We start from the raw sequence: 288,358 nt of genomic DNA, 5'->3' as shown, positions 1-288,358 counted from the left end.
GCATGAATTGGGATTGAGTTCGAGGGGGAGTGTTGAGATATCGAGCTCCACTCGTGATATGCCAGGGTGACCGTTGTGCATTTATGTCACCGACTTGTCAGTTGCAGATGCGGTTGGTACAGCGCCCATGAATAATAGCTTGATGATAGCTATCCTTATCTACTCTAGTTCGTGGCTCAATTAGCATGCCACCTTAGTTAGTTGAGTTTGGTTTGAGACCCATATATAGGGTTCTTCTATTTCTTTGTATAAGAGTTCTTTTTGGCTTACACAACTAAGAAGAGGAAAACTGTTTTCAGCCTCCACCTTTGTGTGTATTCCCCCATTGTGCAAGCAAGAAAGCTACAAGTGAGACTCCTTCCTTCTCTCCCACAATCTTGACAGGACACTCATGGATGCAGACAATTTGTTGCAGACCATATTGTGGATTGTGAGAGGATTTTGATGCGTCTAGAAGAGGTGCATTTAACTCTTTTTGGACAAATGTCTATCTTTGGAGTTGAAGAGGTTTTGATTGTTGGGCATATGTGTGAGGCTTAGGGCTAGGACCATCACCAACAAAAATAGATGAGATTGATAGAATGCAAGATGTATGCATGAATGTATCAGAGGTGCGTAGATTCTTGGGTGCATGTGTGTTCTATTTGATATGAATTCCTCACTTTGCACATGTAGTCGATGCTCTTTATCAACTTCTAAGGAAAGGTTAGAAATTACATTGAGAAAGGAAGCATTAGAAAGCAATCAAGAAATTGAAGCAACTCTTAAAATCTGCTTCTACATTGAGAAAGGCTGACTATTCACATGGAAAGCCTATCATTATTACTGTTGATACAAGCCCAATCGGGATTGGATGGGCGATTGGGAAAGATGATGAGGAAGGGCAAAGATATGCAATTCGCTTTGGTGCTAAAGTATTGACTAAACAACAGAGAAGATATCCACACGAAAAAGTGAATTATGGATAATTTTGACAACCCTTAAATGTGATGAGGAGTATTTTATGGGTGCTCATGTAGTCATTGAGACCGATTGTTTGTCAGTATTAGGTATGGTTGCTACTTGTGCTACCCTGGACATTGCTATGCTTCGGTGGATTGCATACATAAAATCTTTGAACCCTGAATTTCAGCATATTGCAAGAAGAGATAACCTAGTGGTAGACATGTTATCTCCGGCATGTTATGAGAATGAAGATGGGATGATGGATGAGGAGGAAGAAGATGACTTTCTCCTGGGTTGAAAATGATGTTGCAAGAGTGAATTTAGCAATGCAAGGTGTTACTATAGCATTAACAGAATCTTGGACAACAAAGAGAAGACACTTCAGATGTTTTGCATATTGTGTAGAAGTGTTTTTGGAAGACAAATATGCAGGAGAATGGTTGAGAATCGGTCAATACCTTAGTATATTAACAAAGAGAGATGAATGCCTAGATGAGGAGTTTAAGAAAATCAAGAGGAAAGTGTATGGGTTTTTCTTAAAATATGGATACTTATGGAAACATGTTAAAAAGAAATAGGGTATGCCATTGCGAGTTTTGGGTGACAGAGCTTCACAAGTAAATGTTATGCAAGAGTTTCATGAAAGCTTGTGGGCTGGTCATAGAGGTGTTTGGGGTACTTTAGCAAACATCAAAGAAAGATATTGGTGGCAGGGTATGTACAAGGATGTTGCTCACTTTGTGGAAGCATGTACGACATGTCAAATGGATTCATATGTGAGACATCGGGATGGATTGCAGCCCACATATCCATTGTCTCTTCATTTTAAGTGGGTGGTGGATTTGGTCACAATGCCTACAGGTCTTTGGCAAATGAGGTATCTTGTGCTTGCCCATGAAGACTTGACTAATCAAGTGGAAGGGAAAGCTTTACATATTAAGACAACATATATTGTGTGTATTTTTCTCTTAGAAGAGATATTTTGTCGGTACAGTTGTGTGGGCAAAATTACAGCAAATAGGGGTGAGCTGGATGTAGATGAAGCTCATGATTTCTTTGCACGGTTGGGGATAAAGCTTGCTTTAACTTCAACCTATAACCCTAAAGGAAACGGAAAAAGTGAAATGGGTCATCCAACTATTGTGAAGGCATAGGCAAAAGCATGTGGAGAGAAGGTAAAAGAGTGGCCACGATTGCTCCCTTATGCTTTGTGGGCTCACAAAACAACTCATAGTGCTATTACACGATATATGCCTGCAAATTTGATGTATGGTCAAAAACCTATCATGCTGATAGAAGAGATGACAGTCACATGGAGTGAGCTACCTTGGGAGGAGGAGTTGAATCGAGAGGAGTTATTGGCCTTATGCATTAGACAGTTGGAAAGAAAGTCAGAAGACATAGAGGTAGCAATTGCAAAGTTAAGGGCAACAAGGATACAGAACAAGACGATTTGAAAAAATACATAGACTGAGACCAAGATCCATACAAGATGGGTATTGGGTATTGGTTTATGATAGCAGTTTAGACAACCAACATAGTACCATGCATAAAGTTTCCAAAAGATGGTTTGGACCCTATGTGGTAATACATGTGTTTGATAATGCTACTTATGCATTAAATGAACTAGATGGGATAGCCATAAAACTTCCGATAGTAGAGAAAAGAATCAAATTATTCAAGACACTACAACATATAGACCCAATAGCGACGTTTAAAGCGATGGAATGATTCATGGAAAAAATTACCCCTGTCATCGCTATTTGCATCGCTATTAGTGACGCGATCGATTCGTCGCTATTAGTATTTCTATTTGCGTCGCTATTAGCATCACTAATTGGATTAGCAATGCAAATAGCAACGCTTATAGCGACGGTTGCAGAGTAAATTTCCAAAGCAAATAGCGACGGTTACAGAGGGAAAAAAACTAGGTGGCAGGGCATGTAGCCTTGCCACCCTTTTAGCTATATGCACTAAATATTCTTGCATAATTCATTTGCCAATGTCACCTACACTTAATGTCTAAAAATTGTGTATCAGATTTTCAAAAAAAAAAAAGAATCCTTTGATTGAAAAAGCTAGATATAATCAATTCGAAAAGGCATTTCACAAGGAAATTTTTCATCACTTGCTTAGGCCTGAGAAGAAAAAGAGCTTGTGATTGCAAAAGCTAGATATAATCAATTCAAAAAAGTATTACTCAATGAGATTTTTTTATCACTTGTTAGGCCCAAGAAGAAGAGCTTCACTTCAAGCTTTCATTATAGTCAGGACCTTGAGGTATGAATAAGTCCCATTGATCTTCTGCTAGCTCCAACTTATTCCAAAATTGTTCAAGTCTTTTTGGGGGAGCATTTGGACATTTGTAAGAGTTATACCATGATGTTGGAGCTAGAGACACTTATATAGGGAGTGGTAGTGTCTCTAAGCTCTACTTCTTCCTTCTTGTTTTTACCTATGTCTAAGTCATCTTCTATCTCTTCTTTCTTGTCTTCACCCTCAATCTCAATGGATGGAGGTGTTTTAAGATCAAAAGAATCAAGCTCATCCCTCCCCTTCTCAAACTCCATTTCTTGAGCTCAAACTAGTTGCTATACTCCAAGTAGATCCCTAAAACGAACAAATTTCTCTTTACCAAATGATTTGGTAAAGATATCAGCTACCCAGTCTTCTATCTTCACATGAAGTAGATCAATCTGTCCTGCAAGTACCATTTCTTTGATGAAATTGTAATGAATCTCTATGTGTTTGGATCTAGCATGATAGACAGGGTTGCTAGCTAGCATTCATATACACCTCAGGTTGTGTACATAACCCTCACGCTACTCCGTGTATACCTCTTCAAACAAGTCACTATTCAAGAATGCATTGACATCAATTTTTCATAAATTTCAGCCCTTAGAAGCCATTAATACAATGACTATTCTCACCATTTTCATCTTGGCAACCGAGCTGAAAGTCTCTTCATAATCTAGGTTGTACTACGAGCCGGACTTTATACCTTTCAAACGAACCATCTAACTTGCATTTCTCTTTATAAACCCATTTTCTTAAAGACATTGAGTACCTCATCTTTGTACTTCCGAATGTACAGCCATGTGTATCAGTTGAAATCATCTTTCCAACCGATAGTAGATTCTTGCAAATTTTGTTCTGCCATCTGTCCAATCAAAAATAGACTCTTGGTAATAGAAGGTACATGTAGTACATCATGTAGGCTCTTCTTTCTGTCGTCATAGCTGCAACAGTCTACCTTCCTACTGGTGGGCCATCCTGCACTCGTGCCCAAAATCTTTCCATCCCTTTCATCTCCAAGTCTCGCATGACTTCCCGAACAATGTCCTTATGAAAAGATCTTTTCGGGATGAGAAGCTCGTATCTGCACTGCATTCTCCTTATCTCCCAAAGGGGCAAACGGGGACATGCTTGCTTGGTGCCTACCATGCAAGCTCAAGGAGGGCAAGATGGAGAAGAGACAGAGGTTGGGGGTTCCCCCCTTATCCTTTGTAGTTGTTCCCTCTCTTTTAGTGGATGCCGTGGCAATGGTAGTGGGAGTGGCACTCTCTCTCTCTCTCTCTCTCTCTCTCTCTATCACTCACTCTCTCAATCTCCCTTGTGTTGATCTATCTCTCTTCTTCTCTCTATACATCTCTTCATTAAAAAAAAGAAAGAGAGAAGTAAAGAAAAGAGAAAAACAAAGAGAGAAGAGATAATGCATTTACCTCAAAGCTTGAAGAAGAATCCTTTTGTGCTTCTCTCCTTCTTCTTCTTCTCCTTCACGGGTTCCCTCCTTCTTCTTTGCAGTTGTCCCCTCTCTTTTTGTGGTGGATTGGCAGTGGTTGCAACCTCTCTCTCTCTCAATCTCCCTTGCGCACATTGATCTCTCTCACTTCCTCTCTCTATACACTCTTCATTAACAAAAAGAAAGAGAGAAGTAAAGAAAAGAGAAAAAAAGAGAGAGAAGAGATAATGCACTTACCTCAAAGCTTGAAGAAGAATCCTTTTGCGCTTCTCTCCTTCTTCTTTGCAGTTGTCCCACCTCTTTTTGTGGTGGATTGGCGGTGGCAGTGACCTCTTTCTCTCTCTCTCTCTCTCTCTCTCAATCTCCCTTGCGTACGTTGATCTCTCTCACTTTTTCTCTCTATATAGTCTTCATCAACAAAAAGAAAGAGAGAAGTAAAGAAAAGAGAAAAACAAAGAGAGAAGAGATAATGCACTCACCTCAAAGCTTGAAGAAGAATCCTTTCGTACTTGTAACATTTCTAATTTCTAAACCCGCGTTCTTCACGAGAACCTCCTCTTGATAGGAGGTCATGAGAATAATAATTGAAATTATGGCAATTTTTTTAAAAAAATTATCCCCTCTTTCGCCCAGCCGACTGTCATGCTGGAGGAGAGGGAGGGAAGGCGCTATGACCTAGCTCCTTGCTGGAGCTTGTTGGAGGAGTGAATACCATGCGTAAGGTCGTGTGGGGGAGGGAGGTTCCCCTCCCTTCACCTATAAATACCCTGCGTGGAGTAAGGGAGGGGCATCACGCTGCAGTTGAGGGCTGTGAGAGAGGGCGTAAGGCTAGTCATGAGAGAGGAGGCAGCGTAATGCTGACTGAGAAGGAGAGTGGGAGGAGAATCGATACCAGGAGAATTCGTCAACACACCGCCATTGAAGTCATCCCCTTCTCTCCACATGGAGTGGCCACGCCCAAAGAAGATTCTCAAAAGCTTCTTGAGAAGCTTCTAAAGGCCTTTAGGAAGTCCCCCCTTCTTGTGGGCTTCCACATGTGCCTTTCAAGTGGGTTTAATAACCCATCCGGGATCCAAAGCCCCCTTCCCGTGGGCCTTTGTTATTGCCCTCTCTAGTGGGTTTAAAAGCCCATTTACCCCAAGAAATAACTTCCTTTCTCCCCTTTTTATTTTGTCATTCCATTAGTCGAGGTTCTAAACCCCCTTTTCGTGCCCTTTCCTATTGCCTTTACAAAGCGGGTTTTTATGAACCCATCCCCCCCCTCCCCCTTCAGGATTTAACCCCTTCACAAGTGGTCCTTTACACCTCCTTCCCCCCCTTGCGTTCTTATACAAAGGGACTCTCACCCCAGAATTTAGGCCCTCGCATTCCACAAAGTCATTTTTTTAAACTCCATTTCCGTGGATTTTCCTTTCCTTATAGCTCCCATAAAGATCACAATAACCGGGTTTTTCAAGCCCATTTTCATAGCATCCCCACAAAGTTTTCAGCCCGTTTCTTTTCATTGATTCTCCTCAAGTTCATTGTAACCACCGGATCAAAAACCAAATTTCCTATTGCAACTACCACAAGCCTATAAGGCCTTCTAAATCTCGATTCTGAAAGACAGTGGAATCGATCAAATCACAAAGGGAGTCTCGCGTGCAAAGGAGACGGCCAAGATCATAAATCTGCGTCCAAGGCAGAAAGGTTGAAGTCTCGATGGCTCCTAAGAAGGCACAAGGCACAACCGCAGGAGGATCATCTCCTAACATCCATGTGGACATTTCACCACAAGTCCAGGTTTTCTTCCTAATTTTGATTTACGTCATTATAATTCAAATGTGCATGGATCATTTATAGAGATAGGATGCATTTTTTGATTAAAATACTTTGACTAATTTAAAATATTTTGCAATGAAACGAACAAAGAAAGAGAATAAGATCTCTATGTATTCCTACCAAGTGGGTTTAATGCATTGCAAAGTAACGAACTTAGATGAACTAAATGTCCATCCTTGCAAGTCAAAATAATGATAGTACACTTCGATTATGCATGAAAGGAATAAATCGCATGTCGCATTATTGAACATCTTTTCTTCGAAATGATTCTTTAAAGAAGGTTGCTAACAACCATAGGAAATTGCTAGGCATGGAAATGGTTCTTAAATCTGTGTAAAGTAGATTAAAATCTAGTCAATTGGCTTAAATCTCAATCAACTACATAAATAGTTATGAAAGGTTGTGTAATGCTCATTCAGCGTACGAATATCTCAGTTAGAAAAGAAGTAGGAAAAATGTTGCATGGTTCACATAAAACCCTAACGCTTAGTAGCATAAATCTTGAATGCATGTTCTAGATGAATCAATAGAAGTTATGGCGTAACTTAGCATATGCTTTGATTTTAACCAGAAAATTAGGGTTTGTAAATCTACTCAAACGCAGGCAATGAATCAATGTGGTTACGAGAAGGGTATCATAAATACCTTCAAGAATAGACAAGTAAATTGATTTACCCTAAAAACACCCAAACCGCGAGGAACTCGTTCAAGAAGGTTTAAATCAATGCAACATATCCCAAAGAGCTAACTAGGATTTAGCATGTTGAGGACATGACCTAATCGCTCTTATTGCCAAAGCTGAAACTCCTGTACCTAAAGACTTGCCCACATTCACGGAATGTAGGGACATTAGGACATACTTGCGAGAAATGATTTAGGGTTTTTACCCTAAGGATAGCTTGCTAAAAGGATGAAACTCGATTTGAATTTGGAACCCTAGGATTGACAATGTTGGCCTAATGCAATCAGGAATGGATTGTCATGAAGACACCCTAACCATGTTCCTATCTAATCATGATTTTGTGATTAGAAGACACCATTCGATGGGTTAAAAAATCCCATGGTTTTTGATGCGACACTTGTGCAACAAGTTGCAGAGTCGCATGATCTTGTGATTTGATCACAAGGGAATGGCCAATTCCTCGGAATGAGATTGGCAGATTCTTACGCAAGTTTATCTTGCAAGAGGATGAATAATCGTCCTGATATAGTACCTTCTTGGGTAAAGTGACCTAGATAAGGGGATTAGATAATTGCTTGGAAGAAAAAAGACCAATTAATAAATTGGAATAACATATTTACTGCTAATTGAACTTAAGGTATTGATTAAGTTGGGTTAATAGGGTATGGCCCTAATCCAAGGATATAGGGTTAACAAACAAACCCTTGGGGATCTTGCCAAGTAACAATTGATCCCAAATCGAGTGCTAGATGCATGTGAAAAGAAGGATTCGCTCCTTAGCAGTTGGACAAAATAAGGACCACTGGAAATGATTGTACTTGTAACAGTTTAGAGAGCACTATTTGCTTTGTTTGGTCAAAGAATTAAAAGATGAAAAGATATCTAATGCTTCAGGTTGAAGGCCTCAACGGAGAGACAGCTTCAGTTACCCCTGAGTGCCTACCTGACCATAACCAAGGGGGTTGTTAAGCGCACCGAGAAGGTGGACCGAACCCGCTGCGAGAGGTCTCTCTGTTGAGCACTACTTGGAGCAGGAGGACGCTTGGATGCCACGGGGGGCTCTGGCCATAAATCCCTCGCCTTCCGGGCCCTGCACAAGAGGCCAACGTGACTCGGGATTGGATCTCGAGGCCCGCATACTAGTCTATGGACAGAATCTTGGATTAGTAACCGCTATGGATTGTTGGATAGCCTTCGGGCGGATTATCGATAAGCCTACAGGCTGGATGTTATAAATGTATTCCAAAGATAAATATGATAAGCTGTTGAAAAGAAACTTGTTTGACATTGCTTTTCTATGTCAAGTGTTATGATTACGTTAAGGAACCAGTGCCTAACAGGCTAATTAAGGAAGCTGATTGATACATGTCCAACTAAATGTGGTAGGTAATTAAATAACTAAAACAACATGAGGAAAGTGCGATGGATGTGGCCATGGGTCCATCCTACGAATGGGTGGTCCCGATTAGTCGGGAACTTTTCTCGATCACGATGGAAAGCAAGAAGATCGTTTTCAAAGGACACCAACAGCAAGGCGCTGATCTAGAGTCTAAGTTATAATAATCTCAATTTACGCTATTTTAGGGGAATGGAATGGGACTATGCCTTATGGCAGAGAGGTCGAGCCTTGCATCCCTCTCGTTCCCCATTCTCCTTGAACCAAGTGCAGCGTGAATCCGCTTCGACCCTGGCGTTTCTGTGTAAAGTAGTTCGCTTGGGGTTCGATGCTAGTTGCCATTTAGGAAATGACCATTAGGAAAAAACCTTGATTCATGTCGGTCCTAGGTGGGAACGGCCAAAATACTTCCGCTACGTGGCAGACACAGAAAGTCCTAGATCGCAAACCCCGTGACATTCCATGGGAGTACCGGGCGGAGCTTTCTAGACATCCTTTCCAATGGACTACTAAGACGTGTCCTGAAGATTACAGGCGGACATGTTACAGTTGGTATTAGAGTGAACCAACAAAGGATTTGTTTTTATGAAATCTTAATAAGATGAAGTAAAAAAAATGTTGCTCTTCCAAATATTTCCTTACTTTCAATGCTGTCTTGCAGAATTATGAAGCATGGAGCAGATTCTTAGTGTTCCGAGTCATGTTTATGACTGCAATGAATTCCCCGGATTATCAACAATTGGTTGAGATGATGAAAATCCTAGAGCGTATTTATAATCCATTGCCTTTATACGTGGAATGAAGATGGACGGGTGCCTCAGGAATCTACTATATAGCTGCCCATCGGTTTGCATACCTTCAAACCAACTTAAAGAGGATCAAGTGGTTGGAAGACGTGAAGATCGAGAAGCTGTTCATTTTTGTGGAGACTCATGTAAACTCAACTTTACATATTCGAGGTCAGAGGGTTGAGCTAAATTCATATGTATATGAGGAAGTGACCCGTATAATCCCCGCCGATAGGATCAAAGTGTTGGGGTGCTATGAGAAGAATGGGTTCCAAAGGAAAGGATACCCCAATCTTCCAATGACTTATCGATTCCTGAAGATCCATGACCCAAAACCATACTATTATCCAATTCCCGTAGATAAATGTAATACAAGACTATTCTCCCCGAACTAAATGTATCACCCACTTTGCCATATCAAGAGATGTTGTACTCTGAAAGGGCTAGACCCATGTAAATGCAATAAGACTTCTTTTTATCAATGTCCGTTTTGTTCATGAGAATTGATAAGAAGTTAAGTGGTTAGATTGCTTGGTTGATAGCTGAAATGGAGATGAAATATAAATTGTAATGATTAACGAGTAATAACGTTAAGAAACCTTTATCCAAGCACCACCCCAGGTATAGATTTCCAGTTTGCCTCCTACATCAAGTACTGCTGTAATCAAGGAGAAGAAGTTTCTTCTTAAGCAGATTAAGACGCCCGAATTTGATGGGAGAGGCAGGTCCGTCCAAGCAGATACTGAAATTTGGATTGAATCCATGGAGAATTACTTTGAAGCAGCCGGTACTGCACCCGCCAACCAGGCTATGCTCGCCAAGCTGAAGCTCACCGGTGAAGCCAGGCTTTGGTAGAAGCAATGGTGCAGAGATCAAGGCATCGCGGAAGGATCTGTTACCTGGGAGAAGCTGAAGAAAGCCGTGCAGGGAAGATACTTACCACCTGCATATTGCACGCAGAAAATGAATGAGTTCTATGAGCTGAAATAGCTGGGACTCACTCTTGACGCATACTACTCTAGATTTGTCTCACTTCTTAAGTATGCGCCACAGATGGACATGACACAGTAGGTGTCAAAATTCTATGTTGGTTTAAACCCACCAGTGAATGCCTGTCTCGAATCTATGCACCCATCAGATCTACAGGACGCACTCATTCGAGTTGCGCCTATAATTCAAGAGGTGCAGGCTAGACCAAGAGGTAACAAAACTTGGTCTTATAATGACTCGAATAGAGGCGCATTTAGGCCTCAAATGAAGAGAGTTCAATTTCAGAATTGGGGACAAAGAAAGAAAGCAAGGATTAATAATGTCAACAAAGCAAGGAGCCAGGACATTTCAAGAGGCAATGTCCCAAGCTTGGAGGAGGACATCGCCAAGCACCTTTCCAAGAAACTGGCGGTGGTTAGGGAGCCACTACCCGAGGCCGAGGAAGAACCACCTGTGTTGCCAATAGGCAAATGTGCGAAGAAGAAGAAGATGCGACCATGGAAGCAGAGTTTGAAAGGGCAACAGTCCATGCCGCTCTTCACAAGAAAGGGCAAAATCGCCAATTCTCGGACACCGTCGGACTATCAAGGTAAAGGTTTCAAAACCTTGACTGATTATGGCAGTACACATTCCTTTATCTCACCAGCTTGTGCAAAAAGATTAGGAATAGCCATAATAGAAGCACCTACCTTGCTTGTGGAATTGGCAAATGGTTGTAGGTCACTTGTACTAGGAAAACTGCTAAGGTAGAATTCTTCCTGGGAGGAAACACGACTTCGGTCAAATTCAGAGTCATGAACTTAGGTATCCATGAGTGTCTACTTGGAATGGATTGGCTTAAACCTAATGACATCCACATTCATTGTGGAAAGGGCCAAATTTCTTCGGAACTTTGAAGGGGATTTAGTCACAACTCAAGGTGAGGCTGGAAAGCCAAAAACACAATTGACGAAAGCATCTTGGATTATAAAGGGAGTCAGAAAGGGACTACCTTTCTATTTGATTAAGCTCAATAAGATAGATCAGAAGCAGAAGTCTAGTGAAGGACCTTCTTGGCTAAAGGAATACATGGACGTATTTTCTGAAGAGTTAACAGAGCTCCCGCCTCAAAGAGAAGTGGATCATGAGATCAAGCTAGTGCTAGGAGCTGCGCCAATTGCAAAGAGACCTTATAGAATGTCCATCCCGGAAGCAATTGAGCTAAAGGAACAACTCAAGATAGTGCTAGGAGCTGCGCCAATTGCAAAGAGACCTTATAGAATGTCCATCCCGGAAGCAATTGAGCTGAAGGAACAACTCAAGCAACTGCTAGATCAGGGCTACATCCATCCTAGTAGTTCACCATGGGGAGCTCCAGTACTGTTCCAGAAAAAGAAAGATGGAACGCTTTGACTATGTATTGATTACAGAGGGTTGAATTAATCAATTGTCAAGAACAAGTACCCTATTCCTAGAATAGGTGAACTTCTTGATCGTCTTCAGGGAGCGAAGATCTTTTCCAAGATTGATCTCAAGTCTGGTTACTATCAGATAAGAATCAAGGAAGAAGATATCCCAAAGACGGCATTCCACACAAGATATGGGCACTTTGAGTTTTTAGTTATGTCATTTGGGCTTACGAATGCGCCTGCCACCTTCAACCTTATAATGCAAGATATTTTTGGGCCATATCTTGATGACTTTGTACTCGTCTTCTTTGATGACACTTTAGTCTATTCCAAACAGGAGGAAGATCATGAACCCCAACTTCGGATTGTCCTTGAGACAATGAGGTCACACAAGCTGTATGCTAAGATGAAGAAATGTGTATTCTTCAAGCGTCAGATTGAATATCTGGGATTCATCGCATCAGCGGAAGGAATCTCAGTGGACTCAGCCAAGATCAAAGATGTGTTAGAATGGCCAATACCAACAATTGTCAAAGAAATACACAGTTTTCTTGGATTGACAGGATGGTATACGGTCTTCATCAAGAACTATGCTTTGATTGCAGCACCTCTGATGGACTTACTGAAGAAGCAAACATGTATTGCATGGTCAACTCCCGAACAAACCAGCTTTGATATATTGAAGCAAAGTTTGGTATCAGCACCTATCCTAAAACTTCCAAACCTCAGTAAGGAATTTGAGGTAGTAACTGATGCTAACACGCTTGCCTTAGGTTGTGTGCTCATGCAAGAAGGTCATCCTGTAGCATACTCTTCAAGGAAACTGAAGAGCCATGAGAAGAATTATGCTACCCATGATCTAGAACTGTTAGTTGTCATCCATGCTCTAAAGATTTGGAGGCACTACCTGTTGGGTAACAAGTTTACACTAGTGATTGATCATAAAAGTCTCAAGTGGATCTTTACCCAGAACAAGCTCAACATGAGGCAACGTCGGTGGATTGAAGTGCTAGAGGAGTATGACTTTGAAATCAAGTACCGACCTGGAAAGGAGAATGTAGTTGCCGATGCACTCAGTCGCAAGGCATTCCTTAATTCACTAATCTTGCAACATCCATCAACAAATAGATCTCTAGCCACAAAGGTGTCCATGCCAAATAATCCAATACTTGAGCTAGCTAGAGAGGAGGCATTCCATGATCTAGCCTATCAAAAGATGCTAAGGGAGATCCCTATTAAGGATTAGGACCAAAAGCTACAGGCTAAGTATCATGAATTCTCTATCAATAGTGGACTTGTCTACTATAGAACAAGGTTATGTATACCGGCAAGCCAGTCACTTAAGCAGAAGATATTGTGGGAAGCTCATGATTCCCCTTTCTCAGGACATCCTGGCTATGCCAAGACTCTTAATGCAGTTAGGAAGAGCTACTATTGGGAGAGGCTTAAAGGTGACATTCTCAAGTATGTCACTGAGTGTTTGTCTTGTCAACGTATCAAAGCCAAACATGTCAAAATACCAGGAAAGTTACAACCACTTGACATTCCCCAAATGAAATGGAAATTCATCAGTATATGGACTTTGTTGTTAGCCTACCAGGGAGGATACAACTCCATCATGGTTGTGGTTGACATGTTGACTAAGGTTGCACACCTTATTCTAGTAAAGACAAACTATAAAGCCTCAGACATTGCAAGGTTTTTTATCAAGGAGATATTCAAGCTACATGGACTACCCAGAAGAATCATTAGTGATCGCGATTCTCTCTTCACATCACACTTCTGGAGAGCTATCTTCGAAGCCATTGGGACTCAACTGTGCTTTAGCACATCTTACCATCCCCAAACTGATGGCCAAACAGAGCGATTCAATCAAGTTATCAAGGATATGCTTAGGGCATACTGTTGTCGTGAACCAAAAAGGTGGATTCAATACTTGCCTTTGGTGGAATTTGCCTACAATGCTTCTTACCAACAAAGCATTCAGATGATCCCTTTTCAAGCATTGTATGGTCATGACTGTCGAAGTCCCCTAAACTTCTCAGATCCAACCTTGAGGGTTGAATCTTCAAGGCAGATGTTGGAAGAGATGGATGACCAAATAAAGTCAATAAGACAAGACATCCAAGCCGCCAAGGATAGACAGAAGGCATATGTGGATTTGAAGCATCAAGATAGAATCTTCGAGGAAGGAGACATGGTCTTCATTTGCGTACGCCCAAAGAGGAGTTCTCTATCCTTAGGAGATTGCAAGAAGCTAAGTCCAAGGTATTGTGGATTGTAGAAGATCCTCAAGTGCTTAGGACCTAATGCTTATAGACTGCAACTCCCTGAGAACCTAAAGGTTCATAATGTATTCCATATCACCCTATTGAAGAAGTATATACCTAATCCTAGCCATGTACTTGATGACCAACAAGTTGTAATGCCTAGTCAAGGAGCCCTTGAACTAAGGCGTGACAGGATCTTAGATGTTAGGGAGAGACAACTGAGATCCAGAACCTTGAGAGAATGCCTCATCCAGTGGAAAGATTATCTCGAGGAGAATGCCACTTGGGTAGATGAAAGCACTCTCAACCATCAATATCCCCAGTTTATCTTGAGATGAGGAGATCTCAATTCCTCCAAGGGGGAGAGAATGTAACATTTTCGATTTCTAAACCCGCGTTATTCACAAGAACCTCCTCTTGATAGGAGGTCATGAGGATAATAATTGAAATTATGGTAAAATTTTTTAAAAATTTATCCCCTCTTTCTCCCAGCCGACTGTCATGCTGGAGGAGAGGGAGGGAAGGCACTATGACCTAGCTCCTTACTGGAGCTCATTGGAGGAGTGAATACCATGTGTAAGGCCGCATGGGGGAGGGAGGTTCCCCTCCCTTCACCTATAAATACCCTGCGTGGAGTAAGGGAGGGCCATCACGCTACAGTTGAGGGCTGTGAGAGAGGGCGTAAGGCTGGTCGTGAGAGAGGAGGTAGCGTAACGCTGACTGAGAAGGAGAGTGGGAGGAGAATCGACGCTAGAAGAACTGCCCGAAAACACGCCGCCAGAAGGAATCAGCTCCCAACACACCAGCATTGAAGTCATCCCCTTCTCTCCACGTGGAGTGGCCACGCCCACAGAAGCTTCTCAGAAGCTTCTTGAGAAGCTTCTAAAGGCCTTTGGGACGCCCCCCTTCTTGTGGGCTTCCACACGGTCCTTTCAAGTGGGTTTAATAACCCCCCGGGATCCAAAGTGCCCTTCCCGTGGATTGCCCTCTCTAGTGGGTTTAAAAGCCCATTTACCCCACAAAATAACCCCCTTTCCCCCCTTTTTATTTTGTCATTCCATTAGCCAAGGTTCTAAACCCCCTTCCCGTGCCCTTTCCTATTGCCTTTACAAAGCGGGTTTTTATGACCCCACTCCTCCCCCCCCCCGCCCGGGATTTAACCTCTTCACAAGCGGCCCTTTACACCTCCTTCCCCCCCTTGCATTCTTCTACAAAGGGAGTCTCACCCTGGAATTTAGGCCCTCGCATTCCGCAAAGTTGTTTTTTAAAACTCCATTTCCGTGGATTTTCCTTTCCTTACATCTCCCATAAAGCTCATAATAACCGGGCTTTTCAAGCCCATTTTCATAGCATCCCCACAAAGTTTTCAACCTGTTTCTTTTCATTGATTCTCCTCAAGTTCATTTTAACCACTGGATCAAAAACCATCTTTCCTATTGCAACTCCCACAAGCCTATAAGGCCTTCTAAATCTCGATTCTGAAAGATGGTGGAATCGATCAAATCACAAAGGGAGTCTCGTGTGTGAAGGAGACAGCCAAGATCATAAATCTGTGTCCAAGGCGGAAAGGTCGATGTCTCGATGGCTCCTAAGAAGGCACAAGGCGCAACCATAGGAAGATCATCTCCTAACATCCATGTGGACATTTCACCACAAGTCCATGTTTTCTTTCTAATTTTGATTTACGCCATTATAATTCAATTGTGCATGGATCATTTATAGAGATAGGATGCATTTTTCGATTAAAATACTTTGACTAATTTAAAAGAAATAGCCCACGATGGAAGAATTCGGTCATTGGTATTTTGGAATGAAACGAACAAAGAAAGAGCATAATATTTCTATGTATTCCTAGCAAGTGGGTTTTATGCATTGCAAAGTAATGAACTTAGATTAACTAAATGCCCATCTTTGCAAGTCAAAATAATGATAGTACACTTCGATTATGCATGGAAGGAATTAATCGCATGTCGCATTATTGAACATCTTTTCTTCCAAATGATTCTTTAAAGACGATTGCTAACAACCATAGGAAATTGCTAGGCATGGAAATGGTTCTTAAATCTGTGTAAAGTAGATTAAAATCTAGTCAATTGGCTTAAATCTCAATCAACTACGTAAATAGTTATGAAAGGTTGTTTAATGCTCATTCAGTGTACGAATATCTCAGTTAGAAAAGAAGTAGGAAAAATGTTGCATGGTTCACATAAAACCCTAACGCTTAGTAGCATAAATCTTGAATGCATGTTCTAGATGAATCAATAGAAGTTACGCCGTAACTTAGCATATGCTTTGATTTTAACCAGAAAAGTAGGGTTTGTAAATCTACTCAAACGTAGGCAATGAATCAATGTGGTTACCAGAAGGGTATCGTAAATATCTTCAAGAATAGACAAGTAAATTGATTTACCCTAAAAACACCTAAACCGCGAGAAACTCGTTCAAGAAGGGTTAAATCAATGCAATATATTCCAAAGAGCTAACTAGGATTTAGCACATTGAGGACATGACCTAATCGCTCTTATTGCCAAAGTTGAAACTCCTATACCCTAAAGACTTGCCCACATTCACGGAATGTAGGCACATTAGTACATACTTGCGAGAAATGATTTAGGGTTTTACCCTAAGGATAGCTCGCTAAAAAGATGAAACTCGATTTGAATCTGGAACCCTAGGACCGATAATGTCGGCCTAATGCAATGAAGAATGGATTGTTATGAAGACACCCTAACCCTCTTCCTATCTAATCACGATTTTGTGATTAGAAAATGCCATTCGATGGGTAAAATAGTCCCATGTTTTTTTATGTGACGCTTTTGCAACAAGTTACAAAGTCACATGATCTTGTGATTTGATCACAGGGGAATGGCCAATTCCTCGGAATGAGATTAGCAGATTCTTACGCAAGTTTATCTTGCAAGAGGATGAATAATCGTCCTGATATAGTATCTTTCTTGGGTAAAGTGACCTAGATAGGGGGATTAGATAATTTATTGGAAGCAAAAAGACCAAAAGTAAATTGGAATAACATATTTACTGCTAATTGAACTTAAGGTACTGATTAAGTCGGGTTAATAGGGTACGGCCCTAACCCAAGGATATAGGGTTAACAAACAAACCCTTGGGGATCTTGCCAAGTCGCAATTGATCCCGAATCGAGTACTGCATGCATTCGGAAAGAAGAATTCGCTCCTTAGCAGTTGGCCAAAATAACGACCACTGGAAATGATTGTACTTGTAACACTTTAGAGAGCACTCTTTGCTTTGTTTGCTCAAAGAATTAAAAAATTAAAAGATATCAATGCTTCAGGTTGAAGGCCTAAAGGGAGAGGCAGCTTCAGTTACCCCCGACTGCCTGCCTCATCCTAACCACGGGGGTTGTTAACCGCGCCGGGAAGGTGGACCGAACCCGCCATGAGAGGTCTCTCTGTTGAGCGCTACTTGGAGCAAGAGGACGCTTGGGTGCCAGGGGGGGCTCTGGCCGTAAATCCCTCGCCTTCCGGGCCCTACACAAGAGGCCAACGTGACTCGGGATTGGATCTCGAGGCCCGTATACTAGTCTACGGGCGGAATCTTGGATTAGTAATCCCTATGGATTGCTGGATAGCCTTCGGGCGGATTATGGATAAGCCTACGGGCTGGATGTTATAAATGTATTCCAAAGATAAATATGAAAAGCTGTTGAAAAGGAACTTGTTTGACATTGCTTTTCTATGTCAAGTGTTATGATTACGTGAAGGAACCAGTGCCTAACGGGCTAATTAAGGAAGCTGATTGATACATGTCCAACTAAATGTGGTAGGTAATTAAATAACTAAAACAACGTGAGGAAAGTGCGGTGGATGTGGCCATGCGTCCGTCCTACGGATGGGTGGTCCTGATTGGCCTGGAACTTTTCTCGACCAGGATGGATAGTAAAAAGATCGTTTTCAAAGGACACCAACAGCAAGGGCGCTGATCTAGAGTCTAAGTTATAATAATCTCGATTTATGCTATTTTAGGGGAATGGAATGGGACTATGCCTTATGGCAGAGAGGTCGAGCCTTGCATCCCTCTCGTTCCCCATTCTCCTTGAACCAAGTGCAGCGTGGATCCGCTTCGACCCTGGCGTTTCTGCGTAAAGTAGTTTGTTTGGGGTTCGACGCTAGTTGCCATTTAGGAAATGACCATTAGGGAAGAACCCTGATTCAAGCGGTCCTAAGTGGGAACGGCCAGACTACTTCTACTACATGGCAGACGTGGAAAGTCCTAGATCGCAAACCCCGTGACATTTCATGGGAGTGCCGAGCAGAGCTTTCTAGACATCCTTTCAGACGGACTGCTAAGACATGTACTGAAGATTACATGCGGACACGTTACAGTTGGTATCAGAGTGAACCAACAAAGGATTTATTTTTATGAAATCTTAATAAGATGAAGTAAAGAAAATGTTGCTGTTCCAAACATTTCCTTAGTTTCAATGCTGTCTTGCAGAATTATGAAGCATGGAATAGGTTCTTAGTGTTCCGAGTCATGTTTATGACTGCAATGCATTCCCCGGATTATCAACAAATGGTTGAGATGATGAAAATCCTAGAGTATGTTTATAATCCATCGCCTTTGTACATGGAACAAAGATGGACGGGTGCCTCAGGAATCTACTATATAGCTGCCCACCGGTTTGCATACCTTCAAACCAACTTAAAGAGGATCAAGTGGTTGGACGACGTGAAGATCGTGAAGTTGTTTATTTTTGTGGAGGCTCACGTAAACTCAACTTTACATATTCGAGGTCGGAGGGTTGAGCTGAATTCATATGTATATGAGGAAGTGACCCGTATAATCCCCGCCGATAGGATCAAAGTGTTGGGGCGCTATGAGAAGAATGGGTTCCAAAGGAAAGGATACCCCAATCTTCCAATGACTTATCGATTCCTGAAGATCCATGACCCAAAACCATACTCTTATCCAATTCCCCTAGATAAATGTAATACAAGACTATTCTCCCCGAACTAAATGTATCACCCACTTTGCCATATCAAGAGATGTTGTACTCTGAAAGGGCTAGACCCATGTAAATGCAATAAAACTTCTTTTTATCAATGTCTGTTTTGTTCATGAGAATTGATAAGAAGTTAAGTGGTTAGTTTGCTTGGTTGAAAGCTGAAATGGAGATGAAATATAAATCGTAATGATTAACGAGTAATAACGTTAAGAAACCTTTATCCAGGCACCACCCCAGGTATAGATTTCCAGTTCGCCTCCTACGTCATGTACTGCTGCAATCAAGGAGAAGAAGTTTCTTAAGACGCCCGAATTTGATGGGAGAGGCAGGTCCGTCCAAGCAGATACTGAAATTTGGATTGAATCCATGGAGAATTACTTTGAAGTAGCCGGTACTACACCCGCCAACCAGGCTATGCTCGCCAAGCTGAAGCTCACCGGTAAAGCCAGGCTTTGGTAGAAGCAATGGTGCAGAGATCAAGGCATCGCGGAAGGATCTGTTACCTGGGAGAAGCTGAAGAAAGCCGTGCAGGGAAGATACTTACCACCTGCATATCGCACGCAGAAAATGAATGAGTTCTCTGAGCTGAAACAGCTGGGACTCACTCTTGACGCATACTACTCTAGATTCGTCTCACTTCTTAAGTATGCGCCACAGATGGACATGACATAGCAGGTGTCAAAATTTTGTGCTGGTTTAAACCCACCAGTGAATGCCCGTCTCGAATCTATGCTCCCATCAGATCCACAAGACGCCCTCATTCGAGCTGCGCCTATAATTCAGGAGGTGTAGGCTAGACCAAGAGGTAACAAAACTTGGTCTTATAATGACTCAAACAGAGGAGAAATTAGGCCTCAAATGAAGAGAGTTCAAGGTCAAAATTGGGGACAAAGTAAGAAAGCAATGATTAATAATGTCAACAACTTTGTCCCTACCCCAAAGCAATGGCTGGAACTTTCGTTGTTTCCACTGCAAGGAGCCAGGACATTTCAAGAGGCAATGTCCCAAGCTTGGAGGAGGACATTGCCAAGCACCTTTCCAAGGAACTGGCCGTGGTCAGGGAGCCGCTACCCGAGGCAGAGGAAGAACCACTTGTGTTGCCAATAGGAAAATGTGCGAAGAAGAAGAAGATCCGACCATGGAAGCAGAGTTTGAAAGGGCGATAGTACATGCCACTCTTCACAAGAAAGGGCCGAATCGCCAGTTCTCGGTGATTCAGACACCGTCGGACTATCAAGGTAAAGGTTTCAAAACCTTGATTGATTGTGGTAGTACACATTCCTTTATCTCACCAGCTTGTGCAAAAAGATTAGGAATAGCCACAATAGAAGCACCTATCTTGCTTGTGGAATTGGCAAATTGTCGTGAGGTCACTTGTACCAGGCAAACTGCTAAGGTGGAATTCTTCCTGGGAGGAAACACGACTTCGGTCAAATTCAAAGTCATGAACTTAGGTGTCCATGAGTGTCTACTCGGAATGGATTGGCTTAAACGTAATGATGCCCACATTCATTGTGGAAAGGGCCAAATTTCTTCAGAACTCTGAAGGGGATTTAGTCACAACTCAAGGTGAGGTTGGAAAGCCAAAAACATAATTGGCCAAAGCATCTTGGATAGTGAAGGACCTTCTTGGCTAAAGGAATACATGGACGTATTTCCTGAAGAGTTAACAAAACTCCCGCCTCAAAGAGAAGTGGATCATGAGATCAAGCTAGTGCTAGGAGCTGCGCCAATTGCAAAGAGACCTTATAGAATGTCCATCCCGGAAGCAATTGAGTTGAAGGAACAACTCAAGCAACTGCTAGATCAAGGCTACATCCGTCCTAGTAGTTCACCATGGGGAGCTCCAGTACTGTTCCAGAAAAAGAAAGATGGAACGCTTCGACTATGTATTGATTACAGAGGGTTGAATCAATCAACTGTCAAGAACAAGTACCCTATTCCTAGAATAGATGAACTTCTTGATTGCCTTCAGGGAGCGAAGATCTTTTCCAAGATTGATTTGAGGTGTGGTTACTATCAGATAAGAATCAAGGAAGAAGATATCCCAAAGACGGCCTTCCACACAAGATATGGGCACTTTGAGTTTTTAGTTATGTCATTTGGGCTTACGAATGCGCCTGCCACCTTCAACAGGATAATGCAAGGCATTTTTGGGCTATATCTTGATAACTTTGTACTCGTCTTCTTTGACGACACTTTAGTCTATTCCAAATAGGAGGAAGATCATGAACCCCAACTTTGGATTTTCCTTGAGACAATGAGGTTACACAAGCTGTATACTAAGATGAAGAAATGTGCATTCTTCAAGCGTCAGATTGAATATCTGGGATTCATCGTATCAGCGGAAGGAATCTCAATGGACCCAGCCAAGGTCAAAGATGTGCTAGAATGGCCAATACCAACAACTGTCAAAGAAATACGCAGTTTTCTTGGATTGACAGGATGGTATAGGGTCTTCATCAAGAACTATGCTTTGATTGCAGCACAAGTGGCCCCCTGGGATTTAACCCCTTCACAAGCGGCCCTTTACAGCTCCTTCCGCCCCTTGCACTCTTATACAAAGGGAGTCTCACCCCGGAATTTAGGCCCTCGCATTCCATAAAGTTGTTTTTTTAAACTCCATTTCCGTGGATTTTCCTTTCCTTACATTTTCCATAAAGCTCACAATAACCGGGTTTTTCAAGCCCATTTTCATAGCATCCCCACAAATTTTTCAACACGTTTCTTTTCATTGATTCTCTTCAAGTTCATTTTAACCACCGGATCAAAAATCATCTTTTCTATTGCAACTCCCACAAGCCTATAAGGCCTTCTAAATCTCGATTCTGAAAGATGGTGGAATCGATAAAATCACAAAGGAAGTCTCGCATGCGAAGGAGATGGCCAAGATCATAAATCTGCGTCCAAGGAGGAAAGTTCGAAGTCTCGATGGCTCCTAAGAAGGCACAAGGCGCAACCACAGGAAGATCATCTCCTAACATCCATGTGGACATTTCACCACAAGTCCAGGTTTTCTTTCTAATTTTGATTTACGTCGTTATAATTCAATTGTGAATGGATCATTTATAGAGATAGGATGCATTTTTCGATTAAAATACTTTGACTAATTTAAAAGAAATAGCCCATGATGGAAGAATTCGATCATTGGTATTTTGGAATGAAACGAACAAAGAAAGAGCATAAGATCTCTATGTATTCCTAGCAAGTGGGTTTTATGCATTTGAGAGCGGATTTTTGGTGCCAAGAAGTGCTTAAAAATAGCTAAAAACTATGAATATCAAGGGAAAAATATTCAACGTCGAAGGTGGCGGCTCGATCTAGGATGATTTTAAGCGCCAAAGAAATTTAAAGGCGCCCGAGCAACACTTGTTGATTTTTCATAATTTTTCAAACTGTCATGCAGGTTGACAAGAGTTACTAGCCAATGCGGGATGCCGAGTCGGTCACCCAGGATTTTTCAGAGCTCAATTCGGAGTTCGGACAGGGAAATGGCCAAGAAACCGGTCAAGATGCAAAGAGGTGGACAAAATTTGGCCAAAATGGGCAAGTGACCCTTGGGAGCCTAAAATTTAAATGTAGCATAAAAATTTTCATGTATATGAGTGAAAAAACGTGGAGAAAACGTGGAGGAAGATGACGCCCGATTTTTGCGCTTCTTGGATGGAGGAGGCATCATGGCTCTGCTGCAAACAACCCCCCCAATTGATCATGGGGCTTGAATCCCCCCTGCCTGGTCTTACCGCCGTGCTTTGCTCCTCCAATGGCGGTCTCTATGAAGAATTCTGATTTCAGTCTTTCTCTCTCCTCCCTCTCTCTCCTCTAAAGGCAGATTCATGTGGTGAAGAAGAAGAAGAAGAATGGATGATAGATGCTTGTCCAATGAAGACCGGATTGCTCCGTGGTGTAAGAGGAAGGAAGATTGCTGATTGTGGACTGTCATGAGCATTAATGGTGGCTGGAAATCAGTCCCGGGATATGGCAAATAAAAAACCGCAACCTGCAAAGAACGGTAATCTCATTTTTACAAAGGAAAATGGTGTTTTTATGCAATTGCTTCATGAATACTTGTTCCCATGAGATGATTATGCATTATGATGTTGTTTGCAATGTCTTTCAACTGTTTATGATCAGAAAATCAGAAAATCATAAGTGTTGTGGATGAAATTAATAGTGTAAAACCCGTAAAACACGTGAAATATGGGGAAATTGGGTGTTTTTGAGATATCAATGGAAAATATAGTAAGACATACCAACTAAATTTGTCTTTTTGCTGCAAATGAACCTAAGGGCCACAACCCATAACTCATTTTGTATTTTCAGTCATTTAATATTGCAAAAAATACAAGAAAAATGGAAAAAAATAGGGGAAAAATGGATTTTGAGTGCCGAAAACTAAGAAAAAATAAGATTCATGTTTGTAGATGTATGGGGGGTCTGAAGTATGAGGTTTAGCCTTAGTTCAGCCCTACTTTATGTTTTAGTGAGTTTTTATTACTTTTTATACACTAAAAATGTGGAAAATCAACCCTAAACCTATGCACGATGCACAACCTAAACGGTGAGGGGGTAGAGTGTATGAAAGGTGTTTAAATGCTGAATGAAATGATGAAAGGCTTGCTGGTTTTTTATGCATACCATTTAGGTTGGTCAATATTTAAAAAATTAAAAACCTAGTAGCACGAGGGTTTCTCAGTGCTAGGTTCATGCAACACATCATACGAGTGATAGTCAAATCCATTGAAAGAAATGTTTTCCACATGTGCACCAATGCTGATTTTCTTAATTGTTTGAGCACATGGACATTCACAATTTGCATGAATCATAAAGAAATTTAAAAGGTATCAGACAATACCTCCTATCATAACTATTTACGTAGTTGATTGAGATTTAAGCCAATTGACTAGATTTTAATCTACTTTACACAGATTTAAGAACCATTTCCATGCCTAGCAATTTCCTATGGTTGTTAGCAACCTTCTTTAAAGAATCATTTCGAAGAAAAGATGTTCAATAATGCGACATACGATTTATTCCTTCCATGCATAATCGAAGTGTACTATCATTATTTTGACTTGCAAAGATGGGTCTTTAGTTAATCTAGGTTCATTACTTTGCAATGCTGATGGGACCTAAAATGGGCCGGCACTAGCTCATGCACTAGCCGGACCTCTATCATGCGCTCAACAACCCCACGGCCTTGCGGCCAGGAGCGTGGATGACACATACATCATCTTCCTAAACATCTTGCATTTGTATCACGTCTTGTAGTCCAACTCTAACCCAATTAACACTCCTCAGAGGGAGTCCCTAGCACATTGCCAAACAGCACGAAGCACAAACATAAGAGATCCTCCCACGGCTGACTGCCGCTACCTCACTGCAACTCTCCTACACCTTGGGGATTGGCCCCTCGATGCGTCGCTAAACATATATAACATTTCGCACACAAACTTCTCTCTTTTATGATTCGTATATTTCCAGGAGATATACCATGCTTCCTCACTATCTTTCCCCTAGACCCAACACCTAGCCTACAGCTTAGGACAACCTTACTCACTCAACGTTGGTCATGTCTCTAGAAAGCAATTGCCATGCACCCTAACACTTAGTAGCATAAATCTTGAATGCATGTTCTAGATGAATCAATAGAAGTTACGCCGTAACTTAGCATATGCTTTGATTTTAACCAAAAAATTAGGGTTTGTAAATCTACTCAAACGTAGGCAATGAATCAATGTGGTTACGAGAAGGGTATCGTAAATATGTTCGAGAATAGACAAGTAAATTGATTTACCCTAAAAACACCTAAACCGCGAGAAACTCGTTCAAGAAGGGTTAAATCAATGCAACATATCCCAAAGAGCTAACTAGGATTTAGTACATTGAGGACATGACCTAATCACTCTTATTGCCAAAGTTGAAACTCCTATACCCTAAAGACTTGCCCACATTCACGGAATGTAGGGACATTAGGACATACTTGCGAGAAATGATTTAGGGTTTTTACCCTAAGGATAGCTCGCTAAAAGGATGAAACTCGATTTGAATTTGGAACCCTAGGACTGACAATGTCGGCCTAATGCAATCAAGAATGGATTGTGATGAAGACACACTAACCCTATTTCTATCTAATCATGATTTTGTGATTAGAAAACGCCATTCGATGGGTAAAATAGTCCCATGGTTTTTGATGTGACGCTTGTGCAACAAGTTGCAGAGTCACATGATCTTGTGATTTGATCACAAGGGAATGGCCAATTCCTCAAAATGAGATTGGCAGATTCTTACACAAGTTTATCTTGTAAGAGGCTGAATAATCATCCTGATATAGTACCTTTCTTGGCTAAAGTGACCTAGATAAGGGGATTAGATAATTGCTTGGAAGCAAAAATACCAATCAGTAAATTGGAATAACATATTTATTGCTAATTGAACTTAAGGTATTGATTAAGTCAGCTTAATAGGGTACGGCCCTAACCCAAGGATATAGGGTTAACAAACAAACCCTTGGGGATCTTGCCAAGTCACAATTGATCCCGGATGCCAAGTCGCAATTGATCTCGGATCGAGTGCTACATGCATTTGGAAAGAAGAATTCGCTCCTTAGCAGTTGGCCAAAATAACGACCATTGGAAATGATTGTACTTGTAAAAATTTAGAGAGCACTCTTTGCTTTGTTTGCTCAAAGAATTAAAAGATTAAAAGATATCAATGCTTCAGGTTGAAGGCCTCAAGGGAGAGGCAGCTTCAGTTACCCCCGACTGCCTACCTGACCCTAACCACAAGGGTTGTTAACCGCGCCGGGAAGGTGGACCGAACCCACCGCGAGAGGTCTCTCCGTTGAGCGCTACTTGGAGCAAGAGGACGCTTGGGTGCCAGGGGGGACTCTGGCTATAAATCCCTCACCTTCCAGGCCCTGCACAAGAGGCCAACATGACTGGGGATTGGATCTCGAGGCCCGCATACTAGTCTACGGGCAGAATCTTGGATTAGTAATCCCTGTGGATTGCTGGATAGCCTTCGGGCGGATTATGGATAAGCCTATGGGCTGGATGTTATAAATGTATTCCAAAGATAAATATGATAAGCTGTTGAAAAGGAACTTGTTTAACATTGCTTTTCTATGTCAAGTGTTATGATTACGTGAAGTAACCAGTGCCTAACATGCTAATTAAGGAAGCTGATTGATACATGTCCAACTAAATGTGGTAGGTAAATAAATAACTAAAACAACATGAGGAAAGTGCGGTGGATGTGGCCATGCGTCCGTCCTACGGATGGGTGGTCCCGATTGGCCGGGAACTTTTCTCGACCACGATGGACTGTAAGAAGATCGTTTTCAAAGGACACCAACAGCAAGGGTGCTGATCTAGAGTCTAAGTTATAATAATCTCGATTTACGATGTTTTAGGGGAATGGAATGGGACTATGCCTTATGGTAGAGAGGTCGAGACTTGCATCCCTCTCGTTCCCCATTCTCCTTGAACCAAGTGCATTGTGAATCTGCTTTGACCTTGGTGTTTCTGCGTAAAGTAGTTCGCCAGACTACTTTCACTATGTGGCAGACACGAAAAGTCCTAGATCACAAACCCCGTGACATTCCATGGGAGTGGCGGGCGGAGCTTTCTAGACATCCTTTCCGACGGACTGCTAAGACGTGTCCTGAAGATTACATGTGGACACGTTACAATACTTCTCTTATTTTTTGAATCCTTCGAGAGTTCCTTCCTTCTCCTTTACACTTGTCTCCTCTCTCTTCCTGGATGGCAGCAGTGGCAGTGGCTTCTCTCTCTCTCCCCCTCTCTCTCTCTCTTGCTTGTTTATAAACCTGTAAAATGCCATGCTCGGGTTTTGACACTTTTTTATGAAGCCCCTCTCTCTTCCGTTTTTTATTTCTCTCCATCTCTCTCTTCCTTCCCCTCCCTTCTTCTCTCTATTTCTCTCCCTCCTTCCCTCCCCACTCTCACTAAACTCATCTTATTGCAAAGACAATCAAAGATAGAAAATAAAAAGCTTAAGAAACAAAGATATTGAAAGAAATGTCACACCACCTCTCTTTGTCTCTCTCTCCCCCCTCTCCCTTTACTTTTCTTTGTTAACATTCTCTCTCATTCTCTAATTGTTTTCCTATTTCTCTCTCCCTCTCTCTCGCTCTCTATTTTTTCTCTCTATCTCTTTTTCTCCCTCTCTCTCTCTCTCTTCTTTTCACTCTCCTTCCTCTGTTTACCTCACCCTTCTTTTCTACCTCCTCCTCCTCTCTTCCTTCCCTCTCCCTCTCTCTATTTCTCTCCCCCTCTCTTTCTCTCTCTATTTCCCTTTCTTTGTTTCCTCTCTCTTTGTTTCTCCGCCCTCTCTCTCTCATTGTTTCTCTCACTCATCCTCCTTTCTCCCTCCCTTCATCTCTCATTTCTCTCTTCCACTTAAATTCTCTTTGTTTCATTTCTCTCCCTCTTTCTCTCTTCCTCTCCCTTTATTCTTCTCCCTCCCTTCCTCCCTCCCTCTCTTTCCATGTATCTCTTTGCAAAGAAAAACAAAAAAAGAAAACAAGAGAACACAAAAATAAAGAAAGAAGAGGCAATGTACCTACCTCAAAGGCCTGAAGATGAAACCCTTTGCACCTTCCCTCCCTTCTCCCTTGCACACTTCACTTTCTTCTTCGTGTATAGTGGTAGCGGCGGTGAGGATGGTGATGAGCTCCCTCTCTCTCTCTCTTTCTCTCTCTCTCTCTCTCTCCCCCCTCTTCCTCTCTCTCTCTTTCTCTCAAAGCTTTAATCTCTCTCACTCTCTCTTTGATTCTTTCTCGCAAATGTTTTCTCGACAAATGTTACGCTTGGGTTTTCAAAACTTTTTCCTCATACCGGCATTGCTATTAGTGTCGCTATATGCGTCGCTATTAGTGTCGCTATATGTGTCGCTATTAGTATCTCTATTAGTGTCTCTATTTGCATCGCTATTAGCATCTCTATTAGTGTCGCTATTAGCGTCGCTAATTCTATTAGCGACGCTTTTAGCGACACCACGTTTTTTCATCGCAAATGGACGTCGTTATTGCCCCATTCCCTTGTAGTGAGAGGCCGAAATCTACTGCCTATGAGTTGCCATAATTGGAAGAAAATGGTGGACATGATATAGGGGATAGCCAGGTAGATATGGAAGATGAAGAAACAAAGGATATGGTTATAGAGGATGAGGAGGACTCTGAATCTCGTGACAACTAGGATTTTGGCACATATCGGAGGATGTGCAGGTTCAGAGGGGGTGGATGTCATGCCACTATGCGTATACGGTGTGAAAAACTCTGGAATGCATCATCATTCGACTTCTTATTGATCAAGAGAGTCAATGTGATCTGAGTCATTAGTATTAGAGTGCGTTGCATGGATTATCCAAAAATACTAGATTTTTGGATAATTTTACCATATTTTTTATATTATTTATTGTAAAATTTTGAAAAAGTTAAAAAAGCTTCTAGATCAGGATGGCATATAAAAAGCAAGTTGCTTTTTCAGTTAGTTATGGAATTTTCATAAAAAAGACAAATTGATGAAATCGCATGCATCGTGATCGTCACTGTAAACAGGCTAAAAATTGCAGTTTGAACTGAAAGAAGAAGAAGAAGTGATCTGGGAAATCCATGATTAAGTATCCTTGGGGTTTTAGCCCCCTTTTGGAGCTAATGGAGCCATTAGATTTGGGTTCTGAGTAGTAGATAAGAAGCTATAGTTTTGATGCACGTTTTATTCTATGATGAGGAAGCTCTAGGAGATCTAATGCTTGGAGATTGCTTCTAAGTAGTGCAAAGATTCGAGGTTCTTTCAATACATATTGATTTAGCTCATTGTGCTTTGTCTTTGTCGTGTTTACCTTTTTTCTATTCTGTTTCTTCTCTTCCATCTCCCATCTCTACTTTCTTCTACCTCTGATCACGAATGTATTCGACCTTTCAACAAAAATCACTCCGACAGCGAGAAACGAGCTTTAGCGAATTATCATGATTTTGACTTAGCTAGCTCCCTTTGAGATGTTATACCAGACGTGAATCTCTTGTAGCTAATCAAGCTATCGCCAGGAGTACCCAAAGAATTTAAAGAGATATTGCGTACGGATTATATCGTAGAACCTTTGGGAATAGCGTGGGTAGGGGATGACTGGTTTGAACATGCCAAAAAGCAATGCCCAAGGGTTGGAGCCTATGTTTTTGGGATTCTAGTGGATAATGCTATCGTCAACACAGGATTCTTGGTGAGTTCTGAATCGATGGAGAGGTTGGGTTTTGCGATTCAGAAAGATGCCTCCACAATCCTTAGAATAAGTGATGATAGTCTGAGACAGCCAGAGGGATGCAGTGCTGAAGATCACATGGCAGTTTGCCAATGTAGAATGCCTATTGGAATTTAGGGTAATCCGATTTGGAGGGCGTCCGAGTTACCAAGTATTGCCTAGTCGACCTTGGATTTTGCAAGCAGACTATCAAGTAGATATACCCGCTAGTAGATTGATATTTGTAGAGGTGCTAGATGTGTGGTAGTCAATGCATATCCTGAATCACCTCAAAGTGAGCGAGATCCTCTGTTTTCTACAGAGTTAGAGACAATGGAAGATGTGTTTGCAAGTGAGACCTCGTCGACTAATGAATCTAAAGAGAAATCAACCACAGAAGACATATATCAAGTAATACTGAACGAGCCATTAGAAGCTCAAGACAGAATGAGGGACGTGGATGTTATCAAGCTAGAGCTTGGTACGCCAGATGATGAGCGGCGAATAAAGCTAGGGTCTATAACACAATATTAGTGAGTTTGGGAATCTCCAAATTCCAATTTTTTGAGTACTAAAAAGGTGGCACCCGGATAACATGCCAATAAGTTTCTCAAAACCATATGATGTGACCTATCATTGGAAAGTGCTTGGAAAATGAAATCTATTGAGATATAGAGCACTCAATTTGGAGTTATAGTGTTCAAGTTATAAAAATTCCAAAGATTTGACCACGTGTCCCAAACTTATGGGAAATTCCCATATTTCCCAATATGGTGTTCTATGCTTAGTGCGAAGGAATGGGAGGATTATGTCCCTCTGATCCAAGAGTTCCGCAATATTTTTGCTTGGAGTTATGATGAACTTAGGGGTATTCCTCCCAGCCTCGCTGTCCATATAATTCCGTTGAAGAAAATAAGTCGTCCTATGCGACATAAAGTCATGTGTATGCCATTTGAGTTGCGGGATGGGCTGTTCGAGGAGTTACAGAAATTACGAAAAGCGGGTTTGATCTTGCTTCTGCAACACACTAAATGGTGTTCACCAGTTGTGATCAGGAATAAGAAAAACAATGAAATCCGGGTATGTGTGGACTTTCGAGAGTTGAACAAGCAAACAATTAAGGATTACTATCCACTGCCCTCTATCGACCAGATTTTGGATCAATTGGCAGGTAGGGATATATTCATTCATGGACTATTTTGCAGGTTATAATCAAATGGCGATCGTAGAAGAGGATAAGCTAAAAACGATGTTCATAATAGTCTTTGGGACCTTTGTGTATCATGTGTTGGCATTTAGTTTATGCAATGCGCCTGGTTTTTGGCAACGAAATGCCAATAAGACCTTTGGTGACATTTCCCTTAAGGAGCTAAAGGTATTTATTGACAATTTAGGGGTAGCCACTCTAAGAGAAAGACTGTTGATTATTTTACAAAAATGGTTTCAGTGATCTAGACAATTTTGCATAGCTCTCAATACGAGGAAGTGTGTTTTTGGCATAGCTTATGGGCTTTTGTTGGGCCATGTAGTTAGCTTAGTAGGGATTGTGACGGATCCTGAAAAGATCAAAGCTATAGTCGCCATGAGTCCGCCACGAACCCCCAAACAAGTCCACAACTTTTTCTCATCAGTTGGACATTATCGATGGTTCATAAACACTTTCGCAGAAAGAACGTTGCCATTAATAAATTTGTTATCCTTTAACTATTTGTTTATGTGGAGTGACCCTTGTAAGGTGGCTTTTGAGGATGTAAAGCAGGAACTCGCAAGAGCACTTGTGTTGAAAGGACTGAAGAGAGGTGAAATTTTTTATATATTTTCAATAGCTACTATGCATAGCATTAGTTGTTGTTTAGCGCAGATGTGGGAAGAGAAGTGGTATCACCCGATTGCTTTTGTGTTGGAAGCTGGGTGTATTTGAAATTAATTATACTTATATGGAAAAGTTGTGCCTTGCAATGGTCTTTGTGACTAAAAAGTTCAGGCACTACATCCTTTATGAGAAGGTTATCCTTTATACGAAGGCAAAAGGACTACGACTACTAATGAATAAGCTATAACCGCTCGACCGTTTGGCAAAGTGGTTAATCACTTTGCATGAATTTTACTATGAGGTTAAGAGCAAGCCACCCAGGTTGCAGGGTATCGTAGAGTGGCTTGTGAACTTTGGGAAGCCAAAGGAAGCCTTGGCTGAAGGTAGTGACTGGGACTCATTGTTCAAGATTGACATGACATCTATTCCCTTCTAGTATGCGGCAATAACGCATTATTTGTCGATGGGAGAGACTGGAGCTAGTCTATTAATTTCAGAAACACGAAAGATCAAGAAGCAAGCTTTAAAATTCACAATAATCGCGAGCATGTTGTATTGACAAGGGGTAGACGACATCTACCGCCGATGCATAATGCCTGACGAGGTCCCTTTCATCTTAGAAGAGTGCCATGACTTTGCTTGTGGAGGTCATTTTGCTAGGTGGCTAACTATGCAAAAAGCCTTGAGGGTGGGATATTGGTGGCCGGCCATCTTCTAGATGCATTCGAGTACGTTAAAAGATGCGACATCTGTCAATGACATGATAGTAGCTGAGAGAAAAGGAAGCGACCACTCACTCCTATTATGGCGATCCTCCCGTTCGAGAAGTGCGGGATTGACTTTGTGGGCCCTATTACTCTGGCGTCCACTGCACAGAAAAGATATATTATCGTAGCGATTGATTATTTAACTAAGTGGTCGGAAGCACGTGCAACACGAAAAGAGGATGTAAAGGAAACCACTAGTGTCCTATTCAAGCAAATAGTATGTCGATTTGGTTCGCCAAAAGAAATAGTATCGAACCACTAGTGATAAAAAGCTTGATTGAGGCTTGGCACATCAAGCATAATAAAACAACCCTTATAACCCACAAGCCAATGGGCAAGTCGAGAGTACCAATAAGCAGCTTGTGGGCATTCTGTCTAAGATAGTATTAGAAAAGAAACGAGATTGGGACAAAAAGTTATACGTCGCAGTGTAGGCATATAATACGATGTTCAAACGAGCTATTGGTCACACCCCATTCAAGTTAGTATATGAAGAGGAGTGCATGCTACCTCTAGAGATTGAGTTGTCAATGATAAGATTTGCAATCAATCATTATTTGGGTGATGGGGATATCCTCTTAAAGCGCTTTACAACTCTGGCACACCTCGATGAGATTAGATTGCAGAGCTGGCTATATCAGGAGAGGTGACCAAGTGTCGGATGAAGCAGCTCCATGACCTAAAAGCAAAGAAATACACTTTTAAGGAAAAGACAGCTAGTGTTGTACTATGATGTGCGTAGAGAATTATTTTCAGGAAAGCTAGAGCCCAAAATGGGGCGGTCCTTATAGGATTGTTAGGATTGTGAAGAATAAATCCACAACATTATTGGAAAATCTTGAGGGTGTAGAGTTTAAGAATAAGGTTAATCTTAAAAAGATTAAACCTTATTATTTTTGACTCTGCTAATGACATAAATGCCTTGCACGTCTATGCGTGATTAATGAGACACATTTGCAAGAAACATTGATAGAGATTGATGGGTCGACTGATCCCTTATTTGGAGCACCCATACTTAGAGCAGTGATATCATCAGGGAAAGCTTATCTGGTGGAGTAAAGGTTATAAAGTGACTGAACAAGACGACGGGACATTCATTTTGGAGATTAAGGCCTTCTATCATCACTTTTTGCAGATTTTGACAAGCATCCCTATAGTCTTTAATGAAGAAGGTGGGATGGAGCCATCGATTTATCCTCTAAATATGTTGAGTTTTGACTATCATAATTACGAATAGGGAGTTTTGGATGGCTGGCTATGTAAACCCATTGTCAATGTACACATTATATTTTGATGGGGCATCCCCAGGGGCCCTAATAAAAAAGGTAGTGTTGGAGTAGTTATCTGAGATCCCTGACGTAGAGTTACAATGAAACTAGTTGCTTATCTCGGGGTAGGATTCACTAACAACATCACGGAGTATAAAGCCTTGATTATGGGATTGAATATTGCCAAGAAAGTTAGTATTCGGTAGTTGTTAGTAAAAGGGGATTCCCAGCTGATCTTAAATCAACTCAATGAGACATATACAATCCCGAATCCTATCCTTTGTATGTATCATTGAACTACTATAACCCTACTTGATGAATTTGAGGACATAGCTCTTCAGCTGATTCCACGTTCTTGGAATCAGTTTGCGGATTCACTAGCCAATTTTGCTTATGAAGAGGACCTCTTCTTCAACTGTGTTCCTAGTTTGGATATTTCTCTTGATAATGAGAGAAGACTTGGTTATTTGTGGGGAATGTTATCAGACCATGCATTATATGGTAGGCAATGGTTGATATGGGTAATGCAAAGAGTAGCCCAGACCCATCTAGCACTATTATCTTGGACCCATAGGTTGGTCAGACGACATGTTATGCATATGCCCCTTGCTATATATGCAGGAGGTATGGGTCACAACTTGATGCATTTAGTTTAGGACTGAGAGCCCTATTTTTCCCCTTGGAATAGAGTGTATTTTTGTCTATCTGTTTTCTTCCAAGGAGGGATCTATATGAGCTGGGTTGATTGATTTCTTTAGGCCAAGAGGGCCATTTGTCTTAAGGTTTTAATTTTTGATTTATTTAGGCCAAGAGAGCTAGTTAGTTTGCAGTACAAATGTACTATTTCTTTAGGCCAAGAGAGCCCTATGTCTGTTTGGTGCAGGTATGTTTGATGGTTTGTTGTTTTAGTGTGTAACGTGTCCATCTATTCCCTTCAGGACATGTCTTAGCAGTCCATTGGAAAGGAGATCTAGAAAGCTCCACTCGGCACTCCCATGGAATGTCACAGGGTTTGCAATCTAGGACTTTCCGCGTCTGCCACGTAGCGGAAGTATTCTGGCTGTTTCCACTTAGGACTGACCTGAATCAGTGTTTTCCCTACTGGTCATTTCCTAAATGGCAACTAGCGTCGAACCCCAAGCGAACTACTTTACGCAGAAACGCCAGGGCCAAGGCAGATTCACGCTGCACTTGGCTCAAGGAGAATGGAAAACGAGAGGGATGCAAGGCTCGACCTCTCTGCCATAAGGTATAGCCCCATTCCGTTGTCAAGATTGTGGGAGAGAAGGAAGGAGTCTCACTTGTAGCTTTCTTGCTTGCACAAAGGGGGAATACACACAAGGGTGGAGGCTGAAAACAGTTTTCCTCTTCTTAGTTGTGTAAGCCAAAAGAACTCAAGTACAAAGAAATAGAAGAACCCTATATATGGGTCTCAAAACCAAACTCAACTAACTAAGGTGGCATACTAATTGAGCCACGAACTAGAGTAGATAAGGATAGCTATCATGTAGCTATTATTCAGGGGCGGTGTACCAATCGCATCTGCAACTGACAAGTCGGTGACATAAATACACAACGGTCACCCTGGCGTATCACGAGTGGAGCTCGATATGTCAACACTCCCCCTTGAGCTCAATCCCAATTCCTGCACACCAAGCAGGTCTCTGAACTTGCGCAGCTTCTCTGCGCCCAATGCCTTCGTGAATATGTCAGCTACCTGATCCTCTGTGCTGACATAAACTAGATCAATAAGACCTAGTAAAACCCTCTCTCGCACATAGTGATAATGCACCTCAATGTGCTTTGTTCTAGCATGATAGACTGGGTTATTTGCCAAGTGTATACTACTCATGTTGTCACAATAAATGACAACTGGCCCATCTGTAGACTGATGCATATCATAAAGTAGCTTATGCAACCAAGCTACCTCACATGCAGCCATTGCTGCACCCCTGTACTCAACCTCTGTGCTCGACAAGGCAACTGTAGGCTGTTTCTTGCTGCTCCAAGTGACTGCAGCACTCCCAAAAGAGAACACATATCCACTGATAGATCGTCTATCAGAAATACTATCAGCCCAATCAGCATCAGTGTATCCATGCAACTGTATCTCAACCCCAGTCTCATAAAATAGTCCATACTGCAATGTGGACTTCACATACCTGAGTATGCGTCTAGCCGCATCCAAATGTGGTTTCCTTGGAGCCTGCATAAACTGACTTACCAATCCAACAACATAGCTCAAATCTGGCCTGGTAATAGTCATATAAATCAAGCTTCCTACTATGCGTATGTACATAGTAGGGTCTTCCAGAAGCTCACCTGCATCTGCGCTCAGCTTCACATTCTGCTCCAAAGGAACTGAAATAGGCTTGCAGCCTGGCATCCCATATTTGGATAGCATGTCCAATCCATACTGCCTCTGCAAGAGCTGTATCCCACTTGGTGATCTAATCACCTCAATGCCCAAGAAATAACGCAGCTCTCCCAAATCCTTCATCTCAAACTTCTGCTTCAATAGCATTTTCACATGAAGGGTATCTTCATCACTGTCACCTGTCATAATCAAATCATCAACATAAATGACAAGTAGCATAATACCTTTCTCTGTTTTTCTCACATAAAGTGAGAAATCTGCCTTGCAAATCTGAAAGACAATAGTGACAAGATACTGTCCTATCTTGTCAGACCATGCTCTAGGTGCTTGCTTCAAGCCATACAAAGCTTTCTTCAACCTGCAAACAAACTCAGGATGAACAGCATGCACATAACCTGGTGGCTGCTCCATATAGACCTCTTCTTGCAAATCACCATGCAAGAAGGCATTCTTTACATCCATTTGATGTAAAAACCATTCCTTTGATGCAGCCATAGCAATGACTGCTCTTACGGTTTCCATCCTTGCAACCGGACTGAATGTTTCTTCATAGTCAATGCCATATGTTTGTGCATACCCCTTGACTACTAATCTTGCCTTGTATCTGTTCACAGAACCATCTGCATTGTGCTTCACTTTATAAACCCACTTACAGCCAATTGCATTCTTACCTTTAGGCAAAGGTACCAATTCCCATGTAGCATTTGCTTCCAAGGCATCCATTTCTTCATCCATGGCTTTCTCCCATTTTTCTTTTCCCATGGCTTTCTCAAAAGAAGTGGGTTCTGATTCCTGTATCACCTTGACCATATATGCATAGTGAATGGCTGTAAATCCATCATATTTCAGCCTATCCACAGGATACCTAACTCTGGTAGACTTGCGCAAAGTGGGTTCACTCCCAGGTGCTCTCAAAACATCCCTGGTCTTCCTTACTCCAGGTGTAACAATAGAAGGAATACCCAACTCATCATCAATGCTCTGTTCTGAGCCACTGGATTCACCATCCACATAAGAGTGACCTGTATTCACATCAAACATGGGCTGATCAACCTTCTCTTTTCCTTTTCGTGATACCTGCATACCACTATCTGCATTACTTTGAGAAGATTCTCCTGATCTCAATCTGCCTGTCCATGGCGAAGAATGTGAACCACTGCTAGAGGACGCTCCAGGTCCACTAATATTTTGTGACTGCTGCTGTGAATTCTGTGCAGCATTACCATTTTGTGCATCTACATCATCAATCACATTTACTGGTTTATACCAGCTACTCATCTCATCAAAAACAACATCTTTGCTCACTATAAACTTACGAGTAGAAGGGTTATAGCATCTATACCCTTTTTGCTGCAGAGAGTAACCAATAAAGATGCACTTCTAAGCTTTTGAATCCAACTTGGATCTCAACTCATCTGGCACATGTACATAGGCAATGCAACCAAAAATTTTCAAATGAGAAATATCTGGTTTCCTACCAGTATACCTCTCCTCTGGAGTCATTCCATGTATTGCTGCAGTGGGAGTCATGTTCATTATGTAGACTGCTGTAGCAACTGCTTCAGCCCAATAAAAATCTGGCAGGTCTTTTTCATTGAGCATGGCACGAGACACCTCTCCAATATGTCTGTTTTTTCTTTCTGCAATTCCATTTTGCTGTGGGGTATGACTGCATGAATATTGCTGCTTTATGCCATGCTCCTGCAAGAACCTTGCAAACTCATTTGAGAGGTACTCTCCCCCTCCATCTAACCTTAGGCATTTTATTTGCAGACCTGTTTCTTTTTCAACCATAGCTTTAAGAGTTTTGAAATGCCCAAAAACTTCACTTTTCTTTTTCATAAAATACACCCAAACTTTTTTTCTATAGTCATCAATAAAAGTAACAAAATAATGACAGCCTCCTAGAGATGCAGCTTTAGTAGTCCACACATCAGAGTGGATCAATTCCAATGGCTTCTTACTCTCTTGAACATGTCTAGGAAATGGTTTCCTTGCCTGTTTTCCAAACTGACAGGCTTCACATACCTTATGCATTTCTGCAACCTTGAATTTTGCCAATCCTGTAACAATATTTTGGGCCTGCATTGATTTAAGTCGCTGTACATTAACATGACCAATGCGTTTATGCCAGATATCAATATCTGCAACTACACCGGTCCCATGTGCAAACATTGCTGCACTCAATTCAGACATGTCTGCATCCAACGTAAACATTCTGCCCTTTTTCTTTCCTTTTGCTATCAAGCGACCTTTATTTTTCATATCCTCAACAAAGCATCCATGAGGATTAAATCTGACCTGCAAGCCCTGCTCAACCATTTGACCGACATAAACCAGATTCTTGGTGATATTCGGGACATGAAATACATCGGACAGGTATTTCTTTTTCCCATCCTGCATAGACAAGGGAATTTTTCCAATCTGCACAATAGGATGTGCAGTATCATCACCAGTCTCCACAAATCCTGGTTTTTCCATTTTCCTTGCATCCTCCATCCATTCTGCATGACCTGTCATGTGGTTTGATGCACCTGAGTCAACATACCATACATCATTGCTTTCTTCTGCACTTGTCACAGAATTATTCATGTGCTGCACCATGAACAAATGCTCATTTCTGTCATCACCCTGTCTGCTAGAAGATGCATAATTCCCTTGTTGTAGTTTTCCATTCATGATGTCATTCTGCTTTTTATAGCAGTCTTTAGCCATATGACCCATTTTACCACAGTAGTAGCATTCAACATTACTGTTTGCATTTTGACCTCTTTGCTATCCACCACGACCTCTTTGGCTCCCCCTGCCTCTAGAGTTACCACGTCCTCCTCCATAGGACTGGTTTTCTTGAGTTTGCTGCATATTCTGATTTCTACCACGGCCTCCAAATCGGCCTCCTCTACCTCTGCCTCTACCTCTTCCAGCATTTGAGTAGAAGACAGCTTCTTTTGAAGTTCCTCCTGAAGAAGATGCACCACCATTTCTCTGTTCCTCAGAAATTAGAAGAGCAATCAACTCCTCAAAATCAGGAAATCTTTCACGAACTGAAATGGATGTCCGAAACTGTGCATAATCCTTTCCTAGACCATTGAAGGTCACAGAAACTAAATCATCATCTTCCACTAGTGACCCAATGGAAGCAAGTGCATCTGCAATCTTCTTCACCTTCATATGGTAGTCATTGATGCTCATATTTTCTTTTTGCACATTGTGCAACTCTTGCTTGAGCTGCATTTTCCTGGCTTGCGTATTTGTGCTATACATTTTTGACAAAGTATCCCATGCCTCCTTTGGCGTACTTGCATCCTGTATATGCACAATCATAGAGTCTGAAATACTGATAGACAGCCAGTACATAACTTTCCTGGCTCTCTCATGCCATGCTTTGAATGCCTGCATTTGCTGTTGATTGGGAACATCAGGAAGAACTGGTTCTTCTTCATTTCCTGCAACAAATTCCCAATATCCTTTTCCCATAAGGAAATTCGTCATTCTAAACTTCCATGCCTGGAAGTTGTTCTTGTCAAGCTTTTCAGTGACAATCTGTGAAAGAGAATCAGATGCCATTACAGAATACTGCAAAAAAATTCCGTCACTGCAAAAAACACAGCTTCACCCTCACAAGGGCAAATCTGCAAAACTGGCGAAAGTGGTATTTGACCACACAGTCACTTCCTAGTGACGATTTTGCATAAACAGGAACCAATGATGATTCTGAAACTCCCAATGTCTCTGCGCACAAGCATACGATGCAATTTCTACAGTAACGTTTCACCGACCTGTAGAACAGTGGTCGCACAGCATAAAATAGGGTCTTTTTCTGAGTGCGTGCAGAAAACTTCCGCCTTCAAAACAGGCCCCGAAATGGCCTCAAATCAAAAAAACAAGGTCGCCAAGGGCTAAACCCCTTTCCCGCAGCATATAGTGCCCTCTTGCTTCACCGCGAAGGACGTCTCAACCTGAGACAATGCACTCCTGCACTTTCCGACTGTGCTACCTGCAGAGATCTGCTCCCAAAACAGAAAATGAAAGCAACACTGCTCCTCTTACCAGAACACCGCGAGCTTGGCTTGCTTTCTTGAGCTCCTTACCACGAACAAGGCTCTGATACCATGTCAAGATTGTGGGAGAGAAGGAAGGAGTCTCACTTGTAGCTTTCTTGCTTGCACAATGGGGGAATACACACAAGGGTGGAGGCTGAAAACAGTTTTTCTCTTCTTAGTTGTGTAAGCCAAAAGAACTCAAGTACAAAGAAATAGAAGAACCCTATATATGGGTCTCAAAACCAAACTCAACTAACTAAGGTGGCATACTAACTGAGCCACGAACTAGAGTAGATAAGGATAGCTATCATGTAGCTATTATTCAGGGGCGGTGTACCAACCGCATCTGCAACTGACAAGTCGGTGACATAAATACACAACGGTCACCCTGGCGTATCACGAGTGGAGCTCGATATGTCAACATCCGTTCCCCTAAAACAACCTAAACCGGGATTATTATAACCTAGACTCTAGGTCAGCGCCCTTGCTATTCATTTCCTTTGAACGATCTTCTTGTTGTCCATTATGATTGAGAAAAGTTTTCGGCCAACTAGGACCACCCATTTGTAGGACGGACCCATGGCCACATCCATCGCACTTTCCTCAGTTGTTTTAGTTATCTAATTACCTACCCCATTTAGTTGGACATGCATCAAGTAGCTTCCTTAATTAGTCCATTAGGCACTAGTTCCTTCGTGTAATTTTAGCACTTGACAGTGTCAAAACAAGTTCCTTGTCAACAGGTTATCATATTTATCTTTGGAATACATTTATAAAGTCCAACCCATAGGCTTATCCATAATCCGCCCAAGGCTATCCATCAATCCACAAGGATTAGTAATCCAAGATTCCGCCCGTAGACTAGTATGTGGGCCTCGAGATCCAATCCTGAGTAACGTTGGCCTCTTGTGCAGGACCTGAAAGACAAGGGATTTACTGCCAGAGCCCCCCCTAGCACCCAAGCGTCCTCCTGCTCCAAGTAGCACTCAACGGAGAGACCTCTCGTGGCGGGTTCAGTGCACCTTCCCGGCGCGGTTAACAACCCCCTTCATTAGGGTCAGGCAGATAGTCAGGGGTAACTGAGGCTGCCTCTCCCTTTAGGACTTCAACTTGAAGCATTAGATATCTTTTCATCCTTTAATTCCTTGAGTAAACAAAGCAAACAGTGCTCTCTAAACTGTTTACAAGCACAATCATTTCCAGTGGTCGTTATTTTGGCCAACTGCTAAGGAGTGAATCCTTCTCTCCGAATGCATCCAGCATTCGATTCGGAATCAATTGCCACGTGGAAAGATCTTCAAGGGTTTTTTTGTTAACCCGTATTTCCTTGGGTTAGGGCCGTACCCTATTAACCCAACTTAACCAATACCTTAAGTTCTATTAACAGTAAGTATGTTGCTCCAAATTATTGATTGGTCTTTTGCTTCCAAGCATTTATCTAATCCCCTTATCTTGGTTCTTTTCCCAAAAAAGGTGCTATATCAGGATGACTACTCATCCTCTTGCAAGATAAACTTGCGCAAGAATCTGCCAATCTCATTCCGAGGAATTTGGCCGTTCCCTTGTGATCAAACCACAAGATCGTCTGACTCTACAACTTGTTGCACAAGTGTCGCATCTAATCCATGGGACTATTTTACCCATCAAACGGCGTCTTCTAACCATGGGATCATGATTAGATAGGAAACAGGGTTAGGGTGTCTTCATTTCCAATCCGTTTCTGATTGCACTAGGCCGACATTGTCGGTCCTAGGGTTCCAATTCAAACCGAGTTTCATCTTTTTAGCGAGCGATCCTTAGGGTAGAAAACCTAGATCGTTTCTCGCAAGTATGTCCTATTGTCCCTACATTCCATGAATGTGGATAGGTCTTTAGGGTATGAGAGTTTCAACTTGGCAATAAGAGCGACTAGGTCACGTCCTCAACGTGTTAAACCCTAGTTACCACTTGGGATATGTTGCATCGATTTAACCATTCCCAAGCGAGTCCTTCGCGGTTTAGGTGTTTAGGGTAAACCAATTTACTTGTCTATTCTTGAAGATATTTACAATACCATTCTCGTAATCACATGATTCATTGCCTACGTATGATTAGATTTACAAACCCTAACTTTTCTGGTTAAGATCAAAGCATATGTTAAGTTACGGCATAATTTCCATTGATGCATTCACGATTCATGCTGCTAAGATCCCCTAGAATCATTTCTATGCCTTGCAAATTCCTACAGTTGTTAGCAATCTTCTTTAATGAATCCTTCCGAAGAAAGAGATGTCTAATAATGCAACATGCGATTTTATCTTTCCATGCATAATTGAAGTGTACAACAATAATTTCGACTTTGTAAACATGATCATTAGTTGATCTAAATTCGTTACTTTGCAATGCATAAAAACAACTTGCTAAGAATGCATAGACGTCTTATGTCATTCTTTGTAATATTCTTGCTTTATATATATATATATATTATAAAGGCCAGGTGAAGACTCAGGGAAGTGACAATGCTACATTGGGACAGGTTAATCTAATACACTCACCACTGAGCCCAATCGAGACATAGCTTAGCAAAACCCATATTTCTCATGGGAACCTCCTCTTGTGAGGAGGATACGGGATAAAAATAGATTTAATGCAAATTCATTTTTTAATTATTACCTTCCCCCAGCCGAAGCATGGCTGAGGGAAGGGGATGGCACTAAAATGGGAGAGTGAATGAGGTGTAGGGGAGAGTCTCCATGCGGCCAAACACATGGGGGGAAGGGAAGGCCTTATCCCTTCCTATAAATACCCCTCTCTAAGGGGTGAGGAGGGAGAGGGTCGTAGTGAGGGTCAATCGTTGGTGGAGGCATTCCACGCAGGGGCAACCATGCTGTGTGTGAGGGAGGGCCTGAAGATGCTGCTCCGTGTGTGGAGGAAGCTGCCCGCTGCCGCCAGACCAGCCGCTAGCTACCACCAGACCAGCCGCCAGCAGGCCAGTCGCAACCTGCCGCCAGACCAGATGCCAGCGCCACCATCCTTATCCCCCCTGACTCCCTGACAATCGTCGTCATCCCCCCCCATTTCGAGTTTTTTTTATTTCTTTTCTCCTCCTTTGACCACGTGGATTTAGGGGGAAATCATCAGCTTCCCAAGTTATGGAAGCTTCTTAAAGAAGCAAGGCCTAAGACCTTGTACACACGGGATCATTCCGGGAGGGGGTTTAAAAGCCCTCCCTTAAAACCTATGTTCCCATAGGCCTAAATCCCACAAGTTCATTCGCAAGAGGTTTTCTCAAACAGGCTTCAAAGCCCACAAGCCATTAGTAAGCTCTTTTTCCGTAAGAACCATTCGTAAGGACTTTCCACAAAAAATCCCCGTGCCTAAAACCATAAGTCCCGTCTTGGGTTTGACCCCGTGCTTTACCCTCGTATTTTCTTTTTTTTTTGTACACTCCTAAGGCCATTCTAAACCCCATACATGCCTTTTCCCCCATACTATAAACCCTTGTGTTATCTTTTAAATTTCCCTTTGGGTTTGAAAAACCCCTAAATCCTTCCACTCCATTGCCAAATATATCCCAAGGGCTTTCATAGATGTTTGTGAAGCCACACTCACATATAATCTTTTCCACCGTGATTATATCCTATAGACCCTTTTTCTCTTAAGCTTTATAAACCTTTCCCTCTCCGAAGAAGCTAAGATTTTTTGAGATCTTATTATCCCTCCTTGTGGTCAACTTTTTGAATGACTTCTTGCCTCGAAAGAGAGACGGTGGAAATCCGGAAGAAAGAGTAAAAGCTGTCTTCACATTCGAACTGCGATGCCGCCTAAGAAAGTCCAAGGAGTAGCTGCGGGAGGGTCATCTCCTGGTATCCATGTGGATATCTCACCCCAAAACCAGGTTTTTCTTCTTCTTGGTTTTAAATCGGTTTTAAACCAATCATGCAAAGATAAATTGTTAGGGATAGGAAAGAATTTTCCGAGTTACTTTCGATGAAGGAGTTTAACTTAAATCGAACAAATGATAATGTATAGAACATAGCTTCCTTCGAATAGCATCATGCATTAAAACAAATTACGAGCAAGATTATCTGCCTACGGTAGTAGTATATTTCAGCTAAATCTTGAAGGTATAAAAACCGCAGCTTGCACCATTAGTCCTATTCCTTTTTGCAACGAATCATTGTAGAAGATTAAATTCATGAAAGGTTTATTTCGTTGCTCAAATTACTAGGAAGTTATCATTTCTAATTGCATATCTTAGCAAGGAAAAGATTGTTATTTGGCATGAGTTTCGTTTGCAAGGAAAAAGGACGATTCAATTGAATTTTACTGACTGAAAAATCAATTGTCACAAGGATAAAAAAACAGTGACGAGGTGATCAATAGTACCTTCCAAAAGATAACCAAACCAATCTAAACTTAGAAATACCATGCTGCAAAAATATGCCTTGGAAATGATTTAAAGACCAAAGAAATGTTTATACCTTAAGCACTTGAATACCTTCCCTGATTGTAGGGTCAATAAATTCGAAAATGTAAAAGAACTAGGGTTTGGCCCTGAGGTTCTTAAAAAGAGACCCTAGGTCCAGCTTAAAGAAACTAAAATGGATTATTTTATCGCTGGACTTGCGCAGCAAGTACGAAGTCATGTAGTCTTGTGATTGATTCACAAGAAGAAAGGGTAAAAACCCTCAACAAGGATGTATTCTTGGATTTCCTTCTAAACAAGGAAAGTTACAAATCGGAAACTAAAGTATCCAATGAACTTTAGGATTGACCAAGTTAGGTTAATAAGGTACGCCCTAACACAGGATATAAAGGATCTTGCCAAGTTGCAAGACACCTTGGAACGAGTGTTGATACATTCAAAAGGAAAGAATAATTCCTTAGCAGTTTGCCAAACAACAAGGTCAATTAATGGAAATGTTTGTGCTTGCTAGAGATTTTAGAGCACTGTTTGATTTATGAATTACAAATTAAATGAATACCTATACTTCAGGATGAAGGCCTGAAGGGAGTGGCAATTTCAGTTACCCCCAACTGCCTGCCTGACCCTAACCAAGCGGATTGTTGACTGCGCCGGGAACATGGACCGAACCCGCCGTGAGAGGTCTCTCCATTGAGCTCTACTTGGAGCAGGAGGACGCTTGGGTGCCAGGGGGCTCTGGCCGTAAATCCCTCGCCTTCCGGGTCCTGCACAAGAGGCTAACGTGACTCGGGATTGGATCTCGAGGCCCGCATACTAGTTTACGGGTGGAAGCTTGGAATAGTGATCCCTGCGCATTACTGGATAGCCTTCGGGCGGATTATGGACAAGCCTACGGGCGAAACTCCTTGTATTTCAAAGAAAAAAAATAATGTTATGTAATAAAGAACTTGTTTGATATTGTTTTTCTATGTCACGTGATAAGATTACGTGAAGGAACTAGTGCTTAACGGTTTAATTAAAGAAGCTAGTTGTTATATGTCAAATTAATGTGTTAGATAATTACATAACTAAAACAAACCGAGGAAAATGCGGAGGATGGGCCATAGGTCTGTCTTGCGGTTGGGTGGTCCCGGTTAGCCGGAAACTTTTCTCAAAGAACAGCGAAATGATCGTCAAAAAAATGAATAACGAAAGCGATGACCTAGAGTTATGTCTTAGCCGATTTACGCTGTTTTAGGGGAACAGAATGGGACTATGCCTTATGGCAGGAGGTTGATCCTTGCATCCCTCTCATTTCCCATTCTCCTTGAACCAAGTGCAGCGTGAATCCACTTCAGACCTGGCGTTTCTGCGTAAAGTAGTTCACTTGGGTCCGATGCTAGTTGATGTTAGTTAATGACCAGTCAGGAAAACCCTAATTCCGGTTGATCCTAAGTGGGAACGGCCAAGATACTTCCGCTAGGTGGCAGACGCGGGAAGACCTAGATGGCAAATCTCGTAACATTCCGTGGGAGTGCCGGGCAGAGCTTTCTAGACATCCTTTTCGATGGACTGCTAAGACGTGTCCTGGATGATACTAAGAGGACACGTTACAGTTGGTATCAGAGCTGACCAATAACAGAATTGCTTTTATAAAATCTCAATTAAATGAAGTAAAGAAATTGTTGATGTCTAAACATTTCCTTACCTTCAATGCTGTCTTGCAGAGTTATGAAGCGTGGAACAAGTTTTTGGTATTTTGGGTCATGTTTAGGACTGCAATGCATTCTCCACTTTATAGACAAAGAATTGGGATGATGAACATTCTGGAGCAGATTTATAATCCATCACCTCTTTACATAGAACGAAGATGGACGGGGACTTCAGGAATCTACTATATAGCCGCCCACCGGTTTGCTTATCTACAGACCAACCTAAAGAGGATCAAGTGGTTGGAAGACTTGAAAGTCGTGAAGCTGTTCATTTTTTGTGGAAGCTCACGTAAATTCGACTTTACATATCCAAGGTCGAAGGGTTGAGATGAACTCATATGTATATGAGGAAGTAACCCGTGTAATCCCCGCTGACAAGATTAAAGTGTTGGGCCGCCATGAAAAGTATGGATTCCAACGGAAAGGATATCCTAAACTTCCAATGACTTATCAATTCCTGAAGATCCATGACCCAAAACCCTACTATTACTCAGTTCCTGTAGATAAATGCAATACAATGTTGTTCTCCCCAAACTGAATGTAACGATTGGCTTATCATCACATGAAACGTTGTATTCGAAAAGGCTATGCCCATGTAAATACAAATAAAGACTTCTTTCTATCAATGTCTGGCTGTGTATAAGATTTGATAAAAAGTTAAGTAGCTACATTGTTTACGAGATAGCTGAACTAAAAATGAAAGATAAGCTAACGTCGATTATCATATAATAATGTTAAGAAAACCTTTATTTAGGCACAACCCCAGGTACAGGTTCCAAACTCGCCTCCTACATCAAGTACTGCTGTGATCCAGGAGAAGAAGTTCCTTCTCAAACAGATTAAGCCACTCGAGTTTGACGGGAGAGGCAGATTCGTCCAGGCTGATGCTGAAATTTGGATTGAATCCATGGAGGATCACTTCGAAGCAGTCGGTACTGCACCCACCAATCAGGCTATGCTCGCCAAGTTAAAACTCACTGGCGAAGCCAGACTTTGGTGGAAGCAATAATGCAGGGATCAAGGGATTGCAGAGGGATCCGTTACCTGGGAGACGCTAAAGAAAGCCGTGCAGGGAAGATACTTACCACTTGCATATCGCACACAGAAAATGAATGAGTTCTACGAACTAAAATAGCTAGGACTCACTCTTAACGCATATTACTCTAAATTCGATTCACTTTTAAAGTATGCACCACAGATGGACATGATGCAGCAAGTGTCCAAATTCTGTGCGGGCCTAAATCCACCAGTAAATACCCGTCTCGAATCTATGCATCCATCAGATCTTCAGGATGCACTCATTCGAGCGGCGCCTATAATTCAGGAGGTGCAAGCTAGACCAAGGGGTAATAAAACTTGGTCTTATAGCGACCAGAACAGAGGAGCATTCAGACCTCAAATGCAGAGAGTTCAAGGTCATAATTAGGGACAAAGAAAGAAAGCAAGGACAAATAACGTCAACGACTTTGTTCCTACTCAAAGTAATGGTCGAAACCTCCGTTGTTTCCACTGCAACGAACTCGGTCACTTCAAGAGGCAATGTCCCAAGCTCAGTGGAGGACATCGCCAAGCGCCTTTCCAAGGAGCAGGCCGGGGTCAAGGAGCCACTACCCAAGGAAGAGGGAGAACCACCTGCATAGCTAATAGGCAAAGAAGAATAAGAAGAAGAAGATCCGACCATGGAAGCAGAGTTCGAAAGAGCGACAGTCCACACCGCTCTACAGAAGAAAGGGCCGAATCACTAGTTCTCGGTGATTCAGACACCGTCGGACTATTAAGGTAAAGGTTTCAAAACCTTGATTGATTGTGGCAGTACACATTCCTTTATCTAACCAGCATGTGCAAAAAGATTAGGAATAGTCACAGCAAAAGCACCTACCCTACTTGTGGAATTGGCAAATGGTCGTGAGGTAACTTGTACCAATCAAACTGCTAAGGTGGAATTCTTTCTGGGAGGAAAAAAGATTTCAGTCAAATTCAGAGTCATGAATTTAGGTATCCATGAGTGTCTACTCGGGATGGATTGGCTTAAGCCCAACGACGCCCACATTGACTGTGGGAAGGGTCAAGTTTCCTTTCGAAATTCTGAAAGGGAATTTGTCTAAACTCAAGGTGAGGCAGGAGTGCCAAGAATCCAGTTGTCCAAAATATCTCGGATCGTAAAAGGAGTCAGAAAAGGATTACCTGTTTACTTGATCAAACTCAACAAGTTAGATCAAAAGTAAGAGTCTCATGAAGGACCTTCTTGGCTAAAGGAATACGCTGATGTATTCCCTGAAGAATTGACCGAACTTCCACCTCAAAGAGAAGTGGATCATGAGATTAGGTTAGTGCCTGGAGCTGCACCAATCGCAAAGAGACCTTATAGAATGTCCATACCAAAAGCAATTGAGCTGAAGGAACAACTCAAGCAACTCTTAGATCAGGGCTACATTCGGCCTAGCAATTCACCGTGGGGAGCTCCAGTACTATTCCAGAAAAAGAAAGATGGGACACTTCGACTATGTATTGATTACCGAGGGTTAAACCAATCAACAGTCAAGAACAAGTATCCCATTCCTAGTATAGATGAGCTTCTTGATCGTCTTCAGGGTGCAAAGACCTTCTCCAAGATTGATCTCAGGTCAGGTTACTATCAGATAAGGATCAAGGAATAAGATATCCCAAAGACGGCCTTCAATACAATATATGGGCACTTTGAGTTCCTGGTTATGTCATTCGGGCTTACGAATGCACCTGCCACCTTGAATAGATTAATGCAGGATATCTTTAGACCACATCTTGATGAATTCGTGCTTGTCTTCTTTGATGACACTTTAGTCTATTCTAAACAAGAAGAAGATCATGAACCTCAACTGCGGATTGTCCTTGAGACAATGAGGTCACATAAGCTGTATGCAAAAATGAAGAAGTGTGCATTCTTCAAGCGTCAGATTGAATATCTGGGACTCATAGTATCATAAGAAGGGATATCAGTAGACCCAGCCAAGGTCAGAGATGTGCTTGAATGGCCAATACCAGTATCCGTCAAAGAGACACGTAGCTTTCTTGGATTGACAGGATGGTATAGGGTCTTCATCAAAAACTATGCTTTGATTGCAGCACCTCTTACGGATTTACTAAAGAAGTAGACTTCCATTACATGGTCAACTTCCGAACAAAATATCTTTGACAGATTGAAGCAAAGTTTGGTATCATCACCTATCCTAAAACTTCCTGGCCTCAATAAGGAGTTCAAGGTAGTAACTAATGCTAGCATTCTTTCCTTGGGGTGTGTACTTATGCAGGAAGGTCATCTAGTAGCATACTCTTCAAGAAAATTGAAGAGTCATGAAAAGAATTATGCTACGCATGATCTGGAATTACTAGCTGTCATCCATGCTCTAAAACTTTGGAGACACTACCTGCTGGGTAACAAGTTTACTCTAGTAACCGACCATAAGAGCCTCAAATGGATATTTACCCAGAACGAGCTCAACATGAGGCAACGTCGGTGGATTGAAGTGTTGGAGGAATATGAATTTGAAATCAAGTACCGAACAGGGAAAGAGAATGTAGTTGCCGATGCACTTAGTCGCAAGGCATTCCTAAATTCCCTAATCTTGCAGAATCCATCAACGGCCAGATCTCTGGCTAGAAAAGTATCTATGCCAAACAATCCAATACTTGAATTAGCTAGAGAGGAAGCATGCCATGATTTGGCCTACCAAACAATGCTAAAGGAAATATCTACCAAGGAGCAGAATCAAAAGTTGCTAGCTAAGTATCAGGAATTTTCCATTGATAATGGACTTGTGTACTAAAGAAGAAGGCTGTGTATACCAGCAGCAAGCCAGTCACTTAAGCAGAAGATAATGTGGGAAGCTCATGATTCCCCTTTCGCAGGACATCCTGGCTATGCTAAAACTCTTAATGTAGTTAGGAAGAGCTACCATTGGGAGAGTCTTAAAGGTGACGTTCTCAAATATGTCACTGAGTGTTTGTCTTGCCAACGTATCAAAGCCGAACATGTCTTGATGCCAGGGAAACTGCAACCGCTTGACATCCCTCAAATGAAATGGGAATTCATCAGTATGGATTTTGTTATAGGCTTACCCCAAGTACAGGGAGGATACAACTCCATCATGGTTGTGGTTGACATGCTTACTAAGGTTGCACACCTTATCCCAGTAAAGACAAACTATAAAGCCTCCGACATTGCAAGATTGTTTATCAAGGAGATATTCAAGCTACATGGTTTACCCAAAAGAATCATTAGTGATCGAGATTCTCTCTTCATATCACACTTCTGGAGAGCTATCTTTGAAGCTATTGGGACTCAACTCTGTTTTAGCACCGCCTACCATCCCCAAACGGATGGCCAAACGGAGCGAGTAAATCAAGTCATTGAGGATATACTTAGGGCATACTGATCTCGAGAACCCAAAAAGTGGATTCAATACTTGCCTTTGGTAGAATTTTCCTACAATGCTTCTTACCAGCAAAGCATTCAGATGACCCCTTTCAAGGCATTATATGGTCATGATTGTCGAAATCCTCTAAACTTTTCTGATCCAACCCTAAGGGTTGAAGCATCAAGGCAGATGTTGGAAGAGATGGATGATAAAATAAAGTCAATACGACAAGACATATAGGCAGTCAAGGACAGACAGAAGGCATACGCGGATCTGAAACGTCAAGAAAGAGTCTTCGAAGAAGGAGACATGGTCTTCATTTGTGTACGCCCTAAAAAAAGTTCTCTATCCCTAGGAGATTGCAAGAAGCTAAGTCCAAGGTATTGTGGGCCGTACAAAGTCCTCAAATGCCTAGGACCCAATGCTTATAGATTGCAACTCCCTGAGAACCTAACAGTTCACAATATATTCCATATCAGTCTATTGAAAAAATATGTACCCAACCCTAACCATGTACTTGATGACCAACAAATTGTAATGCCTAGTCAAGGAGTCCTTGAACTAAGGCCGAATAGGATCTTAGATGTTAGGGAGAGACAGTTAAGATCCATAACCTTGAGAGAATGCCTCGTCCAGTGGAAAGATTATCCCGAAGAGGATGCCACTTGGGTAGATGAAGGCACTCTCAACCGTCAATATTCCCAGTTTATCTCGAGATGAGGACATCTCGATTCCTCTAAGGGGGAGAGAATGTAATATTCTTGATTTAAAAAAATATATATATATTATAAAGGCCAGGTGAAGACTCGGGGAAGTGACAATGTTACATTAGGACGGGTTAATCTAATACACTCGCCACTGAGCCCAATCGAGACATAGCTTAGCAAAACCCGTATTTCTCATGGGAACCTCCTCTTGTGAGGAGGATAAGAGATAAAAATAGATTTAATGCAAATTTTTTAAAAATTATTACCTTCCCCCAGCCGAAGCGTGGCTGAGGGAAGGGGATGGTACTAAAATGGGAGAGTGAATGAGGTGGAGGGGAGAGTCTCCATGCGGCCAAACACATGGGGGGAAGGGAACGCCTTATCCCTTCCTATAAATACCCCTCTCTAAGGGGTGAGAAGGGAGAGGGTCGTAGTGAGGGTCAATCGCTGGTGGAGGCATTCCACGCAAGGGCAACCACGCCGTGTGTGAGGGAGGGCCTGAAGACCCTGCGCCGTGTGTGGAGTAAGCCGCCCGCTGCCGCCAGACCAGCCGCTAGCTGTTGCTGCCGCCCAGACCAGCCACCAGCTGCCGCCAGCTGCCGCCAAACCAGACGCCAACGCTGCCATCCTTATCCCCCCTGACTCCCTGACAATCGTTGTCATCCCCCCCCATTTCGAGTTTTTTTTCTTTCTTTTCTCCTCCTTTGACCACGTGGATTTAGGGGGAAATCAGAAGCTTCCTAAGTTATGGAAGCTTCTTAAAGAAGCAAGGCCTAAGACCTTGTATACACGAGATCATTCCGGGAGGGGGTTTAAAAGCCCTCCCTTAAAACCTATGTTCCCACAGGCCTAAATCCCACAAGTTCATTCGCAAGAGGTTTTCTCAAATAGGCTTCAAAGCCCACAAGCCATTAGTAAGCTCTTTTTCCGTAAGAACCATTCGTAAGGCCTTTCCACAAAAAATCCCCGTGCCTAAAACCATAAGTCCCGTCTTGTGTTTGACCCCGTGTTTTACTCTCATATTTTCTTTTTTTTTTTGTACACTCCTAAGGCCATTCTAAAACCCGTACATGCCTTTTCCCCCATACTATAAACCCTTGTGTTATCTTTTAAATTTCCCTTTGGGTTTGAAAAACCCCTAAATCCTTCCACTCCATTGCCAAAGATATCCCAAGGGCTTTCATAGATGTTAATGAAGGCACACTCACACATAATCTTTTCCACCGTGATTATATCCTATAGACCCTTTTTCTCTTAAGCTTTATAAATCTTTCCCTCTCCGAAGAAGCTAAGATTTTTTGAGATCTTATTATCCCTTCTTGTGGTCAACTTTTTGAACGACTTCTTGCCTCGAAAGAGAGAGGGTGGAAATCCGGAAGAAAGAGTAAAAGCTGTCTTCACATTCGAACTGCGATGCCGCCTAAGAAAGTCCAAGGAGTAGCTGCGGGAGGGTCATCTCCTGGTATCCATGTGGATATCTCACCCCAAAACCAGGTTTTTCTTCTTCTTGGTTTTAAATCGGTTTTAAACCAATCATGCAAAGATAAATTGTTAGGGATAGGATATGTTTTTCTGAGTTACTTTCGATGAAGGAGTTTAACTTAAATCGAACAAATGATAATGTATAGAAAATAGCTTCCTTCGAATAGCATCATGCATTAAAACGAATTACGAGCAAGATTATATGCCTACGGTAGTAGTACATTTCGGCTAAATCTTGAAGGTATAAAAACCGCAGCTTGCACCATTAGTCCTATTCCTTTTTGCAACGAATCATTGTAGAAGATTAAATTCATGAAAGGTTTATTTCGTTGCTCAAATTACTAGGAAGTTATCATTGCTAATTGCATATCTTAGCAACGAAAAGATTGTTATTTGGCATGAGTTTCGTTTGCAAGGAAAAAGGAAGATTAAATTGAATTTTACCGACTGAAAAATCAATCGTCACAAGGATTAAAAAAACTATAACGAGGTGATCAATATTACCTTCCAAAAGATAACCAAACCAATCTAAACTTAGAAATACCATGTTGCAAAAATATGCCTTGGAAATGATTTAAAGACCAAAGAAACGTTTATACCTTAAGCACTTGAATACCTTCCCTGATTGTAGGGTCAATAAATTCAAAAATGTAAAAGAACTAGGGTTTGGCCCTGAGGTTCTTAAAAAGAGACCCTGGGTCCGACAAACGTCAGCTTAAAGAAACTAAAACGGATTATTTTATTGCTGGACTTGCGCAGCAAGTACGAAGTCATGTAGTCTTGTGATTGATTCACAAGAAGAAAGAGTAAAAACCCTCAACAAGGATGGCAGATCCTTACGCAAGTTATCTTGCAAAAGGATGTATTCTTGGATTTCCTTCTAAATAAGGAAAGTTACAAATCGAAAACTAAAGTATCCAATGAACTTTAGGGTTGACCAAGTTGGGTTAATAAGTTACGCCCTAACCCGAAATATAAAGGATCTTGCTAAGTTGCAAGACACCTTGGAATGAGTGTTGATACATTCAAAAGGAAAGAATAATTCCTTAGCAGTTTGCCAAACAACAAGGTCGATTAATGGAAATGTTTGTGCTTGCTAGAGATTTTAGAGCACTGCTTTATTTATGAATTACAAATTAAATGAATACCTATACTTTAGGATGAAGGCCTGAAGGGAGTGACAGTTTCAGTTACCCCCGACTGCCTGCCTGACCCTAACCAAGGGGGTTGTTGACCGCGCCGGGAACATGGACCGAACTCGCCGTGAGAGGTCTCTCCGTTGAGCTCTACTTGAAGCAGGAGGACGCTTGGGTGCCAGGGGGGGGCTCTGGACGTAAATCCCTCACCTTCCGGGTCCTGCACAAGAGGCTAACGTGACTCGGGATTGGATCTCGAGGCCCGCATACTAGTTTACGGGCAGAAGCTTGGAATAGTGATCCCTGCGGATTACTGGATAGCCTTCGGGCGGATTATGGACAAGCCTACGGGCGGAACTCCTTGTATTTCAAAGAAAAATAATAATTTTATATAAAGAACTTGTTTGATATTGTTTTTCTATGTCATGTGATAAGATTACGAAGGAACTAGTGCTTAACGGTTTAATTAAAGAAGTTGGTTGTTATATGTCAAATTAATGTGTTAGATAATTACATAACTAAAACAAACAGAGGAAAGTGCGGAGGATGGGCCATAGGTCCGTCCTGCGGTTGGGTGGTCCCGGTTAGCCTAGAACTTTTCTCAAAGAACAGCAGAATGATCGTCAAAGAAAACGAATAATGAAAGCGATGACCTAGAGTTATATCTTAGCCGATTTACGTTGTTTTAGGGGAACGGAATGGGACTATGCCTTATGGCAGAGAGGTTGAGCTTTTCATCCCTCTCGTTTTCCATTCTCCTTGAACCAAGTGCAGTGTGAATCCACTTCGAACCTGGCGTTTCTGGTAAAGTAGTTCGCTTGGGTCCGACGCTAGTTGCTGTTAGTTAATGACCAGCAGGAAAACCCTAATTGAGGTCGATCCTAAGTGGGAATGGCCAGGATACTTCCACTACGTGGCAGACGCGGGAAGACCTAGATCGCAAATCCCGTAACATTCCATGGGAGTGCTGGGCGGAGCTTTCTAGACATCCTTTCCGATGGACTGCTAAGACGTGTCCTGGATGATACTAAGAGGACATGTTACATTCTTTCATTCGTTTCTTTGAAAAATACAAATGACTGATTCTTCGATTGTGAGTTATTTCCTTTAAAATAGCCAAAAGTGCATCCTAATTCCGTTCAGCTATTTTGATTCTTCGATTGTGAGTTATTTTGACATGTTCAGCTACATTGACAAGACAAACACTCAATGACATATTTGAGAACGTCACCTTTAAGCCTCCCCCAATATTAGCTCTTCCTAACTACATTGAGAGTCTTGGCATAGTCGGGATGTCCTGTGAAAGGGGAATCATGAGCTTCCCACAATATCTTCCACTTAAGTGACTGGCTTGCCGGTATACATAACCTCATTCTATATAGTAGACAAGTCCACTATTGATAGAGAATTCATGATACTTAGCATGTAGCTTTTGGTCCTGGTCCTTGATAGGGATCTCCGTTAGCATCTTTTGATAGGCTGGATCATGGCATGCTTCCTCTCTAGCTAGATCAAGTATTGGGTTGTTTGGCATGGACACCTTTATGGCTAGAGATCTAGCTGTTGATGGATTTTGCAAGATTAGAGAATTAAGGAATGCCTTGCAACTGAGTGCATCTGCAACTACATTCTCCTTTCCAAGTAGGTATTTGATTTCAAAATCATACTCCTCCAGCACTTCAATCCACCGACGTTGCCTCATATTGTCCACTTGAGACTCTTATGATCAGTCACTAGAGTATACTTGTTACCCAACAGATAGTGTCTCCAAAGCTTTAGAGCATGGATGAAAACTAACAGTTCTAGATCATGAGTAGCATAATTCTTGTCATGGATCTTCAGTTTCCTTGAAGAGTATGCTACAGGGTAACCTTCCTGCATGAGCACACATCCTAAGGCGAGCGTGCTAGCATCAATTACTACCTTGAATTTCTTACTGAGGTCTGGAAGTCTTAGGATATGTGCTGATACCAAACTTTGCTTCAATCTATCAAAGCTGGTTTGTTCCGTAGTTGACCATGTAATGGATGTTTGCTTCTTCAGTAAGTCTATTAGAGGTGCTGCAATCAAAGCATAGTTTTTGATGAAGACCCTATACCATGCTGTCAATCCAAGAAAACTGTGTATTTCTTTGACAGTTGTTGCTATTGGCCATTCTAGAACATCTTTGACTTTGGTCGGATCCACTGAGATTCCTTCTGCTGATACGATGAATCCCAGATATTCAATCTGACGTTTGAAGAATGCACACTTCTTCATCTTAGCATAGAGCTTATGTGCTCTCATTGTCTCAAGGGCAATCCGAAGTTGGGGTTCATGATCTTATTCCTGTTTGTAATAGACTAGAGTGTCATCGAAGAAGACGAGTATGAAGTCATCAAGATATGGCCTAAACATACCCTGCATTAACGTGTTGAAGGTGGCAGGTGCATTCGTAAGCCCGAATGACATAACTAGGAACTCAAAATGCCCATATCTTGTGTTGAAGGCCGTCTTTGGGATATCTTCTTCCTTGATCCTTATCTGATAGTAACCAGATATGAGATTAATCTTGGAGAAGATCTTCCCACCCTGAAGACCATCAAGAAGCTCATCTATTCTAGGAATAGGGTACTTGTTCTTGACACTTGATTGATTCAACCCTCTATAATCAATACACAGTCGAAGCATTCCATCTTTCTTTTTCTGGAACAGTACTGGAGCTCCCCATGGTGAATTGCTAGGATGGATGTAGCCCTGATCTAGCAATTGCTTGAGTTGTTCCTTTAGCTCAATTTCTTCCGGGATGGACATTCTATAAGGTCTCTTTGCAATCGGCGCAGCTCCTGGCACTAGCTTGATCTCATGATCCACTTCTCTTTGAGGCGGGAGTTCTGTCAACTCTTCAGGAAATACGTCCGCATATTTCTTTAGCCATGAAGGTCCTTCACTAGACTCCTGCTTCGGATCTAACTTATTGAGCTTAATCAAGTAGACAGGTAGTCCCTTTCTAACTCGCTTTATAATCCGAGATGCTTTGGCCAATTGAATTTTTGGCTTTCCAATCTCACCTTGAGTTGTGACTAATTCCCCTTCAGATTTTCAAAAGGAAATCTGGCCCTTTCCACAATGAATGTGGGTGTCATTAGATTTAAGACAATCCATTCCGAGTAGACACTCATGGATACCTAGGTTCATGACTCTGAATTTGACCGAAGTCGTCTTTCCTCCTAGAAAGAATTCCACCTTAGCAGTTTTCCTGGTACAAGTGACCTCACAACCATTTGCTAATTCCATAAGCAAGATAGGTGCTTCTACTGTGGCTATTCCTAATCTTCTTGCACAAGCTGGTGAGTTAAAGGAATGTGTACTGCCACAATCAATCAAGGTCTTGAAACATTTACCTTGATAGTCCGATGGTGTCTGAATTACCAAGAATTGGCGATTTGGGCCTTTCTTGTGTAGAGCGGCATGGACTATTGCCCTTTCAAACTCTGTTTCCATGGTCGAATCTTGTTCTTCATACATTTCCATGTTGGAAACACAGGAGGTTCTTCCTCTGCCTTGGGTAGCGGCTCCCTGGCCACGGCCAGTTCCTTGGAAAGGCACTTGGCGATGTCCTCCTCCAAGCTTGGGACATTGCCTCTTGAAATGACCAGGCTTGTTGTAGTGGAAACAATGAAGGTTTCGGCCATTATTTTGGGTAGGGACAAAGTTGTTGACATTATTAGTCCTTGCTTTCTTTCTTTGTCCCCGATTCTGACCTTGAACTCTCTTCATTTGAGGCCTATATGCTCCTCTGTTTGGGTCATTATAAGACCAAGTTTTGTTACCTCTTGGCCTAGCCTGCACCTCCTGAAGTATAGGCGCAGCTCGAATGAGTGCGTCCTTTAGATCTAATGGGCACATAGATTCGAGATGGGTATTCACTGGTGGGTTTAAACCAGCACAAAATTTTGACACCTGTTGTGTCATGTCCATCTATGGTGCATACTTAAGAAGTGAGACGTATTTTGAGTAGTATGTGTCAAGAGTGAGTCCCAACTGTTTTAGCTCGTAGAACTCATTCATTTTCTGCGTGCGATACGCAGGTGGTAAGTATCTTCCTTGCACGACTTTCTTCAGTTTTTCCCAGGTAACGGATCCTTCTGCAATCCCTTGATCTCTGCACCATTGATTCCACCAAAGCCTAGCTTCGCCGATGAGCTTCAGCTTGGCGAGCATAGCCTGGTTGGCGAGTGTAGTACTGGCTACATCAAAGTAATCCTCCATGGATTCAATCCAAATTTCAGCATCCGCTTGGAAGACTTGCCCTTCCCATCAAATTCAGGCGGCTTAATCTGCTTGAGAAGAAACTTCTTCTCCTAGATTACGTCAGTACTTGATGTAGGAGGCGGACTGGGAATCTGTACCTAGGGTTGTTCCTGGATAAAGGTTTCTTAACGTTATTACTCGTTAATCGTTATGATTTATATTTCATCTCCATTTCAATTATCAACCAGCAATCTAGCCACTTAACTTTTTATCAATTCTCATCGACAAAATAGACATTGATAAAAAGAAGTCTTATTCCATTTATATGGGTCTAGCCCTTTCGGAGTACAACATTTCCTGAGATGATAGAGCAACAGTTACATTTAGTTTGGGGAGAATAATGTTGTATTACATTTATCTACGGGAACGGGATAATAGTATGGTTTCGGGTCATGGATCTTCAGAAATTAGTAAGTCATCGGAAGATTAGGGTATCCTTTCCTTTGGAACCCATTCTTCTCATAGTGCCCCAACACCTTGATCCTGTCGGCGGGGATTACACGGGTCACATCCTCATATACATATGAGTTCAGCTCAACCCTCCAACCTTGAATATGTAAAGTTGAGTTTACGTGATCCTCCACAAAAATGAACAGCTTCATGATATAATTCAGGTCTTCCAACCACTTGATCCTCTTTAGGTTTGTTTGAAGGTATGCAAACCAATGGGCAGCTATATAGTAGATTCCTGAGTCACCCGTCCATCTTCATGCAACGTACAAAGGCGATGGATTATAGATATGATCTAGGATGTTCATCATTTCAACCCTTTATCAATAATTCGGGGAATGCATCGCGGTCATAAACATGACTCGGAACACTAAGAACCTATTCCAAGCTTCATAATTCTCCAAGAGAGCATCGAAAATAAGGAAATGTTCTTTAACAGCAACATTTTCTTTACTTCTTCTTAGTAAGATTTCAAAAAAAACAAATCCTTCATTGGTTTGCTCTGATACCAACTGTAATGTGTCCACCTATTCCCTTCAGGACACGTCTTAGCAGTCCATTGGAAAGGAGATCTAGAAACCTCCGCCCGGCACTCCCATGGAATGTCACGGGGTTTGTGATCTAGGACTTTCCGCATCTGCCATGTAGCAGAAGTATTCTGGCCGTTCCCACTTAGGACTGACCTGAATCAGCGTTTTCCCTAATGGTCATTTCCTAAACGGCAACTAGCGTCGAACCCCAAGCAAACTACTTTACATAGAAACGCCAGGGCCGAAGCAGATTTACACTGCACTTCGTTCAAGGAGAATGGGAAATGAGAGGGATGCAAGGCTCGACCTCTCTGCCATAAGGCATAGCCCCATTCTATTCCCCTAAAACAACGTAAACCGGGATTATTATAACCTAGACTCTAGGTCAACGCCCTTGCTATTCATTTCCTTTGAACGATCTTCTTGGTGTCCATTATGATTGAGAAAAGTACCCGGCCAACCGGGACTACCCATCTGTAGGACGGACCCATGGCCACATCCACCGCACTTTCCTTAGTTTTTTTAGTTATCTAATTACCTACCACATTTAGTTGCACATACATCAAGCAGCTTCCTTAATTAGTCCGTTAGGCACTGGTTCCTTCGCGTAATCTTAGCACTTGACATAGAAAAACAGTGTCAAAACAAGTTCCTTGTCAACAGGTTATCATATTTATCTTTGGAATATATTTATAAAGTCCATCCCATAGGCTTATCCATAATCCGCCCAAAGGCTATCCAGCAATCCACAGGGATTACTAATCCAAGATTCCGCCCGTAGACTAGTATGCGGGCCTCGAGATCCAATCTCGAGTCACGTTGGCCTCTTGTGTAGGGCCCGGAAAGTGAGGGATTTACTGCCAGAGCCGCCCTGGCACCCAAGCATCCTCCTGCTCCAAGTAGCGCTCAACGGAGAGACCTCTCATGGCGAGTTCGGTCCACCTTCCCGGCGTGGTTAACAACCCCCTTGGTTAGGGTCAGGCAGACAGTCGAGGGTAACTGAGGCTGCCTCTCCCTTCAGGCCCTCAACTTGAAGCATTAGATATCTTTTCATCCTTTAATTCCTTGAGTAAACAAAGCAAACAATGCTCTCTAAACTGTTTACAAGCACAATCATTTCCTGTGGTCATTATTTTGGCCAACTGCTAAGGAGTGAATCCTTCTCTGCGAATGCATCCAGCATTCAATCCAGAATCAATTGCCATGTGGAAAGATCCCTAAGGATTTGTTTGTTAACCCGTATGTCCTTGGGTTAGGCCGTACCCTATTAGCCCAACTTAACCAATCCTTAAGTTCTATTAACGGTAAGTATGTTGCTCCAAATTATTGATTGGTCTTTTGCTTCCAAGCATTTATCTAATCCCCTTATCTTGGTCCTTTTCCCAAGAAAGGTGCTATGTCAGGATGACTACTCATCCTCTTGCAAGATAAACTTGCGCAAGAATCTGCCAATCTCATTCCGAGGAATTTGGCCATTCCCTTGTGATCAAACCACAAGATTATGCAACTTTGCAACTTGTTGCACAAGTGTCGCATCTAATCTATGGGACTATTTTACCCATCAAACGACATCTTCTAATCATGGGATCATGATTAGATTGGAAATAGGGTTAGGGTGTCTTCATTTCCAATCCATTTCTGATTGTACTAGGCCGACATTGTCGATCCTAGGATTACAATTCAAACTGAGTTTTATCTTTTTAGCGAGCAATCCTTAGGGTAGAAACCCTCGATCGTTTCTCGCAAGTATGTCCCATTGCCCCTACATTCCGTGAATGTAGACAGGTCTTTAGGGTATGAGAGTTTCAACTTGGCAATAAGAGCGACTAGGTCACGTCCTCAATGTGTTAAATCCTAGTTAGCACTTGGGATATGTTGCATCGATTTAACCATTCCTAAGCAAGTCCTTTGCGGTTTAGGTGTTTAGGATAAACCAATTTACTTTTCTATTCTTGAAGATATTTATGATTCCATTCTCGTAATCACATGATTCATTGCCTACGTATGATTAGATTTACAAACCCTAAATTTTCTGGTTAAGATCAAAGCATATGTTAAGTTACGGCATAATTTCCATTGATGCATTCACGATTCATGCTGCTAAGCTTTTAGGGTTTATGTTAAAACGAACCATGCAGCCTTTTCCTAATTTTCATTTCTCAATGAGTTATTCGTATGCTGAATGAGCATTACACAACCTTTCATAACTATTTACGTAATTGATTTGAGTTTTATGCCAACTAAATAGAGTTTAATCTACTTCATGCAGCCCTAGAATCATTTCCATGCCTTGAAAATTCCTACGGTTGTTAGCAATCTTCTTTAATGAATCCTTGCGAAGAAAGAGATGTCTAATAATGCAACATACGATTTTATCTTTCCATGCATAATTGAAGTGTACAACAATAATTTTGACTTTGTAAAGATGATCATTAGTTGATCTAAATTCGTTACTTTGCAATGCATAAAAACAACTTGCTAAGATTGCGTAGACATCTTATGTCCTTCTTTCATTCGTTTCTTTGAAAAATACAAAGGAACGATTCTTCGATTGTGAGTTATTTCCTTTAAAATAGCCAAAAGTGCATCCTAATTCCATAAATTATCCATGCACAATTGCCATATTTTGACGTAAACCAAAATTAGGAAGAAAACCTAGACTTGTGGATTCGGTGAAATGTCCACATGAATGTTAGGAGATGATCCTCCTGCGGTTGCGCCTTGTACCTTTTTAGGGGCCATCGCATATTTGACCTTCTTGCCTTGGCCGTAGACTTAAGATCTTGGCTCATCTCCCTTGCATGCGCAATTTCTTTTGAGATTCAGCTTCCTTGACCGATGCACCGTCTTGTGGAGTTGGGCTTTGGAAGACCTTATAGGCTTCCTCCTCAAAGCTTGGAGGAAAGAGAAGATAACTTTAGGAGGGTTCAATGAGAGAGCCCTTAAACCTGGCAAAGATTTTGGGCTTGTGACGGATACAATGGAAAAGCTTTAAATCCGGGTTATAATGGGCTTACGGGAGTCCACGGGAAGGACTTTACAACCGGCAAAATGGCTTTTGGGGAATGTAAGGGAAAGGGGACTTGGAAATTTTGAATATAATAGAGCCTTCACGAAAAGGGATACAATGGATTAAAAAGACTTGTGTGGGATGCAAGGGGAGGCTTTAAAAGGAAACGGGGTTAAAAATCCTTGTGGAAATGCTATGAAAACGGGCTTAAAAACCCGCTAGTGTGAGCTTTATGGGGGATGCAAGGGAAGTTCTCAATTCACAAGGATGCAAGGGGAAAGGCCTAAATTCCGAGGGGTGTAAAGACTGCACAAGAAGGGCCAATGAAAAAGGGTTTTTAAGAAACCCAGGAGTAATAGGAACTTGAGTGGGGATTTCCATGGGAAAGGGTGCCTAAATCCCGGGGGAGGCAAGGGGAAGGCTTAATTTCCCGGGGTAAAAAAATCCACTTGAGAAGGGGCAATAGAAAAGGGGGCTTAGAGAGGCCCCCCTTGGAAGCTTCCAAGAAGCTTTTTGGAAGCTTCTGTGGCCGTCGGAATCCACGTGGAGGAAGAGGAGAAAATTTTCAATGACAGTTGTTGTTGGGCAGGAGGAGAAATATGGCGGCGGCGGTTCTTCTAAGGCAGCCCTCCTCCCTCTCGGTGCACTCAGAGCGGCGTAGCTCACACGATCGCGGCAGCGTCCAACTCAGCTTCCCTTCTCACGACTACCTCTCCTTCCTGTCAGCCTTTCCACCTCCTTCCCTCCACCCCATAGCGAGGGTTTTTATAGGAAGAGGGGAGGGTAAGGCCTCCCTCCCAGTGGTGGCCCGCATGCCAATCCTCCCCTCCACCTCTCTAATTCCATTTCTGTCCATTATCCTCTTGACCTCCTCCCAAGAGGAGGTTCACATGAAAATATGCGGGTTTCTTTAAACCTTAGTCTTGATTTTTTCCAGTGGAGGGTCATGTTGTCGTGTATCGTTAAAGTTCACACCGTCCCTAATCTTTGATGCCGAAATTGTCCTTGCATGAGACTCACGCGACTCGTAATATTTTTAGCAGAAATATTACATAGTGATTGCATCGTACATGCTGATGAAGTTGCTTGAGGAAGTATTTGCTATGGAGGAGCTTCTTGTGGCCATTCCAAGTATTTTCGCCCCCTTTTCGAGTTCTTTTCCTTAAGCAAATAATGATATATGTGTAAGGTGGTACTTTCTGTTAATTTGTTGGGGACTAGCAATCAAGGCATGAAGTCCCAGGTTTAGGATATGTATGTCTGTGGGAGGTTTGAGTAGTTGTTGTGTCCTATAAGGCATTGTCAAGCCCTAAAAGACCTATTTTCTAAGAAAGTTCTAGTGACCCTGTTCTGCTGACCTACTAGGCACCCGCTCTACGAGTTTCTGTTAGTGTGAGGCAGTTAGAGAAGCCTACTAAAATGATGATATAAAGAAGCAAAACCTTAAATATCTGAAAGAAAATATATGAATATATGGAGGTGTGCAAAAAGGGGTTTTAACCCCTAAAACAATAAAATAGAAAAGAAAGAAAAATCTTTAAGCAGTTGTTCATTGCCTTGCGAAGGCCTGGTAGGTTCCTGGGGACGAGACAAGACTCAGGGCTAATGCCTTGTCTTCTTAGGGATGGCAACTAGTTGAAAAGCAAAGAATAGAAGAAGGTTGGAGCGAAAATAAAAATGAGCATTAGAAAAGGATTAAGTGCCGCCTTGCGAGGGCTTGGTAGTTTCTTGGGTACCGAGACAAGACTTGAGGCCGATGCCTTGTTCTCCTTGGGTCACTATGCTCAGCTCCCTCCTTTTTACATGCCCGAGTATGGAAAATAAGAGGCTAAAGGACCAATGTGCTAAAAGATAATATTTTTTGATCGGGCTATAGGAGTCCTTGCGTAGTAGGAGCTTCTAGTTGAGTTGTCCTTAGTTAGATAGGTAGTTTAGACCACCACTTAGGATACCCTCTTTAATAGTTCTTTTTAGCTTGGTTGTCTTGGGGCAGCAGGTTAGTGACTAGCTTTAGGCTTTTTATCAGATTATGATAGGCCTACTCCTCATGGATTTCATGCCTTGGTTTTGTCAGGGCATAGGGTGAGAGCTGTGATGTGTTTTGATGCGTATCTATTTTGTATCACCTTGATTCTCTTTATGATTGTGTATGTGCAGATCTGTTCATCCGATTCGACGGACTGAGTTGCTCTATCCCATGGTCGCCAATGAGAGATGATTTTTGACCCCGAGAAGTGCTTAAAAATAACCAAAAATTTTGAATTTCAGGGGAACAATAGACTTTGTCGCAGACGGTAGTTGCAATCAGTACGATTTTAAGTGGCAATCCCCAAAAGTGCTTTAAAGACCAAGCGACGACTGTTGGGGAGTTTATATAATTTCTCGGCATGTCAGATGAGACTCTCGGTAGTGGGAGACTCGAAGACGGACTGCTAGAGATTTCCACATCTCAAATTGGACACCGGACAGTCGAACGGTCACTGCCCGAGAGGCGTCAAAAAGCCAATTTTCATGAAAAATCAAACGGTGGAGGATGGCCAAGCTAGAGTTTTCCTAGATGCATTTTGACATCAGGAATCCAATGCAAGTTTCAGTTTGTCGATCCGAGCCCGTTTGACCCCTAATTTAATCCCTGCAAGGTTCGAGGTTGTGAAGCGGCTACTAGATTTGGAAGTTGGGAAGGGCGTGACGAGGCCTAGATTTGTAGATTTCAACATCACGAAGCCACCTGTCTAGACGGATCTAAATTCTGACATCATTTGCCCCTTCAAAACTAAAAAAACCACTTGTAGTAGTGTGAAAGTAAAAGCCAAGAACTAGATAATTGGGTTAAAAGCTTAAAAGCTCTTAACAAAGAGCTTAAAACCCAAACAATGAAAGGCCATGGGGGGGGGGGAGGGGGTGCATTTTCTTCGGTGCCTCCAATCTTGGCAATGATTGGTCATTTCTGATTCGACAGAGAGAGAGAGAGAGAGAGAGAATCCTCTTGGGCCTGAGATGCTTCCAATCTTCGATCTCCATCGTCGAAATCTGATTAAGAAATGATGTACTATGCTAAGAGATAAAACATCAATCTTTCTCTCTCCTCCCTCTCTCTCTCAAGAGCTAACTCATATGGGAAGAATCAAGAAGAGAACTGGTTGAAGGATACTTATCCGGCATGGTACCGGATCACACCCAGATAGAGTTGCCTGTTCGGAGGTGGGTTGAGCCTTGAATGAGTGCTCATTTGCAATCTTGCATCAGATTTTAAAGCCCACAAAGAAGAAAAAAAATCGATAACTCTATTTTACGAAGGAAATTTACTTGTTTTTTATATTTGGTTGAGCTAGTGTTGTTCTTATGGAGTGAAAATTGGTAGACATGTTGTTTACTATTCTAAGAATCAAGAGCCACAACTCTGAAAATATATCAAATTTTTATGGAAAAAATAGAGAAAATTGGGAGAAAATAAATAGAAAAATAAGAATATGCCTTAGAAAAACAGGAAAAAATATAATAAGTGGTTGTGGATGTATGATAGTGGCAAAGCATGAGGTTTGGCCTTAGTTTGCCCTATCTTTTTGTTACAGTGTGTGATTTATTGCTTTTTATATACTAAATCATGACAAAACAATCTTTATACACTTATGCAACAAAGCAAAACTTAAACAATGAGGGGGAGGAGGATTTTGTGCAACAGTTTGAGGATTGAAATAATAAAGATTCTAATTGTTGTTTTTCTATGCATAGCATTTAGGAAATGGCCTATTTGGAAATAAGGGATCTAGTAGCACAAGGTTTTTCTTGGTGCTAGATTCTTGCAACAAAGCATATATGTATTAGTTGGAATTCATGGAAAGACTATTTGTGTACTAGCACATAGGCTGATTTCAAAACATAATTATTTGTGCACAATGAGATATCCACTATTACATTGATCATACACATGGTGTCAACTCCTAGAAATGCATAGCATTTTCTTGAATTATAGTTGACCCATGCTTGAGAGGATGAGATTCCCGTTACCATAGGCTAGCCGTTTGTTTCTTGGGGAAAATTAGTGGTGAGGAAACATGGTATTTCCTGGATGTCACTGAAAAAGAGAGGAGTCTTGTGCAAATGTGTTTATATGTAAAAGCAGCGCATTGAGAGGCCAACCCCTAAGATGTAGGAGAGCTCCAATGGGACTATGGCAATGAGCCAAGGGGGTGCCTCCTGTGTCTGCGATACATGGCACTTATTGCCAATATGTATGGGATACCCCCTTTCAGGGGTTTTGGGGAATGTGCCGTTGGACTCTTATCTAGCTAGAAACACAATATTAGATGTATCTAGTGTGCATTTAGTTATTACAGATGCTCCTGGCCCCTAAGGCTGTGTGGTGGTGGAGGTGTCTACTATGTGCATGAGATACAGCTAGTGCCATAGCCAGTGCTGGCCCATTTTTTGTCGTGTCAATGGAGTCCCCCATTTCCGGGAGTCTCACATGCCTAGAAATTATATAAACTCCCTAATCGTTGCTCAGTGGGTCTTTAAAGCACTTTTGGGGATTGCCGCTAAAACGCGTACTGATTGCAGCTGCCACCTTCGATGAAGAATACCATATTAGAGATTTTGAGAAATTTTCAAGTCCCACTTTGAATGAATGTCTTTCATTTGTTTATCTTTAAAGGGCACTTTGTATGTTATAAATATGAGATCACACATCTTGAAAGCTTAAATGATGAATGTAAGCTATGTGGCTGTTACGAGATTTGGATTTCACCTCTATCTTTTCTAGCATACAAACAAAATACGAGGTTGTATGGTGGTGGAAACATCAAGGAGGCTTAACTAGTATATACCTAGGAAATTTCCAAGTTTAATGTAAGAATAAAAAGGTTTGATGGAGTGGAGAGAGAATTTAGAATACAAGAGCCTTAAACATTGTATGAAAATATGTTATCATGGCCAAAATTTATAATGTTATGGATTTAAAGATATTATAATATGAGTTTTTTCTTTTAGATATAGCATCATTCAAAGTGACATGTATAAGTTTCATGAACTAGGACCTTAAAAGAGTCACCACTAATTAGGTGTGGTTTAATAACTTGATTTAATACCATATAGTAATAAGTTTGGATAACCTATGATGTGATGGTTCTTTTTTTGTGTAAACCAATAGACACAACTATGTCAAATAATTCCTCACCCCATTTACATTTTTTGTATGTATATGCATGATATATAAATATCTTTTATTCAAAATTTCTATCTATCTTGACAATATATGGACCAGATGGATATTGGCTTGGGCTAAAATCGACTAGCTTCACACTTTGACTACCTAAATGAACTTTCATATCATCAAATGAAGATTTATATACCAAGCTAGAAGTTTATGATTTTTCTAAAACCAAAGATTTAACCTTTGGCCAATGGTTCGTGTTTCCAAAGAAATAGACATAAATTTTATTATCAATTAAGACTTATTTGTTAGCTAAGACATAAAGTACAAAATTGGACTTAAACCACTTTATAAGAAATCTCAACACAATTAACTAATGTTATTGAAAGAATAAAAAACATTAAGTAGATTCTCTTATTGATATTGGTGGCGTTTAAAAACACCAAGGTAACTACATAAAACACTTTAAGTTTTTAACAAGCATATATTTCATAGCCATGCAAAAGCCCTTAATGTAAGGGATATATTTACTATGGAAGTCAAAATTAGTCCATATAGGGTTATTGTCTTATTGCATCATGTATATTGGAAAAATAGAACTTTTGTAGATAGCTCCACTACCATTTATGAAATTTTTGTGATATCCTAACTCATGAGAAAGTTACATTGCTTCCATATCTTTCAAAGTAGAGACTAAAGGAGTGTGCTTCAATATGGATAATTGTGAGTTGTTCAATGTAAGTGATAGACGATGTGAGGTATTTGTTGAGTATGTTTGTATAGTAGATGGTTATAAAGTACAAAATAGGATTTAAACCACTTTATAAGAATTTTTAACACAATTAACTAATGGTATTGAAAGAATAAAAAACATCAAGTAGATTCTCTCATCGATATTGATGGTGTTTAGAAACACAAAGGTAGCTACATAAAACACTTTAAATTTCTAACAAGCATATATTTCATAGCCATACAAAATCCTTTAATGTAAGGGATATATTTATTATGAAAGTCAAAATTAGTCCATATAGAGTCAACACCTTCTTGATGCATCATGTATATTGGAAAAATACAAATTTTGTAGATTTTGTATAAAACATTTAGCTGCACTATCATTTATGAAATGTTTGTAATATCCTAACACTACAAGGAAATGGGCAATAGCAATGTCCATTTGCGACGCAAAAAAGAAGTGTCGCTAAAAGCATCGCTATTTATGTCATTATCTACGTTAGCGACACAAATAGTGACGCCGGTCTGAGGAAAAAGTTTCAAAAACCCGAGCGTAACATTTACCAAGAAAACATTTGTGAGAATGAATGAAAGAGAGAGTGAGAGAGATTAAAGCTTTGAGAGGGAGAGAGAGAGAGAGAGAGGGAGAGGGAGAGAGAGAGAGAGAGGGAGATCATCACCATCATCATGCCGCCGCCGCTATACATGAAGAAGAAAGAGAAGTGTGCAAGGGGGAAGGGAGGGACGGTGCAAAGAGAAAGTATAAAGGGTTTCATCTTCAGGCCTTTGAGTGTAATATACCCGAATCTAACTACGCATTACGCATATGAATCTCCTCTTAGGTTACGATAATAGCAAATTTTTTTAAAAAAATCCCTCTCTCCTCCAGCTGATTGTTGTGCTGGAGGAGAACAATTTAGCAAGGCCACTAAGCTCCTTGCTAGGGCTTCTAGGGGGGGAGAATCCATGCGTATTGACGCGTGGGGGAGGGAGGATTCCCTCCCCTCACCTATTTAAATCGAGGATGGTGGGAGGATGCAAGGGTGTCCCTGGTGCCATAGAAAAGAGGGCTGCCGTGGAGTGAGAAGGATTGATGCTGGCCGTGAGAGGGAGAGGAGGAGTGGAGAGGGGAGTGTATTCCAGATGCTGCGAATTGTCACCATGAGCCAGGAGGCCGCCGCCATTTGCCACCAGGTCATCGCCATAGGGAAACACGCCACCGAACTGCCATCTGTCAACTGCCTCCACCCTCACGTGCTTCTTTTTAGAAGCTTTAGAAGATTCTAAGGGGGAGGTTCCATAAGCCCCCTTCCCCCCCCAAATTTTCCTTGAAGGGCCTTCCTGTGGTCCTTAAGATTTTTCCCCCCCAAAAAAAGAATTCCCTCCTAAAGGGCTCTTTAAGCCTTTTCCTTCCTCACATAACATTTCCTTTTTAAATAGCTTATACACCCCTTGCTTTCGTTTTTTTTGTGGGGTGTCGACAAACCTTGAAAAAGGCCATTAAGCCTTTCCCCGTGGCTTGATAAGCCTTGCTCTAAAAAGGTTGTTCTACCCCCTTCCCGTGGGTTTCTTTCCCCCCTCCACGGAGATATCCCCTTTAAGGACTTTTATACCCTTTGGCCCTTTTTCCAATCCGTTAAAAATCCAATTAGTATCCCTTTTCCATAGGTCATATCCGAGGCCCTTAAAAAGGCTCATTAAGCTTGTCCCCTTGGATTTCCTTCAAATCTCCCAATTAGCCTGAGTGCTAAACCCTTTCCGTGTATTCAATTTGCACCGGAGCTTCTATTGAAGGAAGGAAAAAACATTCATAAAGGACGGTGGAATTACAAAGGGAGTTCCGCAAAGCTACATCCAAGATGGAAAGGTCATGTTCGCGATGGCTCCTAAGAAAGCACAAGGCGCAACCGCAGGAGGATCGTCATCTCCTAACATCCACGTAGACATCTCACCACAAGTCCAGGTTTTTCTTCTAATTTCTATTTTATGTCGTTACAATTTAATCGTGAGTGAATGATTTTTGGAGATAGGAGGCATTTTTCGTCTTAAATACTTTGGTTAATTTAAAAGAATTAACTCACGACGGAAGAGTTCGGTCATTATTATTTTCAAGAAAACGAACAAAATAAAGTAAGAAGAAGATTGATATGCATTTCTAGCAAGTAGTTTTTATGCATTGCAATGAATTAAAATTAGATTAATGTCCATTTTCTTTCAAAACAGAATTAAGATAGTGCACTTCGTTTAGGCATGGGAGTATAAATTGCGTGTCGCATTATTAGAACATATCTTTTTCGCAATGAGTCATTATGGAAAGTGCTAATAATCCATAGGAAATTGCAAGGCATGAAATGATTCTTAAGTTGCATAACTCTAGTCAATTGATATAAATATCATTCTTCAACTGCATAATTATTAGAAAAGGCTGCATATTTTTGCATGAATCTTGTTTGCATGTTTAGGATGATTAATTGGAATTATGCTATAACCTAACCTATGCTTGATCTTAAACCAAAAAGTTAGGGTTTGAAAATCAACATACGCATAGATAATAAGTCATGTGGTTATGGAAATGATAGCCTAATTATCTTCAAGAATAAATAGGATAAATTGGCATAAACCTAAACACCTAAAATCCGTGGAGTACTCGTTTAGAAAAGGGTTAATTCAATGCAACGTATCCCAAGGAACTGAGTAGGGTTAGCACGGTAAAGACATTTACCTAGTTGCACATATTGCTAAAACTGAAACTCCTATACCCTAAATACTTGCCCACATTCACGAAATGTAGGGACATCAAGAAAAACTTGCGAGAAAAGGTCTAGGGTTTCTCCCTAAGGGTCTCTCACTAAAAAGTTGAAACTCGAAACCCTAGGACCGACAATGTTGGCCTAATGCAATCAAGAATGGGTTGTTATATCTAATCATGACACTGTGATTAGAAGACACCGTTGATGGGTAGAATAGTTCCATAGTTTGATGCGACACTTGTGCAACAAGTTCAGAGTCACATGATCTTGTGATTGGATCACAAGGGAATGGCCAATTCCTCAAAATAAGGTTGGCAGATTCTTATGAAAGTTATCTTGCAAGAGGATGAATAATCGTCCTAATATAGTATCTTTCTTGAGTAAAGATAATTGCTTGGAAGCAAAAGACCAACAGATAAATTGGAATAACATACGAACTTAAGGTATTGATCAAGTCGAGTTAATAGGGTACTACCCTAACGCGGGATATAGAGGATCTTGCCAAGCCGCAATTGATCTCGGATCGAGTGCTGAATGCATTTGGAAAGAAGGATTCACTCCTTAGCAGTTGGCCAATAATAAGGACCAATGAAAATGATTGTGCTTGTTACAGATTTAAGAGCACTGTATTGCTTTGTTTGATCAAAGAATTAAAGGATAAATGGATATCTAATGCTTCAGGTTGAAGGCCTGACCCTAACCAAAGTGGTTGTTAACCATGCCGAGAAAGTGGACCGAACCCGCCGTGAGAGGTCTCTCCGTTGAGCGCTACTTGGAGCACGAGGACGCTTGGATGCCAGCGGGCTCTGGCCGCCGTAAATCCCTTGCATTCCGAGCCCTGCACAAGAGGCCAATGTGACTCGGGATTGGATCTCGAGGCCCGCATACTAGTCTACGGGTGGAATCTTGGATTAGTGATCCCTGTGGATTGCTGGATAGCCTTCGGGCGGATTGTGAATAAGCCTACGGGCTAGAATTTATGTATTTCAAAGATAAATATGATAACCTGTTAAAAAGGAAATTGTTTGACATTGCTTTTCTATGTCAAGTGCTATGATTACGTGAAAGAACGAGTACCTAACAGGCTAATTAAGGAAGATGATTGATACATGTCCAACTAAATGTGTTAGGTAATTAAATAACTAGAAAAACCTAAGGAAAGTATAGCGGATGTGGCCATAGGTCCATGCTACGGATGGGTGGTCCCGGTTGGCCGAGAACTTTTCTCAAATCACGATGGACAGCCAGAACATCGTCAAAGAATAGAACAACAAGAGCGTTGACCTAGAGTTATAACTGATCCCGATTTACGTTGTTTTAGGGGAACGGAATGGGACTATGCCTTATGGCAGAGAGGTTGAGCTTCACGTCCCTCTTGTTTCCCATTCTCCTTGAACCAAGTGTAAGGTGAATCCGCTTTGAACCTGGCGTTTCTGCCTAAAGTAGTTCGCTCAGGTTTGATGCTAGTTGCTGTTAGGAAATGACCAATATAAAAAACCCTAAATCAAGTCGGTCCTAAGTGGGAATGGCTGGAATACTTCTGCTACGTGGCAGATGCAAAAAGTCCTAGATCACAAACCCTGTAACATTCCATGGGAGTGCCGGGTGGAGCTTTCTAGACATCCTTTCCGATAGACTGCTAAGACGTGCCCTAAAGATAACATGTACACACGTTACAGTTGGTATGAGAGCAAACAAACAACAGAATTATTTTTATGAAATCTTAATAAGATGAAGTAAAGCAAATGTTGTTGTTCCAAACGTTTTCTTACTTTCAATGCTGTCTTGCAGAATTACGAAGCATGAAACATGTTCTTAGTGTTCCGCGTCATGTTTATGACTGCGATGCATTCCCCGGTTTATCGACAAAGGGTGGAGATGATGAACATCTTAGAGCAAATCTATAATCCATCGCCTTTGTACATGGAAGAAAGATGGACGGGTGCCTCAGGAATCTACTATATAGCTGCCCATCAATTTGCATACCTACAGACAAACCTAAAGAGGATCAAGTGGTTGGAAGACCTAAAAGTCATGAAGTTATTTATTTTTGTGGAAGCTCATGTAAATTCAACTTTACATATTCGAGGTTGGAGAGTCGAACTAAACTCATATGTATATGAGGAAGTGATTCGTGTAATCCCCAACGACAGGATTAAAGTATTGGGGTGCCATGAGAAGAATGGGTTCTAAAGGAAAGGATACCCTGAACATCCAATGATTTACCGATTCCTGAAGATCCATGACCCGAAACCATACTATTATACAGTTCTTGTAGATAAATGTAATACAACATTAATATCCCCAAACTAAATGTAAACAGTTGGCTTATCATCCCAAGACATGTTGTATTCCGAAAGGGCTATGCCCATATAAATAAAAAAAAGACTTCCTTTTATCAATGTGTGATTGTGCATGAGAATTGATAAAAAGTTAAGTGGTTAGATCGCTTGATTGATAGCAGAAATGGAGATGAAATATAAATCATAACGATTATCGTGTAATAACATTAAGAAACCTTTATCCAGACACAACCCCAGGTACAGATTCCCAGTTCACCTCCTACATCAAGTACTGCTGTAATCCAGGAGAAGAAGTTTCTTCTCAAGCAGATTAAGCCACTCGAATTTGACGGGAGAGGTAGGTCCCTCCAAGTAGATGCTGAAATTTGGATTGAATCCATGGAGGATTACTTTAAAGTAGCTGGTACTGCACCCGCAAACTAGGCTATGCTCACCAAGCTAAAGCTCACCAGCGAAGCCAAGCTTTGGTGGAAACAATGGTGCAGAAATCAAGGGATCGCGGAAGGATCTGTTACCTGGGACAAGCTGAAGAAAGCTGTGTAGGGAAGATACTTACCGCCTTTGTATCGCACATAGAAAATGAATGAGTTCTACGAGCTAAAACAACTGGGACTCACTCTCGACGCATACTACTCCAAATTTGTCTCACTTCTTAAGTGTGCGCCACTGATGGACATGACACAACAGGTGTCAAAATTTTGTGTTGGTTCAAATCCACTAGTAAATACTTGTCTCGAATCTATGCATCCATCAGATCTTCAGGACGCACTCATTCGAGCTGTCCCTATAATTCAGGAGGTGCAGGCTAGACCAAGAGGTAACAAAACTTGGTCTTATAATGACCCGAACAGAGAGCATTCAGGCCTCAAATGAAGAGAGCTCAAGGTCAGAATCAGGGACAAAGAAAGAAAGCAAGAGCTAACAATGTCAACAAGTTTGTTCCTACTCAAAGCAATGGCCAAAACCTCTGTTGTTTCCACTGCAACGAGCTCGGTCATTTCAAGAGGCAATGTCCCAAGCTTGGAGAAGGACATCGCCAAGAACCTTTCTAAGGAACGGGCCATGGTCAGGGAGCCGCTACTTGAGGCAGAGGAAGAACCGCCTGCGTTGCCAATAGGCAAATGTGCGAAGCAGAAGAAGATCTGACCATGGAAGCAGAGTTTGAAAGGGTGACAGTCCATGCCACTCTTCACAAGAAAGGGTCGAATCGCCTGTTCTCGGTGATTCAGACACCGTTAGACTATCAAGGTAAAAGTTTCAAGACCTTGATTGATTGTGGCAGTACATATTCCTTTATCTCACCAGTTTATGCAAAAAGATTAGGAATAGCCACAGTAGAAGCACCTATCTTGCTTGTGGAATTGGCAAATGGTCGTGAGGTTACTTGTACCAGGCAAACTACTAAGGTGGAATTCTTTATGGGAGGAAAGACGACTTCAGTCAAATTCAGAGAATTAAGGTATCCATGAGTGTCTACTCGGAATGGATTGACTTAAGCCTAATGATGCCCACATTCATTGTGGAAAGGGCCAAGTTTCCTTTCGAAACTCTGAAAGGGAATTAGTCACAACTCAAGGAGAGGCTGGAAGTCCAAAAATTCAATTGGCCAAGGCATCTCGGATTATAAAGGGAGTCAGAAAAAGGAGTACCTGTCTACTTAATTAAGCTCAACAAGTTAGATCAGAAGCAAGAGTCTAGTAAAGGACCTTCTTGGCTAAAGGAATACGCAGATGTATTTCCTAAAGAATTAACAGAACTCCCGCCTCAAAGAGAAATGGATCTTGAGATCAAGCTAGTACCAGGAGCTACGCCAATTGCAAAGAGACCTTATAGAATGTCCATCCCAGAAGAAATTGAGCTGAAAGAACAACTCAATCAACTGCTAGATCAGGGCTACATCCATCCTAACAGTTCACCATGGGAAGCTCCAGTTCTGTTTGAGAAAAAGAAAGATGGAACACTTTGACTATGTATTGATTACAGAGGGTTGAATCAATCAACTATCAAGAACAAGTATCTATTCCTAGAATACATGAGCTTCTTGATTGTGACCAGGAAAAGAGAATGTAGTTACCAATGCACTCAGTCGCAAGGCATTCCTTAATTCCCTAATCTTGCAGAATCCATCAACGGCTAGATCTCTAGCTACAAAAGTATCTATGCCAAACAATCCAATACTTGAGTTAGCTAGAGAGGAAGCATGCCATGATCCAGCCTATCAAAAGATGCTAAGGGAAATATCTATCAAGGATCAGGACCAAAAGCTGCAAGTTAAGTATCATGAATTCTCTGTCAATAGTGGACTTGTCTACTATAGAACAAGGCTATGTATACGGGCAAGCAAATCACTTAAGTAGAAGATATTGTGGGAAGCTCATGATTCCCCTTTCTCAGGACATCCTGGCTATGCCAACACTCTCAATGCAGTTAGGAAGAGCTACCATTGGGAGAGGCTTAAAGGTGACGTTCTCAAATATGTCACAGAGTGTTTGTCTTGTCAACGTATCAAAGCAGAACATGTCAAAACGCTAGGGAAGTTGCAACCGCTTGACATTCCCCAAATGAAATGGGAATTCATCAGTATGGATTTTATTGTTGGCCTACCCCAAGTTTAGGGGGAATACAACTCCATCATGGCTGTGGTTGGCATGCTTACTAAGGTTGCATACCTTATTCTAGTAAAGACAAACTATAGAGCATCAGACATTGCAAGATTGTTTATCAAGGAGATATTCAAGCTACATGGGCTACCCAGAAGAATCATTAGTGATCGTGATTCTCTCTTCACATCACACTTCTAGAGAGCTATATTTAAAGCCATTGGGACTCAAGTCTATTTTAGCACAGCTTACCATCCCCAAACTGATGGTCAAACAGAACGAGTCAATCAAGTCATCGAGGATATGCTTACGGCATACTGTTGTCGTGAACCAAAAAGGTGGATTCAATACTTATCTTTGGTTGAATTTGCCTCCAATGCTTCTTACCAACAAAGCATTCAGATGACCCCTTTCCAAGCATTGTATGGTCATGACTGTCGAAGTCCCCTAAACTTCTCAAATCCAACCTTGAGGGTTGAAGCTTCAAGGCAGATGTTGGAAGAGATAGATGATCAAACAAAGTAAATAAGATAGGACATCCAAGCCGCCAAGGATAGACACAAGGCATACGCAGATTTGAAGCATCAAGATAGAATCTTCGAGGAAGGGGATATGGTCTTCATTTCCGTACGTCCAAAGAAGAGTTCTCTATTCTTAGGAAATTGCAAGAAGCTAAGTCCAAGGTATTGTGGACTATACAAGATCCTCAAGTGCCTAGGACCTAATGCTTATAGACTCCAACTCCCTGAGAACCTAAAGGTTCATAATGTATTCCATATCAGCCTATTGAAGAAGTGTGTATCTAATCCTAACCATGTACTTGATGACCAACAAGTTGTAATGCCTAGTCAAGGAGTCCTTGAACTAAGCCCTGACAGGATCTTAGATGTTAGGGAGAGACAACTGAGATCCAGAACCTTGAGAGAATGCCTCATCCAGTGGAAAGATTATCCCAAAGAGGATGCCACTTGGATAGATGAAAGCACTCTCAACCATCAATATCCCCAGTTTATCTCGAGATGACGACATCTTGATTCCTCCAAGGGGGAGAGAATGTAATATACCTGAATCTAACTATGCATTCCGGATACAAATCTCCTCTTAGGTTAGGATACTAGCAATGTTTTTTAAAAAACATCCCTCTCTCCTCCAGCCGACTGTCATGCTGGAGGAGAAGGGTTTAGCAAGGCCACTAAGCTCCTTGCTGGGGCTTCCAGGGGGGAGAATCCATGCGTATTGACGCGTGGGCAAGGGAGGATCCCCTCCCCTCACCTATTTAAATCGAGGATGGTGGGAGGATGCAAGGGCATCGCTGCTGCCATAGAAAAGAGGGCTGCCGTGGAGTGAGAAGGGTTGATGCTGGCCATGAGAGGGAGAGGAGGAGTGGAGAGGGGAGTGCAGTGAAGATGCTATGAATTGTCGCCGTGAGCCAGGAGGTCGCCGCCACAGGAAACACGCCGCCAAACTGCCATCTGTCGACTACCTCCACCCCCACGTGCTTCTTTTTAGAAGCTTTAGAAGCTTCTAAGGGGGAGGTTCCATAAGCCCACTTTCCCCCCCAAATTTGCCTTCAAGGGCCTTCATGTGGTCCTTAAGCTTTTCTTCCCCCCCAAAAAAATTCCCTCCTAAAGGGCTCTTTAAGCCTTTTCCTTCCCCACATAACATTTCCTTTTTAATGGGCTTATACACCCCTTGCTTTCCTTTTTTTCGTGGGGTGTCGACAGACCTTGAAAAATGCCATTAAGCCTTTCCCCGTGGCTTGATAAGCCTTGCTCTAAAAAGGTTGTTCTGCCCCCTTCCCGCAGGTTTCTTTCCTCCCTCCACGGAGATATCCCCTTTAAGGACTTTTATACCCTTTGGCCCTTTTTCCAATTCGTTAAAAATCCAGTTAGTATCCCTTTTTCGTAGGTCCTATCCGAGGCCCTTAAAAAGGCTCATTAAGCTTGTCCCCTTGGATTTCCTTCAAATCTCCCAATTAGCCTGAGTGCTAAACCCTTTCCATGTATTCAATTTGCACCGGAGCTTCTACTGAAGGAAGGAAAAAACATTCATAAAGGACGTTGGAATTGCAAAGGGAGTTTCGCAAAGCCGCATCCAAGACGGAAAGGCCGCATTCGCGATGGCTCCTAAGAAAGCACAAGGCGCAACTGCAGGAGGATCGTCTCCTAACATCCACGTAGACATCTCACCACAACTCTACGTTTTTCTTCTATTTTCTATTTTACCTCGTTACAATTTAATCATGCGTGAATGATTTTTGGAGAGAAGAGGCATTTTTCATCTTAAATACTTTGGTTAATTTAAAAGAATTAACTCACGACGGAAGAGTTCGGTCATTATTCTTTTCAAGAAAACGAACAAAATAAAGTAAGAAGAAGATTGATATGCATTTCTAGCAAGTAGTTTTTATGCATTGCAATGAATTAAAATTAGATTAATGTCCATTTTTTTTCAAAACAGAATTAAGATAGTGCACTTCGTTTAGGCATGGGAGTATACATTGCATGTCGCATTATTAGGACATATCTTTTTCACAATGAGTCATTATGGAAAGTGCTAGTAATCCATAGGAAATTGCAAGGCATGAAATGATTCTTAAGTTGCATAACTCTAGTCAATTGATATAAATATCATTCTTCAACTGCATAATTATTAGAAAAGACTGCATATTTTTACATGAATCTTGTTTGCATGTTTAGGATGATTAATTGGAATTATGCTATAACATAACCTATGCTTGATCTTAAACCAAAAAGTTAGGGTTTGAAAATCAACTTACGCGTAGATAATAAATCATGTGGTTATGGAAATGATAGCCTAATTATCTTCAAGAATAAACAGGATAAATTGGCATAAACCTAAACACCTAAAATCCGCGGAGTGCTCATTTAGAAAAGGGTTAATTCAATGCAACATATCCCAAGGAACTGACTAGGGTTAGCATGGTAAAGACATTTACCTAGTCCCACGTATTGCTAAAACTGAAACTCCTATACCCTAAATACTTGTCCACATTCACGGAATGTAGGGACAGTAGGACATACTTGCGAGAAAAGGTCTAGGGTTTTTCCCTAAGGGTCTCTCGCTAAAAATTTGAAACTCGAAACCCTAGGACCCACAATGTCGGCCTAATGCAATCAGGAATGGGTTGTTATATCTAATCATGACACTGTGATTAGAAGACACTGTTGATGGGTAGAATAGTTCCATAGTTTGATGCCACACTTGTGCAACAAGTGCAGAGTCGCATGATCTTGTGATTGGATCACAAGGGAATGGCCAATTCCTCAAAATAAGGTTGGCAGATTCTTACAAAAGTTGTCTTGCAAGAGGATGAATAATCGTCCTAATATAGTATCTTTCTTGAGTAAAGATAATTGCTTGGAAGCAAAAGACCAACGGATAAATTGGAATAACATACGAACTTAAGGTATTGATCAAGTCGGGTTAATAGGGTACTGCCCTAACACGGGATATAGGGGATCTTGCCAAGCCGCAATTGATCCCAGATCGAGTGCTGAATGCATTCGGAAAGAAGGATTCGCTCCTTAGCAGTTGGCCAACAATAAAGACCAATGAAAATGATTGTGCTTGTTACAAATTTAAGAGCATTGTTTTGGTTTGTTTGATCAAAGAATTAAAGGATAAATGGATATCTAATGCTTCAGGTTGAAGGCCTGAAGGGAGGGGCAGCTTCAGTTACCCTCGACTGCCTGCGTGACCCTAACCAAGGTGGTTCTTAACTGCACCAGGAAAGTGGACCGAACCCGCTGCGAGAGGTCTCTCCATTGAGCGCTACTTGGAGCAGGAGGACGCTTGGGTGTGAGGGGGGCTCTGGTCATAAATCCCTCGCCTTTCGAGCCCTGCACAAGATGCCAACGTGACTCGAGATTGGATCTCGAGGCCCGCATACTAGTCTACGGGCGGAATCTTGGATTAGTGATCCCTGTGGATTGCTGGATAGTCTTCGCGTGGATTGTGAATAAGCCTACGGGCTGGACTTTATGTATTTCAAAGATAAATATGATAACCTGTTAAAAAGGAACTTGTTTGACATTGCTTTTATATCAAGTGCAATGATTACATGAAGGTGTCAAGATTGTGGGAGAGAAGGAAGGAGTCTCACTTGTAGCTTTCTTGCTTGCACAATGGGGGAATACACACAAGGGTGGAGGCTGAAAACAGTTTTTCCTCTTCTTAGTTGTGTAAGCCAAAAGAACTCTGATACAAAGAAATAGAAGAACCTTATATATAGGTCTCAAACCAAACTCAACTAACTAAGGTGGCATACTAACTGAGCCACGAACTAGAGTAGATAAGGATAGCTATCGTCTAGCTATTATTCATGGGCGGTGTACCAACCGCGTCTGCAACTGACAAGTCGGTGACATAAATACACAACGGTCACCCTGGTGTATCACGAGTGGAGCTCGATATCTCAACAGAAGGAACCACTACCTAACAGGCTAATTAAGGAAGCTGATTGATACATGTCCAATTAAATGTGTTAGGTAATTAAATAACTAAAATGACCTGAGGAAAGTACGGTGGATGTGGCCATAGGTCCGTCCTAAGGATGGGTGGTCCCGATTGGTCGGGAACTTTTCTCAAATCACGATGAACAGCCAGAAGATCGTCAAAGAACACGAACAACAAGAGCGTTGACCTAAAGTTATAACTGACTTCTACTGTTTTAGGGAAACGGAATGGGACTATGGCTTATGGCAGAGAGTTTGAGCTTCGCATCCCTCTCATTTCCCATTCTCCTTGAACCAAGTGCAACGTGAATTCCCTTTCAATCTAGCGTTTCTACGTAAAGTAGTTCACTCGGGTTCAACGTTAGTTTTCCGTTAGGAAATGACCAATATGAAAAACCATAATTCAGGTCGGTCCTAAGTGGAAACGGCCGGAATACTTTTGCTACGTGGCAGACGTGGAAAGTCCTACATTGCAGACCTTGTAACATTCCATGGGAGTTCCGGGCGGAGCTTTCTAGACATCCTTTTCAATGGACTGCTAAGACGTGTCCTGAAGATAACAAGTGGATACATTACATTGAGGTAGGTACGTTGCCTCTTCTTGCTTTATTGTATTCTCTTGTTTTCTTTTTTTGTTTTTCTTTGCAAAGAGATACATGGAAAGAGAGGGAGGGAGGAAGGGAGGGAGAAGAATGAGGGGAGAGGAAGAGAGAAAGAGGGAGAGAAAGGAAACAAAGAGAAAGAGGAAGAGAGAAATGAGAGATGAAGGGAGGGAGAAAGGAGGATGATTGAGAGAAACAACGAGAGAGAGAGGCAGGAGAAACAAAGAGAGAGGAAACAAAGAAAGGGAAGTAGAGAGAGAAAGAGAGGGGGAGAGAAATAGAGAGAGGGAGAGGGAAGGAAGAGAGGAGGAGGAGGTAGAAAAGAAGGGTGAGGTAAGGAGAGGAAGGAGAGTGAAAAGAAGAAAGAGAGAGGGAGAAAGAAAGATAGAGAGAAAAAATAGAGAGCAAGAGAGAGGGAGAGAGAAATAGGAAAACAATGAGAGAATGAGAGAGAATATTAAGAAAGAAAAGTAAAGGGAGAGGGGGGAGAGAGAGATAAAGAGAGGTGAGGTGACATTTCTTTCAATATCTTTGTTTCTTAAGCTTTTTATTTTCTATATTTGATTGTCTTTGCAATGAGATGAGTTGAATGAGAGTGGGAAGGGAAGGAGCGAGAGAAATAGAGAGAAGAAGGGAGGGGAAGGAAGAGAGAGATGGAGAGAAATAAAAAATGGGAGAGAGATGGGCTTCATAAAAAAGTGTCAAAACTGGAGCATGGCATTTTACAGGTTTGTAAACAAGCGAGAGAGAGAGAGAGAGAGGCTGCCGCCACTGCTTCCATCCACGAAGAGGGAGGAGACAAGTGTAAAGGAAAAGGAAGGAACTCCCGAAGGAGAAAAAAAATGAGAGAAGTACGAAGGGATTCTTCTTCAAGCTTTGAGGTAAGTGCATTATCTCTTCTCTCTTTGTTTTTTTCTTTTCTTTACTTCTCTATTTCTTTTTGTTGATGAAGAGTGTATAGACAGAAGAAGTGAGAGAGATCAACGTGCGCACGAAAGATTGAGAGAGAGAGAGAGAGAGAGAGAGAGAGGGAGAGAGAGAGAGAGAGAGAGAGAGAGGAGAGAGAGAGAGAGAGAGAGAGAGAGAGAGAGAGAGAGAGAGAGAGGTCAATGCCACCGCCAATCCACCACAAAAAGAGAGGGGACAACTACAAAGAAGAAGGAGGGAACCTGTGAAGGAGAAGAAGAAGGAGAGAAGCACGAAAAGATTCTTCTTCAAGCTTTGAGATAAATGCATTATCTCTTCTCTCTTTGTTTTTTCCCTTTTCTTTACTTCTCTCTTTCTTTTTGTTGATGAAGAGATGTATAGAGAGAAGAAGGGAGACAGATCAACACAAGGGAGATTAAGAGAGAGAAAGAGAGAGAGAGAGGATGCCACTGCCACTACCATTGCCACCGCATCCCCACTAAAAGAGAGGGGACAACTACAAAGGAGAAGGAGGTAACCCCCAACCTCTGTCTCTTCTCCATCTTGCCCTCCTCGATCTTGCATGGTAGGCACCAAGCAAGCATGTCCCCGTTTCTAGGCCATGGGAAGGCCTCATGCCAAAGCCCGCCACCTGGAGCACAAGGTGGATCCTCCTCTAGTGCAGCAACAAGTGCTCCCCATAGAGCACAACAACCACCAGAGAAGAAGAGGGGATGGAAATTGGGAAATATTGCCCTTCGCGAGATAAGGAGAATTCAGTGCAGATACGAGCTTCTCATCTCTAAAAGATATTTTCATAAGGACTTTGTTCGGGAAGTCATGCAAGACTTGGAGCTGAAAGGGATGGAAAGATTTTGGGCATGAGTGCAGGACGGCCCACCCGTAGGAAGGTAGATTGCTGCAGCTATGACGACAGAAAGAAGAGCCTACATGATGTACATGTACCTTAAAGTTGCAAGAATCTATTGTCGATTGGACATATGGCAAAATAAAATTTGCAAGAATCTACTGTCAATTAGATAGATGATTTCAACTGATACACATGGATGTACATTCGGAAGTACAAGGATGAGGTACTCGATGTCTTTAAGAAAATGGGTTTATAAAGAGAAATGCAAGTCAGATGGTTCATTGGAAAGGTATAAATCCCGGCTCATTGCAAAGGGATATGCACAGCAATATGGCCTAGATTATGAGGAGACTTTTAGCTTGGTTGCCAAGATGGAAATGGTGAGAATAGTCATTGCATTAGCGGATTATAAGGGCTGAAAATTTGTAACGTGTCCCCTACTATCATCCAGGACACGTCTTAGCAGTCCATCGGAAAGGATGTCTAGAAAGCTCCGCCCGGCACTCCCATGGAATGTTGCGGGTTTTGCGATATAGTTCTTCCCGCGTCTGCCACGTAGCTGAAGTATCCTGGCCGTTCCCACTTAGGATCGACCGGAATTAGGGTTTTCCTAATGGGTCATTAGTTAACAGCAACTAGCGTCAGACCTAGGCAAACTACTTTACGCAGAAACGCCAGGTCCGAAGCGGATTCACGCTGCACTTGGTTCAAGGAGAATGGGAAACGAGAGGGATGCAAAGGCATAGTCCCATTCCGTTCCCCTAAAACAGCATAAATCAGGTAAGACGTAAATCTAGGTCATCGTTCTCGTTATTCTTTTTGATGATGATGATCATTCCGCTGTTCTTCGAGATTTTTGAGAAAAGTTCCCGGCTAACCGAGACCACCCAATCGTAGGACGGACCCATGGCCCATCCTCCGCACTTTCCTTGGTCTGTTTTAGTTATGTAATTATCTAACACATTAATTTGACATATAACAATCAGCTTCTTTAATTAACCTTGTTAAGCACTGGTTCCTTCACGTAATCTTATCACGTGACATAGAAAAACAACATCAAGCAAGCTCTTTTAACATTTCCTCATTTTATCTTTGAAAATACAAGGAGTTTCGCCCGTAGGCTTGTCCATAATCTGCCCGAAGGCTAACCAATAATCTCCAGGGATCACTATTCCAAGCTTCCGCCCATCAACTAGTATGCGGGCCTCGAGATCCAATCCCGAGTCACGTTAGCCTCTTGTGCAGGACCCGAAAGGCGAGGGATTTACGGCCAGAGCCCCCCTGGCACCCAAGCGTCCTCCTACTTCAAGTAGAGCTTAACGGAAAGACCTCTCGCCGCGGGTTCGGTCCACGTTCCCGGCGCGGTCAACAACCCCCTTGGTTAGGGTCAGGCAGACACTCGGGGGTAACTGAAGCTGCCTCTCCCTTCAGGCCTTTTTAACCTGAAGTATAGGTACTCATTTAATTTGTAATTCATAATTCAAACAGAGCCCTAAAATCTCTAGCAAGCACAAACATTTCCATTAATCAACCCAGTTGTATGGCAAACTGCTAAGGAAGTGTTCTTTCCTGTTTGAGTGTATCAGCACTGGTTCGCAAGGTATCTTGTAACTTGGCAAGATCTCTTACATTTCGCTGTAGGGCATACCCAATTTGGTTAATCCCTAAAGTGCCTTAGATATGCTAGTTTCTGGTTTACAACTTTCCTTATTTAGAAGGATATCCAAAAATACGTCTTTTTGCAAGATAACTTGCGTAGGGATCTGCCGTCCTTGATGAGGATTTTTACCCTTTTCCCTTAAGACTAAATGATTTCATACATATTGCACAAGTCCTACGATGGAATAATTTGTTTAGATTCTTTAAGCTGACGTATGTCAGGCCTATGGTTTCTTCTTTTAAGAACCTTAGGGACAACCCTAGTTTCTTATCTTTATGAATTTATTGTCTCTTATGGTAAGGAAAGTAGTCAAGTGTTTAGGGTATGAATGTTTCTATGTTTAGATTGGTTCAGTCATCTTTTGGAAGGTAATATTAATCGTCTTGTCACGGTTTTTGCTATCCTTGTGACAATTTACTTTCCCAATCAATATAGTTTAATTTGGCATATAGCATAATGCCAAGGTGATACAAAGAGCGACAATACTCCTTGGGACAAAAAGGCCTAGCTATGAAATTGGTGTATACACACTTTATTAGTCCCAAGTCCTCAAATAGCAAGGGAAAAGTATTAATAGAGTGTCATCTAGCAATTCCCCATTACATTTTCTTTCCAATTGAGTTCGTATATCTAATTTTTATACTTGTTAATTCCTAACATTTAACTTTCGTTTTCTTTAAAGATGAACTCATGCCAAATAACAACAATTTCCTTGCTAAGATGTGCAACTAGCAAAGATAACTCCCTCGTAATTTAAGCATCGAAATAAACCTTTCTTGAATTTAGCCATTTACCATGAATCGTTGCGAAAGGAATAAGACTAATGGTGCAAGATATAATTTCTACACCTTAGGATTTAACTAAAATATATTACTATAGTAAATGGATAATATTGCTCGTAATTTATAATGCTTGATGCAATTTGAAGAAAGCTAAGTTCTATACACTGTCATTCCTAAGCTAAACTCCTTCGTTACAAATAATTCGAACAAATATATCCTATCCTTTACATGATCGACTTAACCCCGAATCAAAGCCAAGAAGAAAAGCCTGGCTTTGAGGTGAGATATCCACATGGATACCGAGAGATGACCCTCCCGCAGCTACACCTTGGACTTTCTTCGGCTGCATCGTAGTTCGAATGTGAGATAGCCTTTTCCTTTTTCTTTTTGGAATTCCACCATCTTCTCCTTCCTTTTCTTTTACCCTTTTCCCACTCTTCCTCCTTCACTCCCTCTTTTCACTCTCTCTACTTCCCTCCCTATCTTTTATCTCATGACTATTTCTCCCTTACGGGATACCATACGAGGCCATGATGATGAATTGGATTTTTAGGACATGGGAGTGTGTGGACACCGGCTTGGTTGATAAAACTAAGAACACAAAGCTCAACTAAGAGAGCACTTGCACAAAAAGATCTAAAAAGTGAGTGAAGTAATTAATGCAAGAGAATGGAAGTCTGCAAGGTAGCCTAAGGACAAAGTAGGCCTATGGGTGTGACTTGAATAGTCTAAAAAGCTAAGAGGGGGGGAAAAAGAACAAGGGCTTAGGGGGGGAAATTAAAACCGGGAGGGAAAACAAGGGGGCTTAGGGGGGGGGGGGATTTAAACCCAGGGGGGGGAACAAGGGCTTTGGGGGGATTAAGCCCGGGAGGGGGGGGAAAGGGGCTTAGAGGGATTAAAACCCGGGGGGGGGGGGGGGGAAAGGGGGCTTAGAGAGATTAAAATCTGGGGGGGAAAGGGGGCTTAGAGAGCCCCCTTGGAAGCTTCCAAGCCTTCTGGAAGCCTCACAAAGGCACGTGGGGGGGTGAAAGGGGTTGCATGGCGAAATGGTGGCTGACGGCAACAGATGGCGGTTGAACGGCAGCAGATGGCAACGGCCTCTCGTCTTCCTCCCTCGGCTCAGAGTTATGGCGGCACTCTCCTTGTCTCCCTCGGCCTCTTCTCTCACGGCTCAGCCTCTCCCCTGTACAGCGGCCCCCCCTCTCGTTTAAATAGTGGAGGGGAGGGGGATCTTCTCTTCTTGCGTGTCGACACGCATGTCCTCCCTCCCTCCAAAGGCTCCACCAAGGAGCTTAGTAGCTCCTTCTATTCCCCTCCCCCTCCAGCTCGTCAGTCGGCTGGAGGGATAAGGGGGGAATAAAAAAAATTCCATTAACTAATTCATTTTTATTAACGCGGGATATTACATTCTCTCCCCCTTGGAGGAATCGAGATGTCCTCATCTCGAGATAAACTGAGGATATTGATGGTTGAGAGAGCTTTCATCTATCCAAGTGGCATCCTCTTTGGGATAATCTTTCCACTGGACAAGGCATTCTTTCAAGGTTCTAGATCTTAACTGTCTTTCCCTAACATCTAAGATCCTTTCTGGCCTTAGTTCAAGGACTCCTTGACTAGGCATTACAATTTATTGGTCATCAAGTACATGATTAGGATTGGGTACATATTTTTTTAATAGGCTGATATGGAATACATTGTGAACTTTTAGGTTCTCAGGGAGTTGCAATCTATAAGCATTGGGTCCTAGGCATTTGAGGATTTTATACGGCCCACAATACCTTGGACTTGGCTTCTTGCATTCTCCTAGGGATAGAGAACTCTTTTTAGGGCGTACCCGAATGAAGACTCTTTCTTGACGTTTCAAATCTGCATATGCCTTTTGTCTATCCTTGGCTGCTTGTATGTCTTGTCTTATTGACCTTATTTGATCATCCATGTCCTCCAACATTTGTCTTGAAGCTTCAACTCTTAGGGTTGGATCAGAAAAGTTTAGGGGACTTCGACAATCATGACCATACAATGCCAAGAAAGGGGTCATTTGAATGCTCTGCTGGTAAGAAGCATTGTAGGCAAATTCAACTAATGGCAAGTATTGAATCCACCTCTTCGGCTCTCGACAGCAGTATGCCCTAAGCATATCCTCAATGATTTGATTTACTCGCTCTGTTTGGCCATCTGTTTGGGGATGGTAGGCGGTGCTAAAACAGAGTTGAGTCCCAATAGCTTCAAAGATAGCTCTCCAGAAGTGTGATGTGAAGAGAGAATCTCGATCGCTAATGATTCTTCTAGGTAACCCATGTAGCTTGAATATCTCCTTGATAAACAATCTTGCAATTTCAGAGGCTTTATAGTTTGTCTTTGCTGGAATCAGGTGTGCAACCTTGGTAAGCATGTCAACCACAACCATAATGGAATTGTATCCTCCTTGGACTTGGGGTAAGCCCACAACAAAATCCATACTGATGAATTCCCATTTCATTTGGGGAATGTCAAGCGGTTGCAGTTTCCCTGGCATCATGACATGTTCGGCCTTGATACGTTGGCAAGACAAGCATTCAGTGACATACTTGAGAACGTCACCTTTAAGCCTCTCCCAATGGTAGCTCTTCCTAACTACATTAAGAGTTTTTGCATAGCCAAGATATCCTGCGAAAGGAGAATCATGAGCTTCCCATAATATCTTCTGCTTAAGTGACTGGCTTGTTGGTATACACAGCCTTGTTCTGTAGTAGACAAGTCCATTATCAATGGAAAATTCCTGATATTTAGTTTGCAACTTCTGATTCTGCTCCTTGGTAGATATTTCCTTTATCATTGTTTGGTAGGTCAAATCATGGCATGCTTCCTCTCTAGCTAGTTCAAGTATAGGGTTGTTTGGCATAGATACCTTTGTAGCCAGAGATCTGGCCGTTGATGGATTCTAGATTAGGGAATTTAGGAATGCCTTGCGACTGAGTGCATCGGCAACTACATTCTCCTTCCCTGGTCGGTACTTGATTTCAAAATCATATTCCTCCAATACTTCAATCCACCGACGTTTCCTCATGTTGAGCTCATTCTGGGTAAAAATCCATTTGAGACTCTTATGATCGGTTACTAGAGTAAACTTGTTACCCAACAGGTAGTGTCTCCAAAGCTTTAGAGCATGGATGACAGCTAGTAATTCCAGATCATGCGTGGTATAATTCTTTTCATGACTCTTCAATTTCCTTGAAGAGTATGCTACTGGATGACCTTCCTGCATAAGTACACATCCCAAGGCAAGAATGCTAGCATCAGTTACTACCTCGAACTCCTTATTGAGGTCAGGAAGTTTTAGAATAGGTGCTGATACCAAACTTTGCTTCAATTTGTCGAAGCTATTTTGTTCGGAAGTTGACCATGTAATAGAAGTCTCCTTCTTTAGTAAGTCTGTAAGAGGTGTTGCAATCAAGGCATAGTTTTTGATGAAGACCCTATACCATCTTGTCAATCCAAGAAAGCTACGTATTTCTTTGACGGATACTAGTATTGGCCATTCAAGCACATCTCTGACTTTGGCTGGGTCTACTGATATTCCCTCTGATGATACTATGAATCCCAGATATTCAATCTGACGCTTGAAGAATGCACACTTCTTCATTTTTGCATACAGCTTATGAGACCTCATTGTCTCAAGGACAATCCGAAGTTGAGGTTCATGATCTTCTTCCTGTTTGGAATAGACTAAAGTGTCATCGAAGAAGACAAGCACGAAATCATCAAGATATTGTCTAAAAATATCTTGCATTAATCTATTGAAGGTGGCAGGTGCATTGGTAAGCCCGAATGACATAACCAGGAACTCGAAGTGCCCATATCTTATATTGAAGGCCGTCTTTGGAATATCTTCTTCCTTGATCCTTATTTGATAATAACCTGACCTGAGATCAATCTTGGAGAAGATCTTTGCACCTTGAAGACGATTGAGAAGCTCATCAATTCTAGGAATAGGATACTTGTTCTTGACTGTTGATTGATTCAACCCTCGGTAATCAATACATAGTCGAAGTGTTCCATCTTTCTTTCTCTGGAATAGTACTGGAGCTCCCCACGGTGAGTTGCTAGGTCGGATGTAACCCTGATCTAACAGTTGCTTGAGTTGTTCCTTCAACTCAATTTCTTCCGGTATAGACATTCTATAAGGTCTCTTTGCAATTGGTGCAGCTCCAGGTACTAGCCTAATCTCATGATCTACTTCTCTTTGAGGCGGAAGTTCAATCAATTCCTTAGGGAATACGTCAGTGTATTCCTTTAGCCAAGAAGGTCCTTCATGAGATTCTTGCTTTTGATCTAACTTGTTGAGTTTGATCAGGTAGACAGGTAATCCTTTTCTGACTCCTTTTATGATCCGATGTCGTGTTGCTGCGCATCTGAGCCGTGAACACCTCCATTTTTGTTGTGCATTTGTGTTAATTTTCTGCGTGTGATTTATTGTTTGTGTGATGCATTTTAGTAATCCGCAGCCAATGTATATATTTCCTGCACTTTGGATCCAAGAAATCATTAGGAATGGACTCCTAAATCTTCTGCTCTTGTAAACAGGGCTATTTTTTATTGTGTACGACATAGGCAAGAGCTGAGGCAAAGGTCATGGTGTATGCAAGCTCATTGACACTGTAAGAGAGGGCTGGGTTGTATTGGTGATTTATCATGGTGATGCATCTCTATTATTGTTCTAGGAGGCTGTGTTCCTGGTACTGCCTTCTGCACAGCCCCAAGCAAGTCTAAGCTATGAGAATTCTCTGGACTGAGATATGTGGAATAATGAGATGATATGTATTGTCATCACCCTAATCTTTACTAACACCTAAAGACGTGTGAAGCACATGTTCTCTAGTGAACCAAAAGGCAAGAAGTTCTAATGAAAATAAAGCTAGTCTATTCTGGGAGGAGGATATTTTTGAAAAAGGCAAAATGGTGGGCTGCGCCTGAATTGGAATGGGGGGTGGACCCTTCCTTTTCGCTCTCTGGGGTTGTTTTGGGGAAGCGTCGGCAACTGCTGCAGGAACAGAGAAAAGGGAGGAACTTTGGGGGGAGCTGCACCTCGCGGAACGATGGCATTTTTGGCTCTCAATGGGTTCGTCAGTCTGTTTTCCAGCCTTGATGAGCCATCTCTCTAAAAAGTCGTTGGCCTGCACGGTTTTTAGGACCTCTTCCCTCTACAGTTCTCACGCTTAACCTCTCTCTTCTGCATCGTCTGTGATCCCTTGGTACTTCTTTATGGAAGACAGAGCTGTGACTGGAATAAGGAAATTACTCAAAGGACGATAAAGAAAAGAAATTTACTGATCTTTGAAAGCTAAAATAGAGCAGAAAGCATTGTGTATTCAGAATTCACACAGAAGAGGGAGAGAGGAGAATCGGAGTTCCAGACAAAAGGACATGAGGGCAATCAATTCGGCTCTCTCGACAAGGAGGGAATGATCTATCTAGATGCCTGTTGCTATTCTCAGGAACATGAGCATTTTCAGGGTGCTAACGGATGCAGACAGGGCAATGCCCCAACGCATTCTGTGTTTCTTCATCATTCGACAGAGCAAATTTACTGACAAATGAATCCTTTGATTCCCATCTTTCCATGACCTATTGCATAAATAGAAGGTGATCAATACGATCACGCGAAAAGGAGGCCTCGCTTTGTAAGTCCACGGGGTAGACCTCTCGACTACACCGAGAGCCAGGGATGGGCTTCTCGCATAGTCAATCGCACCCTTTGCGCAGCTGTAGTTGGAGCATTTAGTGGAGTGGCAATTGGGATTGTTCGAAGGCAAAGACCTTTTCGACTGCTTGCATCCGCCTTCCCTCGCAGGTCCGAGCTGTTGCGTAGCCTTGGACTGAATGTAGAAGTGATCCCATCGACATTTGAAGAAAACCTTGAAAAGTCCTCCTTTCCATCAGCAGGAGATTATGCTGCAGAAACTGCTTTGCATAAAGTGATTGAAGTCTCTCAGCAGATCCACAGGGATGAAGCCAAAGTGGACATTGTCATAGGAGCTGATACCGTGATTGAACTCGATGGAATTGTGTTAGAGAAGCCAAAAGATGAAGAGGATGCCTTTCAGATGCTTTCATCTTTAAATGGGAGGCAACATATTATTTTCACTGGAGCTGAAGCTGGGCAGACAAATCTCCTATGCATCCTATTTCGAGTGCACTACTACGAGAAAGACTGTTTGCCATTCCTGCATTGGCACTAGAACAAGATCATCCAGATATTGCATTGCCATTGCAAACTATAGCTCTATACAACTCCAACCCTTCTCTAAAGCCCGCTATCTCCAGGCTACATACTGATCTGCATGAAGAAATAGAAAGTTTTTGTACACAGGTTGCAGTAGAAAACCTCCTCAGAAAACCCTGTATTTCTGCTGCAGTTGATAAAGTTGTGCATTCTATGCAAGACCTGTGGCCAAGGTCCAGATTGAAGATCTTTGGATCTAATGCAACGGGGCTTGCACTTCTATCTAGTGAAGTTGATTTGGTTGAATGCTTGCCACCAGTTTGAAATCTGGAGGGCCCAGTATCCAACCAGCAGCAGGAAGGAGAGTTTATCTCCCAAACGACGTGCAATGAGAAAAAGCTTGATGGATGTCCTAGCAACCAGGCTCCTTGGATTAATTACTCAGTTGGCATCAAATATTGTGTTATCGAGATCTTCTTGATAGTCTTTATTTCTTGCTGTACCTTGAACCCCGTGTTCTGCAGCCCTTACATGAAATCTACGACATTTCTGGTGAACCCGACGTGAAAGTGCTGCGTCATCAGCAAGATGGGAGACTCGCAAGAAGAGATGATAGATGATAATGTTATGACGAACCTGTTTCAGTCATTTACCATGTATATGCAGCAGCAAGCTCATGCAAAACGTGACAGTGATGCTATGGATGCTTTGAAAGCTGTCCAACAGGAGATGAAGCAATTTAATGGCCAGCAAGTGTCAACTTACCTGCATTTGTATGAAGAAAAGATGAAGTTTTTTGGGGTTTCTCAAGATGTTTGGAGCCGCTACTTCTTGCGGATCGTGGTGCGCGCTCTTGAAGGTCGAATTGCAGAAATTCAAGAGGCACATGCAGGTTGGGCTGAATTTAAAAAGGCATTAAAAGATGAATATTTCCTGGAGGATACAGGTCTTATGAATCGCAGGAATTTTTTAGCATGGGTTTCTATGCCTAATAAGGGACTTTCTGTTACCGCTCTTCTGCGAGAGTTTGAAAGCCGTTATGATCAGTTGGATGGGACTGAACAGCAAGCTTTGGAGATGCAGAAAGTGGAGTTATTTTTGCAAGATGCAAATGCTGATTTGCAGGAAAAGTTGGATGATCTTTTGGAAGATCAAGCTACTGATTCAGGTTTAAAGACTGAGTGGAGACATGTCATTGATGCTGTGAATGCTCTTGTCAAGAAGCAGCGTAGGAGAGTCAGATTGCATCGAAACACAGGATCAGTTCCTAAAAAATCCTTGGAGACTTCTTCTTCTACCCCTGCTGCTTCTTTGCCTAAGCCTACTCCTCCTGTTATGAATCCACCAGTTCCTGCTGCTCCAGTGCCTTTATCTGTAGATGATGTTATTAAAGGCTTGGCGGATTTGACGATTGAAGCAGTCAAAGCTGAAGTTGGTAAGTTAAAGGAGCAACTTATGTCAGTACCTGCTGTAGCACCTGCTCCAGTGACTGCTTTTCCAGCTGGTCAAAGAAAAGGGCGACGATGTATTTGGTGTGATAGTACAGAGCACCAACACTGCAGAGATTGTGATGCTTTTCAGGAAGCACGTAAGAAGAATGTAGTGTTTTGGGGACAAGATGGGAAGATATGGCTGACAGAGACTGGCGCTCCTCTTGACACGAACTTTGGTAAGGGAGGTATGAAGAAGCTTGTTGATGATATGGCTGCGCGATCAGCTTATGTGAGTGTTAGAGGAGATGCTTCAGCTTTTGGAGTCCAGCTTGAGCAGAAATCTGATGGAGACTCTGCTTTATGGTCTTCTGCCTTGGAGATAGCGATAAGAGGGAAAGTTCAAACTTCTACTATGACTTGTGTGGGCTCTAGCATCCGAGGAGAAACAGGATGGGATTCTCCTGTTGACTGGTATTCTATTTTTGCTTATATTGCTAAAACGCAGGGTTTAGATGCCATGGTTGAGGAAAAGAGAAGAAGAGATGAGGAGGGTCCTAGCTCCTCCAAAAAGTCTAGAGGGGGTGACTTTGTTTCACCACCTGTTACAGCTCCACCTATGACAAATTCTCCAACTCAATCAGGATCCGATCAATCAATGGAAGACAAGCAGAAGGAAAAGAAGCAACCAAGAAAAGAGCCAGGATTCAAGCTCTTGTCAGACCTTGATATGCAAACGGATATGAGTAAGATTTTTCATGAAAGAATTTTGAATAGTGAAGTCACTTTTACTGTTGGAGAGGCTCTTGGGATTGCTAGAAGAGAAATACAGGATCAGATGCAGGATCTTTTGCGGAGGAAACGGCATGTGATGGAAGGACCTGCTTTACAGGGATTGTGGCATGGAGATCTTGGGGAAGAGCATGATGATGCAGTGATGGTTGAGAATGCTTCTATTAATCCGCAATTGGAGAAAATAGTGCAGCCTATGCAGTATGAAGATGATGAGACCCCTATTCTCATTCCTCGCAGCCATTTTTCACGAAGTCATTGGGCTAGAGCAACCACTGAGACAGTGGTAAGGATTGGAGAGAAACAAATTCCCTTGATTGCTTTAGTTGATCATGGTTCTGAGATTAATCTTATTGCTCGAGGTGTTTATGAGAGTGGCAAGTGGCCTATGGATGCAGAGCATGGCTGGCGCATGAGAGCCGCCAATAATACTTCTGGTGATATGTATGCTGCTTGTCCGAGTATCAGAATTTCTATTGGTAATGTTGAAGAGGATTATCATTGCTTTGTTCAGGATTCATGCTCTTATCCGATTATTCTTGGACAGCCTTTCATTACAGAAGCAAGAATGGAAACAAAAGTGATGGATGACGGATCAGCTTATGCGCGGATACGCAGTAAAGATGGTATGCGAGCTGTTCAGTTTATGACTGTTGGGGTAAATCATCCAAGAAACAGGGACTCCTTGCGTGAGGCACCACTACCTGCGAAGGAGTTGGATTTTCATTAGGTACCGCTGTCTTGCGAGATGCCAGTGGTACGGAGCGGAGAAAAGAGGAGATCTCGCCTCCTGGCAGCCAGTCTTTCTCCAATAACTTTGTTGGGTTTACTTCAGATAGTTCGGTAAGTTATCAGAAAATTTCAGATTTGCCTAGAGTTGCCAGGCAGTATATTGGTCGTAAGGAGAAAGAGTTGAAGAATGCAGGTATTTTGCAAGCAGAAGAGCATGTGGATGGATTGTATGAAGGGATGTCTTATGCAGATACATTGTTTGAGATGAGAGCAATGCTGAAAACTGATGTATGCAAGGGTTCAAAGATTATACCTGTGCAAACCTTGGATATGTTTCAGGAAATTTCTGGTTTTATGCTGCAAACAGAGTTAGAGGCTGAGAAAACTCAGCAAACTGAATTTATGGTTGATCTTGATCAGCTAACAGAATTGCAGAGGGCTGAATCCAATCAGCCAACAGAGTTGAATGCAGAAAAATTTCTGCATACAGAGTTTCAGGATGCGTCTATGCAGTCCATTGAGCCGAGGGCTGAATTCATTCAGCCAACAGAGTTGAATGCAGAAAAATTTCTGCATACAGAGTTTCAGACTGCACCCATGCAGTCCATAGAACTAAAGGCTGAAATTTTTCAGTCAACAGAGTTGAAAGATGCTGAAAATTTGCAGAAATTGCAGCAAAGGAAAGAGTGCTTGAATGATGCCAAGGTTGACACAAAATATAAAACAGTTGATAAGAAGGTTAAGCCGGTTGCAGGGCCGCTTCCTTCTGATAGTGATGAATAGATTGAAAAAGCTATGAAGCAACCTATGTTGAGGGATCCTGCAAATATTGGACATAAGTTTACAGCTGAAACTCTTGCAGAATTAAAGATTGGAAATGATGATTTTTTGCTTCCAATGGAAAAAGAATGCTTTAGAGAGATGCTTGGACGTCATGGTAAGGCATTTGCTTTCTTTCCACATGAAATTGGCTGCATTAGTCCCGAATTGGTTGCACCTATGGTCATCTTCACTGTTCCTCATGTACCATGGAATATACGTCCTATACCTGTGCCTAAAGCACACTTGCCAAAGCTGATAGAGTTGCTGAATGAGAAGATTAAAATGGGGATTTTGGAACCCTCTTCTGCACCTTATTCTAACAGGTGGTTTACTGTACCAAAGAAGAATGGTACTTTGAGATTTATTCAGGATATGCAGCCCGCGAACAAAGTGACAATCAGGAATGTGGGTACAGGTCCAGTTGTGGATGAATTTGCTGAGGCTTTTGCAGGACGAGCCATCTATTCACTAGGTGACTTGTATTCAGGTTATGATCAGTTTCAGCTTGCCTTGGAAAGCAGGGATATTACTACTATGCGGACACCTATTGGTCTTGTGAGGATGTGTACCTTGCCTCAAGGTGCTACAAACTCAGTTGCTCATATGATGAATGCTATGCATAGAGTTCTTCGAGACTATATTCCACAGTTTACCATGCCTTTTCTAGATGATGTGCCTATTAAGGGTTGTGCAGAAGAAGAAAAGAATGAAAGTCTTGATTTGCGTGGATGTAGACAGTTTGTGGCTGATCACTTGAATGCTTGTGAACAAATATTGACACGATTAGAGGAGGTAAATTTGACACTTTCAGGGCTGAAATCTGTCTTTGCTGTTAATGAAGTCATCATAGTTGGGCATATGGTTGGATATTATGGCAGAAAGCCTTCTCCTGCAAAGGTGGATGCCATAAACAGGATTGCAGAGTATTGCTCGACTACTTCAGAGGTGCGGAGATTTGTGGGAGCTTGTGTATTTTACATGATTTGGATTCCTCATTTTGCTCATATTGCAGATGTTCTCTATCAGCTGCTTCGAAAGGGGCAGAAATTTCATTGGGATGAGAAGCATTCAAAAGCCATGCGTAAGCTCAAGAAGCTGTTGCAATCAGCTCCTACTCTACGCAAGGCAGATTATCAGTGTGGACGGCCTATCATGTTGACAGTTGATACTAGCCCTATTGGCATAGGTTGGGCTGTGGGACAGGATGATGCTAATGGAAATAGGTATGCTATCCGCTTTGGAGCTAAAGTTCTTAATGAGCGACAAAGGAGATATCCACATATCAAAAGAGAGTTGTGGGGAGTAGTCACTGCACTGAAGTGTGACAAAGGGTATTTTATTGGAGCTTCAGTTATTGTGGAAACAGATTGTTTGCCTTTGCTTGGCATGATTACTAGTTGCTCGACTCCAGATATAGCGATGCTTCGATGGATTGCCTATATTAAATCATTGAATCCAGAATTTCGACACATAGCAGGGAAAGATAACCCAGTTGCTGACATGCTTTCTAGAGCAAGATATGAGGATGAGGAATCAATGCTTGCAGAAGATGATGAGACAGAGTTTGCTGCTTCTGTCCTTACTCATGATTGTCATGTATCTACTGTTGAAGCTTTTATTGAAGAACTTTATGTTGATGAGTGGCTGCAAATTGGACAGTATCTAAGTTCATTGACTCGAAGAGCTGATTGGACAGATGATGAATTCAAGAAAATCAGAAGGAAGGCTTATGGGTATTTCTTGAAAGATGGTTTTCTTTGGAAGCATCCAAGAAAGAGAGGAGGCTTACCCTTGAGAGTAGTTTGTGATGTAGCGATGCAAATACAGATTATGCGAGAGTTTCATGAGAGCTCATGGGCTGGACATAGAGGTGTGTGGGCTACCTATGAGAAAATCAAAGAAAGATACTGGTGGAAAGGGATGTATAAAGATGTTTCTCATTTTGTGGAAACTTGCAGGGACTGCTAGCTTTACTCTTTAGTGCGACATCGTGATGAGTTGCATCCGACTTATCCACTATGTATGCATTACAAGTGGGTGGTAGACTTGGTTACTTTGCCAGTGGGACTTTGGCAGATGAGATATCTTGTCTTGGCTAGGGAGGATCTTACAAACTATGTTGAAGGTAGACCGTTGCGGACGAAGACCACCACTACAGTATGTAAATTCTTGTTGGAAGAAATATTTTGCAGGTATGGATGTATAGGCAAGATTATAGCTGATCGTGGAGAGCTAGATGCTGATGAAGCTAGAGAATTCTTCTCATGGCTTGGGATTAAATTGGCTCTTACTACTGCCTATAATCCAGAGGGAAATGGAAAAAGTGAAAGAGGACATCCGCCAATAGTTAAAGCATTGGCAAAAGCTTGTAGAGGTCGGATTGGAGATTGGCCGAGATTACTACCTTTTGCATTGTGGGCTGATCGCTCTACACATAGTGTGACTACTGGATACATGCCTGCGGAGTTGATGTATGGGCAAAAACCTGTCATGCCTACTGAAATTTGTGCTCTCACTTGGAGTGTTCTTCCATGGCATGAGAATTTATCAAGGGAAGAGCTCTTAGCCCTTCGGATTCGTCAACTAGAGAGAAGGATAGAAGATGTGCAGCTAGCCGTTGACCGTTTGAAGGCAGCCCGTCTCAGAAATAAGGACAGGTTTGATTTAAGGCATCGCTTGAGGCCTAGAGCCATAAAAGAAGGAGATTGGGTTCTAGTCTACGACAGTAGTCTAGAAAATCAGCATAGTAGTATGAGAAAAATGGTTCAAAGATGGTTTGGACCATATGAAGTGAAGCAGGTTTTTGACAATGGTACCTATGAGCTGGCTGAGTTAGATGGAACAAAATTGAGGGTGCCTATTGCTGGAAAACGAGTCAAGATTTTCAAGAGAAGAGAAGATGAAGAATATGCACTTGATGCATTGACAGAAGAAGAGCAGGTAGAAGAAAGACAAGCAGAAGAGACAGAAAACATAGATGATGAAGCTGATAGAGAAACAGGTTCACTAGAATCAGAAGACGGACTTGACCTGTTTGTGGACTTGAATGATCCTGGATAGTTGGCACATCCGGAGGATGCGCAGGTTTAGAGGGGGTGGATGTCGTGTTGCTGCGCATCTGAGCCGTGAACACCTCCATTTTTGTTGTGCATTTGTGTTAATTTTCTGCGTGTGATTTATTGTTTGTGTGATGCATTTTAGTAATCCGCAGCCAATGTATATATTTCCTGAACTTTGGATCCAAGAAATCATTAGGAATGGACTCCTAAATCTTCTGCTCTTGTAAACAGGGCTATTTTTTATTGTGTACGACATAGGCAAGAGCTGAGGCAAAGGTCATGGTGTATGCAAGCTCATTGACACTGTAAGAGAGGGCTGGGTTGTATTGGTGATTTATCATGGTGATGCATCTCTATTATTGTTCTAGGAGGCTGTGTTCCTGGTACTGCCTTCTGCACAGCCCCAAGCAAGTCTAAGCTATGAGAATTCTCTGGACTGAGATATGTGGAATAATGAGATGATATGTATTGTCATCACCCTAATCTTTACTAACACCTAAAGACGTGTGAAGCACATGTTCTCTAGTGAACCAAAAGGCAAGAAGTTCTAATGAAAATAAAGCTAGTCTATTCTGGGAGGAGGATATTTTTGAAAAAGGCAAAATGGCGGGCTGCGCCTGAATTGGAATGGGGGGGGGACCCTTCCTTTTCGCTCTCTGGGGTTGTTTTGGGGAAGCGTCGGCAACTGCTGCAGGAACAGAGAAAAAGGAGGAACTTTGGGGGGAGCTGCACCTCGCGGAACGATGGCATTTTTGGCTCTCAATGGGTTCGTCAGTCTGTTTTCCAGCCTTGATGAGCCATCTCTCTAAAAAGTCATTGGCCTGCACGGTTTTTAGGACCTCTTCCCTCTACAGTTCTCACGCTTAACCTCTCTCTTCTGCATCGTCTGTGATCCCTTGGTACTTCTTTATGGAAGACAGAGCTGTGACTGGAATAAGGAAATTACTCAAAGGACGATAAAGAAAAGAAATTTACTGATCTTTGAAAGCTAAAATAGAGCAGAAAGCATTGTGTATTCAGAATTCACACAGAAGAGGGAGAGAGGAGAATCGGAGTTCCAGACAAAAGGACATGAGGGCAATCAATTCGGCTCTCTCGACAAGGAGGGAATGATCTATCTAGATGCCTGTTGCTATTCTCAGGAACATGAGCATTTTCAGGGTGCTAATGGATGCAGACAGGGTAATGCCCCAACACATTCTGTGTTTCTTCATCATTCGACAGAGCAAATTTACTGACAAATGAATCCTTTGATTCCCATCTTTCCATGACCTATTGCATAAATAGAAGGTGATCAATACGATCACGTGAAAAGGAGGCCTCACTTTGTAAATCCATGGGGTAGACCTCTCGACTACACCGAGAGCCAGGGATGGGCTTCTCGCATAGTCAATCGCACCCTTTGCGCAGCTGCAGTTGGAGCATTTAGTGGAGTGGCAATTGGGATTGTTCGAAGGCAAAGACCTTTTCGATTGCTTGCATCCGCCTTCCCTCGCAGGTCCGAGCTGTTGCGTAGCCTTGGACTGAATGTAGAAGTGATCCCATCGACATTTGAAGAAAACCTTGAAAAGTCCTCCTTTCCATCAGCAGGAGATTATGTTGCAGAAACTGCTTTGCATAAAGTGATTGAAGTCTCTCAGCAGATCCACAGGGATGAAGCCAAAGTGGACATTGTCATAGGAGCTGATACCGTGATTGAACTCGATGGAATTGTGTTAGAGAAGCCAAAAGATGAAGAGGATGCCTTTCAGATGCTTTCATCTTTAAATGGGAGGCAACATATTATTTTCACTGGAGCTGAAGCTGGGCAGACAAATCTCCTATGCATCCTATTTCGAGTGCACTGCTACGAGAAAGACTGTTTGCCATTCCTGCATTGGCACTAGAACAAGATCATCCAGATATTGCATTGCCACTGCAACCTATAGCTCTATACAACTCCAACCCTTCTCTAAAGCCCGCTATCTCCAGGCTACATACTGATCTGCATGAAGAAATAGAAAGTTTTTGTACACAGGTTGCAGCAGAAAACCTCCTCAGAAAACCCTGTATTTCTGCTGCAGTTCATAAAGTTGTGCATTCTATGCAAGACTTGTGGCCAAGGTCCAGATTGAAGATCTTTGGATCTAATGCAACGGGGCTTGCACTTCTATCTAGTGAAGTTGATTTGGTTGAATGCTTGCCACCAGTTTGAAATCTGGAGGGCCCAGTATCCAACCAGCAGCAGGAAGGAGAGTTTATCTCCCAAACGACGTGCAATGAGAAAAAGCTTGATGGATGTCCTAGCAACCAGGCTCCTTGGATTAATTACTCAGTTGGCATCAAATATTGTGTTATCAAGATCTTCTTGATAGTCTTTATTTCTTGCTGTACCTTGAACCCCGTGTTCTGCAGCCCTTACACGAAATCTACGACACCGAGATACTTTGGCTAATTGGATTCTTGGCACTCCTGCCTCACCTTGAGTTGTGACAAACTCCCTTTCAGAGTTTCGAAAGGAAACTTGACCCTTTCCACAATGGATGTGGGCGTCATTAGGCTTAAGCCAATCCATCCCGAGTAGACACTCATGGATACCTAAATTCATGATTCTAAATTTGACTGAGGTTATCTTTCCTCCCAGAAAGAATTCCACCTTACCAATTTGCCTGGTACAAGTTACCTCACAACCGTTTGCCAATTCCACAAGCAGGGTAGGTGCTTCTACTGTGGCTATTCCTAATCTTTTTGCATATGCTGGTGAGATAAAGGAATGTGTACTGCCACAATCAATCAAGGTTTTGAAACATTTACCTTGATAGTCCGACGGTGTCTGAATCACCGAGAACTGGCGATTCGGCCCTTTCTTGTGTAAAGCGGCATGGACTGTCGCTCTTTCAAATTCTGCTTCCATAGTTGGATCTTCCTCATCTTCTTCTTCACATCTTTGCCTATTGGCAATGCAGGCAGTTCTTCCTCTTCCACAGGTGGCGGCTCCTTGACCGCGGCCTGCACCTTGGAAAGGCGTTTGAGGATGTCCCCCGCTGAGCTTGGGACATTGCCTCTTGAAGTGACCGGGTTCGTTGCAGTGGAAACATCAGAGGTTTCGGCCATTACTTTGAGTAGGAACAAAGTTGTTGACGTTATTTGTCCTTGCTTTCTTCCTTTGTCCCTGATTGTGAGCTTGAACTCTCTTCACTTGAGGTCTGAATGCTCCTCTGTTCGGGTCATTATAGGACCAAGTTTTATTACCCCTTGGTCTAGCTTGCACCTCCTGAATTATAGGTGCCGCTCGAATGAGTGCATCCTGAAGATCTGATGGACGCATAGATTCGAGACGGGTATTTACGGGTGGATTTAAGCCTGCACAAAATTTGGACACCTGCTGCGTCATGTCCATCTATGGCACATACTTTAAAAGTGAGACGAATTTAGAGTAGTATGCGTCAAGAGTGAGTCCTAGTTGTTTTAACTCGTAGAACTCATTCATTTTTTGTGTACGATATGCAGGTGGCAAATATCTCCCCTGCACAGCTTTCTTTAACTTCTCCCAGGTAACGGACCCCTCTGAAGTCCCTTGATCCCTGCACCATTGTTTCCACCAAAGTCTGGCTTCGCCGGTGAGTTTTAACTTGGCGAGCATGGCCTGATTGGTAGGTGTAGTACCAGCTGCTTCAAAGTAATCCTCCATAGATTCAATCCAAATTTCAGCACATTAGACTGGACGAATGTGCCTCTCTCGTCAAACTCGGGTGGCTTTATCTGCTTGAGGAGGAACTTCTTCTCCTGGGTCACAGCAGTACTTGATGTAGGGGGCGAGTTTGGAACCTGTTCCTAGGGTTGTGCCTGGATAAAAGTTTTCTTAACGTTATTATATGACAATTGACGTTAGCTTATCTTTAGTTCAGCTATCCCGTAAATAATGAAGCTACTTAACTTTTTAACAACTCTGATGCACAGCCAGATATTGATAAAAGAAGTCTTTATTTATATTTACATGGGCGTAGCCTTATACAACGTCTCGTGTGATGATAATCCAATCATTACATTCAGTTTGGGGAGAACAACGTTGTATTGCATTTGTCTAGAGGAACTGTGTAATAGTAGGGTTTTGGGTCATGGATCTTTAGGAATCGATAATTCATTGGAAGTTCGGGATACCCTTTTCATTGGAATCCATACTTCTCATGGCGGCCCAACACTTTAATCCTGTCGGCTGGGATTACACGGGTTACTTCCTCATATACATATGAGTTCATTTCAACCCTCCGACCTTGAATATGTAAAGTCGAATTTATGTGAGCTTCCACAAAAATGAACAGCTTCACGACTTTCAAGTCTTCCAACCACTTGATCCTCTTTAGGTTGGTCTGTAGATAAGAAAACCGGTGGGTAGCTATATAGTAGATTCCTGAAGACCCCATCCATATTCGTTCTATGTATAAAGGTGATGGATTATAAATCTGCTCCAGGATGTTCATCATCCCAATTCTTTGTCTATAAAGCGGAGAATGCATTGCAGTCATAAACATGACCCGAAACACCAAAAACTTGTTCCACGCTTCATAGTTCTGCAAGACAGCATTGAAGATGAGGAAATGTTTGGACAGCGACAATTTCTTTATTTCATTTTATTGAGATCTCATAAAAACAATTCCGTTGTTGGTCGGCTCTGATACCAACTTGTAACGTGTCCCCTAGTATCATCCAGGACACGTCTTAGCAGTCCATCGGAAAGGATGTCTAGAAAGCTCTGCCCGGCACTCCCATGGAATGTTACGGGTTTTGCGATATAGTTCTTCCCGCGTCTGCCACGTAGCGGAAGTATCCTGGCCATTCCTACTTAGGATCGACCGGAATTAGGGTTTTCCTAATGGGTCATTAGCTAACAGCAACTAGCGTCAGACCTGGGCGAACTACTTTACGCAGAAACGCCATGTTCGAAGCGGATTCACGCTGCACTTGGTTCAAGGAGAATGGGAAACGAGAGGGATGCAAAGCTCAACCTCTTTGCCATAAGGCATAGTCCCATTCCGTTCCCCTAAAACAGTGTAAATCGGGTAAGATGTAACTCTAGGTCATTGTTCTCATTATTCTTTTTGATGATGATGATCATTCCGCTATTCTTCGAGATTTTTGAGAAAAGTTCCCGGCTAACCGGGACCACCCAACCGTAGGACAGACCCATGGCCCATCCTCCGCACTTTCCTCGGTCTGTTTTAGTTATGTAATTATCTAACACATTAATTTGACATATAACAATCAACTTCTTTAATTAACCTTGTTAAGCACTGGTTCCTTCACGTAATCTTATCACGTGACATAGAAAAACAACATCAAGCAAGCTCTTTTAACATTTCCTCATTTTAACTTTGAAAATACAAGGATTTCCGCCCGTAGGCTTGTCCATAATCTGCCCGAAGGCTAACCAATAATCTCCAAGGATCACTATTCCAAGCTTCCGCCCGTCAACTAGTATGCGGGCCTCGAGATCCAATCCTGAGTCACGTTAGCCTCTTGTGCAGGACCCGGAAGGCGAGGGATTTACGGCCAGAGCCCCCCTGGCACCCAAGCGTCCTCCTACTCCAAGTGGAGCTTAACGGAAAGACCTCTCGTGGCGGGTTCGGTCCACGTTCCCGGCGCGGTCAACAACCCCCTTGGTTAGGTTCAAGCAGGCAGTCGGGGGTAACTGAAGCTGCCTCTCCCTTCAGGCCTTTTTAACCTGAAGTATAGGTACTCATTTAATTTGTAATTCATAATTCAAACAGATCCCTAGAATCTCTAGCAAGCACAAACATTTCCATTAATCAACCCAGTTGTATGGCAAACTGCTAAGGAAGTGTTCTTTCCTTTTTGAGTGTATCAGCACTGGTTCGCAAGGTATCTTGTAACTTGGCAAGATCTCTTACATTCCGGTGTAGGGCATACCCAATTTGGTTAATCCCTAAAGTGCCTTAGATATGCTAGTTTCTAGTTTACAACTTTCCTTATTTAGAAGGATATCCAAAGATACGTCTTTTTGCAAGATAACTTGCGTAGGGATCTGCCGTCCTTGATGAGGATTTTTACCCTTTTCTCTTAAGACTAAATGATTTCATACATATTGCACAAGTCCTGCGATGGAATAATCTGTTTAGATTCTTTAAGCTGACGTATGTCAGGCCTACGGTTTCTTCTTTTAAGAACCTTAGGGACAACCCTAGTTTCTTATCTTTATGAATTTATTGTCTCTTATGGTAAGGAAAGTAGTCAAGTGTTTAGGGTATGAATGTTTCTATGTTTAGATTGGTTCAGTTATCTTTTGGAAGGTAATATTAATCGTCTTGTCACGGTTTTTGCTATCCTTGTGACAATTTGCTTTCCCAATCAATACAGTTTAATTTGGCATATAGCATAATGCCAAGGTGATACAAAGAGCGACAATACTCCTTGGGACAAAAAGGCCTAGCTGTGAAATTGGTGTATACACACTTTATTAGTCCCAAGTCCTCAAATAGCAAGGGAAAAGTATTAATAGAGTGTCATCTAGCAATTTCCCATTACATCTTCTTTCCAATTGAGGTCGTATATCTAATTTTTATACTTGTTAATTCCTAACATTTAACTTCCGTTTTCTTTAAAGATGAACTCATGCCAAATAACAACAATTTCCTTGCTAAGATGTGCGACTAGCAAAGATAACTCCCTCGTAATTTAAGCATCAAAAGAAACCTTTCTTGAATTTAGCCATTTACCATGAATCGTTGCGAAAGGAATAAGACTAATGGTGCAAGATATAATTTCTACACCTTAGGATTTAACTAAAATATATTACTATAGTAAATGGATAATCTTGCTCGTAATTTATAATGCTTGATGCAATTTGAAGAAAGCTAAGTTCTATACACTGTCATTCCTAAGCTAAACTCCTTCGTTACAAATAATTCGAACAAATATATCCTATCCTTAACATTTTTCCTTTACATGATCAACTTAACCCCGAATTAAAGCCAAGAAGAAAAACCTCGCTTTGAGGTGAGATATCCACATGGATACCGGGAGATGACCCTCCCGCAGCTACACCTTGGACTTTCTTCAGCGGCATCGTAGTTCAAATGTGAGATAGCCTTTTCCTTTTTCTTCTTGGAATTCCACCGTCTTCTCCTTCCTTTTCTTTTACCCTTTTCCCACTCTTCCTCCTTCACTCCCTCTTTTCACTCCCTCTACTTCCCTCCCTATCTTTTATCTCACGACTATTTCTCCCTTACGGGATACCATACGAGGCCATGATGACGAATTGGATTTTTAGGACATGGGAGTGTGTGGACACAGGCTTGTTTGATAAAACTAAGAACACAAAGCTCAACTAAGAGAGCACTTGCACAAAAAGATCTAAAAAGTGAGTGAAGGAATTAATGCAAGATAATGGAAGTCTGCAAGGTAGCCTAAGGACAAAGTAGACCTATGGGTGTGACTTGAATAGTCTAAAGAGCTAAGAGGGGGGGGGGGGGGGGGGAAAGAACAAGGGCTCAGGGGGGGAAATTAAAACCGGGAGGGGAAATAAGGGGGCTTAGGGGGGGGATTTAAACCCGGGGGGGGGGGGGGGGAACAAGGGCTTTGGGGGGATTAAACCCGGGAGGGGGGGGGAAGGGGCTTAGAGGGATTAAAACCCGGGGGGGAAAGGGGGCTTAGAGAGATTAAAACCCTGGGGGGGAAAGGGGGCTTAGAGAGCCCCCTTGGAAGCTTCCAAGCCTTCTGGAAGCCTCATAAAGGCATGTGGTGGGGGGGGGGGGGGGTGAAAGGGGTTGCATGGCGAAATGGTGGCTGACGGCAACAGATGGGGATTGAACGACAGCGGATGGCAGCGGCCTCTCGTCTTCCTCCCTCGGCTCGGAGTTATGGCGGCACTCTCCTTGTCTCCCTCGGCTTCTTCTCTCACGGCTCAGCCTCTCCCCTGTACAGCGCTCCCCCCCCTCTCGTTTAAATAGTGGAGGGGAGGGGGATCTTCTCTTCTTGCGTGTCGACACGCATGTCCTCCCTCCCTCCAAAGGCTCCACCAAGGAGCTTAGTAGCTCCTTCTATTCCCCTCCCCCTCCAGCTCGTCAGTCGGCTGGAGGGATAAGGGGGGAATTTAAAAAAATTCCATTAACTAATTCATTTTTATGAACGCGGGATATTACAAAATTATAAAAAATGGATGTCAAAAATGCATTCCTGAATGGTGACTTGCTTTAAGAGGTATATATGGAGTAGAGCTAGGGTTATGTACACAACTTGACATGTATATGGATGCTAGCTAGCAACCTCGTCTATCATGCTAGATCCCAACACATAGAGATTCATTACAATTTCATCAGAGAGATGGTACTTGCAAGACAAATTGATCTACTTCATGTGAAGACAGAAGACCAAGTAGCTGATATCTTTACCAAATCACTTGGTAAAGAGAAATTCGTTTGTTTCAGGGATCTACTTGGAGTACATCAACTAGTCTGAGCTCAAGAAATGGAGTTAGAGAAGAGGGAGGATGACCTTGATTCTTTTGATCTTAAAACACCTCCATCCATTGAGATTGAGGGTAAAGACAAGAAATAAGAGATAGAAGATGACTTAGATGTAGGTAAAAACAAGAAGGAAGAGGTAGAGCTTAGAGACACTACCACTCCCTATATAAGTGTTTCTGGCTCCAACACCATGGTATAACTCTTACAGATGTCCAAATGCTCCCCCAAAAAGACTTGAACAAGTTTGGAATAAGCTGGAGTGAGCAGAAGATCAATGGGACTTATTCATACCTCAGGGTCCTGACTATAATGAAAGCTTGAAGTGAAGCTCTTCTTCTTGGGCCTAACAAGTGAGAAAAAAGCTCCTTGAGTAATACTTTTTTGAATTGATTATATCTAGCTTTTGCAATCACAAGCTCTTTTTCTTCTTGGGCCTAAGCAAGTGATGAAAAAGATCCTTGCAAAATACATTTTTGAATTGATTATATCTAGCTTTTGCAATCAAAGGATTCTTTTTTTTTTTGAAAATCTGATACACAATTTTTAGACATTAGGTGTAGGTGACATTGGCAAATGAATTATGCAATAATATTTAGTGCATATAGCTAGAAGGGTGGCAGGGCTATTGGGATATCGAGCTCCACTCGTGATATGCCAGGGTGACCGTTGTGCATTTATGTCACCGACGTGTTAGTTGCAGATGCGGTTGGTACACCGCCCATGAATAATAGCTACATGATAGCTATCCTTATCTACTCTAGTTCGTGGCTTGGTTAGTATGCCACCTTAGTTAGTTGAGTTTGGTTTGAGACTCATATATAGGGTTCTTCTATTTCTTTGTATGTGAGTTCTTTTTGGCTTACACAACTAAGAAGAGAAAAACTGTTTTCAACCTCCACCTCTGTGTGTATTCCCCCATTGTGCAAGCAAGAAAGCTACAAGTGAGACTCCTTCCTTCTCTCCCACAATCTTGACAAGGGCTGCATGCCCTGCCACCTTATTTTTTTCCCCTCTATCACTGTTGCTATTTGCGTTGAAAATTTACTCTGCAACATTGCTATAAGCATCGCTATTTGCGTCGCTAACCCAATTAGCGACACTAATAGCGATGCAAATAGCAACGCTAATAGTGATGCTTATAGCAACACTAATAGCGACGAATCGATCACGTCGCTGATGCAAATAGCAATGATGGGGGTAATTTTTTCCATGAATAATTTCGTCACTTTAAACGTCGCTATTGGGTCTATATGTTGTAGTGTAACTCATGAGCAAGTTGCATTGCTTCCATATCTTTCAAAGTAGAAACTAAAGGAGTCTACTTCAACATGGATAATTGTGAGTTGTTTAATGTAAGTGATGGAGGATGTGAGGCATTTGTTAAGTATGTTTATATAGTAGACTGTCATAAAGTACAAAATAGGATTTAAATCACTTTATAAGAAATTTCAACACAATTAACTAATGTTATTGAAAGAATAAAAAACATTAAGTAGATTCTTTCATTGATATTGGTGGTGTTTAGAAACACCAAGGTAACTACATAAAACACTTTAAATTTCTAACAAGCATATATTTCATAGCCATGCAAAAGCCTTTAATGTAAGGGATATATTTATTATGAAAGTCAAAATTAGTCCATATAGAGTCAGCGCCTTCTTGTTACATCATGTATATTGGGAAAATACAAATTTTGTAGATTTTGTATAAAACGTTTAGTTGCACTACCATTTATGAAATGTTTGTGATATCCTAACTCATGAGCAAGTTGCATTGTTTCCTTATCCTTCAAAGTAGAGACTAAAGGAGTTTGCTTCAACATGGATAATTGTGAGTTGTTCAGTGTAAGAGATGGATGATGTGAGGCATTTGTTGAGGATGTTTGTATAATAGATGGTCTCTTGAAGCAAGAAGTAATTGAAGGTTGAATATATATACCACCTTTATCAATCATGGTCTCATGCGGTGCTGATGATGATGATGAAATACCATCATTCTCTGCTCTAGTCTATTCATGTCCATATTGAATTGAATCTTGTCCATATCGATCAAACTTGATGACTTCATGTGCATCATGGTATTTGCTTAAGCGAGTCAAGTATGGTAGAAGTTCTTTGATCAAGATAGAGTCTTCACGATCAATATCAGATGTTTTTGGATAAATGTGATTCTCAACAAGATTTGGACATCCTTTGTAAGGACTGTCATCTATGAGAATAGTCTTGGTATGATGACAAATATCTCCAAATTGATCCCATATATACTTCACAGGCTTGAACATTGCTTCTACTCCCATCTTATGTGGCCTATATATGATTTTGAGTTGATGTCTATGACATTGTTCTTAGCCCCAAATCATGAAGAAAGGATACTTCATTTTTGGATGGATCTCCAAGCACTTAATAACTGCCATGACATTCTTATGTAAAGCTGTTGATCAAACTCCCACTTGGAATCTTGCAAATAAGGCTTCAAGAAACTCCATACATCTTGGTCGAAGAACAAGCCATTGCTTTCCCATTTGAAAGCTTTGAAACCTTTTAGACTTAGCAAAGCATCGTTGTAAAAGAAGACCATTGAGATCAAGTATTACACATAATTGTGTTGCATTTTTTATCAAGGAAACATCAATCACATCATCATGCTCTACTGTTGTTGAATATATTAGATATCCAACCATATATGTCTTAGTTGAAGTTACAAAGAAGAAAAAGAAGCACATTAGATTCATTTACTTCCTCATCATTCTACCTAATGTTTGACCAATAAACTCGCATAGAACACTAAAGCAATTTAACTTCACATTGATAAATACATAAATAGGTACTACTTAATAAATGATGTCTTAAGAAAAGAGACATTTGACCATGTGGTCAAATCTAATCAAGAGTAATATCATGAGGTGAAAAAAATATATATGATGATTTCTTTGAAGTAAAATCTATTCTAATAAAGTCATTTTTCCATACCTACTTTTTATCGCTAATTATAAGTATACTTGAGATACTAACAATAGATTCTTGTGATTCGTTGCACAAACTATATTATCATTATAATATTTAACATACTCAATTTTTAAAAAGGCATTCAAAATGACATGTACAAAGAAGGTGTTTATTAGTCTTAAATATTAAAAGAAAATTTAAACATGATACTTTTGACCATGTGACCAAAACTATGTCACATATAAGTGACACATGACAATTTAATTGAGATAAGTTATACTCTATTTGGATAAGTTTTCATAGTTTCTTCTTAAGGACTAACCATTCTATTTTTGAACTAGTTATATCCCATAGATATTTAAACTCACGAATTGTAACAAGGATTTTACCTTAATATTCCATATACACATCTCAAAAGATATATTGGAGAGAAATCTTTGTTGCAATAATTACTACTAAGGTAAAACTCCTTTGGGAGGTGCAATGAATCTTTTTTGGGGTGTGCAATATATTGTTGGCTCTCTTATCCTAAGGTACATATATAGACATACACTAGTAATGTAGTAAAAGAGGCTATAAGAGATAAGAGATTTGACCATGTGGACAAATCTAACCAAAACTAACATGACAAGATCATAACACAACACATATAAGAGTTTAATTGAAATAAGATCTAAAATAGACTTAAGTAAATTTTGCATAGCTAGCTCAAACTTTTCATTATGATAAGTATTCTTATACACTAGATTACAATTAAACAGTTATCCTTACAAAGGATGATAAATTTTAATGAGCTCTTTAGTACTCATTTGGGAAAATATTTACTTAAATAGATTTTTTAAACCAAACATGATTGGTACCTTTTGTAAAAAATTAAAAAACTAAAGACATAGTTTCTTTAATTAATATCATCAAAGAAAGAAAATATTGCAAATGCTAATGGAAGTAACTTCTCACAAAAAAATCAAAATTACATCAATGTATCTTCCTTGATGAAAGGAGAAGGAACACATTTTAAACACGTGAAGTAGCCTTTAACTTCTCTTTCATAATTAGACTTTCTATATCTTGGCTTTATTCTTCTATGCCCTCGGGTGGTACTTCAAGAACTTGAACTTCAGTAGGAGGAACCTCTTGGGAGTTTAAATTTTGTCTGGCACTCTCATGGACCCTCCACAATTGTGCTTCAACCTCTCTTTTCTCTTGAATGTTGCAAACCACTGCAATAGCCTTCATATGATTTACCAATGCCACCTTAGATGCAAGTACACTTGCATATACATCAAATACAATCTCATGAGCATCATTGAATGCTTTCATTGTAGTTTTCATAACTTTCATTTTCTTTCTCAAAACTTCCTTTACAATCCTTTGTTCTTCTTCAAGATCTTCATCATTGCACTCCTTGTCCAAGCCTTCAAAGTCCAAAATGGAAGGCTTGTTGACATTATTTATATATCGCTCAAAATTGATGAAGCTTTTCTGATGTCAGGCATATTCCATGGTGGATTCCGTGCCACGGTGGATTCTGTGAGGTTTTACGATGGATTCCGTAAACTTTGATGACCGGGGCTCATACACAAAGTGGATTCTTTGTACGAGAAGTTGATGGGGATGCCTGTCCTTTTCGGGCGTTTCATTAATTTAGTGTGTACATGGGTGATTCCATAGCGGGTGATTCCGCAAAATGCATATTAAATTAATAAACATTTATGAGTTTAGAGTGCGCACTCGTAATAAATTAAGGTTAGGATTTATTTCTAACCAGTTGATTTATTTATGTAGCTGAAGACTGCTAGGTATTCACTTTTGTCGGTTTAATTGTATTATTTTACTAACGATTGTGAATGCTTCAGTTGATGTGTAGAGATAGCAGCAGTGGCAGAGGAAAGCATTGGAGTCTAGCGAGTATTCAACCTATGGATTATATTTTGATAGGCGCCACGCCTATATTTTGTCATGTCTATTGAGACATCGATTATTTATTATTATTTTGTATGCGCCTATGCGCACGGATATGTTATCTTTATTTGGACATTGTATTGGGCGTGCCAGACTCTTTGGGCACCGTCCATTAGCTTTATTCCTATTTTTGTAAAAGCAAACTCAAAAGCTAAAAGCTTGATATATTTTTGTAAATTGGGCTATTATTGAGCATGAAGAAGAAATATACATAAAATACATGCTTTGTGAAGCGCTCACACAAGGCATGGGGGGAGATTGCACCCAATTGGTCTCTTGCTCTTGTCGTTCATGCTTTTTACCTTGTAACTTGTGCAAAAAATAGAGTTCATTATTCTTGGGGACCTTCCGGCATTCACTATGTGAGCATACAACGTCCGATCTGCGCACCAGTGGTATCAGAGCGAAGCTGAGATCAAGAGCTTCCAATCGCTACCCATCTCGTGCGAAGGCGGAGCTCCTGGAATGATCGGACTCTACAGTCAATCTCGTCGCGAACCGTCGATACGGGCAGACTTCTGGCGATCAAGAACCCTTGTTTCTGTCATCAGATCACGAGGGACCGGGCTATACAGGCGGAGGACCACTCCTTCATCTCCTACAACAAAGCGTGGATAAACAGAGTAACTCCTCTTCACTAAGCTTCAAAGCTTAAGGTTAAAAGTCAATAAGCTTGATTAAAAGATTAAGGAAGCTTCACTAATTGAAATCGTTGCAAAACGGCGGTATCCCGAAAATCACAGCGGAAGAAAACATCCACTAAGCTTAAGCAATTAAGCTTAGTCTACTTAACATAAATCAACTCTGCAAGTCAACAACTCGAGGCCCCACATCAAAGAAGTCAAGTTCTGCAAGTAATCTCTGATTAAGTTCTGCAAGTTCCTTAAGTCGACTAAGTACTGCAAGTCTGCAACTCTGCAAGTCACATAAGTCTGCAACTCTGCAAGTCAGACTAGTCAACTGGAGTCAGAACTGACTTGTGCTCAAAACTCCTAGAAGGACTGTTCTTGCGCAGAAACTCCGAACTGCAAAGTTGTTCGTTGGAAGGTGCTCTATCCATACGCAGGCTTGCTGAAGCATTTTCAGCATACACATAAGCCTTGTAATCCCGAACTTGAGCTACGCTCATCCTGCTAACCTGATTTTGAGTGAGAAAGGTCTTTTGAGTTTTACAGGATGACGGAACCACATATGGATGATCTTATGGCTGAAGGCGACCTACCTGAGCCTACGATGGAGCAAAAGCTGGACTTAATCATGATGCAATTGGAAGAAGAACGAAGGGCTAGGCAAGCATTGCAAGTGCAACTGGAAAAATTACAAAGAGCATCTACCGATAAAGAAGAACCTCAAGCTGAAGATCTGATTCGACGTACCATCGACGCCACTCTTGAAGCTCAAACCATTCGCAAGGAATCAAAGATAAGTAAACGAAGTTTCAAATTCCGTACTTTCAATGGCATACGAGAAGGCAAAACTGTTCTAGCATTCATTAGTCAGTTTGATGACTATTTCCATGAGGAAACCTATGCAGAAAAATATAAAATCAAGTGTGTTACTAATCATTTGGTAGACAGAGCATCACTTTGGTGGACTGTAGTACGCAAGAGCATAGAATGCCCTGCTACTTGGGAAGATTTCAAAAAGAAGTTCATGCAGAATTTCCTTCCACCGCAATTTCATGAGAAAGCTATTAAGCAATGGGATCTACTCCAGCAACGGGATCGTGAGCCTATTCCTCAGTATACAGAGCGTTTTTGAAATGCACTACTCCAGCTACGCATGCTTGAAGACATACCAGAGACAACACATAAGCGCAAGTATATGTCTGGACTCCTTGGGCATTACTACGCTGAAGTTAACATGTTCAAGCCTGCTACCCTTGAAGATGCTATTTCACTAGCTCACGACACTGAAGATAAGCTACGCGTTAGAGACAGACGACCACAGCAATTCCAAGCCAATGGTAATTATGGATCTAAACAATTCAATTCCAATTTTAGAAGATTTAATCCAAGTCGTTTCTCTTCATCATCTTTTCGCAAGAATTGGGCAAAACCGCCTGCATTACCATCCAATGTCAATCAAAATCCTAAGCCTATTCCATAGCCAAATCCTAATGTACCTAGACTTCCCGCCATTGCAAACAATGTAACCAAAGCCAAGCCAATAGTATGCTATAAATGCTACTAGCCTGGACATCTAGCAGCAAATTGTCATTCAAAGAAGCCACCAGCTCATATCAACTACCTTGGAGCCATGGACGAAGACGAACATGAAGATATGCCTGATTTCACTGAAGATGAGGACGACACTACTACTACTACTTCCGATACTTTACCAGGTATGCCTACTCCACATTCATTATTGACTATGAAATATTTGGTGCATGGAAAGGAAAAGACTATTTTGCATGATGACGGTAGTACTCATGATTTTATTTCAGCAAAATTGGTAAAAGAATTGAAATTACAGACTATCGCATAAAAGCTGCATTTTTAGGCACTAGGTATAATGGTACAGAAGAAGTGCAAGACTTAGAGATTCAAATTGGTTCATACACTGAAAGAAGAAATTTCTTAGTTGTTCCATTACAGTCGAGTGACATTATTTTAGGTATGCCTTGGCGTCACCAGCATAACCCAGATATAGATTATTCCACACACACAATGAATATTAATTTTCAAGGAAAATCTCTTACATTATATGGTATGCATGCATCTAATGTTTTTCCACTGCTTTCGCATACTCAAGCTAAACGTGCATTATGTAAGAGTAGTAAATCCTATCTCATTTGGGTGAAAGAATTGCAAGTAAAGGAAAATCATATGCACCCTAGGCATAAAGAATTTCTTGCATATTTTAAGGACTGTTTTGCAGAAGACCTACCACTAGGTTTACCTCCTTCACGTCCAGAAGACCATAAGATAGATTTGATCCCTGGTACACAACCACCTTGCAAAGCACCATATAGGCATAACCAGATAGAGCAAAAAGAAATCCAGAGTCAAGTTGAGGAATTACTAAATAGAGGATTGATTCGACCTAGCAGTTCTCCATTCGGTGCACCTGTTCTGTTAGTCAAGAAAAAGAATAATACTTATCGTATGTGCATTGACTATCGAGCTTTAAATAAGATCACTATAAAGAATAGGTATCCTATTCCTAGAGTTGATGACCTTATGGACAAACTGCAAGGATCTGCTATATTTAGTAAAATTGACCTTAAGTCTGGTTATCATCAGGTGAGGCTAGATAAGTCTGACATATTCAAGACTGCATTTAGAACACAGTTTGGTCATTACGAATTTTTGGTCATGCCATTTGGATTGACTAATGCACCTGCTACCTTTAGTAGAATGATGAACCGTATCTTTTTGAAATATCAATATTATGTAATTGTTTTCTTTGATGATATTTTGGTGTTTAGTCAAAATGAGAAAGAACATTATGAGCATTTGTCATTGGTTTTTCAGTTATTGAAAGAAAATAAACTGTATGCAAATCCTGAAAAGAGTGAATTCTTTAAAACAGAAATTGAATATTTAGGTCATATTGTATCATCTGATGGAATTAAAGTTGATCCTAAGAAAATTGATGCAATATTGAATTGGCCTGTACCTAAAAACGTGCATGAGTTACGCTCATTCCTTGGTCTTGCTAGTTTCTATAGGAAGTTTGTACGTAATTTTTCATTACTTGCTTTACCATTAACCAAACTTCTGAAGAATGGAATTGTTTATCATTGGTCCGAAAATCAACAGAAATCCTTTGACTTACTGAAACATGCATTAACCCATGCCCCTGTTCTACAGTTGCCTGACTTTAATAGACCATTCTTTCTAGTAGTGACCGATGCTAGTGGATCAGGAATAGGAGCCGTACTTATGCAACACAATCATCCTATAGCATATTCTAGTTGTAAGCTGAAACCCTCTGAAATGAAATATTCCACATATGACAAAGAACTATTAGCAGTTGTACAAGCATTAAGACAGTGGAAACACTACTTAATGGGTTCAGAATTTATGATTAAGACCGATCAGCAAAGTATTAGACATTTACTTAGCCAACCTCAAATCTCTGACCGTCATATCAAATGGGCTTCCTTTATTCAAAGTTTTCATCCTATCATTCAATACCAACCCGGAAAAGAAAATGTAGTGGCTGATGCATTGAGTAGAAGACCCGCCATTCATAATATTTCTGTTATAGCTTTTGATTCTTTGATTGCTATGAAAGATACATATCACCAGGATATTACTTTTCATGCTGATTGGAATAAATTAGTTCAAAATAATTTCATTCCTATTGATTCATTGTCATATAATGATGGATTTATGTTTTATGAAAAGAGATTGTGTGTTACAATTCCATTCCGATCTTTTGTTTTGAATGAAATTCATTGTCCCCCATATCAAGGTCATAGAGGTATCATATCTACCTTACGTATGTTAACTGAAGATTTTTATTGGCCGCATATGGATGCTGATGTATCTAACTTCGTTTCTGAATGTTTGATTTGTCAAAGAGTTAAGATACATCATGGTAAACAGTATGGATTACTTATGCCTTTGTCTATTCCATCTAAACCTTGGGAACAAATTTCTATGGATTTCATTACTGGCTTACCAAATACTAAATCAACCATGATATGATTTGGACAGTTGTAGATAGATTTAGTAAACAAGCATATTTCATTCCATGTAAGAAAACTTTAACAGCATCACAAGCAGCACGATTGTTTTTTAAAATTGTTTTTACTAACCATGGATTGCCAAAAGTTATCATTTCAGATCGTGATTCTAGATTTTGTAACAACTTCTGGATTACTCTGTTTGCTAACCTAGGCACAAAGATTGATTTCTCATCTGCATTTCATCCAGAAACTAATGGACAAACAGAAGCCACAAACAGCACCATTCTAGATCTTTTACGTGCATATACTATCTCTAAACCTCAAACATGGGACACTCATTTGCATTTATTACAGTTTGCATATAACAATATACACCGCACACATCTATAAAGAAAGCACCGTTTGAAGTGATTTATGGATATAGATTATCTACACCTGTTGCATCTTTGTCTAATAGAATTCAAAGTGCTGATGATATTGCTAGTATGCATAACAGTATTTTTGATGAGGTTAAAGATATGATTGCTAAAGCCCAGCAATCATATACCAAACAAGCCAACAAGAAAAGACAAGCAATGAATTTCAAAGTTGATGATTATGTTTGGCTGAGAATAGAAAAACGTAGACTACAAAGTGTAGATAGACATCCAGTTGTCAAATTAGCCCCTAGATTCTATGGACCATTTAGGATCATTCATAAAATTAATGATAATGCATTCAAGTTAGAATTACCATCTCATTGGAAAATTCACAATACATTTCACATTAGTTTATTGAGACCATTTAGAGGCCAATTACCTGTACACCCTGTTTATGAAAACCCACCTTTATTAGAGGAAGAGACTGAAATACTTGAACCAGAAGCTATTAGAGACACTGACTTTATGACCACTAGAACTGGCCGAAGGTATTCTAGATATTTAGTTAAATTTAAGAACCATCCTGTAGAGGAAGCACAATGGATGCACGCTAGAGACTTAAATGCTTTCCCCACTCTGTTAGCTCCACATTGAGCTAATAGCAATTGAGGTCAATTGCTATCCCACCCCGGGGGTATGATGCCAGGAGGCATATTCCACGGTGGATTCCGTGCCACGGTGGATTCCGTGAGGTTTTACCGTGGATTCCGTAAACTTTGATGACCGGGCTCATACACAAAGTGGATTCTTTGTGCGAGAAGTTGATGGGGACGCCTGTCCTTTTCGGGCGTTTCATTAATTTAGTGTGTACATGGGTGATTCCATAGCGGGTGATTCCGCAAAATGCATATTAAATTAATAAACATTTATGAGTTTAGAGTGCACACTCGTAATAAATTAAGGTTAGGATTTATTTCTAACCAGTTGATTTATTTATGTAGCTGAAGACTGCTAGGTATTCACTTTTGTCGATTTAATTGTATTATTTTACTAGCGATTGTGAATGCTTCAGTTGATATGTAGAGATAGCAGCAGTGGCGGAGGAAAGCATTGGAGTCTAGCGGAGTATTCGACCTATGGATTATATTTTGATAGGCGCCACGCCTATATTTTGTCATGTCTATTGAGACATTGATTATTTATTATTATTTTATATGCGCCTATGCACACGGATATGTTATCTTTATTTGGACATTGTATTGGGCGTGCTAGACTCTTTGGGCACCGTCCATTAGCTTTATTCCTATTTTTGTAAAAGCAAACTCAAAAGCTAAAAGCTTGATATATTTTTGTAAATTGGGCTATTATTGAGCATGAAGAAGAAATATACATAAAATACATGCTTTGTGAAGCGCTCACACAAGGCATGGGGGGAGATTGCACCCAATTGGTCTCTTGCTCTTGTCGTTCATGCTTTTTACCTTGTAACTTGTGCAAAAAGTAGAGTTCATTGTTCTTGGGGACCTTCCGGCATTCACTACGCGAGCATACAGCGTCCGATCTGCGCACCATTTTCTCCATGGTCACTAATTTCAAAACCACAAAAGAATCTATAGATCCAAAAGCAAATGTTCTATCCATTGGTAGGAAGTCAAAACTACCAACTAGCATGCGATACTTGCAAGAAATTCTTTCAAGAGCATTTTTCAAAGCTACCATTTACTTGCGATCAAGAAATGATAACAACATGAATTTTTTAGGTTCACATGTCATTTGTAGTAGAGTGGATATAACCTTTCCAAACTTTATAGAGTCCCATTTCATTCCCTCAACCCCATGTGCTGCATCTAGAACAAAAACCCCAATGGTAATTGGATCTCTATAAACATTATATATAAGATCAAAGGTTTCTAGATTGCATCCGAATACATATACATGCCAAGGGGAAGTAGTGGAGGATTGAATAGGATTTTGATTTTTTCCAATTAGAAAGTTCACAATATCTTTTGCTCCATTTGGTAGGGACCCTACATCAACTCCACATGTGAGCTTCTTTGATACCCAATCATTGCAAATGCCTAAAATCTTTGTGTAGACTTCATCATTGATATCATAATCATCAACAAGCTCTTCCAAAGTCTTCATTAGAGCGCTACTTTCTAGAACTGAAGCATTGAAAAGAGTGAATGATTCCTCCTTTAGGACCCTATCTTGCTTGATTTGCTTAGCCCTTGTTTCCATGTCAATCATATCTTTCTTATCCCATTTGTTTCTAGAAAAAGGATATGACCTTTGTTGATCTCCTCTTGTACTGTAAGGATGTCTCCATCCTTTAAACCCATACGGCAACAAAATGCAGCAAGAGAAGGTTGCCTTCCCTTTTTTCTCAAACTCTCCTTTTGGGATATAAGTTCACCTCTAGAGTATCTCTTCATGATTTTGATCTAACTATCAAATATTTCTTGGGAGCTAACAATCATATGGCAATCTCTAGATGCACAATTTTCTCCAATGTATGCCACAAATCTCTGCAAAAAAAGATCAAAATAGTGAGCATAGAACAAAAGAAAGAGCATCACACTAATCTTCACAAAAAGAGAAGGTAAGCTTATATGTGATTACTTGCCATGGTACTCTTTGAGAGCTTATCTTAGAAAGCCCTTGTTGGGGTTTTGGTGGAGAACCAAATGCTAGCCACCACTGATCTCTTAATTGTTGAAGTTGCTCAACATAAGGGGCATTCTTCATAACATTATGTGATTCCATATTTGTCATTTGTGAAAGCTCAATGCACATTTTCGTAGAACAATCAACTAATATTCTAGCATTTCTTGTGGTGTATAAATGCTTGGTTGATAGACAACGTGTACTATTACTCTGAATATATATCTTTGCTGCATGAATTGAATGAAGCCCCGATATAATCCAATAACTATAAGTGTCTAACTTATTAGCATCCACCTCATCATGATGCATGGGTCTCTTTTCATTGTTGTCTTGTAAAAAAAGCATAAGATATACTAGTGTTGTTGGATTCATGGGATTCTTTATGAAAGACGTGGTTAGATTCTCTACATAATCCCAACATAGTGACCTATAAGCATACAAAGGAGGTGCCTCATAATACCTATCAACGAGAATAGAAAATTGTGATGTTGGACCAAATGGAAAGAATTTTTCAAACATGTGAAATCCTGATTCTTCCTTCTTTCCCTTCTTAACTATTTCAGGAAAATCAAATATTCTTTCTACTCCCTTGACCTCAAGAGAAATTATTGGCTTTGCAGGTGTAACTTCTAGCATGGAAGGTAAAGTGGGATCATTCTTAGTAGTGTTAGCAGCCATACTAACAACAAGAGCTTGTGACAAGGAACTTTGTTGAGGTGATTTTTACTTTGAGCTTGAGGGATTCCATGAATTATTTTCTTCTTGAGGAGAAGGTGAAGATCTCAAGTCTATTTGTTTATCTTGGAGCTTCATTCTTTTGTTGGGTGGTCACCTTTTCTTGATAGGGAAAGTAGCTCACTATTTTGAATAGCTTGGGATGCTAATATAATGTCTTTTGTGCCCTTTACCTCCTCAAATAAGGTCCATCCCATTGTTTTCAAAGAGTATTCTTCGTCCTCTTTAATAGGGGCAAAGTGAAATGAAAAAGGATCAAGTTTGTATACTACATTTTGTTGAGAATCAGCAATCACACTCAAACAGCCTCTTTGTATGGAGTCTCAGGGTCAAGGATATGCAGGCTAACTTATCCCATATGCACAATAGTGCCTACTGCAGTTTCCTACTTTCCTATAAAGCATTGTACTTGCTTCCTTTCTTAATGCAATGATATAGTACTCTTTTCTTTTCAGTGAAGTGTCAATGTCATTGTCCACATACACAAGATTGTGTTGATGAGTCCAAGTCTCAATCTTGGAACCTAATTCACTTGTGTAACAAACAGTGTCCTTGTCTTCTCCATCATGAGTCCACACTTCTCATTTCATCCTCCATAGCTTCCGATTTTGCCATGCTCTAGATCCCGCATTTCTCACATGGTATCAGAGCCCAGTTGGGCATGGCATTGCTTGTCTAGCCTCTCTTGATTCCTTTCAACCTCAGTCTAGCTCAATGTCAGCTCATGACTTCATCTTCCAACTCTACTCTCACTGAAGCTTCCATGGCAGCCATAGCCAGCAGCACCCTGTCAGATTGAGCTACTTATATCTCACTCCACAGGTCAAATCTCTTGGAGCTTCCTTCTGGAAAAGTATTCCCCAACTCACAAAGCTTCCCTATATCACATCAATCCAGGACATTGGACCATCTAGAGCTCAGCATTGTGAAAATCCTCAATCTCTGATCTGTGTCTGCCATAGCCAGACAGGACCTACCTTACTTGGAGCTTCCATAACTCTTCAACCAGGCCATTTCAGCCCACGATTTCTTCTAGGGAGTTGTTCCTCTGCTCAAGGCACTTCATCCTGGCACAACAAACAACCACATTGGCAAGCTACAGCTCTGGCATTGCACAAATTCGACGTCGCTGCCCCAGACTGCGCCGATTCTGTTTGCGCCCCCTGCGTGCTGCATATTGTCCACAATTTTGACGATTATGATAGGGCTTTTGTAGCCCATGAAATCAGCTTCCTAGGCATATAAAATTTTTTGAAAATGATCCACTGTAGCTCCTGCAATCAGCAAAAAACCAGGCCCCTGTCTTAGAAACCCTAATTCCACTTTAGCCAAAGCTTCAAAATCTTGACATTTTTCACTGTTTCTCTCACTGAAGTTATCAACAGTGATTTTAATCACTGAGCAATACTCTCTGAAGTTCATTAAAGTACTGTCACTCAGATCTGAAGGCATCAGCATCAAATCAAGAAGGGGAAGATCACTTGATTTTAAAAGAGTAAAAGACTTTTGCAGATTTGGTATTCATTGACACTCAGATAGTGTGTTTTAGCACTTGTGTCTCTCAACCAATTCTTCTGTTGCTCAAATCTAATAAGTCTGAAGTTGATTTGCTACTGTTCCCATAAATCTAACATGGGCAAAGACTCTCCAAATGCTCGATTCAAAGGAGTCGGGTTTCACACCTGGCAAACCCGCATCAAGCTCATCCTGATGAAGAAGGGTCTCTGGGCCATCACAAATGGCAAAGAGAAGAAACCTCGAGACGCGGGCCTTGCAACTACTTGGCAAAAGAATGATGACAGAGCTCAAGCCATTATCAAACTGGAGCTAGACGACAGTTATATCCATCATGTGGATAACTGTGAGACCTCACAGGATACATGGAAAAGACTTGACACCCTGTTCGGTGCACAATCTAAATCATCAAAGTATGGTCTCCTAATTGAATTCTTCAGGCTTGAAATGAAGTCCAGCACATCACTTGCCACACATCTTAATTACATGGAAGGACTCCTAACCCAACTTGCAGGAATCAACATTAAAATGGATGAAGATGTTTGCATCGGTGTTCTACTTAAGAGCTTGCCTCCTGAATATAATAATGTATCAACAACTTTAATCATCATGCCAAATCCTGAACTTGTTGATATCCAGGCATCACTGTTAGAAGAAGAAAAGAAGCTAAAAACTAAAGAATAACCAAGTACCTCTAGAGATGAGCATGCATTATATGTTGGCAACAGGTACAAAGGCAAGAAGGATCAACTCTTTTGTGACTTCTGCAAAAGGACCGGACACACCGAGAAGTTCTGCCACGCAAGAAAGAGATCCCAAAAGGCCTATCTAGTCGCAGTCAAAGAAGAAGAAGAAAATGGAGCAAAGGAAGAAGAAGATGAAGATGAAGACCACCAGGATCGGAAGGACAAGACTCATCAGTCCTTGTACTCTCATAATTCTGATAGACTGTTTTAATAGCCTTGTATTTTCCTTGCCCTAATGCTTTCTGCCATAAGCTTTGTAAACTCCTTATGTAACTTGGCATTACAGTCCCTGTACACTTTGTGAGGCCCCTGTTACAGCCTCTGGATGTCCACCATGTTTATGGTACCCACACTTAGTTTTTTCTGCGACAGCCTCTGGTGTTTTGCCATGTCTATGGTATGCCCACACTTTGCAGGTGGTTCTCATTACAGCCTCTACACACTTTGTGCCTTTTCTAGTTGTGATTGAGGAGGGGTGTTGAGAATCAGCAATCACACTCAAACAGCCTCTTTGTATGGAGTCTCAGGGTCAAGGATATGCAGGCTAACTTATCCCATATGCACAATAGTGCCTACTGCAGTTTCCTACTTTCCTATAAAGCATTGTACTTGCTTCCTTTCTTAATGCAATGATATAGTACTCTTTTCTTTTCAGTGAAGTGTCAATGTCATTGTCCACATACACAAGATTGTGTTTATGAGTCCAAGTCTCAATCTTGGAACCTAATTCACTTGTGTAACAAATAGTGTCCTTGTCTTCTCCATCATGAGTCCACACTTCTCATTTCATCCTCCATAGCTTTCGATTTTGCCATGCTCTAGATCCCGCATTTCTCACACATTTTTCCCCGTGATCTTAACAAGATTACATGGTGTTCCCTCTTTCCTAGCACATCCATCTGTTATCTTCTCTATGACACCATCTTGTTGAAAAAATGCAATATCACTCTTTAAAGTGAATAAGAGAACATTATTAGTCCTTTTTCCTTGACTATCATAAACATCCACATACCATGGATACACAAAATCACCACTAACTCCATCAATGGTTTGGGTCTCCTTTTTGGATGTGCTATCTTTCTTTGCCATTGAATAGTTCTACAAAGAGAAAAAGTTGTCAGACAAAAGTGGATTTAAAAATATTCAAAATTCACAAAACCCAAACAAATGTATAAGATTTCTAAGTTGAAAATTGAAAACACAACAACACAAGTTTTTATGAAATACAAGACAAATGTACTCCAAAGGGACTCTTCCATAAAATGAAATATTAAAATTTGAGATTAAGTGTGGTATGAGATCCAACCATAAATATGTGTGCTTATGTATCAAATCTCATGGATTATCCTAACCCTAAGTTAGCATTAATTATGTTTCTCTTGCAAGAATCATATAGTAAAAACTTTGCCATGGACTTCGATGAGAAGATCATATTCTATTAATAGTGAGACTTGACCATGGGCTTAACCAAGTGGTCAAGTGATAATGAAATGTTGAGTGTGAGTGTGATATGAGATATAATGAAAAATCATTGTGGTTATGTAGAAAATATCAATGATGATTTTGTCCCTAAGTTAACATTGGATTTGTTCTCCATGTAAGTTTCCTATGCAAGGATCATACTCTAGGAACTTTGCTAAGACTTTTGGCCATGTGATCAAATCCTATTTAATCAAAGAATGAGATTTAGTCCAATACAATATCCACCTATATATTAATGTGATTATGTAGCAATCTCACGATTCCATTTGACCCAAAGTTAACATTTTAATTAGTGCACATGTAAGTTTCCTTTGAAAGGAGCTATATTGTAGAAATATTGTCATTGGTTTTAGCCATGTGGTCAAATCCTATTTAGTCATAAGACTTATCTATGAGATTAGAAACTTTGCCATGGTTTTTTACCATAGAGTTTTTAAAGGCTAGTTAAAGAGAGGATGTGGTTTATTGTGATATGAAATTCACATATAAACAAATATGGTTATGTAGCAAATTCCATAGATATCAATATAAGATAAAGTGAAAAACACTTGAAAGGTGGAGATTTGACCTCATGGAGAAACCTACAAGATAAGGCGATTTCTATAAATTGGTTTTAACCATATGGCCAAATCTAGTTTCTTAACCATATGAAGAAAGTGATTCATTTGTTGCAACGTGATGTGAAATTGGATTTGACTATATAGCCAAATATTGTTTTATAGTGAAATGAAAAGTGGTCTCATGGTTTACAAGATTTATGAGATTAGATTTGATCATATGGCCGAACGAAATAAGAATGGGGGATTCTTGGATGCGAGCATTGATAACAAAATGAAAGATTTGACCATATGGCCAATTTTTATTTTGTGATGGAATGGAAAAAGTGACTAATTTGTGGCAAAATGATATGATATTTATATATGAACATATATATAAGAAGTTATGAAAAATTGAAATGAAAGAAATGGTTTATGGAAACAAAGTGGTTTGTTTGTTGCACGACAAGTTTTGACCACATGGCGAAACTTCCTACAAATATAGTAGGTAATCAAGGAGTTCCAAGTAGAACATGGTCTTCCTTTTTGGATATAATATAGAAGATGTTTTTCTTAGAAAATTTTGCCTTACAACCAAATCTAGCATACCCAAAATTTGTGTGATTGAACCCACCATAGATCTAGTCTTAATGTTTTAGGATCATATTCCAAAAAAGTGGTTTGTTTGTTGCAAGACAAGATTTGACCACATGGCCAAATTATAGAAAGTAAGGAATTCTAAGTAGAAACTAGCCTTTCCTTTTGGAAGTAAGCAAGGGTTGATAATATAAGAAAGCATTTGACAAAATGGCAAAATGTCATTCTTGTAGTAAAATGAACAAAGTGTTTGATTGGTTGCAAGATATTGTGACACTAGAAGAGTTCTTATTTTGGCCAAGAGATAGCTTAAGGAGAAGATTTGGCCGAATAGCAAAATCTCACAGTATATTGGAAAAAATAACATAAATTACATCTTATATTATAAGAAAAGATTTGACCTCATGGTCAAATCTCAGATTGTATTGAATAAAATAACAAAAAGTACTTCTTATATTGCAAGAATTTTTTTGACCTTATGATCTAATTTATAGATTGATGAAAGATCATGATATGTGTTGTTAGAATATCAAATTACATCCTATGGCCAAATAATATTGAGTATTTGTAAGTATTGATAGCCATATGCTTATTGCAAAATTATAAAGAGTGTAACCATATAATCTGATGGTAATGCTTTTACTATGAAAATATAGTATAATGGAAAGTTCTATATAGTAAAGTATAATACGATGTATAAGAACTTGATAAAATGCTCTAATATTACGGAAGGATACAAGAAATATAAGGCTAAGTTTAGCCTTGAGGTGAAATCTTAAGGTATATAGCATCACAGAATAGAAAGAAAGGCTAGTATTTTGAAATCACTCATTGATAAAAGCATTGTACAAACCATTTATTCCATATTCACATCTAAGAGACTTTTTTCAACATTACACATATTATATATTTCATATTCACAGCAAAAAGAGTATTTTCAATAGTGCAAGAAATCATGTTTTCAATATTCACGTAGAGTGAAGCTATCATTTGCAAGGTAGTGGTTGGACAACAAAAAAGACATGCACTCCAGGAGATCAATCAAGCAATTGAGAAGAAGAAGAAGACATTGAATTCTCAAGAGTGAGTGCCTAATTTCATTGCTCCAGAAATACATATTACATTTAGTTTTCATACATGATTCTTATTTAGAAAATGCTTTTTGGTGTTTTATCTTAATATTATTCAATACTAATCATACAAAAGAGTAGTAGTGTGATTTGTAGTAATTGTATGGATTGAAATGGCCATAATCAATATAGTATAACTCAAAATCAGAAATGAAGTAAGGAAAAGTTGAAAACCTTTTGTAACTAGTAGGTCAGTAATGTGTGCCAACATAAAAAAAATCACCCGTGAAGTAGAGCAAAAATGGTGTGGACTGGCGATCATTCACTGCGCTATTGAATTGCTGAAGCCTTGGAGCAAGTTTTTTTATTTGAAGATGCAGGTAGTTTTGGTCATAATATCGTGTTTCGAACCAGAATTTGCATTGCACAATCAGTTTCTGTTTGAGAAAATGAAACAGTGGAGAGTAGTCAAAGAAGAGGAGGGGGATAGACCCGCCAAAGATTAGGGCTGCAACACCTGCAGTAAGAGAGGGGCGACAGGAGCAAAGATAAAAACGCAGAGGATCAGATGTGCAAAACCTGCAACTGTAAAAACGCAACAGAGAAAACACTCAGGTTAGAGAGTTGTGTGGAAGAGAGAGGGAGGGGAAGAGAAACTCATTTTGAAAAACGTCATGATTAGTTGTAAAGACCGACTCATGAAACAGATCATTTAATGTATCACGGTATTCGAATAACCATAATTTGTTAGGGAATACAAGTAGATTTAGATATTATTTTTGTGTCTATTTTTTAATTTTATTAAAGATTTCAAGTCGTGATTTTTTGAAAAATCATGTAATGGCTATACCGTCGCCCCCGGATCCCACCGTTGGGAGCGCTGCCCCCAAACCCAACCGGGGGCATTGCCCCCAAACCCCTACTGGGGGCGTTGCTCCCAGACCCCCACAAGGGGGCACTGCCCCTCGGATCCCCGCTAGGGGCGTTGCCCCCAAACCCCCATTAGGGAAACTACCCCCATCTTTGTACTCGGGGTGTTGCATGCTTGCATACCCCCACCAAGGGGCCCTACCGCTTAAACCCCCCATTCGGAGCTTTGCCCCCAAATCTCTACAACGGGCGCTATCCCGAAACCTCGACTAGGGGCATTGCTTCCAAACCTCAACCGAGGAAGATATTGCCCTCAAACTCTCACCAGGGGCATTTCTCCTAAACTAGCTCCTTCCCCCTCACCCCTCCTTAAGAACCCACCATTGGGATATTGCCCCTATTTCCACATCTAGAGATTTTGCCTACATACTCTCTATCCTACCCTACTAGAGATTCTACTCTCGAACTATCACTAAGGTGGCTTCAAATCCTCAATGATATCACACATTATATATTAGATACATTAAATATACATAATCTTACAAAATATGATTTAATATATTTAAATTATATTTATTAATTATTAGTAAATTAATTTAATATATATATATTTAAAATATATTTTGATAATATATTCCATAGTATGCACATAATACGATATACTAATATAATATGATTTAGACTAAAATAGTATAACTTAAGAATAAAATGTAATATGATACATTTTACTATTATCAACAAGTAGGTAGTATAAGATTTATAAATATTTAACTGTAATGTGTCCATCCTTTTACTTGCAGGACATGTCTTAGTAGCCCATCGGGAAGAGAGTCTAGAAAGTGCCACCCGGCACTCCCATGGAATGTTACGGGCTTTGCGATCTAGGTCTTCCTGAGTCTGCTACGTAGCAGTAGCATTCCGGCCGTTCCCACTTAGGACTGACCTGAATCAGGGTTTTCCTAGTGGTCAAATTCCTAGAAGGGCAGCTAGCGTCGAACCCCAGGCGAACTACTTTACGCAGAAATGTCAGGGTTGAAGCGGGTTCATGCTGCACTTGGTTCAAGGAGAATGGGAAACGAGAGGAATGCAAAGCTCGAGCTCTCTGCCCATAAGGCATAGTCCCATTCCGTTCCCCTAAAAAACAACATAAATCGGGACTCTAGTATCCTAGATTCTAAGTCATCTTTCCATGCTGTCCATTTCGTTTGAGAAAAGTTCCTGGCCAACCAGGACCACCCATCCGTAGGATGGACCCATGGCCACATCCACCGCATTTTCCTAAGGGATGCTTTAGTTGTCTAAAGACCTATCACATTTAGTTTGACACACATAAAATAGCTTCCTTAATTAGCCAATTAGTCACCGATTCCTTCACGTAATCTTAGCACTTGACATAGAAAAATAGTGTCAAACAAGTTCCTTTTCAACAAGTTATCTTATTAATCAGTCTTTAGAATACATCATATAATCCAGCCCGTAGGCTAATCCATAATCCGCCCGGAGGCAATCCATAATCTTCCCGAAGGCAATCCAATAATCCACAGGGATTACTAATCAAAGATTCCGCCCGTAGACTAGTATGCAAGCCTCGAGTTCCAATCCCGAGTCACATCGGCCTCTTGTGCAGGGACCGTAAGGTAAGGGATTTACAGCCAGAGCCCCCTCTGGCACCCAAGCGTCCTCCTGCTCCAAGTAGCGCCCAACATAGAGACCTCTCAAGGGGGTTCGGTCCACGTTCCCCGCGCGGCTAACAACCCCCTTCCTTAGGGTCAGACAGACAATCGGGGGTAAGTGATGCTGCCTCTCCCTCAAGGCTTTTAACCTGAAGTATTAATTATCTTTTCATTTTTAGTTCCTTGAGCAAAGCAATACAAAGAGTGCTCCTAAACTGCTCAAACACAATCAATCCAGTGGTCGTTTATTTGGCCAACTTCTAAGGTGTGAATCCTCTTCTCCGAATGCGTCCAGCATTCGATCCGGGATCGGTTGGGACTTGGCAAGATCCCCAAGGGTTTCATTGCTTGATTACACTTTTATCCTTGGGTTAGGGTTTATACCCTGTCAACCCAAATTAGCAAACACCTTAGGTTCCTTAGGTTAAGATAGTAAATCCTGGGCAATCCTCGTCGCCCTAACTTGATTTGTCAATTGCTCGTTACCCTAACTTGGCAACTCAGTAGCAGGATTACTTATCCTCTTGCAAATTATCTTGTACTTAGATCCTACCAACCCTTGTTCTAAAGAGTGGCAAATCCATCTTGTGACTTAAACACAAAGCCATGCGACGTTGCAACTTGTTGCATATGAGTCGCATCTTACTTGTGGGATCAATCTCCCATCAATGATGTTCCTTTGGTCAAGAAGTATGTTTAGTCAAGATGTAGAGTTTGGGGTGTCTTCTTACCCAACCCAATCCCTAACCTTACTAGGCCAATAGCGTTTCGGCCTAGGGTTTCTAAACTCAATCGGATGTTTAGTATTAGGTCATTTGATCCTTATTGTAAAACCCTAGATCGTTATTGCATGGGCGTCAGATTAACCCAAACATTCCGTGAATGTGGGTAGGACCTTTGGGTTTGAGGGTCTCGACTTGGCAACCAAGTGCAATACTAGGCAGAATTTCTAACATGCTAAACCCTAGCTAGCACTTTGAGGTGTTTGTTGTACTAACTACTTAAGCTTTTAAGAATCCCTTGAGGGTTCTATCTGTTGGAAGATGAGAGACCAAAGGAAGAGAGGAGAGAAGAGAGATATGAGACACCGGAAGTGGAACCCCAGAAGTGTGTAAACTGAGCACACATGATAGGAATATATAGAGGGGACCTAGGGCATTATATATAGACAGACTTTATATAGCTAACACTATATATAGCTAACACCACCGCTCAAATAAAGGTCCCTTACTATGGATGAAAAAACCCTTGGGGGCTCAAGGGAAAAACCCATAGCTCTATATAGGCCTACCGTTATATTAATATTCAAAATAATGACAAATTTAAACTTATAAGTGCTTATTCATAGGCATCAAAGGAGCTACATCACTCCTGAACTACAACAGCCTATTCAGAGGCATCAAAAGAGCTTTATCACTCCTAAATATACAGCATGGAAAATAAGGATAAGCGACATCACTGCAAAAGATAAGCTATATATAGTTTGTCTATATATAGTGCCCCAAGTCCCCTCTATATACTCCTATCATGTGTGCTCAGTTGACACACTTTTGCGGTTCCACTTTTAGTGTCTTGTGTCTCTCTTTTCCTCTCTCTTCCTCCGTTCCTCGTCTCCCTCGCGCACTGTTCAACAATATCCTTACAAGTGATCTAGCCAAATCGGTCTACTTGTCTTGCGACAAGAAATGATCTCTTCTTAGAGATGCTAAATTTTTTCTAAAGGTGTAAATAGTTGCAAGACATCACAATACATGTAAATATGCAATTCATTACTTCTATGCAACTATAAGGTTTGCAATAACTCTTTCGTTTCTTGCTAAAGTCATGACGAATGACAATTTGGAGAAAAACTTGCATAAAACCTATAGAGATTTACATCAAGGAGCTATGTCTACAACCTCTTATCTAATGCAATTGAATTTCAGGCTTTAATATGATATGCAACCATTTCTAGATACAACTTCAATGAATGAAGTTCATGTATGACGAATATGTAACATGCAGCCTTAATCTATTCTACAAGCATCTTTGCATGCAACATGCAAGTCCATGGTTTCATTTTCATGCCATGCAGTTCTTTGGACAACATCTAACGGATGTTAACGACTTTCTCATGTGAATCACAACAAGGAAGTTATGGCCTAAATGCAATATACACTTGTTCTTTTCCGCGGCCAATCAAAGGTGCATTTAAACAATCTCATCTTTTAACCCTAAGCAATATGCGCTTAGGATTTGCAACTTGGAAATACAAGCAACCCAATTTCATGACATGCACTAACTCTTGTAAATCGTTCAAGGAGACAATTTTCCAAATGCATTCTAACTAGGCTACGTGAATTAGAAACATGCGTAAATGCATTCTTCCCATGAAATTTAACGTGCCTAACTGTGTTGCTTTAATGTGGAATCATTCTTTTAATAACTTGGGCTTGAGGGCTCGTAGGGATTTCCATGCATATGCTTGGGGAAGAACCTCTCGTGTGTGTGCCTCTTGCCATTTTATTGGGAGCCATAGAATTCTGGTCCACCAACTCCTCCTTCACTCTTTCACGTATCGAATTCCTTCCTGCCCTAGATTTTCTATTCTGCGCGGGACACAGCCCTTGCAGAATGCGATTTTTGACTAAACCCGCAGTGGTGAGGATGAACAAGGCTTATAGAAGCCTTCTTTTTAGAAGCTTCTATGCTTCTGGGCAGAAGCTACATGGAGAGAGAAGAAGTTGTTTAGTGGGAGAAGATGCCGATGACGAAGGTGGAGGTGATAATGATAATGGTGATGATAGAGTGGAGGCGGCAGCATCGCTCCATCTGGCGGCAGTGGGTGGCGTGTGGCGGTGGCTTCCTAGCGTGTCCGCGCTTTCTGATAGCACACCCTCAACTTTTCTCTCTTCGTGCATCCCCCCAAGCTTAAGGGGGAGGTTATATAGCCTTGGTGGGGGAGGGAGCTCCACACACGTGGAGGGCTTTCATGCCTTCCCTCCCTCATGCATCCCCACACCACACTCCTCCCTCTCTCCACTTAACTTACTCCTCGACACACTCCTTCTTCCCTTGCCATGCATCGGCTGAGGTGAGGGGTAATTAATAAAAAAATTTACACTACTTTAATCTTTTATCCATTTTCCTTTATGTAAGGGGTGTTTCTCGTGCGGCTTGTGGTTTTCAAGCCCCGGCCTTATTTATGCAATGCGGATGGGGTTCATTATCGTGTGCGCAGGGTAAGTATTTAACTGCCAATATTTTACGATGTGAGAGATAACTTTGCACAGCTTTTGCGCGGGCGTGCGGTGATCAAAGCTCTTTATGATGTGGGAGATAACTTTGCACAGCTTTTGCGCCGGTGTGCGGTGATCAGAGCTCTTTATATATTTCGAGCAAAAATATTGCATTCTCTCCCCCTTAGAGGAATCGAGATGTCCTCATCTCGAGAAGATCTAGGGGTATTGTTGGTTGAGAGGACTTTCCTCCATCCAAGTGGCATCCTCCTTGGGATAATCTTTCCACTGGATGAGATATTCTCTTAAGGTTCTAGATCTCAAATGTCTCTCCCTAACATCTAAGATCCTGTCAGGCCGTAGCTCAAGGACTCCTTGGCTAGGCATTACAACTTGTTGATCATCAAGCACATGGCTAGGGTTAGATACATACTTCTTCAGTAGACTGAATGGAATAAATTATGAACCTTTAGGTTCTCAGGGAGTTTCAGTCTATAAGCATTAGGTCCTAGGCACTTGAGGATCTTGTAGGGTCCACAATACCTTGGACTTCGCTTCTTGCATTCACCTAAGGACAGGGAACTCTTCTCTGGACGTACGCGAATGAAGACCATGTCTCCTTCAGCAAAGGATCTATCTTGATGTTTCAAATCCGCATATGCATTCTGTCTATCCTTGGCGGCTTGGATGTCCTTTCTTATTGACCTCATTTGATCATCCATATCTTGCAGCATTTGCTTTGAGGCTTCAACCCTCAAGGTTGGATCCGAGAAGTTTAAAGGACTTCGATAGTCGTGCCCATACAATGCTTGAAAAGGGGTCATCTGAATACTTTGTTGATAAGAAGCATTGTAGGCAAACTCAACCAGTGGCAAGTATTGAATCCACTTTTTGGGTTCGTGACAATAGTGTGCCCTTAGCATATCCTCAATGACTTGGTTGACTCACTCCGTTTGTCCATCGGTTTGGGGATGGTAAGCTGTACTAAAACAGAGTTCAGTCCCAATGGCTTTGAAGATAGCTTTCCAGAAGTGTGATGTGAAGAGTGAGTCACGATCACTAACGATTCTTCTGGGTAACCCATGCAGTTTGAATATCTCCTTGATGAACAACCTTGCAATGTCTGAGGCCTTATAGTTTGTCTTAATGGGGATAAGATGTGCAACCTTGGTTAGCATATCAACGACAACCATAATGGAGTTGTATCCTCCCTGGACTTGGGGCAGGCCAACAACAAAAATCCATACTAATGAATTCCAATTTCATTTGGGGAATGTCAACTGGTTGCAACTTCCTTGGCATTTTGACATGTTCGGCCTTAATATGTTGACAAGGCAAACACTTTGTGACATATTTGAGAATGTCACCTTTAAGCCTTTCCCAATAATAGCTCTTTCTGACTGCATTGAAAATTTTGGCATAGCTATGATGTCCTGAAAAAGGGGAGTCATGAGCTTCCCAAAGTATTTTTTGCTTGAAGGACTGGCTTGCTGGTATACATAATCTCGTTCTATAGTAGACAAGGCCACTATTGATAGAGAATTCTTGATACTTTGCCTGTAGCTTCGGGTCTTGGTCCTTGATAGGGATCTCCCTTAGCATCTTCTGATAGGTTGGATTATGGCATGCCTCTTCTTTAGCTAGCTCAAGTATTGGGTTGTTTGGCATGGATACCTTTGTGGCTAGAGATCTAGCTGTTGATGGATCTTGCAAGATTAGGGAGTTTAGAAATGCCTTGCGACTGAGTGCATCGGCAACTACGTTCTCCTTTCCAAGCCGGTATTTGATTTCAAAATCATACTCCTCCAGCACTTCAATCCATTGACGTTGCCTCATGTTGAGCTCATTTTTTGTAAAGATCCATTTGAGACTTTTATGATCTGTCACTAGGGTAAACTTGTTACCCAACAGGTAGTGTCTCCAAAGCTTGAGAGCATGGATGACAGCTAACAACTCCAGATCGTGGGTAGCATAGTTTCTCTCATGGCTCTTTAGTTTCCTTGAAGAGTATGCTACACGATGACCTTCTTCCATAGGCATACATCCTAAGGCAAGTGTGCTAGCATCAGTTATCACTTAAAACTCCTTACTAAGGTCTGAAAGTTTTAGGATAGATGCTGATACCAAACTTTGCTTTAGTCTATCAAAGCTAGATTGTTCAGCAGTTGACCATACAATTGATGTTTGCTTCTTTAGTAGATCCCTCAGAGGCGCTGCAATCAAGCATAGTTTTTTATAAAGACCCTGTACCATCTTGTCAATCCAAGAAAACTGTGTATTTCTTTGACAGTAGTTGGTGTTGTCCATTCTAGAACATCTCTGACCTTAGACGGATCCACTGAGATTCCTTCCGCAGATATAATGAATCCCAGATATTCAATCTGTTGTTTGAACAATGCACACTTCTTTTTTTTGGCATAAAGCTTGTGTGCCCTCAATGTCTCAAGGACAATGCGAAGCTGGGGTTCATGATCTTCTTCCTGTTTGGAGTAGTCTAAGATATCGTCAAAGAAGACGAGTACAAATTCATCAGGATATGGTCTAGAGATATCCTACATTAACCTATTAAAGGTGGCAGGTGCATTCGTCAGCCCGACTGACATGACTAGGAACTCAAAGTGCCCATATCTTGTGCTGAATGCCGTCTTTGGGATATCTTCTTCCTTGATCCTTATCTGATAGTATCCAGACCTGAGATCAATCTTGGAGAAGATCTTCGCACCTTGAAGACGGTCAAGAAGTTCATGTATTCTTGGAATAGGATATTTGTTCTTAATGGTTGATTGATTCAACCCTTTGTAATCAATACATAGTCGAAGCATTCCATCCTTCTTCTTCTGGAACAACACTAGAGCTCCCCATGGCAAACTGCTAGGACGGATGTAGCCTTGGTATATTGAGTTGCTCCTTCAACTCAATTGCTTCCGGAATGGACATCCTATATGGCCTCTTTGCAATTGGTGCAGCTCCTGGCACTAGCTTGATTTCATGATCAACTTCCCTTTGAGGCGGAAGTTCAGTCAGCTCTTCAGGAAATACGTCTATGTACTCCTCTAGTGATGAAGGTTCTTCACTAGACTCCTGATTCTGATCTAGCTTATTTAGCTTAATCAAATAGACAGTAGCCCCTTTCTAACTCCCTTTATTATCCGAGATGCTTTGGCCAATTGAATTTTCAGCTTTCCAGCCTCTCCTTGAGTTGTGACCAATTCCCCTTCAGAGTTTCAAAAGGAAACTTGGCCCTTTCCACAGTGAATGTGGGCATCATTAGGTTTAAGCCAATCCATTCCCAGCAAACACTCATGGATACCTAGGTTCATAACCATGAAGCTGACCGAAGTTGATTTTCCTCCCAGTAAGAATGCCACTTAAGGATGCGCTTGGGCAATAAGTTTCTTTACGTTAAAACTTGCTAAGCATTCCTCACATTACATTCATGCCCAATTCAGCTTTTAGCCAAGTGACCATATCACTTAACTTCTTAATCAATACTCACAATCAAGACAATCATTGATAAAAAGTTTATTTCATTCATATGGGCATAGACCTTTCAGAGTACAATTATTCTTCGGGAGATGGAACAAGCTGATACATGGGAGAAAAAGATTGCATAACACTCAGCTATGGGAATGGAGTAATAATATGGATTGGGGTCATGGATTTTCAAGAATCGATAGGGCATTGAAAGATTAGGGTATCCTTGCCTTTGGTACCCATTCTTCTCGTAACATCCCAATACCTTGATTCTGTTAGCAGGGATTATTCAGGTCACTTCCTCATACACATACATGTTCTGCTTGACCTTCCATCCTCCGACATGTAGGGTTGCGTTTTCATGAGCCTCAACAAAGATGAATAGCTTCATGATCTTCAGGTCCTCCAATGACTTGATTCTCTTTAGGTTGGTTCGAAGGTATGCAAATCAGTGGGCAACTATGTAATAGAGTCCTGAATCATCCGTGCATCTCCGTTCCACATACAGTGGTGAAGGATTGTAGATGCGGTCTAGGATATTCATCATATCGATCATCCGTCGATAATCCAAAGCACGCATCGCGGTCATAAACATAATCTGGAACACGAAGAATCTGTTCCAAGCTTCGACTCTGCAAGTCAGCATTGATAAGTTAGTAAGGAGACTCCCATGGAATGTTACGAGGTTTGTGATCTAGGTCTTCTCGAGTCTGCCACGTAGTGGAAGCATTCCGGCCGTTCCCACTTAGAACTGACCTGAATCAGGGTTTTCCTAGTGGTCAAATTCCTAGAACGGCAGCTAACGTCGACTACTTTACGCAAAAACGTCGGGGTCGAAGCGGGTTTATGCTGCACTTGGTTCAAGGAGAATGGGAAACGAGAGGGATGCATAGCTCGAGCTCTCTATCCATAAGGCATAGTCCCATTCCGTTCCCCTAAAACAACATAAATCGAGACTCTAGTATCCTAAATTCTAAGTCATCGTTCCTTGCTATCGATTTTGTTTGAGAAAAGTTTCCGGCCAACCGAGACCACCCATCCATAGGACAGACCCATGGCCACATCCACCACACTTTCCTCAGGGCTGCTTTAGTTGTCTAATTACCTACCACATTTAGTTTGACACGCATAAAACAACTTCCTTAATTAGCCAATTAGTCACTGGTTCCTTCACGTAATCTTAGCACTTGATATAGAAAAACAGTGTCAAACAAGTTCCTTTTCAACAAGTTATCTTATTAATCAGTCTTTAGAATACATCATATAATCCAGCTCGTAGGCTAATCCATAATCTACCTGAAGGCAATCCATAATTTGCTCGAAGGCAATCTAGCAATCCACAGGGATTACTAATCCAAGATTTCGCCCATAGACTAGTATGCGGGCCTCGAGATCCAATCCCGAGTCACGTCGACCTCTTGTGCAAGGCCCGAAAGGCAAGGGATTTACAGCCAGAGCCCCCTCTAGCACCCAAGCGTCCTCTTGCTCCAAGTAGCGCCCAATGGAGAGACCTCTCACGGTGGGTTCGGTCCACGTTCCCGGCGTAGCTAACAACCCCCTTCGTTAGGGTCAGACAGACAATCAGGGGTAAGTGATGCTGCCTATCCCTCAAGGCTTTTAACCTGAAGTATTAATTATCTTTCCATTTTTAGTTCCTTGAGCAAAGAAATACAAATAGTGCTCCTAAACTGTTCAAACACAATCAATCGAGTGGTCGTTTATGTAGCCAACTACTAAGATGTGAATCCTCTTCTCCAAATGCGTCCAGCATTCAATCCGGGATCGGTTGCGACTTGGCCAGATCCCCTAGGGATTCATTGCTTGATTACCCTTTTATCATTGGGTTAGGGTTTATACCCTGTCAACCCAAATTAGCAAACACCTTAGGTTCCTTATGTTAAGACAATAAATCTTGGGCAATCCTCGTCGCCCTAACTTGATTTGTCAATTGCTCGTTACCCTAACTTGGCAACTCAGTAGCAAGATTACTCATCCTCTTGCAAATTATCTTGTACTTAGATCCTACCAACCCTTGTTCTAAAGAGTGGCAAATCCATCTTGTGACTTGAACACAAAGCCATGCGACATTGCAACTTGTTGCATAGAAGTCGCATCTAACTTGTGGGATCAATCTCCCATCAATGACGTTCCTTTGGTCAAGAAGTATGTTTAGTCAAGATGTAGAGTTTGGGGTGTCTTCTTACCCAACCCAATCCTAACCTTACTAGGCCAATGACGTTTGGGCCTAGGGTTTCTAAACTCAATCAGATGTTTAGTATTAGGTCGTTCGATCCTTAGGGTAAAACCCTATCATTATTGCATGGGCGTCTGATTAACCCAAACATTCCGTGAATATGGGTAGGACCTTTGGGTTTGAGGGTCTCGACTTGGCGACCAAGTGCGATACTAGGCAGAATTTCTAACGTGCTAAACCCTAGCTAGCACTTTGAGGTGTTCGTTGTACTAACTACTTAAGCTTTTAAGAATCCCTTGAGGGTTATACCTGTCAAGAATGTGGGAGAGAAGGAAGGAGTCTCGCTTGAAGCTTTCTTGCTTGCACAATGGGGGAAGACACACAAGGGTGGAGGCTGAAAAACAGTTTTCCTCTTCTTAGTTGTGTAAGCCAAAAGAACTCAAGTACAAAGAAATAGAAGAACCCTATATATGGGTCTCAAACCAAACTCAACTAACTAAGGTGGCATACTAACTGAGCCACGAACTAGAGTAGATAAGGATAGCTATCATGTAGCTATTATTCATGGGCGGTGTACCAACCGCGTCTGCAACTGACAAGTCGGTGACATAAATATACAACGGTCACCCTGGCGTATCACGAGTGGAGCTCGATATCTCAACACTCCCCCTCGAGCTCAATCCCAATTCCTGCACACCAAGCAGGTCTCTGAACTTGCGCAGCTTCTCTGCGCCCAATGCCTTCGTGAATATGTCAGCTACCTGATCCTCTGTGCTGACATAAACTAGATCAATAAGACCTAGTAAAACCCTCTCTCGCACATAGTGATAATGCACCTCAATGTGCTTTGTTCTAGCATGATAGACTGGGTTATTTGCCAAGTGTATACTACTCATGTTGTCACAATAAATGACAACTGGCCCATCTGTAGACTGATGCATATCATAAAGTAGCTTATGCAACCAAGCTACCTCACATGCAGCCATTGCTGCACCCCTGTACTCAGCCTCTGTGCTCGACAAGGCAACTGTAGGCTGTTTCTTGCTGCTCCAAGTGACTGCAGCACTCCCAAAAGAGAATACATATCCACTGGTAGATCGTCTATCAGAAATACTACCAGCCCAATCAGCATCAGTGTATCCATGCAACTGTATCTGAACCCCAGTCTCATAAAATAGTCCATACTGCAATGTGGACTTCACATACCTAAGTATGCGTCTAGCCGCATCCAAATGTGGTTTCCTTGGAGCCTGCATAAACTGACTTACCAATCCAACAGCATAGCTCAAATCTGGCCTGGTAATAGTCATATAAATCAAACTTCCTACTATGCGTCTATACATAGTAGGGTCTTCTAGAAGCTCACCTGCATCTGTGCTCAGCTTCACATTTTGCTCCAAAGGAACTGAAATAGGCTTACAACCTGTCATCCCATATTTGGACAGCATGTCCAATCCATACTGCCTCTGCAAGAGCTGTATCCCACTTGGTGATCTAATCACCTCAATGCCCAAGAAATAACGCAGCTCTCCCAAATCCTTCATCTCAAACTTCTGCTTCAATAGCATTTTCACATGAAGGATATCTTCATCACTGTCACCTGTCATAATCAAATCATCAACATAAATGACAAGCAGCATAATACCTTTCTCTGTTTTTCTCACATAAAGTGAGAAATCTGCCTTGGAAATCTGAAAGCCAATAGTGACAAGATACTGTCCTATCTTGTCAGACCATGCTCTAGGTGCTTGCTTCAAGCCATACAAGGCTTTCTTCAACCTGCAAACAAACTCAGGATGAACAGCATGCACATAACCTGGTGGCTGCTCCATATAGACCTCTTCTTGCAAATCACCATGCAAGAAGGCATTCTTTACATCCATCTGATGTAAAGACCATCCCTTTGATGCAGCCATAGCAATGACTGCTCTTACGGTTGCCATCCTTGCAACCGGACTAAATGTTTCTTCATAGTCAATGCCATATGTTTGTGCATACCCCTTGACTACTAATCTTGCCTTGTATCTGTTCACAGAACCATCAGCATTGTGCTTCACCTTATAAACCCACTTACAGCCAATTGCATTCTTACCTTTAGGCAAAGGTACTAACTCCCATGTAGCATTTGCTTCCAAGGCATCCATTTCTTCATCCATGGCTTTCTCCCATTTTTCTTTTCCCATGGCTTGCTCAAAAGATGTGGGTTCTGGTTCCTGTATCACTTTGACCATATATGCATAGTGAATGGCTGTAAATCCATCATATTTCAGCCTATCCACAGGATACCTAGCTCTTGTAGACTTGCGCAAAGTAGGTTCACTCCCAGGTGCTCTCAAAACATCCCTGGTCTTCCTTACTCCAGGTGTAACAATAGAAGGAATACCCAACTCATCATCAATGCTCTGTTCTGAGCCACTGGATTCACCATCCACATAAGAGTGACCTGCATTCACATCAAACATGGGCTGATCAACCTTCTCTTTTCCTTTTCGTGATACCTGCATACCACTATCTGTATTGCTTTGAGAAGATTCTCCTGATCTCAATCTGCCTGTCCATGGCGAAGAATGTGAACCACTGCTAGAGGACGCTCCAGGTCCACTAATATTTTGTGACTGCTGCTGTGAATTCTGTGTAGCATTACCATTTTGTGCATCTTCATCATCAATCACATTTACTGGTTTATACCAGCTACTCATCTCATCAAAAACAACATCTCTGCTCACTGTAAACTTACGAGTAGAAGGGTTATAGCATCTATACCCTTTTTGTTGCAGAGAGTAACCAATAAAGACGCACTTCTCAGCTTTTGGATCCAACTTGGATCTCAGCTCATCTGGCACATGTACATAGGCAATGCAACCAAAAATTTTCAAATGAGAAATATCTGGTTTCCTACCAGTATACCTCTCCTCTGGAGTCATTCCATGTATTGCTGCAGTGGGAGTCCTGTTCATTATGTAGACTGCTGTAGCAACTGCTTCAGCCCAATAAAAATCTGGCAAGTCTTTTTCATTGAGCATGGCACGAGATACCTCTCCAATATGCCTGTTTTTCCTTTCTGCAATTCCATTTTGTTGTGGGGTATAACTGCATGAATATTGCTGCTTTATGCCATGCTCCTGCAAGAACTTTGCAAACTCATTTGAGAGGTACTCTCCCCCTCCATCTGACCTCAGGCATTTTATTTGCAGACCTGTTTCTTTTTCAGCCATAGCTTTAAGGGTTTTGAAATGCCCAAAAACTTCACTTTTCTTTTTCATAAAATACACCCAAACTTTCCTGCTATAGTCATCAATAAAAGTGACAAAATAATGACAGCCTCCAAGAGATGCAGCTTTAGTAGTCCACACATCAGAGTGGATTAATTCCAATGGCTTCTCACTCTCTTGAACATGTCTAGGAAATGGTTTCCTTGCGTGTTTTCCAAACTGACAGGCTTCACATACCTTATGCATTTCTGCAACCTTGAATTTGGGCAATCCTGCAACAATATTTTGGGCCTGCATTGATTTAAGTCGCTGTACATTAACATGACCAATGCGTTTATGCCAGATATCAATATCTGCAACTACACCGGTCCCATGTGCAAACATTGCTGCACTCAATTCAAACATGTCTGCATCCAATGTAAACATTCTGCCCTTCTTCTTTCCTTTTGCTATCAAGCGACCTTTATTTTTCATATCCTCAACAAAGCATCCATGAGGATTAAATCTGACCTGCAAGCCCTGTTCAACCATTTGACCAACTGAAACCAGATTCTTGGTGATATTCGGGACATGAAATACATCGGACAGGTATTTCTTTTTCCCATCCTGCATAGACAAAGGAATTTTTCCAATCTGCACAATAGGATGTGCAGTATCATCACCAGTCTCCACAAATCCTGGTTTTTCCATTTTCATTGCATCCTCCATCCATTCTGCATGACCTGTCATGTGGTTTGATGCACCTGAGTCAACATACCATACATCATTGCTTTCTTCTGCACTTGTCATAGAATTGTTCATGTGCTGCACCATGAACAAATGCTCATTTCTGTCATCACCCTGTCTACTAGAAGATGCATAATTCCCTTGTTGCAGTTTTCCATTCATGATGTCATTCTGCTTTTTATAGCAGTCTTTAGCCATATGACCCATTTTACCACAGTAGTAGCATTCAACATTATTGTTTGCATTTTGGCCTCTTTGCCATCCACCACGACCTCTTTGGCTCCCCCTGCCTCTAGAGTTACCACGTCCTCCTCCATAGGACTGGTTTTCTTGAGTTTGCTGCATATTCTGATTTCTGCCACGGCCTCCAAATCGGCCTCCTCTACCTCTGCCTCTACCTCTTCCAGCATTTGAGTAGAAGACAGCTTCTTTTGAAGTTCCTCCTGAAGAAGATGCACCACCATTTCTCTGTTCCTCAGAAATTAGAAGAGCAATCAACTCCTCAAAATCAGGAAATCTTTCACGAACTGAAATGGATGTCCGAAACTGTGCATAATCCTTTCCTAGACCATTCAAGGTCACGGAAACTAAATCATCATCTTCCACTGGCGACCCAATGGAAGCAAGTGCATCTGCAATCTTCTTCACCTTCATGTGGTAGTCGTTGATGCTCATACTTTCTCTTTGCACATTATGCAACTCTTGCTTGAGCTGCATTTTCCTGGCTTGCGTATTTGTGCTATACATTTTTGACAAAGTATCCCATGCCTCCTTTGGCGTACTTGCATCCTGAATATGCACAATCATAGAGTCTGAAATACTGATAGACAGCCAATACATAACTTTCCTGGCTCTCTCATGCCATGTTTTAAATGCCTGCATTTGTTGTTGATTGGGAACATCAGGAAGAACTGGTTCTTCTTCATTTCCTGCAACAAATTCCCAATATCCTTTTCCCATAAGGAAATTCGTCATTCTAAACTTCCATGCCTGGAAGTTGTTCTTGTCAAGCTTTTCAGTGACAATCTGTGAAAGAGAATCAGACGCCATTACAGAATACTGCAAGAAATTCTGTCACTGCAAAAAACACAGCTTCACCCTCACAAGGGCAAATCTGCAAAACTGGCGAAAGTGGTATTTGACCACACAGTCACTTCCTAGTGACGATTTTGCATAAACAGGAGCCAAGGATGATTCTGAAACTCCCAATGTCTCTGCGCACAAGCATACGATGCAATTTCTACAGTAACTTTTCACCGACCTGTAGAACAGTGGTCGCACAGCATAAAACTGAGCCTTTTCTTGAGTGCGTGCAGAAAACTTCTGTCTGCAAAACAGGCCCCGAAATGGCCTCAAATAAAAAAAACAAGGTCGCCAAGGGCTAAAGCCCTATCCCGCAGCATATACTGCCCTCTTGCTTCACCGCGAAGGGCGTCTCAACCTGAGACAATGCACTTCTGCAATTTCCGGCTGTGCTACCTGCAGAGATCTGCTCCCAAAACAGGAAATGAAAGCAACACTGCTCCTCTTACCAGACCACCGCGAGCTTGGCTTGCTTTCTTGAGCTCCTTACCACGAACAAGGCTCTGATACCATGTCAAGATTGTGGGAGAGAAGGAAGGAGTCTCGCTTGAAGCTTTCTTGCTTGCACAACGGGGGAAGACACACAAGGGTGGAGGCTGAAAAACAGTTTTCCTCTTCTTAGTTGTGTAAGCCAAAAGAACTCAAGTACAAAGAAATAGAAGAACCCTATATATGGGTCTCAAACCAAACTCAACTAACTAAGGTGGCATACTAACTGAGCCACGAACTAGAGTAGATAAGGATAGCTATCATGTAGCTATTATTCATGGGCGGTGTACCAACCGCGTCTGCAACTGACAAGTCGGTGACATAAATATACAACGGTCACCGTGGCGTATCACGAGTGGAGCTCGATATCTCAACAATACCCTCACAAGTGATCTAGCCAAATCGGTCTACTTGTCTTGCGACAAGAAACGATCTCTTTTTAGAGATGCTAAATTTGTTCTAAAGGTGTAAATAGTTGCAAGACATCACAATATGTGTAAATATGCGATTCATTACTTCTATGCAACTATAAGGTTTGCAATAACTCTTTCTTTTCTTGCTAAAGTCATGACGAATGAAAATTTGGAGAATAACTTGCATAAAACCTACAGAGATTTATATCAAGGAGCTATGCCTACAACCTTTTGTTTAATGCAATTGAATTTCAGGCTTTAATATGATATGCAACCTTTTCTAGATACAACTTCGATGAATGAAGTTCATGCATGATGAATATGTAACATGGAGCCTTAATCCATTCTACAAGCATCTTCGCATACAACATGCAAGTCCATGGTTTCATTTTCATGCCACGCAATTCTTTGGACAACATCTAAGGACTTTCTCATGCGAATCACAACAAGGAAGTTATTGCCTAAATTCAATATACGCTTGTTCTTTTCCGCGGCCAATCAAAGATGCATTTAAACAATTTCATCTTTTAACCCTAAGCAATATGCGCTTAGGATTTGCAACTTGGAAATACAAGCAACCCAATTTCACAACATGCACTAACTCTTGTAAATCGTTCAAGGAGACAATTTCCCAAATATATTCTAACTAGGCTATGTGAATTACAAACATGCGTAAATGTATTATTTCCATGAAATTTAACGTGCCTAAATGCATTTCTTTAATGTGGAATCATTCTTTTAAGAACCTGGGCTTGAGGGCTCGTAGGGATGTCCATGCGTATGCTTGGGGAAGAAGCTCCCGTGTGTGTGCCTCTTGCCATTTTCTTGGGAGCCATAGAATTCTGGTCCAGCAACTCCTCCTTGACTCTTTCGTGTATCGAATTCCTTCCTGCCCTGGATTTTCTATTTTGCGCAGGACAGGGCTCTTGCAGAATGTAATTTTTGACTAAACACACAGTGGTGAGGATGAACAAGGCTTATAGAAGCCTTCCTTTTAGAAGCTTCTATGCTTCTGGGCAGAAGCTATGTGGAGAGAGAAGAAGTCGTTTAGTGGGAGAAGATGCCGATGACGAAGGTGGAGGTGATACTGATGATGGTGATGATAGAGTGGAGGTGGTAGCAGCACTACATCAAGCGGCAACAGGCGGCATGTGGCAGCAGCTTCCTGGCGTGGCGGCGCTCTCTAACAGCACGCCCTCCTCTTCTCTCTCTTTATGCCTCCCCCCAAGCTTAAGGGGGAGGTTATATAGCCTTGGAGGGGGAGGGAGATCCACACACATGGAGGGCTTTCATGCATTCCCTCCCTCATGCATCCCCATACCACACTCCTCCCTCTCTCCACTTAACTTACTCCTCCACACACTCCCTCTCCCCCTGCCATGCATCGGCTGAGGGGAGTGGTAATTAATAAAGAAAATTTCACTACTTTAATCTTTTATCCATTCACATTTATGTAAGGGGTGTTTCTCATGCAGCTTGCGATTTTTAAGCCTCGGCCTTATTTGCACAATGCGGATGGGATTCATTATCGCGCGCGTGGGGTAAGGATTTAACTGCCAATATTTTACGATGTGGGAGATAACTTTGCACAGCTTTTGCACGGGCATGCGGTGATCAAAGCTCTTTAATATTTCGAGCGGAAATATTACATTAACCATGATAAAAATTATATTTCCTTCTCAAATAGCTTCTAATTGATGCTAAAATTTCCTTAGTCTTTATAACTTTGTGTCATAGGGAATGAAATCTCATATTCTTTAGAGGTCATTGTCGTTTCAACATTTAAGCACAAGGTCAAAGTTTCTCATAAAATATCTTTATCCTTGTTGTCATGGAATACATGAAATAAAGGTTTTGATCATTTGATCAAATATTTTCTAATGGAGATCACAGAGATTATTTATCCTTGTTGACATACAATAAAGGCTTTGAACATTTCGCTAAATCTTGTTCTATGGACATCACAAACAATTATTATTTTTGCTATCATCTAGGTTAAATACATGTTTTGACCATATGGCTAAATCTTTTCTTGTGGATATCACAAAGAATTTTAATCCTAAGTCTTGTGTAAAATAGTTGCAATAGAGGTTTATACCATCTAGCTAAATCTTATTCCATAAAGATCACAATGAACTTTTATCCTTGTTTTATGTATTTGGCTTGATTTTTGACCATTTGGCTAAATATTTTTCTATGGAGACCACAATGAACTTTTATCCTTTTTGTCATGTGAAATACATACAACAAAGGTTTCAATCATTTGACTATGTTTTTCCCTATGGGGATCACAAATAATTTTTAAATTTGCTATGGTATGGAATACATACAATAGATTTTTGACCAGGTGGCTAAATCTTTTCGTATACACATTATAAATAATTTTAATCATTGTTCTTGTGTTGAATAGATATAGTACGAGTTTTGAACATCTGCTATATCTTTTCCCAATGAGAACACACAAGGAAGTTTTTTCTTACTCAACGAGTATCTAATAAAATAAAGTAAAATCAAGGGTAACTAAAAAAAATAGAAGAAACTTTTATTATTTACTTTAGGGTGGCATAGTTAATGGGAAAGTTTGTTTTTGGTCATATGGTCAAATCTATTCCCTTTTTGTACAATGTTTCCATTAATACTTTCTATTATGGAAGTTGGACTCATTCTAATTAATGTTTACGTACTTTTTTTTTCAATGAAATTTGATACTTCATTGTATTTATCAATTTCATTACATTTTCTTCTTTTTGAGAGGTGACAACATACAAATGATAAAATCTCGGTTTTCTCACTTCTATAGGTATCATGAATAACGAATTTTATTTTCGAGAAACTGTGAATTTGCTAGTTGATCATGAGATTGTTGCATTTGGGAGAGTGCATGCAATACATCGAAATGAGACATGCCATGGAGAAACACTTGAAGATTGATATATTTCAGTGGCTATTGATAAATGTTTAAATGTACCAGCATATTTGCCATTCCCAAAAATTAATGCAATGAAGGTTCATGAAGCTATAGGTGGTTTTGCAAAATGGGGAAAGAAAGATGTGGTGGTTGTTTCAAACTCAATAACAATTCATCACGGAGGAGATGATTACGAATCAAACCATGTCCTACCTTCTGAGGATATTGATGTGCTTAGCATTCGTGAAAGTTGGAGAGAATGTAGAGTGATGCTATGGACAGAAGGCAACACTCTGTGTGTTGGGATAGGGGTTATATTATTGGCTTTTCCATATGATGTGATAAACTTTGAATTGCTAGGAGAAGAGGATGTTGGTGATGACAACCTCCACTGTGTCACTTTGAAAAGATGGCCTATTAAACAAGTCACCTTTGATGATGGAACATCACTCCCACAACAACAATCATACATGCAATTTGTCTCTACAAATGCTTGTGCCAAAAACATGGAAGATACCAGTGAAGATTATGTTTCTGCAAAAAAATCAACTTTTGTTCAGAAGAGATTATATTGTATGGTCAATAGAAAGCCTCGAATTATTGCCCCTAAACGTGCAAACTTGAGGACTTCTATAGACTCCATTTCACAGGTTTCCATGATTGATTGTTTCCAAGAAAAGTTTTGTCAGTTTATTGATAGAGAAGCAATGCAACGATTACGTAAATACTTTTGGGGATTGCAATTTGAAGACCGTACAAACTATGTTTATGACAAGTTTGAATCATCATGTAGGATTGATTACTTGGGAACAAGGAAGTACATCTTTATCTTCAATGGACAAGTGGTATGTGGAAGGGCATGGTATGAGATTCATGGAATCCCAAAGACATCTTTTTACAGGTACAAAACACAATTTGAGCATGGCATAAGGAGGGCAGTGCATGGAAACAAGGGGGTAGTAAGAGCAGCTTGGGATCACACAGAGATGGGAAGAGCCATCCTTAGAGACTTTGTTAAGAAGAATGCAGAGAAAATGCCACACAAGAGTAGAACAATGCAAGAAGCATCAAGGGAGATACAATTGGTCATCCCAAATGTTTACAAGCAGGTAGATATATGGGCAAAAGTAAATACAACATTGAGTGGTATTGGATGTAAGCAAATGTCCTTGTCCACCTTCAATCGTATTTGGAACACAGAGTTCAAGCATGTAACCTTAGCAAAGACAAGTGAGTTCTCCAAATGTAATATTTGCTCAGAGATCAAAGAGCAACTTGCAGCAACAAAGTGTCTTCAAGAGCAAAATGTACTTTTAAAGAAGCGTCAATGTCACATGCTACAGCAACAAAGTTGTCGAAACATATGGTATGTTTGGCGCTTGGCCTCAGCATTAGATCCAAAAAAAAACTTGTGCATTATACATGATAAAATGGACCAGCAAAAGACAACTATCCCTAGGTTAAGGCTTCGATCAAAAGAGAATGAAAGATCTACTCAACTACCAGTTTCTTTAACAGGCATTATTACACATGGACATGGAGAAGGTAGATATGGACATTTCTCACTCGATCTATGGCCTCATGATCCTAACTTCACAATTTCCTCATTGTCATTGTGCTTTAGGAACTTGGAGCGACTACACAGGCATGAAAATGGTGATCTACAAGTAGATGGAATGCCAAGATCAACCTTTGTGCTACTAAATGCCCTCAACTCGAAAAAAGCACTAGACCACCATCAAGGTGTTGCACAACATAAACCATGCATGGAATATAATAAACCACAGGATGACCATCATCATTTCAAACGACTGCCAGAGAACTTACTACTTCAACTTGATAGTTGTGGATCGGAAAACAAAAAAACCTATCTCTTTGCATATCTATCATTGCTTGTTGCATGAGGAACATTCAAGATGATCCAGCTTGGGTTTCTCATGGTGGATCATACATATGAAGACATCAATGCAATGTTCATAAAATTTTTAAAGAAGAAAGGACGAGCATGACCTTCACTTTTCCTCATCTTATGCAACATTTTCAATCATGCCATATGACAAGTCCTACACCTTTCTTATGGACACATGTGCCTGACTTTAAGAGATACATTGAGAGATACTTGTGTGATTTGAAAGATACACTTGTTGGTCATTCAAAACCTCTTCAATTGCGGTTTTATATGCAAGGAGATACACCTATCATGCAATACAAGATGCATCCAAAGTCCCCAAACTGGTTACCAAGAGAAGATGGCATTGAATTATGGAAGAGAGACCTTGCAGGAAAGCCTACTCTTCCAAAGGGTGTTCCAATGTTGCTACCCATGTTTGAGTACGTTAAGGATCATCAAGAAGTAGTAAGTGGAGTTAAAGATTATTTGAAGTATTGGGAAAGATAGTCAAATGTACGAGGACCTGAAGCAGGGTTCACAAAGTTTATAACACCAGTGATTGATTATTGGAAACATATGATCTATGCTCTTCAAACTCCAAATGTCCAAGAAGATTTATTTTTCATAGATTTTTGGCCAAGAGCACAAAGTGATGTAACCAATATAGATGTAGATAATGCAGATGACTTCATTGGATTGGAAGATTTGAGTGATCACTATTGTGGTCCTCTGAGCAAACGACCCAAACATGCATTTGAGCCAATGCTTGATGTTAAGAAATATGACTTTGTGCTTGTTAGACCTTCAGATCTAGTATATCCAATATGACTTGGTGTTGCACAAAGTGAGGTCGATCCAAATAAAAATTCCAAAAACTTCAACAAGGTACGTATACAATATTGGGCACCAGTTTGTAGTCGTCAAAATGCTACAGATGTAGAGGTGTATTTTAATTGTTGGGATAAATATTGGATGTGCAACAAAAAAGATCCTGAACGATGGGAAACAATAGATGCCATTGTCTTCTCTTGGATGAAGAAAGGTACAAAATCTCCCAAAAAATCCCCCAAAGGTTATATTGAAGGCTAAAGAAAGTCTACAAGAATCCATTGACTAAAGATTTTCCTTGAATATTTTCAAGGATATTAAAACTAAGGTGTTATTAACACCACCTTTTTGAGTTTTTTTCAATCTCTTGGAAACAACCATAAGCAGTAATATGTTTAATTGCACCAAGCTTCAAATTAATGAAATTCCCAAAGTTCATGAAATCCATTTTGATTTGGTTTTCCCATATTGATGGGAAATTTCCAAAATCCCAAATATGGAGTTGAAGTCTATTGTTTCCCTGAAATTCATAATTTTTGGTTATTTTTAAGCACTTCTTCAGGTAAAAAATCATCTGTCATTGGTGACCACAGGATAGGGCAACCCGTCAAATCCCACGAACACATCTGCACATACACAATCATAAAGGGCATCAAGCTGATACAAAATAGATATGCATCAAAACACATCACAACTCTTACCTTACCCATTGACAAAACCAAGGCATGAAATCCATGAGGAGTAGGCCTAATATAATTTGATAAAAATCCTAAAGCTAGTCACTAACCTGCTACCCCAACACAGTCAAGCTAAAAAGAACTATCAAAGAGGGCATCCTAAGTGGTGGTCTGAACTACTTACCTAACTAAGGACAACTCAACTAGGAGCTCCTACTAGGTGAGGACTCCTATAGCCTGATCAACAAATATTATCTTTTAGCACATTGGTCCTTTAGCCTCTTGTTTTTCATACTTGGGTGTGTAAAAAGGAGGGACCTAAGCGTAGTGACCTAGGAGAACAAGGCATCGGCCTCAGGTCATATCCCGGTACCCAAGAACCTACCAAGCCCTTGCGATGTGACACTCGAATGGTAGTGTGCGAGAGGCGTCAAAGAGCCAATTTTCAGGAAAAATCAAACAGTGAAGGATGGCCAAGCTGGAGTTTTCCTAGATGCATTTCGACATCAAGAATCCAAAGCAAGTCTCGGTTTGTCGATTCGACCCCGTTTGACCCCCCATTTAATCCCCACAAGGTTTAGGCTTGTGAAGCAGCTACTTGATCTGGAAGCCAAGAGTGTGAGAGGGCCCAAGTTTATAGATTTTGATGTCACAAAACCACCTATTCAGACAGATCTCAATTCTGATGTTGTTTGCCCTCTCAAAACTGAAAAAAACACTTGGAACAGTGTGAAAGCACAAGCCAAGAACTAGATAATTGGGTTAAAAGCTTAAAAGCTCTTAACAAAGAGCTTAAAACCCAAAAAAAGGAAACGCCATGGGGGAGGGAGGGAACATTTTTTTCGGCACCTCCAATCTTAGCAATGATTGGCCATTTCTAATCTGAGAGAAAGAGAGAGAGAGAGAATCCTCTTAGGCTTAAGATGCTTCCAATCTTCAATATCCATCACCGAAATCTGATCAAGAAATGATGTACTATGCTGAGAGATAAAAAATCAGTCTTTCTCTCTTCTCCCTCTCTATCTTCCAAGAGGCACTTCATGTGGGAAGAATGAAGAAGAGAACCAGTTGTGAAGAATGCTTGTCCGACATGGTACCGGATCACTCTCGGATCGATGGAGGGCTAGAGTTGGCTGTTCGGAGGTGGACTTAGCCTTGAATGAGGGCTGATCTATAGTCCTGCATCAAATTTTAAAACCCGCAAAGAAGGAAAAAAATCGGTAACTCTATTTTACAAAGGAAAATTACTTTGGTTGAGCCAATGTTGTTCTTATTGAGTGAAAATTGGTAAACATGTTGTTTACTGTTTATTCTATGCCTGCATGATGAAAAAAAAAAAAAGCTAAAAATGCTGAAAATAATTTTAGAGACCCATAAAACACGGTTTTTTTGAGAAAAATGGGATCTTTGGTATTTTCGGGTGGGATAAACCAATACACATGGGATAAAATGCCAATAAAATTTATATTTCTACAATTCTAAGAATCAAGAGCCACAACTCTGAAAATATATCAAATTTTTATTGGAAAAATAGAAAAAAAGAAAAAAAAATAAAGAGAAAAATAGGAACATGCCTTAGAAAATATAGAAAAAAATATAATAAGTAGTTGTGGATGTATGATAGTGGCAAAGCGTGAGGTTTGGCCTCAGTTTACCCTATTTTTTTGTTATAGTGTGTGATTTATTACTTTTTATATACTAAATCATGACAAAACAATCTCTATGCACCTATGCAACAAAGCAAAACTTAAACGGTGAGGGGGAGGAGGATTTTGTGCAACAATTTGAGGGCTGCAATAATACAAATTCTAATTGTTTTTCTATCCATAGCATTTAGGAAATGGTCTATTTGGAAATAAGGGATGTAGTAGCACAAGGTTCCTCTTGGTGCTAGATTCTTGCAACAAAGCATATATGTATTAGTTGGAATTTATGGAAAGACTATTTGCCTACTAAAACATAGGCTGATTTCAAAACATAACTATTTGTGTACAATGAGACATCCACTATTGCATTGATCATACATATGGTATCAACTCTTGGAAATACATAGCAATTGTTTGAATCATAGTTGACCCACATTTGAGAGGATGAGATTCCCCTTGCCGTAGGTTAGCCGTTCGTTTCTTGGGGAAAATTATTGGTAAGGAAACATGGTATCTCCTGGATCTTGCTGAAAAAGAGAGGAGTCTTGTGGGAATGTGTTCATATGTAAAAGCAATGCATTGAGGGGCCAATTCTCAAGATTTAGAAGAGCTACAGTGGGGGCATAGCAATTAGTCCATGGGGTGCCTCCTATATGTGTGATACGTGGTATTTATTGCCAATATGTATGGGATTGCACCTTTAAGGGGTTTTGGGGAAGGTGCCATTGAACTCTTATCCAGCTACAAATGCAATATTAGATGTATCTAGTGTGCATTTAGTTATTATAGATGTTCCTGGCCCGCGAGGTCGTGTGGTGGTGGAGGTGTCTGTTGTGTGTATGAGGTCTGGCTAGTGCCATAGCCAGTGCCTGACCATTTTTGGTCCTATCACATTCTCATAGCATGCTTGAGATAACATGTCTGCCACTAGATTATCTATTCCTGCAATATGCTGAAATTCAAGGTTCAAAGATTTGATGTATGCAATCCAACAGTGAATCATAGTAACACAACTAGTAATCATACCCAATACCGGCAAACAATCAGTCTCAATGACTACGAGTACCCATAAACTACTCCTTATCATGTTTAAGGGCTATCACGATTTTCCATAATTCTCTTTTTACCTGTGGATACCTTCTCTGCCATTCTGTTAATACTTTAGCATCAAAGCAAATTGCATATCTTTGCCCTTCCTCATCATCTTTCCCAATTGCCCATCTAATTCAGATTAGGCTTGTATCAATGGTAATACTGATAGGCTTTCCATGTGAATAGTCAGCCTTTCTCAATGTAGGAGCTGATTTTAAGAGTTGCTTCAATTTCTTCATTGATTTTTGATGCTTTCTTTCCCAATGAAATCTCTGACCTTTCCTCAGAATCTAATACAGAGCATTGGCTACATGTGCAAAGTGAGGAATCCATATCAAATAGAACACACATGAACCCAAGAATCTATGCACCTCTGATACATTCATCCATACATCTTGCTATCTATCGATCCCATCTATTTTATCTAGTGATGGTTTTCACCTATAGGGTCCACACATATGCCCAACAATCAAAACCTCTTCAACTCCAAAGGCAGACTTTTGTCCAGAAAGAGTTAAATGCACCGCTTCTAAACGTGTCAAAATCCTCTCACAATCCACAATATGGTTTACAACAAATTTTCTGTACCCATGAGCATCCATCTCTTCATTCCTTTCATCCACTGCACACCCTTTGATTGGAACATCATCCAAGAAGGGCATTGTCAATTGTGGTATAAAATCTTTGAGTACCCTATTCATAGCATTTGTCATGTGTGCCACTGAGTTTGTTGCACCATGTGGAAGAGTACACATCCGTACTAACCCCAAGGGAGTCTTCATGGTTGTGATATCCCTGCTTTCAATTCAAGCTGAAATTGATCATATCCCAAATAAAGATCACCTAAATAATAGATCGCTCTACTTGCAAAAGCCTCTGCAAATTCATCAACCACAAGACCTGCATCCATATTTCTTATGGTCACTTTATTGACCGATTGCATGTCTTGAATAAATCTCAAAGCCCCATTCTTTTTGGGCATAGCAAACCAACGATTTGAGTACGAGACTAAAGAGGGCTCCAAGATCTTCATGCAAATCTTTTCATTTAGCAAATCTATCATCTTTGATAAGTAAGCTTTAGGCATTGGAATAGGCCTCAAGTTCCATGGTACATGTGGCACAGTAAATATTACCATAGGAGAGACAACATTTGGATCCACACAATAGTTGGTTGAAATGCAAATGCATTTCCATACTTAGCCAACATCCGCATAAAATAGTCTCTTTCAACAGGCAAAAGAAACCCTTCTGCACCAACTTTAAATTCCTGTAATGTTTCATATGTAAATTGATGACCAATATCTTTAGGATCCTGTAAGCTTGGCTGCCTTGACACTTTTTCATACAAATCCTCACTTTCTAGTGGAAGTGGCAAAGCAATTGGTTTCACCTTTTTGTCAAATGTATTATACTTTGTCTCCACAAGTTCTTCAGCCCATTGTAATCTTTCCTGTTGAGAAAACAACGCTATAATATCATAAATGTCCAAAGAACATACTGACAACACTTTATTTTCAGCCTCATTTTCTGTATATATAGTTGCTGAAATTTCAGCCATAGTGTCATTAATATTCAGCCCATAAAAGATGCCTAAAATGCCTTCATTTTCAACTAACAACCCATTCTTGAAATGCCTTCATTTTCAACTAACAACCCCAATGCTCTGAGTTTCTTAGTAGCCCGTTTCATAGATATGCATTCAGCCTTGCATATAACTTCCATAGGCTTAAACCAACATGAATTGTTTGCTGTAAACTAAGAATAACCAATACTAAATACATGCTTCATTCCATCAAGAGGCGAGTGCATCCTCTGAACAACACTACTGTAGCCCCGCATTACAACAATGCTTAGTGAAAATCCAGGTCTTTGAATTTCCTTGCATTTGGAGCCAAAGAAGACTCTCGAAGGTATCACAATTTCTAGGATGATTAACACAAATAGTAAGAAATTGGACTTCTTTTCTCTCATCCTTGCTTCTGACTCTTGCATAAGCAAAGCCATTATCAAGCACCTTTGTTTCCATATGCACTCCTGTAATATGGGGCTATCCCAAGATCACTGCATATGAGGAATTATCTTGCACAAAGAAGTGTTGCTCTTCTTGCACATCACTAATTGTAAATTTATCATTAGGACATGCAGCATAAAGCTCTCTCGAAGAATTATTTATAGCCCTCATATGCCACAACCATGATCAGTGTCCATAGGCCATGCACCATTCTCACATACAATCCACACTCAATGACATTTATCTCAGACCCATGGTCAAGCAAAGCAACACAAGGAGTTTCACATTCCCCTATTTTCACTATTGTTTCAATGGTAGCCTTGGCCCAATGATTTCTTGTATGATGACTTCGAGAAATAAATCCTTGAGCCTCTTCCCCACATTGTTGTATTGTCTTGCTCCATGCATATTGCTACAAGAAAATGCATTTTCAACAACTTTCTTCTCTTTCCAAATGTTGTCCACTGATTAGTAGCATCCTGCATAGATAATCCAATACTTACTTCATACTCACATTTAGCCCGAATACCCAACAAAACATGTTTCCTCTTCAAATTGCAAGAATGCACTAGTGGTATCACCAAGAAACTAACGCTTCCTCTTAATTATGTCAATGATCTCATCATGAAATTCTCGCTTGGCGATGGCAAGTACCTCTTCCAAAGTGAATTCCACCCGAATCTTTAGGATTCGTTCTTCAAGAACCTTCTTAATATCTGTGGCTATCTCAATGTTTGACTGCAACTTATATCTTGGTTGCTTGCCCTTCTTTTTTCCCTCTTGTTTGTTATCCTTTTTTTTCTTCTGATTGACCTCTTCCATAACATATTGGGGAGGTGGTTGATTTGTAGCTTTAGGTTGATCCACACTTCTTCTTGTCACTCTTTTAGATTTCCTTGCAAACTCTTTATCTCTTTTTCATTTCTCTTCCACAAGTACATCTATGTTTTGTACCTTTTCTAAATATGCATACATTGAAATCTATCGGTGATTCCCAAACAGTTATGTCACGAATGTCTTGCCTTGCATGAGACATTTCACTATCAGTAACCTTTCTCTTTTCAGTTGTATGTAAAGCACGTGTCCATATTTCAGCCTTTGGACCAACCATCACTTGGCCATGCATTCTATCCAACTGTAGACCAAAATTAGAAGCATGTACTGCCACATAAGCATTTCGGGCATGGATCTTGCCATCTTTCCAAAAGATGAGCTATCGCGCTAAGGCCTCCTGATAGGCAGCACAATCCTTTCTCTCATGCTGCAAACTATCACACCACATACATCTCTTTCCCGGCTTAGGACCTACTGCCCGCCCCTTTTCTCTTGTCCTTTTTCATCCAATTTTGCAACCTTCTTATGTCACTTTCATAGTCTGCATCTCCACTTTCATCATCTTTCTCTTCGAGCTCTGTCTTACCATGCCTTTCTTGATGATGTGCCCATTAAGGGGTGTGTAGAAGAAGAGAAGAATGAGAGTCTAAATGAGCAGGGACGTCTATAGGGCCTTTGTAAGAGTAGAACATGCTCTCTTTTTCTGTGTCTTCTTCCATCTTTGGCTATGGTATGGTGGTCATGCAATAAGGAGAGTAGTACATCCATGCATCTACCTCACTATTAGAGGTAAATTCAGAAGTCATTCTTGGTTTCAATAGGAGGTATTTACCCATTGACAAAGACTGTGCTTCTTTTGGAAGTTGGCTTACAATGCCCACTATCAAGAATTGTACATCTACTTTCTTTGGTAAAATATGCTTAACATCGTCTTCTTCTTCTTTTGTTCCCTTTATAGCTTCGTTGGAGAGATCAAAAGGGAACTTCTATGGAGGTAGATCCATTTTCTTTTTGGGAACCATATAGCTTCAACACCACTTTGTTGGGTTCCTTACCTATGATTAGGGTTCCTTTAAATCAATCGGACCTTGCTCTTACTTCAAATAGCCATGGTCTTCCTAGCAACAGGGAATAAGATGCTCCATAAGAGTTGGGATTTATCACCAGGTATATCATTCAATAATCTCTTCTTGCAACTATAGTATTTATGTAAGGAAAGATGCCTAAAGGCTTAATTCTACTCAGATCACCTATTCTGATGAGCCACTTAGTGAGTTGCATGCCTTACAGGCCTAAATCTTTTATCGTCACATCCATCATGATGTTCACTAGAGAGCCTCCATCTATCATTCCACTTGCAGTAAAGCAACCTGTTATTTGAACAACGGAAAATTGATCATACTGATTGGATTCATCGTGACAAAGCGGCTCGTCGTTATGTATTGTCTGCACTTCCTAACTCACTTATGTTGGATGTCTTTCATATCTGGAAACCTCTCATGCTGTTTGGGAGTATCTTATCTCAAAGTTTGAGAAGAAATCGGTCACCAAAATTTTATATCTCCAAACTCGTTTGAAGAATCTTCAATATAAGGTTGGTACTTCTATGCACTCTCATATCAAGGCTTTTAAAGACATTATCAATCAGCTTGGTGCTACTAGTGCTCTTGTTGCTAAAAATCAGTTTGTTACTCAACTTCTTCATAGCATCAAAGATACTTTATATGACAATATCATCACTATTTTGTCTAACAAGGATGATATCCACTTTGACAAAGCATGTATATCTCTTATTGAATATTCTCAATGTCATGAGCATCACTCAAAAAAATATGATGCTATTTTGGTCACTCGCGAACAAAGGGATTTTGATGCTGCTTTTGTTGCTCGCAAGCATCCCGCTTCACGTTTTCAGTAGGGTGGACGCCCTAATCAAGGTGGTAAATCTTCTCATCTTGCTTATCCTAACAAACATTGTTCTTATTGTGATAAGAAAGGCCATGTGGATTCTGATTGCTGGGCACGTCAATATGATGAGGAGCATGGAGTTACTACAAAGCAACCTCGCTCGTCTCTCCTTGTGATTATTGTGCACATACAGATCATCCATCTCGTCATTGTTATAAATGTAGATATGATGAAGAACGTTCTCGAGCTTATATTGTTCAACAAACTACAACTGATGATGATCATACTCATCAGGAGCTCAATTTTGTCCATCATGATATCTCTCTAGAAAAGGTACTTCATGTTCATGATGGTTCTCTATTCATCGTTGATTCAGGTGTCATTGGAAACATGACATACCAATCGCAGTGGCTTCACAATTATCATTCTCTTCCTGTCAAGAAGTTTGTTTACCTTGCGGATGATACGACTTGTCAAGTCAAAGGAGTGGGTGATTTATATCTGGGGACTGTTTCATCCACTAGAATATTAAGAGGAGTTCTTCATGTTCCAGATTTGCAAAGAAATCTTCTTTTTGTTGCTTGTCTAGTTGATCTTGGTTTGTTTGTTTTCTTTGATCATAATCAATGTCATATAGAGAAAGACGGACATACTATAGCAGTGGCTCCTTGACATGGTAATCTATTTGAGCTATCATTGAACGATACGGTTGCAAATGTTGTTACTGCCCCTGGAGATGCAAATTGCAAATTATGGCATCAATGATTTGCACACTCCAATTTTGCCAAAATTCTTGATCTTCATCATCATGGTCTTGTGCAAGGTATAGATCTTAAATCTCATCCATGTATGGGAATATATGAGTACTGTGCACTTGGAAAACACCATCGTTCGCCTTTCCACACTTCTACTTCATCACATTCTTGTGCTCTCTTGGATTTGGTTCATACCGATATTTGCATTCCTTTTCCTGCCTCAAAGTCTCAATATCGATATTTTATAACTTTCATTGATGATTTCTCACGGTACACACATGTCTATCTTCTTTGACATAAGTCTGAGGCTTTATTTATATTTAAACAGTACAAGATAAGTGTGGAGCTTGAAACTGGATTCTCTATAAAGACTCTTCATAGTGACAATGGCGGTGAATATGTATCCAATCTATTTGATGACTTCTATAAGGATCAAGGTATTCATCATGAGTTTACAGTTCCTTAGTCTCCTCAGCAAAATGGTGTTGCTGAGCGCAAAAATCATACTATTCTTAATGCTATACGTTGCATGCTTATACACTCTGGTTTGTCTCGAAAGTTTTGGACTGAAAAACTTCTAACAGCCGTTTTTATTCAAAATACACAGTCTTTGCTTAGTGCATTTCCTTACTTGCTTTGTGAGTCTACTAATTCTGATGATCATAAACCTCCTTCACCTCCAAAGAAGATTGATGAAAATTTGGAGATCTATGTTGATCTTCCTATTGAGATAGAACATGGATTCTATTCGATTGAATATGATGTCTTTGATGATGCTATGTCTGTCCAAGAGGATTCAATATCGTATATGGAAGCTATCAATTTGCCTCAAAGGAATCAATGGCAAGAAGCTATGCAAGCTGAGTACGATTCTTTAATCTCCAAAGGTACATGGATTCTTACTGAACTCCCCCCAAATCGTGTTCCTATCAAATGTAAATGGGTTTACAAAACCAAGACCAAAGCTGATGGCTCATTTGATAAGTTCAAAGCACGACTTGTTGCAAAAGGTTACTCGTAGATTGCAGGAGTAGATTATCAAAAAACATTTTCTACCGTTGTGCACTCCACAACAGTTCGTATGCTTTTGGATTTTGCAACACTATTTGATCTAGAAATTCACCAAATGGATGTTAAAATGGCTTTTCTCAATGGAGATCTTGAAGAACAAATCTATATGGAGCAACCTGAAGGTTTTATGATTGCAAGAAAGGAGCATCTTGTATGCCAGCTTCATCGTGCATTAAAGGGATTGAAGCAAGCCTCTTGTGCTTGGTATATTAAGATCGATCAATTCCTCACATCTAAAGGTTTTATTGCATGTTTTGCTGACCCAAATCTTTACATCAAAAGGGAGGACAAATGTTTTATTATTCTTGCTCTATATGTTGATGATACTATTCTTGTGTCAAATAATATTGCTTTCTTGGATGCTATGAAGAAGCATTTATCGACTACATTTGAAATGGTGGATCTTGGTGAGATACATTCTTGTTTAGGTATTCAAGTTCATGACACCAACAACAAGGCATTCTTCTTCTTCTCCAGACAAAGTTTATTAATGATATTGTTAAGGAGTTTGGGTTGACAAATGCGCACTCTGCTAACACTCCCATTTTTTCGAGCTCTACCAAGGGTACATCTACAACACACAATGAAGAATCAACCATTCATCAACCTTTTGCTAATCTTGTTGGTTGTCTTCAATTTATTGGTTTAAACACAAGACTAGATATTTTATTTGCAGCTAACTTTTTGGGACAGTATCTTTCTTTCCCTTCCACTATTCATTGGAGTGCTGCAAAACATATTCTTAAGTACCTCAAGGGTACTAAGGAGTTTGGTCTTATTTATCATCATCGAGAGGATTCTTCTTTATCTTCTTCAACTTCTCTTGACCTTATTGGATATACAGATGCTGATTGGGCAAGTTCACATTTATCCATGTGATCTACAAGTGGGAATTGTTTCTTTGTAAATGGATGTTTGGTTTCTTGGTCCAGCAAGAAACAAGATGTGTTGTGGTTTCAACAACTGAGGCCGAATATGTTGCTGCATCATTAGTAGCTCGCGAGCTAGTTTGGCTTCGACAACTACTTGTAGATTTGAGACATCCTTCATCATCTAGTACACCTCTTCGATGTGACAACCAAAGTGTTATTAGTCTTACCAAAGACTATATACAACATAGTAAATCAAAGCATATTGCTATTCATTATCATTATGTTCGACATGAAGTCAAGAAAGGTTCCATTATGGTGGAGCATTGTCCCAGTGATCAAATGGTTGTAAACATCTTCACAAAAGCTCTTAGTGAAGCTCGCTTTAGTTTATTAAGACATGCACTTGGTATTGTTCCAAGTTCTTGTCTCACTGATTGAGGCATGTATCATTGTATTCAAGAAAACTTTATAGTAAATCATTTTTGTATCGTAGGTATGTGTAGGGGCTCAGGTTTTTCCCTTGTTCTCCCCAAGGGTTTTTTCACTTGCACCCAGAGACCTTTGTTTGAGTGGGGATGTTATAACTATATATATCATCTCTCACTTGACTTGGGTCTCACCTATATATACTAACTCTACATCAATATGATCATTCTTTGGGAGCATGTCTTGTGTATCTCTCTCCTACTCCCTCTCTCTCTCAACACTATTGGCTGTTTGTTGCATTAGCCTTGCCAGGGGCTGGAGTCTTTAACAGTTTGATCTTCTCCTTTGCATCAAATAAAGAATGACTTGTAATCCATGGATCTTCTAGGGTTTGGCAATTTAGGGAGATGTGACCCTTCTCTTCGTATGTATAGCATTCCACTTCTGATCTCTATCCACCATCAAATTGTCTTCCTCTATAACTTTGGACAGGGAACCTCCTTGGGCCAAAATTAGGACCAAAATCTCTGGAATTTGGGCCAATATCTTGGGATGTCATCTTGGATTCCAACAGGTTGAACCTTGCTTCCTCATCTTTCTTTCTCCTATCATGCATCTCCTTGAGAGAGCAGATATCCTAGGTGTGGTTGTTTCTTAGGCAATAAGAACAAAAGGCTTGAGGGATAGTTGGCTTTTGAGTACATACAATAGCTAAATGTCCCACTTGATGGCACTTTTCACACCATGTGTTTGATTGTACCACATCTCTTGTGCCTCTTGTAGTACTGTGGTATTCATTTTCAGTGTGGTTGCGGTTGTTCTGTAAGAATCACATCCATCAACTCTTTCTTCATGCTGCTTGCAATTGAGTTGGACTAGTACTTCTTCAAATTTTTTCCTCTTGGAGTACTTGGAGAAGGATTTTGGGGTGTCTTTGTAATCATCGCTTAAAATAGTTATATTTTTTATTCAAAGTTTAAAATAGTTGGGTGTCTCTGTAATCCTGTTTATTCTGATTCAAATCTCCTATTTCAGACTGTTGATTATTGGTTCTAGTTTGTAGGGTTCCACTTTTGTTATTGACTAACCATAGTGAAAATTATTTGAGGCCACATCTATTATGGTTGAACCATCATTTGAGGCGCTATTTGTGGCCACTATGGATTTGGTGCAGTGTACTGTGACACTATTTGCATTTGAGGGTAGGGGTAGGAAACATCCCCTAGGACTACATTTTGTGGATATATCATTCCAAGAATTGGAGGAGGTAGGACTCCTCTTCCTAAGGTCATCGACAATCTTACTTCAACTTCATCATAGAGTCTTGCACCTTCCAGCAGCCTGCAGGTTTACTAGTCATCACACAACTACATGAAATTATGAACTTCTAGTTGTAGGCCTTAGAAAAACTCCCTTCTGGATACCTTCATGTAGGTTATGGTTTGTCCATCTCTTCAGTATGGATTCTATTTTAGATATGAACTCAGCTATATGCCAAATTTCCTTTCAAAACTCTGAAGGGGATTTGGTCACAACTCAAGGTGAGGCTGGAGTGCCAAAAATTCAATTGGCCAAGGCATCTCAGATTATAAAGGGAGTCAGAAAAGGACTACCTGCTTACTTGATTAAGCTCAACAAGTTAGATCAGAAGCAAGAGTCTAGTGAAGGACCTTCTTGGCTAAAGGAATACGCAGACGTATTTCCTGAAGAGTTGACATAACTCCCGCCTCAAAGAGAAGTGGATCATGAGATTAAGCTAGTACGAGGAGCTGCACCAATTGCAAAGAGACCTTATAGGATGTCTATACCAGAAGCAATTGAGCTAAAGGAACAACTCAAGCAACTGCTAGATCAGGGCTACATCAGTCCTTGCAGGTGGTTTCAATCGTCTTCATCTCCCTTTGACTTGCCGTCATCTTCTGCAGAGCTCCTTTGCAGTATCCTCTTTGACTACAAGATGGCCCCTTTAGAACGTTCATCTTAATCGTCGCCTTTGGCTTTGTCATCGTTGTTGCTTCCCTTGCTACATCTTCCTTCATACTACAACAACTTCTTTGTCGGCTTTCGGCGTCACCATCCTTCTCTTCTACTGCATTCTTCGTTGTCGGCTTCTCCTCCTCGTCACATCCATGGCTTTATGTCGGGTGGAAACTACCGAACATGGAAAGGATTAGGGTTGATTTCAAAAACATCTCAGTGGATAGTGGGAAGATTGTATTGCTTTTGGATGATATCAATTTTCAGGTGCGACAGTAGCTATAGCAGCATCGATCCACGCTTTCTCTGGCCCTGATCATCCAAAAACAAAAAGACCCCCCAAAGTATTGCGCTGCCTTTCCCCTCGTTTTTCTTGTCCTGAATTTCCCTTTTTGAAGTTGCAGAGATTTCCCTCCCATCAATCATCTTCAATTTCTTCTCTTTTTGCCTCCGTAGTTCTGTCTTCTCAGTTACAGAGATCCGTCCTGTTTGTGATTCCCCTTTTTCAAATTGCAGAGATCCTCCCTGTTTTCCATTCCCCTGTTTTATGATTAAGCCACATTCCAAGCTACATGGGAAAGGACATCTTCTTTATTCTGGCGGCAAAGATATGATTCAGAATGCCACTTTGTATCACATCCGTGGACAGAATTTTCAGTCATATATTCACTCCTCTCTACTCCGCGCATCCTGTGTAAGATCCATACCTCCCAACAGCCCAAATTTTTGTGACAATCATACGTCTTCCCTCCAAAAATCCTCCTTTCAAAAATAGCATCCGTGTCAAAATAACCATCCCTAGCTTTTCCTTTCCCCAGGCTAAATTTGCTATAGTCATAGCGCAATCCAAGGTCTTGAATTGAATCATCCAAAGCAAACGTGTGATTGTCATGATTATAAGTCCCAGTCACATAGTAATCCATCTTGATATTATCCATGCTCGCCTTAAGGACATATTTCACAGTGTCCCCATAAATGGAGGTATCAACACCTGCAGAATCACCCAAAACTGGGATAGGATAAAATCTAGGCATTCCCACATACCAATGCTTTCTAATATCAAAGCATAATAAGATCCTATCAATATAATTTGAATTAGATGCGGTAAGCTGAAGATCTAAACCAACCTGACCTTCTATAATCCCCAAAAGTTCCTAAACTTGTTCAACTCTAGCATCCTCGCCATAAAGACTCAGACTTTTTATAAAGTCCGTAATACAACATTGTGCTCAGCATGTTCACAAAACACGATCTCCGCATCCATAATATTTCCAAACTTCCCATACATGCCCATCACTATGCCTCCAAACTTCTCTCCACTATACTCACACGCAGAAAATAAATGTAAACACAACGACTAAGTATGTACAAAGTAACAAATGTCACACACACAACATTTGGGTGGATTTCACACCTCGGATGTGCAGCAATATGACAACGGGCTGGACTCTTTGTATTTCAAAGATAAATATGATAACTTGTTAATAAGGAACTTATCTGACATTGTTTTTCTATGTCAAGTGATAAGATTACGTGAAGGAACCAGTGCCTAACGGGTTAATTAAAGAAGCTGGTTGTTACATGTCCAACTAATGTGTTAGGTAATTAAATAACTAAAACAACCGAGGAAAGTGCGGAGGATGGGCCAGAGGTCTGTTCTACGGATGGGTGGTCCCGATTGGCCGGGAACTTTTCTCAAATTGCGATGGACAGTAGGAGGATTGTCAAAGAACAGAACAACAAAAGCGTTGACCTAGAGTTATGATTAAACCCGATTTATGCTGTTTTAGGGGAACAGAATGGGACTATGCCTTATGGCAGAGAGGTTGAGCTTTGCATCCCTCTTGTTTCCCGTTCTCCTTGAACCAAGTGCAGCGTGAATCCGCTTCGGACCTGGCGTTTCGGCATAAAGTAGTTCACTCGGGTCCGACGCTAGTTGCTGTTAGGAAATGACCAATGAGGAAAACCCTAATTCAGGTCCTAAGTGGGAACGGCCAAAATACTTCCGCTATGTGGCACACGCGGGAAGCCCTAGATCGCAAACCCCGTAACATTCCATGGGAGTTTCGGGCGGATCTTTCTAGACATCCTTTCCGATGGACTGCTAAGACGTGTCTTGGATGATACTAGTGGACACGTTACAGTTGGTATCAGAGTGTACCAACAACATAATTGTTTTATGAAATCTTAACAAGAAGAAGTAAAGCAAATTTTGATGTTCCAAACTTTTCCTTACCTTCAATACTGTCTTGCAAAATTACGAAGTGTGGAACAAGTTCTTGGTATTTCGAGTCATGTTTATAACTGCAATGCATTCTCCGCATTATCGACAAAGGGTTGGGATGATGAACATCCTAGAGCAAATCTATAATCCATCACCCTTGTACATGGAACGAAGATAGACCGGGGTGCTTCAGGAATCTACTATATAGCTGCCCACCAATTTGCTTATCTACAAACCAACTTAAAAAGGATCAAGTGGTTGGAAGACCTAAAAGTCGTGAAGCTGTTCATTTTTGTGGAAGCTCACGTAAACTCAACTATACATATTCAAGGTCGAAGGGTTGAGATGAACTCATATGTATATGAGGAAGTAACCCATGTAATCCCCGCTGACAGGATTAAAGTGTTGGGCCGCCATGAGAAGAATGGATTCCAATGGAAGAGATATCCTGAACTTCCAATGACTTACCGATTCCTGAAGATCCATGACCTGAAACCATACTACTATACAGTTCCTATAGATAAATGTAATACAACGTTGTTCTCCCCAAACTAAATGTAACAGTTGGCTTATCATCGCAAGAAATGTTGTATTTTGAAAGGGCTATGCCCATATAAATACAAATAAGACTTCTTTTTATCAATGTATGATTGTTCATGAGAATTGATAAAAAGTTAAGTAGCTACATTGCTTATGTGATAGCAGAATTGAAGATGTTATATAAATCAATAATGATTATAACGTTAAGAAACCTTTGTCCAGGCACAATCCCAGGTACATGTTCCTAATTCGCCTCCTACATCAAGTGCTGCTGTAATCCAAGAGAAGAAGTTCCTTCTCAAGCAGATTAAGCCACCCGAGTTTGACGGGAGAGGCAGATTCGTCCAAGCTGACGCTGAAATTTGGATTGAATCCATGGAGGATTACTTCGAAGCAGTTGGTACTGCACCCGCCAATCAGGCTATGCTCGCCAAGTTAAAGCTCACCGACGAAGCCAGGCTTTGGTGGAAGCAATGGTACAGGGATCAAGGGATTGCAGAGGGATCCGTTACCTGGGAGAAGCTAAAGAAAGCCGTGCAAGGAAGATATTTGCCACCTGCATATCGCACACAGAAAATGAATGAGTTATACAAGCTAAAACAACTGGGGCTTACGCTTGATGCATACTATTCTAAATTTGTCTCACTTCTTAAGTATGCACCGCAGATGGACATGACACAGCAGGTGTCCAAATTTTGTGTGGGTTTAAATCCACCAGTTAATACCTGTCTCAAATCTATGCGTCCATTAGATCTTCAGGATGCACTCATTCGAGTGGCACCTATAATTCAGGAGGTAAAGGCTAGACCAAGGGGTAACAAGACTTGGTCTTATAGTGACCCGAACAGAGGAGCATTCAGACCTCAAATAAAGAGAGCTCAAGGTCATAATCAGGGAGACAAAGAAAGAAAGCAAGGACGAATAACTTCAACAACTTTGTTCCTACTCAAAGTAATGGCCAAAACCTCCGTTGTTTCCACTGCAACGAACCCGGTCACTTCAAGAGGCAATGTCCCAAGCTTGGTGGAGGACATCGCCAAGCATCTTTCCAAGGAACGGGCCGTGGTCAAGGAGCTACTACCCGAGGCAGAGGAAGAACCGCCGGCATTGCCAATAGGCAAATGTGCAAAGAAGAAGAAGATAAAGATCCGACCATGAAAGCAGAGTTTGAAAGGGCGACAATCCATGCCGCTCTACACAAGAAAGGGCCGAATCTCCAGTTCTCAGTGATTCAGACACCGTCGGACTATCAAGGTAAAAGTTTCAAGACCTTGATTTATTGTGGCAGTACACATTCCTTTATCTCACCAGCATGTGCAAAAAGATTAGGAATAGCCACAGTAGAAGCACCTACCTTGCTTGTGGAATTGGCAAATGGTCGTGAGGTTACATGTACCAGGCAAAGTGCTAAGGTGGAATTCTTTCTGGGAGGAAAGAAGACTTCGGTCAAATTTAGAGTCATGAATTTAGGTATCCATGAGTGTTTACTCGGAATGGATTGGCTTAAGCCTAATGACGCCCACATTCACTGTGGAAAGGGTCAAATTTCCTTTCGAAACTTTGAAAGGGAATTAGTCACAACTCAAGGTGAGGCTGGAGTGCCAAGAATCCAATTGGCCAAAGTATCTCGAATCATAAAACGAGTCAGAAAAGGTTTACCTGTCTACTTAATTAGGCTCAACAAGTTAGATCAGAAGCAAGAGTCTAGTGAAGGAACTTCTTGGCTAAAGGAATACGTGGATGTATTCCCTGAAGAGTTGACAGAACTCCCACCTCAAAGAGAAGTGGATCATGAGATTATGTTAGTACCAGGAGCTGCGCCAATTGCAAAGAGACCTTATAGAATGTCCATACCAGAAGCAATTGAGCTGAAGGAAAAACTCAAGCAACTACTAGATCAGGGCTACATCCGGCCTAGCAGTTCACGGGGGGGAGCTCCAGTACTATTCCAGAAAAAGAAAGATGGGACACTTCGACTATGTATTGATTACCGAGGATTGAATCAATCAACGATCAAGAACAAGTACCCTATTCCTAGAATAAATGAGCTTCTTGATCGTCTTTAGGGTGCAAAGATCTTCTCCAAGATTGATCTCAGGTCATGATATTATCAGATAAGAATCAAAGAAGAAGATATCCCCAAGACGGCCTTCAATACAAGTTATGGGCACTTTGAGTTCCTAGTTATGTCATTTGGGCTTACGAATGCACCTGCCACCTTCAACAGGTTAATGCAGGATATCTTTAGGCCATATCTTGATGATTTCGTGCTTGTCTTCTTCGACAACATTTTAATCTATTCTAAACAGGAAAAATATCATGAACCCCAACTTCAGATTGTCCTTGAGACAATGAGGTCACATGAGCTGTATGCTAAAATGAAGAAGTGTGCATTCTTCAAGTGTCCGATTGAATATCTGGGATTCATAGTATCAGCAAAAGGAATCTCAGTGGACCCAGCCAAGGTCAAAGATGTGCTTGAGTGGCCAATACCAACATCCATCAAAGAGATACGCAGCTTTCTTGGATTGATAGGATGGTATAGGGTCTTCATCAAAAACTATGCTTTGATTGCAACACCTCTGATAGACTTACTGAAGAAGCAAACTTCCATTGCATGGTCAACTCCTGAACAAAATAACTTCGACAGATTGAAGCAAAGTTTGGTATCAGCGCCTATTCTAAAACTTTTAGACCTCAATAAAGAGTTCGAGGTAGTAACTGATGCTAGCATTCTTGCCTTGGGGTGTGTACTCATGCAGGAAGGTCATCCAGTAGCATACTCTTCAAGGAAATTGAAGAGCCATGAAAAGAATTATGCTACGCATGATCTGGAATTGCTAGCTATCATCCATGCTCTAAATCTTTGGAGACACTACCTATTGGGTAATTTTCAGGCTAAGTATCATGAATTTTCTATCAATAGTGGACTTGTCTACTATAGAACAAGGCTGTGTATACCAGCAAGCCAGCCACTTAAGCAGAAGATATTGTGGGAAGCTCATGATTCCCCTTTCGCAGGACATCCTGGCTATGCCAAGACTCTTAATGCAGTTAGGAAGAGCTACCATTGGGAGAGGCTCAAAGGTGACATTATCAAATATGTCACCGAGTGTTTGTCTTGTCAACGTATCAAAGCCGAACATGTCATGATGCCAGGGAAACTGCAACCGCTTGACATTCCCCAAATGAAATGGGAATTCATCAGCATGGATTTTGTTGTAGGCCTACCCCAAGTCTAGGGAGGATACAACTCTATCATGGTTGTGGTTGACATGCTTACTAAGGTTGCACACCTTATTCCAGTAAAGACAAACTATAAAGCCTTAGACATTGCAAGATTGTTTATCAAGGAAATATTCAAGCTACATGGTTTACCCAGGAGAATCATTAGTGATTGTGATTCTCTCTTCACATCACACTTCTGGAGAGCTATCTTTGAAGCTATTGGGACTCAACTCTGTTTTAGCACCACCTACCATCCCCAAACGGATGGCCAAACAGAGCGAGTAAATCAAGTCATCGAGGATATGGTTAGGGCATACTGCTATCGAGAGCCAAAGAGGTGGATTCAATACTTGCCTTTGGTTGAATTCGCCTACAATGCTTCTTACCAACAAAGCATTCAGATGACCCCTTTCCAAGCATTGTATCGTCATGACTGCAGAAGTCCCCTAAACTTCTCAGATCCAACCTTAAGGGTTGAAGCTTCAAGGAAGATGTTGGAAGAGATGAATTCCTAGGACCTAATGCTTATAAATTGCAACTCCTTGAGAACCTAAAGGTTCACAATGTATTCCATATCAGCTTATTGAAGAAATATGTACCTAATCCTAACCATGTACTTGATGACCAACAAGTTGTAATGCCTAGTCAAAGAGTCCTTGAACTAAGGCCTGATAGGATCTTAGATGTTAGGGAGAGACAATTAAGATCCAGAACTCTGAGAAAATGCCTCGTCCACTGGAAAGATTATCTCGAAGAGGATGCCACTTAGATAGATGAAAGCACATTCAACCATCAATATCCCCAGTTTATCTCGAGATGAGGACATCTCAATTTCTCTAAGGGGGAGAGAATGTAATATATCAAATATTAAAATTTCATGGGAATTTTTTTTTAATTCTTCTTCCTCGACGAAAGTTTGTGCTGGAGGGGGAGAGGGATTTAGAAAGGCCAGCAAGCTCCTCGTTGGAGCTTGCCTAGCCTCAATGGCCATGCCTCGTGACACGAAGGAGAGGGAGGATCCGCCTCCCTCCCCTATTTAACAGAGGGGGCTGCTGCCATGGGAAGGTGGAACGGAGGACACCATCGTGTTGCTGAAAAGGAGAGAGTAACCGCCGCCATAACACCGTGCCATGCCGCTGCCGTAAGGAGGGAGGGCTGCCTCATTTCCGTGATGTGGACGAGGACTGGGCTGCCATATAGCCAACGGGAGCCGCTGCCTTCCTTTTTGCCATCGACAGATGGCTCTCACAAACCCCCCCTCCCCCGGTTTTAATTCCCTTAAGCCCCCTTTCACCCTCTTGCTAAAACCCCTTTCCTTTCACTTTGGAGTCACTTCCCCCAAGAGCACGAAGGCCTTAAGGGTCTTATTATTTTTTTCCCCCCGTGTATAATCCCTAAAAGCCCTATCCCTTGGCTTCGGGATCACCCCCCCGTGTTTTATCCCTTGAAATCCCTTTCGCCCCCGTATCGTAAAACCCTCCAAGGGCCCTACTTGTGCTTATTATTACCCCCCCCCCCCCCCTATGTTTTATCCTTTGAAACCCCTTTCACCCCCGTATCGTAAAACACTCCAAGGGCCCTACTTGTGCCTATTATTACCCCCCCTCATGTTTTAAGGTCTATAAGCCCCTTTTTCCCCAATAAAGAGTGGGCTTAGAGGTCCTATTATTACTCCCCTCTCGTTCTTTTAATCTCTCTTAAGCCCTTTTCCTTGGGCTTTGAAGGCCATGCAAAAATACCCCTTGGAACTCTCCTGCACCTTGTGACTTTTTCACACCTTTCTATTCCCGTTCGTGCGAGTTTACAAAGGCCATTAAGCCTTCCCCATGGCTTCAATGGGTCTTAGTCGTAAAAGATTCCGAAATACCCTTTCGACTTCCTGACTTCAAGGAGGGAGCTTTCAAAAAACTACTTTCGACGAACGGTGCAAGGGAGCGACGGTGGAATTCCAAGGAGGAGTTGTAAAGCTGCTTCCACATCCGAAAAACTACAATTGTGATGCCTCCTAAGAAAGTCCAAGGCGCAACCGCGGGAGGATCATCTCTCGGTATCCATGTGGATATCTCACCCAAACCCAGGTTTTCCTTCCTAAATTTTATTTGATATTTTTGTAATTCAATCATGCAAGGTTAATTGTTAGAAATAGAATATATTCTCGTCCTAGTTGTTCACGATGAAGGAACTTAGCCATCAATACTTTTAAATGAAACATGCAAACTAAAGAAAGCATAAATGCATTTCTCGCAAATAGCTTTTGCATTGAAATGAATTATAAGTCTAGATTATTATCCATTAAAATAGTATTGTTCGGTTATTATCCATTAAAATAGTATACTGCAGCTAAGCCTAGAAGTATAAATTGCGTCTCGCACTATTAACCCATATCGCAATGAATCATCATGGAAAGTGCAAAGCATGAAACGATTCTTACGATGCATAAACTCTATGAAATTATCGTTGTCAATTGCATAAATTAGCAAGAAAAAGGTTGCTTATTTAGCATGAATATTGTTCGCAAAGAAAAGGGAAGATTAGTTGAAATTAACCTAACCTATGCCTGACCTCAAGCCGTTGAGTTAAGAAATCAATTTACGCATAGTCAATGAATCATGTGGAAGTAATATCGAAATTATCTCTAGAGTTAACCAAATTGACATAAAACCTAAAACACCTAAACCACAGAGTACTCGTTTGTAATGAGTTAAATTCCAAGAAACGCCTATACCTTAAATACTTGTCCACAATCACTGAATGTAAGGACAGTGAATTGTAATCGTAACGAGAACTAGGGTTTGTCCCTAAGAATCTTACAAAGACGAAAATTGGAAACCCTAGGTCTAATGACGTCAGCTTAAAGAACCTAAAACAGATTGTTTCATGACTCCATAGTCTCATAGTTCAAAGTGAGACTTGCACAACAAGTGCGGAATCATATGATCTTGTGATGGGATCACAAGAGAATGACCAAAGTCTCACAATGGGGTTGGCGGATCCTTACGCAAGTTATTTTGCAAGAGGATGAATACTTTAGTATCCTTCTTGAGTAAGGAAGATTGTTTAGAAACTAAAGACCAGCCGATAGACTGAAGTAACCAATGATCTCAAGGTTTGACCAAGTTGGGTTAATAGGGTACGCCCTAACCCAAGATATAGGGAATCTTGCCAAGTTGCAAGTCATCCCGGATCGAGTGCTGGACGCATTCAAAAGGAAGGATTCATTCCTTAGCAGTTTGCCAACAAAAACGATCAATGGAAATGTTTGTGCTTGCTACAGATTTTAGAGCACTGTTTGGCTTCATTTGATCAATGAATTAAAAGATAAATGGATATCTATACTTCAGGTTGAAGTCCTGAAGGGAGAGGCAGCTTCAGTTACCCCGACTGCTTGCCTAACCCTAACTAAGGGGGTTGTTGACCGCGCCGGGAAAGTGGACCGAACCCGCCGCGAGAGGTCTCTCCGTTGAGCACTACTTGGAGTAGGAGGACGCTTGGGTGCCAGGGGGGCTCTGGCCGTAAATCCCTCACCTTTCGGGTCCTGCATAAGAGGCTAACGTGACTCGGGATTGGATGTCGAGGCCCGCATACTAGTCTACGGGCGGAAACTTGGAATAGTGTTCCCTGTGGATTGCTGGATAGCCTTCGAGCGGATTGTGGATAAGCCTACGGGCTGGACTCTTTGTATTTCAAAGATAAATATGATAACTTGTTAATAAGGAACTTATCTGACATTTTTTTTCTATGTCAAGTGATAAGATTACGTGAAGGAACCAGTACCTAACAGGTTAATCAAAGAAGCTGGTTGTTACATGTCCAACTAATGTGTTAGGTAATTAAATAACTAAAACAACTGTGGAAAGTGCGGAGGATGGGCCATAGGTTTGTCCTACAGATGGGTGGTCCCGGTTGGCCAGTAACTTTTCTCAAATCGTGATGGACAGTAGGAGAATTGTCAAAGAACACGAACAACAAAAGCGTTGACCAAGAGTTATGATTAAACCCGATTTACGTTGTTTTAGGGGAACGGAATGGGACTATGACTTATGGTAGAGAGGTTGAGCTTTGCATCCCTCTCGTTTCCCATTCTCCTTGAACGAAGTGTAGCATGAATCCGCTTCAGACTTGGTGTTTCTGCGTAAAGTAGTTTGCTCGGGTCCGACGCTAGTTGCTGTTAGGAAATGACCAATGAGAAAAACCCTAATTCAGGTGATCCTAAGTGGGAACGGCCCGAATACTTCCGCTACATGGCAGACGCGGGAAGCCCTAGATTGCAAATCCCATAACATTCCATGGGAGTGCCGGGCAGATATTTCTAGACATCCTTTCCGATGGACTGCTAAGACGTGTCTTGGATGATACTAGTGGACACGTTACAGATGGTGAGGATCTATATCTCACCCTTGGATCCGTGGAGCATACATTCTCTTCTTTTCTAATCATGCGATTTCTGTATGCATTTTCTATGCACTATGTTATTATCATCATTTGTACCTTGCCATGATTGTACCGTCGCTTTCATTACGTGATCTTGTATTTATTTTGTGTATCATTCTTATGGATTCAAGTACACTTTGCCTTTATTTAGATGAGCATTGTACACTTTATTGAAACTCTTTTGTAAGGCCCAAATAAAGCACATAGTGCTATTTTGTGGCAAGACAGCTTGCCACCCTGTCACAATTTTTTTCCTTGTAACTGTTGCTATTAGCATTGCAAATTTACATGCACATGCCGCTATTAGCATCATAGTTTGCGTCACAAAGCGTCACAATGATAGCGACACAAATAGCGACAATGATAGTGACTGTTCTATGGCGTCGCTAATACCAGTGTTTTTTGTGATGACGGGATAAATTTTTTTATGAACATTTTCGTTGCTTTGAACGTCGATATAAGGCATGTATCTTGTAGTGACCTGGGATGAAATAGAATCTTGAGGATATGTTTGTGTGAAGCTAATATGTGGCTAGAGGCAATGATTTTGCCTAAGGTATGGATATAAGAGAGGATCAAAAGTAAGTCAAAACTATAGACTTTGGCATTGGATACAAATTAGAGGGGAAGGATGCATCAGTTAGAGTTGTCTAATACAGGTCTGAGCATCCAAAGTGAGACTAATTGGGATGCAGTAGTTGATACTGACTCTATATACGCATACTTGGTGAAGACTGAGGGGAGTGAGGTATTTGTTGAGGAGAAGAGAAGATAAGATGATAATGATCCTAGTACATCAAAGAAGACTAGAGAGAGTGAGTCTTCTTCTCTCGCTTCTAGGCTAGTTTCTAAGTAGGTTATGGATGAAGTACAAAAAAAGGAGACGAAGGATAAGAGACCTAAGAAATAGCCTATCAGATAGAAGTTCTTTTGACTTATAGAGAATAATGTTGAGCCTCAAGAGGGTGTTTGAAGATCACATTTTAAATATAAAGTTGAGTTCAATCTTTGGGAGATCTTAAGAATCCGCTAAGTGGGAATTTCATGAGGAGATCATTAATATCATAATAGAAAGAGGAAAATAGTGCAGATTATGGAAGGATAGGGTATCTATATTGAGGAGTTTTTTTAATGAGAGTGAGGATGAGGCTCATGAGGAGAATGCTATTGTATGTTCAAAATGCTAAGCTAGTGCATTATATGGATGATGACACACCTATCCTAGTATCTTGCGGCCACTTTTCTAGGCTTCATTGGGCTCATGCCACTATGAAGATAGTGATCAAAATAGGTGAGAAGGCTACTCCATGTATTACTTTGCTTGATCATAGGTGTGAAATTAATGTGATTGTGCATAGTGTTTATGAGAATGATAAACAATTGATTGATGTGGATTACAGTTGGAGCATGAGAGAAGCCAACACAATATAGAAATGTATTAGTATATGTTACATATCCAAATATCATGATATCCTTAGGTGATATACAAGAGGATTTTCATTTCTTTATGTAGGACACTTATTCATATAATGTCATATTGGGATAGCCATTCATTATAGAGACATGCATGCAGAAAAAAGTAATGGATCATGACTCTGGTTATGCGTGAGTTGGTAGTACAAATGGGATGATGACAGTTCAATTCATAGTAGTGTATGTGAACCAGCTTAGGAATAGAGATTTTTTCTGGGATGCTTCTCTATCTATAGTAGATTTAGATTTTCATTAAGTACCACTATCATGTGGGACAATGGTGGTATGGGGAGGAATCAATTATTGCCTCTTGGTAGTGTGAGTTTTTTCGTTTAGCCTTGTTGGACTTTGTATTGATAGTTTTGTTTCTTATTAAAGGGTTTCAAATATTCCTAGAACTCTCAACCCATAGAGTTTATTATTATGCATATACAACATGAAGAGAGAGGCCAAAATTGACAGTAGGTATAAAAGTATGGATAAACAGGTAAAACAATATACATCCAATGTTTGAATATAGTTTGAAAGAGTGGACTATGTAGAGGAAACTATTGGATCTCCAAAGTTTCCTTGAGATTTAAGCTAGCCATTCAATCCTAGAGGATTCACTAAATTCATAGATATAGTTGTGGAGATTTTGATGACTAAAGGATTTCATGCACTCATAATGCCTTATGATCTAGGTGGGAGAATTTAGGAAGGCTATGCATGTTGGAATATATTTGTGACTTGGGTGTTTGATATTGGTGAATGATTGCTTATGTATATACTTATTGAGATGAGGATTATATGGGTGTATGATCTAGATGGATACCTTATGAGTCCCATCTAGGGAATGTGTAGGTTTAGAGGGGTGAATGTTGTTAGACCATGCCTCTACTCCCAAAAAATGGTAAAATAAGGATGCTTATTGATTGAATAGTTAGAATAACATCCGCATCACCTCTACATTTGGTGATTGTTTTGTCACAAAGCTTGTATAAAGACTAGAAGTTTCCTTTTTGCTCCGAATAAGGTCAAGTGACAAGAATCTCTTGATGTGATATGGATGTTTATGCTTGATGAAGAGCCGAAGGAAGGGTTGGGATAACATGATGCACTTCTCTAGTTTTTGTATGCTTATGAACTTCTTATCATGATAGTGACTTGGGTAATGAAGATATATTTTGAGTGCGGCTATGAAGGTTTTTTGTGTGTGCAAAGAGATGAGCATTGATAACCTACACAATGAATGAAGTAAAGTTCATGTTGCCAGGTGAGAAAAGATGTAGTGGAAGAAAGTATGAATTGATCAGTATCGGTGTATTTATTATTGCTATAGTGCAAATGTGATGGTATCCAAAGGCTTAGAGTGAAATAACCAATGTATTGATCAATAATAGATGATTGGTATCCTTAAGGTTAATTTGTCAGTGGAGTGGTGAAAATAGCAAAATCACATCTTAAAGCTTATCTTTTTTTAGCTAGCTTTCGATGGATCATGTAGGGGTTCATTGCATGGAGTTGATAATCATGGAAATAATCCAATATCATTAAGATAAAACTATCGTAGCAACTAGTTGCTAAACCCCAAAGTGTCTTGTCAACGACATGAGGAGGCTTCTACAGACAATCCTTGATGGCACTATTGGCATAGAGCTCTGCATGTGTAGTCATGGTTTCTCGGAAGAGCTCATGCAAGGTGGATAGGAAAACAAAGTTGTAATTGATAACATTAGAGGTGGCTTTCATGAAGGGGAGTAACTAAATGGTTTAGGAGGAACTCACTAGGAATGGAGAGGCTTGCCTTCATCAATCACACAAGGGCCCTATTATTGCCACAAAAGGCTTTCATTTGGACTATGAGGGTTGCAAAACCTAGATTTTCCAAACCCCCTACACATATGAACATGTTGCATGCACATACATGTGCACACATGCACATATGAACACGTGTGTACATGTGTATATACACACATGCACCCCTCTTCACTTTTAGTCATCAAAAGGCAATATTTAAATATAGTTATTGGCTTGTTTATCCTAGCACTAAATTTTGGAAATTATCACCATGTTGCAAAAAGAGAAGGCCTCAAACCAAGCAGCTACATACCTATTTTATATAGCATTACTTTCTTTTCTCCAACTTTTCCAGTGATGTAACTGTTTAATGCATTTCATGCATATGTAGAATACTGTATAAAGGCACACATGGCAATGTTTGGATTAAAACCCTTATAGGTGCACACCTTGCATGAATTGGTCTACAACTCATGTTTAATTTATGAACAATAGTAAAATACTAACTAATCCGAGAAAATCACAAAAAAATATTTGTCTAACACTTTGTTGATTTTTTGTACTTTTGGAGGTTTGAAATAAAGAAGAGGGTGGGAACAACCTCTTGGGAAATCCAAGAAATCATTGGATGGAAATATTTCATGGACCGGTTTACCAAGGGGGGTGAAGAGTAAAGATCAATGGAGGAAGGTGAAGAAAAAATGTATAATGTGAAAAGAAAAGACGTGAAATGGATTTGGAGCCATCCAAAGGGCATGTGAGGCTCATAATGTCATGGCTTTGGAGCCTTATGATAATTCAAACAAATGGGACCCTTCTTGGAAGCATTAGTGGAAGAAAAATCAGGCACATGGTTTTGTAAGATTTTTTAAAAATACTTTGACTCCGATCCAAAAAAAAATTTCAACATGAAAGTTGTAGCGGGTGAGCTGAAGTTTTTGCTGGTATTCTTTTAAAAATTTTTGGAGCTACAAGTTGGCAGATATGACCAAAATGGTGGACGCCAACTTTTTCCAACTGCAGTGGAGACCACCTCCCAATTTTATACACACCCACACTTTCTTCCCAACACTTAACACTTCCATAAAACATCATTCATTAGACTACCAACCCTTTCCCCTCTCTTCTCCTCTCTCTCAAGCTAATAAACCATTAGTATTCCCCTCCTAAATCACCCTCAAATCATCCTTAATTGTAGTAGTAATGTATGAATTCTCACTACTCTCTCTCCATTCTGGCTAGATATGATCTTATTTTATGAAGATTCTCTATATTTTTTTATAGGAGAGCTCTTGGACTCGAGCTATTGGGGGGGGGAGAATGGAGACAACTCACCTATGATGGAACTTGATTAAGTACAAAATGTTACAACTATATATATAATCTCTCACTTGACTTGGGTCTCACCTATATATACTAACTCTACATCAATATGAATCATTCTTTGGAAGCATGTCTTGTGTATCTCTCTCATACTCTCTCTCTCTCTCTCAACATCTCTCTCTCTCTCAACATGGTAACAGAGCTATGGATGCGTAGCAACAACAAGGAAGATAAGTTGTTTTATTGTTTATACTTGATTGAATTCTTTGCACAAGTGATGATTTTATACATGAACTTGTTAAAACTAGAAGTATTAGTTAATTTCATCGTGCTCTCGAATCCTATCAAAACCGCTTGTTAATCGGAGTTCTGGATCAAAAGTTATGATAGTTCAAGATTCAAGACAATAATTATGCTCAAATCTGAGATTCTTTATTTAAAACTGTAATTCTAATTACAATTCGTTAATCCCTAATTACAGTTCGTTAATGACGTTGATTACGACAAGCAAACATCTTGCTATATTTAGCGATGTTTTATTCTTGTTCAAGATTCAAGACAATAATTATGCTCAAATCTGAGATTATTTATTTAAAGCTGTAATTCTAATACAATTCGTTAATCCCCAATTACAGTTTGTTAATGACGTTGATTACGACAAGCAAACATCTTGCTATATTTAGCGATGTTTTATTCTTGTTCACGTTCTTTGTTCCGAAATAGCACTTTTCTTATACGCGTCATCTCGTCTTGCACGTTACGTCTCTATATTTCGGGCTTTCCTTTTAGTCACTCAATACTTTTCGTTGTTCTTACGTGCATCTCCCTATTTTGATTGTCACGCGTCTCAACTACTCTCGTCTTGTTCATGGTTTGGAGATTTTGCGATCTCATCTTATTTGTTTTCTCTCAAGATATAGGCATGGCCAATTGCGTATTGTTAACGGATATCCGTCTGGCCAACGTTTGGTTCCCTTCTTCCAAGGATAAGGCTTTCCTGGGTGGAAAGCAAAGATGATGCTAATTCTTGAAGGTGACAAATTATTTGATATTGTTTTGGGCGACGTGATGAATGACAATTCTCTGATTACTGATGGTCCGTTATTTAAACAATGAAAATTTGATCATATTGATTGGATTCGTCGTGACAAAGCGGCTCGTGGTTATATATTGTCTGCACTTCTTGACTCACTTATGTTGGATGTCTTTCTTCTGGAAACCTCTCATGCTGTTTGGGAGTATCTTATCTCAACGTTTGAGAAGAAATCGGTCACCGAAATTTTATATCTCCAAACTCATTTGAAGAACCTTCAATATAAGGTTGGTACTTCTATGCACTCTCATATCGAGGCTTTTAAAGACATTATCAATCAGCTTGGTGCTGTCGGCGCTCCTATTGCTAAAAATCAGATTGTTACTCAACTTCTTCATACCATCAAAGATCCTTTATATGACAATATCATCACTATTTTGTCTAACAAAGATGATATCCAATTTGACAAAGCATGTATATCTCTTATTGAATATTCTCAACGTCATTAGCATCATTCGGAAAAATCTGATGCTGTTTTGGTCACTCGCGAACAAAGGGATTTTGATGCTGCTTTTGTTGCTCGCAAACGTCCCGCTTCACGTTTTCAGTAGGATGGATGCCCTAATCAAGGTGGTTCTCATCTTGCTTATCCTAACAAACATTTTTCTTATTGTGATAAGAAAGGCCATGGGGCTTTTAATTGTTGGGCACATCAATATGATGAGGAGCATGGAGTTACTACAAACCAACCTCGCTCATCCAAAAGTTTTCCTCCTTGTGATTATTGTGCACATACAGATCATCCATCTCGTCGTTGTTATAAACGCAGATATGATGAAGAATGTTCTCCAGCTTATATTGTTCAACAAACTACAACTGATGATGATCATACTCATCAGAAGCTCAATTTCGTCCATCATGATATCTCTCCAGAAAAGGTACTTCATATTCATGATGGTTCTCTATTCATCGTTGATTTAGGTGCCACTGGAAACATGACATACCAATCACAGTGGCTTCACAATTATCATTCTCTTCCTATCAAGAAGTTTGTTTACCTTGCGCATGATATGACTTGTCAAGTCAAAGGAGTGGGTGATTTATATCTGGGAACTGTTTCATCCACTAGAATATTAAGAGGAGTTCTTCATGTTACAGATTTGCAAAGAAATCTTCTTTCTGTTGCTCGTCTAGTTGATCTTGGTTTGTTTGTTGGCTTTGATCATAATCAATGTTGTATAGAGAAAGATGAACATACTATAGCAGTGGCTCCTCGACATGGTAATCTATTTGAGCTATCATTGAACGATACGGTTGCAAATGTTGTTATTGCCCCTGGAGATGCAAATTGCAAATTATGGCATCAACTATTTGCACACTCCGATTTTGCCAAAATTCTTGATCTTCATTGTCATGGTCTTGTGCAAGATATGGATCTTAAATCTCATCCATGTATGGGAATATGTGAGTACTATGCACTTGGAAAACACCATTGTTTGCCTTTCCACACTTCTACTTCATCACATTCCTGTGCTCTCTTGGATTTGGTTCATACCAATATTTGCGGTCCTTTTCTTGCCTCAAAGTCTCAATATTGATATTTTATAACTTTCGTTGTGATTTCTCACGGTACACACATGTCTATCTTCTTTGACATAAGTCTAAGACTTTATCTATATTTGAACAATACAAGATAAGTGTGGAGCTTCAAACTGGATTCTCTATAAAGACTCTTCGCAGTGACAATGGCGATGAATATGTATCCAATCTATTTGATGACTTCTGTAAGGATCAAGGTATTCATCATGAGTTTATAGTTCCTTATTCTCCTCAGCAAAATGGTGTTGTTGAGTGCAAAAATCGCACTATTCTTAATGCTATACGTTGCATGCTTATACACTCTGTTTTGTCTCAAAAGTTTTGGACTGAAGCACTTGTAATAGCCGTTTTTATTTAAAATCATCTTCCAACAACTGCACCTACTGGTAAACTTCCTATAACAATCTGGACAGGGAAGACATCTTCAGTCTCTCACTTTCGCACATTTGGCTGCATTGCTTATATTCATGTGCCCAAGGACACTCGACATAAGTTGGATCCTCCAAGTTTGAAGGTTATTTTTCTTGGTTATTCAGATCATTCCAAAGGTTACAAATTTTATGATCCTTCTACTCAAAAGGTTATCATTAGTCGTGATGCTATATTTGATGAGAAGACTATGGGTGGCACATGGTCGTCAGATGTTTCAGATGATACACAGTCTTTGCTTAGTGCATTTCCTTACTTGCTTTGTGAGTCTACTAATTCTGATGATCATAAACCTCCTTCACCTCCAAATAAGATTGATGAAAATTTGGAGATCTATGTCGATCTTCCTATTGAGATAGAGCATGGATTCTATTCTATTGAAATGATGTCTTTGATGATGTTATGTCTGTCCAAGAGGATCCAATATCGTATATGGAAGCTATCAATTCGTCTCAAAGGAATCAATGGCAAGAAGCTATGCAAGCTGAGTACGATTCTTTAATCTCCAAAGATACATGGATTCTTACTAAACTCCCCCCAAATCATGTTCTTATCAAATGTAAATGGGTTTATAAAACCAAGACCAAAGCTGATGGCTCATTTGATAAGTTCAAAGCACGACTTGTTACAAAAGGTTACTCTCGCAGATTGCAGGAGTAAATTATCAAGAAACATTTTCTCACGTTGTGCGCTCCACAACTCTTTGTATGCTTTTGGATTTTGCAACACTATTTGATCTAGAAATTCACCAAATGGATGTTAAAATGGCTTTTCTCAATGGAGATCTTGAAGAATACATCTATATGGAGCAACCTGAAGGTTTTATGATTGCAAGAAAGGAGCTTCATCATGCATTATATGGATTGAAGCAAGCCTCTCATGCTTGGTATATTAAGATTGATCAGTTCCTCACATCTAAAGGTTTTGTTGCATGTTTTGCTGACCCAAATCTTTACATCAAAAGGGAGGACAAATGTTTTATTATTCTTGCTCGATATGTTGATGATACTATTCTTGTGTCAAATAATATTGCTTTCTTGGATGCTACAAAGAAGCTTTTATTGACTGCATTCGAAATGGTGGATCTTGGTGAGACACATTCTTGTTTGGGTATTCAAGTTCAACGACACCGAAGGAATTCTTCTTCTTTGCCAGACAAAGTTTATTAATGATATTGTTAAGAAGTTTGTGTTGACAAATGCGCACTCTACCAACACTCCCATTCTTTCGAGCTCTACCAAGGGTACATCTACAACACGCAATGAAGAATCAGCCATTCATCAACCTTTTTCTAATCTTGTTGGTTGTCTTCAATTTATTGGTTTAAACACAAGACCAGATATTTTATTTGTAGCTAACTTTTTGGGACAGTATCTTTCTTCTCCTTCCACTATTCATTCGAGTGCTGCAAAACGTATTCTTAAGTACCTCAAGGGTACTAAGGAGTTTGGTCTTCTTTATCTTCTTCAACTTCTCTTGACCTTATTGGATATACAGATGCTGATTGGGCTAGTAAATCATTTTTGTATCGTAGGTATGTGTAGGGGCTCAGGTTTTTCCCTTGTTCTCCCCAAGGGTTTTTTCACTCGCAGCGAGAGACCTTTGTTTGAGTGGGGATGTTACAACTATATATATCATCTCTCACATGACTTGGGTCTCACCTATATATACTGACTCTACATCAATATGAATCATTCTTTGGGAGCATGTCTTGTGTATCTCTCTCGTACTCTCTCTCTCTCTCTCAACATCTCTCTCATACTCTCTCTCTCTCTCAACACAAAATTGGTCAACAAAACATCTAGATGGAACTTCCACATTGGTGGAACCGCCTTAATGCAGTTTTGGTGGTGTTAATTCCTATTCTATCTTAACCTCCTCCCTAAACACCCTCAAGGCCTATATAAAGAGGTATTTTTCTTTGTAATTTTCAAGAGAGAGCCAAGAGGCCTTCTTCAGCCCTATTGAGCCTTCCCCATTCTCTCTCATGAGCTTATGCAATTCATTCCCTTACTATAGCTTATGCATGCTCTACAGTGTAATAAGCCCATGCTATTAGTGTCCATATTGTGTATATTGTTTATATCTTGAGGGTTCTCTATCTCTTGTACCCTCTTAAGTTTTATTGATTCATCTATTTTTAGTAGTTCTCTTTCTCTCTCTCTCTCTCTCTCTCTCCCCCTCTCTTTGTTTTCATCTCTTCTCCCTCTTGCATAGAGTCCTAGTTCGCTCTTCCATGACTAGGTGGTGCCCTTACCTCATTCACTTTGTGGCAGAAGGGAGTTTGGCATAGTATAGAGGCTGCCATACCGAATTTCCTTCGTCATAAATTGGTGCCCCCACTGAGGACATTCGCATCCACAATTCTCTACCTCCTTATGCGGGACGATACAACACATAGTAGTGCATCCTCTACAACAAGTACTCCAAGTGGCTCTTCTCCAATGCCTTCACCAACTCTTTTTAAAGCTAGTCGAAGTCCAGGACTCCCACAACAATGGTCTCCCAAGGAAGCCCAAGAAAGGAAATATGCCTATCGGATGACGGCACGTATGCAAGCAAAAGGAGTTCACCTTAGAAATTCCATTCTCTCACAACGGAAAAAAACATGTTGCCATCAATTGCTAGGTTCTCATAATTGTGGTGAGTGTTTTGCAAACAAAGTGAAGGTCCTTTCGGGAGGTCCTCGTCTCCAAATAATCAAATCTCTCTCTCTCTCTCTTTGGCCTAATCCACATCAAAGGAGGACAACTATGCATGAATGGTGTGGAGTTTTGTAGAGATGCAAAGTATGGAGACTACCTTCAACTATTGCTAGCTCGAAGGTTGGGTGTGGTTGAAAATGTGGCCATCACACCTTATGAAATATATGTCACTGAGGATGGACACACTAAGGCAAGAACAATCACTGGTGAGCAAATTCTCTGTATAGCAAAGTTGGTGGGTTCAGAAAAAAAACACTCTGAGAAAAATCCTTTATAATTCAAGAAAGTGCATTTTCTCTACTCCCTTAAGTAGTCTTCACTTATGAATAATAATAATGGCTCAAATTTCTATACCTTCCACTCTGTACAAAACATCCAAGTTAATATATGCATCAGTAGGAAGATTTTCTTCGAGCAGCATCTTGTCATGTACTTTGGGACTATAAGATTAAGGGGGATTCTTGTATCACTAGAACCTATAGTCTTCCCAATGCTAGACTACAATGCATCCTTCAATGCACATGTCTTTATTTTATTATAATAGTTTCTCATGAATCACCGCGAGTTGTATGGACCAATCCAACCTCTTGCTATGCAAACTATGCATATTGTAGCTAGCACAAATCTTAGATTCCAAGGCATTATTAGAAGCATACTGGGGCCTAGATGTCTTGTTGAAATCAATGCATTTGTGAACCCATTCATCCTTTCCCTCATAAAATACAACTTAAGTCTAAACGTGTTCATCTTTGTACTCTACTAAGGCAACATGGCATTTCCAAGCTTTTTTGGGCGCAATGGAAAAAATATAATGGATTTTTTGGACAACGTAGAGATGGCCTTCCTTGTCTCTGGGAGGGATGATGAAGCATTAAAGTTGAGGGCTTTTCCTTTGGTGCTCAAGGAAGAAGCTAGAATGTGGTTTCAAACTCTAAATCCGGCCCAAAGAGCTGAATGGGAGGGATTGAAGGCAGCTTAATTGCAGAGATTTCAACAAACTAACTCAATTGAAGAGTTATGGCAACGACTTTTGGCCCTTCATCAAAGTGATCCTTATGGTTATGCAACTTATGAGAAAGGGTTTTTGAAGCTTTGGGGGAAGTGGTCAGACTCACTGAATCCTGGTGAGAGAGCTCCAAACTGCCTTTAAAAGGTTCGATTTATTTCAGGTTTGTACCCCTTGCTCAAGGAGAAGGTAAAGGTGAAATTTCCAAAAACTTTTGAATATGCTTTGAGAATCACTAGGGAAAAGAATCGAAAGATTCTCTACCAAGCCCAAGCTAGCCAAGAAGTTTTGGGAAAGAACATTATAACTATGGAGGCCTCTCAAGTTCCCCCAAATGTATCTTATGCACCAGGCCTTGTTAAAGGTCAAGAAGACATGATCCAACAAATAAACAATATTACTAATCAACTATAGGGTTTGAGAGTGAATCTTGTGCAAGGTGCAAGAAAACCTATCGAGGGGAATGGTGGAAATTGACCACAAATGCGACGACAAGAAAGGGAGATATTGTGTTACAACTATGGAGAAAATGGACATGGCATGTACAATTTTCCTCATCCTAGAAGATATGATCACCCTGCCAGAGGTCCGGCCTCGACAACAAGTAAGCCCTCCTCATGCTAGAACTCAAGAGCAAGAGTAGTCACGACCTACAATTTTACAACCACCTTATGTTCAAGCTGAAACCCCTGTTGTTTAACCAAATATTAATGTCATAAAAATAGAGAAGGTGGTCAGGGATAGAAGGCTTCAAGAAGAAATAGCGAGAGGTAAGATGAAGGTAGATGTAGTAGAGACCATGCCGATCAAGCGGGTATGTATCCAAACTGAGGCAAGCAAGGAAGTAATCAATGAGGCAAGTACATCACGGGCACCTAGAGATGAAGGGAAGAAGAGAAAGACTCAAACTAGGTCTAAGATTGATATCTCTGACTTCCCTTTGGGTTCTCGGACACAACCTTATGATCTGATAGCAAATGTGAGCTCTCAAGGGCCAAAAATTACTTGGCCACAAATTCTTCATGCCTTTCCAAAGCTACGACAACAATGGTAAAAAATGGTAAGCACAAGGACAAGGCAATGTAAAATGGTTAATGCAATCAAGGCATATGGCGTCAAAGATATAGTGCCTTTAGTGGAGGCTCAAATCAAAGGTCAAGAGATTCGAAAAACATACATCGATAGTGGAGCAGAGATTTGTGTCATGACCGAAAATATTATGCATCAATTAGGCTTAGAAGTAATGTAATCCTCAACCTTTAGGGCAAAGATGGCCAACAATGATGGGGTCACATGTATAGGTGTTGTGAAAGCTTTGAGAGTTTTTGTTTTTGGAATCACTGCATCAATGGATGTTTATGTGATGCCAGTAAAGGAAGAAGGATATCCCCTCATCCTAGGGAGACCTTGGCTTATGGGCATCAGAGCTAGGCAAGATTGGGCAACAGGGGATCTGGAGTTGAGGCCACGTAAGGTGGGTGGCAATGATCAAAAGGTGATTTACAACTTGAAGAGTGGGAATTAAGAGAACCTTGAACTAGAGACGTCTGCCGATGAGTGGAGCTCAAGTGGATGTTCGTCAACGGTAGAAGAGGAAGAGAGTTCAAGTGGAGAGAGTGATAGCACTCTCGAAATTATGGGCGTCACCTTAAAGGAATCTACCTCGTTAGAAGACAACCCAAGAATCCAAGGAGAAGATGTGTGGGATGCTAGCCTAGAGAAGATGATATCCAAGGATATAAAGGATGAAGAAAGGGAGGGTTATGTGAATGTTCTCAAGAAGCATACATCATTGTTTATTTCTGATTATACTCACATTACAAGTGTCACTACAGTGAAGCATCACATCCAACTCAAAGAAGGAAGTAAACCTGTAGTACAAAGATTGAGAAGACTGGGAGTTGTGCAACAAGATGCACTGTTGACGAAGGTGAAGAGACTCTTGAATGCAAGATTCATATACCCAGTGGAAGATTTAGAATGGGTCTCCCCAAAAGTAGTGAGGCCAAATAAAAATGATAAGTGGCAAGTATGCATAGAGTACAAGCCACTAAATGCTGCAACAAAGAGGGACCACTTCCCTCTCCCATTTCAGGATGAAATCTTGAATAAAGTAGCGGGACATGAGCGGTATACAGTGTGTGATGGCTACTATGGCTACTTCCAGATTTGCATTGCAGAGCAGGATCAAAAGAAGACCACTTTCATCACACCATGGGGCTGTTTTGCCTTTCGGGTCATGTCCTTTGGTCTCACAAATGCCCCAGCAACCTTTCAACAATTCATGAATATGGTCTTCCAACCTTACTTTGGTAAGTCCATAAGGGTTTTCATAGATGACTTTTGTATTTACAACTCAAGGAACATATATCTACGCAAGGTTAATGAAGGATTTACTCGCTTAGCTAGGTTGGGTGGATAACTAAATAAGGATAAATGTCACATTGGGGAAAGCAAGGTTACACTACTAGGGAATGTAATGTCAATTGAAGGAATTGAGGTAGATCCAAAAAAGGTAGAAAGATTGCTAGCTCTACCTTCCCTAACCTCCATCAAACAATTAGTCTCCTTCTTACAAAAGCTAAGATATTTGGGTAGATTTATACACTTGCTCTCTCGGGCCATATATCCTCTGCACTGACACGCCAAGAGACACTTGTATGGAGTGAAAAAAGTGAAGGATATTTTAAGGAGATAAAGAAAATATTGTGGTCACTTCCTATAATCCTCCAGCCTTGTTGGGAAGAAACATTCTTTGTAAACCCTAGCGTGGGAGAAGAGGCCATTGGTGCTGCTCTCCTAAAAAAAGATCCAAAAACATCCTTCATGAGGCCTGTGTATTTTGCCAGCCGCCTCATGAAAGCCTCAGAGAAGGCTTACACCTCCATGGAACAATTAGTATTGGCCCTCATGTTTGCAGTAACCAAATTTTGGCCATATTTGCTTCCAAAGAGGTTTATGATCATCACTGTGGATGATATGTTTCCCTATGCACTACAACAGATGGAAATCTATGACAAAGTAGCAAAGTGGGTTGTCCGACTTCAAGAGTTTCATTATACAGTGTAGGTTGAAAAAACAACTCGAGCATGCCTGGTTGATATTTTGACAAACAGGTGCTATGAGAAAAATCTCAGGGTGAAAGGAAAGGACTTTCCACCACCCCCATCCATAAAGTCACTTGTAGATGCTTTTAGCCTCTACTTTGATGGTGCATATAAGAGAACTAAGGATAAGGCAGCCACATGCATTGTTGTTTTCTCTCCTTTATGAGAGAAAATCTATGGTGAAGGAATAATCTTGGAAGGTGTCCACTCTAACCATGAGGAAGAATATCAATCTTTAATTCATGGTCTTTGTTGGTGTCTTAGTAATTCAATCGAGAGGTTGAATGCTTTTAGAGACTTCATACTATTGGTAAGGCAGATGCAAGGTACATGGGCATGCAAAAATACAAGCCTCTCTAGTAAAATGAGAGAGGCCAAATCTCTTATGAGAAGATCTAGGGAGGTACAAGTACATCATGTGCCAAGAGACCAAAACAAGGATGCCGACCATCTAGCATCATCAAAGATGAATGAGTCAATGGTGGAAGAAGTGGCTATCAAACCCCCACTTCAGCAAGGCAAGGAAGACTTAGAAGATATTCTACACCTCTTAGAGCAAGGAGAAGCTCCAAAATACCTAACTACAGGAGAAAGACAATGGCTAGCTTGGAAGGCTACAAGATATCGCATGGTAAATGATAGTTTGTATTGTCTTGGTAAGGATGGTATGCTTAGGAAAGTGCCTTCAAAGTAGGAAATTGAAGAAATCTTAAATTCTTGCCATGATGATGTGTATGGAGGCCACTTTGCACATGGCATCACAAGTAGAAAGGTTCTACAAGCCGGCTTTACTTGGCCTAGTCTACACCGAGATGTCAAATATTGGTGTCAAACATGTGAAGAATGTCAGAAATCAGGACCACAATGGCTCATAGCAGAACCCCAAACCCCAATCAAGGTCTATGGACCCTTTGAGAAGTGGGGAATTGATGCCATAGGACCTCTACCACGCACTCCATCAGGAAAAGAGTATATTATCATGGGGATAGATTACATGACTAGATGGGCAGACTATACCAATTAGAAGAATCACTGCTAAGGAAGTGAGTAAATTCATCTTTGACCATATTTGTTGTAGGTTTGGTACCCCTCTCAAAATACTATCCGATAGAGGACTAGGGTTTAGAGCTAATGTGGTGGGTGAACTCATGCAAAAGCTAAATATTCAAGGATGAAACTCTACCCCTTACTACCTCAATGCAATGGATTGGTGGAGAAGGTAAATGGAATGATTTGTAAAATCATCAGCAAAATAGGTACATTCAAGGCTCCAGGATTGGGACAAGCACCTTAGTGGAGCTCTATGGGCTTACAGAAACTCCTTCAAAACCATGTTAGGGTTCACACCTTTTCATCTAGTTTATGGATAAGAGGCTCTTTTGCCTATTGAGGTGAAATTAGCTAGCCTTCGGGTATTAGGTGGCACTGTAGGAAGTTACATCAAAGATTACTGGACCTAAAGAGGCTACAATTGGACCGTGAAGAAGCCATCAACCGCTACTCCTAGGAAGCTGAAAACCATAGAGAAAAGTTCAACAAGAAGCTAACAGATAAAAACATCAAGGAGGGATCTTTATGTGAGAAATGTGGGATCTAGAGCATGGCAGAGGCGGAAGCTATGGAGGATGGAAGATGAAGATACTACTCATGTTGACATTGACAAAGAAGACAACTGTTACACAAGTGAATTAGGTTTCAAGATTGAGACTTGAACTCATAAACACAATCTTGTGTAGGACTGACAATGACACAGGGACTTGACAGAAAGAGACAAGTACTATTGCATTATCATCATATGAAAGTGATAGTCAAGCACATCATTATATAGGATTGCTTGGTAGCACTTTACATCCACTGTGCATATGGGATTCTGTCTCTCTTCCTAGAATAAACTGCATCTTCCTAACCTAGCTGTTCCATACAAAGGGGCATACACAACGTGTGATTGACAGATTCTCAACACCCCTCCTCAATCACAGCTGTGAAAAGCATTAAGTGTACATAGGCTATCATGAGTAGAATCTTGCTAAGTGTGGGCATGCCACAAACAGGTGAAGCATCTAGAGGCTGTCGTCACGGAAAAGGCTAAGTGTGGGTATCACCCAAAACATGGCAGACATCCAGGGGCTGTTACAAGGGCTCATTAAGTGTGTAGAGGCTGTTATGCATAGGCTACATGAGGAGTTTATAATGCTTATGAAAGGAACATTAAGGCAGGTACAATGCTTTTAAAACAGAAAATGAGAGACAAGGACCGATAGGCCCTTGTGGTCTTTTTCAGCATATGCTTTCTCTTTGTCAACATGGAAAATCTTCTTGTCTTTCATCTTTGGTTCTTCAGCTTTGAATGATGTGATCATTTGGTCTTCATGGCAGATCTTCTTCTTGTCATTTTTCCTTTGCTCTTTGATCTTATGGTCTTCTTGGTCTGGTTCCCCATGGACTTTGCTTGCAGCTTTAGTCTTCATGTCCATGTCTTTGTCCCCCTCAAGCAAAGACATCTCATTTTTCATGATGGCCAAGGTAACTGGAGTGTCTTCAAAAACTTTAGATGGAATCATTGATTGCACTTTAGTATGAGCAACTCCATGTCTCTCTGCAAGTAGATCACAAAAATCTTCTATGTAGTGTAGATAAGTCATGTTACTTTTCATAAAGTGTATCCACATATAAATCTTCTTGGTTATCATAGATATGACCAAGAATCTGCTTCAAATCTGTGAGTAAGTGGCAACCAAGTTGATCTTCAATGTGTCAAAAAACACAAGTGAAGATAGTGTTAAATCAACACTCTTAAGTATCAAGGGATACTAGAGTTGAAGATGGTGATTCTTGATGCCGATCCTTTGCTTGATGAACCCGTTGTTTGAGTCCCCTCCTTGCTGGTAAAATCTTGCTGAACACTGAGTAAATACTCAGATCAGATTAGCAAAACCTTCAGTTGAGTGAGAAGAGTGAGAAGGATGAGTTGGAAGAGGAGCTTGATGTGGTTGTTGAATGCTTGGTCTTCCAATCTTAAAAAATATCCAAGGATCTCCAAGAACTTCCCCTCCTTGATGTGTGACACTGACTAAATCAGTGAATCTGGATGTCAATAGGGTGATCCAAGTAGCATGACTGAGAAAAAGAAGTGGTTTTATGAGCTTGAGTGGAAAAGGCTATGGAGTCCCACAGTTAGGGTTTTCAGCCTAACTGAGTTTTCTGCTACATCAGCCCACAAACACGATCATCCGGCGTCAAACTCGAGCTGGAGGTAGCTTAGGTCATGGGCTTACAAAACCCTATGGTTGCAGAGTGAATCACGTAGCGTGGAGAGAGAATCGATGTATGGACTGAAACAGGCGCAGAAATTATAGCGAGCTCGAATTTCCGCAATGCTGCCGTCTGATGTGCGCAATGTTGAACTGTGATGTAATAGGAGGCTGCGCCCTGACCTAGGCAAGATATCTCCAGAAGAAAGCGGGTCAAAATATTGACTGTGGAAGGAGATCAAGAAGCTCCAAGGAGGCAGGGTGCAGTCCTGGCTATGGCAGACAACAGTTCAAGATGAAGGTCAAGAAAAAATGGAGTCATGAGCTGACATTGAGCTAGATTGAGGTTGAGAGGAATCAAGAGAGGCTGGAGAAGCAATGCCATGCCCAACTGGGCTCTGATACCATGTGAGAAATGCGGGATCTAGAGCATGGCAGAGGCGGAAGCTATGGAGGATGGAAGATGAAGATACTACTCATGTTGACATTGACAAAGAAGACAACTGTTACACAAGTGAATTAGGTTTCAAGATTGAGACTTGAACTCATAAACACAATCTTGTGTAGGACTGACAATGACACAGGGACTTGACAGAAAGAGACAAGTACTATTGCATTATCATCATATAAAAGTGATAGTCAAGTACATCATTATATAGGATTGCTTGGTAGCACTTTACATCCACTATGCATATGGGATTCTGTCTCTCTTCCTAGAATAAACTGCATCTTCCTAACCTAGTTGTTCCATACAAAGGGGCATACACAAGGTGTGATTGACAGATTCTCAACACTTTAGTGCTTCGAGATGACAATCGCTTTGATAAAAGAAAGGATCGCAAGTTTCTCTACCGGTGGGAGGGACCATTTAGAGTCATTAAAAAATTCAACAACAGCTCCTACAAACTTCAAGACATTGAGGGAAAAGTGCACAAGACCAGGGTAAATGGATGTCACTTAAAACCCTATCAAATCGGGGTGGGGTCAGCTCAAGATACCAAAGAGTGTCTAGAGGTATAAATACCTCCAGCCAGGTTGGGGGGGGCTATATGATCCGAGAAAATCACAAAAAAATATTTGTCTAACACTTTTTTGATTTTTTGTACATTTGGAGGTTTGAAATAAAGAAGAGGGTGGGAACAACCTCTTGGGAAATCCAATAAATCACTAGATGGAAATATTTCATGGACCGGTTTATCAAGGGGGGGTGAAGAGTATTGATCAATGGAGGAAGGTGAAGGAAAAATGTGTAATGTGAAAAGAAAATAAATGAAATGGATTTGGAGCCATTCAAAGGGCATGTGAGGCTCATAATGTCATGGCTTTGAACCCTTATGATAATTCAAACAAATGGGACCCTTCTTGGAAGCATTAGTGGAATAAAAATCAGGCACATGATTTTGTAAGATTTTTTAAAAATACTTTCACTCCGATAAAAAAAGCCTTTTCAACATGAAAGTTGTAGCGCATGAGCTGAAGTTTTGGTTGGTATTTTTTTATAAATTTTTGGAGCTACGAGTTGGGAGATATGGCCAAAATGGTGGACGCCAACTTTTTCCAACTGCGGTGGAGACCACCTCCCAATTTTATACACGCCCACACTTTCTTCCCAACACTTAACACTTCCATAAAATATCATTTATTAGACTCCCAATCCTTTCCCCTCTCTTCTCCTCTATCGCAAGCTAATAAACCATTAGAATTCTCCTTTTAAATTGCCCTCAAATCATCCTTCATTGTAGTAGTAATGTATGAATTCTCACTACTCTCTCTCCATTATTGCTAGATATTATCTTATTTTATGAAGATTCTCTATATTTTTTTTATAGGAGAGCTCTTGGACTCAAGCTATGGGGGGGAGAATGGAGACAACTCCCCTATGATGGAACTTGATTACGTAAAAAATTGGTCAACAAAACATTTAGATGGAGCTTCCATATTGGTGGAACCGTCTTAATGCAGCTTTGGTGGTGTTAATTCCTATTCTATCTTAACCTCCTCCCTAAACACCCTCAAGGCCTATATAAAGAGGCATTTTTCTTTGTAATTTGCAAGAGAGAGCCAAGAGGCCTTCTTTAGCCCTATTGAGCCTTCCCCATTCTCTCTCATGAGCTTATGTAGTTCATTCCCTTACTATAGCTTATGCATGCTCTATAGTGTAATAAGCCAATGCTATTGGTGTCCATATTTTGTATATTGGTTATGTCTTGAGGGTTCTCTATCTCTTGTGCCCTCTTAAGTTTTATTGATTCATCTATTTTTTTAGTTCTCTCTCTCACACACACACTCTCATTCTCTCTCTCTCCCTCTCTTTGTTTTCCTCTCTTCTCCCTCACAAGCTCCTCTGCCTCTTGCATAGCGTCCTAGTCTGCTCTTCCATGACTAGGTGGTGCCCTTACCTCATTCACTTTGTGGCAAAAGGGCGTTTGGCATAGTATAGAGGCTGCCATACCGAATTTCCTTCGTCACTAACCCTTATAAGCTTAGATGTAAACATAATTTTGGTCTAGCACCCTATGACCCTTGGGTGAGATACCATCAAGCTTTTGAATGGTCGTAGTCTTTGGACTAATGACCTAGATGATTGAAATGATCTAATATTTTTGCGATATCATATTACTCTTGTTAGAAGAAAATGTTGGTATTTTTATAACTTCTTTATATGAGCAAGATGGTGCTAGCCTTTGTCTGCCATAGTGATAGCAAGTGTCCAGTGAGCCATAATCTTCCTTTAGTAGTTTTTAAAATAGCAAGACACATATGTTGTATACTCTAAATAACTCCAAAATCCTAGGATCTCCTAGTAAGGCCCCTTATGAGAGGTCCCTACAAAAGGAGGAGTTACACTCTTTGACTATTACAACCATAAAAAAGAAAAATACAAAATCATATCAACATAACTCAATAATCCATTACAATGGCTTGGTTGGTAGTCAGTATGAGACTCTTATGAGAGAACAATCTCCAAATGAATGTAAGGGTGCCATTATAAGCTTCCGTGGGGGTCCTAGACATACACAAGAATTACTCCACTTTTGCTTCTTTATCACAACTCATTCTAGAGTGGCGATGTTTTCAAACATCCATTTTTGAGCAATGTCCATGTAATCCATAAGGGACGTAAGTATATCAATTAAGACAAACATGTAAATGACAAAGGGTCATTTCATATTCATTCAAGGACAAATGTGTGCAATAAAGCCATTAATTGAGGTGGACATTATCCAATGTGGGATAGGACTATCTTAGTGTTGTTGAATTTGACAAGCAGGAAGTGAGTGGATAGTTTTCTATGGTACACAAAAGGGAGTGGCTAGCCATTGGCACTACAAGATATAGGCCTTATACCGACGTTTCACCATGGGGAGCTCTAGTACTGTTCCAGAAAAAGAAAAATGGAACACTTCGACTATGTATTGATTATAGAGGGTTGAATCAATCAACTATCAAGAACAAGTACCCTATTCCTAGAATAGATGAGCTTCTTGATCGTCTTCAGGGTGCGAAGATCTTCTCCAAGATTGATCTTCGGTCAGGTTACTATCAAATAAGGATCAATGAAGAAGATATCCCAAAGACAGCCTTCAACACAAGATATGGGCACTTTGAGTTCCTAGTTATGTCATTCGTACTTACGAATGCGCCTCCCACCTTCAATAGGTTAATGCAGGATATTTTTAGGCCATATCTTGATGACTTCATGCTCGTCTTCTTCGACGAAAATTGATTCTATTCTAAACAGGAAGAAGATCATGAACCCCAACTTCGGACAATTCATGAACCCCAACTTCGGATTGTCCTTGAGACAATGAGGTCACATAAGTTGTATGCTAAGATGAAGAAGTGTGCATTCTTCAAACGTTAGATTGAATATCTGGGATTCATAGTATGAGCGGAAGGAATCTCAGTGGACCCAGCCAAGGTTAGATATGTGCTAGAATGGCCAATACCAACATCTGTCAAAGAAATACACAGCTTTCTTGGATTGACAGGATGGTATAGGGTCTTCATAAAAAACTATGCTTTGATTGCAACACCTCTGACGCACTTACTGTAGAAGCAAACATCCATTGCATGGTTAACAGCCGAACAAACTAGCTTTGATAGACTGAAGCAAAGTTTGGTATCATCACCTATCCTAAAACTTCTAGACCTCAGCAAGGAGTTCGAGGTAGTAACTGATGCTAGCGCACTTGCCTTAGGATGTGTGCTCATACAAGAAGGTCATCCTGTAGCCTACTCTTCAAGGAAACTGAAGAGTCATGTGAAGAATTATGCTACCCATGATTTGCAATTGTTAGCTGTCATCCATACTCTATGAAGTGTGATAGATCCTGGCTGAAATGAATAAAAGTCGTAGATTACGGGCAAGCTGGAGTAGCACAACGATGGGTAATCCTAGTGCTCAAGACAGATTCACCTACCGAACTAAGACCTCCTGGGGAAACACCTTCCTCAAGTGAAGGATGCGAGTTCAACTCAAAGTCAGAAGTTAGTACTGAGAGTGATCCCGAGATACCGCAACCATCTGAGGTCAAACACACCAAGGCAGACTTGCCAGTCCACCTGAGGTGCAGGAGGCTAAAAGAGGAGACCAGGAAGCATGCAAGGGGCTCGGAAGCGGAAAGGCAGAGGAAACCACAGGATCTGCCCAAACGGTTTACAAAATTTAAAAAGGGTGATAGAGTGGTGGTCCTACTAGGTGCAAAGAGAGAAGGTCAGACTAGTGAACCGATAGAGGGACCCGCCAAACTCAAGGAGGTTAACTTGGCTGGAAAAGGCAAAAAACCAAGACCAGTATTCATCGCAGATGACTTGGCGGAAGAGGAAGAGACCAAACTTATTGCGCTCCTACAAGAGTACATCGACGTGTTTGCCTGGAGGGAGTCGACCCTAGGGTTGTGATTCATAACATCCCAATGATTCCAGATGCAGTGCCAACAAAACAACGACCTTACCCCATGAATCCTAAACACGCCCATGCAGTGAAGGAGGAGATTGACAAACTCATGAGGGCAGGTTTCATATATGAGATCGAGCACACGGACTGGGTGTCACCTATCGTGATTGTCATGAAGAAAAATGGAAAAATCTGAGTGTGCGTCAACTACAAAAAAGTGAATGCTGCTACGAAAAGGGATAATTATCCTTTACCCTATACCGAGCACATGCTGGAGAGGGTAGCAGGGAAGGAAGCCTACATTTTTCTGAATGGCTTCTCGGGTTACAATCAGGTACAGGTGCACCCCGACGACAGGCACAAGACTGCCTTTGCCACGGTATGGGGCGTATTCGCCTACATTTCATGCCTTTTGGGCTAATGAATGCACCCGCAACTTTCCAGCGCCTAATGTGCACCATCTTTAAAGACGTGCTTAGGCGCGAACTGGAAGTGTTCGTAGATGACCTATGTTTACACTCTAGTTGGGACGAACACTTGAAGAAATTGCGAGCTGTCTTTGAAAGGTGTAGGTTGTACCACCTCTCGCTAAACCCCTTAAAGTGCCAGTTCTGGGTAAAACATGGATGCATCTTGGGGCATGTAGTGTCAAGGAATGGCATTGCCACTGACTTTTCCAAAGTCAGAGTCATTGTTGATCTACCGCCACCCGACAACTACAAGGGAGTTCAGTGCTTCTTGGGACACACTGGATATTATCGACAATTTGTGCTAAATTATGCATTAATAGCTAGACCTTTGTACAAGGTGTTGATAGTGTTTGAGTGGACAGAGGACTGCCAGCGCGCATATGAAGAATTGAAAAAGGCTCTTACGACTGCACCAATCTTGCGAGCCCCAGACTGGAATGCAATGTTCCATGTGCACATAGACGCCTCTAAGTTCGCTATTGGAGCCGTGCTATGCCAGCCTGGTGAGCATACTTTGGATTACCCGGTGAGTTTTGCCAGCAGGCAGTTCACAGAAATCGAGATGAACTATTCCACGACAGAAAGGGAGGGATTGGCCATGGTATTTGCGGTAAAGAAATTTAGGCATTACTTGTTGGCCACTCCCTTTGTCTTCTTCGTTGACCATCAAGCCATACTATATCTTGTGAACAAGCCTTGCGCTACGGGGCGCATAGCCAGATGATTACTCCTTTTACTGGAGTTTGACTTCTCTGTGGTTGTACGCAAAGGAAAGCAGCACTACATGGCTGACCACATGTCCCGCATACCCACAGGAGAAGCCGCTGGACAAGGCGTGCCTGATGATTTACCGGACGGCCATCTTTTTAACTTGTCTAGTGAACGAGAATTGTTTAGAGCTGATCTGATGCCATATTGGGCCGATGACATAGTGAAGTGCTAGAAAATGGACTACCGGAGCGACCCATCGAGAAGGCCAGGCTGAAGAGACTTATCCTGAAAATTCAGCCCTATCAACTGATAGCTGCCCAACTCTACAGGTTGGGACAAGACAGTTTATTGCGCATATGCGTGTGTGAGCACGAGATGCACGACGCATTAAACGAAGCACATGGCGGAATCGCTGGAGGACACTTTAGTGGGGACACAACAGCCCGAAATGTGCTATAATCCCAGCTATGGTGGCCCACCCTATTCCACGATGCAGCTAAATTTGTAAAGCACTGCGATGAGTGCCAAAGGATCAGAGTGCCTGTGCGGAAGGACAAGATGGAGTTGAGCCCTGTCATAGCCCGACAACCCTTTGAAAAATGGGGCATTGATTTTATTGGGCGTGTCAGTCCTGCAGCACAATATTTCCAAGCTCGATACATCATAGTGGCAACCGACTATTTAACGAAATGGGCAGAAGCACGAGCCACGAGGAAGAACGATGCTAGGACCACTGCTAAGTTCTTGTGGGAGCAGGTCATTTCACGGTTCAGTTGTCCAATCAAACTTGTAAGCTACCAAGGCACACACTTCATTAATGAAGTAATTGCCCACTTGCTCTCTACCTTTCTAATAATTCACCGGAAGTCCTCTCCCTATTACCCTCAGGCTAATGGCCAAGCCAAATCCACAAACAAAATTCTAGTAAATGTGCTTACAAAAGTCGTGTCTACTTCGAGAAGTGACTGGGATAACAAGCTAATGGCGGCTTTGTGGGCCTATCGCACAACTTATAAAACGGCTATAGGACAGACGCCCTTTAGGCGGACTTACAGAACTGAAGCCATTTTGCCCGTAGAATTCTTCATCCCTAGTTTGAGGCTAGCAGTCCAGGAACGTTGGGAGGGTAGAGAGGCTTGGACCAACCGCTTAGTAGAACTTGAGCGCTTAACGGAGACCCGACTCCTCGCCACTCACTCTCTGATTTGTGAAAAGGCTCAACGAAAGATGTGGTTTGACAAGCATGTCATGCAGAGAGACTTCGAACAAGGGGACCTTGTTCTACTGTACTCGGTAAAAGGACATAAACAGAAGATGAAGTTTTGGGGGCTAGGGCCTTTCAGGGTAAGCATAATTGGTAGGACCGGAAATGTCGAGTTGGAGACACTTGACGGTGAGAGAATAGGCTTTTTTAATGGCAGCCGCATTAAGAAGTACTATCCTTCTTCACATCCATTACATGAGCCGCCCATGCTAGAACCCCCACTGAACGTCCGCACGGCTACTATAACTGACCTGACAGATCAGGATGAAGAAGTAGTGGCACCGGCATACCTGCAGATCACAGTTGCAGCAGCAGCGGTGTATTCTTTTGACGCCTTGATTGATGAAGGTGCTGACTACAACATCCTAACACATGACCATTGGACACGCATTGGTCAACCGCAACTACAGCCCACTAATGCTTAATTCACCCCGTTTGGGGGCACCGCTTACCCACTCCTAGGGAAATGCAAGGTGGTCATTTCCATCGAGTCTGAAAGTTTACCGGCCTTCTTCCATGTGTTGCCTGGCACCAAGGACGCTGGTAATGTATCACTATTAGGTCACACTTTCAAGAAATAAACCAACTGTAATGTGGATTACAACCTAAATCACATACATCTTGTCATTGGCAATGTGCGCATAGTGACGACTTTCAGCAAGGGCTGCCCTAACTCCCCCACTTTCACGAAGCCGCCGATAGAAACTCCCATGACCACGCTTCAGCCCGGGTCTAAACAAACGGAAACTATGGCCTCGTGCTGAGTTCTCAACCCCAGACCCATGCCCACCAGGAGCACTCACAAGGCCAAAGAGTCCAAGTTTCTATGGGTGCCGAAACGACAAAAACCACATCAGGGTGAAACACCCAAGTGTGACCCTAAACGTCCAAATTATCAACCGTCCCGACCCAAGAGGCAGTCTAGGCACTACCGCCGTAGATGCACAACCACGCCGCGCTGGATTCCCAAAGACCTCTTGCAGGCACAAGGATACTACAAGGGCAATCCTTGGATTTGGACACCTAAAAATGGCCAGTTAAGAAGCTCATCTACAAGCAATCTATTTCTAACGAGAGAGGTTTACACAAGTGGCACCTAGAACACAATTAACAGGCCAGGGCCAGTGGTGGCTAACAAGCCTCAGCTCATCCATCGACCAAAGCAAATGCCCAGGTCCTAAACCTACCTAATCCTGAGAACTTACAAACCACGATTGCTGCTCACTCAGAACCAAGTACAACCTGTGTGCCTCTAGAGCTTCCTACAACATCTCAAAGGGCTTCCCAGTGCGAGGCCCGACCCGTGACACCGATGAGGAAGTCGCAACTATCTAGTCCACTTGCACCAGCCCCACTAGAGGGTCTTAAACCTTCATACGCAATACGACCTTTCCTCTCTTTGGCTAAGGACCTTGCCGCAACTTCTGGGGACGATTTAATAACCTGCATTAAAATGTTAGATGAAACTTTCACTACATTTGCTAGAAGCTACGAGAGGCTAGACCTAGGTCTTCTTGACGAAACGCTTGCTTCGGCGGTTCGTGCATTACCATGCACTTGGGAGGAATACGAACTTATGACCACTAAAGTTCCCAAAATTGTTGCTGAATTGATAGCAAATGATGAAATCTCGAAGGATCAGGCTGCACTCAAAAGGCTTATTACCTCTTATTGAAAGCCTCCACGTTCTGATCCTGAACAGGAGCTGCAAGAGCTCACGCAGATGGCAAGCTCACCTTCCACATTCTTGCAGCAGTGGTTTATGCTAAGGATCCAATGGGAGAAAAAAGGTCGTTGCATAATGACCAATGCTGACCAACGCAGGGCAATCAAAACTATCGAATATGACCCCATGTACGTGGCACCTATCTCGTTTAGGGTCTTGATCATCACCCGTAATCAGCATCTGGATGACCATGTGCTCGCCTACCTCTACATTGACCAATTCCTCACCCAAGAGGAATTACATGTTGCTAGTCGCCTCAGTACCGGAGATCTCTTCCATGATGTTTTGACCTACATTTCCCAAGTCTCCATCCAACCATCCACTCTGGATTGTCATGCCCAACTCGAATACAATCCAAACTTCTACGATTGGCTATTAGCTAGGTAAGTCAACCCACGCAAACAAGTGCTTCCCTTGTCCTTCCTGTGCTAATCCTAGGAAGGATTCTTTACAAGATTCCTGACGGAGGGGGGAGCAAGGTGACCAAGAGCAGAGCAAGGATGAAAAGTTATGTTATCTAGCTAGCAGATTCTTAATTAAGAAAGTTTCTATGGAGGAATATTGCAGAATAAAACAATAGCAATGGTCAAACCTCTAAGCAAGTGTGCCCACTTTAAGCCCATCTATTCTTCTCTCAAACTTAGTTCTAATTAGAAATGCACCGATTGTTAGGCATTAAATGTTGGCATGGTGTGTTGACAGGTCACCGCCATGGCAGGACAGGACAAAGGAGGCAAACTACCATTCTCAGAAGAGGAAATGACCAAATTCGGCATCGCCATCGAGACACGCGGATTCAGTCAATTCACTTTCAAGCACACACTGAATCTGGACGAAGCCATCATGGAGGAACCCGCTATCAAGGACTTAGTGGACAGATGCCATCTCCACAAGTACGTGGAGAAGGTGGGGCAGGCGGTGGATTACAGCATGTGCGCGGATTTCCTGAGGAATTTCGACAAAAGCAGGAACTATGGCACCGTCATAGTAAGGACAGGGGAGCAAGAAAGGAGAATCGAAGTGCCCCTCAATGCAACGATCATAGAAAAGGCCCTGGGGCTCGTGCCAAAGAAAGAGAGAAGGCCGAAGCGAGACGTTTACACCATGTTGGGAGTCAAGAAGGAAGCGGTGCATACTGTGGATGGAATCAGCTTGGCTGACATCCCGGACCCAGTGATGAAACTACAAGTAAAAATGATCCATACCCTCTTCTCGGGCCAGCGTTACAATGCGCTGATGAGAACAGGATCGAGGTCCCACTGTTGGAAAGCATAGCAAGAACCCCTAAAGAAATAGACTGGAATGGATTCGTACAGAAGACCATTCAAAGTTTAGCTGCCCTCCTCACTCCAGCGGAAGCACCAGCAGAAGGAGGGTCCCCTGCCTCAACAGCGCGTTCCGCAAGGAAGAAACTGGCATCGAAAGCGGCTACAATCAGATATGGGGGAAATCCTGACAGCATCATAGACGAAGAAATAAAGAATGAGGGCGTCATGGAGGAGGAAGTGGCGCATCAAAGCTCAGCTCACCATGGCGGAGGAAAATCGAGTGAAAGAAGAGTGACCGACGAGGGAGAGCAGGAAGAAGTGCCACCTCCGCAAGCAACCAAACCCGCAGAAAAAAGCAAAAGTGATAGGAAACAGAAGGAGAAAAAAGAGAAATTAAGTAAGGAAGAACGGGCTGATATCAAAAAGGCTAAGAAAGAGTCTCGAAGGGTTGAGGAAGAAAGGAGGAGGAAAGAGGAGGAGGAGCTCGCCAGAATAGGAGAGGAGTCGAAGAAGGCAGAAAAGGAGGAGCTCGCCAGAATAGGAGAGGACATGAAAAGGAGGGCAGAGGAAGAGGCTGAGGAGCAGCGACTCAAGGAACTGGCCGAACTGGTGGAAGGAACCCGAAGGTCGGTGGAAGAGACCCATGGGGATGAAGAACTCGAACCCGCAAGCCCTGGCCATAAAGCCGAAGCCAGCGCAAGTGTGGAAGCAACACCAGTGGTCGTAGGCAAGGGCAAGTCCCTCCTACATCCACTCCCTCCCTCCTTTGTGCCAACGACAGCTGAAATCAGGACCGCCACCGCTGCACACCCCACGCCTCCTCTCGACGTGGCACAGCTCATGACCATGATGCAGATGCTCGTAAGAAGGGTGGCCGAAATTGCCCCTGATACTTGATTGAAAAGGCCCGCCGCCACAGATGCAGAGTCTCGGCAAGATCCCAAACGACAGAGGCTAGAGGCATCGACCACCATGCCCAACACTCCCATACCTGCCGCAGACTATGAAGCATATGTGACCGAGTTACTAACACAACTGGACAAGGCAAAAGAAGAAAAGAAGGTGGCGCTGCTGGAACTAGAGAAAGAAAAGGAGACGTCAGCGGCCCTCAGGCTAGAGGTCTCAAGGTAGGAAGCTGACAGACGGAGAGAGATGAAGGCCCTGCAAGACCAGCTAGAAGAGAAAACGAAGCAAGCCCAAACCAATGAAAGTCACCTTAGGCAAAGGCTGGAGGATGAGGAGCAGAGCCTGGTAGCAGAACAAAGGAACATAAAACTTCTGATGCAGCAATACAATGATCTCCAGCAAAGGGTGGCCCAAGTGGAAAAGCTCTACCGGGAGGTTCAGGAAGGCGAAGCCACTGTTCCACAAGAATATGCAGCGGAGCCCCAGTCATGACACGAGCAAGAGGAACAGGACATGCTAATCAAGGAAATCAAATTCCTAAAAAATGAAGGGCCGGGGGTCTCAGCAAAAGCAAAACGACTACAGGATGAAGTGTAGAGACTGCAAGATGCACTGGAGACCTCCCAGGAGGACGTGGAAGCCCTCATGGCCATGACCTTTAATCAGAAGAGGCTGCTCCGCATTGAAATCCAGAGCCTAGAACAGTTGGTCCAAGAGAAATCAGAAATCCTGACCGAAGTACACCACAGGCTCAGCATTGTTGATCAAGCAAGAGGGATCGCTGAAGAGCAGCTCGCTCAGAAACTAAACGAAAGAAACCAGTTATGGTTCTTATCAAATGAGTAGCCAACAGGTGGTAACCACCCTGGCGGGTCAGCTAGAGGAACAAAGGCAAAAGATGGAGGAGAGAGCCGTGGAGTGGGAAAGAAAGAACTTTGACAAGATGAGGGATTTAACAGAATGGCTTGCAGTGGCAGAGTGTGAAAGAATGCTGGCCGACGCTAGGGTTGAGGCTGCAGAGATAACCACTAAGACCCAGCGATAGGCCTTTCTCAACACGGTGCTCCACGTGACACAAGACGAGGGCGATGATATAGTGGAACAGGTAAAAAGAAAGTTGGAACTAAGCACCCGGGCGCTACGATACGGCCTTCAAGAGTGGGAGCTTCCAACAAGTACAGGAATAACTAAAGAGCAACAATTCTACTACCTGCAATGTACAGGCCTTTCCACTGCGGAGCTCAAGGAGTTTGGTTTTCAGGAGCAGGAGCAGCCACCGCCACCACCACCAGTTGTTCCTCTTGTGGTAGCGCGAAATGTCAAAGAGGGGCCGGACTTCCAGCAAGATGAGGAAGAAGAGCCACAAAGGATGCCGAGTCCGCCCCAACCAGAGATCCTACAGGAGGAACCTGCCGATGTCGAGCTACCTGAGCGCATGATTGCAGCAAGGAGAAGGAGGCAAGAGTTAGCAGAAGAGGCCCAACGCCGAGCGCACATATTTCCACGACAACTTCCTGAGGAGCCCATTCCATTGCAAAATGATACACATCCTGTAGATTGGCCCCAAGAGTTGGTCATATGGTGCCAGAGAGAGCTACATAAGAGGCCATTCGAGCTCTCATTCTCTTTTCCACGATCCCTGGACCGGGCCCTACCTCTAGGAGTCGTAGCCAAGATCAAAGATCTGGCTAACAAACTCGCAAACAAATGGATGGAAGAGAGAAGCATGATAGTAACCAGGTGGAGGCAAGAGCCACGAGAATACTGGGAAGACAAGGTCGGTCTCGTTCCCAAATCCGTCCAAGGCTACCAGGCACAGCCAAAATGGCAGAGGAGGATTTGGGACACCAATTTTGATGCCTGGACTGCATTTTGTAGCTCCCTCCCCGAAGAGCGCAATGATCCCATCTACATGCCCTACCCCCGTAGGCATGGAGTGGATTACAATAGAATTTGCATGGGGATTTTGACTTCCTGAGAATCTATAATGTAAATGCTAGAAGCCCGGAGGAGTGCTTAGTATTTAGGGCAGAGGATATACTTCCCTCCATAAATCGTTTCCTTGTAGAGTTCTCTTCCTGCCCTGATCCAGCATTCTTAACCACTTGTAATTACCTCCGACTTCTCAAATTCCTGCTACTCCAGAAACCTGCAACAGAGGAAGCCCATCTCCCTCCACTCTTTTTTGATCTTAACCTAGGAATAGATAGTAGAGCCATGACGAGGTTGATGATGCGCGCTACTCTCCTCCCGGCCTTTTGCTTAGAACTATTAGAAAATATGAGTGACACCCATTTTGCAAGGTGTAATCACCCCTTTTTGTCCATCACTCCTCTAAGAGCTAGAGCCGGTATTAAGGAATACCTACAAAGTCGCGCATTTTTATCACAATGCTTGCGACCACCCCGTGACTAAATAGGTGCCCCATGCATCGCCCAATGTCCTCTCTCTCATTCACCACCAAAAAAAAAAGTGCTTGCTGTCTTCGTTCACTATTGTGGTGCACCATACTCACGGCATCTAGAGTCCTCTCTAGCCCCTCCCCCACTTCACACTTAGGGCACATCAAGGGTAGGACTTTCGGACCTGTCACCCTGAGTTTCGCATCGCACCTCAGAAGCCGCACAAACTGGGTCCTCAAGTGTGGGACATTACCAAGGGCTTGCCCAAGGTTAGACCCATCTTCTAGTTCCATTAGCACGGGCACCATGCACTGCACAGTGAGACATACACACCCCCTAGGAAGTGCACCACTTTTCTTGCAGGTTATGTTCATGTTTCAAGAATGGGCTGCTTGGCTGAAGGCGATCGTCTACTACATCCTCCAATGGCAAGGAATTTTTCCAGAAGTCGGACATGACCCCATTACTGCAATTTCAGGAGCTTCGCTGCGAAGGTTTCAGTAGCTCCACAGATTTCATGTTGACAACCATTCGCCCACTGATGGGCTGCCATTGGCATAGATCTTGGAACCTCACCGCCCGATGATCCATGCCCACTACCTCAAGATCTACGGATCGCTTATATTAGCACCACAAGCCTGAAGACTTTCAACTCAAAACTAAAGATCCTCTACTCCCAGACAAGGGTTTTTTAGCCCATGCCACGGCTTTTCACGACAAACAATGTTCGGGGGGTTTCTTCAGAATAAATCCCTCCAATACCATCTTCCTAAGGGACTGCTTCTTGTTTCAAGCATTTCGAATACTCAAACGACAACTAGTTCCAGAGGGGTGCCAGAACAGTGAGAAAGATGCCGCAATCGTCAGCAAGCCTAAGGCACGCTAGAATCTCTCTTGGGCATCGTCATCAAACCCCATCACCTCTCATTCACAAGCCTCAGTGTCCTCCAACCGCCAGTCACACCTAGCAATAGCATCCTTTATCCCACTACTTCCCGCCGCAGTGCCATGGGACTGGCACTCATCTAGGAGGGGGGTAATGTTAACCCCAACACGAAGAAAGAAAAAGAAAGCGGAAAAGATGCAGGGCAAAGGCGGAAAAAAAAAAGGTAGCCCGACTGAAGAAAGAATAGGAGAAAAGGCCAAAAGCGCAAGGGCAACCTTAAAGGTCCAAGGCAAATACAAAAGGGGAAAGGTGCATTTTAAAATAAAAAGGCGCACCTTGAAATCTTGTAAAAGAGCGCCGGGCTCTCACCCGTGCAATTTGTAAATGTAGACGGGCGGTGGAAAGGAATCTAGGAAGATAGAGGGACAATGGGAAAAAGGGCCTAGGCTAATGGCCGGCCATGTAAAAAAGGGGGACGACCGCCCATGGAAATTAAAGGCATGTATATAAAGTTAAAAGGTAAATGAGAAGAGCATCCTCGTGTGTGGCAGACAGCGTCTTCTTCTTCTCCTCCTGTTTCTCACCTTCGTGCCTCCTTGCTTGTGCTTGTGAGAGGGACTAAGAGCTTGAGAGCGTGTGAGGGAGTGATCATGGGAGGGCAAGGGATCTTGGAGAAGAAGCTCTCCATTATCCCTCTTCATCTTCTCCTCCTCTCTTCTCTCCTTTGGTCTTGAATGTGGCTATGGAGGATGAAGCTCATGGGAGAGGGATTGAGGTTGCCTGAGCTCGCCTCAAGGATCGTGGAGCTGCGGGTGCGAGAGAGAGGAAGGTACTCGATCGAGCATCAAGGTAAGCTCACTACACCCACAAGGTAGGCATTTCTCGACGGCTATGTGAGAGGTAGCCATGGCTGCTTAGTTTGAAACACTTGAGTAATAAGTGGTCCGTAGGTCTCAGGGTAGAGCTCGAAGAGCTCCCACATATGTACCTAATCCTAACCATGTACTTGATGACCATCAAGTTGCAATGCCTAGTCAAGGAGTTCTTGAACTAAGGCTTGACAGGATCTTAGATGTTAGGGAGAGACAACTGAGATCCAAAACCTTGAAAGAATGCATCGTCCAGTGGAAATATTATCCCGAAGATGATGCCACTTGGATAGATGAAGGCACTCTCAACCATCAATATCCCTAGTTTATCTCGAGATGAGGACATCTCGATTCCTCCAAGGGGGAGAGAATGTAACAACTCCAAAATAAAAATACGCATTTTGCATATGAATGCCCTCTTAGGTTAGGATAATAGCAATTTTTTTAAAAATAATCCCTTTCTCCTCCAACCGACTATCGTGCTGGAGGAGAAGGGTTTAGCAAGGCCACCAAGCTCCTTGCTGGAGCTTGAAGGGGGGAGGCTCATGCACATTGACATGTGGGGGAAGGATTGAGAGCGGAGTTTTGATGTTGAGAAGTGCTTAAAAATAGCTAAAAATTACGAATATCAAGGGAAAAATATTCAACGTCAAAGGCGGCGGCTCGACCCAGGACGATTTTAAGCATTAAAGTGCTTTAAAGGCACCCGAGTGACACTTGTTGATTTTTGATAATTTTTTTAGACTTCCGTGCGGGTTGTCAAGAGTTACCGGCCAATGTGGGATGTCAAGCCGGACACCCAGGATTTTTCAAAGCTCAATTCGGAGTCTGGACAGGGAAGGAGCCAAGAAATGGGCAAGATTTGAAAAGGTGGACCAAACTTTGGTCAAGTGGTCATGACCTTTGGGGGGGACATGTAGCATTTGATGTAGCACAAATCGTGGGCAAGAGGAGGCATGAAAAAACATGGGAAGAATGGCGCTTATATGCACCCGAAAAATGCGCTCAATCCTTGCTCATGCAATCTCCATCCTCAATGCAACCTACCCAAGTGATCATTGGTAGTAAATCCCCTCTGGATGCTGATCATTTCGCCGCCCTTCGCTCGTGCAATGGTGGCCTGGTTGGAAATCTCCGATTCTAGTCTTTCTCTCTCCTCCCTCTCTCTCCCTTAAGGGGTTGTTCTTGTGTGGAAGAAGACAATGAAGAATGGTGGAGGAAAGCTTGTCCGGATGAGACAGGATTGCTTCCCGATGGATGAAGACATGAAGAATGCTGATTTTGAAGATGCTGGACATTGAATGAGGGCTGACACGGAGTCCCATAGCAAAACCGAGATCCCGAGACACAAAGCCTAAGAGGTAATTCAATTCTTATGAAGAAAAAATGAGTTTTTATGCTATTTGGTTGATGAAATATTGTTCCCATGGGCTAATTATGCATTATGTTGTTGTTTGCTATGAGTTTGATCAGTTTATGCTCAGAAAATCAGAAAATCATAAGTGTTATGACTGAAATTAATGGTATAAAACCCGTAAAACATGCGCTTAAGAGGCAAAATGGGGGTTTTTTGCAAAATAAAGGGGAAACATGAGATATAACATCAACAAAACCTGAAATTTTGCTGTCAAAGAACCTAAGGGCCACAGATCACAATTAATCTTAATTTCTAGTCATTTTTATTGAAGAAAATAGAGGAAAAATACCAAAAAATGGTGGAAAATGGGTTTTAAATGGGAGAAAATTAGGAAATGATAAAAGAAAAATTCCAGAAAATCACATAAGTGTTTCTGCAATGTATAATGAAGGTAGAGCATGAGGTTAGCCTCAGTTTACCCTCGTTTCTATGTTTTTGTTCGTGTTTATTGCTTTCTCTACAAAGAAATACACATAAAACGACTCTTACACCTATCAACGATTGCAAAACATTAAACGGTAGGGTGAGAGGGGATTTTGAGCGTTAAAGTACAATCTTAAATCTGATTTATGTGTCGTATCATGGCTATAGGACGTTGTTTTAAGATAAAGGAAAAGGCAGCATGAGCGTAAGGCTCGGTGTCTCTCCTCGCTTCAATACATAAACATTAGCATAGAAATCATGAAAAGATTGGTTGCGAAACAATACAAAATGTTGATTTTCTATTGTTTGTGCACTAAACCATTCACATTATGTACTATGCATGGTTCATGGTATCGAAGGAAAATCTCCTGGACTGCATAGCAACTATTTTCTTAGGACTTTAACCCACATTTGAGAGTGTGAGGTTATCCCTTGCCGTAGGGTAGAGGGTCGGTTTCCTAAGGGACTGTGAAGTGAGGAATCATGGTATATCTCCTAGAAATACGAGAAATATAAAAGAGAGGAGTTTGTGCTCGTTTGTGTTATATGTTTAACAGCGCATCAAAGGGTCAATCCCTGCGATGTAGGAGAGCTGCAATGGGGCTCCGTCTATTAGTCGGTGGAGTGCCTCCTATGTGTGTGTGATCGTGGCATTGCCAATATGTATAAGGGTTCTCCCTCCGAGGAGTTTTAGGAAAATGTTGGACTATAAACTATAAATGCATAGATTAAGCTTTAGGGCGGTTTGTCCTTCAGCCTTAGATTGATGATCCTGGTCCGCGAGGCCGTGAGGGTGTTTGTGTGTCATGAGCATGAGGTCCGGCTAGTGCTATAGCCAGTGCCGGCCCATTTTAGGTCCCATCAGTGGTGAGTTTGCCAGGAGCCACTTATAAGTGGTGGCTTTCGGATCTCAGGTTTCTAGGGACCAAAAGAAAGTTGGTTTATGTCCTCTGACAAGGACCGTCAAGCTGAAATCCAGAAAGTAGAACGTGCTCAGAGGGGTAAATGGAGGTTAGAGATTGTAAGCCGTTATTCGCCTCAAAGGAGTAGCCCAGTCCGTATACGAAGCAGTGGTCTTAGTCATTTAACTACTCCACCTATTCCGTTAGGTGCATGAGGAAGTGTAAGATCTTCTTCTCCTTCACCAAGTCTACCCACTTCAAGTGGGGGTGTGCATCCATCACTTCAACCTCCTATTGCTAATTTGATTGTCACCATGGCACAGCCTATTGCGATTCCTGTAGGGATTCCAAATTTACCAGCCTTAGGAGTTCCCTTGCCCATTTTTAATGGGTTAGCAGAAGAGGATGCAGAATTTCACATTTGTGAATTTCAGAGATTGATGTTCAATTATCGCATCCAGGACGAGGGACATCTCATGATGTTCTTCAATATGACGTTAAAAGGAAGGGCTATGGTATGGTATCACATCATAGAGTCTGGAACCATAACCACCATTGATCAATTCTATGCAGCTTTCCGAGCATAATATACCCCTGAAAGAGGTGGCCAATATTGGTTGCGGGTCTTGAATGTAACGTGCCAAGATCCTCATGAGAATGTAAAAGTATATGCTAAGAAGTTGAAGGAGGTATTTTGTAAGTTGCAAACTTACATTCCCATTCTGTCAGCTGCCCAATTGCAATACTTTTTGCATGGGTTGGATTTTAACATCCAAGTACAATTGAGCAGTGTGGCCTTGGCAGACATAGATACCGCTATTGCGCGGGCAGAGGGAGTAGAAGCACGATTACAAACGGCCTACTCCTCTCGAATGAATGTTAATGGGGGTTTAGTACCTAGCAGCAATCCATCATTGACGAATGGAAGTCAAGGGATGCCTATGACTAACCCTATTGGGAGACGGAGTATGGTTTCGAATGTACCTTTATTACCAGCTCCTCCCAGTGTGACTATGCCCATGGCAAGTCAATTGGCTCCATCAAATGTTGGAGGCCAAGTTTTGAATTCTAATGTTGTTCCTATGGGTCAACAGCCAATGCCAAATCAGATTGTTAGGCCAATGGAACGACGAGTTGACGATCGAGGTTATGAGTCGAGTGCATCTAATGTCCTTGAGGAAGTCAAGGACATGATGAAGCATTATACCGATATGATTTCCAAACAACATTGACAAATAGTTATCGACGTTAATTTCTTAAATAAGAAACGAAATCTGATAGGGAGTCGACGCCGTGAAGAGGGTGGACCCTCTAGATTTAGTTGTAAATGGTGTGGTGGACAGCACTTCCCCAGAAACTGTCCAAATGTGAAATGTGACATTTGTGGGAAGTCGGGCCATCTAGCTGCTACCTGTTGGAGTAAGATTAGTTCTCTCCAACAAGGGAGTAAACAGTCGGGCCTAGTGAATCATAGAGCACAAGAAAATAACTTGCAGCAGAATGATACACCAAGACAAATATTGCAGAGGGGAAAAATAAATATAGAAGAGTTGCCACAAGGCAACGGAGTTAGCCTTATTGAGGCTGTACGAGTCAATGATGCTGAAACCTCTAACTTAAGAGCCGTGACAAGAGGCCAAAAGGCTAAAGAGGTTGACAAAGATAAGGAAAAACCACTTGAGGCAAGCCCTAAATAAGGGGATAAGGGGATGCAAGTCCAGAGTCCTAGCATATAAGGGGGACCGCTAAGGTCGGTTGATAGGAAAGATGACCCTAAGAAGGATGAGGAAGTGCCAAGAAAGAAGGCAAGAGCAAAGAAAGAAGCACCCAAACCGGTCCGAAGACCAAAAGAGAGAATGGTTTGGCGAGAAAAGAGAGCTTTGGCTACTTATCATGACTTTGATTTAGCGAGTTCTCTTTGCGAAGTTAAACCAGATGTGAACCTCTTGCAATTGATCAAATTATCTCCAGGAGTATGCAAGGAATTTAAGAAGATCCTGCGTATTGGGTATATTGTAGAACCCTTGGGCATAGCATGAGTAGGGGAAGATTGGTTTGACCATGCTAAAAAGAACTGCCATAGGGTTCCAGCTTATGTAGATGGAATATTAGTGGAACATGCCATTGTAGACATTGGATCCTCTGTCAATATCATGAGTTCAGAGTTGATGGAGAGGTTGGATCTAGGCATCCAAAAGGACAGCTCCACCCTCCTTAGAATGGGTGATGATAGTCTAAGACAACCAGAAGGTTGCGTTACTAAGGTCCATGTTACAGTTACAAGTGTGGAATGTTTTTTGGACTTTAGGGTGATAAGATTTGCAAGACATCCTAGCTATCGGGTTTTGCTAGGTAGGCCTTGGATCTTACGAATAGACTGTCAAGTCGATATACCCGCCGGTCAAGTAGTGCTAGGTCGAGGTGCTAATCGAGTAATAGTCGATGCTTATCCTGAGTCTCCTCAAAGTGAGAGAGCTCCTTTATCTTCTACTGAATTAGAGACAGCAGATGATCCATCTGGTAGTGAGACATCATCCAGTGATGAATCTAAAGAGGGGTCCACTACAGAGGATATCTATCAGATAACTCTAAATGAGCCGATAGAGCTGCAAGATAGGATAAGAGATGCTGATGTGATTGAGTTGGTCCTTGGCACGCCGAATGATTCGCGGCCAATTAAATTAGGTTCCATGCTCAGTTCAGCAGAAAGGGAGGATTATGTGTCCTTGATTCAAGAATTTCGCGGTATCTTTGCTTGGAGTTATGATGAGCTGAGAGATATTCCTCCCAGCCTGGCTGTTCATACTATTCCTGTAAAAGATGGCAGTCGTCCTGTGCATCAGAAGGTAAGGCGTATGCCTTTTGAATTGAGGGACGGGCTGTTTGAGGAGTTACAGAAGCTAAGGAAAGCTGGTTTGATCTTCCTTGTTCAGCACATAGAATGGTGTTCACTCATTGTTATCAGGAAGAAGAAAAACAACCAGATCCGATTATGTGTCGATTTTAGAGAGCTAAATAAGCAGACGGTTAAAGATTACTACCCGTTGCCATTTATTGACCAAATTTTGGATCAATTAGCGGGTAGGGAAATATATTATTCATGGATTGCTTTGCAGGATATAACCACATGGCAATTGCAGAAGAGGACAAGTTGAAATCAACTTTTATTACTGTCTTTGGTACTTTTGCGTACCATGTGATGGCCTTTGGTTTATGCAATGCACCTAGATCGTGGCAACGAACAACAGACAAGACCTTTGGTGACATTTCCCCAAATGAGTTGAAAGTATTTATTGATGACCTGGGGGCAGTCACTATAAGGGAAAGGATGTTGGTTATTTTAAGAAAGTGCTTTGAGCACTGCAGATAATTTTGTATCGCTCTTAGCCCATGGAAGTGTGTCTTTGGAGTGCCTTATGGGCTATTGCTAGTCCATGTGGTTAGTTCAGTAGGAATCGCAACTGACCCTGAAAAGATCAAGGTTATAGTTGTTATGAGTCCACCACACACTCCAAAAGAGGTACATACGATAGGGTACAATCGAAGATTTATAAATGCCTTGGCAGAAAGGACATTGCCATTAACGAATTTATTATCCTTTAGCTGTTCATTTGAATGGAGCAACCCTTGTAAGGTAGCTTTCGAGGATGTAAAACAGGAGCTAGTAAAAGCTCCCATTTTAAAAGCACCTAAAAGGGGCGAGGTGTTCTATATATTTTCAGTAGCCACCATGCATAGTATCAGCTATTGTTGTTTAGCCCAAATCTGGGAGGAAATGTGGTATCATCCGATAGCTTTTGCTAGTCGAAAATTGAGCATTTCAGAGATCAATTATACCTACATGGAGAAGTTGTGTCTTGCGATGGTCTTTGGGACTAAGAAATTCAAGCACTACATCCTTTATGAAAAGATAGTGTTCTATACAAAGGCGGAAGGACTTAGATTGCTTATGAACAAGCTGCAACCGCCTGATCGGTTGGCAAAGTGGTTAATCACTTTGCAGGAGTTTGATTATGAGATTAAGAGTAAGCCACCGAGGTTGCAGGGTATTGTGGATTGCCTTGCGGATTTCGGGGAGCCGAAAGAGACGTTGGCTGAAGGAAGTGATATTGAAGAAATGTTTGAAATTGATACATCTTCTATTCCATCTTGGTATGCTGCTATTACACACTATCTATCAACAGGAGAGACGGGAGCTGGTTTGTCAAAGTCTAAAAAGAGGAAGATCAAACAACAAGCATTGAAGTTTTCCTTGATCGCAAGGACACTATATCGGCAGGGTGTTGATGATATTTATCGCCGATGTGTGATGCCTGACGAGGTTCCTTTTATCTTGGAGGAGTGTCATGACTCTGCATGTGGAGGGCACTTCGCGGGATGGTTGACGGCGCAGAAAGCTTTAAGAGCCGGATATTGGTGGCCGTCCATCTTCCAAGATTCTTTTGAGTATGTAAAGAGATGTGATACCTGTGAAAGGCATGACAGTAGAGAGGATAGGAAATGTCCACTTACAGCTATCATGGCTATTCTTCCATTTGAGAAGTGGGGCATTGACTTTGTGGGTCCTATCACCCCGTCGTCTACTACCCAAAAGAGGTATATTATAGTAGCCACTGATTATTTTACAAAATGGTCAGAAGCGCGGGCGACGAGGTAGGACAATGCAAAAGAGACTGCAAGTTTCCTTCTAGAGCAGATTATCTGCCGTTTCGGTCCACCGAAAGAATTAGTGTAAGACCGTGGAATCCATTTTCTGAATAAGGTGATCAAAAGCTTGACAGAAGCTTGGCAAATCAAGCATAATAAAACGACTCCTTATAATCCGTAAGAAAATGGGCAGGTGGAAAGTACTAATAAGAAGCTTGTGGGTATCTTGGAGTATAAAGCCTTGATTATGGGACTGCATATTGCCAAACAAGGTGGTATTCGTCGGTTGTTAGTAAAAGGGGATTCCCAGTTGATCTTGAATCAGCTAGATGGGGCATACATAGTGCGGAATCCCATTCTTTGTATGTATCATCGAACTGCTATGACCCTACTTGAGGAGTTTGAGAGAGTGTATTTTCAGCTGATTCCACGTTACTGGAATCAGTTTGTGGATTCACTGGAAAATCTTGCTTATGAGAAAGACCTCTACTTTCATTGTGGTCCTAGTCTGGATATTGTTATCAATGATGAAATAGGACCCAGTCGCTTGTGGGATATGTTATCAGAGCATGCGATATATGGCAGACGATGGTTGATATGGGTGATGCAAAGAGTAGCCGAGACCAAGCTACCGTTACTATCTTGGACCCATAGGCTGATTAGACAACATGTTATGCGTACGCCTCTTGCTATATATGTAGGAGGGATGGGTCATAACCTTATGCATTTAGTTTAGGGTTGCGAGCATGTTTTTCCTCCTTGGGAGGGAGCCTATTATTGTATATCTCGATTCTTTCAGGGAAGGATGTGTAGGTGTTATTCTGTTTGATCTCGTTGGGCCAAGAGGGCCAGTGTTGCAGGGTTTTGAATGTTTTATTTCATTAGGCCAAGAGGGCCGATTAAGTTTTGTGGTGATGTGCTTTATTTCATTAGGCCAAGAGGGCCAGTTGTCTGTTTAGTGCAGGTGCAGTTAATGGTTTCTTGTTTTAGTTTTGTGCTAGACAGGTTCGGAAGAAGAGCTTGGGAGGAGCCTTTGTTCCGCGGAAGCTTCTCATGGCCCTATCCAGGTGATATCTCTCCTTTATGAGTACCATGGTTTTATGCTATATGTGTTTGTGTGCTTGTTGGGGGATTTCCTTTTCTTGTTGGGGACCGGCGTCCAAGGCATGAAGTCCCAGGTTTAGGTAAGTATGTTTGAGGGAGGTCTGAGTAGTCGTTGCCTCCTGTAAAGACATTGTTAAGCATCGAAAGACCTGTTTTAGAAGGGATTCCTAGTGACCTTGTTCTACTAGCCTGCTAGGCAGCCGTTCTAGGAGTTCTTGTTAGTGGTGAGGCAGTTAGAGAAGCCTACCGAAGGAAAAAATAATGATGATGCAAAAGAAACCCTGAATATCTTAAAGACAATAAAAATATACAAAGGTGTGTAAAAAGGGATTCTAACCCCCTATAAAAATAGAAAAGAAAAGAAAGAAAAAATTTATACGCAGTTGATCATCGCCTTGCGAGGGCTTGGTAGGTTCCTGGGGATGAGTCAGACCCGGGGCCAATGCCTTGTCTTCCTAGGGGTGGCGTCTTGCTAGAAAAGAAGAAATTAAGGAAGGTTGGAGCGAAAATAAAAGTGAGCGTCAGAAAAGGATTAAGTGTCGCCTTGCGAGGGCTTGGTAGGTTCTTGGGTACCGAGACAGGTCCTGAGGCCGATGCTCTGTTCTCCTTGGGTCACTATGCTCAGCTCCCTCCTTTTTACATGCCTGAGTATGGAAAAATAAAAACTTAAAAGAAGAAATATGTTAAATGAAAATACTTCTTGATCAGGCTATAGGAGTCCTTGCCTAGTTGGAGCTCCTAGTTGTGTTGTCCTTAGTTAGGTAGGTAGTTCAGACTACCACTTAGGGCAGGCCTACTCCTTGTGGATGTCATGCCTTGGTTCTGTTCGGGGGTAGGGTGAGCATTGTGCTGTCTTTAATATGTATCTAATTTGTATCACCTTGATGCTTCCTTTGGTTGTTTTGTGCAGATCTATTGTGGGATTTGACGGGCTAAGTCACCCTATCCCATGGTCACCAATGAGAGTGGAGTTTTGATGCTGAGAAGTGCTTAAAAATAGCTAAAAATTACGAATATCAAGGGAAAAATATTCAACGTCGAAGGCAACGGCTCGACCCAGGACGATTTTAAGTGTCAAAGTGCTTTAAAGGCGCCCGAGTGACACTTGTTGATTTTTGATAATTTTTCAGACTGTTGTGCGGGTTGTCAAGAGTTAGCCAATGTGGGATGTCAAGCCGGACGCCCAGGATTTTTCAGAGCTCAATTCGGAGTCCAGATGGGGAAGGAGCCAAGAAATGGGCAAGATTTGAAAAGGTAGACCAAACTTTGGTCAAGTGGTCATGACCTTTGGGGGGGACATGTAGCATTTGATGTAGCACAAATCGTGGGCAAGAGGAGGCATGAAAAAACGTGGGAAGAATGGCACCTGTATGCGCCCGAAAAATGCGCTCAATCCTTGCTCATGCAATCTCGAGCCTCAATGCAACCTACCCAAGTGATCATTGGCAGTGAATCCCCTCTGGATGCTGATCATTTTGCTGCCCTTCACTCACGCAATGGTGGCCTGGTTGGAAATCTCTGATTCTAGTCTTTCTCTCTCCTCCCTCTCTCTCCCTTAAGGGGCTGTTCTTGTGTGGAAGAAGACAATGAAGAATGGTGGAGGAAAGCTTGTCCGGATGAGACCGGATTGCTTCCAGATGGATGAAGACATGAAGAATGCTGATTTTGAAGATGCTAGACATTGAATGAGGGCTGACACGCAATCCCATAGAAAAACCGAGATCCCGAGACACAAAGCCTAAGCGCTAATTCAATTCTTATGAAGAAAAAAATGAGTTTTTATGCTATTTGGTTGATGAAATATTGTTCCCATGGGCTGATTATGCATTATGTTGTTGTTTGCTATGAGTTTGATCAGTTTATGCTCAGAAAATCAGAAAATCATAAGTGTTATCACTAAAATTAATGGTATAAAACTCGTAAAACACGCACTTAAGAGGCAAAATGGGGGTTTTTTGCAAAATAAAGGGGAAACATGAGATATAACATCAACAAAACCTGAAATTTTGCTGTCAAAGAACCTAAGGGCCACATCCCACAATTAATATTAATTTCTAGTCATTTTTATTGAAGAAAATAGAGGAAAAATACCAAAAAAGTGGAAAATGGGTTTTAAATGGGAGAAAATTAGGAAACGATAAAAGAAAAATTCCAGAAAATCACATAACTGTTTCTGCAATGTATAATGAAGGTAGAGCATGAGGTTAGCCTCGTTTTACCCTCGTTTCTATGTTTCTGTTTGTGTTTATTGCTTTCTCTACAAAGAAATACACATAAAACGACTCTTACACCTATCAACGATTGCAAAACATTAAACGGTAGGGTGAGAGGGGATTTTGAGCGTCAAAGTACAATCTTAAATCTGATTTATGTGTTGCATCATGGCTATAGGACGTTGTTTTAAGATAAAGGAAAAGGCAGCATGAGCGTAAGGCTCGGTGTCTCTCCTCGCTTCAATACATAAACGTTAGCATGGAAATCATGAAAAGATTGGTTGCGCACTCCTGAACTGCATAGCAATTGTTTTCTTAGGACTTTGACCCACGTTTGACAGTGTGAGGTTATCCCTTGCCATAGGGTAGAGGGTCGGTTTCCTAAGGGACTGTGAAGTGAGGAAGCATGGTATATCTTCTGGAAATACGAGAAATATAAAAGAGAGGAGTTTGTGCTCGTTTGTGTTATATGTTTAGCAGTGCATCAAAGGGCTAATCCTTGCGATGTAGGAGAGTTGCAGTGGGGCTCCGATTATTAGTTGCCAATATGTATAAGGGTTCTCCCTCCGAGGAGTTTTAGGGAAATGTTGGACTATAAACTATAAACGCATAGATTAAGCTTTAGGGCGGTTTGTCCTTCAGCGTTAGATTGACGCTCCTGGTCCGCGAGGCCGTGAGGGTGTTTGCGTGTCATGAACATGAGGTCCGGCTAGTGCTATAGCCAGTGCCGGCCCATTTTAGGTCCCATCAAGGATGATCCCCCTCCCCTCACCTATTTAAAGGCTATGGGCATAGCTAGGAGGGAGGGTGGCCACCATAGAACAAGAGGCAGATACACTGTTGCTGCCATGAAGCAAGGGGAGAATGCCGTGTGATTGCATGAGGTGGGAGGAGCTGCGGAGGGTTCAAACGATAGAGGAGAAGGTAATAACTTTCGTGGAGGGGGGGGGCTACCATAGAGCGACATCGTTAGTCAGCCGTGAAGTAGAGAGAGAGGGTGGTCGTGAAGGAGAAAGGGAGGAGCCAAGCCCTGTTGCCACTGAGAAACGGACACGCCAATGGCCGCTCAGAACTGCCACTGCAGTCTGCCGTAGCCGCCTCCTAGTCCGTCGTGACGCCGCCTAGGGAGTCATCTTTTCGCCCACGTGCCCTTTCTTTGAAGCTTCAAAAAGCTTTCAAGAGGGCTTCCTAAGCCCCCTTTCATACCTTTGCTTATTTCCCCCCCCCACACAAAAAGAAAATACTCCTTTTTAAGCCCCCTCTTCTCCCTCCTCCCCCCCCCCCCACAACATTTTCCTTGAAGGGCCTTCATGTGACCCTTAAGCCCTTCTTCCCACCCTCTCAAAATTCCATCCTAAGGGCTCTCTGAAGCCCCTTTCCCCCCCAAAAGGATTCCCTATATCCTAAAGGGTCTCTACACCTTTTTTTTCCCCTTTTTCCTGTGGGCCTTCAAAAGGCCTCCCAAAGAGGTTTGATAAATCCCCCTCCTCAGGTTTTAAAACCCTTCTCGTGGGTTTTTCCCCACCCCCGCAATCCAAAGCCTTAAATCCTTTCTTGTGGCCCTTTCCCAAAGCCCCTATCATCGTTCTTATACCCCCTGCCCTCTGGGATTTTTTCCACCCAATTCCGTGCAAATTCCACCTAATACCCTTACCATAAGGTTTCCCCCAAGTCCTCAAAGCCTTCTTGTGGAATTTTTCCCTCCCCTATCCTGTTTTAAGGCCTTCTAAAGCAAATTCACAAAGGGAGTTCGTGTAAGAAGGAGACAGACAAGATCGTAACTCTACGTCCAAGGTGAAAAGGATAAATTCGAAATGGCTCCTAAGAAAGCACCAGGCACCGCCGCAGGAGGATCGTCTCCTAACATCCACGTGGACATCTCACCACAAGTCCAGGTTTTTCTTTCTAATTTTTATTTTTTGTTGTTATAATTCAATCCTGCGTAGATAATTTTTGGAGATAGGATGCAATTTCCGTCTTAAATACTTTGGTTAATTTAAAAGTATTAGTTGACGACGAACAAGTTCGGTCATTAGTATTTTCAATAAAACGAACAAAATAAAGTGAACAGAAAATTGACATGCACTTCTAGCAAGTAGTCTTTGTGCATTTCAATAAACTGAACTTTGATTAATGTCCATATTTACGAAACAGAATTAAAATAGTGCACTCCATTTTGGCATGGAAGTATAAATTGCATGTCGCATTATTAGGACATATCTTCTTCGCAATGAGTCATTATGGAAAGTGCTAATAACCCATAGGAAATTGCAAGGCATGAAATGATTCTTAAGTTACATAACTCTAGTAAATTGGTATAAATATAGTTTTTCAACTGCATATTTATTAGTAAAAGGCTGCATGTTTTAGCATGAATCTTGTTCGCAAGTTATAGGGTGATTAATTGGAATTAGGCTATAACCTAACCTATGCTTAAACTTAAACCGAAAAGTTAGGGTTAAAAATCAACTTACGTGTAGACAATGAGTCATGTGCTTATGGAAATGATAGCGTAATTATCTTCAAGAATTAAACAAGTTGGCTTAAACCTAAACACCTAAAAACCACGAAGGAACTCGTTTAGGAAGAGTTGATTCAATTCCAAAGAACTAACTAGGATTTAACATGTGACCTAGTCGCTCGTATGGTCAAGGCTGAAACTCCTATACCCTAAAGACTTGCCCACATTCACCAAATGTAGGGACATTGGAACATAATTGAGAAGTGATCTAGGGTTTTTCCCTAAGAATCTCTCGCTAAAAAAAATATGGAACTTGGAACCCTAGGACTGACAATGTTATCCTAATTTAATCATGAACAGATTGTTTCGTGACTCCATTCGAAGGGTAAATAGTCCCATAACTTGATGCGACACTTGTGTGACAAGTAGTAGAGTCACATGATCTTGTGAATTGAACACAAGAAAATGGCCAAATTCCTCGTAATGAGGTTGGCAGACTCTTATGTAAGTTATCTTGCAAGAGGATGAATAGTCATCCTAATATAGTATCTTTCTTGGGTAAAGATAATTGCTTGAAAGCAAGAGACCAACCAATAAATTGGAATAACATATGAACTTAAGGTATTGACCAAGTCGGGTTAATAGGGTAAGGTCCTAACCTAGGATATAGGGGATCTTGCCAAGTCGCAAGTAATCCAGGATCGAGCGCTGGAAGCATTCGGAAAGAAGGATTTGCCCTTAGCAGTTGGCCAAAAATAATGACCAATGGAATTGTTTATGCTTGTAGTAGCATTAAGAGCACCTTTTTGCTTTGTTTGCTCAAAGAATTAAAGGATAAATGAATATCTAATGCTTCAAATTGAAGGCCTAAAGGGAGAGGTAGCTTCAGTTACCCCCGACTACCTGCTTGACCCTAACCAAGGGGGTTGTTAACCGCGCCGCGAAGGTGAACCGAACCCACCGCGAGAGGTCTCTCCGTTAAGCGCTACTTGGAGCATGAGGATGCTTGGGTGCCAGGGGGCTCTGGCCATAAATCCCTCACCTTCCGAGCCTGCACAAGAGGCTAATGTGACTCAGGATTGGATCTCGAGGCCCGCATACTAGTCTATCGATAGAATCTTGGATTAGTAATCCCTGTGGATTGCTGGATAGCCTTCGGGCGGATTGTGGATAAGCCTACGGGCTAGACTTTATGTATTTCAATGATAAATATGATAACCTGTTAAAAAAGAACTTGTTTGAAATTGCTTTTCTATGTCAAGTGCTATGATTACGTGAAGGAACCAGTGCCTAATGGGCTAATTAAGGAAGATGATTGATACATGTCCAATTAAATGTGTGTTAATTAAATAACTAAAAAAACCTGAGGAAAGTGTGGTGGATGTTGCCATAGGTCCGTCCTACAGATGGGTGGTCCCGGTTGACCGAGAACTTTTCTCAAACATGATGGATTGCAGGAAGGTCGTTCAAAGAATTCGAACAGCAAGAGCGTTGACCTAGAGTCTAGGTTATAAATGATCCCGATTTACGCTGATTTAGGGGAATGGAATGGGACTATGCCTTATGGCAGAGAGGTTGAGCTTCACATCCCTCTCGTTTCCCATTCTCCTTGAACCAAGTGCAGCGTAAATCCACTTTGGACTTGGCGTTTCTGCGTAAAGTAGTTTGCTTGGGTTTGACACTAGTTGCTGTTAGGAAATGACCAATAGGGAAAACCCTAATTCAGGTCTGTCCTAAGTGGGAATGGCCGGAATACTTCCGTTACGTGGCAGAGGCGGAGAGTCCTAGATCGCAAACCCCGTAACATTCCATGGGAGTTCCGGGTGAAGCTTTCTAGACATCCTTTCCGATGGACTGCTAAGACGTGTCCTACGGATAACAGGTGGATACGTTACACTCTTCCACTTCATGATGTTGATAAACTCTTCATGAAATTCCCTCTTAGAAGTGCTCAAGATCTTGCCAAGAATAAAATCCACTTTTTTATTTAAAATCCAATCCTCAACCACTTTCTTGAGGTGTGTAGCATTCTTAATGTTAGAAAAAAATCTATAACTACGTTACTTTTCAGGCCATATGTCCTACTTCTCCTTGGGTTGGAACATATCCATAACCTGGTCGGGAAATATCCTAGAAAGGAGAGTGGAAGACTCATCTCCTCTAGTCTTCTTCAATATACTAGGAGCATTAGCATCTCGTCTCCTCTACATGTACTTCAGCTCCTTGGATCTTTACTAGGAAGGCATAAAATAAGTGTCCATCAGTGCATCCCAACTAGTATCTCTCCATATTGTTTGACCTATAGTAGCTAAATCTAATTACTTTATCTTTCCTGTATGATCTGTATCCAAGGAAAAAGACCATAAAGTAGACCTACTCTGTGAACTCTACTCAACTTATGTACCATAGGCAAAAGCATCACTTCTAGACAGATAATAATTTCAAGAATTCATCTCTTCAAGAACGTGCTTCATTCCTCCTTTGCCAACATTGGGCTACATGGGCAACCTAGTCTCTATATTTAAAAAAATTGCTCTTAGATCCCAAAAATACAAAATTCCTTCTCATTCTTTCTTGAAAAGATGTTGACTTAGCTGCAATGAAGCTTTTGTGTAGAGATGCTGTAAGAGAGGGGGATTTAATAATGGGAAAATACTAGCTACACTGGCTGGTATATAAGGTGTTAGGGACTTGATTTTGGATCATCAGACTATAATACAAGTCTCCTTTCATCTTCATCTCCTTCTCCAAGCTCTCATGGCTTCTTTCTCTCTCTTTCTGCCTTTCTCTCTCCTTTTCTAGTATTTCTCTCTCCTCATCACTCTCTCTCTCTCTTCTGCATTCTCTCTCTCTTATTATTCTTCTCTCTCTCCTATCCTCTTCATGACAAGTGGTATCAAAGCTCTAGTTATGATCCATTTAGTTACCTTACATGCTTGGTTACCATCCTTTTCAATTAAAAATCCAAGAAGCTTCAGGTACATAGGGACATGCACTAAAATGGAGGAGCACTGAAGGACCTAGATGTTAAGGACCAGGAGGACAACAGTTTGGAGCATTAATGGAGTCCTTGGACCAAGTTTAGAGGCTAGAAGACTGAAGTTAGCAATTCGTTGGTCATTTTAGGCCATTTTCTAAAGGTATTCTTCTAAAAATAGTGGTAACAGGAGTAGAGGAGGGAGTAGTTATTGTTACTTTTTAGGGAGAGTCTATCTCTCTCTTTCTTTTCAAGCTCCTCTCAAGCTTCCATGGAAGAGATTAAGTCCATTCTTCCTTACTATCACTACTGGTTTCCATCATGCTCTTCATTTTTGAAGCATCAAATCTCTCCTTTCTATGGATTTTGCTTCTACTACTGTTGGAACCTTTAAGGATTTTTTATTTCCCAGCTGTCAGCCTGTAAATGGCCTCTAAATCAATAAGCCTCCCACTCGGTGTACTGTGTGACTCCGTTGCTAAAGAACTTCCTAATGTGCGTTCAACCCCTTGAAATGGAACATGACTGGGTTCTGGAGGAGCTCTCCAGTCTTCCTCCCTCTGCACAAGATAGACATGAACAGGAGTGCCTCGATCTGCTGGCTTCAACTCCTTAGGACATTCAGACTTACTAATAATTGTTAAAAACTAGGCATTAGCAGGATCATCAAGCCTTCTAGGAGGCCCATTGTCCATTGTAAATCCATTCCACCAAAAGAGTTGTGCTACAGAAGTTCAGACTTCTCAAGAAGTGCCAAAACGTTTTCACCAAGTTCTTCAACTAAACAATTTTCTATGTTGGAGAGCCCAAGGATTGTAGCTGTAGTCTTATGGAAGGGAAAAGTGTAATTCACTAAATGTGAAGTCATTGCATCTTTGGAGCTATGACTTTGCCTCAACTTTTGTTTTTCTATCACAAGGCCAGGAACAATCGACATGAACTAGGCACCAAAATCTATGAGCTACAACCCTCTATCTTCCACTGATGCCTTTTTCCATGCCAGTACAGTCTTACAGATAGACTCAATAGTGTACAATTGAAGATTTAGAGCACTCAGGATTGAGGGAAATACCACCACCTTCGGTGAACAATTTGGCATTTGCCAAGTCCAAGGGCTTATCTGCAAGCCCGCTTTTCACCCTCCTCATCAACTAGACCTATTTTGGCTGACCGTCCATCTCCAAAACAGTGACCTCAATGTCATAGTATGTGTTAGGACCATAGAAGAACTTGATCTGTGGGTATGAGCACGTCAACTTTCGACCACATGGAGTCCAAGAGATTTCGATCCCTCATCAAAGAGATGCACGAAGGTAGATACTGAAATCCACAAGTTCTCAGACTCGAGCATCGAACATGGGGTGCATACCCTCAATCACAAAGATTTTAGGAGGCAAAATAGTCTCCGACGGGTCAAGAAGACCAATGACATGGTTGTAAATAGGCTTCTCAATGGGCTTGCCTTCCTTGATAGCCTTGACTTGCTCATACATGAGATCAAAGTTGTTGGCACGGGGATCCAATGCGGTCACTCCTTTCTCCTTGCGGCTTGAGAGTGCCAACAACTTGCTAAAGATTTGAGGGCATGAAGTTGTTGTAATTGTCATTTTTACTGAGTTCAGTTCAGCACTTTTGACATCACACGATTCAAGGTTGGAGATCATGTTGGTGTTGGGTGCATGGTGCACTCATGCGGAAAATGTGAAGCTTGCACCAAGAGAAGCTTGAGAAGTTCTACCTGTAACTGATTCCCAACTTCATCAAGCATCATAAGGTACTTGGTTCTTAAACTCTTATTCTCTCAAATTTATCCTCTTGTTGAGCCACAACCAATTGCTTGAGAAAATGCAAGAGCTTAAGTAGACATTAGGTGATTAATTTGATGCTTGTCTGCTATCCGATTTGTCACAGTCATTTTGCTTCAATCTCATTACATTGGAATGGGTAAAATCATGCTAAAATTCATCAACAAATATTATTTTTTCTTACCTTAACCAATTGAGTTGTTGTTTCTTCACTGAGCCACTTAAATATTTAAAATAATCCATTGTATAAGGGTAAGTCAGCAGTGAGTCACTCCTTGGTAAGCCCCTGCCCTTGACCCCAATTTTCCATTCCATGAATTTCATGAAAAGGTTCAATTCCAACTTCTGAACGCATCTCATGTTGAGTGTTTAATTAATAAATGTCTGCCATGTATATTCGGGGTGAGGAAAAAGCGCGATGCTAGGCGAGGTTGCAAGGCAAAACAGAGGTGACCCCCCTTGCCATCAAAGACCCTAAAGGGGTGCACAACCTGGCCTGGGGGGAACTTTTCCCACCTCTCAGTGATCCGAAGCCTGAAGTTGTTTGCAGGTGTAGGTACCCACTTGAAGAACTGAGATATTGACTTGGCACTGATGTATGGATGTATTATTGGCTGCAAATGTATGGAAAATACTACTGAGGATTTATTTGCAGACATGAGAATACATATGCAATAAATGTTAGTGAATATGATGCTCGGAATGTATGGGAGATGCCTATGTATGGAAAAATTATACTAAGAGAGGTTTATGACATGTTCAATTTTGGAATAAGGGTACTGTAAGCGATCTGCTCACATTTATAAAAGTGTACCTACTCCCAAGAATTGCAATGTGTCCAGAGATCTTACTAAGGGCCTTGATCAGTCTGCAAATAAATCCTCAGTTTGAAAAGGGCATCCTTGGCTTCAACTTGAATAAAAAAGTAGACCAATCGGAGACTCCTAGCACAAGTTACTAACTAACTTGATGGAATTCCAAATGAAAGGGAAGGAACATGAGGATAGATCGAGTATGCATGCTGAAAGAGTGACTGGCCCATCTGAACAGGGAGAGCCTTCACATAGGCAAGAGGAGCCTATGAACAATGCAATGAGGGGTAATTTTCAGCCATCATAAGGGCCCATGCCATCTATGCGAGTTCAACCATCTTTTGGCAAAAATTTCTCTAACAATGGTTCATTTTTGGGCAACCACATGGATCAACCTCAGTTTGGATATATGGGACAGCCACCTAATCATGAAAGAGAGCTAAGAGACAAGATTATTTTCTTAAAATTCAATGGTTAATTTTCATCTCTAGTTGAACTCAAAGAGTGGATCTCCAAGCTTGATTATTATTTTGACATCTTGCCTCGTAGTGATGACCAAAAGATCCATTTTGCAACCATCCACTTGGAAGGATTTGCACATACATGGTAGAGGTACATTAAAAGAGAAAATCAGCAAGTAAACTCGTGGGAAGCGTTCAAGGCACTCATGGTGCAAGTATTTGTCTCATAGGTGGAAAAAGAAAAGATTTTCCACCAATGGTGTGGCCTTAAACATTGTGGTCTTACTGTTAGAGAATACACAAACCAATTCCTCAACCTTACCATGTATGTTGAGTCAATTAGTTATGATGCCAAGTTACACAAGTATATGTATGGGATGGATCCCCAACTCTCGGATGATGTTTCAGCTCAAAATCCATTGGATTTGTTCAAGGCTATTGAATTAGCTGAGAGGGACTCTCGTAAGTATCGCTAGGATGCTTCATTTCAGCATGGACAACAAAGAGGGGCATCTCAGCCACTATTTGGGCAACAAAGAGGACCTATGCCGTCATACTTTGGATAGCAAAGAGATGTTGTAAGGCCGGGACAATTTGGGGCAAGTTATGGTGGTGGTAACGTGCCATTCAACACTCCTAAGATCCCCACATACCCCACTTTTAATGCCTCAAGACCACATAGTAATTTAAGGACATCAAAGAGCTCGAGAATGGATAATAGGCAAGGGGACAACAAAAATAAAAATGCTTCAGCCTTTGGCAGTCCAAAGTCCATTCCAATGAATTTGTATAGAGAAACAAATGAAAAAGGTATTTGTTTCAAGTGTGGTGAGAAGTATACATCTAATCATGCTTCAAAATGTGCTTTTGGAAATGTTGATGATGCTGATGAAGAGTTTGGTCAAGAAGAGTTCTTTGACCCTGTTGACTCTTTTCCTTTTGACCCCAGTGGTCATGTATCATGGGATATGGGTAGAAAGGAGCCACATGTTGAAATACATGCTACCAATGTTTACATCATATCTATGGATGGTTGGACAGGATCTAAAAGCCCTAATACATTGCGTATTAAGGGAAAAATTCATGGGAAGGATGTGTTTATACTTGTAGACACTAGTAGCACTCATAGTTTCATTAATAGAGCAGTCATGGACAGGCTGAAGTGTTTTCCCACTGATTTATAATAGCCATTGAAGGTGCAAGTTGCCAATGGGGATGAAGAAATCAGCATGCAAGTATGCCCTGTTGTTCATATTCAGCTTGCTTAATATTTTGGATAGCAAATGGATTTAATTGCATTAGAAATGGGGCCTATAGATGTTGTCTTGGGTTGTGATTGGCTGAAAACTTTGGGCACTATAACTATGGATTTTTCCTTGCTATATATGAAGTTTGTCATTGTGGGATAGCTCATTCACTTGCAGGGAATTCAAAATAATAGTGAGTTTCAATTCATTACCAGCAAACAACTCAAGAAAGAGTTCAACAAACGGTCCCAAATCTTTGTATTGCAGTTAAATAAAGAAAATTCAGATCAGTCCACTAAAACAGTAAAGAATTTAGCATTGGGAGCCTTATTATTAGATGAGATTTAGGGAAGGGGACAACTTGCTCACTCGATTTCAACCATCGCCTAGCTAGGCATGCAGTGCCTCCCGAGCAAAAGTTCATGGTGTCAAAGCATTGTAGAAAAAACAAGGGCTTCTAACCCATGCCCCCAACCACACCCACCCACGTGAGTACGCAGTGCTTTCCGAAGCTCATTATGATGAGCATCAAAAGGAAAAACAAGGGAAAAGAGAGTCCATTTCATACATGGAAGGAAAAACTACTTCTGAAGTTGGAACCCAACAGGATCACTACCCTATCCTCTTTCTTGAATTTCGTAAATCTTTTAGGGAGGTCCTGTGGTTTTCTCTGTTCTTCCGTTCGTGTGTCCTTGGGTTGTTTCATCCTTTCCTCTTTCAACTGTCTATGCCTCAAGTGGACATGTAGGTCCCCCTTGGTGTGTCTGGTCTTGGCCAGCCTAGTTATCTCTCGGTCTCACTGACTAAACTTACCTCTAACTCAGAGTCCAACTCCCCGTCTTCACTAGAAGAGGTGGTCTCCTCTAGTGGTTGCAACTCAGATGGTGACTCTGTCCTAAGCACTGGTGTCGTACTGGATTGGGCTAGGCCTGCTTAACCGAAATCTACGGCTCCTACGGCGCGATCACAATCGATGAGCTTGACTCCTCGCTCTATCCTGAAGACACTATTTTTCTACGGCTTGGAGTCTGCCCGTATTTGTTCTATTTCTCGTCCCTCAGTGTCGTATTCTATGGTATCCATCTCACCCTTGCTTTCGTCACACTGAAATATCGGCAATCTTTGTATTCGTCGTTGGACCTCACGACATTCGTTCTATTGCCAAGGAAGATTAAGCCATTACCTCAATCTTCGATGAATCTGTCATTGCGCATCTAGGGTTGGCCTAATAGGATATCGTAGTCCACACCCTTCATGACTATAAAGTCAACCGAGAACTGGACACCTGCGATTTCAGTGGCTAGTTTTTTAGCATCCCGAATGGTTTTACTCTCATACCATTTGCTAGTGTGACATTGAATTCAACAATCTCAATAGGTGGGTTTTCCCAAGTCTGAAGCACTGCGTGGCTAACCACACTAACCCTAGCTCCCATGTCCACAATCCCCTTTCTCGTTGTGTTGCCTAGAGCTAGGACCGATAAGACTGCTTGCATCTCGGTGCCCTCCCAGAAGGCATTAATGTGTAAGGACTTTGGCACAGAGTGCACCGTCAGAGTCGGTATTTGTGTCTCTGCATCATGGTCATGCAGATCAGCATCTTTCTCTCGTGATCCTTCAATCCACTATTTTAGGTATTTTCATAGGGTGGGATCCTGCTTAAGCAGGTCTCCCAAATTTAGCGGCACAGGGGTGGTCACCAACGTGTAAGGAGGTTGTTTGCTACTCATCTCTCTCCTAATCAAGATTGTCCTGGCGAATGGTCGTGACTGATTTGCGGGCCTGCAACATCAAGACTTGGCCTAAGCAGTATTGCTTGTGGTGTGGTCGCATCTCCAGGGGGCGAGACTGGCATGCTTATGCTAGAGAGATCATCGATCTCATCCTCTAGGATGGGCTGAGCATCCTTTAGGTGCTCTTGGGATTCTTTCACCCATTCCTTCACTTTCTCTATGGCCTCTAGTTGGCGCTTTGGATGCGGGTATTCCCCTACCTTAGCACTTCCCTTTTCGGCCATCTTAGGGGCTGAAGTTTCTGCCTCTGCATCAGTGATCTTCTTTCCAATAGGCAGAGTAGTAGCACTCTCAGTTTTCAGTGCAACCTTAGCTTCAGGCCTCTTCTATCTCCGCCTGTGGCTCTTCTTCCCTATTGATGCTGCATTGAGGTTGCTAGGCCCTGGCAGTGATATGCTGGCCTGCTTCGTTTGGGCATGAGTCGTGACGCGCAATGGGATAGGTGTGGTCTCCCCATCAAGGTTCTCCACACCAAACATCCCCAATGGGATAGATGGCACGTTGACTAAACTCGAAGATGGTTTTCCCTTTGGGTAGTTGACGAAGAGATGAGTGATCCCGCACTCAACGCACCTTAGGTCAGCTTTGTCTCTATTCTGCTGCTCCCTCTTAGGGTAGCGTGATGAGACATGCCCTTGGTGACCATAAGTCCAACAGATGATTGGATCCTGCATCTACCCTCCTAGGCCTCTATCTTTTCCTCTTCATAATACCATCATCAGTACTGGTCCATAGTCCATAAGGACTGTGTTGCCCTCGTCATTGTGCGAGACATAAGGGTATACAAAAGTCTCTTCCACATTTGGCTCTTCCACACAGTGGACTAGAGCGTCACTCGATGGATGGGTCACGTAGGGACCAGGCCATGTAGGTATGCCTATAGGGTTTATGTCCATCCTAGGAAAAAGTGGCTTAATGTCGTTAGATGCAGGAAGGGCCAATGGGCCTCCCCTTCCGAAGAATGGCTACGGCTTGTTCGCTAGGTATGACTGGCTGTATGGTTGCAAGTATGGAATTCTTCTTGGTAATCTACAATATGCAACGTCGTGACCGAACCTACCGCAGTTAGCGCAAGGTCTTAACCTAGGGTCTTGACACTCGACTGGCAAGTGGTTTTTGCCACAGTATATGCATTGGAGGTGTGGGCGTGTTGGTCATCTCAACCTGTGTTGCAGCTTGGCTATCTCCATCTTTACATCAGCCAAGTCCTAGTTTATCTTGGTGGCTTTCCCCTTATCTTGGGTGGTTGGGCGTGATCGTTTACTAGAGGTTGAAGCTCTCTCTGAGCTCCACGAGTTGGTTTCTTCTGAGTTTAAGCTCCTGGAGCTTCTCTCTTTCAGTTGGTTGTCAACTCTGATGGCTTCCTCAAAAACCCTAGGTAGTGCATCTCGCTGCAAGCTTGAGTTGCCTGCTTAAGCCTTATATAGTTCCTCATTTCAAATTCTACTATGATGAATAAAGTTGATACTGCTCTTTCAGTTGGTTGTTCACTCGTAGGGATTCTCTTGAAGAGACTCCTCATGTGGGTCACGTAATCGCGAATGTTCTCCTTCTCCTTCTGCTTGACATTCATCAGTCGCACTAGCAGATTATCGAAGTATCCAAGCTCGGTAAAAGATTCTTGAGGCCATTAAAGTTGGTTCACTCTACAGCATCTAAACTTGTATACCAAGTCCTACCCTTGTCACCTACGCAGAGCCCGAACACTTGAGAGCACTGAGTCAGGTTGGTGAGGCCGTTGGCTTTGTAGACTTGCTTGAATTGCTCTACGAAACTATATGGATTGTCGTGGGGCTGGTACTTATCAAGCTGCTTTGCAACGATTGGGATTTTGGACTGGCTCTTGGAGCCTTGGTTTTCTCCTAATTCTACTAGCAGTGATGTCGCTAATGCTGCGGCACTTTTCTCTGCTGCTGTGCTGTCTAGCAGTCGCTTCATGAGAAGCACGCTTAGCATTAAGTCTCCTTCTAGGGCTCTCTCATGATCAGTTCGGTTTCTATCGACTAGGTTCAACACCCACTGTACCTCGCGCAATTGTGTGCCTTGCCATTGGCTCCTAGCCTGATGATCTCTATTGTACTCTACTATGCTTTGCAGTGCCTTGTGGGTTAGCTTCCTCTCCTCTTCTAAGTCTGCGATGATGGCATCTACTGTCTTACCGCGGTGCTCATACCAGGCGTGTGCATTGTAGCTACTAACCAGCTGCTAAGTCGTCTCTGGGAAGACTCCTAAGTCAAGTTTCTCGTTCGGCCTGCGGTCTAGGTTTTCTTTTTCCATCGTGGTGTTCTCGTGCTTCATCAAGCTATCGATTAGGTTGAGTAAGTTTGTCAAATCCACCTCTTTGGTGTCGCTTTCTCGGTCCTACTCCGTGTGTCAATAGTCTGTCTATGTTTTGGGTTTCCTTGAGTTGTCAATAGTCTTTGTCTATGTTTTGGGTCTTCTCCTATTGGTGGGTTCCTCTTTGGCGTCACTTTCTCAATCCTACTCCGTGTGTCAATAGTCTGTCTATGTTTTGGGTCTTCTACTATTAGTGGGCTCCTTGAGTTGTTTATCTGAGTGAGTTCCTTGACGTATTAAATACAATCCTTAATTTATCTCCTCTCAATGTGTGTGTTCCTTCCCGTGCACTTATGCTCAATCAGGCTTTTAGTTTTCCTTAAGTGTACTTCAAGTGCAAAAAATTCAAGGTGAGTATGACAAACAATATCTAAGTGATTATGCACTCTTGCTTCGTTTTGGGCCTAATAGGCTTGTCGATCAATTCTCTGGCCGTCTTGACAAGGTTTCCGATTTTACTGCTACGTTGCCTTGCTTATTCTTGGTCTGGTCAGGGTTTATGGTTGAGCGGATTGTCTCTAGGACTCTAGGTCTCGTGACAACCTACGCAAGCTACTAAGCGGCTATGCCTTACAATTTTGCCTATTCCTTGTGCCAGAATCGAGTTCTGAGCATCATGAGGACTTGCGACGGGTTGTGTGACTGAGCTCTAGTTGGGTCTGGTTAAATTTTTGGAAAATTTGGAAAAGTCCACACTCGGCCCAACTTGTCTGAATTGCAAGGGCCAAGTGGGTGACTTAGATGGGTTGAGGTGCTGACTCGGATGGGCTGAGGTAATGACTTGGACAGGCCGAAAAGGTCCACTCGGACAAGGTCACTCGGACGGGCCGAGGCACACTGGCCGATAGCCAAATCAGGTTTGTCCGAGGGTCAAGTTTTGTGCGGCGACCGAGGGTCGAATTGGGTCACTCGGACGGGCCGAGTAGGGTTTTGGGTCGAGGGCCAATTCTGGGACTTGGCCCAGAAATCGACAGCTCGGATGAGCCGAGTTGTGTGTGACGAGGCAGCGCCAACGTGATTTTGATCAAAACTGTGATGATTTAGCTAATCCTTTCACACACAACCTTCCAGATCACAACTAGGGTGCAAGGGGAAGTGATTGATATACCTGAAGCGATCGGTAAGCTCTTCGACGACAAGATCAAATCGATTCTCCGCAGTCTCTCTCTCTCTCTCTCTCTCTCACTGCAAGGGTTGCAAATGAGCTCTCCCTTGGCCTCTTGGCTCTTAAACCCCTTTCGAGGTAAGGTTTGGATGCTCCCAATTACTCACTTGCCGACATCCTAAGCAATCTTTTTGCCAATTTTTGCATGATTTGTTCCCTGTTTTGCCCTGTTTTGGAATGGTAAACCCTACCCTTTTCCGATTCGATTTCCTAATCCTAACCTACGCTAAATGCAACAAAAATCAAAAGCAAAAAATTGAAATGATTTCTCCATGTTTTTCAATCGTCAAACAAACAAAATAACCCAAAATGCTCACTTGCTTTGAATATTAAAAAACCCAGCTTCCTACCTATCTAAAGCTCCGATTCAAGGATGAGTCCCTTACTTCAAAGCTCGATATGAGGCATGCAAGCGCTCAAGCTTGAATCCATTGGTCCCAACAAACAGAATCAAAATGTAGAGGGAGCTCATGCTCAACTGCCAAGACCCACGGACCGCTTATTGTTTCAAGTGTTTCAAGCGAGCTCTAATGGCTATCTCTTACATAGTCGGTGCGCCGTCGATCCTACGAGTGTAGTGAGCTAGCCTTGATGTCGAAATGAGTTACCTCCTCTCTTGCACACGCCAATAGCTCCATGATCCAAGATGCTAGCTCAATCATCCTCAAGCCTCCATCTCCAAGATCCATCCACCATAGCCGCGAACGTGAGAAAAGAGAAGATAAGAGAAGAGAAGAAGAGAAGAGAAGATGGTGAAGAGCTTCACCCTCTTGATCCCTCACTCCCACACACTCACTCCCTCACACTCTCACACTCCCTCTCTCAAGATCACACACAAGCAAGGAGAAGAAAAGAAGAGAAGAAGAAGAGAACTCTTGTTAGCCACACACCAAAAGAATGAGCTCTCATTCACTTTTTGAACTTTATATACAAACCCTAAAATCCCATGGGCACCCATCCCTTTTTTACATGACCGGCCATTGTGGCAAGGTCCTTTCTCTATTTCCCTCTTCTAGCCTTATGCCTCTAGCGTACACCCATCTAATATTTTACAATTGGCACGGGAGGGAACCTGGCGCTCTTTTACAAGAGTTTTTAGAGCTTTTTGAGGTGCCTTTCATTTAAAATTGGCACCCATCCCTTTTTTACATGACCGGCCATTGTGGCAAGGTCCTTTCTCTATTTCCCTCTTCTAGCCTTATGCCTCTAGCCTACACGCATCTAATATTTTACAATTGGCACAGGAGGGAACCTGGTGCTCTTTTACAAGAGTTTTTAGAGATTTTTGAGGTGCCTTTCATTTAAAATTGTACTTTTTGCCCCTGCTTAGATTTAGAGGCCGCCGGCATGTCTTTGCTCTTTTTTCATATTTTTTCCACTTTTTCCTTAATTTCTCTGCCATCTTTCTCCGCCATATTGACGTGGGGTTAACATATGGGCCCAACCTGCAACGAGTCCATGCCCCTTCTCCTCCATGCTTTACAGTGAAACAACACTAAGAATCGAGATCAATGATTAGTCAAATTCAACTAACATCATATAGCACGAATAAAACTAAATGTGATAAACATGAGGCATCAATAAAATTATAGTAGCTCACACTACAAATAATACAATTACTCAGATCAATATGATGAATCAACCTCTTTATAGTAGGTTTAGAGCTTGATGGGTAGGTAAGAAGATAGGACCCCTACTTCCAACTATTCAAAAAGCTCTTGGTGCTCCTTCAATCTTTGGCCAAATCCTATGATAGATTCTGTGATCCACATATTATAGGAATCATGAATGAAAATAGAGCTACTATCACTTGAAAGGGGATGATCTTCAAAGTATTCTGGTCCAGATCAAGCCAATAAACAAAATATTTTTCTATTTGTGATTGATCAAGTCTCTTTCTCTTGTACTCCACTACTATTCATACAAATAGGCATCAATACTTGCAAGAGTTTAGCTCCATTATAATAAGTTAAGGAGTATATTTTTTAATCTATCCTCTCACTACTGGTCCTATTCTCTTGATTCAATCAAAATGAAAAGAGGAAAATATCTTATTTTCTTATGTACTCCAACACAAAGGAAAATAATAAAATTTATACTCGCATTCATACAAAAGCAGGCTACACTCTTGTTCCAGTTGTGACATTTCCACTTAACTAATAAACATGTAACTTTTAACTACCTCGAATAGACATACGTGGCTTGTGGGTGGCCCATCATGGCTTAAAAGGGAAATTGTATTATAGAGGGTACTCCATCAGCTCTATACATGTTGACTGTCAAGTTGCACTAGTTAAAATGTGTCGGCCACACATGGTATAAATTCTTTATCTTCTCTTCCATCTCCTATCTCTACTTCCTTTGACTACTTCTGATCCCTGGTGGATTCAATCTTTGGACAAAAACCCCTTCAACATTGGTGAACCTGACGTGCTAGGTCGTTAGAAGAAGGAAAGACAAGATGGGAGAATCTTCAAATACATTCTCCAATGATATTTTGCAAAATTTGGTGCAAAATATGAATATGCTTATGTATGTACAACAACAACAACAGGTGATGCAAGCTTCAGCTCAAACACAAAGTATTGTGATGAATGCTTTGCAAGAGATTGAGCATGAGGTAAATTTATTCATTGGCAGGAATGCATCTGCATATGTATATACCTATGCTCAGAAGATGGAATTCTTTGCGGTGGCTCAATCTACATGGAGCTAATATTTTGTACGTGTTACTGTTCATGAACTAAAAGCACGGATTACTGAATTATACTTGCAAGTTGCAGATTGGGTAGCCTTCAAGAAGACACTCACGGAAGAAATTTACATTGAGGAAACTAGTTTGATTACGTGCAAGACTTTTCAGGAGTGGGTTATACAACCCAATAAGGGTTTTGTGGCTACAGAATTGTTAAGAGAATTTGAAAGTCGATTTGAGTAGTTGGATCTCGTAGAACAACAAGCTCTTGCAAGTCAGAAAATTGAATTGTTTCTACAGGCAGCTGATCCTGAGCTTCAAGAGAATCTTGATGATTTGCTGGAGGATCCGACTACAGAGACATGCTTGAAAACAGAGTGGAGACATATCAAGGAAGTTGTTACTGCACTTGTAAAGAAGCATAGAAGAAGAGAAAGATTGCATGTCTCTAGCTTGCCCACTATTACGAGCAAAACAGTTAAAGTATCTAGTAAACCACCCGCTTCTGTGGCTAATCCTATGACTGTACCTGCTATTTTTCCCTTTGTTAGGGAAGATGTCTTGGATGAATTGGTCAAAGGGATGCGGGATCTTCAATTGAAGGTTGCAAAATTGGAGGAAAAAGGACAAGAGGAAAGGGGCGGGCAGCAGTTTCTAAGCCTCAAAAAAGATGTATGTGGGGTGATAGTTTGTAGCATGAGAGAAAGAATTGTGTTGCCTATCAGGAGGCCTTGGCACGATAGCTTATCTTTTGGAAAGATGGCAAGATCCACGCACGAGAAACGGGATTGCCTCTTGCTTTGAATTTTTGGAAAGGGAGGTATGCAGAAGTTGTTGGAAGACTTGGCTATCCGAAATGCTTATGCGTCGGTACATGCTTCTACTTTTGGTCTGCAATTGGATAGAATGCATGGCCAAGTGATGGTTGGTCCAAAGGCTGAAATATGGACACATGCTTTACATGCAACTGAAAAGAGAAAGGTCACTGATAGTGAAATGTCTCATGCAAGGCAAGACATTCGTGGCATAACTAGTTGGGAATCACCGGTAGATGCATATTCAGTGTATGCATATTTAGCAAAGGTACAAAACACGGATATACTTGTGGAAGAATGGATCTTAAACAGTCGGGTGGGATTTACCTTGGGAGAGGTGCTTGGCATTGCCAAGCGAGAATTTCATGATGAGATCATTGACATAATTAAAAGGAAGCGTCAGTTTCTTGGTGATACTACTAGTGCATTGCTGCAATTTGAAGAGGAAACTAGTTTGTTGGGTATTTGGACTGAATATGAGCATGAAGTAAGTACAAGATTGTCTATGCAAGATGCTACTAATCAATGGTGGATAGCATGTGGAAAAGAGAAGAAAGGGGCTGAAAATGCATTGTCTTGTAGCAATATGTATGGTGGAGTAAGGAAAATGCAACAATATGGAGAAGAGACTCCAAGATTTATTCCTCAAAGTCACTACACAAGAAATCATTGGGTTAGGGATACCACTGAAACGGTAGTGAAAATAGGGGAACGTGAAACTCCTTGTGTTGCTTTACTTGACCATGGGTCTGAGATAAATGTCATTGCGTGAATTGTATGAAAATGGTGCATGGCCTATGGACACTGATCATGGTTGGCGTATGAGGGCTGCAAATAATTCTTCAGGAGAGCTCTATGTTGCATATCCTAATGTAAAAGTGATGATTGGTGATGTATACGAAGAGCAACACTTCATCATCCTAGAAATCGGGATACGCTTCGAAAGTCTCCTTTGGTTTCAAATCCAAGGAAATTCAAAAACCTGGATTTTCATTAAGCACTACTATAATGCGGGGCTACAGTAGTGCTATTCAGTGGGTGTACTCGCCTCTTGATGAAATGAATCATGTATTTACTGTTGGTAATTCTCAGTTTACAGCAAATAGTTCATGTTGGTTTAAGCCTCTGGAAGCTATGTGTAGGGTTGAGCACATATGTATGTAATGGGCTACTAAGAAACTAAGAGCATTGGGGTTGTTAGTTGAAAATGTTGGCATTTCAGGCATCTTTTATGGGCTGAATATTACTGACACTATGGCTGAAATTTCAGTAACTATACATGCAGAAAATGAGGCTGAAAATAGAGTGTTGTTAGTATGTTCTTTGGATATGTATGATATTATAGCATTGTTTGCTCAGTAGGAAGGATTACAATGGGCTGAAGCATTTGTGGACACAAAGTATAAGATAGTTGACAAAAAGGTGAAACCAATTGCTTTGCCACTTCCACCAGAGAGTGAGGGTATGGTGAAATAGGTTGCGTGGATCCAAATGTTGTCTCTCATATGGTCATATTTACTATGCCACATGTACCATGGAACTTGAGGTCTATTCCAGTGCCTAAAGCATACTTGCCAAAGCTAATGGATTTGCTAATTGAAAAGATTCACATGAAGATATTGGAGCCTTCTTTAGCCTCGTACTCAAATTGTTAGTTTAATGTGCCCAAAAAGAATGGGGCCTTGAGATTTATTCAAGACATGCAACTGGTTAATAAAGTGACCATAAGAAATGTGGGTGCATGTCTTGTGGTTGATGAACTTGCAGAGGCTTTTGCATAAGGTGATCTTTACTCAAGTTATGATCGGTTTCAACTTGCAATTGAAAGCAGGGATATCACAACCATGAAGAGTGCTTTGGGGTTAGTACGGATGTGTACTCTCCCACAGGGTGCAACAAACTCAGTGGCACACATGAAAAATGCTATGAATAGGGTACTCAGGGATTTTATACCACAATTTACTATGCCCTTCTTGGATGATGTTCCAATCAAAGGGTGTATAGTAGATGAAAAGAATGAAGAGATGGATGCTCATGGATGCAGACAATTTATTGCATACCATATTATGGATTGTGAGAGGATTTTGACACGTCTAGAAGAGGTGCATTTAACTCTTATTGGAAACAAATCTATCTTTGGAGTTGAAGAGGTTTTGATTGTTCGGCATATGTGTGGGCCTTATGGGCGAAGGCCATCACCAGCAAAAATAGATGGGATTGATAGAATGCAAGATGTATGCACGAATGTATCAAAGGTGCATAGATTCTTGGGTGCATGTGTGTTCTATTTGATATGGATTCCTCACTTTGCACATGTAGCCGATGCTCTTTATCAGCTTCTAAGGAAAGGTCAAAAATTTCATTGGGAAAGGAAGCATCAGAAAGCAATGAAGAAATTGAAGCAACTCCTAAAATCTACTCCTACATTGAGAAAGGCTGACTATTCACATGGAAAGCCTATCATTATTGCTGTTGATACAAGACCAATTGGGATTGGATGGGCAATTGGGCAAGATGATGAGGAAGGGCAAAGATATGCAATTCACTTTGGTGCTAAAGTATTGACTGAATGACAGAGAAGATATCCATAGGTTAAAAGAGAATATGGGGAATTGTGATAGCCCTGAAATGTGATAAGAAGTATTTTATGGGTGCTCATGTAGTCATTGAGACCGATTATTTGTCGGTATTGGGTATGATTACTAGTTGTGCTACTCCAGACATTGCTATGCTCCAGTGGATTGCATACATCAAATCTTTGAACCCTGAATTTTAGCATATTGTAAGAAGAGATAACCGAGTGGTAGACGTTATCTCGAGCATCTTATGAGAATGAAGATGAGATGATGGATGAGGAGGAAAAATATGACTTTCTTATGGCTGAAAATGATGTTGCAAGAGTGAATTTAGCAATGCAAGGTGTTGCTATATCATTAACAGAAGCTTGGATAACAAAGAGAAGACACTTTAGATGTTTTGTATCTTGTGTAGAAGTGTTTCTGGAAGACAAATATACAAGAGAGTGGCTGAGAATTGGTCAATACCTCAGTACATTAACAAAGAGAGATGAATGGCCAGATGAGGAGTTTAAGAAAATCAAGAGGAAAGCGTATGGGTTTTTTTAAAAAGATGGATACTTATGGAAACATGCTAAAAAGAAATAGGGTATGCCATTGCGAGTTTTGGGTGACAGAGCTTCATAAGTAAAGTAATGCAAGAATTTCATGAAAGCTTGTGGGTTAGTCATAGAGGTGTTTGGGGTACTTTTACAAAGATCAAAGAAAGATATTGGTGGTAGGGTATGTATAAGGATGTTGCTCACTTTGTGGAAACATGTACGACATGTCAAATGTATTCATCTGTGAGACATTGGGATGGATCGCAACCCACATATCCATTGTCTCTTCATTTTAAGTGGGTGGTGGATTTGGTCACAATGCCTACAGGTCTTTGGCAAATGAGGTATCTTGTGCTTTCTCATGAAGACTTGACTAATCAAGTGGAAGGGAAAGCTTTACGTACTAAGACAACAAATGTTGTGTGTACTTTTCTCTTAGAAGAGATCTTTTGTCGGTATGGTTGTGTGGGAAAAATTATAGCAGATAGGGATGAGTTAGATGCGGATGAACCTCATGATTTCTTTGCACCGTAGGGGATAAAGCTTGCTTTAACTTCAGCCTATAATCCTGAAGGAAATGGAAAAAGTGAAAGAGGTCGTCCAGCTATTGTCAAGGCATTGGCAAAAGCATGTGGAGAGAAGGTAAAAGAGTGGCCACAATTGCTCCCTTATGCTTTGTGGGCCGATAGAACAACTCATAGTGTTGTTACAGGATATATGCCTGCAGAATTGATGTATGGTCAAAAACCTATCATGCCGATACAAGAGATGAAAGTCACATGGAGTGTCTTACTTGGGACGAGCAGTTGAATCGAGAGGATTTGTTGGCCTTACGCATTAGACAATTGGAAAGAAAGTTAGAAGACATAGAGGTAGCAACTGCAAAGTTAAGGGCAACAAGGATAGAGAACAAGGAATGGTTTGACAAAAGACATAGATTGAGACTAAGAACCATACAAGATGGGGATTGGGTATTGGTTTATGATAGCAGTTTAGATAACTAGCATAATGCCATGCATAAAGTTTCCAAAATATGGTTTGGACCCTATGTGGTAAGACATGTGTTTGATAATGCTACTTATGCATTAAATGAGTTGGATGGGACAATCATCAAACTTCCTATAGTAAGGAAAAGAATCAAAGTATTCAAAAGGCAGGAATCTATTACCTATGAGTTGCCAGAATTGAAAGAAATTAGTGGTCCTAATATAGGGCTAGCTAGGAAGATATGAAAGATGTAGAAGTAAAAGATATGGTTGCAGAGGATGAGGAGGACTCAGAATCCGATGACAACTAGGATTTTGGCACATACCGGAGGATGTGCAAGTTTAGAGGGGGTGGATGTCATGATGTTACGTGAAAAATTATGGAATGCATCATCATCCGACTTCTTTATTGATCTAGAGAGTCAATGTGATCTGAGCCATTAGTACTAGTGTGAGTTGCATGAATTATTCAAAAATACTAGATTTTTGGATAATTTTTGCCTATTTTTGGTATTATTTATTGTAAAAATCTGAAAAAAATAGAAAAAAGCTTCTAGATTAAGATGGTATGCAAAAAGCTAGTTACTTTTTCAGTCAATTAGGGGATTTTCACAAGAGGGATAGATAGACAAAATCGTGTATGTCGCAATCGCTGTAAACAAGCTGAAAACTGCAGTTTGAACTAGAAGAGGAAGAAGGAGTGATCTGGGAGATTCGTGACCATGTGTCCTGGGGTTTGACCCCCCTTTCGAAGCCAATGGAGCTATCAGATTTGGGTTCCAAGAAGCAGAGAAGGAGCTGTAATTTTTATGCACGTTTTGTTCTACGAAGAAGCTCTAGGAGATCTAATGCCTAGAGATTACTTCTGAGTAGTGCAAAGATTCCAGGTTCTTTCAATACATATTGATTCACTTCATTGTGATTTGTCTTTGTAGTGTTTACCACTTTGGGTATTCTCTATCTTCTCTTCCATCTCCTATCTCTACTTCCTTCTACTTCTGATCCACGATGGATTCGATCTTTCGACAAAAACCCCTCCGACACTGCGTAATAGCTAATCACTAAAACCAAACACCAATTTATAAGGGGAGAAGGGTTGCCACGTTTTTTGTGAGTTTGGAAACTTCTCTGAAAATGTTCACCTAAACAATGGCTAACATCCAAGGGACACCTCCTTTTGCTCTTCCTTCTACTACCTAGTGTGAATCTAGCCTTAGTTTGCATTTTTATCCATAACATGATTGAAAAGGTCCCATATCAAATTGGTATTGTATACCTTAGTGGAGGAACTTTCAAATTCAACTCTATTTTGTGTGTTCTAAAATGGGCTCCAAGTTTTAACTATTATGTGGTCTATTTTTTGCATAACATTGATGGCACTCCATCTTTTAATCTTTCCCTATTATTCATTTCAAGCTTTAAGTTTTTCCAAGCTCACTTACGATTTGAAAAGTTGTGTGAAAGTAATTCACTCAATCTTATGCAAGAGCTAGAGGATGTGGGGGAACCAATACAAGTCACAAACTTGGGTCCCCCTTACTCTAATGGAGAGGACTAAAAGGGCACTTAGGTAACTTCCAAGTTAGCCCATAAAAACAACTTTACAAAGCATATGCAAAAACATTCAACTTAATGACTATCACTAAAAGAGTATTAAGCTAACTTCCAAGTTATGGATTTTTTAATCTCTTGAGTGCTTTGCAATTTACCATGTTTTTTGTCTATGTAGATAAGAACTTAAGACCTTATCATATGATTCATTATAAAAAGTGTTAAATTTTCCATTTATGTACTTCATTTGACACTTGAAAACCTTAAAGTTTTTTTTTTGGGGGGGGGGGGATTTTAAACGGTTTTTGTCATATTGTGATTAAAAAATCATTGTCTCTAAAAGTGCTAATTTATTTTTATCAAATTTAGAATTTGCTTTCACATTGAGCTCAAAATTTCCATGCAATTTGGGTGGTGCGCAATAGCATTGCATTAGACAAGTTTACGGTGATTGCTTACTTTTAAGAAGTAAGTAGTAATGAGAACTAAAAATGATGCAATTTTGTTCAAAGTGCACATAACTACTTGTGATTTTATTTAAAATTGAAGAGAAAAATAAAATATTTTTTAAAAACAAAGAACAAAACATAGATCTGTACCAATAAACTTTGGGTTAACTTGAGGCAACTTAATTACTTTACCATGAGTGCACAATAAGGGATCAGTACTCTTGAGGTATCATATTATACAAGATTTTGCCTAGGGTATTTGAGTGTTTCTATGTAATAAACATGTAAAGAATACGAAATATTCAAATTTAAAACACTATAGGGTTGAACAATTCCATAAGAAGAAAGTTGTGAACTCATTCTTATTAGGCAATATGCTTATATGTGTCATAAACTCTATGGCACACAGAGCACATCTAATGGGCAAGCTAAACTATACAAAGTAGACTAGGTTACTTCTAACTTATTATTGTTGCTTATTTATGGAGGGACATGGCCCTTTTTGAAATGGGCTAGAAATCAATGCATGTGGGAATCCCTTTAGGTGCAGCTTTACCCAACTAAGGCTTAGGGAATTTGCTTTGGGATATGTAAGGAAGCATGTGTATGAAACAAGAGCCTGGGTTTTATCCTGTAGTGGAGTTATAGAAAGTATAGATAGATCTTGGGGTTTTGAGAAAGGTGCAATATCTTTACTATCTCCTTTTTATATAACCAACTAAACAATCAACAAACTTGACACCAATCTCCATTCCTAAATGGTTAGAGCTTGAGGTTCCCAGACCTGACAAGTTCTTCTGAAGAGAAGGAAATCAAAGAAAACCTACGTAAACAAGCTTTCTTTTTCTCCCACTAATCAACACACCCTATAGATCTTTGAAAAACTATAATATACACTTTTGTGAATGCATCTACACATTTGGTCTTTGCTTGCACAATGTTGCTATCGTTGCCATAGAATCAAGAGACCAAATGTTATCTTTCTGGCATATGAAGCCCCTTGGTTACTCCATGTTGCATCTTCAAATCTAATCAGTCTATATAGATTCAACAATAAGATTGATTGCACTAAGAACATCTTAGTCATTGTTTGTAAATAGTCAAAGAGCAATGCAAATCATAGTTTTGATTTCTACAAGAAATTTTTGGGCAAGTTCTAAGGAAATAATGTTAATTGTAACAGCTTTAGTTATTAGGGTATCCCAAGATGTTGGGCCTGTCCACCACTAACCTCCTAAAGGATGGTAGGTTACCACCCAGTTGTTGACAATGATAGGCCATTGTTGTTGTGCATCCAACCTCTTAAGTAGTTCAAGGATAAGATCCAAGGCGAGGTTCACAATGGTTCGATGAAACTTACTTAGTGGGGGACAAGCTGAATATATTAGCACACATATAAAGTTTTAGCAAATTGAAAAATATTAGCCCCACTAAAGGGGGAGTTAATATAGGGGCATATCCCTAATGTATATGATTATGTAATTTTGGGGAAAACCCCCCTCCCCTGTACTTATGTGATTATATAAGTTGTCCATGTGAACTCCCTGGGCATTTAGCCTACTTTTGGAACTCTCCCTTCACTTCTCTCCTTCATGTTTGAGTCAATCTCCATTTTCACAGCAATCCTAACAAACTTGCAAATATAAATTTCAAGTTGTCCACACTTGCATTGTCACCCCTCATGCCAATCTCATGAGTTAGGTGCCTCATCTCTTGAAGAAGTGTTGAACCTCCACATTATGTGCCTCAAAAGAGCATCCATCTTCATATATTCCCACATTACAAATTAGCTATCATTTATTTTGGAGAAGTAGCCATCTTAGATTTCAATAGTAGTACAATTGTGGCATGTAGACATCGAAATATAATTGTTCCCTATGATTTCCATTATGATATTCTAATCATCTTTCTGTTTACATTGTGCTTGCTCTCTACTTGTGGATGATGGTGTAAAAAACCTTATGGTAGAAATACATACCCAGCATGTGAGGTTGTACAATGCATGAGAAGCCCACGCTTAGTCTGTTGTGACACTCCCTTTTTCTTGCTTTCAAAAGAAACTCTCCACCTTTCTATTGATTATTTGCTGGAATCACTAGTTCTATTTAAGTCAACCTCTTTTCACGGTTTGATCACCTTCTTCACCACAGTCTTCTTCTTGATATGTGTCTAGAATATCATTTGCCTCCGTTGAAAGACAATAGTAGCCCCTACTCATGGTTCTCATGGGCCCACCATAATCTGTTCCTTCTTTATCCAAAAACAAGTCCCCTTGTTTCTTTTGTTTAGTTGCATGTGGCCTGGTGATGCATAGTAGAATTGTCATACAACTAGCAAGAGGTCGACAAGTTGTTGAAGGTTCAAATGAGAAATATATGCCTTAGCTATCTACCAATACGTTTAAGGGCTCCATTAGCACATGAAACTCTATGGAATCCATTTTCAGCCCCTAACACTATAATATTGAGATTATTGAGGTATGCTTTAGAAACCACATATGCACAAATAATCCAAAATCTCACATGCCATCATAAAAATCAAACTCTGTTCCTATTTCATGCACATCCATTTTTTCTCCATGTGATGTATTTTGATTGGTGTAATTTAATGTTATATGTGATATCTTTGATAATTATCTTGTGTGAGATGTATTCTCATCACTATATTCAAATTGCATCTTTGATAATTGTAATTTGGAAAAGCTTTTAGCCCCTACAAGCCAATAAGTGTGATTTATGAATAGACTTGGAATGCTTCTCTATCTAATCTTGGTTAGATGTACTAGGTTATCCGTGTAAAGAGCCAAAGATGACTTGTGGACCTCATCACCTTGAGAAAAGTTGTTGTCTTAGGAAGGTTTCATGAATGTCTAGACAAAAAAACACCTTAGAATGCATAAACCAAAAGCAATGAAAGGCAGATCAAACATGATTTGAGCACTCTTCCTTTCAAAAATTTCTTGGATGTCTGCATGCATTTGATTGGTACCACACTACAAGGATATGGAGATATAGCAACGGTGGTTTCGGATGCAAAATAGCGGCGTAGCTATGTGTGTCACTATTACCGTCACATTTGCGACACAAATAGCGACGGTATTTAGAAGAAAAAAACACGGGCCGAAACTCGAGCATGTTATTTTTTGCACATACACGAAAGAGAGAGTGAACATCTTGCATTTGAGAGGGAGAGGGAGAGAAAGGGAGAAAGAGGGAGAAAGAAAGCTTCTCACCGCCGCCGCCACTGTTCGCAAAGAAGAGGAGGACGTGTACGAAGGGCGAAGAGGAGCCGTCCATCGCGAAAAGGAGCCGCCAAATCCTTCTTCGAGCCTTTACGGTGAGTGCATTGTTCCTTCTTGCTTTGCTTTTGTGTTTTCTCTTTCTCTTTTACTTGTTTTTGTTAAAATTCATGTGTATTGAGAGAGGGAGAGAAAATGAGAGAGAAAGAGAGGGAGAGGGAGGGAGAGGAAATGAGAGAGGGAGGGAGAGGGAGAGGGAAGGAGAGGAAGAGAGGAAAACATTAAACATAATAGGGAAAGAGAGAAAGAGAGGGACAGGGAGAAAGAGGGAGAGGAAGAGGAAGAGGAAGAGAGGGAAACATTAAACATAATAGGGAAAGACAGAAAGAGAGGGAAAGGGAGAGGGAGGGAGAGGAAATAAGAGAGGGAGGAAAAGAGAGAAAGAGAGGGAGAGGGAGGGAGAGGAAATGAGAGAGGGAGAGGAAGAGAGAAAAGGAAATGAGAGAGGGAGAGGAATAGAGAAAAAACATTAAACATAATAGGGAAAGGGAGAAAGAGAGGGATAGGGAGAGGGAGAGGGAGGAAGAGAGAAAAGGAAATGAGAGAGGGAGAGGAAGAGAGAAAAAACATTAAACATAATAGCGGAAGAGAGAAAGAGAGGGTGAGGGTGAGGGTGAGGGAGGCAGAGGAAGAGAGGGAGAGGGAGAGGGAATGAGAGAGGGATAGGAAGAGAGAAAAGGAAATGAGAGAAAAAATATTAAACATAATTAGGAAAGAGAGAAAGAGAGGGTGAGGGTGAGGGAGGGAGAAGAAATGAGAGGGAGAGGAGAGAGAAAAAACATTAAACATAATAGGGAAAGAGAGAAAGAGAGAGTGAGGGTGAGGGAGGGAGAGGAAATGAGAGAGAGAGAGGAAGGGAGAGGAAAGAGAGAGAAACATGAAACATAATAGGGAAAGAGAGAGGGAGAGAAGAGAGTAAAAACATTAAACATAATAGGGAAAGAGAGAAAGAGAGGGAGAGGGGGAGGGAGAGAGGGGAAATGAGAGAGGGAGAGGAAGAGAGAAAAGGAAATGAGAGAGGGAGGAGAGAGAAAAAACATTAAACATAATAAGAAAAGAGAGAAAGAGAGGGTGAGGGTGAGGGTGAGGGAGGAAGAGGCAATCAGAGAGGGAGAGGAAGGAAAAAACATTAAACATAATAGGGAAAGAGAGAAAGAGAGGGAGAGGGAGAGGGAGGGAGAGGAAATGCGATAGGAAGAGGAAGAGAGAAAAGGAAATGAGAGAGGGAGAGAGAGAGAAAAAACATTAAACATAATAGGGAAAGAGAGAAAGAGAGGGTGAGGTTGAGGGAGGGAAAGGAAATGAGAAAGGGAGAGGAAAGAGAAAAAAATGAGAGAGGGAGAGGAGAGAGAAAAAGAGAGAAAAAATATTAAACATAATAGGCAAAGAGAGAAAGAGAGGGAGAGTGTAGTAGTAGTAGTAGTAGTAGTAGTAGTTGTTGTTTCCTTTTCTTCTATTCTTGTTTATTATAGTGGTAGTTGTAGTGGTAGTGGTGGTCGTGGTTGTGGTCATTGTACTAGTAGTAGTAGTAGTAGTTCTTGTTGTTGTTGTTGTTTTTTCTTCTTTTCTTGTTCATTATAGTGATAGTGGTAGTCGTGGTCATGGTCCTGATCATGATTGTGGTCGTGGTCATGGTCATGGTTGTGGTCGTCATTATCGTGGTCGTGGTCGTGGTCATGGTCATGGTTATAGTCATAGTCGTCGTAGTCATGGTTGTAGTAGTAGTAGTGGTTTTCTTGTTTGTTGTTGTTGTTGTTATTGTGGTAGTAGTAGTAGTAATGGTTTTTTTTGTTTTCTTGTTTATTGTTGTCTAGTTTTCTTATTTGTTATTGTTGTTATTGTTGTTGTTGTTGTAGTAGAGAGAAAGATATATTTTGTTAAAGAAAATGAGAGAGGGGGAGGAAGAGAAAAAAGAAGAAGGAACGAGAGAGAGAGAATAAACATATAGCATAATAAAGAAAGAGAAAAAGAGAGAGGGATGGAAGGAGAGGAAATAATGAATCGATTAAAAAAAGAGAGAGAGTGGTGGCGAGGTTTGATGAGGTCCGGTGCAACACCACAAGACGGGAAACACTCCGATATACGTTAATTTGTGGGTGGGTGGAGACTTTACATACATTAATTTTTGCTGAGTTACAATAGAAGAAATCCCTTCTCAAACAATTTAAAAAAGAAAAAAAGAATGATAACAAAAACAAATTGTTTGTCGTAATGTAGACAAAATGGAAGACGATGAAGGTCTTGATGTTCAAGATCGCGAGGCGTATCTTAATCAGCGTGTCCCATGTCCTTGCTCTCAATGCAACCTGGCAATTAGATGAAAAAGTCGATTGTCTATATAACACATACGGGCGAGTTTCAATTTGAGATCATTGATCAGGCAATCTTGGATTTTTCAGCAAACGGTAAGAAAATTTAATATCAATCATGCATTGTACTTGCAAGATAATTGAATACCATATACAAAAAGTTTGGGTGTGGCTGGCAAATTTTCTATCCAAGGAGGTGATGTCATGTCCCAAGGAGGAGTGCAGTCTTTGCAGCTAATTAGAAGAGTTCGTGGGTGTGCGATGGATGAAGTGCCTAAGCCAATCCACCACTTGGAAGGTACTACCCAATCTATATCATCAATACTAGAGAAGACATGGAGCTTTCCAGACTTACCTATAATCTTGGAGCCTAAGATGGAGGCAATGATCGATGCATTGATTTCCATGGATGTCGAGACTTTTGATCCACTTAGAGAGGAAGCATCCATACCATTATATGATGGGTGCCGAGTATCTCACCTAAAGACACTGCTTGCACTCCTAAGTGTGCAAGCAAAATACGGGTGGAGCAATGCAAGCTGTCTCGGACATCGTCAGGCCACTCTTTTAGATTGTAACGTGTCCACCTGTTATCTTTAGGACACGTCTTAGCAGTCCATCAAAAAGGATGTCTAGAAAGCTCCGCCCGACACTCCCATGGAATGTTACGGGGTTTGCGATCTAGGACTTTTAGCGTCTGCTATGTAGCGGAAGTATTCCGGCTGTTTCCACTTAGGACCGTAGGGTTTTCCCTATTGGTCATTTCCGACAACTAGCGTCGAACCGGAGCGAACTACTTTACGTAAAAATGCCAGGTCCCAAGCAGATTCACACTGCACTTGGTTCAAGGAGAATGGGAAACGAGAGGGATGCGAAGTTTAACCTCTTTGCCATAAGGCATAGTCCCATTCCCTTCCCCTAAAACAACGTAAATCGGGATCATTTATAACTTAGACTTTACATCAACGCTCTTGCTGTTTGTGTTCTTTGAACAATCTTCTTCCATCATGATTGAGAAAAGTTCCTGGCCAATCGGGACCACCCATTCGTAGGACGAACCCATGGCCATATCCTCCGCACTTTCCTCAGGTTGTTTAGTTATTTAATTACCTAACACATTTAGTTGGACATGTATCAATCACCTTCCTTAATTAGCCTATTAGGCACTAGTTCATTCACGTAATCATAGCACTTGACATAGAAAAACAATGTCAAACAAGTTCCTTTTTAACATGTTATCATACTTATATTTGAAATACATAAATTCCAGCCTGTAGGCTTATCCATAATCCGCTCGAAGGCTATCCAGCAATCCACAGGGATTACTAATCCAAGATTCCACCCATAGACTAGTATACAAGCCTCGAAATCCAATCCTGAGTCAGGTTGGACTCTTGTGTAGGGCCTGAAAGGCAAGGAAATTATGGCCAGAGCCCCCTCTGGCACCCAAGTGTCCTCGTGCTCCAAGTAGTGCTCAATGGAGAGACCTCTCCTGGCAGGTTTGGTCCACCTTCCCCATGCAGTTAAAAACCCCCTTGGTTAGGGTCAAGTAGGCAGTCGGGGGTAACTGAAGCTTCCTCTCCCTTCAGGCCTTCAATCTGAAGCATTAGATATCTTTTCATCCTTTAATTCTTTGAGCAAACAAAGCAAAACAGTGCTCTTAAAACTGTTACAAGCACAATCATTTCCATTGGTCGTTATTCTGGCCAACTGCTAAGGAGAAAATCCTTCTTTCCGAATGCATCAAGCACTTGATTCGGGATCGATTGCGACTTGGTAAGATCCCCAAGGGTTTATTTATTAACCCTATATCCTTGGCTAGGGCCGTACCCTATTAACCCAACTTAACCAATATCTTAAGTTCTATTAACAGTAAATATGTTGCTCCAAACTATTGATTGGTCCTTTGCTTCCAAGCAAATATCTAATTCCCTTATCTTGGTCACTTTTCCCAAGAAAGGTGCTATGTCAGGATGACTACTCATCCTCTTGCAAGATAACTTGCACAAGAATCTGCCAATCTCATTCCGAGGAATTTGGCCATTCCCTTGTGATCAATTCACAAGATCGTGCGACTCTACAACTTGTTGCACAAGTGTCGCATCAAAATATGGGACTATTCTATCCATCAACGGTGTCTTCTAATCATGATATCATGATTAGATATAACAATCTGTTCCTGATTACATTAGGTTAACATTGTTGGTCCTAAGTTCCGAGTTTCATCTTTTTAGCGAGAGATCCTTAGGGTAAAAACCCTAGATCTTTTCTCGCAAGTATGTCCTACTGTCCCTACATTCCGTGAATGTGGGCAAGTCTTTAGGGCATAGGAGTTTCAGCTTTGGCAATACGAGCGACTAGGTAAATGTCATCAATGTGTTAAATCCTAGTTAGTTCTTTGGAATATGTTGCATTGAATTAACCCTTCCTAAATGAGTACCTCACGGTATTAGGTGTTTACTTTTAAACCAATTTAACCTGTCTATTCTTGACGATAATTACTCTATCATTTCCGTAACTACATGATTCATTGTCTACGTGTAAGTTGATTTACAAACCCTAAATTTTCGGTTTAAGGTCAAAGCATAGGTTAAGTTACAGCCTAATTCCAATTGATCATCCTATAACATGGAAACAAGATTCATGCTAAAACATGTAGCCTTTTTCTACTTTCATTTCCAAATGAATTTGTCATATGTAGAACTTACACAACCTTTCGTTGATTTTGAGTTTTTAGGCCACTTGCCTAGAGTTAAATCTTGTTCATGCAGCCCTAGCAATTTCTTACGGTTGCTAGCAACTATCTATAACGAATCATTTCGAAGAACATATGTTCAATAATGTGATATCCAGTTTATTCCTTCCATGCTGAAGTGTACTATCATAATTCCATTTTGTAAAGATGGGCATTAATGAATCTAATTAATGCATAAGATCCACTTGCTAGACATGCATAGAAATCTTATGCTTGCTTTATTTTGTTCATCTTATTGAAAAACAATAATGATCGAATTCTTCCATCGTGAGCTATTTCTTTTAAATTAGTCAAAGTATTTAAATCGAAAAATGCATCTTATCTCCAAAAATGATCCATGCACAATTGAATTATAACAACGTAAATCAAAACTAGGAAGAAAAGCCTGGACTTGTGGTGAAATGTCCAGATGGATGTTAGGAGACGATCCTCTTGCGGTTGTGCCTTGTGCTTTCTTAGGAGCCATCGCGAATTCAGCCTTTCCACCTTGGACGCAGATTTATGATGTTGTGATGACACCCAAAGAAGCATAAAAACAAGGCACAAAAGAATCCAAGCATGCATCATATTTTTATTTTTTTGTCAAGAGAATAATACTACATTGTTACAAAATCACCAAAAAGAGATAGAGATATGAGGGGACCACATCCACATCCACATCCACCATCATAAATAAATGGTATACACAAAAGTGTTACGTTCATGCATTTGTAAAGGGTAGGAATACTCAAACTTAAAGGCCAAAGGTCTTATAATATCAAATGTATTAAAAAAAATTCAAAGAGATAATAAAAAATGGAGAGGTGTGCTTTTTGGGTGAAAGGGTGGATTGAGGACAGAGTGGTTGTGTGTCTCTTTCTCTCCCTCTCTTTCCTCAGAACACACATTCTCTTCTCTTGGGTGTGCAAAATATTTGTATTTGGCTCTGCTCCTCTTTCTCTTTCTCTTTCTCTTTCTCTCTCTCTTCATTCTTTATTTCTAAAATCTATGGAAGATAATGATGAAAGTGATGAAGATGACAGTGTTGTTTTATATCATTATGGATATGGTTTCTTTTAAGATTTTAAGAGATATGTTCGCAGTTTTGGGATCATGGGCTTAGCCCACTCATAGAATTTGAAGGTTCTTTTGCCTTGGTTTGTGTTCGATATTATAGTTGTGGCAGGGTCCTCCATTTTTGGTGCACTGGCCGGGAAAGAACTGATCTTTGAAGCTGCAAATAGAGGGGCTTGAAGGAAAGGTGGAAGAGGAACCACTGTGCAGAGAGGACCCTCACTCATTCGAAGGGAAATAGAGAACAAGAGAAGAGGAAGAGATCTTCGGAGCCTAGGTAGAAGAAGCCACGCCTCCCAACTGTGAAGAAGGAGGCAAAGGCCAAAGGCCAGAAATGCCAGAAAAGCCTGAAGGATCCCAACAGGCCTAAAAGACCACTCTCTGCTTACTTCGTGTTTATGGAAGACTTTAGACAGACCTTCAAACAAGAGAACCCTACTGCTAAGGGTACAATAACAACAGTGTCTGCTACTAGAGGTACTAGATGGAGATCTATGAACGAACAGGAGAAAGCTCCTTATGCAGGAAGATATAAAACACTTAAGGAAGACTATGATAGGGCTAGCGTTGCCTACAACCACTCAGGTTCTCTGAAGCATCATGAGCACCTTGGAAGCTATGCGCGCAGCCGCAGAGATAGCCCCTCGGCGTCTCTGGTAGTGCACCGTGGGAGCCCCTCGGGCAGCCCCAGTAACCTATTATCGCACACAGACATGCACAGAGAGAGAGAGAGAGAGAGAGAGAGAGAGAGAGAGCATGGGCATAATTGAATGGAGATTGGCAATTCGAAGGGGAGGTGTTTAAGTTAGAAAACGCAAATGATTTGATGACCCATGAGATTTTCCACGAGCAAATTCAATCCCACTAGCAAAATTTGGAGCCGCGGAGCACCCACAGAAACGACAATGATTTCTGACACGATCAAGAACATGGGCATACTCTGTGTTGCTGTGCTAATTAGTTGACTGAGAATTATGTGCGCTTGGTGTTGTGAAGAGGAAGGAGGAGAGAGAGCAAAAGCAGGAGGAGGCTATGGTGGCCTTGACTTGGCCTCGCCTAGGAAGGGGCCGTGAGGATGGTGGTCTCCTCCCGATCCTTTTGATCACATCCTCAATACAACTACGTCCACTTGACCTGCTACTCAATTTTCTATATGAAGAAGTAGAAGACACGAAAGAAGAAGAAGAAGTAGAAGCACAGGGAAGAAGAAGAAGAAGAAGGAGAGGAAAAAGGCGAACAGTCTAGATCCATCGAAGAAAACGATGAAGAAGTAGTAGAATGGAACAATCTAGATCCGGCGCCTGTAGTGGGACTCCATGGCTCTACGTCGTCTGAGAGAATGGAGATGAGGTTTCCCCCTTTTGACATAATCCGTGGCTTACCACACTCTGAGATAAGGAAGACCAGGCAGAGAGCTTCATCGTCTTCTCTGCAAGGGCATCTTCTCTGCAAGGGTGGCTTCTCCAATGCCTCCTCCTCAGAAGAAGGCGTCTAACCGACTCACACGCAACCGAGACACATCAACAAAGAAGATGAAGAAGAGAAAGAAAGAGGGGATGACACCATCTGCGTATACCATTTTGATCGATGGCTCACATGTTTCTTTTTTGTGTTTCTCTGTTCCTAGTCTCGATCTCCCTGCACAATGATCAGCCGTGCAAAATTTGTTAGAAGACATTCTTCATCTATCTGTCCCTCTCTCCCTCATCCTCCACATGGTAGCCATGTGTTTCTTTCCTTATCTCGTCATATCCCCCCATCCTTAACCTAAATTTTTAAATAAAATATTAATATGAATATTAAATTAATTAAGCACCCTTGTTCTTACGTTTCATCTTACCCCCTTCCTCATTTGCCCCTTCAATTGTGGCACTTCCTTCCACCCCTTAGCCTTTCTAACTTATTTATAATACCTTAATATTACCACCCTACTTTTCTACATGTGGTGCTTTCCTCCACCCATGATCACCATCAGCCTCTCCTTCTAGCATATATTGTTGGTATCCCTTACATCTTCCTTATTCTTTTTCTTTGTCCTCTAGACAACAACCATCAAGAAAAATGATAAGATAGACTTAAAAGAAAAGAAAAAAATTAAGAATCTAAAAGGATCAAAGCTTAGTAACCCTCCTAATCCATTGTTAACATTCAAAAGTAACAACTCTTTACCACTTTCCGCTTTCCCTTCCTCTCCCCCAGCACGACAGCCAGCTAGGGAGAAAGGAGGGAATTAAAAAGATTTCCATAAATTTTATCCATTTGGATTTTTTTTGTAATAGGAGGTTCTCATGAGGAGTGCGGTTTCCTCAGAGATCAAAATTGTAAATTCTCTCCCCCTTGGAGGAATCGAGATGTCATCATCTCGAGATAAATTGAGGATAGTGATGGTTGAGAGTGTTTTCATCTATCCAAGTGGCATCCTCCTCGAGATAATCTTTCCACTAGACAAGGCATTCTCTCAAGGTTCTGGATCTGAGTTGTCTATCCCTAACATCTAGGATCCTATCAGACCTTAGTTCAAGGACTCCTTGACTAGGCATTACAACTTTTTGGTCATCAAGTACATGGTTAGGATTAGGTACATACTTCTTCAATAGGCTGATATGGAATACATTATGAACTTTTAGGTTCTCAGGGAGTTGTAGTCTATAAGCATTAGGTCCTAGGCACTTGAGGATCTTGTACGGCGGTCCACAATACCTTGGACTTAGCTTCTTGCAATCTCCTAAGGATAGGGAACTCTTCTTTGGACGTACGCGAATGAAGACCATGTCTCCTTCCTTCAAGATTCTATCTTGACATTTCAAATCCGCATATGCCTTCTATCTATCCTTGGTGGCTTGGATGTCATGTCTTATTGACTTTATTTGGTCATCCATCTCTTCCAACATCTACCTTGAAGCTTCAACCCTTAAGTTTGGATTTGAGAAGTTTAGGGGACTTCGACAGTCATGACCATACAATGCTTGGAAAGGGTCATCTGAATGCTTTGTTGGTAAGAAGCATTGTAGGCAAATTCAACCAAAGGCAAATATTGAATCCACCTTTTTGGTTGATGATAGCAGTATGCCCTAAGCATATCCTCGATGACTTGATTTACTCGCTCTGTTTGGCCATCCGTTTGGGGATGGTAAGCTGTGCTAAAACAGAGTTGAGTCCGAATCACTACAAGGAATTGGGCAATTAGCGGCGCCGATTAGCGACGACGGATATTGGCGTCGCTATTGGTGTCGCTATTGGCGTCGCAACTAGTGTCGCTATTTGCGTCGCAAATGCGACGCAAATAGCGACGCCAATAGCGACACCGCAGGGAAAAAAAGCACGGCCGAAACCAGAGCGCCGTTTTCATTTTCATTTCTTCGCCTTTTGAGAGCGAGAGCGAGGGAGAGACCGAAGGCTTTGTGAGAGAAAAAGAGGAAGAGACTTGCTGCCGCCGCCGCCGCCACCGCCGTTGTTCGCGAAGGAGAGGAGGAGCCCTCGTTGCAAAGAGAAGCCGCCCACGCTCGCCATATCTCATTGGTGAGTCTCCTCTCTCTTTCTTTTGCTTGTTGAAGGTTTAAATCGTTCTCCTTTGCTTGTTTAGCAGAGGAAATGAAAGAGAAGGAGAGGGAGAGGGAGAGAGAGGGAGAGAAAGAGAGGGAGAAAGAGAGGGAGAGGGAGAGGGAGAGGGAGAGAAAGAGAGGGAGAGTGCATTCTCTCTCTCTCTCTCCCTTTTGCTTGTTTAATGTTTAAATTACTTTCTTTTTTGCTTGTTTAGGAGAGGAAACGAGAGAGTAAGAGAGAAAGAGAGGGAGAGGGAGAGGGAGAGGGAGAGGGAAAGAAAGAGAAAGAGAAAGAGAAAGAGAAATAGAGGGAGAGGGAGAGGGAGGGGGAGGAAGAGAAAGAGAGGGAGAAGGAGGGAGAGTGCGTTCTCTCTCTCCCTCTCCCTTTTGCTTGTTTAATGTTCAAATCACTTTATTTTTTGCTTGTTTAGGAGAGGAAATGAGAGAGAAAGAGAGCAAGAGGGAGAGGAAGGGGAAGGAAATGAGAGAGGGATAGAAAGAGAAAGAGAGGGAGAGTGCATTGTATCTCTCCCTCTCCCTTTTGCTTGGAGGATGTTTAAATCACTTTATTTTTTGCTTGTTTAGGAAATGAGAGAGAAAGAGAGATAGAGAGGGAGAGGGAGAAAAAGAGAAAGAGAGGGAGAGGGAGAGGGAGAGGGAGGGGGAGGGGGAGGGGAAGGAAATGAGAGAGGGAGAGAAAGAGAACGAGAGGGAGAGGGAGAGGGTGAGAGAAAGAGAGAAAGAGAGGGAGAGGGAGAGAAAGAGAGGGAGAGGGAGGGGAAGGAAATTTAAGATAATAGACTTATTGATAATGGTATGCAATGTGCTTTGCCATGGGCCACGTACTTCATCAAAATGAACCCAAAATGATTGTTATAGAAGAAGAAACCCTTAAATTGAGTATAGGATAATTTCTCTCAGGTCTTATGACTATGAGTAGAATTGATTGAAATAAATTTTATTACTATAGTTATAAAATTTCATAGATGCCGCGCATTAATTTTAAAATGGATTACTTATACTCAAAGCCAAGATATAACAAATAATTATCTACCAGGACAAACAAATCATTGAGCATGATACAAGGCCGAGATATAACATCGGAAAATCTCTCGACTACTATATACAATGCAAGGTTTATGATCAACTTGCAACTTGACGTACATCTCCATAAAGCTATCCATTTAAGCCTCGTTTGCTGTAATGTAGATAAGATGACAAACGAAGAAGGTCTTATTGTTCAAGACCGCGAGACGTATCTTAATCAGCGTGTCCCATGTCCTTGCTCTCAATGCAAGTTGGCAATTAGACGAAAACGCCGATTGTCTATAGAACACGTACGACGATTTGGCGAGTTTCAATCTGAGATCATTGATCATGCGATTACGAATTTTCAGCAAATGGTAATTTGAAGTTAGCATTTTTCATGCATTGTACTCTCAAGCTAATTGAAAACCATACACAATAAGATTGGTCTTGTTGGCAAATTTTGTATCCAGGGGGGTGATGTCTCGACCCAAGGGGGAGTGCACCCTTTGCGGCCAATTAGAAGAGTTCGTGGACGTGCAATGGATGGATTGCAGGAGCCAATCGACCACTCGCAAGGCCCATCTATACCGTCAATGCCAGAGGAGACAGACAACCTTCCCGACTTGCCTACAATCTTGGAGCCTGAGATGGAGGCAACGATCGATGCATTGATTCCCATGGATGTTGAGACATCTGACCCGCTTAGAGAGGAAGCATCCATACCATTATATGATGGGTGCTGAGTATCTCGGTTGAAGACATTGCTTGCACTCTTAAGTGTGCAAGCAAAATACGGTTGGAGCGATACGAGTGTGACTGAGTTATTCAGGTACCTTGCACACAGACTTCATTGTTTTTTTAAAAAAAACAGTATTATTGCAAACATTTGTGTTTTTTCAAGGTGTTTTATGATTTTTTTCAGGTTATTGAAATATCATATATTGCCACCTGCAAACACCATGCCTGAGTCTCGTGATGATGCATGACATGTTTTACGGAAGCTTGGCATGGACTACAATAACATCATGCATGTATCAACGACTGCATATTGTTTCGAGATGAATACGAGACAATGGAGACATGTCCAAAGTGTGGTGCTCACAGGTATCGACAGGACTTGCAAGGGCACACCATCCCTCAAAAAGTTCTCAGACACTTTCCGCTCATCCCCCGCATAAACCACATGTTTCGCACGTCTGCCATGGCAAGCTTGACAACGTGGCATGTGCAGAATAGGTCCACGGATGGAGTTCAACGAATATCAGCAGATTCGCGCGCATGGAGCCACATTGACTCTACCTTCCCGGGCTTTGCGCGAGAGCCAAGGAATCTTCGGCTCGGTCTCGCCATGGATGGTGTGAACCCATTCGGTCTGCGCTCGACTTCTTACAGTGTGTGGCCTATAGTGCTTGTCAACTACAACATTCCTCCATGGCTTTCTACGAAGAAAGGACATCTCATCCTTAGCTTGCTCATCCCGGGCCGCTACAAAGTAAAAAATATGGACGTGTATCTTCGTCCATTGGTCGATGAGCTTAAGATTTTGTGGGAGGAGGGGGTCACGGTGCAAGATATGAGCAGGCGCGATGGTCGGCGGTCAGCCAACATTCGAGCCATTCTCATGTGGACGATGCATGACTTTCCGGGATTGGGAGAGTGCTCAGGTGAGCAGACCTTTGTTCTCACTGGTAATATCTATATTTTATTTCATTCAATCAAGTATTCACTAGGTCCTGGATCGCCTTGCAGGTCTCTTTACCTCAGGTTATCATGCATGTCCATTGTGTGGGCCACAGTTAGACTCCCAAAGGTCACGAACCATGAAGAAGATGGTATATCAAGGACACACCGCTTTCTTGCCGGAGGATCATGAACTCAGGGAAGGTTTTCTTGGATGACCTCCAGCACGTATGAACGCTGCAAGCTAGTACGAGCTGAAAATGGTAAACCCAGAATCACATCCAAATGGAATGCGACGGTTCTCAGTTTTCTACGAGTTGCCATATTGGACCCACTTACAGGTCAACCACTTGTTGGATCCCATGCATATTTTCAAAAATGTGGGCAGCTTGCTATGGGACCACATCACAGGAAAGAGAGACACTATAGGGTCACAAATGGATTTAAAGGAGGTAGGTAAGATGGAGGCGCTCTGGCTGCAGTCGAGTGCTGAAGGGGGAGTGCAGCTTCCTCGCGCTCCCTGGGTTTTGTCTACCAAAGAAGAGCGCATTGTGAAGCAAGTAATCAAGTCTATCCGCACTCCAACGGGTATGATGCGTTCTCTCAAGTCCGCATTTTCTAAAGATGACCAAATGTCTGGGCTAAAATCCCATGATTGGCATAAGATATGTCAGGTTTGTGAATAGAATGGATTTTAATTAGCGTGGACATTTTGAAATTTGAAAAGTGACCATTATTCTTAATGCTTTCTCATTTGTGGCAATTTGTCCTACCGATCACGATCGCGGGATGCCTAACTCCAGAAATTCGCGGGGCCATTTACAAGTTGTCGACTTTGGTGCAATGGATCTCACAGAAAGAGATTAAGATGTCCTCTATTGAATCCGCAAGGCGGGGAGCAGTTGAGACGGTCTGTCTCTTTGAGAAATACCTGCCCACTAGCATGCTCACGATACAAGTTCACCTTCTTGTGCATCTTGTGGACGAAGTGGAGATTGCTGGACCTGTCCATACGCGATGGATGTTCTTCTTGGAGCGCTTCATGAAAACCCTGAAAGGCTTTGTGCGACAACGAGCTCGTCTGGAAGGTAGCATGGCGGAAGGTTGGTTGATGTCAGAGGCGTTAGTGCATATCTCACAATGGCTACCAACGGTGGAACCAGACAATGAAATGCTATGGACGCTGAAGGATGATGATAGGCTGACTGGAGATGTGGTGGTTGGAAATGGGGTAGAAAAAAGAATGGATGCCTCAATGGAAGAGAAGGTGAATCGCTTTTGTATGTTGCACCATGCCTCCATGGAGACGTGGCTCGCCAAGTACCAGATTGCAAGGCAAGATCGAGAGGAAGCGCGAGCTGAATTCCGACGCAGTACGCGTCACCGACCGATTCAATATCCCGAAGGCATGGAGGAGATGCCGCGGTTTATGTCAACACGATGGTTGCATGGAGCCTTGACCGCAGCATCCAGCGAAGGGACAGAGGTCTCAATGGAGGAGTGGGAGTTCTCGAGGGGATGTAGTCCAAAGGTAATGAGGGGTTTAGAATGTGTCATATCTAAATTTGCTTGCTACATCTAATTTGAGTGTTTCAATGTGTAGTACAAAATATATAGTGCAGCGTGGTCGCGCGGACGGCATTTTCGGGTGGAGCGTATTGACCAAATGCGCTTCACAATGGACTGTGGTGTCATAGCAAGGTTTGAGCAAGAGAGCCGGCGACGAGCAATGGATCCGAACACGGTTGTGGATGAGATGGAGTATTTTGGGAACTTGCAAAGTATTATTACGGTGGATTACCGTAGCTTCTCCATGATACTATTCGATGTGCAGTGGTTCAAAGTGGTAGTTGGAGGAGCTGGAGCAATAGTTCGACAAGGTCCATCTGGATTTCTCGAAATAGATTCCGAAAAAAAATGGATGGATTTGCGCGACACCTTTGTGTTGCCGGCCCATTGTGAACAGGTACAAATAGTCATTTGCTTGCTAATTGTAATACGACATGGTTTATGTCACAATGGTTTGAAGTCGCTTTGTAAGTGTTTGTGAACAGGTAATCTTCTATCCAAACCCCCGACAACCTTGATGGTGGTATGTTATACCTTCAACTCCTCGAGGTGCGAGAGTATATGATCAAAGCGATGTTCCAGGCATAGATGAAGAAAATATGCAAATGGAGGGATCGAAATTACAAGGGGTGGAGGCCACCGCAAGCTTGGAGCCCGCATCGGCTAACAATGATGGAAATACAGAAGTCGTAGAACTTTTTGAGAACGAGGCAGACTCGTTCTTTTGTGGTGACATGTCTATCGACCTTCCAGTGTATGCAGAGTTGTGTCAGGAGATTAACATGGGACCATAGAATACTTCATTCTTGGAGAATTGTATTACTCAATTCGTTGTTTAGATCTTCCATAAAGGTAGATAAGATATGCATTTTAAGAGGGATTTTTCAAAAATGATTTATATTAATGTGCTTTGTATAGTTTAAATTGATTATTCTAACATCATTTTTTATCTGTGTAGGTATCGACATTTTCAGGATGAGTCGAGGGATGAGCAATGAGGAGTTTCAGGACATGATGGCACGCATGTCTCCAGATCAGCTCGCAAGATTCAAAGAGAGACGCTCGCGACTTGGGCCAGAGGGAGGGACTGCGACTGCTGCTGTGGAGACAAGGATGCGGTGTCTCCGTCTCGTCGTTCAGCTGGAGCTGCGTCACCTCCAGGATTTGTCACACCTGTGGGGACGTCCACTCCAGTTACTCCAGCTTTTGCGCAGCCGTCGGCAAATGGCACACCTTTTGGTGGCACTCCTTTTGGTGGCACCCCCTTTGGTGGCACCCCTTTGAGTGGCACTCCGGGAGAGGGTACCCCCGTCGGTACACCGGATGTACAGGGGTCTCCTGGATATGCCCAAGAGTGTGGACGGAGATGGGAGAGGGCCCATCTTAGGCATACTCCTAGGGGTTATGGATACCTAGTGGATGGCAGGTCAGGAGCCAGAGGGGAGCAAGGACTACATAGTAGCATCCTTGCACGAGGAGTTTCCGGTGCCAGCCGCAGTGGATAGATTCTCTACGGGCTGGATGATGGATTGCATGCGTGCATACATGCCACATAGACGATCCGACGCACGCAAGGCAATCAAGAGTGGGGCTCCAAAGCCCAAGTGGTTAGATGCAGACGACTGGCACCGACTGAGGGAGGAGGCTACAAATTCACCAGGACATTGGAGTCAGCAGCGGGAGGCGGCGAGGGCACGAATCGAGGCCGGATCGGTACATCATCTTGGGAGTGGCGGCCACAGGACATATTTGGAGGACTTTGTAAGTTTATCTTTTGTTTTGCTTATTTGTTTTTTTGAGATATTCTTTGTACTGACAATCATGTTTCTAACAGTTAGCATTTTGTTTTCTTTGCAGCACTCCGTTACAAATCGCGATCTGCAAGGCCTTGAGACTCGATATGCAGAGAGGCACGGTTTCAAGGCATTGATCGACCGATTGTATAGACGCGGCGGCCCTGTAAGTCACTCATCTTTCTTGTCCATAGTTACCATGAGATATTTGAATGCATTATTGTATGGTGGATTGATATGTTGTTTCTTTTTTTGCAGAATCCATTTGATGCTCCTTTGCAGCGGGACGAGCTTTTGGGGGACGAGGATTTGTAGCTCGCCCTTGGATCCTTAGAGCTCACACACCTTTAGTTTTTAGTCGCCGATCTATGTAGACATTTTCTATGTATTAGTGATATCGTTTCATGATTGTAGCAATCGCATTTTATGCGATATCATGTATTTATTTCATGTATCAGTTTTATGATTTCAGTATACATTCTTTTTGTTTGCAAACGCTTTGTATACAGCAGTGCAGAAACTATTTTGTATGGCTCTCATACAGTACACAGTGCTATATGTGGCAGGGCCGCTTGCTGCCTTGCCACAAATTTTTTTTTTCTCTGTTACCGTCGCTATTTGCGTCGCAAATTTACCTACACGCATCGCTATTGACATCGCTATGAGCGTCGCAAATTCTCTGCAACCATCGCTATATGCGTCGCTATATGCATTGCATTTGCGACGCATATAGCGACGATTCTATGGCGTCGTCAATAACGATGCTTTTTGCGACGACAGGGGAAAATTTTGTTGTTTGTATTTTCGTCGCTTTAAACGTCGCTATAAGGTCTATATCTTGTAGTGAATGGCTTCAAAGATAGCTCTCCAGAAGTGTGATGTGAAGAGAGAAACACGATCACTAATGATTCTTCTGGGTAGCCCATGTAGCTTAAATATCTCCTTGATAAACAATTTTGCAATGTCTGAGGCTTTATAGTTTGCCTTTACTGGAACAAGGTGTGCAACCTTAGTCAGCATATCCACCACAACCATGATGGAGTTGTATCCTCCCTGAACTTGGGGTAGGCAACAAAGTCCATACTGATGAATTCCCATTTCATTTGGGGAATGTCAAGTGGTTGTAACTTCCCTGGAATCTTGACATGTTCGGCTTTAATACGTTGACAAGACAAACACTCAGTGATATATTTGAGAACGTCACCTTTTAGCCTCTCCCAACGGTAGCTCTTCCCTGCATTGAGAGTCTTGGCAAAGCCAAGATGTCCTGAGAAAGGGGAATCATGAGCTTTCCACAATATCTTCTGCTTAAGTGACTGGCTTGCCGGTATACATAGCCTCGTTCTATAGTAGACAAGTCCACTATTGACGGAGAATTCATGATACTTAGCCTGTAGCTTTTGATCCTGGTCCTTGATAGAGATCTCCCTTAGCATCTTTTGATATGCTGGATCATGGCATGCTTCCTCTCTAGCTAACTCAAGTATTGAATTGTTTGGCATAGATACCTTTGTAGCTAGACATCTAGCTGTTGATGGGTTTTGCAAGATTAGAGAATTAAGGAATGCCTTGCGACTGAGTGCATCGGCAACTACATTCTCTTTTCCTGGTCGGTACTTGATTTCAAAGTCATACTCCTCCATCACTTCAATCCACCGACGTTGCCTCATGTTGAGCTCGTTCTGGGTAAAGATCCACTTGAGACTCTTATGATCAGTCTCACTAGAGTAAACTTGTTACCCAATAGGTAGTGTCTCCAAAGCTTTAGAGCATGGATGACAGCTAACAAATCTAGATCATGGGTAGCATAATTCTTCTCACGACTCTTCAGTTTCCTTGAAGAGTATGCTATAGGATTACCTTCCTGCATGAGCACACAACCTAAGGTAAGCATGCTAGCATCTGTTACTACCTCGAACTCCTTATTGAGGTCTGGAAGTTTTAGGATAGGTGTTGATATCAAACTTTGCTTCAATCTATCAAAGTTGGTTTGTTCGGGAGTTGACCATGCAATGGATGTTTGCTTCTTCAATAAGTCCATCAGAGGTGCTACAATCAAAGCATAGTTTTTGATGAAGACCCTATACCATTCTGTCAATCCAAGGAAGATGTGTATTTCTTTGACAGTTGTTGGTATTGGCCATTCCAGCACATATCTCACTTTTTCTGGGTCCACTGAGATTCCTTCCGCTGATACAATGAATCCCAGATATTCAATCTGATGCTTGAAGAATGCACATTTCTTCATCTTAGTATACAACTTGTGTGACCTCATTGTCTCAAGGACAATCTGAAGTTAGGTCTCATGAACTTCCTCCTGTTTGGAATAGACTAAAGTGTCATCAAAGAAGACGAGTACGAAGTCATCAAGATATGACCTAAAGATATACTACATTAACCTGTTGAAGGTGGCAAGCGCATTCGTAAGCCCGAATGACAAAACTAGGAACTCAAAGTGCCCATATCTTGTGTTGAAGGCCGTCTTCGAGATATCTTCTTCCTTGATCCTTATCTGATAGTAACCAGATTTGAGGTCAATCTTGGAAAAGATCTTCGCACCCTGAAGATGATCAAGAAGCTCATCTATTCTAGAAATAGGGTACTTGTTCTTGACAGTTGATTGATTCAACCCTCTGTAATCAATACATAGTCGAAGCGTTCCATCTTTCTTTTTCTGGAATAGTACTGGAGCTCCCCATGGTGAACTGCTAGGATGGATGTAGCCCTGATCTAGTAATTGCTTGAGTTGTTCCTTCAGCTCAATTGCTTCTGGGATGGACATTCTATAAGGTCTCTTTGCAATTGGGGCAGCTCCTGGTCCTAGCTTAATCTCATGGTCCACTTCTCTTTGAGGCGGGAGTTCTGTTAATTCTTCAGGAAATACGTCCACGGATTCCTTTAGCCAAGAAGGTCCTTCACTAGACTCCTGCTTTTGATCTAACTTGTTGAGCTTAATCAAGTAGACAGGTAGTCCCTTTCTGACTCCCTTTATAATCCGAGATGCTTTGGCCAACTGAATTTTTGGCACTCCAGCCTCACCTTGAGTTGTGACTAAATCCCCTTCAGTGTTTTGAAAGGAAAATTGGCCCTTTCCACAATGAATGTGGGCGTCATTAGGTTTAAGCCAATCCATTCCGAGTAGACACTCATGGATGCCTAAATTCATGACTCTGAATTTGACCGAAGTCGTATTTCCTCCTAGAAAGAATTCCACCTTAGCAGTTTGCCTGGTACAAGTGACCTCACGACCATTTACCAATTCCACAAGCAAGATAGGTGCTTCTACTATGGCTATTCTTAATATTTTTGCACAAGCTGGTGAGATAAAGGAATGTGTACTGCCACAATCAATCAAGGTCTTGAAACCTTTACCTTGATAGTCTGACGGTGTCTAAATCACCAAGAACTGGCGATTCAGCCCTTTCTTGTGAAGAGCGGCATGGACTGGTGCCCTTTCAAACTCTGCTTTCATGGTCGGATCTTCTTCTTCTTCGCACATTTGCCTATTGGCAACACAAGTGGTTCTTCCTCTACCTCAGGTAATGGCTCCTTGACCATGGCCAGTTCCTTGGAAAGCTGCTTGGCGATGTCCTCCTCCAAGCTTGGGACATTGCCTCTTGAAATGACCAGGCTCGTTGCAATGGAAACAACAGAGGTTTTGGCAATTGCTTTGAGTAGGGACAAAGTTGTTGACATTATTAGTCCTTGCTTTCTTTCTTTGTCCCTGATTCTGACCTTGAACTCTCTTTATTTGAGGCCTAAATGCTCCCCTGTTCAGATCATTATAAGACCAAGTTTTGTTACATCTTGGTCTAGTCTGCACCTCCTGAATTATAGGGGCAGCTCGAATGAGTGCGTCTTATAGATCCGATGGGTGCATAGATTCGAGACGGGTATTCACTGGCGGGTTTAAACCAGCACTAAATTTTGACACCTGTTGTGTCATGTCCATCTGTGGCACATACTTAAGAAGTGAGACAAATTTGGAGTAGTATGCGTCAAGAGTGAGTCCCAGCTGTTTTAGCTCGTAGAACTCATTCATTTTCTGTGTGCGATACACAGGTGGTAAGTATCTTCCCTGCATGGATTTCTTCAGCTTCTCCTAGGTAACGGATCCTTCCGCGATCCCTTGATCTCTACACCATTGCTTCCACCAAATCCTGGCTTCACCGGTGAGCTTCAGCTTGGTGAGCATAGCTTGATTGGCAAGTGCAGTACCGGCTGCTTCAAAGTAATCCTCCATGGATTCAATCCGAATTTTAGCATCTACTTGGACAGACCTGCCTCTCCCGTCAAATTCAGGCAGCTTAATCTGCTTGAGGAGAAACTTTTTCTCCTGGATTACAGCAGTACTAGATGTAGGAGGCCAACTGGAGATCTATACCTGGGGTTGTGCCTGGATAAAGGTTTCTTAACGTTATTACTCGTTAATCGTTACGATTTATATTTCATCTCCATTTCAGCTATCAACCAAGCAATCTAACCACTTAACTTCTTATCAATTCTCCTGAACAAAACAGACATTGATAAAAAGAATTCTTATTGTATTTATATGGGCATAGCCTTTTCGGAACACAACATTTCTTGCGATGATAAGCCAATTGTTTACATTTAGTTTGGGGAGAATAATGTTGTATTACATTTATCTACAGGAACTGGATAATAGTATGGTTTCAGGTCATGGATCTTCAATAATCGGTAAGTCATTGGAAGATCAGGGTATCCTTTCCTTTGGAACCCATTTTTCCCATGGCGCCCCAACACCTTGATCCTGTCGGCAGGGATTACATGGGTCACTTCCTGATATACATATGAGTTCAGCTCAACCCTCCGACCTCGAATATGCAAAGTCTAATTTATGTTAGCCTCCACAAAAATGAACAGCTTCACGACTTTCAGGTCTTCCAACCACTTGATCCTCTTTAGGTTGGTCTGAAGGTATGCAAACCGGTGGGTAGCTATATAGTAGATTCCTGAGGCACCCGTCCTTCTTCATTCCATGTACAAAGGCGATGTATTATAAATACGCTCTAAGATATTCATAATCTCAACCCTTTGTTGATAATCCGAGGAATGCATCGCAGTCATAAACATGACTCAGAACACTTAGAACTTATTCCATGCTTCGTAATTCTTCAAGACAACAGTGAAAGTAAGGAAATGTTTGGAATAGCAATATTTTTTTTACTTTATCTTATTAAGATTTCATAAAAAAACAAATCCTTCATCGGTTGGCTCTGATACCAACTGTAACGTGTCCACCTATTATCTTTAGGACACATCTTAGCAGTCCATCGGAAAGGATGTCTAGAAAGCTCCACCCAGCACTCCCATGGAATGTTACGAGGTTTGCGATCTAGGACTTTCCACTTCTGCCACATAGCGGAAGTATTCCGGTTGTTCCCACTTAGGACGCGACCTGAATTAGGGGTTTTCCTATTGGTCATTTCCTAACGGCAACTAGTGTCGAACGCGAGCGAACTACTTTACGAAGAAATGCCAGGTCCGAAGTGGATTCACACTGCACTTGGTTCAAGGAGAATGGGAAATGAGAGGGATGCAAAGCTCAACCTCTCTGTCATAAGGCATAGTCCCATTCCGTTCCCCTAAAATAGCGTAAATCAATATCATTTATAACTTAGACTCTAGGTCAACGTTCTTGCTGTTCGTGTTCTTTGAACGATCTTCTTGCTGTCCATCATGATTGAGAAAAGTTTTCGGCCAATCGGGACCACCCATCCGTAGAACGGGGATCAATGGCCACTTCCTCCACACTTTCCTCAGGTTGTTTAGTTATTTAATTACCTAACACATTTAGTTGGACATGTATCAATCAGCTTCCTTAATTAGCCCGTTAGCATTCACATAAATATAGCACTTGACATAGAAAAACAATGTCAAACAAGTTTCTTTTTAACAGGTTATCATACTTATCTTTGAAATACATAAAGTCCAGCTCGTAGGCTTATCCATAATCCACCCGAAGGCTATCCAGCAATCCACAGGGATTACTAATCCAAGATTCTGCCTGTAGACTAGTATGCGGGCCTCGAGATCCAATCCTGAGTCATGTTGGCCTCTTGTGCAAGGCCTAGAAGGCAAGGGATTTACAGCCAGAGCCCCCTCTGGCACCCAAGCGTCCTCCTGCTCCAAGTAGCACTCAACAGAGAGACATCTCGTGGCAGATTTGGTCTACCTTCGCGGCACGGTTAACAACCCCCTTAGTTAGGGTCAGGCAGGCAGTCGGGGGTAACTCAAGCTGCCTCTCCCTTCACGCCTTCAACCTGAAGCATTAGATATATTTTCATCCTTTAATTCTTTGAACAAACAAAGCAAAAAAGTGCTCTTAAAACTGTTACAAGCACAATCATTTCCATTGGTCATTATTTTTGGCCAACTACTAAGGAGCGAATCCTTCTTTCCAAATGCATCCATCACTCGATTCGGGATCAATTGTGACTTGGCAAGATCACCAAGGGTTTATTTGTTAACCCTATATCCTGGGCTAGGGCCGTATCCTATTAACCCAACTTAACCAATACCTTAAGTTCTATTAACAGTAAATATGTTGCTCCAAACTATTGATTGGTCCTTTGCTTCCAAGCAAATATCTAATTCCCTTATCTTGGTCACTTTTCCCAAGAAAGGTGCTATGTTAGGATGACTACTCATCCTCTTGCAAGATAACTTGTGCAAGAATTTGCCAATCTCATTCTGAGGAATTTGGCCATTCCCTTGTGATCGATTCACAAAATCGTGTGACTCTACAACTTGTTGCACAAGTGTCCCATCAAACTATGGGACTATTCTACCCATCAACGGTGTCTTCTAATCACGATATCATGATTAGATATAACAATCCGTTCCTGATTGCATTAGGTCGACATTGTCGGTCCTAGGGTTCCAAGTTTCATCTTTTTAGCGAGAGATCCTTAGGGTAAAAACCCTAGATCTTTTCTCACAAGTATGCCCTACTGTCCCTACATTCCGTGAATGTGGGCAAGTCTTTAGGGTATAGGAGTTTCAACTTTGGCAATACGAGCGACTAGGTAAATGTCCTCAACGTGTTAAATCCTAGTTAGTTCTTTGGAATATGTTGCATTGAATTAACCCTTCCTAAACGAGTACCTCGCTGTATTAGGTATTTATTTTTAAACCAATTTAACATGTCTATTATTGACGATAATGATGCTATCATTTTTGTAACCACATGATTCATTGTCTACGTGTAAGTTGATTTAAAAACCCTAACTTTTCGGTTTAAGGTCAAAGCAAAGGTTAAGTTATAGCATAATTCCAATTGGTCGTCCTATAACATGCAAACAAGATTCATCCTAAAACATGCAGCCTTTTTCTACTTTCATTTCCGAATGAATTTATCGTATGCAGAACTTACACAACCTTTCGTTGATTTTGAGTTTTTAGGCCACTTGCCTAGAGTTAAATCTTCTTCATGCAGCCCTAGCAATTTCCTATGGTTTCTAGCAACTATTTATAACGAATCATTTCGAAGAGAATATGTTCAATAATGTGATATGCCGTTTATTCCTTCCATGCTGAAGTGTACTATCATAATTCCGTTTTGTAAAGATGGGCAGTAATTAATCTAATTAATGCATAAAACCCACTTGCTAGACATGCATAGAAATCTTATGCTTGCTTTATTTTGTTCGTTTTATTGAAAAATACTAATGACCGAATTCTTCCATCGTGAGCTATTTCTTTTAAATTAGTCAAAGTATTTAAATCGAAAAATGCATCTTATCTCCAAAAATGATCCATGCACGATTGAATTATAATGACGTAAATCAAAACTAGGAAGAAAAACCTGGACTTGTGGTGAAATGTCCAGATGGATGCTAGGAGACGATCCTCCTGCAGTTGTGCCTTGTGCTTTCTTAGGAGCCATCACAAATTCAGCCTTTCCACCTTGGATGCAGATTTATGATGTTGGCCATCTCCTTTGCACACGAAACTCCCTTTGTGATTCCATCGTCCTTCAGAATTGAACCTTAGAAATGGAACCACTAGTTGGCCAGGGAATATTCCCTTTACCATCAGGCTGTGAGCGCTGCCCCTGGACCCCAAAATATGGGCCCCTTTTAACTTCCTTACCCCTCAACTCGATGCAATGTGCCTTGAGTTGCTACTAGCTTAACCACTCCATCGAACCCAAAGATTAGACCTACAACGGTCACCTTTTTGCCATCTGGTCACATAGACCTCATCTGATATACAAGTCAGGACTCAGTCAATGTCCGGGATCACATTTGGCTTCTCCTCATAATGGGGTTCTTACAACTTTGAGCACCATGGATCATTGGTGGCACCTAATGAGGGTGGGGTATTGATTATTTCTAACACCCCCCCTCAATGTCTACCCATATGTGAACTATCTCCTCGGCCCAATGCCGAGTCTCTGAAGTTGAACTTGAAGCAAATCCTTTGTAAGTGTTTTGGTGAAGATATCTATTTCATTCTCCTCTATTGGACAGTAGACCGGTTCTACTATCCCGTCCTCCATCAAATCACACACATAGTGATACTGGATCTCTATATGTCTGGTGCATGCATGAAACACTGGATTTTTTGCAATGGCGATGCAACTTTGATTGTCACATCTCAGCACAATTGGTTCTTTATCCTGCATTCCCATATGCCATAGAATCCTTCTCAACCATACTGCTTCACATGCAGCAAAACAAGCTGCCTTGTACTCTGCTTTGATAGAAGACAATGCCACTGTTGGCTGCTTCTTACTAATCCAAGAGAAAATTCCTGAACCCAAAGAGAAACAATAACTAGAAACTGACTTCTTGGAATCACTATCTCCTACCCAATCTGAGTCATAGTTCCCCACAAGAGAAGTTCTGAAACTGTATGTGATACCATAGTCAAGAGTTTCCTTCAAGTATCTGAGCACCCGCAACCCAGCCTTCCAATGACTCTCATGAGGTTTGTTTGAGAACCTGCTCAAAACACCAACAGCAAAACTGATATCTGGTCTGGTGTTACAAAAGTAGATCAGACTGCCAATCAACCTCCTATACCTCCCAATGTCTGCTAGTACTGATGTATCCTTGACACATAACTTTGCATTCACCTCCATAGGTGTAGCTATCTCCTTGCACTCGGTCATGCCAAATGCCTTTAAGATCTCCCATGCATACTTCTTTTGAGAGATGAAGATCTTTCTTGGCTCTTGCCAAACTTCAATCCTCAAACAATAGTGCAGCAAGTCCAAGTCTGTCATTTCAAACTCAGAACACAAAGCCTTTCGAGTTTGGTTGATCATATCTTCATAGCCACCTGTAATAAGAAGGTCGTCCACATATAGAACAATCACTACAGACTTTTTACCATCCCTGTAAACATACAAGTTAGCATCTGAGGCACATCTTTTGAAGTTTAGGTTTAAAAAGAACTTATCTATCCACTGGTACCATGCTCTCAGGGCTTGTTTCAGCCCATACAATGCCTTCTTCAGCTTACACACATTGTTCTCAGAATGGGGGGTCTCAAACCCTGGTGGCTGAGCCACGTACACCTCCTCCTTGAGGTCACCATTTAAGAATTCTGACTTAACATCCATTTGGTACACAGGCCACTTCTTGTGGGCAGCCAGTGCAAGTACCGTGTGAATAGTGGTCATTCTGGTAGTTGGGGCAAATGACTCTTGAAAATCAAACCCTTCAACTTGTGAAAATCCTTGGGCAACCAATCTAGCTTTGTATTTTTCTAAGGTACCATCAGCCTTGTACTTTACCTTCCAGATCCATTTGGTGCCAATAACCTTCCACTTTGCTGGTTGATCCACTAGCTCCAAAGTGTCATTCTTCATTATGCTGTCATACTCTGCTTGCATAGCAGCCTTCCATGATGGATCTGCAAGTGCTTCTTCTAAGTCAGTTGGCTCCTGTACTTCTCTCATAATCTCAACCATCAAGGCCATATTGACTATGTGAGCAGAAGTCCTCCTTTGCTCCTCTATTCTCTGAGACCTCCTTGGTCTGTTTGCCTTCTCCTCAACAGATGTAGGCATAGGATTATTGTGGTCATCATAGAGCTGCTTCACCTAGCACGACAATGGCTTTTTTGGTGGGGTGATGTCAGGTTAGTGAACTTTTTCCTCATCATCTGAAGATGATGCTTCCTCTTCCTTAAGGATAGGGACAGCTCTCAAGACAGGTTCATAGTGGACTACTTCTTCGCTTGATGATAAAGTGGAAGAACTTGCCTTCTCCTCCTCCATTGTATGCGGCTCCTCCTTGAACACCACATCATGGCTTGGGATGATAAAGTGGAAGAACTTGCCTTCTCCTCCTCCACTGTATGCGGCTCCTCCTTGAACACCACATCACGGCTTGCGATGATCTTCTTTGCCTCTTGGTTATATAATTTGTAAGCCTTCTGCTCATCACTATAACCCAAGAAGATACATTTTTTGCTTTTTGGTTTTAACTTGTTTCTCTTCTCATCTAGAACATGTGCATAACATTCACATCCAAAAATTTTGAAATGTGAGACAGATGGTTTCTTACAAGTGTAAGCCTCATGAGGTGTTTTTCCCTTGAGAGCCTTTGTGTAGCTTCAATTTCGAATCTAGACTGCAGTATTAACAGCTTCAGCCCAAAAATGATTAGGCAATCCCTTGCCCTTTAGCATGCATCTTGCCATCTCCACAATGGTGCGATTCCTGCATTCCACAACACTATTCTGCTAAGGTGTGTGAGGCGTCATCAATTGACGCTTGATCCCTTTGCTCTTGCAAAAGTCTTCAAACTCCTTTGAGTTGAACTCACCACCACCATCTGTTCTAAATTTCTTCACACTTTTTCCTATTTCATGCTCAACAAGTTTTAGCCATTCTTTAAACTTACCAAAAGCTTGAGCCTTATCACACAGGAAGTACACCCACATCTTCCTACTATAGTCATCGACAATCAACATAAAATAGGAAGATCCCCCCAAGGCCTATGTAGGCATCTTACCACACAAGTCAGCATGCACCAACTCTAGAGGAGCCTGTGCTCTATTCTTGCTTTCTTGTGGAAATGCCTTTCTCTGTTGCTTGCCCATCATACAAGCTTCACATGGTTCCTTCAATTTAGTTATTGTAGGTACGTGAGCAACCATACCTTGCTTTTGCATCTCCTTCAACATTGCAAATCCGATGTGTCCAAATCTTTCATGCCAAAGCTTACTTGTGCCTACTCTAGTGGTGGCTGTAAGAGCACTTAGCTCATACAGGTTGTTCCTTCTTTCTCCTTTGCCAAACAATTGTGCCAGCACTATCAAGAATTTTTGCACCTGTCTTCTTGAACCTCACTTCATGACCAAGATCAGTTATGGTAGCAACTAATAACAGATTTCTCCTAATTTTGGGAACATACAACACATTTGAAAGCTTTTTGACTTCACCATTTGCAGCAACAAAAGAAATAGTACATGTGCCTGCAGTAGGGCATTTAGCATCATTTCCAACTATCACAGTGATGGATTTTTGTAGAGGCTGCATAGAACTGTATAGACATTTCTTGTTGGTCATGTGACGGGAGGCCCCACTATCCAACACCCATGAGTTAGTGGTAGATTCTTCTTGCAGCAAGGAGCACACTTCCCCAATGGTCGCCATGAATAATTCCAACTCTGCTTCAGTCGTATTGGTTGTCTCTTTCCCTTTACTTTTAAGGGTACCATTCTTTTCATCTGCCTTCTTGACATGACAATCTGTAATTACATGTTATTTCTTCTTGCAGTAGAAGCACTCTCCATGAAACTTCTTCTTGTCGCCCTTCTTCTTTTTGTCACCATGATTTTTGGTGGAGGAACCATCTTTGCCTTTTGCATTCGTAGAGAATGCAACATCTCCATTGTTACTTCCTTCTCGGGCTTTCAGCCTCAACTTGTCCTCCATCAATAATGCACAAAACTCCTCAAAAGTCAAACCTTGAGGTCTCACCTGAGTATTAAGGGCAGTTACACCTCCGAGCTAGCTCTTCACCAGTATTTTTTATCCCAGCGCTAGCCATCTGGTCACGCAGATTCTTAATCCGAGTGATGAATGCTTCAATCGTCTCTCCTTCAGCAAACTTCTCCGCTGCTAGTTGATTCTCCAAGTTTTGAATCCTTGCTTGGTTTCGTGTTTCATACTGACTCCTGAGTACATTCCAAGCCTCTGATGCTTTGGTTGTATGTTGAATCAAAGTCAGAACATTGTCAGAACAACTTGTAACTAAGGCACACAATGCATCTGCATTCCTTCGTTTTCAAGCTCGTAGAAGATCTACATTCGGAGGAATCATCACACTAGAATTTGATGGGTCGGGGGTAGGCTGTGGTTTTGCGTCAGTCCCCAGCACAGTCTCTAGAAGCTCATAAGAATCAAGGATAGTTGTAATTTTGAACTTCCATAAGGTGTTGTTTGTACCATCTAACTTGCCTTCGCTGAAGGTTGGTGGACGAATCCTCAGTGTTTGAATAGCCGATAAAGCAGCACCACCTCCTCCACCGCTTCCTGATGCACCAAAACCGCTTCTGGAAGTTTACATAGTTTCTCTTTGCTGTTGAAGCCTTTGCCTCTTACACACATTCCGATCTCTAGAGCCCCTTGGGCTCTGATACCATGTAAAAAATTATACGGTGTAGCGAACAGAATCTGAGAAAGAGATAGAGAGTACACAACATATAAGAGGAGAATCAGTAAATTCTTTAGCTCTAAACAATTGATACAAAGATGGCTCTGTCCGCCCGTGCGCTTGCACTGTGTGAGAAGCTTAGATGGCGATCTAGACAGAAGATAGGTGAAGAGCTTAAGGCTAGCTGGAACAACAACTCTGACTGGGTGAAAGATAAATGATGGATGGCTATGAAGGGATTTAGCTTTTATAGCCCGTGAAGGCGGTTAGGTCAGCCTGACCAACCTACCATATAAGCCTCCACTAGTTGGCCAGGGAATATTCCCTTTATCATCGGGCCGGGGGCGCTGCCCCCGAAGCCAGGGGCCACTTCCGCGGCCCTCGAACCCCAAAATAGTAGCCCCTTTTAACTTCCTTTCTCCGCAACTCGATGCAATGTGTCTCGAGTTGCTACCAGCTTAATCACTCCGTCTAACCCAAAGATTAGACCCACAACGATCACCTTTTTGCCATCCGGTCACATAGACCTCATCTGATATAAAAGTCAGGACTCAACCAATGTCCGGGCTCACATTTGGCTTCTCCTCATAATGGGGGCCTTACAACTTTGAGCACCATGGATCATTGGTGGCACCTAATAAGGGTGAGGCATTGATAATTTCTAACAAGGACTACATAGTAGCATCCTTGCATAAGGAGTTTCCGATTTCAGCCATAGTAGATAGGTTTTCTACAGGCTGTATGATGGACTACATGCGTGCATATATGTCACACAGACGATTGGACGTACACAAGGCACTCAAGAGTGGGGCTGCAAAGCCCGAGTGGCTAGACATGGACGACTGGCACCGACTGAGGGCGGAGGCTACAGATTCTCCAGGATGTTGGAGTTAGCAGTGCGAGGCGGCGAGGGCACGACTAGAGGCTAGAGTGGTTCATCATCTTGGGAATGGCAGCCACATGATATATCTGGAGGACTTTGTAAGTTTTTCTTTTGTTTTGCTTGCTTATTTTTTTGCAATATCCTTTGTACTGACAATCGTGTTTCCAAGAATTAGTATTTTGTTTCCTTTGTAGCACTCCATTACAAATTGTGATCCGACTGGCGTTGTGACTTGATATGTAGAGAGGCATGATCTCACTGTATTGATCAACCAATTGTAGGATTTAGCACCGCTACGCTTAGGGGAATACCTCCTAAGAATTTCAGCACGTCGCCTAGCTCTTTCGTCTCTCTCTTGCTTTTGGATTTCGGCTAGACGATGCTTATCGATGAATAATGGATCAATCTCAGTATCCTTTGGCATAAACTGCTAACTAGTCCCTAGACAACCACGATTCAACAACCGCCACTTCTAAGCGGCTCCCAGTAGACGCACCACTGATGGGACTTGAAACGGCCTGGCACTGGCTCATGCACTAGCCGAACCTCTATCATGCGCTCAACAACCCCACGGCCTCGCAGCCAGGAGCGTGGATGACACATACATCATCTTCCTAAACATCTTGCGTTTGTATCACGTCTCGTAGTCCAACTCTATCCCAATTAACACTCCTCAAAGGGAGTCCCTAGCACATTGCCAAATAGCACAAAGTACAAACATAGGAGGTCCTCCCATGGCTGATTGCTGCTACCTCATTGCGACTCTCCTATACCTTGGGGATTGGCCCCTCGATGCGTCGCTAAACATATATAACATACGCACAAAAACTTCTCTCTTTTATGATTCGCATATTTCCAGGAGATATACCATGCTTCCTCACTTTACTTTCCCCTAGACCCAACGCCTAGCCTAAAGCTTAGGACAACCTTACTCAGTCAACGTTGGCCATATTCCTCTAGAAAGCAATTGCCATGCATCCAAGAGGTATTGTCTGATACCTTTTAAATTTCTTTATGGTTCATGCAAATTGTGAATGTTCACGTGCTCAAACAAAGAAAAATCAGCATTGGTGCACATGTGGAAAACATTTCTTTCAATGAGTTTGACTATTGCTCGTATGCAGCGTTGCATGAACCTAGCACCGAGAAACCCTCGTGCTACTAGGTCCTTAACTTTTAATTATCGACCAATCTATATGGTATGCATAAAAATCAGCAAGCTTTTCCTCATTTCATTCAGCATTTAAACACTTTTCATACACTCTACCCCCTCACCCGCTTAAGTTGTGCATTATTGATCAGTTTAGAGTTCATTTTCCACATTTTTATTGTATAAAAAGAAAAAAAACTCACTAAAACATAAAGGTAGGGCTGAACTGAAGCTAAAACTCATACTTCAGACCCCCCGTACATCCACAAACATGGTTCTTATTTTCCTTAATTTTCGGTGCTCAAAATCCATTTTTCTCCTATTTTTCTCCCATTTTTCCTATTTTTCTTGTATTTTTTGCAATATTAAATGACTAAAAATTCAAAATGAGTTATGGGCTGTGGCCTTAGGTTCATTTGCATAAAAAACACAAGTTTAGTTGGTGTGTCTTATTGTATTTTCCATTTATGTCTCAAAAACACCCAATTTCCCCATATTTCGTGTATTTTACGGGTTTTACACTATTAATTTCATCCATGACACATGATTTTCTGATTTTTTGATCATAAATAGTTGAAAGACATTGCAAACAACATCATAATGCATAATCATCTCATGGGAACAAGTATTCATGAAGCAAATTGTATAAAAACACCATTTCCTTTGTAAAAATGAGATTACCGTTCTTTGCGGGTTGCAGGTTTTTATTTGCCATATCTCGGGACTGATTTCCAGCCACCATTAATGCTCATGATAGTCCACAATCAGCAAACTTTCTTCCTCTTACACCACGGAGCAATCTGGTATTCATTGGACAAGCATCCATCATCCATTCTTCTTCTTCCTCTTCACCACATGAATCTGCCTTTAGGGGAGAGAGAGGGAGGAGAGAGAAATACTAGATTTCCATCTTTGCATTCAGGCCACCATTGGAGGAGTGTGGATGACACATACATCATCTTCCTAAACATCTTGCGTTTGTATCACGTCTCGTAGTCCAACTCTATCCCAATTAACACTTAGAGGGAGTCTCTAGCACATTGCCAAATAGCACAAAGTACAAACATAGGAGGTCCTCCCATGGCTGATTACCGCTACCTCACTGCGACTCTCCTACACCTTGGGGATTGGCCCCTCGATGTGTCGCTAAACATATATAACATACGCACACAAACTTCTCTCTTTTATGATTCGCGTATTTCTAGGAGATATACCATGCTTCCTCACTTTACTTTCCCCTAGACCCAACGCCTAGCCTACAGCTTAGGACAACCTTACTCACTCAACGTTGGTCATATTCCTCTAGAAAGCAATTGCCATGCATCCAAGAGGTATTGTTTGATACCTTTTAAATTTCTTTATGATTCATGCAAATTGTAAATGTCCACGTGCTCAAACAAATAAAAATCAGCATTGGTGGCACACATATGGAAAACATTTCTTTCAATGAGTTTGACTATTACTCGTATGCAGCGTTGCATGAACCTAGCACCGAGAAACCCTCGTGCTACTAGGTCCTTAACTTTTAATTATCGACCAGTCTATATTGTTTGCATAAAAACCAGCAAGCTTTTCCTCATTTCATTCAGCATTTAAACACTTTTCATACACTCTACCCCCTCACCCGCTTAAATTGTGCATTATTGATCGGTTGAGGGTTCATTTTTCACATTTTTATTGTATAAAAAGAAAAAAAACTCACTAAAACATAAAGGTAGGGCTGAACTAAGGCTAAACCTCATACTCCAGACCCCCCATACATCCACAAACATGGTTCTTATTTTTCCTTAATTTTTGGCGCTCAAAATCTATTTTTTCCCTATTTTTCTCCCATTTTTCCTATTTTTCTTGTATTTTTTGCAATATTAAATAACTGAAAATTCAAAATGAGTTATGGGCTATGGCCCTTAGGTTCATTTGCAGAAAAAACACAAGTTTAGTTGGTGTGTCTTATTGTATTTTCCATTTATGTCTCAAAAACACTCAATTTTCCCATATTTCGTGTATTTTACGGGTTTTACACTATTAATTTCATCCACAACACATGATTTTCGGATTTTTTTTATCATAAATAGTTGAAAGACATTGCAAACAACATCATAATGCATAATCATCTCATGGGAACAAGTATTCATGAAGCAAATTGTATAAAAACACCATTTCCTTTGTAAAAATGAGATTACCATTCTTTGCGAGTTGTGGGTTTTTATTTGCCATATCTTGGGACTAATTTCCAGCCACCATTAATGCTCATGACAGTCCACAATCAACAAACTTTCTTCCTCTTACACCATGGAGCAATCCGGTATTCATTGGACAAGCATCCATCATCCATTCTTCTGCTTCCTCTTCACCACATGAATCTGCCTTTAGGGGAGAGAGAGGGAGGAGAGAGAAAGACTAGATTTCCATCTTTGCATTCAGGCCACCATTGAAGGAGCGAAGACAGGCGATGGAGTCCATAGACAGAGGGGAATGAAGCCCCATAATCCATTAGGCAGGGTGTGTGTAAGCTGCATGATGCCTCCAATCCATTCATGGCGCATTTTTCGGCGCCCTCTGTTGGCTACGTTTCTTCATCTCTCTCTCTCGAGGATTCTTCATATTGCATGCCTTTTGGTTGGGGGGTTAAAGTTCCCCCCAAAGGGCACCCCCCTTTGGTCCATGTTGTGGCCACCCTTTCAAATCTTGACCATTTCTTGGCCATTTCCCCGTTCGGACTCAGAATTGAGCTCTGAAAAATCCTGGGTGTCCGGCTTGGCATCCCGCATTGACCGGTAATTCTTTTCAACCCGTACGACTGTCTAAAAAATTATGAAAAATCAATAAGTGTCGCTCGGGCGCCTTTAAAGTACTTTGACGCTTAAAATCGTCCTAGGTCGAGCCGCCGCCTTCGACGTTGAATATTTTTCCCTTGATATGCATAATTTTTAGCTATTTTTAAGCACTTCTCGGAACCAAAATTCTGCTCTCACAATCGATACTTCATCATGGTGATAATAACGTGATATCTTAGTCTTATGTAGTCTATCACACAATTATCCTTCCTTAGATTCATTTAGGCCTAGCTACTTCCCTATCTTTTAGATTTTTTTTTTTCCAATGACCCCTCTCAGATGACAATCTCCACCTTTCCTCCTTTTTGGATCACCCCTCCACTTTTCTCTTTGAAACTATTGTCCTCATGCTTACTCCTCTACATAGTGGCCTCAACCCCACCTTTTCTTCTTAACTTTTACTTTATCCTTATCATTTTCTCTTTATCTATATTTATGCCTTAAATCTTCATGTTTTAACTACTCCCCCATACAATCTGGGACCTTACCCCTAACACACAGTTACTTCGAGGTTAGCCCGTACCTTACAAACAAAAGGACCATAGGACATGCTCACCTTATCTAGCTCAACAAAACCAACTTATATCCACTTCATCCAATGATTAAGGATTCCCTTCTTTGAGCACAATATTGAACCACCTTATATCATTAGTTCTGTTTGAGGTCACTTTTTAGCCGTTTATTATGTGGAGAGATTGTGTGCTCCACCAATGAGAAGAAGGCTTCCGTGAGAGAACTTTGTTTCCAAAAATAAATTTTCTATTATTGAGAAATGAATTTGTCATTTTTTATATTGTTTTTTTTTTTAAATGAGTAGAGTAATTGGCGCTTTCTAGTAGTAAAGCCATTTTCAATAGTAATGTTTTGTTGTTATATTTCAGTCCTTTCTCTTATTTAGGGGAAAAAAGGTGGCAGAAGCCTCTCCTCATTTGAAATCTTTGAGCTCAAAGCTCATTCCCTCTCTCTTGCCTCTAGTCTTCTATGCACCAGTTGGAGTTTCCCTTTGTTTTCTTTGTACTCAGCTACTCATTTTTGCTATGCATCTTCCTACTCCATGGAGACGTCTTCTTGGTGTAGAAGACCTAGTGCTTCCATTGAGCCCATAGTCACTTTCAATATGCTCGATGAGTAGGAAAAGTGGGTTATCTTGACGATAACCAAGGAAAGATGGATAATCATGCAGTGACGAAAGCGGAAGAGATTTTTGGCTGCCAACCCTTTTTTATCATACTGGAAGGGTAGGGTAGCAGATTTTAGACTCCTCCATCAAAGTGAAACCTTGGCGCAAGGACTATCACCATGGGGAAAAAATCTTAAAAATGCAGTACTTGAGGATTTTTTTGGAAACCAAAAACAGCCTTATTGGCGAATAAATCATGAGGGAATTTGCATTCTTGTGGAAAAGTCTCTCTATTGTGGGAGGCCGATTCTTGGTGCAGATGCTTTAGAGATATGTTTTGTTTGGGGGAGAGTCCAATATAAGCATTGAACAAAGGACTTTAAGGTTTGAAGTAGAGTAGAGGGCTATGTTAATGCAAGAGTAAGAAATATGCAAGATGTATGGACATCTAGTTTGGAGGAGCTATTGCAGTAGCTAGTGTACAACCTGAGAATCAAGTATTTTACATTAATCCCTTAAGGTTGTGCGCAACTTGTAATGAGTGTTTTTGCATTAACTAGTGAAAGTTTCTAGCTTTGTTTTGAATACGTGCTAGAACACATGCTTATTTCCAAGGATTCAATAAAAAGTAACAATAAAGTATTGCAAGCTAAGAATAGATATACATATTTGGGCCATCAATCCTTATGGGAGATAGTATTATGGCCCATCCCTACCATCAGAATAAAGAGAGATAGAAATTAGAATCCTAAAAAGAGGTACCCTTTGTCATTATGGGTGTCGTTTAAAGAGGGACTATTGCGTATATATGTGAGAATGGTTTATCGGTTAGGGTGTGCCTTACACTCATTCTTTCTTGACCTCCTTTAATCGCACATGACCTCTTGCACTTGGTGCATCTTCTCTTGTTTGGATTCTACTTTAGGCCTACTCGATCACCCTTGTACCCTCTTGACATGGCAAATCAAGAAACCAATCCATCTAGCAATGGATACCAGCTCTTCGCGCAAGATGCCATCTGATAATATAGCAGGTGTAGGCTACCTTCAAACTTTGTGCTATTTTCAAATTCGGTACACACTGGGCGCCTCCACAAATTTTTGGGGTTAGCGAAACCTCATGCACTAATGTCAGACATCTCGCTCATTTTTTACCCAAGTGTGCATTCAACCTTACACAAGTTGATCCTCAAGTGCACTTGAATGTAGTATGGAACACCACCAAGTAAGGGAGCCTTCTTCCTAGGCTTTCTCACATTGCTTGGTTTTGACCCTCATATGCATTGAATGTAGTATATGGATCACCACCAAGAGATGGGGGCTCCACCTCCCCAAGCTTAAGGACCCTCGCATTGCTTGGTGATGACTCTCATTTGCCCTTGAACAAAGTGTGGGTCACCACCCAGCAAGGGAGGCTTCTACCTAGGGTAAAGAGCTCCTATATCACTTTGTTTTGACATCGTGTCCACTTAAATGAAATATGGGTCACTATCAAAAGCAAGGGAGGCTTCTCCCATTACAAGGGAATAGGGACATAGCAACAATGGTTTGCGATGCAAAATAGTGGCATTGCTATTTGTGTCACTATTTGCATCGCAAATAGTGCCACTATCTACATCACTAAATTAATTAACAACACTAATAGCGATGCTAACTATGATGTTGATAGTGAAGCTAATTGCAATGTAAATAGTAACGTTGGTCGAAAATAAGGGGCGAAAACCGGAGCATGGTTTTTGTTGCATACATTTTCGAGAGAGAGCAAGAGAGTTTGTGACCTTGAGAGGGAGAGGGAGATGAAGAGGGAAAGAGAGAGAAGTAAAGCTCGTCATCGTTGCCAAAATCGTCGTATGTGAAGAAAAGAGAGAAATTTACAAGAGAAAAAGAAGGGGCATTGCAAAAAGGCGGTAGAACAAAGAATTCATCCTCCAGCCTTTGTGGTAGGTACATTTCCTCTTCTTACTTTGTTTTTGTGTTTTCTTCCTTTTTTATTTTTCTCTATAATGAGATGCATTAAAAGAGAGAGAGAAAGAGAGAAAAGGAGGGAGGGAGGGAGGGAGAAGAAGGAAAAAAGAGTAAGAGAGAATGCGAGAGAAAAACAAGAAAGGTGATAAAGAGAGAGAGAGAGAGAGAGAGAGAAACGAGATATGAAGGAAGGGAAAGGAAGAGAGAAAGAGAGAGAGGGGGGAAGGATAACAAAGAGAGAAATGAGATATGAAGGGAGGGAGAGAGGAAAATAGGTGAGAGGAACAATAAGGGGGGAGAGAAACACAGAGAGGCAACAAATAAAGAGAAAGATAGGGGGGAGAGAAAGATAAACAAAGAGTGAAAGTGGAAAAAAAGGGTGGGTTAAGGAGAGGAAGGAGAGTGAAAAGAAAAGAGAAAGGGGGAGGGGGAGGGGGAGGGGGGGAAAAATGAATGGAGCTTGGGAGAAAAAGAGAGATAGAGAGAACAGTAAATAGAGAGATAGAGAGAGGAAGAGAGAAAAATGAAAATACTGAGAGAGTAGAGAAAATGTAATGATAGTAAAATAAAGGGGAGACATAGAGAGAGGTGGGGAGAGAGGGTCTTTCGATGTCCTTGTTTTATAAGTTTTTATTTTTCTATCTTTTGTGTTAATTATAACAAGATGCATTGAGTGAGAGTGGACATGAGAAGAGAAAGAAATAAAGAGAATAAGGGAGGGAATGAAAAAGAGAGAAGATGGTACGCAAATCGGATGCTATATGCGTATGTAGCGAGCGCCGAAAGGTCCCCAAGAACAAAGAACTCTACTTTAAGCTTAAAAATCAAGAGAATAGACTTGCACGACATGAGGCAAAAAGACCAATTTTGGTATAATCTCTCGCCATGCCTTGTGTGAGCACTGCACAAAGCAAGTATTTATAAAATTTTTCATTTCAAATTTTAAAAATAGCCAAATTTTACAATTAACATGCTTTAGCTTTTGTGTTTTCTTTTGTTCAAATAAAGTGGTTGGGCAGCCAAGAGTCGATTGTGCCCAAATACAATGTTCAATAATGAATATTTGAACTGTGCGTCCATGTGCATATAGAATAATAAATATATATCAAGTGCTTCAATGAATAAGCGCGCCTAAATAAATATTAGCGCCAGGCCTTTAATGATAAGATACGGGCCCATCAAAAATGATAATTTTTTCTAGATAACTTGAATATATGCTATCGCCCAGTGCTTTCCACCAATGCGACCACCGCCCACTCTACACATCAACTGAAGCATTCACAATTGTTAGAAAATTACAAAATTAAACTGAAAAAAGTTAATACCTAGCCGTCTTTAGCTACAAAATAAATAAATAGATTGGAACTCTATCCTAACCTTAACGTAATACAAGTGCACACTCTAAACTCATAAACGTCCATTAATTTAAATATGTATTTTAGGGAATCACCACTATGGAATCACCCACTTGCACATTAAATTAATGTGACGCCCAAAAAGGATAGACGTCCTCATCAACTTCTCGCACAAGGAATCTATGAAATATGTGGGATCTAGGACATGGCAGTGAGTTATGGTGGATGGAAGGAGAAGTGTGGACTCATGATGGAGAAGACAAAGACACTGTTTGTTACACAAGTGAATTAGGTTCCAAGATTGAGACTTGGACTCATAAACACAATCTTGTGTATGTGGACAATGACATTGACACTTCACTGAAAAGAAAAGAGTACTATCATTGCATTAAGAAAAGGAAGCAAGTACAATGCTTTATAAGAAAGTAGGAAACTGCAGTAGGCACCACTGTGCATATGGGATAGGTTAGCCTGCATGTCCTTGGACCTGAAGCTCCATACAAAGAGGCTGTTTAGTGAGTGTGATTGCTGAATCTCAACACCCCTCCTCAATCACAACTAGAAAGGCACAAAGTGTGTAGAGGCTATAATGAGAACCACCTGCAAAGTGTGGGCATACCACAAACATGGTAGACACCAGAGGCTGTCATAGAAAAGGCTAAGTGTGGGCACCAAAAAATGATGGACATCCAGAGGCTGTAACAAGGGCCTCACAAAGTGTACATGGACTGTAATGCCAAGTTACATAAGGAGTTTACAAAGCTTATGGCAGGAAGCATTAGGGCAAGGAAATACAAGGCTTTTAAAACAGTCTATCAGAGTAATGAGAGTAGAAGGACTGATGAGTCTTGTCCTTCCGATCCTGGTGGTCTTCATCTTCATCTTCTTCTTCATCTTTTGGTCCATGGTCTTCTTCTTCTTTCACAACTGCAAGATAGGCCTTTTGGGACCTCTTTCTAGCATGACAGAACTTCTCAGTGTGTCCGGTCCTTTTGCAAAAGTCACAGAAGAGCGGTTCCTTTTTACCTTTGTATCTGTTGTTTACATATAACATTTGTTCATCCTTTGAAGTGCTAGGCTCTTCTTTGCTTTTAAGTTTCTTTTCTTCCTCTAGCAGAGAGGCTTTAATGTCAACAAGTTGAGGATCAGGCATATTGGTTAGAGTGGTTGATACATTATCATAAGCAGGAGTCAAACTTTTTAACAAGACACCAATACAAACATCTTCATCCATTTTTAGCTTTATTCCTGCAAGTTGAGTAAGCAGGCTTTCCATGTAGTTCAAATGGGATGCCAGGGATGTATAAGGCTTCATATCAAGTCGGAAAAATTCAATTAATAGACCATACTTAGACGACTTTGACTGTGCACCAAATAAGGTATCCAATTTATCCCAAGTGTCATGGGACGTGTCATAGGTATCCACATGATGGATGTAGCTATCGTCCAATTCCAGTTTGATGATGACTTGTGCCTTGTCATCATTCTTCTACCAAGTAACTGCAAGGTCCGCATCTCGAGGCTTCTTCTCTTTGCCATTTGTGATGGCCCAAAGACCCTTCTTCATCAAGATGAGCTTGATGCGGGTTTGCCAAGTGTGAAACCCGACTCCTTTGAATCGAGCATTTGGAGAGTCATTTTCCATGTTGAGGTTGCAAGATCAGCGCAAATCAACTCCATAATTCTGAGATTTTATCAGTGGAAGAGCAGATTACAATGTGTCAAGAGACAGGTAATGACAGTGTGAAAACACACTATGTCTGTGTTGATGTTGAGCTTGATTCTTCTTGTTTGGGATCGTTCGATCGTTCTTCAATCTTCTCAGGTCCTTCCCCTCCTTGATTTGATGTTGGGACAATGGATTAGAGTGATCTTTAGCTTGGTAAAGTGTCAGGAGTGAGAAAATGAGAGAAAAAAAGAGCTTGAGAGATTTTGACTATGGTGGAATTAGGGTTTCTGGGACAGGGGCCTGGTTTTTTTCAGATTGCAGGACTTGTAGTTGATCATTTTCAAGAAAATTTATATGTCTAGGAAGCTTATGTCAAGGGCTATCAAAGCCCCATGGAAATCGTCTAGATCGCAGACAGCACAGCGCACGCAGGGAGCTCGAACAGACACGGCGTAGATCTGGACAATGACGGCAAAATTTTGCAATGCTGGAGCTGTAGATCACCAATGTTGGTGTTTAAAGTGACAGGAGGTAGCGCCCTGAGCCAAGGAACATTTCTCCATAAGAAATCGTGTTGAAATTTTTCCTGTGGAGGGAGATCAAGAAGCTCCAAGTGAGCTAGGTCCTATTGGGTATGGAGGGCACCCAAAGCAGAAGGAGAGAAGATTGACAATGCTGAACTCCAGGGTGTATAATGCTTAGGTGTGAGGTGCCAGGGAGGAATGTTGGGGAAGATTCCCCCAGAAGGAATTGTGAAGAGATATGGTCTCTATGAGGAGATATAAGTGTTCAAAGCAGGGTATGTGTTGTGTAGTTATGGCTGCCAAGCAGGGCAGTGAGAAGAAAGAGTAGGAGATGAGGTCCTAGACTTGGCCTGAGCTGGACTGAGCTCAAACTGAGCTAGATGAGAGTGAACTGGGGAGGAGCAGTGCCATGCCCGTCTGTGCTCTGATACCATGTGAAATATGCGGGATCTAGGACATGGCAGTGAGTTATGGTGGATGGAAGGAGAAGTGTGGACTCATGATGGAGAAGACAAAGACACTGTTTGTTATACAAGTGAATTAGGTTCCAAGATTGAGACTTGGACTCATAAACACAATCTTGTGTATGTGGACAATGGCATTGACACTTCACTGAAAAGAAAAGAGTACTATCATTGCATTAAGAAAAGGAAGCAAGTACAATGCTTTATAGGAAAGTAGGAAACTGCAGTAGGCACCACTACGCATATGGGATAGGTTAGCCTGCATGTCCTTGGCCCTGAAGCTCCATACAAAGAGGCTGTTTAGTGAGTGTGATTGCTGAATCTCAACAGAATCCACCTTGTGTACAAGCCCTAACAAATAAATATAGTTTTACAGAATCCACAGCAAAACCTCAAGGAATCCACCATGGAAAAAAAAATCAGAGAATCCACCGTGGTCTCACGGAATCCACTATGGAATATGCCTCCTGGCATCATACCCCCAGGGTGGAATAGCAATTGTCCTCAATTGCTATTAGCTCAATGTGGAGCGAGCAGTGAGGGGTAAGCACTTAGGTTACGAGTGCGCATCCATTGGGCCTCTTCAACAGGATGATTTTTAAACTTTACCAAATATCTAGAATATCTACGGCCAGTTCTAGTGGTCATATAATCAGTGTCTAGAATAGTTTTGGGTTCAAGGATTTCAGTTTCTTTTTCTAACAAAGGAGGGTTTTCATATACAGGGTGGACAGGTAATTAGCCTTTAAAGGTCATAACAAACTGATATGAAAAGTATTGTGGATTTTCCAGTGTTGGGATAGTTCTAATTTAAATGCATTGTCATTGATTTTGTGAATGATTTTGAAAGGTCCATAAAATCTAGGGGCTAACTTAATAACAGGATGTTTCTCAACACTTAGTAATCTTCTCTTTTCAATATGTAACCAAACATAATCATCAACTTTGCATGGGGGATTCACTAGTAGTAATAAGGAGACGTCACTTACGTGTAAGAAATATATGAAAATATCCCTTATCTACCCCCTATTTATGGGACCTTACCTTTAAAAATGTGCCTCCCTTCCCTTAAATAACCCCCTCCCTTACACTCACGTGGTACTATACGACAAACCCTAGTGGGCCCCCTGGGAAACTTTGAAACTCATAGCTTTTCTTTTCTTGTTAGCTTGTTTTGTGTATGATTGCTAGGCTTTCGCAATCATGTGTTTGACTTTAGCAAAAATAGTAGCATGCATATTGGCAATATCATCAGCAACTTTAACTTTGTTGGACAATGAGGTAACAGGTGTAGGAAATCTATATCCATAAATGATTCCAAATGGTGCTTTATGTGTAATTGTATGTGGTGTGTTATTGTATGCAAACTGAAGTAAATGCAAGCGTGGATCCCCTGTTTGTGGTTTTGAACTTGTGTATGCACACAAAAGATCTAAAATTGTACTGTTAGTAGCCTCTATTTGCCATTTATTTCAGGATGAAATGCAAATGAAAAATCAATCTTTGTACCTAAATTAGCAACTAAAGTAGTCCAAAAATTATTGCAGAATCTAGAATTACGATCAGAAATAATAACTTTTGACAAACCATGGTTAGTGAAAATAGTTTTCAAGAACAATTGAGCAGCTTGAGATGCAGTTAACGTTTTCTTGCATGGAATGAAATATGCTTGTTTGCTAAATCTATCTACAATAGTCCAAATCATATCATGATTAGCTTGGGTGTTAGGTAAACCAGTAATAAAATCCATTGAAATATATTCCCATGGTCCAGAATTGGTAAAGGCATTAACAAACCATATTTCTTACCATGGTGTCGCTTAACTCTTTGACAAATTAAACATTCAGATACAAAGTTAGAAACATCAGATTCCATCTGTGGCCAGTAAAAATCTTCAACCAATAATACCTCTATGGCCTTGGTATGGGGGACCATGAATTTCGTACAGCACAAATGATCTAAATGGAACAGTTATACATAACTTTTTCTCATAAAATATAAATCCATCAAAATAAGACTGATTTTATTGGAATCTAGTTATTTGCAATTAATTTATTCCAATTAGCTTGAAAACTGGGGTCTTGATCATAAGTATCTTTCATAGGGATAAGAGAATTAAAAGATATCACAAAGATATTATGGATAGTTGGTCTTCTACTCAAGGCATCGGTAACAACATTCTCTTTTTCAGATTGATATTGGATAAGTGGGTGGAGACTTTGAATAAAAAAGCCCATTTAATATCATTGACGGTCAGAAATCTGTGCCTGACAAAGCAGATGTTTGATACTTTGTTGGTTAGTTTTGCTAATGAATTTAAATCCCATTAAATAGTGTTTCCATTGTCGTAAAGCTTATACTACTACTAGCAATTCCTTATCATAGGTAGAATACTTAAGTTCAGATGGTTTAAGTTCATAGCTAGAGTAGGCTATGGGATGTGAATCTTGCATAAGGACAGCTCCTATTCCAGATCCACTAGTGTCAGTGACTACTAGGAAGAATGGTCTATTAAAATAAGGTAGTTGCAATACAGGAGCGTTCAGGCATGTTTTAGTAAATCAAAAGACTTTTGCTGATTTTCTGACCAATGATACACGATACCTTTCTTTAATAATTTTGTCAAAGGTAATATAAGCAATGAAAAATTTCTCACAAATTTTTTGTAAAAGCTAGCAAGGCCTAAGAAAGAACATAATTCATGTACATTTTTAGGTATCGGCCAATTCAAAATTGCTTCTATCTTTTTAGGATCAACTTTAATACCATCATATGAAACAATATGTCCTAAGTATTCAATGCGAGCTTGGAAAAATTCACTCTTTTCAAGATTAGCATATAATTGATTCTCTTTCAATAATTTGAAAACCAAGGATAAATGTGTTACAACTATATACATCATCTCTTGCTTGACTTGGGTCTCACCTATATATACTAACTCTACATCAATATGAATCATTCTTTGGGAGCATATCTTGTGTATCTCTCTCGTACTCTCTCTCTCTCTTAACATGGTATCAGAGCTATGGATGTGTAGTAACAACAAGGAAGATAAGTTGTTTATACTTGATTGAATTCTTTGCACAAGTGATGATTTGATATATGAACTTGTTCAAAGTAGAAGTATTAGTTAATTTTGTCGTACTCTCGAATCCTCTCAAAACCGCTTGTCAATCGGAATCTGGATCAAAAGTTATGACAGTTCAGGATTCAAGACAATAATTTTGCTCGAATCTGCGATTCTTTATTTAAAACTGTAATTCTAATTACAGTTCGTTAATCCCCAATTACAGTTCATTAATCACTCGTCTTCGTTAATGACGTTGATTACGAGAAGCAAACATCTTGCTATTTTTAGCGATGTTTTATTCTCATTCACGTTCTTTGTTCGACCGAAATAACACTTTTCTTGTATGCATCATCTCGTCTTGCACGTTACGTCTCTCTATTTCGGGCTTTCTTTTTAGTCACTCAATATTTTTCATCCTTCTTATCTGTATCTCCCTATTTTGATTGTCACGCGTCTCAACTACGCTCGTCTTGTTCATGATTTGCAGATTCTGCGATCTCATCTTATTTATTTTATCTCGAGATACAGGCATGGCCAATTGCGTAATTGTTAATGGATATTAATCTCGCCAACGTTCGGTTCCCTTCTTCCAAGGACAAGGCTTTCTTGGGTGGAAAGAAAAGATGATGCTAATTCTTGAAGGTGACGAATTATTTGATATTGTTTTGGGTGACCTGTCTTGCCCAGTTCAACCTATTGATGTGATGAATGACAATTCTCTGATTACTGATGGACCGTTATTTGAACAATGGAAAATTGATCATACTGATTGGATTCGTCGTGACAAAGCGGCTCGTCGTTATATATTGCCTGCACTTCCTGACTCACTTATGTTGGATATCTTTCATCTGAAAACCTCTCATGCTGTTTGGGAGTATCTTATCTCAACTTTGAGAAGAAATCGATGACCGAAATTTTATATCTCCAAAATATTTTGAAGAATCTTCAATATAAGGTTGGTACTTCTATGCACTCTCATATCGAGGCTTTTAAAGACATTATCAATCAACTTGGTGCTGCCGGCGCTCCTGTTGCTAAAAATCAGATTGTTACTCAACTTCTTCATACCATCAAAGATCCTTTATATGACAATATCATCACTATTTTGTCTAACAAGGATGATATCCACTTTCACAAAGCATGTATATCTCTTATTGAATATTCTCAATGTCATGAGCATCATTTGGAAAAATCTGATGCTGTTTTGGTCACTCGTGAACAAAGGGATTTTGATGCTGCTTTTGTTGCTCGCAAGCGTCCCGCTTCACGTTTT

Source organism: Lygodium microphyllum, chromosome 30 (genome assembly GCF_053477565.2).
Source record: "Lygodium microphyllum isolate KBCC chromosome 30, Lygodium_microphyllum_v1.1.10, whole genome shotgun sequence".
NCBI lineage: Eukaryota > Viridiplantae > Streptophyta > Polypodiopsida > Schizaeales > Lygodiaceae > Lygodium > Lygodium microphyllum.
This window is presented reverse-complemented; position numbering follows the sequence as displayed.